This window comes from Amblyraja radiata, chromosome 2 (assembly GCF_010909765.2).
Source record: "Amblyraja radiata isolate CabotCenter1 chromosome 2, sAmbRad1.1.pri, whole genome shotgun sequence".
Taxonomy (NCBI): Eukaryota; Metazoa; Chordata; class Chondrichthyes; order Rajiformes; family Rajidae; genus Amblyraja; species Amblyraja radiata.
The window spans coordinates 23,985,334-24,273,691 of NC_045957.1; the positions used below are offsets into that span (position 1 = coordinate 23,985,334).

The window sequence follows — 288,358 nt, forward strand, 5'->3', positions numbered from 1 at the left end:
TGAGCAGGTTCCAGGCTCGGCAGCTTTCCTCTCCGGGAGGGATCCCAGTGCCGTGGTGGACATCAGGCCTGCTGCCGCGGTGTAGCCGTGGCCCGTCGCGAGCTTTTATGCTCGTGGCCTGTCTGCATTCTCCAACTCCCACTGACTTACTCCAGCACTTTGTGTCTTCCGCCTTGTTTTTCAAATGTTATTCAAACTCATTTATCATTCACATTCTTTATGGGCAACAGTTTCACTCTGTCACCCCAATGCACTGATGCAGGGACAGTAAACTCAGTCTAACTGCTTTCTTTTTACTTCCTACTTTGGGATGTGGAGACATGTACAGTACAGCAATCATTGCCCATCCCAAACTGCTCTTGATCCAAGCAGGTAACCAAACCATTTCTGACAGCATTGAAGAGTGGATTTGGAGTCACATGTAAGCCTGACTACATAGAAATGGCAAATTTGCCCTCATGAAAGACATTAGTCAATCACATGAATTTTGACAGCGATCCCTTACGTGGTTGATGTAGAAAATTGTGGAACTTATCAGTAAAATGGGCAAGTTTGTATTATGTTTAACCTAAGAGTTTACATACGAGTGGGAAAGTCAAGGGGTGGTCATTGTTCAGTTGCTTTGGCTACAATACAAAGCCTCATCCGCTATTCTCAGAAATATATATATTTTTAAAAGTCAAAGTAGAAAATAGTAAAATATTTTAATAATCTTTTTAAAAGCTCCCTTGCCTGAGCTCTTGTGCAACAATGATCAAGAAAGTTGCCTTTCAAAGCCTGCAGCATAGACAGTGATGTTGTTAGAATGTGTAGCATTTGGGTGACATATTCCCATCCAATCAAGGCAATGCACTAATTCACACCGACTAACTTCTGAACAATCTTAAGAAATCTTAATTCTGAAGAAGGGAAATGAGAAACGTCGCTTGTTCATTCCCTCCAGAGATGCTGCCTGATCCGCTGAGTTCCTCCAGAACTCTATTTCATGCTCCAAACGCCACAGTTAAATGTGAATCTATGAGCCTTTATTCTCTTGGGGCCGATGTGTTTTTCTGACGTTTATCTAGTTCAGGCTACACATTCTAGCAACATCAATGTCTATGCTGCAGGCTTTGAAAGGCAACTATCTCTCTGAGTTGATCCAAGCGTGTCCCATATACCAGTCGAGTAAACACAAACTCATCCCGTCACCCTGAATGTAAGCATTAGGAAACTACTCCTTCTCCATTATCATTGAAATGAGAAATAATGACAACATAGTGCTTCATTCTGTGGATGGAGGTTGAGACACATTCAGGACGCAGCAAGTAGGGCACCGGCCTCAGAGAGCCAGGTTCGATTCTGACCTCGGGTGCTGTCTTTGTGGAGTTTGCACTTTGTCCCTGTGACCGCGTGGGTTTTCTCCGGATAATCTGGTTACCTCCCACATCCCAAGGACTTGCAGGTTTGTGGGCTAATTTGGCCTCTGTAAATTGCCCCTCTTGTGTAGGGAGTGGACAAGAAAGTTGGATAACAGTGGTCGATGGTTGGCATGGACTCGATGGGCCGAAGGGCCTGTTTCCATCTTGTATCTCTAAACTAAACTAAACTAATCTCTTCAAAGCACAGACAATGGGCCTTTAAGGCCAAGACTATATATTTTAAAGAACTTTGAAACAGTACAGCACAGGAACAGGTCCTTAAGCCCACAATGTCTGTGCCGAACATGATGCCAGAACAAACTCTTATCTGCCTGCACATAAATCATATCCGTCTATTCCCTGCATATCCATCCTTAAGTCTCCTTTAAACTTAATCCTCTCACCCTAGAGCTATGCCGAATATCAAGTGAATCTTCATAAATGGAGCTGCCTAGAGTTTGTACGTTCTCCCTGTGACCGCGTGGGTTTTCTCCAGGTGCTCCAGTTTCCTCCCACATTCCAAAGACATGCAGGTGTGTAGGTTAATTGGCTTCTGTAAATGTTCCCCAGTGTGTTGGTTAGAAGTAGTATATGGGTGATTGCTGGTCGGCGCGGACTTAGTAGGCTGAAGGGCCTGTTTCCACGCTGTATCTCTAAACTAAACTAAATAAAATAAGTAGATATATGAAGATAGACACAAAAAGCTGGGGTAACTCAGCGGGACAGGCAGCATCTCTGGAGAGAAGGAATGGGTGACATTTCGGGTCAAAACCCTTCTTCATCTTGACCCGAAAGCTCACCCATTCCTTCTCTCCAGAGATGCTGCCTGTCCCGCTGTGTTACTCCAGCATTTTCTCTGTCTTCGGTTTAAATCAGCATCTGCAGTTCCTTCTTACACAAGTAGATACATGAAGCAACCACAAAAAACAGTTTGGTGTCAAAATGCATGTACCAACTGCTAAAGAGAGCATGGACTTCATACACATGAATGTACTTACAATTATATGTTAGCCAAGAGTTTACATTTCAAACAGAATAAATACAATGAATATAAAAACTTCTTCAAAATCAATAATAGTGCATGCATAATCCATGAATGAAAACAATCAAGTATTCTGTGCATTCAGGTTTGAATAAGCAAGATCAATGATCTGACTTCCATGTTACTCTAGACATTCTGTATAACCACAGCCTGGAACACCCATGCAAGAAGGGCAACTCGATGGTGCAACTTGGGAGAGTTACTGCCTCACAGCGCCAGAGACCCGGGTTCGATCCTGACCTCAGGTGTTGTCTGTGTGTGGACTTTACACGATCTCCCTATGACCACGTGGGGTTCCTCTGGGTGCTCCGGTTTCCTCCCACATCCCCAAGACATGCGGTATTGTAGGTTAATTGGCCTCTGTAAATTGTCTCTTGTGTGTAGGGAGTGGATGAGAAAGTGTGATAATGTAGAACTTGTGTGTGAACGGGTGATCGATGGTCGTGGTGGACTCTGTGGGAGGCTGTGTCTTTCAATCAAAAACAAAAATGAGCCAAAGCCCACAGTGTACAAACTGCACTTGTCCTGGAAGACAACTCATCACCATCTTCTCAAAACCAGCCAGAAATGTGCAATAAATGGCCATCTGGACAACGATGCCTGGATGAAAATAAATATTTTTGGGACGGAGGGCACGTTTTAGTATTTAGTTTTAGTTTTAGAGGTACAGCGTGGAAACTGGCTCTTCTGTCCACCGAGTTCACGCCAACCAGCGATCACCCTGTACACTTACACTATCCTGCACACTAAGGACAATTTACAATTTTTACCGAAGCCAAATGAACCTACAAACCTGTATGTCTATGGAGTGTGGGTGGAAACCTGAGCACCCGGAGTAAACCCACGTGGTTACAGGGAGAAAGTATATACTCTGTAAAGCCAGCAGCTACAGTCAGGATCGAACCTGGGCCTTTGGCGCTGTAAGGCAGCAGTTGCACTACTGTGCCAACCCTACTAAGATTTATTCTTCTATAGCTACAGCAACAAGTTGCATCCGATCAACATAGAACAGTACAGCACCCTTCGGCCCACAATGTTTGTGCTGAACACAATACCAAGTTAAACTAATCTATGCCTGCATGTGATCCATATCCCTACATTCCCTGCATATCCATTCACCTACTTAAAAGCCTCTTAAATGCTACTATCATTACGGCCTCCACCACCACCCCTGGCAGCATAATCCAGGTACCACCATCCTCTATGTAAACGGAAAAAAATTTGTTTCATCTGTGTATGTAAGTACAGTTAAAATGACATTAAAGTAAATACTGAATACTGAATACTGAATAAAATTTGCCTCGCTAATCCCTTTTAAACTTTGCTCTCCTGCCCTTAACATTAATCCCTCTACGTGCTGCATTTCACCCTACATCCATGATGAGCATTGTACCCATCAGTAAATCTCAACCACTGCCTGAACAATGCAGACCAACAATATCATTTTTACTGTCTGTATCTCAAAAGGTAGGAACCTAGCAAGTTCAGCAGAAGTGACAACCTTGGCTTTCAAATTGAATCTGCACAAAACTCCGCTCATCCCCCAGTTCTGTGAGACCCTCTCGCACGCTCCCCCTCTGCCCAAATTCTCCTCTCTCGGACGGGAGGTCTGTGAGACCCTTTCCCCCTGCTCCCTCTGTGGAGTGTGAAGAAGGGTCCTGACCTGAAGCATCACCCATCCTTTTTCTCCAGAGATGCTGCCTGACCTGCTGAGTTACTCCAGCACTTTGTGTTTCTCATCCAGTGCCTCAGGTTTCACTAGCTAGACCTGTAGACCACATTTGGGGTGGCTCAGTGTTGCAGTGGTAGAGTTGCTGCCTTACAAGTCTAGAGACCCGGGTTCTATCCTGACTATGGGCGCTGTGGCCACGTGGGTTTTCTCAGGTGCTCCGGTTTCTCCCACATTCCAAAGACGTGCAGGTTATTTGGCTTCTAGAAATTGCCCCTGGTATGTAGGGTAAAAGTAGTGTATGGGTGATCGCTGGTTGCCGTGGACTTGGTGGGCTGAAGGGCCTGTTTCCATGCTGTATCTCTACACTAATGAATATAAGCATTGGGAGTCATGGTATATCATCTGTAGTCGTTACAAGCATGAGATTCTCACCCTATTCACAAGCAGAATACGAAAGAACACCATTCAAATGTTGGCCTACTATAACTTCCAATTTACAGTCATACAGATTGGAAACAGGCACTTCAGCCCAGCTCGTCCATGCCAACCAGTAACCATTGAAACAAGTCCTATTTGCCCGCATTTGACCTTTATCAATGAACCTGACCAAATGTCTTTTAAATGTGGTTATTATACCTGCCTCAACCACTTTCTCAGGCAGCTCTGACGATGGGCGCTGACCCGAAACAACACCCATCCATGTTCTCCAGGGATGCTGCCTGACCCGCTGAGTAACTCCAGGACTTTGTGTATTTTTTCGTTCTCTTGCAGCTGGTTCCATATACCCACCACTCACTAAAACACATCCTTAATATATCACCCCTCCCCACCAGAATTAATGGAACTACCCTGTCCTAGATAAATGTCAGAAAAACACATCGGCCCCAAGAGAATAAAATTATTACAACATGATTAACTAACAACTGGATGTTTCCACTAATGGGAGAGTCTGTGATCAGAGTGCACAGCTTCAGAATGAAAGGATGTACCTTTAGAATGGAAATGAGGAGTAATTTCTTTAGCCAGAGGGTGGTGAATCTGTGGAGGTCATTGCCACAGATGGCGGTGGAGGCTGTCATTGGGTGTTTTAAAAAGGGAGATTAATGGGTTCTTAATTAGTAAGGGTGTCAAAGGTTACGGGGTGAAGGCAGGAGAATAGAGTTGAGAGGGAAATATAGATCAGCCATGATCGAACGGCAGAGAAGACTCGATGGACAGAATGGTCTAATTCTGTTCCTGTGTCTTGTGGGCTAAATTCTATAGACATTATCTCTTGAGCAGTCCTATTAATCGGTATTATTTTCTTTAAGAAAAGGATCGTTATCCTGAGTTACATACAGAAAAAACATGATCACAAACTATTCCCAAGTCCCTGGCCCAACACGTTTATCCGTAACGGAAGTGATGTGAAGATTGTAGACCTCAGCAGTGGGGCAGGAACATGACATTCTAACAGAGCAACAAGCTCCCTCCATCCAGCCTCGGGAGAAGGCAGAAGGCAGGGGAATGGGATTGAGAGGGAAAGGTAGATCAGGAATGATTGAAGGATGGAGTAGATTCAATGGGACGGATGGCCTAATTCTGCTCCGATGACATGAATTTATGAACATTGCTCTGTGCACAGCTGGAGGCAAAAACTGTCCCTATCATCTTACAGTTGTACCTCCTGCATAGTGGCACAACCCCAATTCAAGAGCACAACTGCAGTTCACCAAATGAACTGCCTCAACTTACGGAAATAATATAGTTACAGGAAGAATGTGTTACTTTAAACTGGGAATACGTAGCATTCCCCAGGTCCAATTATCTCCAGCCAAGTGAACACAAAGGCCTCAACTCACTCCATGGACACAATGAGGTATCATCCAGTGGCTCCTCCGAATTCATCATCGCACACTAAATTTTAGAGTGATCATCATCCTCTCGTATGGAAGAATACTCAAGGGTCCCGACCCAAAAGGTCACCTGTCCATGTTCCCCAGGGGTGCTGTCTGACCCGCTGAGATACTCCAGCACTTAGTGTCTTTCCTTTTGTAAAAGAGCAACTGCAGTTCCTTGTGTTTCCACTTCCTCTCTTGTCGGATCTTCCACTTTGAGAAGGGGCGGACATTTTACATTCCTTGCAAGCGTTTTGCTATTTTTCATCCAGGCAGTGGCCGCGGTGGTAGGCGATGGCGTTGACGTTATTGGACACAAGGAAGGCACATTTGAGAGGGAGCGCTGGAGGGCTGGACTTTTCCCGGAGGTCGTCAATGGGACAGGAGCTCTCAGGCATCAGACTCCGCAGTCAGCAAGTCTCTCTGTCATCCTCCTCGACAATATCTGCTGCGTGGACAGGCACGCCACTCCCAAGTGGAAGAAGATTTGCCAAATGTTCCTCAACCCAAATAAATAAAGGTTGCATATACAAAGGAGAACCAGCGCTACAGGTGCCTTGATTGTTCTCGCCGACACGTAGAAGATGTACAGGTAACACTGAAAAAGGAACATTCAATCATTAACACATATACTTGACTCTTACACAAATCCATGCAAGCTGGGAGAAGTGAGATTCAAACAGCGGCTACAGTAAACACAGAGCAAAACAGAGTCATACAGCGCATAAGCAGGCCCTTCAGCCCAACTTGCCCATGTCAACCAAGATGCACCATCTATGCTAGTCCCATTTGCCCGAATTTGGCCCATATCCCTCTAAACCTTTCCAAATTAGGATGCTATTGACTCGGAGAACCTGGGATTGGAATATGGACTAGCCAAGGAAACAAACGTAGTTGTTTCAATTACTTGCGAGTAATTGAAAGTGGCAAGTTGTTCGCGTTTAGTTTAGTTTAGTTTGGAGAAACAGCGTGGAAGCAGGCCCTTTCGCCCACCAAGTCCCCAGCAACCATCAATCACCCAGTAACTAGAATGATACAGCATGAAAACAGGTTCATCGGCTCAACTTGCCCACATCAGCCAACATGTCCCAGCTACACTAGTCCTACCTGCCCACATTTGGTCCATATCGTTCCAAATCTGTCCTATCCATGTACCTGTCTAACTGTTTCTGAAACTAGTTCTATGTTATCCTTCTTTCGCATCCTACACACTAGAGACAATCTGCAGAAGGCAAAAAACCAACAAACCTGCACGTTTTTGGAACGAGGGAGAAACCGGAGCACCTGGAAGAAACCAATGCGGTCACAGAGAGAAGATCCAAACTCCACACAGACAGCACCCGCAGTCAGGATCGAGCACATGTCTGTGGGGCAGTAGCTACACTGCTGTGTCACTGTACCGCCCACTAGTTATAGTCATGCAGCACAGAACAGGTACTTCGGTCCAACTCGTCCATGCCCCATCTCAGCTAGTCCCATATCCCTCTAAACCTTTCCTGTCCATGTACCTGTCCTTTTAATGTACCTGTATATTTAAAATGTTATTATTGTACCTGCCACAACTGCTTCCTCTGCTATAATTCAAAGTGTTGGGGGAACACAGCAATAAAAACAGAAGACACTGTAAACACTCAGCGAGTCAGGCAACATCTGTGGAAAGACAGACAGTTTATTTTTCCACAGATGCTGTGCAACCTACTAATCCATTCCTACATTTTCTGTTTTTATTTCAGGTTTCCAGCGTCTGCATTTTTTTAGAGGTTTTCAAATACAAATAGAAATTTGTTTAATGCATATTTTACAGTCATTCTTTGCACTTTTAAACTTAGTTAAGAACCAGGGCAATCAATACAGCTGTACCATTTGAGTGCCTGCGTATAAGAGGTATAGCATGGAAGCAGGCCCTTCGGCCCACCGAGTCCACGTTGACCACCGATCACCTGGTCACATTAGTTCTATGTTATCCCACTTTCCCATCCACTCCCAACACACTAGGGGCAATTTACAGAGGCCAATTAACCTACAACCCCGCACGTCTTTGGGATGTGGGCGGAAACCGGAGCACCCAGAGGAAACCAAAGCGGTCACAGGGAGAACGTGCAAACTGCGCATGGATAGCATCCGAGGTCAGGATCGCACCCAGGTCTCAGGCGTTGTGAGGCAGCAGCTCCTCTAGTGTACTGCCCTAATTCAATTAACCCCATTCGATCGAATCACATTTAACCAACTGCTTTTAATGCTTGTAAAACGTAATAGAAAGGAACTTCAGATGCTGGTTTATACCAAAGATAGACATAAAATGCTAAAGTAACTTAGCGGGTCAGGCAGCATCTCTGAGAACATGGATAGATGACATTTCAGATCCCAGACCTCAATCTCAGCCACAACGAGTTGAATGTTCACACAGGATGTGTAACAATGTTCGCAGTCAGCCTGCAAATTTCACACTGCCTGCTCCTTGGTGCTGCCACCTGCTGTCCAAGTGTGTTCTCTTCACCCAGGACGGCTGGGGAGAGATGGGGGAGTATGTTGGGAAGGCTTCTCCTGGGCTGCCTCCTGCAGCTGAAAAAGAGTGTGGCCGCCCACCTTATCCAAGCCTCTCATAATTTAATATCTCTTGTGACAACGCAGTCCTCCCTATGGGACGCTCTGATCCCCGTCACCGGCAGAGACCAGAAGTCAACCATCAGCACCACAAACAGCAGCTGGCTGGCGGAGGCCAGTTCCATGGACAGCGCTCTGGATTGAGCCGAGGCCACAGGCAAATGAGAAACAGCCCTGTGCACCGCCATGGTGGTGCAGCGGTCGAGTTGTTGCCTTACAGCAATCCTGACTACAGGTGCTGGCTCTACAGAGTTTGTACGTTCTCCCCATGATGCATGGGATTTCCCCGGGTGCTTCGACTTCCTTCCAAGACTCCAAAGACGTACAGTAGGTTTGTAGGTTAATTGGCTTCGGTAAAAATTGTAAATTGTACCTAGTGTGTAGGATAGTGCTAGTGTACGGGGATAGCTGGTTGGCAGGGACTAGTTGGCCCGAATGGACTGTTTCCATGTTAGATCTCTAAACTAAACTAAACTCAACTGCACCTTGTCAGCCCTACTACATGTAAACCAAGGGAGTTCCAGCCAGAGGGGAGAGAGAGGAAGCAAGAGAGGAAGGGCGGAACAGTGGCGCAGCGGTAGAACTTCTGCCTGACAGCGTCGGAGACCCTGGTTTGATCCTGTCTATGGGTGCTGTTTGTACGCAGTTTACACGTTCTCCCTGTGACCACGTGGGTTTACTCCGGGAGATCCCGTTACCTCACCCACTGTAAAGATGTACAGGATTGTAGGTTGATTGGCGCCGGTACAAATTGTAAAGTGTCCCTAGTGTATAGCATAGTGTTAACGTACGGGGATCGCTGATCGGCATGGACTCGGTGAGCCACAGGGCTTGTTTTCGCACTGTATCTCTGAACTAAACTAAAGGAAGAAAGCAGTACAGGAAGAATGGGTGAGAAAGTGAAAGATCTCCCACTAACTGTACCTCTTTCACAGGCTCAGTAGAAGCCTGAGACCGCCAGCGCCTCCTCTTGCGGCCAGAGTGAGCTGCTGGGACAAACCCAAGATAGCCAGCTCCTCCTCACTGACGACGAGAGACTGCACCCTCACGTGGATCCACCGGGTCTGTCTGTCCTTTCCTTCTTTGTGTTTTAAATGTATGTGTTAAATATATGTTTTTAGTGATCTTTAGCTTGTTTTGTGTGGGGCGTGGGGGAGGGGGGAGGGGCGAGGGGGGATGGGGGAAACTTTTTCTACTCTCTTACCTCGACGGCGATGTGATTTTTTCTGTATCGTATCTCCGTCCGCACTGCGGCCTAGTATTGAGCAGTTGCCGGCCTTTGCTGGAGACCGACTTTTGAGCGCTCCAACTGTGGGTGCTTGCGGACTTAACATCACGGAGCCCGCAGTCTCTGTCAGAGACCGACATCGGGAACTCGAAGCCGCAGGAGCATCGATCGCCCCGGCGCGGGAGCTTCAACCGCTGGCTGATGGGATGGTCCACATTCCACCCACATCCCCAACACATGCTGGTTTGTAGGTTAATTGGCTTCTATAAATTGCCCCGACTGTGTAGGTTACGAAACTGGTCTAACGTAGAAGTTGTGTAAGGGTGATCGTTGGTCGACGTGGACTCGGTAGGCCGACGGGCCTCCTTCTTTGCTGTAGCTCTAAACTAAACTAAATTGTAATATGACTTCCCATCTTCATAGTCAACACCCTGACTGATGAAGGCAGGCGTGCCCAATGCCTTCTTCGTCACCTATGTCACCGCCCTCAGGGAACTGTGTACCTCTACTCCTAGGTCTCTCGGCTCTCCTGGGAGGACCGTTTACTGTGCGAGTCATGGTCTGGTTTCACTTATCAAAATACAACACCTCATACTTGTCCCAGGTAAATTCCATCATCCATGTCTTGACCCACTTCCCCATTTGATGCAAATCCTTTTGTGAACTTAGATATCCTTCCCCATTGTACATGATACCACCAATTTTGGTGTCAGCTGCAAATATATTGATCGTCTGAAGAGTAATTCTGAGCTATCAGACAGAGGGAAGGTTGGAAATCCAGCCATTGGCCAAATACAGACCAGTTTAACTTACCTTAGTTATTCTGAATGGAAATAGGCCCCTTTGGCCCACTGGGACCACGCCGACCTTCCATCACCCGTACACTAATTCTATCCCAAGCACTAGGGACAATTTGCAGAAGCCAATTAATCTATAAATCTACACGTCTTTGGAGTGTGGGAGGAACCGGAGCCCCCGGAGGTAACCCATGCTGTCACAGGGAAAACGTACAAACTCCATACAGACAACACCTGTAGTCAGGAATTAACCCAGGGGTCTGATGCTGTAGGGCAGCAACTCTACCTCTGCGCCACTGTTGAGGAAAGCTTTCTCTTGCTCCTCACTCAACCCTTGTATGACTTCGTTATCAACTCTTCCACAGCCAACAAGGGACCATTGTGGGCTCCACATTTCCTTAGTCATCGGTGCCGGCTCTGATTTGTTCTGTACCTTTTCATACCTCTAGTTTCCCTCTCCCCTGACTCTGAGTCTGAAGAAGGGTCTCAACCCGAAGGGCCGCCTATTTGTTTTCTCCAGAGATGCTGCCTGACCCGCTGAGTTACTCCAGCACTTTGTGTCTATCTTCGGTGTAAACTAGCATCTGCAGTTCCTTCCTACAGAATACTCGCACTTCTGTTCTGGTTCCAGATTACCAGTGCACTTTGAATAAAAGAGCAGATTTCCATTAGTCATCTAAATTGTCTGGTTTTAATTTCAAGAAAACACTCCCTTGTGGTGAATCCTTCTTCATGGGGAATGATTAGTCTACTCTGTTCAGGCCTTTTATCCTGTTAATCACCTCAATTAGTTAAACCCTTAATCTTCCACACTCCAGGGAATACATTAAGTTTATTCAACTGTTTGCTAAATTAAACCCATCAATATTACGTGGTATTATAGTCAATCTGCTTTGAACCTCACGGTTACCCTGAAGTGTTCTGTCCAAAACTGCAGAGTAATTCAATTGGTGTTTGACTGTGGCTCCGTACAATGGAAGCCTCCCTTCCACCCCTTGAATCAATAACTTTTTGGATAATATAAGAGGCTTAAAGCTATCTGCAAACAGCAACATGAATGATACCCAAAACATAGAGCAGAATAGCACAGGAGCAAACCCTTTCCTGTATCAGGGTCGAACATAATGTCAAGATAATAAATTAATCAGAATAAGATCTAAATTCATCAGCCTATACGTAATCTGTATCCCTCCACTTAATGCAAACCCATGTGCCCATCTAAAAGTCGCGTAAACGCCACGATCATAACAGCCTCCACCACCAACCCTGGCAGCAGTTCCAGGCACCCACACTTTCTGTGTGATAAACTTGCTCTGTACTTTTCCTTTAAGGTACCAAGGTCTAAGCGGAAGCTCAGAGGGGATAGAGCCTTTTCTGTTGTTGCTCCGGCACTCTGGAACACCTTGCCGTTGCACATCAGACAGGCCCCCTCACTGTCCATCTTCAAATCCTCCCTAAAAACTAATTTTTATTCTCTGGCTTTCGACACTGGCTGAGACATTGCTCCTGTTCTTAGTGCTTTTAATGTCTTTTAATTTTTACTGTTTTTTAGTCCTTCGTTTTACGGTTTTTAATGGTTTGTAATAACTTTTTGTCCATGAGTTCTCATGTACAGCACTTTGTGGCAGCTGCGGCTGTTTAAAGTGCTTTATAAATAAAGTTATTATATTATTATTATTATTATAAACTTTACCTCTCTCACTTTAAAGATTGACATTTCCATCCTGAGAAAAAGATTCAGACTGTCTACCTAATCTATTTTGGGATTAAGTAGATTTAAGGTAAGAAGATGAATTCAATAAACATAAATTAAACATGACTCAACTAATGCAGCAAAGGGTTGTATAATATTCTTGATAAAGGAATTTTATCGACATTTTCTCAAGATTAACAGTGCCTGGAAAGTGTGAATCAATTTTTTTTTAGTTGAGAGATACTGCGTGGAAACAGGCCCTTCGGCCCACCAGGTCCACGCCAACCAACAATCACCCGTACACTAGTTCTATCCTTTATACTAGGATTTACAGAAGCCAATTAAAACCTACAAACCTGCACATCTCTGGAATGTGAGAAGAAACCAGAGCACCTGGAGGAAACGCATGAGGTCATAGGGAGAACGTACCAATTCCATACAGAATGCCCCCATAGTCAGGATCGAACCCAGGTCTCTGGTGCTGTAAGAGCAGCAACTGCACCGCTGCACCACTGGGCTGTCCTTTTAGTTTAATTTTTTGAGTTTAGTTTAGAGATACAGTACGGAAACAGGCCCTTCAGCCCACCGAGTCCGCACTGACCAGCAATCCCCGTATATTTAAACTATCCTACCCACACGAGGGACAATTTACAATTCACAATTTTTCCACGCCACACCTGTACGTCTTTGGAATGTGGGAGGAAACCCGAGATCCCGGAGAAAACCCACTCAGGTCACGGGGAGAATGTATAAATTCTATACAAACAGCACCATTAGTCAGGATCGAACTTGGATCTCTGGTGCTGTAAGGCAACAACTATACTGCTGCCCCACCATTTTGGTTTTAAGAGAAAATAATCTCAACCCTCACTACTCTAGGAAAATTGTTCAATTATGTTGTTGACGTAAGTAAGGGTGTGAAAGATTACGGGGGAGGCGGAAGAATGGGGTTGAGAGGGAAAATCGATCAGCCAGGATCAAATGGCAGAGCAGACTCGATGATCCAAATGGACTAATTCCGCTCCTATATCGCATGAGGTTATGTAAAGGGTTTTGCTGCACAGTTGTATGATGTAGATGTATGATGTTCAAAGCAGGAACTATTAATCAGGAAAATAGCATTACTCGTAGAGAATAAATCACGACTTTAATCTTTGATTCTGACGAAAATTCATCACGTCTACTGTTTCTCTCTCCACAGATGCTGCTTGACCTGCTGAATCCTTCACTATCTCCTGCCTTTTATTTCCAGTTTCCAACATCTACAGAATGTTTGCATTCCAGAGTCATTTTAATCTGAACAAAACTGGAGGACAAGGTGAAGCAAGAGGACAAAAATAAAATACGGCACAACAAGAAAGGACATGAACAACTCACCTCCTAGAACTCAAGTGCAAGTGGAGCTGAAAAATGTGAGGCAAAAAGGGAAGGGAGATCATTCCCAAAGTTGGATGAATACTAGTTGGGACATTGTTGGCCGGCGGGGTGAGTTGGGCTGAAGGGCCTGTGTCCACACTGTATTACTCGATGACTTTATGACTGTAGTGGGAGGGAGGTCAGGTCACAGTGAGCCTCTGTATAGACCAGGAGGACCGGACGGTTTGCTCTACATCGGTGAGACCAAGCATAGGCTTGGCGATCACTTCGCCCAACATCTCCGCTCAATTCACAATAACCAACCTGATCTCCCGGTGGCTCAGCACTTCAACTCCCCTTCCCATTCTGAATCCGACCTTTCTGTCCTGGGCCTCTTCCATGGCCAGAGTGAGTCCCACCGTAAATTGGAGGAGCAGCACCTCATATTTTGTTTGGGTAGTTTACACCCCAGCGGTATGAACATTGACTTCTCCAATTTCAGTCCTTGCTTTTTCCCTTTCCCCTTCCCTTCTCAGCTCTCCCACAGCCCACTGTCTCCGTTCTTCCTTTCTTCTCCCCCCCCCTCCACCCCGACATCAGTTTGAAGAAGATCCAAAACGTCACCTATTACTTCGCTCCATAAATGCTGCCTCACCCGCTGAGTTTCTCCAGCATTTTTGTCTACCTTCGATTTTTCCAGCATCTGCAGTTCTTTCTTAAACATAGTTCAGCTATGTTCTTTCCCAAGTAATTTTTGTAAGTCAACTTTCCTCTTGCACTAAAAACCCTCTAGTAATAAAAACCAAGGTAGCATTTGTCCTCCTAAAAGCAGACAGCATTTTGCACGTCAACTTCCAGTGATCTAATCGTTTAACAAGAATAAAAAGAAAGTTAACTTACCTGAAATGCACAGCTAATGAAAGCTACAAGAAATGCAACAACTGATCCCTTTTCTTCATTACTGTCCTGGTGAAAAACAGAGTGATCAGAAACAAAAGATTATTTTCCCCTGAAGTAGATGCCAATAAAGGCAGGATTCAACAAGTTCACGTGCAACACAGTTTCTACATTCATTCCCATCTTTGCCAGTTGATTCAAATACCCTGGTTTAGGAGACACAAGGAACTGCATGCAGATGCTGGAGAACACAAAGACACAATGTGCTGGAGTAACTCAGCGGGTCAGGCAGCATCTCTGGAGAACATGGATAGGTGGCATTTCAGGTTGGGACCCTTCTTCCTATCTATGTTCTCCAGAGAGTGGCACAGTGGGGCAGCGGTATGGTTGCTGCCTTACAGCGCCAGGGTCGATTCTGACTATGGGTGCTGTCGGTACGGAATTTGTACGTTATGATTATGATTATTCCTTTAATAATCCTTTTTCAGGAAATTACAGTGCCACGACAGCTTCACGTTCCCCCTGTGACTCCGGGTGCTCCAGTTTCCTCCCACATTCCAAAAGACGTGCAGGTTTGTATGTTAACTGGCCTCTGTAAATTGTCCCTAGTGTATAGGATACGATAGTGGAGTGACATAGGACTAGTGAACGGGTGATCATTGGTCGGCGCAGACTTGGTGGGCCAAATGGCCTGTTTCCATGCTGTATCTCTAAATCAAATTAAATTAAAGATGGTGCCTGGCCCACTGAGTTACTCCAGCACTTTGAGCCTTTTCCTGGTTACGGTTTAGGTTCATTATTGTTTCATCATGACAAGCTTTGCTTTACATACAATTCAATTAGATCAAATAATACTATACATAAATACAATCAAGTCAAACTTAAATATAATAGGTAGAGCAAAGGGGAGTGCAGAATAAAGTTCTCAGCCTTGTAGTACATCAATTCCAGAGACAAAGTCCAATGCCCCCAGTGTAGAGGTGAATCAGTCAGTAGTCTAGCCTATCAAAGGATCATACAGAAAATATTCCAGCTATATTGCACTGCACCAGTGAAAACTATGCAGCTATATTGCATTTACCTGAAAGTTGTGTTCGATGAGGTGAACTCCACGGATGAGATTGAGAGCTCCGCATACAATGTTAAGGATAATCGATAGGATCCCAAGTGCACTCACAATTTCCAGCCTGTAACTGGGTGCTGCGGGTTAATAAAACAAGGTTTGAAATAGTGATCAGAAGCAATCTGTTTAACCACTGCTCTTATTTATTAATGGAAGTTTAAGGATTATTATAGAAAGCACTTTTTCGTGTGAAAGAAAATCGAACCGTACGGAACAGGAACAGGTCCTTCGCCCCACAATGTCCGTGATGATATCAACATGATATCAAGATAAACTATCTGCCTGCACATGATCCATATCCCTCCATTCCCTGCTTATCCATGTACCTATCTAAAAGCCTCTTAAACGCCACTATGGTGTCTGCTTCCACCCCCACCAGCACGTTGCACACATCCGTAGATGTGTGGAGCACACCGTATAAAAATACTTGCTCCATTCACCTTATAGCTATGCCCTCTTTGACATTTCCATCCTGGGAAAAAGGTTCTGACTTTCTACCCTCTCATAATTTTATATAGTCTCCTCTCAACCTAGATGGAGCATGTTGGTCAGTGTGGTCATGGCAGGCCGAAGGGCCTGTTTCCACGCTGTATGACTCAATGGCTCTCTGTGCCTCTATAACTCCAGCATTCCAGAGATAACAATCCAAGTCCATCCAATATCTCCCTGTGGCTGAAACCCTCTAATCCAGGCAGCATTCTGATAAACATCTTCTGCACCCTCTCCAAAGTCTCCATACCATTCCTATAATGGGGCGATCAACTCCAGGCAAAAGAGTAGATTTATTCATTCTCACACCCTTCTAACATTCCCAACCATTTATTTTTCTCTTGTTCTGACAGCTCTATTGTATGTCAAGCAATGTATATGCCTAACCCTAAATCAGTGTGCCAGGAATCCATTTTACTGTGGTCTTGAAGGCTAAGATTAAATGGAACTAGGCCAACTGGATATATAATTGCCTTGGGGGTAGGAATCAGAGGGTGATGATGGCAGGTTGCTGTTCCAATTGGAGGCCTGTGACCAGTGGTGTGCCACAGTGATCAGTGCTGGATCTCCATCGGTTTGTCATACAGATTAACTATTTGGATGAGGATGTAGGAGGGGGAGAGCTCCCCCTCCTCTCCCCCCACTCACCATCAACAACACCACAGTCACATCTGTGGAGGCTTTTAAGTTTCTTAGAACCATCATCTCCAAGGACCTGAAATGGGGGGCCACCATCGACTCCACAGTCAAAAAGGCCCAACAGAGGATGTACTTCCTGCGACAGCTGAGGAAACACAATCTGCCACAAGTAATAATGGTCCAAATCTATACGCCCATCAAGAGTCTGTCCTCACCTTCTCCATCATGGTCTGGTTTGACTCAGCCACCAAGCACGACATCCGGAGGCTGCAGCGAATCGTCCGATCAGCTGAGAAGGTTGTTGGCTGCAACCTTCCCCCCCATTGACGAGCTGTACGCTGCAAGGGCCAGGAAGCGAGTGGGTAAGATCATCTCTGACCCCTCTCACCCTGGCCACAAACTCATTGAAGCACTTCCCTCTGGAAGGCGACTCCAGACTGTCAAAGCTGCCACAACCAGACATAAAATCAGCTTTTTTTCACGAGTAGTTGCTCTACTCAATAACCAAAAGTCTGCAGCCTCCTTTTGCTCTGGTATTTTATTTCATTCGCATGTTTAAACTGTAATGTTTTATTATTAATGTTTAATGTTTTATGTGTCATTCTGTCACTGTATGTCGTGTTGTTACTTGCGAGCAGAGCACCAAGGCAAATTCCTTGTATGTGTACATCCTTGGCCAATAAACTTATTCATTCATTCATCATTTGTACATTCAAGATTACAACAGGATCTAGATCAACTAAAGAAGGAAATTAGGCCCTGACATGATTTACACAGTAAATTACATGGTGTTGTCAATAGTTGTAGAGCAGAAAGACTAAGTGGTATAGCCTTGAGAGATACAGCGCGGAAACAGACCCTTCAGCCCGCCGAGCCCGCGCTAAGCAATGATCACCCTATACACTGATACTATCCTACACACGAGGGACAATTTACATTTTTATCAAAGCCCCTTCTTGGTAGAGACAGCACAGTGGGATTAATGAGGAGGAATTTCCTTAGTGGTAAATCTGTGGAATTCTTTGCCACAGAAGGCTGTGGAGGCCGTCAATGTATACTTTTAAGGCAGAGATAGAGATTATTGATTAGTACGGGTGTCATGGGTTCTGGGGAGAAGGCAGGAGAATGGGATTAGGGGGGAGAGAAAGATCCGCCATGATTGAATGGGGGAGCAGACTTGATGGGCTGAATGGCCTAATTCTGCTCCTATCACTTATGACCTTATGACAGTGGAGCAGCGGTAGAGTTGCTGCCTTACAGCGCCAGAGACCCGGGTTCAATCCGGTCTACAGGATGCTGTCTGTGTGTTCTCCCCAAGACCGTGTGGGTTTTCTCTGGGTGCTCCGGTTTCCTCCCACTCGCCACAGACGTACAGGTTGGGCTGAAGGTCTTATTTCCATGCTGCATAACTCTATGAATCTAAGCACCACAAACCTGAATCCTCACATCACAGTCTACTATGCTGAATGGAGACTTCAACATCCTAAACCACTGAATGCCTATCATAGTTAATGCTGAACAGATATGCCTATCATTTATAACAAATCAGATGAGTGGTGCAGCTGGTAGAGCTGCTGCCTCACAGCACCAGAGACCCGGGTTCGATCGGGTGCTGTCTGTGTGGAGTTTGCACGTGTGGGTTTGTAGGTTAATTGGCCTCTTTAAATTTTCCTGAGTGTGGCAGGGAGAGGATAAGAAAATGGGAAAACAGAGAACGGGTGATCGATGGTCGGCATGGACTAGATTCCTCCTGCACTTAGTGTTGTGCCCAAGATCCCAGCATTTGCAGTTCCTGGTGTCTCCACCAGCAAGTTCTTGCTGATCTCACGAAGCAATTTAAGTGAGTGGTTTATTGAAAATTATATTTGGGATATAAATCAATCGACTCATGAAGCATTGTCTGATCTGAGCTTACCAGAGCCAGAACATAAATGGAGATGTCCATTCAGTGTCCCATTGGAGATCACAATGTCATCCAAGTTCACCTGTCGAGGTGGCGTCACCTTTAGCTCCCTCTGGATATTTGTCACGCTGATCTTTAATGATGGACGGTTAGAATGGTTATAATGCCATTTTATCTTCTGTATCACATTGTCTGCAATCAAACAAAACATATTCAGTTTACCCACGATGCAGACGCCCAAACCAAGTGGTCTGACTGCTGGGTCCTACATCCCCCCCCCCCCCCTCCCCTCCTACAGGGAACCTCAGTAGTGACAGGTCTCCCCCTTCCCCCTCTTTTAACCAGGTTACCCTGACCCAACACATATAATATTCCTCACACCCCCCCCTCCTCTCTGAACACCCACCATTCTCCCACCAGATCTCACCTCGGCCTTAGTCCACTCCCCGGCCCTCCTCCGACCCCAACCCCCACCCTTGTCATGTCTTCACCATCCACCCTGACATCCGTCATTCCGATACGGAAAGGTCTGTCCTCAACAGAGGCCTGACCTTCGTTCCCCTCCGCCCCCACCTCAACGAGTCCCGGGTCCGCCATGACGTAGAGCTTTTCTTCCGTCGCCTCTGCCTCCGTGCATTTTTCTAAGGGAAGGAGTCCTCACCACCCAGTGATGGCCCCTTCTCCCGTCTCCACCGGTCCCCCTCCTCCTGGACTCCCCAGAACAGCCTTCTACCCTCTCTAGACCTCTTTTTTTTCTAACTGCCGATGTGACATCAACTGTCTCAACTTTTCCACTCCCCTTACCAACTCTAACCTCACCCCCTCTGAACGTACAGCCCTCCACTCACTCTGCAGCAACCCTGACATTATAATCAACCCTGCCGACACGGGAGGTGCTGTGGTAGTCTGGCATGCTGACCTCTACCGGGATGAGGCCAGGCGACAACTCTCAGACACCTCCTCCTACCTATCCATGGACGATGATCCCAGACGAGCACTAGGCCTTAATCTCACACACCATTTTTGATTTCATCAATTCTGGCTGTCTCCCTTTCACAGCCTCCAACCTATCGTTTCCCATCCCTGCACAGCCTGGATTTACCTTCTCCCCAAAATCCACAAACACAACAGCCCTGGCAGACCCATTGTTTGTTCCTGTTCCTGTCCCACGGAAATGATTTCCACGTACCTCGACTCCATCCTATCCCCTCTGGTCCAATCTCTCCCGACCTATGTCCAAGATACCTCACATGCCCTTCGTCTCTTTAATAACTTCCATTTTCCGAGCCCCCACTCCCTCATCTTTACTATGGACGTTCAACAACTCCATCCCCCGCCTTAAAGCCCTTTGTTTCTTCCTCCACCCCAGAACCATCCAATTTCCCTCTACTAACACTCCACTCCGCCTACAGCTGGTCCTCACCCTCAACAACTTCTCCTTTGACTCCTCCCACTTCCTCCAAGTCCAAGGCGTAGTTATGGGCACCCGCATGGGCCCCAGCTATGCCTGCCTCTTTGTAGGGTACGTTGAACAATCCCTGTTCCAGGCGTACACTGGCCCTATTCCCGAACTCTACCTCCGCTACATTGATGACTGCATCGGTGCTACCTCTTACACCCATGCAGAACTCGCTGACTTCAACAACTTCACCACCAATTTTCATCCGGCACTCAAATTTACTTGGACCATCTCCGACACCTCTCTCCCCTTTCTTGATCTCACAGTCTCCATCCAGGAAATAGACTAATGACTGATGTCTATTACAAACCACTGACTCCCACAACTATCTCGACTACACTTCTTCCCACCCTGCTTCCTGCAAAGACTCTATCCCCTACTCCCAATTCCTCCGTCCAGGCCGCAGCTGCACCCAAGATGAGGAGTTCCATACCAGGACATCCAAGATGTCCTCATTCTTTAGGGAACGGGGGTTTCCCTCTCCCATCATAGATGAGGCCCTCACTCATGTCTCCTTGGTACCCAGCAGCTCCGCCCCGCTCCCTCCCCCTAGTCGCAAGAGACAGAGACCCCCTAATCCTTACCCTCCACCCCATCAGCCGGCGCATACAACACATAATCCTCCAAAGTTTCTGCCACCTCCAACGGGATCCTTCCACTAGCCACATTTTCCCATCTCCACCCCTTTCCGCCTTCCGCAGAGACCGTTCTCTCCGCAACCTGGGTGGGAAGGGATGGTTAATTCATCTCTTCCCACCCAAACCACTCACTCCCCAGGTGCCTTCCCCTGCAATCGCAGGAGATGCAACACCTGTCGCTATACGTCCTCCCTCAACTCTGTCCAGGGACCCCGACAGTCCTTTCAGGTTAGGCAGAGGTTCACTTGCACCTCCTCCAACCTCATCTACTGTATCCGTTGCTCAAGATGTGGACTCTTATACATCGGCGAGATCAAACGCAGACTGGGCGATCGTTTAGCAGAGCACCTTCACTCAGCCCGCCTGAACCTACCTGATCACTGGACACTTTAATTCTCCTTCCCATTCCTACACAGATCTTTCTGTCCTAGGTCTCCTCCATTGTCAGAGTGAGTCTAAACGCAAATTGGAGGAACAGCATCTCATATTTCGCTTGGACAGCTTACAACCTAATGGTATGAATATTGATTTCTCACTTCAGGTAGCCCCGGCATTCCCTCTCTCTCTATCCCTCCCCCACCCACGTCACACTAGCTTCTCATTTTCACCCAACAAACAGCTAACAATGGCCTGTTTGCTTAATCATCGGTGCTTTTTTGCATATCTTTCATTCATTGTTCTTTTTCTCTCCACATCATTGTCTATATCTTTTGTTTCCCTTATCCCTTGTCAGACTGAAGAAGGGTCTCGACTCGAAATTTCACCCATTCCTTCTCTCCAGAGATGCTGGGTTACTCCCGCTGAGTTACTCCAGCCAATTAACCTACAAACCTGTATGTCTTTGGAGAGTGGAAGGAATCCAGAGCACCCGGGGAAAACCCACGTGGTCATAGGGAGAACAAACAAACTGCACACAGACAGCACTGTAGTCAGGATTGAACTTGGGTCTATGGTGCCTTAAGGCAGCAACTCTACCACTGCGTCTCCCTTGTGGGGTCTTTGATACAGACAAGTACTTTGCGAGGCCCCTTAGTACAGCAGTTATTAGTGCATCTTTGGGATGTGGGTGGAACAGCAGCAAAACTGGTCGATTGTAGCATTTGGATTTTTCAAATAATTGATTTTACAAAATAATTGGTGGATATGTGAAGCTTTTACATTCGGGACGAATTGGAGTTCTGTGAATCCCATGTTATATGTTTTTTTTTCCTCACTGGCTTTCCAAGCACAAGCTTTTAGCATGCTGCATAGTTAACATGTCAAACCAACGTGTGCTCTCTTTCACTATTTATATATGTTTTCATGCTCCGAAGTAAAAAGTGTTTGTACGATGATCGATGACAGCTTAATCCAATGTAGCTAGACTCTTTACATCGATCACAACTTCCAGCAACAAAAATGGAGAAACGGTGAAAATACCAGATTGCTGCTTGGATTAGAGGGTTTCAATTGTAGGGAGATGTTGGATAGATTTGGATTGTTTTCTCTGGAACAGCAGAGGTTGAGGAGAGTCTTGATAGAAGAAAGTAAAATTATGAAAGGCATAGACAGTGTAGAGTCAGAACCAAATGCAAACTCAATGCTAGCATTTATTTCAAGAGGGCTTGTATACAAAAACGGGGATGTAATGCTGAGGCTCTATAATGGAATGGAGGAAGGATGTGCTGGCTCTGGAGACGGTCCAGAGGAGGTTTACAAGAATGATCCCAGGAATGAGTAGGTTAACCTATGATGATCGTTTTTTGGCACTGGGCCTGTACTCGCCGGAGTTTAGAAGAATGAGGGGGGACCTCATTGAAACATACAGAATAGTGAAAGGCTTGGATAGAGTGGATGTGGAGAGGATGTTTCCACTTGTGGGAGAGTCTAGGACTAGAGGTCATAGCCTTAGATTTAAAGGATGGAGATGAGGGGATATTTCCTTAGTCAGAGGGTGGTGAATCTGTGGAATTCTTTGCCACCGAAGGCTGTGGAGGCCGTCAGTGGATATTTTTAAGGCAGAGATAGATAGATTTATGATTAGTAGAGGTGTCAGAGGTTATAGGGAGAAAGCAGGAGAATGTGACTAGGAGGGAGCGATAGATCAGCCATGATTGAATGGCAGACTTGATGGGCCAGATGGCCTAATTCTACTCTTATCACTTATGACATGACCTTATGACCTATTTCCCCAGGGTGGAAATGTCCAACACTAGAAGGCATAGCTATCAGGTGAGAGGAAGAAAGTTCAATGGAGATGCGCTGAGCAAGTTTTTTTTTAGAGAGTACTGGGGGCCTAGAATGCATTGCCAAGGATGGTGGTGGAGGCAAATACGATAGTGTATTTTAAGAAACTTTTAGATAGGCACATGTGAGTGCAGGAAATGGAGGGATCTGGATCATGAGACAGATTTTTTTAAAGTGATAATGGAAACTCAGTTGTATGCTGATAGAAGTAAAAGCACAGACCAAGGAAGTGTCAGTCAGGCTGTTAACAACTTACCAAATTCAAGAAAAGCGTAAGGTCTTGATACCAGCTGGATTTTAGCAACCTCAAAGGAAGAAGCAAACTCCATTCCAAGTTCCTCTAGGAAACAATACGCCATTGTTGTAGGATAATAGCTACAGCAGATGGTCATGTAGGCAACACCCTGTGAAGAAGTAAAACTGGAAGAGAAGAAATTACATACATGTCATTAAGCTGAAAAGGATGCAAATAAAGATTTACAAGGATGTTACTGCATCTGGAGGGTTGGAGTTATCAGGAAAGGCAGTACAGGCTATGTCTTTGTCCAAGGAAGCAGTGTTGCACAATGTTTAATTTAGTTTTAGGACATAAAGTGCTGGAGCAAATCAGCGGGTCAGGTAGCATCTCTGTGGAGCATGGATAGATGCCGTTTCGGGTGGGGACCCTTCTTCATACCCATTTTCTCCAGAAATGCAGCCTGCTGAATTACTCCAGCATGTTGTGTCCTCTTATGTAAACCAGCATCTGCAGTTCCTTATTTCTGCATTCTTAATTTAGTTTCAGTTCAGAGATACAGCATAAAACAGGCCCTTTGGCCTGCTGAGTCCATGCCGATCGTCGATCATCAATTCACACTAGCTCTATGTTATCCCATTTTACAGAGGCCAATTAACCTGCAAATACGTGTCTTTTTTAGTGTGTGGTAGGGGGGGTGAAAGGGAACTGGAGCATCCGGTGGAAACTCATGTAGTAAAGGGGCTGTCCCACTTGGACCTAATTGGCGAGTTTAGAAGAGTTTGAAAAAATGACATGTAGAAGGCCTCCTTCGACCTCCTTCGATTATGTTGAAGACCAGCTACGACTAGCGATGTCCATGGTGACCTTTTTTTACTCGCAGGCATTTTTGAATATATTGAAAAAACGCCGCGATCCAGCTGAGCCCTCGAGTACGCGGAGACCACTCTCGAGCATGAAGGAGAGTTACGAAGACCTCCTACGACCTCGTGTCGACCAAGTATATGTTGAGGGCAAACTCGCCAGAACTCACGGATTAGGCCGCCCAAGTGGGACAGGCCTTTTACAGGGAGAACGCGCAAACTCCAAAGACAACACCCGAGATCTCCAGCGCTGTGAGGCAAAACAAAAAGTGCAGGAAACACTCAGTAGGTCAGGCAGCATCTATGAAAAACGAAACAAGTGTTCTGTTTGTCTCTCCACCAATGCTGCTTGACCTTTGGCGTATTTCCAGCATTTTCTGATTTTTATTTTAGATTCCCAGCATGTGCACTTTTATGATTTGTACAAAATTAAGACTTTCATTCATGTCTCTTTTGACCCATGTTTATTTTCATTCATGTGAATTATGGTATAAAGCACAGACCAGCACTATAACATTAATGTCACACTATTCAACTCCCCATCAAACAACAAGCTCTCCATCCCAGGAACCAGTTTAGTGAAACTTCATTTGTAGGAAGGAACTACAGTTGCTGGTTTAATCCACCGGGTGGTGCCAGCAATGGCTGCCTCACCAACAGTCTGCCTGTCCCTTCTTTCTTTGTGTTTTAATAGTATGTGATAAATGTATGTTTTTAGTGATCTTTAGCTTGTTTTATGTGGGAGGTGGGGGTTGGGGGAAACTTTTTCTAATCTCTTACCTCAATGGAGATGCAATTTTTTTCCGTATCGTATCTCCTTCCGTACTGCGGCCTAACATCGAGGAGTTGGCGGCCTTTGCTGGAGGCCAATTTTTGAGAGTGCCACCGCGGGTTCCTGCGGGACTTTAACATTGTGGAGCCCGTGATCCGTTTGCCCGGGATCGATCTCGGAGCTCCACCGTGGGTGCTTGCGGATTTAACATCATGGAGCTCGCGGTCTCTGGTCAGAGACCGACTTCGGGAACTCCAAGCCGCAGGAGTTTTGACCGCCCTGACGTGGGAGCTTCAACCGCCCCGACGGATGGTTCGACTGCCCCGACACGAGAGAATAAAGAGGAAGAAGATTGGACTTTTTTGCCTTCCATCACTGTGAGGAATGTGGGGAATCCGCTGTGGTGGATGTTTATGTTAACTTTTATGTCGTTGTGTGTCTTGTTGCTTTTTTTTCGTATGGCTGTATGGTAATTCATATATCACTGTACCTTAATTGGTACATGTGACAATAAAAGACCTTTGAAAATTTTGAAACTTTTGAAACCAGAGATAGATACAAAAAGCTGGAGCAACTCAGCAGGTCAGACAGCATCTATGGAGAAAAGGAATAGGTGACGTTTATAGGTGCTGTCTGACCCGCTGAGTTACTCCAGCTTTTTGTATCTATCTTTAGTGAATCTTCACTCTACTTTTACTACGGACAGTATACTAATTAAAGAGACCAAAACAGAACACTATAGCCAAATGTGGTCTCACTGAGGTCATAAAGAATTGCATCTGCACTTGCCAGAGAGTGGATAACCAAATTTTGGACAAATTGCTGGAAACATTAAAAAAAATATCCACTAACATGCAGGCGAGAGTGAATTTTAGCTTTCTTTAATTTCAGAGCTGTGCAGCACTCCCTCTCACCTGATGGCTTGTGTTGGACATTTGTACTGGGGTAAAAAGGTTTTGAATGTCTACCCTATCTATTTATCTCATAACTTTATAAATCTCCCCTCAACCTCCGATGTTCCAGAGGAAGCAATCCAAGCTTATCCAAACTCTCTGTGTGGCTGAACCCTTCCAATCCAGACAGCATTCTGGTAAACCTCTTCGGCACCCTCTCCAAAGCTTCCACATCTTTCCTGTAATGGGGTAAGCAGAACTACACGCAATACTCTAAATAACCGTTAGCATTCACACTGAATGGGTCCCGTGGCATACTCACTGTATGTGAAGCTGATTGTTCTTCACCGTTCCACGGCCAGGAAATTGCCCCAGCATTTTGGACACAATCTTCAGATGCATTTTAGATTCTTGCAACTCTGTGCTGTATTCAAAGTCCGTGGAAGCAGAGAGCGGCAACCCATCCGTCACCCGAGCCACATAGGCAAACAGGATCATAGACATCGTGTTCCCTGGTATTCATTAAGGCCGCCGCTGAAAATTAAGGCAGAAATTAAATTGTAAAATAGTGCAAATACTGCTGAAAGCCAAGTTGATCAGATCACAGAAAAACAGAAATGCACATGCTGGTTTACAAAACAGGACACAAAGTGCTGGAGTAACTCAGCAGGTCAGGCAGTAGTGTGCAGAAGGGTGTCAACCTGAAATTTCACCTATTCATGTTCTCCAGAAATGCTGCCTGACCCGCTGAGTTACTCCATCATTTTGATCAGGTAACATCTGTGTAGAGATTTAATGATTTAGATCATTGACCTTTGATCAGAAATGGGAAGTAAAAGTGTTTTGAGATGGGAAGGAAAGAACGAACATGTCAAAGAGTGGTAGAATGGAGGTACAATTAAATGTCAAAAGCAGATAATGGGTGCATGGTAAAAATAAATAATAGATGCTTCACAAGGAGCTGCAAATGGCATTAGTAGACTAATTATTTAAAATTACTGAACTCAATGACTAGACCAGATGGATATAACGAGCACAAAAAATGAAATGGTTTTTCTCAAGGGATTATCGATCGGGTGAAATCGTTTCAAACTATTTCTTTTTAAAATGGAAACACATCGAATTGCAGATGCTGGTTTACAAAAAAAGTTTAGTTCAGTTTTGTTTATTGTCACGTGTATCGAGGTACAATGAAAATTGCTTGCTATCCAGTCAGCGGAAAGTCTATACATGATTACAATCGTGGTGTTGCACAGTGTACACATACAGGATAAAAGGTTTAAACGAGTGGAGCGATTGCAATGAATGATTGCAGATCTACTTCAGGGACCAGCACGCAGAGTCACCTGGAGTGGGTGCCATCTTGTATACTGACAAAAAGTCGGCATTGTCAGTAAAAATAATCAAATGTAATAAATGTAATTCGAGGAACACCTGCAGCTCCTCTCCACAGTAGGGGTGGAATCAAACTGCATTCTCCATTTTAGGGAGCCGTAATATTCATATTGAAATAGAACCCTTTTAACATAACACATTACTAGAGTATGATCGGACAAAACTTGACACAAAACCACTTAATAAGACACAAGTACTGGAGTAACTCATCGGGTCAGGAAGAATCCCTGAAGATCATGAATAGGCGACGTTTCAGGTCTGGGACCTTCTTCGGACATTTTTAAATTACATTTTTTTAATGCTTTACTGGGAGTGTGAGTTGTTAGAAAGAGTGCTAGATGCCCAGGGGTGGAGTTGGCAAACCTCTTGGTCGAATACTTCCGTTTGCATGTTAAAGGTGCTCTCACGGTGTTGAAACAAGGATGGGGGTTTACAAAGAGAGGATGCAAAGTGCTGGAGTAACTGCAGATCAGGCAGCATCTCTGATAAACAAGGAGAGGTGATGTTTTGGGTTAGGAAGGCAGGGCGGCCAACATTGGGTGAGTGTTGGGAGTGAGAAATTGCGAGTGACCAAGCCCGAGGGAGCGTAGAAGTGAGGGGGGAGGGTGTGGGATGAGGGTGCCTCCCCTCCTATGATACGGAGCTTTTGCATTTTTCAGCTTGAAATTGTGCAATCTGGTGCATATTGTAGGGAGTCTTTTAAGTTACACTTGAATGCAATATTTATGCTTTAAATTGGATTAGCTATAAGGTTGGACTAAATTACATTCCTAATTACATTCCACAGTAGAGCCAGGCTCTGAGCAACAGGTGCAGCACATGAATGATCTTAGTGTATTCATGTATGGAAATCAGATTATAATCAAGCACTTGGCCCATGTTGACCTTCCTGGGTCTCTCTGCACACTGGTACTACTCCTGACCCCAATTGCATACCTTCTCTCATTCCTGACCCTGAGTCCAGCCTTACACCTGGCCCCCTATTCTACCCTGATCATAGCTGCTTACCTGCTTAGGTTCCCAGTGCTGAACACTCCCATTGTCCCAGCTTTGACTGCACACCTAGTACTATTCCAGACCTTGACTCTGGTTGAACACTTGGCCTTGCTCCTAGCCCCTCTGCACTGACAATATATCTGACCCACATGTGAAGCCCCATATCTGACCCCCTAGACTTAACCTATTACGTTCAAGTCCACAAGTGCTTACCTAATGCGGTAATCTTTTATGGGGCACTTCCCGGACCAAATTTTGTATAACAACATTTGCTACATCCATTGGCTTCCTTGTTATCTAACATGCTAGTTACTTTGTCAAATAAGTCATCAATTGGTTGAACACAATTTCTCATCCATAAAATTATACCCACTCAGCTGTATAAGTATTCTGTTACCATTTCCTTCATTTTCACCCCCAATATTTTCAGTATTTGCTGTCTTCCCTCAGCTGGGACTTTTCCGAAATGCAAAGCCCAATAACAATATATATTTAAGCAATAATATTCTATTTAATGTGATCTTGAGAGTACATAATATATTCTGCAGTATTCATAAAACAACAATGATAAAAAGAAGGTACACAAAATTGCTGGGGAAACTCAGCGGGTGCAGCAGCATCTATGGAGCGAAGGAAATAGGCGACGTTTCGGGCCGAAACCCTTCTTCAGATAAAAAGATCTTTGTTTTGATTGCTCCTACCAACATGCATACATTATTATAGTACAGTTAATATGGACTGAGGGCAAATTTTTGTTCCAATGCTCCCCATTCCCAATTACTTTTACATTGAAGTGATTGAAATCCAAGTGAAGTTTAAATGGCATCAGAAAAATAAAACCTCCGGAATGGATGATATTCATTACGTGGTTGGTTGGAGTCAGTATCAGCACAATTACTATATTAAACTTTGAATCTTCAGATGTCCTGGTTCAAGCAAAACTAAAGACAAATAATCACCTCCCCACACATTCCCCTGCAAGTATCTCTGTCACTCCTTTAAAATATGCTCCTTCTTTGAACAAGCTCTTAAACATCGCATCTGAATCAGTTTCTATCTGATTACACTCCTTGAGGATGTTCATCTAGTGTTCAATTAATAAAACGAGACTGGGGACATTTCTATTCAACCTGTCAAAGGAATTTGGGTGGGGGTTTAGAAATAGTCAGTGAGGTAAACAAACATAATAGTTGAGTGGCAAATGACAATAGTGCTACCTTCCCAATATTTAACTGAAGGAAATAATGGGTTATCGGGGCTGTATGTTGTGACAGACAGCCTGACACCTTGCATGTCATTTAATTATTACACTTATCCCATCCCCCTGGATATTCCGGATTAATAAATTAAGATTTTGTTAACTAATTACAAATCGGGCTAATTACAAATCAATAACATTAGCCAACTCCGAAACACGAAGCACTGAGTATTGGGATCCAGACATCACGGACAACTGGCCTCAGTTCCCCGCTCACATCTGGCAGTGCTCTCCGTCTGAACCAAGGGCCGCGGAGCGCTTTTGAAAGTGGGGGGCTTGAGCGATCACTGATCACTGGCCTTGGGGCACCTGGCGAGGCAGTAGAGCGACTGAATTTTTGAAATTTGATTTTTTAAATCATGTTTTAGTGCATTGTAGAAGTATGATTTCAATGTTTTTTGTTTGAAGTATTTTTAAGAGGTAACTTTTTAAGGGGTAACTTTTTCCACACAAAGGGTGGTAGATGTATGGAACAAGCTGCCAGAGGAGGTAGTTGAGGCAGGGACTATCCCAACATTCAAGAAACAGTTAGACTGATACATGGATAGGGCAGGTTTGGAGGTATGGACTAAAAGCAGGTACTGTAGCTGGGACATGTTGGCGGGTGTGGGCAGGTTTTCACACTGTTTTCACACTGTATCACTCTATGACTACATTATACCTCCACCATGCATGAATGCTTCAAAATTAAGTGGTCGAGTTTTATTGCCATATACTCAAGCATAGAAACATAGAAAATAGGTGCAGGAATAGGCCATTCGGCCCTTCGAGCCAGCATTGCCATTCAATATGATTCATCAAAAACCAGTACCTCTTTCCTGTTTTTTACCCATATCCCTTGATTTCACTAGCCCCAAGAACTAAATGTAACTCTCTCTTGAAAACATCCAGTGAATTGGCCTCCACTGCCTTCTGTGGCAGAGAATTCCACAGATTCACAACTCTCTGGGTGAAGAAAGTTTGACCTCATCTCAGTCCTAACTGGCCTACCCTTTATTCTTAAACTGTGACCCCTGGTTCTGAACTCCCCCAACATCGGGAACATTTTTCCTGCAGTTACAGTAAGTGAGAATCTAGCAGGCAAGAAGGATGCTTTCTCCAACCACTCCCATTTGCAGGCCACTATCTTCCACCGTTTCTACCCAGTGCTTGGTACCTACTTCCAGCAGCCACTGATTGTCCTCCGGGATGCACCGAGCCGCAGCCTGATGCATGCCAGTCACCAGGGCGAATTCGGCACAGAGACTCTCATGGCCACAGCGCAACGCTTCCGACGCCTCCGACGGCCCGGGACTCTTGACTAAGGCTGCTCCATGGCCGGAGTTGCAGCAAGCGACTTGCCAGCCCAGCAAACACTCGCAAGCCCCCGCCGTTGCTTCAGCTTCTATCCCTCCCTCCGCCCTGGCTCTCCAACACCCACAAGCAGGTTGCTCAGAGCACAGCAGTGCCTCGTCCAAAGCCGGTGATATTTAAACAGGTCTAGCCCGGTCCGTGTCTTTCAATGTTAATTTGCATGGGGACATGGTTTGGAGCTGAGTCTTGTCAACAGACGCGCACACAAGTAGTTGATATTAGTTTTGAAATTCTCGTTGATCACAGAGTGTGAGAAATTCTGTGATCGGTGTGAGAGCATGAGAATTGGGTGAAATGCGAGAGTCTCACGCTCAATGCGTGAAAGTTGGCAGCTCTGGGAAGGGTCGGGAAGCTGAAGAAAGCTATCTATTAGATTAGATTTCCTTTATTGTCATTCAGACCTTTCGGTCTGAACGAAATGCTGTTCGACACAAAATGTTTCGCTTTTAGACACAGCTCCGGCTTCCTCACACATTCCAAAGACGAACAGGTTTGTGGATTAATTGGCTTTGGTAAAAATTGTCCATAGTGTGTTGGATAGAAGTAGTAATCGTTAATCGGTGCAGAATCAGTGGGCCTAAGGGTCAGTTTCTACGCTGTATCTCTAAACCAAACTAAATTAAAGTATAATAAATGTTGTACTTATCATTACTGCATGTACACTGTTTACTCTGTGAACTTCATGTGAACTGAACATTTTATTGCTCCCTGGTGCATGACACTAAACTAACCTGGATCTGAATCTAAACAAGATTGGTAAGATGCAGCAGCCATTAATTATGTAGAAATAATAGAGAAACAAGGAACTGCAGATGCTGGCTAACAAAAACATACACCAAGTGCTGGAGTAACTCTGCGTATCATGCAGCATTTCTGGAGAATATGGATAGGTGGCGTTTTGGGACGGGGTCCTTCTTCCGACTGAAATGACAGAAACTGGCTTTAAAAAAAGGGGCAGACGTGTTCTAACTATTCGTTAATACGTGACGTTTATGAAAGAAAGGGGAGGAGAGAAGGAACAATGGCAATTTATATTATGGAACAGCTGCAGTTTTGGAGATAGAGCCATGGATAAGGTAGATCTTTGGTAGACAGTCAGATACAGGATAAAGGGAATAACATTTAGTGCAAGATAAAGTCCGATTAAAGATAGTCCGAGGGTCTCCACTGAGGTAGTTGGTAGCTCAGGAACCCCGCTCAATAGTTGGTGATAAGATAGTTCAGTTGCCTGATAACAGCTGGGAAACTGTGCCTGAATCTGGAGGTGTGCGTTTTTCCGTACCTCTTGCCTGACGGGACAGGGGAGAAAGGTGGTAGCCAAAGAGCAGCAGGGTGTGAACTCAGCAGGTCAGGCAACATCTCTGGAGAACACAGATAGGTGATGTCTGCCTTACAATAGACAATATAGACAATAGTCTGCCTTACAATAGACAATATAGACAATAGGTACAAGAGTAGGCCATTTGGCACTTCAAACCAGCACCGTCATTCACTGTGATCATGGCTGATCATCCACATTCAATACCCCGTTCCAGCCTTCTCCCCATATCCCTTGGCTCCGCTATCTTTAAGAGCTCTAACTCTCGCTTGAAAGCATCCAGAGAATTGGCCCCCACGGCCTTCTGAGGCAGAGAATTACACAGATTAACAACTCTCTGGGTGCAAAAGACATTTCCACATCTCCGTTCTAGAAGGCTTATCTCTTATTCTTACGTGATTATGGAAATCCAAAAACCCGGGTTCGATCGTGACTACAGATGCTGTGCGTGTAGAGTTTGCATGTTTTCCCATGGATTTTTTTCCAGGTGCTCCAGTTTCCTCCCACATCCCAAAAACTCGCAGGTTTGTAGATTAGTTGACTTCAATAAATTGTCCCTATTGTGTGGGATAGAACTAGTGTGGACAGGTGATTGATGGTCGGTGTAGACTCAGTTGGTCAAAGGGCCTGTTTCCATGCAACATCTCTAAACAAAATTAAACTAAGGGTCCCGGCTTGAAATGTTGCCTATCATTTTTCTCCAAAGTTGCTGCCTGACCTGCTGAGTTACTCCAGCATTTTGTGTCTATCTTTAGTATAAACCAGCATCAGCAGTGTCTTGTTATTAAATGCTCAGCGAGTTTGGCCATGCAGTAATTATTACTTCAGATATTGCTTTTTTTTTACAAATGATGTCAGATACCAAGATCAATACAACTTATTAAACCATAATCACGTAACTGGCAAGTACATAAAGCAACTGTAAATGCTAAATAAGTCAAGCAAAATGTTCTTATCACCTGTGTCCACTTATTACCTACCAAGCTTTGTCCAGCCTCACTTCTGTCCCAGCTTTCTTTCCCCCCTCCTTCTACAATCAGTCTGCAAGAAGGGTCCCAACCTGAAATGTCACCTATCTATGTATTCCAGAGAAGCTGCCTGACCTGCTGAGTTAACCCAGCACTTTGCATTCTTATGGATGGTTGGCTTAAGGAGTGGCTTCAAAAGCATATATTATGCACTAATTTGCCTGATTTTATAAGCAAAATAATGCAAAAAGAGTAGCGATCTTTTGCATCTATTTTGCTTTGGGCTTCTATTTCTCAATATTTTTCCTCCGTAAACAATTAGAATTGACAACTTTGCAAGGAATGGGTCTGACTAATATCCATTGCACTCCCACTGACCCAGAGACAGCTTGACTTGACCTCCTCCCACTCTGCTTCCTACATGGACCCCATTCCATTCTCCCAGGTAAACTGGCACCTTCACAATTGTTCCACACCACTGTTTTCAAGAGATCTTTTTTATTACCATGGTTCCTCCTCCACAGTATATGACAGGGCTCTCAAATAACTTTATTCAGCCCCTCTACTCAAACAATTTCTTACCAATCTCTACAGATTTCTTACCAATTTTGGCTTTAGAGATACAGCACAGAAACCAGCCGTTCAGCCCACCGAGAACGTGGTGACCACTGATCACCCGTACACTAATTTACAGAAGCCAATTAACCTACAGCCCTACACCTCTCTGGACTCTGGGAGGAACCCGGTACACCCGGAGAAAACCCACGAGTACAAACTCTGTACAGATAGCAACCGTAGTCAGGTTCGAACCTGGGTCTCTGGCACTGTAACGCAGTGCCACTGTGCCGCCATAGGTGCACCATAGACACTTTCCTTGCAGCAAAGATAGGGGAAGAAACAGAACCTGACAAAATTATCATGCCATAGAGGTGCAGCTTATAGAGCTAGTGCCTACCAGTGCAGAGATCTGGGTTCGATTCTGACCCCGGGTGCTGGAGTTATAACGTTTTCTCTGTGACAACGTGGGATTCCTATGGGTGCTCCGGTTTCCTGCCACATCCCAAAGATGTGTAGGTTTGAAGGTTAATTGGCCCTCAATATATTACCCCTAGTGTCAAGTCAAGTCAAGTCACTTTTATTTCTATAGCACATTTAAAAAACAACATTGACCAAAGTACTTTACATTGGTGGAGGTACTAACGTTATACAACAGTGGTTCATAGATTAAGTACATACATAAATACATACATATAGCCCTCCCTCAGAGGACGTCAAGAAAGGCTTAAGAGTAAAGATGAGTTTTAAGTCTCGACATAAAGGAGTCGATGGAGGGGGCAGTTCTGATAGGAAGAGGGATGCTGTTCCACAATCTAGGAGCTGCAACCGCAAAGGCGCAGTCGCCCCTGAGCTTATGCCTAGACCGCGGGATGTTCAGTAACCCCAAGTCGGCCGATCTGAGGGACCTGGAGGTGGTGTGGTGGGTAAGCTGACTTTTGATGTAGGTGGGGGCAAGCCCGTTAAGGGCTTTGTAGACATAAAGAAGGATCTTGAAATTTATTCGGAACCATACAGGGAGCCAGTGGAGAGAGGCCAGAATCGGGGTGATGTGGTCACTTTTTTTGGTGCCCGTCAGGAGTCTCGCTGCGGCATTTTGGACCAGTCGCAGGTGGGACAGGGAAGATTGGCTGGTGCCAGTGTAAAGGGAGTTGCAGTAATCGAGGCGGGAGGAGATAAATGTGTGGATAATCTTTTCGAGGTCATCAAACTGGAGGAATTGTTTAATTTTAGCTATCGTCCAAAGCTGGAAGAAGCTAGCTTTTACCACGGTTGTTTGTCAAATTTCAAAGCTGAGTCAAATATCACGCCAAGGTTTTTGACGTGAGGTTTGAGTAATGGGGTAAGGCTTCCAAGGCCGCCTGCTATCATTTTGAATGAGTCCGAGGGGCCGAGAAAGATGACCTCAGACTTACTCTCGTTTAGTTGGAGGAAGTTCTGGGCCATCCAACACTTTATATCCTCGAGGCGGTGGATAAGGTTAAGTAGATTTGATCGTTTTTTGGGCTTCAGGAGGAGATAGAGTTGTGTATCGTCTGCATAGCAATGGAAGGAAATGCCGTGCCTTTGAATGACTTCGCCTAAGGGGAGCATATACAGGGAGAAGAGAATGTTTTCTCTTGTGTGTAGGGAGTGGATATGCAATAGAACTCGTGTAAGCAGGTGATCGATGGCCAGACTCCGTGGGCTGTTTCCCTGCCGTTTATCTAAACTCTAAAATGAAAAAAAGTATACAAAATTATGATAGGAGAGATAATAGAAAACCTTTATACATAACAGATTGACTACAACAAGAAGGAATAGGTTTAAGGTGAAGAATAAGAGACGATGATGAACCTTTTCACCCAGAGTCATTAGCGTCTGTTAGGCACAGCCAGAGTGGATGCTGTATCTGGACGGGCACTTTAATTAGGTTTAGGATTATTATTGCCATGTGTACCAAGGCAAAGCTTCACTCTACATGCTATCCAATCAAATCAGATCATACAGCATGTGAATACAATCAAGCCAAACTCGTACAATAGGCAGAGCAAACAGAAAGATACCGAGTGCAGAATATAGTTTGTAGCATTGTAGCATGTGTTAAAAAAAAGCTATAGAACTCTTTACTGCTCAATGTTATTAATGTAGATCCAGCAGTTTGTGTCATTTTTTTGTAAACCAGCATCTGCAGTTAATTGTTTCTATGTTTTAATGTAGATAGGTAATTGTTGGTCAGCATGGACATAATGGTCTGAAGGGCCTGATTGTATGCTGTATAATTCTGTACCTACGAGATTATATGGCAAGATTGTAAGAAGATATAGTCGCACATAAACACCAACAAGAACTGTTGGACTATGGCCTTTGTTCCACGAGTTGTACTTTCTATATAAGGACTCACCTCTCAGTTGCAATAAACTCAGGCTACATCCGCCTCCCTCAGTTTTGCATCCCTGCAGAAAACAGCAGTGGAGTTTCAACACTTTGCACCCCACCCGACCCTCCACCACTAGGTTATCTAATAGTTAGTTATCCCCAAATCATTCTCACATATCATATGTTGATTCCATGCATATAATGTTGTTGTTCAAGAATTGCTTGTCACATTGAGACCATGACTGCCAGACAGCCAAATCCTTTTGGATGCCCTCAGTTTCAGGAAGTGAACACCATCAGGTTCTTGAACCGACCTACACAACCCTAATCCTACTTCGTCAACGGAACACTAAAGACCACCTCTTACGTTATCTGAAGAAGGGTCCCAACTTGAAACGTCACCTGTCCATTCCCTCCGCAGATGCTGCCTGACCAGCTGAATTTCTCCAGCACTTTGAGTTTTACTCAAGATTCCAGCATCTGCAGTTCCCTGTGTCTCTCTAGCACTACCATGGACCTGTCTGTGTTCTGAACTAATGTTTTGCTTTTTGTAACAATACATCTTTTTTTCTTTTCACTGTAATGTATGCAACATTTATTCTTTTATGTGTTGTCTGAGTCTAGGTGCCTATGATGTTGCTGCAAGCAAAATGTTCATTGTACTTGTATTTCACAGTCTTTGTGCGTTTAACAATAGACTTGACTTGTGATATTAATAGTGTCACTTGAAATACAACAGCTGAGAAGCACAGAATGGAGTTATGTAAAATTACATTGACAATAAATTCGACTTGACCTGAGGTGGTTAAAAGCCCATGAGAACTCAACAATATTTTCTCCCCCACCAAACCTCAACCCTCTCCACAGAAGATTTACTTTCCCCCAGTTTAAAATCATTCAGCGGACTGACATTTGTCATTGTATTGGATAAATTGTATTGGATAAATCTCACCTATTGCCTCTTATTGACGCTTCATGGTGGCTGCACATGCGCCCTGGGGAGGCAGGCGGGGGCGTTCCGGAATCCTACGCATGCGCACTGTCCAACCTCAATACTGCGCATGCGCTCCCACCGCAGTGCCTGCTGGAGGTTGTAGTCCAATTCCGTTATAAACGTGGAGGGGTGTCGTCCCTGCACATGCGCCCTAGCGTGGGCGGGGAGACGGACGCTTCGGAACGCTGCGCGTGCGCTTTACCCGATCGCATCACTGCGCCGGTGCTGGCCGCCGCAATGCATGCTGGAGGTTGTAGTTCATGGACCCCGGCTGGCTGGCTGGCTGTCTGTCACAATACACAGCCCTGATAACCCATTGTCTCCTTTGGGCAGCATCCATGGAGCGAAGGGAAAGGTGACGTTTCGGGTCGAGCCGTCTTCAGGAAATGTAAAATGGTTCATTGTTGGCTTAGGGGAAGGAGACAACGAGGCATAGAAAAATAGAAAAATAGATGCAGGAGAAGGCCATTTGGCCCTTCATGGCTGATTATCTAAAATCAGAATGTTCAAGAAGGAACTGCAGATGCTGGAAAATCGAAGGTACACAAAAATGCTGGAGAAACTCAGCGGGTGCAGCAGCATCTATGGAGCGAAGGAAATAGGTAACGTTTTGGGCCGAAACGTTACCTATTTCCTTCGCTCCATAGATGCTGCTGCACCATCTAAAATCAGAATCCCGTTCCTGCTTTTTCCCCATATCCCCCGATTCCTTTAACCCTAAGAGCGAAATCTAACTTTCTCTTGATTACATCCAGTGAATTGCCCCCCACTGCCTTCTGTGGCAGAGAATTCCACAGATTCACAACTTTCTGGGCGAGGAAGTTTTTCCTCATCTCAGTTCTAAATAGCTGTGTTAAACTGTGACCCCTGGTTCTGGACTCCCCCAAAATCGGGAACATTTTTCCTACATCTAGCCTGTCCAAGGATATCCTCTCATCCTTCTAAATTCCAGCGAATACAAGCCCAGTCTACCCATTTGTTCATCATATGTCAGTCCCGCCACCCCGAGAATTATCCTCGTGAACCTACGCTGCACTCCCTCAAAAGCAATAATGTCCTTCCTCAATTTAGGAGACCAAAACCAGGGCTCTGTACAACTGCAGTAGGACCTCCTTGCTCCTAAACTCAAATCCTCTCGCAATGAAGGCCAACATGCCATTAGTTATCTTCACTGCCTGCTGTACCTGCATGCTTGCATGATTGATGTACAAGCACACACAGGTCTTGTTGCATCTCCCCTTCTCCTAATTTGACACCATTCAGATAATAATCTGCCTTCTTGTTTTCGTGCCACCAAAGTGGATAACCTCACATTTATCCACATTATACTGCATCTGCCATGCTTCTGCCCACTCACCCAACCTATCCAAGTCACCCTGCAGCCTCATAGCATCCTCATCGCAGCTCACACTGCCGCCCAGCTTTGTGTCATCCGCATACTAAGAGATGTCACATTTAATTCCCTCATCTAAATCGTTAATATATATTGTAAATAACTGGAGTCCCAGCACCAAGCCTTGCGGCACCCCACTAGTCACTGCCGGCCATTCTGAAAATTCCTACACTTTGCTTCCTGTCTGCCAACCCGTTCTCTATCCATGTCAATACCCTACCCCCAATACCATGTGCTCTCATTTTGCACATTAATCTCTTTAGTTTGTTTTATGTGGGTTGGGGGAAACTTTTTTTCATCTCTTACCTCGACGGAGATGCAATTTTTTTCCGTATTTTATCTTCGTCCGCATTACGGCCCAACATCGAGGAGCTGGCGGCCTCTGCTGGAGACCGACTCGGGAGCTCCACCCGCGGGAGCCTGTGGACTTTAACATCGTAGAGCTCATGGTCCCTGGTTAGAGACCGACTTCGGGAGCTCCAAGCCGCAGGGCTTCGATCATCCCGACGCGGGAGCTCCGACCGCCCCAACGCGGGGGCTTCGACCGCCGGCTATGGGAGCTTCAATCGCCCTGACTGCGGATGGTTCGACTGCCCTGACCGCGGGAGAATATGGAGGAAGAAGATTGGACTTTATTACCTTCCATCACAGTGAGGAATTTGGGGAATCCGCTGTGGTAGATATTTATGTTAACTTTTATGTAGTTGTGTGTCTTGTTGCTTTTTCTTGGTATGGCTGTATGGTAATTCGAGTTTCACTCTACTTTAATTGGTACATGTGACAATAAACTGACCTATGAACCTTTGAACATTAAAATGAATGAGAGGACAGTGAAACTAGTAGGAGAACCAGGGTGGGGGATGGATGGAGAGAGGGAACGGGTTATTTGGAGTTGGGGAAATCAAGATTCATACTGCTGGGATGTAAGCTGCCCAAGTGAAATATGAGTTGCTGTTTCTCTGATTTGTGTTGGGCCTCACTCTGACAGTGGAGGAGGCCCAGGAAAGAAAGGTCAGTGGGTATGGGAAGGACAGCTAAAGTGTTTGGCGACCGGGAGATCGCTATACTTGGTCTCACTGATGTATAAGAGTCCACACCTGGAACAGCGGATACAGTAGATAAGTTTGGAGGAGGTGCAAGTGCCTCACCTGAAAGGAATGGTCCCCCCCCCCCCCCCCCCCCCACCCGGCTATTCCTCCTTCTCGCTGGAGCGCGCAAACTACATCCCCCAGCATACACTGCGGTGGGTGGTGCTGGCGCAGCGGTGCGATCGGGCAATGCGCATGCGCAAGGTTTCACAGAAGGTACAGAAGTTTCAAAACACGCATGACCAGACACAGCAACAGCTTCTTCCCTTCTGTTAACAGGCTTCTGGACTGTCCTTCCATAAGCTAGGGTACTGTCCATTTCCCTCAACCCCAATTCAGACATTGGACTTTGTCGGTGGAACTGATGCGTTACAATGCAGAGAACTACATTCTGCACCCTGTATCTTCCCCTTTAGTCTACCTATTGTACTTGAGTTTGACGATTGTATTTATGTATAGTATTATCTGATCTGTTTGGATAGCATGCAAAACAAATCTTTTCACTGTACCTCGGTATGTGTTACAATAATAATAAACCTAAACCCTCTCCCACCCCTCCACATTCATCTGAAGTAAAGGCAGAGAATGCTAATCGCAGAGACAACGTTCCAGATTAGTAAACACAAATCACAAATGCATGATTTTTGAGTAAAAAACACAAAATGCTGGAGTAACTCGGCAGGTCTGACAGCATCTCTGGCGAACAAGGACACGTGACGGTATGGATCGGGACCCTTCTTCAGATTCAATTGAACATTATTGAAGAGCATTGGAGGTGGCTTGGATGTAGATTGGAAGGAACTGGAAAAGGGGCTAAGGGACAGAAGGTGTTTGGAGATGAGTTCTGTGGGAGCAGGAGCAGGCAGATACAATGGGTCTGCCAGGGCAGTCTTGTTTGTGGATTTTGGGAGAGCAATAGAAGCAGGATTGAGGAACAATAGATTGCGGGACTGAGGAACAACAAGCTTGGAGGCTGTGGAAGGGAGATTGCCAGAGGTGACAAGATTGGTAACAGTCTGGGAGATGATGGCCTGGTATTCATCTATGGGTTCATGGTCAAGGGGTAAGTATGAGGAGGTGTCCAAGAGCTGGCGCTTTGCCTCTGCACGATAGACGCCAGCCTGCCAGACTACAGCAGCATCTGCCTTGTCTGCGGGTTTGATAACAATATTTGCATTGTTACGAAATGAGCAGATGGCTGTACGTTCAGATGGGATTAGACTGGAATGGATAGGAGAATGAAAGAGTTAAAACAGTTGATGTTGCACTAGAAATATAAGTTAGAAATATAAATATCAAGAGAGAATAGAAGGCCAGTAGGGGGAGACCATGAGGTGGAGGAATGTTGAATGTTGCAGGTATGTCTGAAGGAAGCTCATGTCCTGAAACTTCAGCTATCCATATTCTCCACAGATGCTCCCCGACCCACTGAATTGGCACATTGTTTTGCTGCCAAATTAATGTTTGCAGATGAGACTAACATTGGCGGTATGTGGAGAGTGGAGAAAGTTGTGGAGAAAGATTGTTTAGTTGTCAATTATATCCTTATTTGAAGCAGCTTAACATTGCCTGGAAATGCAATACAAAGATAATATATAACACACAAAAAAAACAATAAATTAATAACCCCAATACTATTGCAAAAAAAACCGTGAAGTCTTTGGTGTGAAAGACTTCAGTGCAGTGTAGGTTCACAAGGTTAATTCCCGGGATGACGGGACTGTCATGTGTTGATAGATTGGAGTGGCTGGGCTTGTATACTCTTAAATTTAGAAGGATGAGAGGCAATCTTATTGAAACATATAAGATTATTAAAGGTTTGGACACACTAGAGGCAGGAAATATGTTCCCAAAGTTGGGGGAGTCCAGAACCAGGGGCCATAGTTTAAGAATAAGTGGTAAGCCATTTAGAACAGAGATGAGGAAAAACGTTATCACACAGAGAGTTGTGAATGTGTGGAGGGCAGTGGAGGCTGGTTCTCTGGATGCCTTCAAGAGAGAGTTAGATAGAGCTCTTAAGGATAGTGGAGTTAAGGGATATGGAGGGAAGGCAGGAACGGGGTACTGATTGTGGATGATCAGCCATGATCTCATTGAATGGCGGTGCTGACTCGAAGGGCCGAGTAGCCTACTCCTGCAACTGTTCTCTATTGTCTATTGTCTAAAGACATTGTCACAGATCAAGAGTGTTTCATTGCCATATTCACAGACAACGCTAGCCCTTGACATTTCCACCTTGGGAAAAAGACTCTGATTGTCTACACTATCCATATCTCTAATCATTTTATAAACTTTGTTCAGGTTTCCCCTCAGCCTCTGACACTCCAGCGAAAACCTTCAAGTGTCAAGAGAGTTTAATTGTCATATATACTGACAGCAGAACAATGACGATCTTGTATATTGCATCTTAACAGGCCCGTGAACACAATGCACACAGATAAAATACACAAAATAATTACTCAATTAATATTCTAAATACTAGTGCAAAAAAAAATGGTCGTTCATATCAAAGATCAAGAGTGTGTTTGATTGTCATATGTACCAGGGCAGGACCAATGAAATTCTTACTTGCTGCAACTTTACAGGCTTATAAATGCAATAATACACATAATATATAACAAACAAGAAGTACAATAAATTAATAACCTTCATGCAAAAACGCAAATCTGTAGTGCTACCACAGACTGTCCAGAAAAGTTCATGGTTGCTGAGGTTAGTGTTGTGTCATGTTCAAGAGCTGTTCTTGAAATAGGGGGGGGGGGGGGGGGGGGGGGGGGGGGGGGGGGGGGGGGGGTCATAGTTCTCAGGCTCCTGTATCTTGTTGCCAATGGTAGCAGTGAGATGAGTGTGGCCGGGGTGGTGTAAGTCTTTGATGATATTCAACAGTGTTTAATTGCCAGGCCTGAGCAATGGAATTCTAACTTGCTACGACTCTTGAACCTGGAGGTCAGGGTTCTCAGGCTCCTGCATCTTTTTACCAAAGATGAGAGCAGGGCAATGACGGTGTAGATCTTTGATAATATCAGCTGCCTTCTTGATGCAGCACCTCCTGAGGATCCCATGGATACTGACCATCTCTACCATCCATGAGATCCTCAGGAGGTGCTGCATCAAGAAGTGGGCATGGAAGGCATTGAGTAGAGATCACCCTTCCTTGTTGTCGGTGATGGTCTTCAGGCCCTACCACGGTTGCCTGACATCTGCTTGATTGAATAGAGCTTGTTTGAAGAACATTTGAGCACTGGCTGAATATAAAAACCTGACAAAATAAGTACTTGCAGTGCTGGAGTAACTCAGCGGGTGAGGCAGCATCTCTGGAGAGCTTGGGTAGGTAATGTTTCATATCCTGAAACGCGAGTCTGAAGAAGGGTCCCGATCCGAAATGTCACCTATCCATGCTCTCTAGGGACGTTGCCTGACCTGCTGAGTTCCTCCAGCACTTTGTGTCTTTTTTTGTATTTGCAGTTCCTTGTTTCTAAAGCAAGAACTCATTTAGTGCTTCATGTATCTGCATTATTTTCCTTTTTCAATTAGAACCCATACCTCCATCCAACCACCCTTTCTACTTCCTGTCTACCCTCACCTCCTTCCCCACCTCCTTCCCATCACCTACTACAATGCCCCCACTTCCTTCCCCACTGCCTTCCCCACCACCTCCTTCCCCTTCAACCCTGTCCATACCACCCCGACTCCATGCCCACCTCCGCCCCAATCTTCTTCCCATCACCTACTCCACTGCCCCCACTACCATCCCACCACTTTCACTCCCGCCACCTTCCCCACCATCCCCTCCTCCTTCCCCACCAACCCCGGCCATACAACCCCACTCCCATCCCCACCTCGCCCCCACCTCTTTCCTCAACGCCCCACCTGTTTCCTCACCACCCCCCCCCCCCCCCCCCCCCCTCCATACCTGCCACGTCCACATCTTCAATATGTTGTGACGATTGAGCAAGTGACAGAATTGATGAGTGGCTCAGTATCACTTTTAAAATAGATTGGTATTTGTGGCATCTGTTTCACAGCATGCATTTACCATAATAAGAACAGCAGAGCTTCAACAGTGCCAAGTTTATGAAAGGCTCAGGTCCAAGAAGATCTTCTGAGGCAGATAAATTACTGGATTAGAGTGTAGGTCTAAAGTTAGGGCTAAAAATTGTAGATGTGGATTTCAGCAGAGCAGTGCTCGATTCCTCCGCACGATGATCCATCTCCTTTTTAACAGTTTATTAACTCATTAGCATCTGCATTAAAGCATCACCCGGAACAATACATTGGAAACATGTTAAGTGATTGCCTAATAATATTGACAACAATATTTGCTATAGACTCTTGCAACCTTCTATAGATGCACCATGGAAAGTATAGTGTCGGGTTGCATCGTATTAATAAATACGGTGTTAAAATATACAATTGTGAACCAACTGGATGCATCGCACATTCAGACATGCTGCAACTAAACAATGCTGCACAGTCATCAGAAGCCGTGAAATATGGGAGAGGCAAAAGTACACAGCAGAGGACCAGGCCCTTCGCCCCACAATGTCTGTGCCAAATATGATGACATATATGATGCCTGTATATAATCCATAGCCATCCATTCCCTGCATATCCCTGTGCCTATCTAAAAGCCTCTTAAATTGCATTATGGTACCTGCCTCTACCATCACCCGTGGCAGCAAGTACAAAGGCACCCACTGCTCCCTGTGTTAAAAAAAACTTGCCCCATACATCTCCTTTAAACTTTGCTATTCTCACATTAGAGCTCTGCCCTCTTCTTTAGTTTAGAGATACAGTGTGGAATCAGGCCCTTTGGCCCACTAAGTCTGCGCCGACGGGCAATCACCCATTGACACAAGTTCTATCACACAAGTTCTGATACACGGGGGACGATATATAGAAGCCAATTAACGTACAAACTGGCACGGTTTTGGAATGTCGGAGGAAACCGGAGCACCCAGAGCGAACCCACACAGAGTGTACAAACTCCGTACAGACTGCACTCGAGGTCAGGGTTGAATCCGGGTCTCTGGTGCTGTAATGCAGCGACTCTACGGCCGCATCACTGTGCCACCTTGGACATTTCCACCTGGCAAAAAAGATTCTGACCGTCTACAGTATTTATGCCTCATAATTTTGTATACTTCTATCACGTCTCCCCTCACCCTCCGTTGTTCCAGAAAAAAGTAGTTTAAAAAAAGAAAATAAAAATTAGGAAAAATAACTCGGCTGAATGCCTAAAGATAATCTGACAAAGGTTTGAAGTTATGACTGCAATCACAGAATACAGCTTCCTATTTATCCTTTTCAAACATTAGCATTCCAGGTGCCAGCAACATATTCCAAAGGTTTACAGGCTTCTGAATTGTAACTTTGCATATGACCTCTTATTCTTCCTACTGTATCCATCAATGGTCTGTTCACAGTTAAATGTCATCATTACATTGAAATAGTTCAGACAAAACACCACAGTGCTACACTTGCTAAGGCTACGATCTTAGTTTAGGTTACAGCATGGAAACAGGTCCTTCGGCCCACCGAGTCCGCACCGACCATCAATCACCTGTTCACACTAGTTCTACATTGTCCCACTTTCTCTTCCACTTCCAACACACTATGGGCAACTTACAGAGGCCAATCAAGGTACAAACCCGCACGTCTTTGGAATGTGGGAGGATACTGGAGCACCCAGAGAAAAACAATGTGGGAAAGTGTACAAACTCTACACAGACAGCACCTAAGGTCAGGATGGAACCCGTGTCTCTGTCTCTGTGAGGCAGGCAGCAGCTCTGCCAGCCCCACGACTGTGAAGCGGCATATTATTTCCCAGGAAAAAAACTATTTTCGTCATGCAGTTAATTCAGCTAGTAATCTACATATCTTGTAAGATTTAATGTTAAAGTTAATAACTGGGATTTATATCTCTTCCTCCAGAACTCTCAAATTGTTAGCAGCAAAAGACATGCTTTTGAGAAGTAGTTGGCAAATGGCAGTCAATTTGTGCACACCAAGGGCACACAAAGAGTCAGTTTCCATGCAATACACTCTCTATGATTCCACCTCTGATCCTGTAGTTCGCACAATAAGGCATGAAGTCCAACCATTACAAGAACCACTTGTCAAGTTCAAAAACATGCTGAAGGCAGGAACTAGACCTGCTGTTTACTCAGCTGAGTACACATCTGAGAAGATTGGACACAAGAGACTGCAGATGCGGAAATGTTGAGCAAAATACAAAGTGCTTGAAGAAAGGGGTGGGACGGTGGACTGCAGCGGTAGAGAAGCTGCCTTACAGCACCAGAGACCGGGATATAATCCTAACTACTGGTGCTGCCAATGGAGTTTGTGCGTTCTCCCCTTGACCACGTGGGTTTTTAACACTGTTAAAAAGACACTAATCACAGGAGTGTTCTTTTTTCAGTTTGGAGTATTCATCACACTGAATTTGCCTTGGTCCATTCACTGATTTAATAGACTTAGTTTAATTAAAATTGATTTATTTCTGTGTTGAGAAAGTATTATGCATTGGCCCATGGATATCACTGGCAGTTATTCCTGCATCAGATGCAAATAGTATCTATTATTTGTAGATTGTAGAAAATCGGTCACTGATTTTCATTCCTTTGCCTAGTTTCTTTATGGACTACTATAAGAATGGCACGCATTCCTATAATCTTTCACATCCCAAATTGTTCCACATTCAAACACATTTGAAGGACACAGAGTGGAGGAGGAGCCATCTTGGGGAATGGCTGCTAACCAGCAGCCGTCCGTTTAATTCATTTTTTTTTTCTTTCAGTTTTTAGTTAGTTTTGTTCGTCGTTTTTTCGGAGAAAGGGACTTCTTATTGTGGGGGGAAGGAGGTAATCTTACTTCTAGGTCCCTACCTGGTCGGTGAGGCAGCTTTTTCTCCGAGCTGCCCGTCGACCCGTCCTCGTGGCCTACCAGCGGGCTAGGAGCGCCGTTTCCTGGTGGGGACCGCCCAGCACCTCGGCTTCGGTGGCGGCACAGCGCTGGAGCGCCATCGCGGAGCGGGCAATGCCTTGCCTGGGTCGCCGCGCTGGATCGACGAGCTGGAGCTCCGGTGAGCTGGACCGCCGAGAGCAACACCTCCGGGCTGCGGGTCTGCGGAGCGGAGCGGGCGGCGCCGACATTAACATCGGGAGCCTGGGAGCCCCAACTCGGTGCGTCCTTGTCGGCTTCGGAAGCCGACAATCCCCTGCTAGGAAGCGGCCGTTCCAGGTGGCCCAGCCGCTGTGAGGACTCTCCCGACGCCGGGGCAAGACCACCCGGCTAGAACGGCCAGGAACATCGGGCCTCCGTTGAGGCAACAGCGGTGGCCTTAATAGGCCTGACTTTTGGGAGAACTGGGGTTGGGGACTGGACTTTTGTGCCTTCCCCCACAGTGGTAACCACTGTGGGGGGATGATTTTTCTGTGTGTAAGGTACTTTGTTAGTCTGTGTCCAAGATGGCTGTCGGAAGAGAGAGTGGACGCTGGCGCGCTTTAGCTGCCGCTGCTCTCTCTTCACATTGTGTTTTTTTTTTTTTTTGGATTTTGTGTCTTTGGAGCGATTTCTATCTTTAATTTGTGTATTGATGATGTCCTTATTATTTATTTTTCTCCGACTATATGGTTTTTTTACTCTTCTGTTTAATCTTTGTAAGGTGACCTTGAGATTTGAAAGGCGCCCGAAAATAAAATGTATTATTATTATTATTAGAGTGCTGGAGTAACTCAGCAGGTCGGGCAGCATCTCTTGAGATCCAAAACATCACCTATCCATGTACTCCAGATATCTTCTTTGATGAGTGTCTTTTAACAGAATGTAAAAACCCAGTTACACATCGTGTCCCAGGCTTCATTTCTCCAGCACTTGTTCCTCTGAAAACTGTAATATTGTGGGTCCATCGATGAGCCCATCGATACCAGTGGCCTAGTGTTTTGGCCAAGAAGAATTTTTACAGATGGGAGCCAAGGTTGTGGTCAACTTTACACCCAGGTAGAATCCCCAAAGGGATCCCTGGATAACAGAACATTGATGGTATCCAAAGAAGGTTCCCTTCACAGATGCTGCCTGACCAGCTGAGTTCCTCCAGCACTTTTGTGTTTTGTTCAAGATTCCAGCATCTGTAGATCCAGGGGCCTCCGTTGAACCTAATCCTTCTTTATAAGAGGGGCATGCTCCTAGAAATGTTTAAAAGCCAAAGGCACTGAGGATAGTAGAAACAAGGACCTGCAGATATTGGTTTACACAAAAAGGACACAAGGTGCTGAAGTAACTCAGCAGGTCAGGCAGCATCTCTGGGGTAACATGGATAGGTGACGTTTTGGGTTGGGACTCTCCTTCAGACTATTCACTCCATAGTTCCTCTAACTTGGAACCAAACTGCTTTTTTTTTGTCTGAGAGAGTTGCAACACTCACATTGAAATAGAAGCCTTTCAGTATAACAGATTGCCAGAGTATGATCACGCAAAACTTGACACCAAAGCACATTATCTCTGGAGAAGACAGACACAAAGAGCTGGAGTAACTCAACGGAACAGGCAGCATCTCTGGAGAGAAGGAATGGGTGACGTTTCGGGTCGAGACCCTTCTTCAGACTGGTGAGGAATAAGGGAAACGAGAGATATAGTCGATGATGTAGAGAGATAAAGACAATGAATATGCAAAAAAGTAACGATGATAAAGCAAATGGGCCATTTTTAGCAGTTTGTTGGGTGAAAACGAGAAGCTAGTGTGACTTGGGTGGGGGAGGGATAGAGAGAGAGGGAAAGCCGGGGCTACCTGAAATTAGAGAAATCAATACTCATACCACTGGGCTGTAAGCTGCCCAAGCGAAATATGAGATGCTGTTCCTCCAATTTGCATTTAACCTCACTCTGACAATGGAGAAGACCAAGGACAGAAAGGTCTGTGTGGGAATGGGAAAGAGAATTAAAGTGTCCAGCAACCGGAAGATCAGGTTCAGGCGGGCTGAGCGAAGGTGTTCCGCGAAATGATCGCCAGTCTGCGTTTGGTCTCGCTGATGTGTAAGAGTCCACATCTTGAACAACGGATACAGTAGATGAGGTCGGATGAGGTTGCGAATGAACCTCTGCCTAATCTGAAAGGACTGTCGGGGTCCCTGGACAGAGTCCAGGGAGGAGGTATAGGGACAGGTGTTGCATCTTCTGCGTTTGCAGGGGAAGATACCTGGGGAGAGGGTGGTTTTGGTGGAAAGGAATGAGTTAACCAGGGAGTTGTGGAGGGATCGGACTCTGCTGAAGGTGGAAAGGGTAGGAGATGGGAAGATGTGACTAGTGTTGGGATCCTGGTGGAGGTGGCGAAAATTTCAGAAGATTATGTGTTGGAGATTATGTTGGAGTTTATATGTATCCCTGGAGAAGATGGACAGGTGACGTTTTGGGTCTTTGACCTGCTGTCCTTTTGTGTATTAACCAGCATCTATCGTTCCTTGTTTTATGCGTTTAAACACATTTGAACTTAGCCATGTATATCCAACAATTTGCACAGAACCAGCTCCCATGAACTGTGATGCTATGATGACCAGATAACGATGAAGGCAAGCATACCATCCATTTTCTTTACCTCTCTGTCTCCTTGTGGTGCCACTTTCAGAGATCGATGGACTTTTACCCCCAAAAACCGTCTGCACATATATGCTGTGAGGGTCCTGCCATTAACTGTATACTTTCCCCCTACATTTAACCTCTCAAAATGCAGCACCTCACACTAGCCCGTAATTCAAGAAAATGTATTCACGGTCAGTGAGTAATATATTAGTAGTAGTATGTGGAAGGCATGGTGGCATAGCGGTTGAGTTGCTGCCTTATAGCGCCAGAGGACCAGGTTCGATCCTGACCACGGGTGCTGTCTGTACGGAGTTTGTATGTTCTCCCTGCGACCACGTGGGTTTTCTCCGGGTGCTCCGGTTTCCACCCACATTGCAAAGACGTGCAGGTTTGTAGGTTGACTGACAAATTGTCCCTCGTGTGTAGGATAGAACTATTGTATGGGTGATCATTGGTCAGTGTGAACTCGGTGGGACAAAGGGCCTGTTTCATCACTGTGTCTAAAACTAAAAATTAAAACTAATGTGATCAACAGATATTTGAACGGAGAGAGACCAAGAATCAGTATTCCCTGACTGAATGACAGTGTTTCAACTTATCTTTCAGATACAGGACACTGAAAACCTTCCTGAACTCTATCTATACACACTCCTTGAAACATTAGTTATCTCAATTCTCCCCAGATTTGACCACCACAATCAATGCTTGTACAATGCAGGAAAATGGTGTTGAGAGGGAAAGATAGATCAGCCATGATTGGATGGCAGAGTTGACTTGATAAGCCCAACGGCCTATTTCTGCTCCTATGATGTACACATTTATGTACCCTCCTTCCTGACAACCTCCTCAGTCACTAGTAGGCTGTTAAAGATGGCTTTTTGCCAAACTCCTCGCAATAGGCACTTGCAGGTGTCCACAACCTGCTAATGGTTTTGATCATTGGGATATATCCCATGTTAAAGTCGTGTGCATGTTAAGGAAGGTTCCCGACCCGAAACTTCACTTATCCATGTTCTCCAGAGATGCCTGCTTGAGCCGCTGAGTTGCTGCGGCAGTTTGTGTTTTTTGTTAATGTTGCTCAGGTCTAATTCAACAATGTACACAAATAAGTTCATTAGGAACATATGATACAAATCATTCCCATCCGTCCCATTTTTGAACACCGGCAGCCCCATTTCTCAGCACGTGTGAACTATTTCCCTTTTAATGTTGTTTAACCATACACAAAACGTTGTCATGAAGATAGACATATAAATGAGAACTTACTACCATGAAGCAGGCTTTACACATACTAAAGTTGAGAAAAATCTAATCCAGCCATTAGTTGTTCCCTACCATACTAAACCCAAGGCCAGGTTACTTTATGTGTAGGAGGGAACTGCCGATGTTGGTTTACACCAAAGATTGACACAAAATGCTGGAGTAACTCTTATAGCTTCTGGCCTTGTACTCCACAGAAACATCAACATGGCTCAATTAAAGCACATTCATTTATAATCTATATTAATGCCTTGGATGAAGGCACTGGAGCCTCATTTGTAGACAGTATTTAGGCAGGTTCATGGATACGAAAAGTTTGAAGAGATATGGGCCAAATGTGGGCAAATAGGACTAGCCCAGATGGGATATCTTGGTCGGACAATTTGGGCCAACGGGCCTGTTTCGATGCTGCATTGCTCAATAATTATGACGAAGATTGGCGAATTAGCAACTTATAAGAACACAAAGAAACAGCATATTGATATAGATAGATTAAGCAAGTGGATGAGAAATTGATAAATGCCATATAATGCAGGAGAAAGTGTAAATAAAAATAAATTGACATTTGAATGAAGTGGGGCTAAAAGTCTTGTACTATTAAGTAAAATAAGCATTGCAGAGAGAGGCAATGGAATGCATGCATTTATAATAAAGAGATTTGAGTCTAATATGCTGGGTCTATACATGGTTGTTTAGGAGAATGAGTCATAGAGAACAGATACAGGCTCTCCGGCACACCTGTTTCTACCTACACTAATCCCATTTACCCACGTTAGGCCTGTAGCCTGCTGTGCCTTGGTGATTCAAGCACTTGTTAACCATTGTGAGAGTGTCTGTCTCCACCTACTCTTCACACACTGCATTTCTAACTCCAAACACTCTCTGTGTTAAAAAAATTCCCTTCAAAGCCTCCTACATTATAGCAGTTCCCCACCGGAGTGGCACAGTGTTGCAGCTGTCGAGCTTCTGCTTTACAGAGACCTAGGTTTGATCCTGACTGAATGTGTTGTTGATACATTCTCCCTCTGGCTGCGTGGGATTTCTCCAGGTGCTTCAGTTTCCTTCCACATTCCAAAGACGTGCAGGTTTGTAGGTTAATTGGCTTCTGCAAAGTTGTAAAATGTCCCTAGTGTGTAGGATAGAACTTGTGTATGGGTGATCGCTGGTCAGCGCAGACTTGGTTGGCCGAAGGGCCTGTTTCTGCGATATATCTCGAAACTAAACAAAATTAAACGCCACCATGAGAAGAGTATTTTTTACTATTTCCCCTATCTAACCCTCTCCTAGTTTATTATACTTCCACCAGGTCACCCCACAGCCTCCTCCAATGCAGGATTAGGAAACCCAGCCTATCCAATCTCTCCTTATGACCACAATGCTTCAATCCAGGCAATATGCAATGCATTCATATATTTCCTATGCAGCGGTACCAGAACTGCACACATACTCTACTTATAGCCTAAACAATGTTTTATAAAACTGTAACATTACATCCCATCATTTATGTTCCATGCCACAGCCAATGAAAGCAGCAACCGATATACCTTCGCCAGCACCTGGTCCATCTGTGCTGCCACATTCAAGGGTCTTTGTTCTTGTAACCTGGGGTCCCTCTGTTCATCCACACTCCCTTAGGTCTTACCATTTATATACAATTATTTATTGTCATTTGAACCTCAAATTAAGTTCAAACAAAATTTGGTTTCTGCAGTCATACAACAAGCACCAAGACACACAACCAACATAATCTACACAAACATCCATCACAGTGAATCTCCTCCACACTGTGATTGAAGGCAAAGTCTTGTCTCTTCCATGTGTTCCATTCTTCTCCCGATGTTAAAGATCCCCGCGGGCGATGGCAAGTCCCATGCCGGGCAAAGTAAGGCCCCTCTCTAGGTCTTAATATTGGAGCCCCCGGCGGGCGATGGCAAGTTCCGCGGCTGTTAAAGCCGCGCCGGGCGATGTAAGGCCCCACTCCGGGTCATTTTCAACCCCGCAACTCGGGGGGGGGGGGGGGGGGGCGAAGTTGCCGTTGCGGGAGCTCCGAAAAACGGTCTCCCACCAGGGACCCGCGAGCTCCTGATGTCACCATCCACCGGACCTGCGGCTAGAGCCTCCGAGCTCCGAAGTCGGGTCGCAGCCACGCGTCACGCGTCACCACAGCTCTCCACGCTCCGAAGCCGGCAAGCCCCACGACTGGAGCGCCCAGGTCATTCCAAGGCCACTTTGGAAAGGTGCAGTTGGAAGACTATGCCAAGTTTTATTGGTATGTCAGCGGTGGAGAGAGTTAGCAGCTTCAAACTCCAGGGTGATAACATGACCTGCCCTGGGCCCAGCACATAGATGATATCACGAAGAGTTCACGGTAGTGCCTCTACTTCCTTAGAGGTTTACAGAAATTCAACATGTCGCCAAATACTCCACCATACTTTCACAGATTATGGGTGGAAGTAACCCGACTGGTTGCATTATGGCCTGGTACGGCAATCCCAAAGCACGGTGGTGGGGAAGTTGCTGGAGTCAATTATTAAAGAAGTAATAATGGCACATTTTGGATAGCAGTAAAAGGATTGATCCAAGGCAGCATGGATTTATAAAGGGGAAATCCTGCTTGACTAATCTTCTGGAATTTTTTGAGGATGTGACAAGTAAAATGGATGAAGGAGAGCCAGTGGATATAGTGGATTTGGACTTTCAGAAAGCCTTTGATAAGGTCTCACACAGGAGATTAGTGGGAAAAATTAGAGCACATGGTAGGGTATTGACATGGATAGAGAATTGGTTGGCAGATAGGAATAAATGCGTCCCTGTCAGAAGGGCAGGCACTGGCGAGTGGATTGCCGTAAGGCTCGGTGCTGGGGCCGCAACTATTTAAAGCAGGGATCAGCAACCTTGTTCTGCATAGGGGCTGGGACGCATGTCTGTGAGCAGATGGCGGGCCACATCTATCACGTGTACACATGGATCCCCCCCCCAACCCGCCCCGGATGGCAGGCATCAAATCACATGTTCACAGAGGTAGACAAAAATGCTGGAGAAACTCAGCGGGTGAGACAGCCTCATGCAATCCTTGCATGTCTCACCCGCTGAGTTTCTCCAGCATTTTTTCCAGCATCTGAAGTTCTTTCTTAAACGTGTTTACAGAAGGTGCGGGGCCGTGTCGGCGGCTTTGCGCAGGATGCGGTACAGACAGAGCTCGGCTGCGCTCGGGGCGCTTGGTAGGCCGAATGATTACGGGAAAATTTGCAGATGACACAAAGCTGAGTGGCAGTGTGAACTGCAAAGAGGATGCTATGAGACTGCAGGGTGACTTGGACAGGTTGAGTGAGTGGGCAGATGCATGGCTGATGCAGTATAATGCAGATAAATGTGTGGTCATCCACTTCGGCAGCAAGAACAAGGAGGCAGATTATTATCTCAATGGTGTCAGATTAGGAAAAATGGAAGTGCAACAAGACCTTGGTGTCCTTGAACACCAGTCACTGAAAGTAAATATGCAGGTATAGCAGGCAGTGAAGAAAGCTAATGGCATGTTGGCCTTCATAACGAGAGGATTTGAGTATAGGAGTAAAGAGGTCCCAGTTGTACAGGGCCTTCGTCAAGAGTCAAGTCAAGAGAGTTTTATTGTCATGTGTCCCAGATGGGACAATTAAATTCTTGCTTGCTGCAGTACAACAGAATATGTAAACATAATACGGAACGGGAGATAAAAGTTCAATGTGTCTATTGAGCATAGACCATATCTATCTATTTATCTATATTACTAAAAGTCTGTTCTTGACCGGTTTTGGCGATCTGTGCTGAGATTTCCGAGAGAACGCCGCCACCTACTGCCGTCATTTTTGGCCACCTCGCTCAGAGCCCTCCTCCGCCACATGTGTGCCAAGGATTTTTCCCGTCGATTGAAAATTCCCCATTCTCTCTGCTGCCCCTGCTGGAGGGAGGGGGAGGGACTATAAAACCAGGAAGTGGTGTGCCTCAATCAGTCTCTGCAAGTGGTGTGCCTCAATCGGAGCTCTGAATGACACTGAACAAATGTCTACAGCACTGTGAGTACCCTTAATTTGGTTTGAAAATGAAAAAAAATGGTTAGAGGTAAAAAAGCACTGCCTGCAAATGGTTGTTTGGGTTTGGGTTGAAGTAAAAAGGCACTCTCTCTCTCTCTCTCTCCCATCCTCTCTCTCCCCACCTCTCTCTCTCTCTCCCTATCCCTCTCTCTTTCTCTCTCTCCCCCCCCCCCCCTCTCCTCTCCCCCTCCCTCTCCCCTCCTACCCTCTCCCCCTCCCTCTCCCCCTACCTCTCCCCCTCCCTCTCCTCTCCCCCCTCTCCTCTCCCCCCTCTCCTCTCCCCCCCCTCCTCCCCCCCCTCTCCTCCCCCCTCTCCTCTCCTCCCCTCTCCCCCTCCCCCTCTCTCTCCCCTCTTTTTCTCCCCTCCTCCACCCCCTCCCCCACTGTCCCTCCCCTAAACCCCCCTCCCCACACCCCTACCCCGTTCCTTCCACCCACCCTCCCCCTCCCTGCTCCCCACCATTCCCCCTCCCCTCACCTCACCCCCCCTCTCAGCACTCCCTCTCTCTCCCCCTCTTCCCCCCCTCTCTCCTCCCCCCCTCTCTCCTCCCCCCCTCCCCCACCTTTCCCCCCTCACCCACCCTCCCCCTTCTCCTCCTCTCCACCCCCCTCTCCCTCTTCCCCCTCTCTCTGTGTCTCTGTCTCTCTCTCTCTGTCTCTGCCCCTTCTCTCTCTGCCCTCACTCTCTACCCCCCCCCCCCCACCCCTCTCTAGATGTGACTGCAAGTTGGGGGCTATGCGTCAGTAGATAGGGTGGTTATGGGGTAACAGGAGCAAATTAATAACATTAATATAATATCAAGGGGGGTAATTAGCGTGAGTGCAGGGGGGGGGATAGTTAGTGTGTGGCGCTGCATGCCGCCTCCCCCCCCACAACCGCACGTTGGGGGAACAGACCCAACGGGTCTGCACTTGGTCTAGTATACACTATAAATAAACAAATAAAGTGCAATAGTAATAATAGACTGTTATTGTCCAGAGCTTTTTTGAGGTTGTGTTTAATAGCCTGATGGCTGTGGGGAAGCAGCTGTTCGGGGCCTTGATCGGGTGGATGCACCGAGGATGTTCCCAATGATCGGGGAAACTAGAACTAGGGGACATAGTTGCAGAATAAGGGGGGGCTCTTTTAAAACTGAGATGAGGAAGAACTTCTTCACCAAGAGGGTGGTTAATTTATGGAATTCACTGCCCCAGGGAGCAGTGGAAGCAGAAACGTTAAATATATTTAAGTCTAGAATAGATGGTTTTTTAGCTGCCGAGGGGATAAGGGGCTACGGGGAGAGGGCAGGGATATGGACCTAGGTATGGTTAGTATAGTGAGACCTGAGTGATCTCCTGGACAAGTGTCGATCGCCTGGATTGGGGTCGGAGAGGAATTTCCCGGATTTTTTTTCCCGAATTGGACCTGGGTTTTTATCCGTTTTTTTGCCTCCCCCAGGAGATCACGCGGTTCTTGGGGTGGAGAGGGGTGATAGCGGTATGAAGGGGAGGGTAGTGTCTTGTGTTCTGTGTCTTGTGTCTACTGTTTGTGGGTAAGTGTGTCTGTTTAGTGTTCAGCCATGAGCGAATGGCGGTGCGGGCTCGACGGACCTGGTGGTCTACTCTCGCACCTACTTTCTATGTTTCTATGTTTTTTTCTATGTTCCTGAACCTGGATGTTCCAGATTTCAAGCTCCCGTACCTTTTTCCCGATGGCAACGGAGAGGTGAGTGTGTGACCAAGATGGTGTGGGTCTTTGATGATGTTGGCAGCCTTTTTGAGGCAGCGACTGCGATAGATCACTTTGATGGTGGGGAGGCCAGAGCCGATGATGGACTGGCAGTGGTCACAACTTTCTGCAATCTTTGCCGCTACTGGACGTTCAAGTTGCCGAACCAAGCCACGATGCAACCAGTCAGTATGCTCCCTACTGTGCACCTGTAGAAGTTTGAGAGAGTCCTCCTTGACATACCGACTCTCTGTAATCTTCTCAGGAAGTAGAGGGAGCTGATGTGCCTTCTTTATAATTGCAACAGTGGGCTGGGACCAGGAAAGATCTTCGGAAATATGCACGCCCAGGAATTTGAAGTTTTTGACCCTTTCCACCATCTGGAGACCACATCTGGAGTATTGTGTGCAGTTTTGGTCTAATTTGAGGTTGGACATCCTTGCTATTGAGGTGGAGGTTCACGAGGTTAATCCCCGGGATGGCGGAACATCTTCTTGCATATGGCGTGCACAGCCTAAAGTTGCAGGTCAACTTGTTCTATTTGATCTTGTTTGTGCACGTCGAGTTGATTGCATCAGTCGAAACAGGGTGGACCACGTGAAGGTTGCAATCACCCACCCCATGGCAGGACCGTCATATGAGGAAAGATTGAAAAGACTAGGCTTGTATTCACTGGAATTTAGAAGGATGAGAGCGGATCTTATAGAAACATATAAAATTATAAAAGGACTGGACAAGCTAGATGCAGGAAAAATGTCTCCAATGTTGGGGGAGTCCAGAACCAGGGGCCACAGTCTAAGAATAAAGGGGAGGCCATTTAAAACTGAGATGAGAAAAAACATTTTCACCCAGAGAGTTGTGAAATTGTGGAATTCTCTGCCACAGAAGGCAGTAGAGGCCAATTCACTGGATGAATTTAAACTAGAGTTAGATAGAGCTCTTGGGGCTAGCGGAATTAAGGGATATGGGGAGAAGGCAGGCACGGTTACTAATTGTGGATGATGAGCCATGATCACAATGAATGGCGGTGCTGGCTTGAAGGACCAAATGGCCTCCTCCTGCACCTATTTTCTATGTTTCTATGAATGCGAGAGAGTAGTCCTCTCGGCCCGGTCCATCATGGGCACAGCCCTCCCCACCATCAAAAGCATCTACAAGAGGCGCTGCCTCAAGAAGGCGACATCTATCATCAAGGATCCCCACCATCCAGGCTATGCCATCCAGGCCATGCCTCTCCTTGATGCTACCACCAAGCCGGATGTACAGAAACCGGAAGTCCATGCCACTAGGCTCAGGAACAGCTACTTTCCATCATGAACCAACCTGTACAGGCGGCATGGTGGCGCAGCGGTAGTATAGTGCCCGGGACCCGGGTTCGAACCTGACTACAGGTGTTGTCTCTACAGAGTTTGCACATTCTCCCAGTGACCGGCCAGACTGAGTGGGTCGAATAGCCTATTTATGTGCTGTATCTCTAAACTACAAACCAAATCCAAGCAAGGAAACATCATGGACCACCTCTTGCACTTGTCATTGTGTTGTGCACCAACATCTTGTAGCATTCTCTTTTTATTTCACTCTCATATAATTTAAGTTTAATTGATGTTTCTGTGTGTTGCCGGAGTCTATCTGACTTGACTAAAAGCAGGATTTCCACTGTACCTCACCGGACTTGTGCAACTGACAATAAACTCAATTTGACTCAATTTGACTAATCGACATGGTAACATTAGTGATGTCACCAAAAATACAACAGCTGAGAAGCACTAAGTGTATTGTGTATAGAATGTACAGCATAGAATCAAGTCTAACTGGTCCGTGCAGTTATTTATGTACAACATGAGCCACCGCCCATTCCCATTCATCCAACTCCAATATTCAGTCCCATTATCTCTCGTTTCCGTGTTAAAACTTGACAAAAGACATCAATTATTAATCATTCTCTAATTGCCCTTGAGAAATTGCAGTGACCCTCTCCTGAATCAGTGCAGTCTTTCTGGCAAAGGTGAGTCATAGAGCTATGCAGTTCAGAAACAGGTCCTTCGGCCCCCTGAGTCTGTGCCAACCCACAAGAACCCATTTGCATCAGTTGTGTACCACTGTTTTTACCACTCACCTACACAATGGAGACAATTGTACAGAGGCCAATTGACTTACAAACCGTGTACATTCTTGAAATGAAGTAGGAAACGGGAGCACGCAGAGGGAATCCACGCGGTCTCAGGTAGGTCGTGCAGGGTCCAGGCAGACAGCACTCGGGCTCAGTATTCACATGGGTCATTGTTGCAGTGAAGAAGCAACTCTACCAACTGTTCCACTGTGCAGAATGTAGAAGCCGCCAGCCTGCTAGAGGGAGGCAGCCGAGCCAGCCCCTGCTCATTACCCAAACACCAGAGACTGGGAGGATGGAGCTGGCAACTGAGACAGACGCGACTGTCGAAGAGTGAGGCTAAAAGGAGAGTAGTGGGAACCGGGGTCTGACCTACCATGCCCTCGAGGTCAGGGAGGTGTCCTGGGAAACAAAGTTGGGCGGGAGAGGAACGCCGTGTCCAAGAAAGGCAATGGCTGGATGCCCGCAGCAGCCTGGGACTCGCCTGGGTCAGGCAATGCTCATAAGAACAAGAGCGCAGACTGGAATTTGAAAATAGCACCAAAACCTGGCAACCCTTCTTGCATGCGGGCTCAGTAAACATTTCTGTACTTTGCTAATCTGGGATGGTGCTTAGGTATGGCAATACTTTATTGAACTGTATGTAAGGAAAGAATTTCACTGTACCTATGCACTTGTTACAAATAAAAGCACCATTGACCATTCAAGACAGTTAATCTGTCCATTCCCTCCACAGGTGCTGCCAAACCCACTGAGTTCCTCCAGCACTTCCTGCATTTTGCCAATGAATAGATTGTTTGGCCTATTGCGTGTTGCAACTATGTTCTGCTCATTTAATCCTTCAACAATTCTGCTTTCTTGCTTTCCATCTCATACTTGCTGTGATTCCTTCCCTTGTTGAATATCCTCGTGCTTTTGCTGCCTCGTCACCCATGTGGCAGAAGGGTAACAGGGTTTCCAAAGAACAATGGAACAAATGTAAAATAAATAGTTGGGGCACATTCTCAGTCACTGTGTTATGCCACTCGACTGATCCTCAGTGATGCGTTGCATTGTGAAATAGTTTTGGTTTCAATTAGAACTATCCTTATCTCATATATTTTGTCCTTTCATCTCTGGCCTTTGTCCAATCATCTGCCTATCAACCTCCCCCCCTTACCTGTATCCACCTATCACTACTACAACTTGATCTACTATATCCACGGGTATTACCGGTGTGGGCTCAGTTATATCGGCAAGACCAAGCATAGACTTTGCAATCATTTCACTGAACACTTCCGCTCGGTCCTCCTTGACCTACTCGATCTCCCGGTTGTTAAACATTTTAACTCCTCTTCCCATTCCCATGCTGACTTTTTTATCCTGGGCCTCCTCCACTGTCAAGAGTGAGGCCACTCGCAAATTGGAGGAGCAGCACCTCATATTTTGCTTGGGCAGCTTACAACCCAGTGGTATGAATTTTGAATTCTCCAACTTCAACTAAATCCTGCATTCCTCTCCTCCCCTCTCCACCTATCACTCGTCATACTTTGTCCTGCCCCTCCTCTCTGCCAGCTTTCTCCACCCGCCTCTCCCCATAATCAGTCTAAAGTAGGGTCTCAACTCAAAATGTCACATATCCATTTTCTCCAGAGATACTGCCTGACCCGCTGAGTTACTTTGTGTGTTTTTTTAGAGCAAAATTGACTGCATCTTGTTGAGAGTGGTATAATCTTTAGCCAGTTCATTGTCTTCCAGCTTAAATCAAACCAGTTTGCAGATTCAGCAATTGTGGCCCGTCAGGAGCACTGAATGCTATTGCAAATGGGATCACAATGGTTTGTTTTACACATGCCCAGGTTCCAATAAACCAACCATTAGAAAAGGAAGGATCGATAGGTGGCCAGGGGCAGGGAGTGATTATGTGGTACTAATCAGATCAAAGGGTTCAGGCTTCAATAGTGAACTTTAAGAGTAAAGAATCAGCACTTTTAGAGCTCTCATTGGTTTAGTTTAGTTTTGGAATACAGTCCCTACGGCCCACCGAGTCCATGCCGACTAATTCTATATTATCCCACTTTCACATCCATTGCCTTCACACAAGGACAATTTTACAAAGGCCATCTTTGGGATGTGGGAGGAAACCGGAGTACCCAGAGGAAGATACTATTACAGATACTACACACTAGGGACAATTTACAACTTTTACCAAAGCCTAAAAAATCTGTACGTCTTTGGGATGTGGGAGGAAACTGGAGCACCCGGAGGAAACACGTGCGGCCACAGGGCAAACAGTAAACACATTGTATAGAGAGTCACAAACAGCACGGAAACAGGCCCTTTGGTCTAACTTGCCCACACCAGTGTATTGGGACCTGGGCAGTAAAACAGTAAACAGTGGCTGCCTCGCCAACAGCTCGTCAGTCCTTTCACCTTTTTTGTTATTTTTATGGGCCTGTCCCACTTAGGTGATTTTTCAGGCAACTGCCGGCTGCCGCCTGAAAAACTGGTAACTGGAACGGCGACTGTCAGAGTGGAACACAAACACATCACTTCCTTCACCAGCCCGTTATGCAGGCGGGGGACAGGGCAAGCAGGGGGAGCGCTGTCTGAGTGAAATTCAGAGGGGGGAGAAGGAGTGGAGACAAGTTTTAAGAAGCCAGAGATACACGGCTGTGAAGCTCGGCGGACATTAACATTATCGGTCGGTTATCCTTGGTTCTGAAAACTACTGCTTACGTTTTATTTCCCCAAAGAGCCAATGAAATTCACCGGTCAGCACCGGCTACAACCTCTGAGAACCTACGAGAACCTTCGACCTCCTGGCGACCCACCTATGGCACGAGAATTCCCGCTACTCTCCATGGCGGCTTCATTCTAGTCGGCGCTAATTTTTCAACATGTTGAAAAATTTGCGGTGGTCATAATGAGGCCGCGACTAGTCCCCAGAATGCGGGAACTCCTCAGGACCATGAAGGCGACTCCCGGCAACCACCCACAAACATGTGGCGACCATGTGGCGACTGCATAGTCTCCTGCAGTCGCCTAAAAAGTTGCCTAAGTGGGAAAGGCCCATTAGTTTGTCTAAATGTATGTTTTAATGTTTCTCAGTATGTCTTATGTGGGGGGTAGTGGGGGGGAATAGGGGGAAACCGTTTTATCAGTCACTTACCTGGACAGAGATGCGACTTTTCTACGTGTCGCATCTTCGCGCCCCCCTCACGGCCTACCAACTGGATTGGCGCGGCCTTTTCTACCGGAGACCAGCCGAGAGCTTCAGCAGCAGGCGCAACGCGGGATTACCATCGCGGAGCCTGGGATCCTGTCGAGGATCGCTAGTGTTGGAGCTCCAATCGCGGGGCCTGCTGACTTTAACATCGTGGAGCTGTGGTCTGCGGAGCTTCTAGCCACGGGCGCGGTGATGATTTAACACCGCAGAGACGTGGGATCTTTTACTGAGGATCGCCGGTGTTGGAGCTCCTTCCAGCGGAGCCTGTGGACTTCAGAAGCCACGGTCTCCGGTAAGAAGCGGCCGATTCGGAAACTCCAAGCCGCAGAGTGTGTTCCGATCCGTTCCGTCGTTGGAGTTTCGATCATTCCGGCGAGAGGGCTTGTACATCGGGCCGTCCGGAGCAGCAATTGCGGAGAGTTCTAGGCCCCGACCATGGGTGAACAAAGAGGAAGATGACTGAACTTTATTGCCTTCCATCACAGTGAGAAACGTTGATTCCGCTGTGGTGGATGTTTATGTTAAATTCACTTGTGTATTGTGTTCTTTTTATTCGTATGACTGTATGGTAACTCAAGTTTCACTGCACCATTTGGTGCATGTGACAATAAATGTGAACTTGAACGTAAGAATTTAGATTTTAGCATATCATTACTTGCTGATAGTCAGTAAGGTATGTTATTTGTGCTGTCAATACAGTGTGAAGAGTATAAGCAGTTATTGGAAGTAGATATTATAGTGGTATTTACAACGCTTTTAGACAAGCACATGGATATGTAGGGAATGGAGGGATATGGATCACATGCAGACAGAGGAGATTAACGTGGCATACTGTTTGGCACAGACATGTGGGCATGAGGGCCTGTTCCTGTGCTGTACTGTTCTATAAGAGAATGGTAGGAGTAGGCTCCTCCTATAGCAACACCTCACCCTGCACTATACTCTTTATTTGTAACACTTTGTTCTGCACTCTACTTTTTCTTTTGCAGTGCCTGATGTTCCCATGTAAGGTATGATCTGCCCAGATAATACGCAAAACAACTTTTCACTGTAAGTTTGTGCACTTGACAATAGTAAACCTATACGAATCAGACCACTCAAGCCTGCCCCGCCATTCAATATTATGGCAGCTTGTTCCATAAACCCCCCACCCACTGTGTGAAAAAGACAGCCCAAAGGCGTGCGGGTTTTGTAAGTTTTGGTCTCTGTAAATTGCCTCGAGTGTGCAGGGAGTGGATGAGAAAAGGGGATAACGTGGAACTAGCGTGAACGGGTGATCGATGGTCAGCATGGACTTGGTGGGCCATAGGGACTGTGTTCATGCTGACTTTCTAAGCTAAAAGTCAATTCTAATTCCTTAACTCGGATTTGAGATGAGGACGTACTTTATGGATATAAATCTGTGGGGTTCGCCAGTGCTCTAACAATGGCATCCCATTGGATTGCTATTTATATTAACATGCTGGTGAGGCCACATTTGGAGTATTGAATTCAGTGTTGGTCACCATAGGAAAGATGTTGTTAAGCTGGAAAGGGTGCAGAGATGATTTACGAGGATGTTGCCTGGACTCGAGGGTCTGAGCTATAGCGAGAGGTTGAGCAGGAGTTATTCTTTGGAGCGCAAGAGGATGAGGGGTGATTTCATAGAAATGTACTGTATAAGATCATGGGGGGCATAGATAAGGTTAATGCACAGTCTCACCCAGAGTAGGGGAATCAAGCACCAGGCGACATAGGCTTTCGGTAAGGGGGGAAAAGATTTAATAGGAACCTGATGAGCAACTTCTTTACATAGGGGATGGTGGGTGTATGAAATGCCTGAGGAAATAGTTGAGGCAGAAATTATCACAATGCTTAAAAGACATTTGGACAGGTGCATGGATAGAAAAGGTTTCGAAGGACGGGTGGGACTAGTGTAGAAGGGGCATCTTGGTCGGTGTGGGCAACTTAGACCAAAGGGCCTGTTTCTGTGCTGTATGTGACTCTCTATACGATGTGTTTACTGTTAGCTTGATAACTCCGTGTTCCAATATTAAGATGTGCACATTTGCCTGCTATAAATCATTTAATTTGCAAGTGTTGAACAAATGCAGGAAGCTCAACCATGTGTTTTAAATTAAATTTGCGATCACTTATTTGGTCACACATAAATAATGTAAATATATTTGCAACGTGAAAGAACAAATAAGCAACATGTATATTGATTAACTGCCAGCCTTATGTATTTTTTCTGAATAAATGAATCTCCAATTTGCTTGTGAAATAGAATAGCTGGAGATGCTTGATCACACAGTCAGGTTCAGTTTTATCATGTCACGGTGGGAAGTGCCAAACTGCAGTTAGAAATAGAGCCACCTGGGGCATCTTGGTCCCAAGTATCTGCATTTGGCCCATATCCCTCGAAACCTTTCCTGCCAAATGTAGACTTTCGACTTGAGATCCTGTCAGGATTGAACCCGGATCTCTGGTGCTGTAAGGCAGCAACTCTATCGCTGCCCCACTGTGCATATATTTTAAATGTTGTTATAGTACCTCCTCTGGTCGATTATTCCATGTACATACCACCCTCTTATTGAATGACAGAGCAGGCTTGACGGCTGAATGACCTATTCTTATGTCCATGGTCTTCATGCAAGTGACAAGATCACGTGCAGTATGAAAAGAGGCCCTTTGGCCCACTATGTGAATGCGAGTCCTTTATAGGAACAACCTAAACTTAATTTCATGACCCCATTTTCTTCCTCTACCTTTCTCAGCGCTAAAGAACGACTTAAAATGTCCCTTAAACTGGGCGGTCTCAGTTGCAATCATTCCCCTTAGTTGCACAGAGTTAATAACACAATGATGTTTAAACACACTGCTTGGGCCCATTTGGCAACTTCAAGGCAGTGGGGGAAAGCAGCCAAGAACAAAATGCCAATGCCAACAGGACATGGGATGTTGCATAAGGCCAGCCAAGAGTGGTACTACCTCCTGTTTCCCACAGGCTGTAGTGCCAGGTCACATCTGGTGAACACAGTAGCACCTCATTACCGCAACACTGAACGATCTGATTCTACATTACCATTGATCCAGCAAATCGGGGAACCTTTTCATCAGATCATTCACTGCGGGTCAGTAAGCAATTAGAATTAGGCTGAAGGAGGGTTGGGGGAGTGCTGATGCATCCACTAAAGGTCACCCTGACTGCAGGGACAGGTTTGGAAGAAGGGTAGGGGAGAAGTGGTGCTTGTTATGTTTGATTTCTGCTGGAAAGTGTCCTTGAGAGAAGGATTTGAAAAAAAAATAGGCACGTTCATTTGTAGAAATGAAAAACTGCAGATGCTGGTTAATACAGAAAAGGAAATAAAGTGCTGCAGTGACTCAGCGGGTCAGGCGTCATCTCTGGAGAACATGGATAGATGATATTTCGGGTCAGGACCCTCCTTCAGACACATTAGCCTCATACTTCATAGAGTCATCAAGTCACAGCATGGAAACAGGCCCAACAGCCCAAATTGCCCTAGCCGACCAAGATGCCCTATCTACACTGGTACCAGCCCACGTTTGGCCAAAACCCTCTAAACATTTCCTATCCATGTACCTGTCCAAATGTCTTTTAAATGTTGTTATAGTACCTGCCTCAACTACCTCCTCTGCCAGCTTGTTCTATGTGCCCACCACCATTTGTGTGAAAGTAGACACTGGCACGCCTCTTCGCGAGTCTGTGCCCTCGGTGTTTGTGCACTCCGCTCTCCCTCATGCCCCAAGCCACCAAGTCAACAAAGCAATTGTAATTGTAATTTGTAATTTATTTATTTAGGGGACAGTGCATATTAATAAACATTTACATGTAATACGCAAGATTGTAGCCAGTAGCTAATTTCCATCTTTAGTCCCTCTGGTAAACAAGGTAAACACATCACAACACAATCATTCAATAAGAAAAAAGACAAAACAAAAGACAAAAACAAAACAAAACAAAAGTAGCAATAAAAGAGTACCATAGGATAATATTAAGGTAGGTTATGATTGCAATTTTGATTTTGCAGTAACCATGTTTTTAGATGTTTGGTAAATGAGGTAAGGGTTGGCAGATCCTGTATGACGCATGGTATCGCGTTCCAGGTCTGCGACGCTCGATATGTAAATACTGACTGCCCAAAGACACTTTTCCTAAACAGGACTATACAATCACCCCTGGAGGCTGCTCTTGTCGACCTATTTGTGTTTTTCTTTATGAAGTCCTTTAACGGAGGTGGGGCTAGTCCACGGAAGATTTTGTAAACCAAAATCGAGTCCGAATATTTTATTACGTTTTCCCAGCTCAGCAGATCAAATGTCTTCAGGATGCTACAGTGATGGTACATTCTGGGCTTTTTGTCAAGAGTTTTTAGGGCTTGTTTATAATCAATTTCAACAGGCTTTAGTGTGGACTTACATGCCTGTGGTAACGACATACCATCACTTTCAACGCACCGCATACTGATTAGGAATCGTGTGTTCCTGGCATCCATATTGAGAGTTAAATACAGGGTCCAGAAAATAAATGCTTTCTCAGCTAAATTTCCCAGTGGATTACTTATAGCTCTCTCTCACTCCCTCCCTTTCCCTCTTCCTCTCCTCTCCCCCTCCCTGTCACCGTTTCTCTCTCACACACACACAAAGATTTTCGCTGTCGCTCTCTCTGACTCTCCCTCTCTCTGTTTCTGTCTGTCTATCTCTCTCTTTCGGTCTGTCTCTCTCTCTATATATGTCTTTGTCTCTCCCTGTCTCTCTCTTTCTCTCTCGCTGTAACCAATCATGTGTCTGTGATTAGCTTAATTTACCTTTTATTGGAACAAAATGTTTGCACCAAAAATCCCCAACGCTTGTTCTTTCCTTGTAGATATTTCACAGAGCGATCCCATGAGGATATGGCCACTGTCTGATCTTTGGATATCAAGGGACCTTCAGTTTAGTTTATTGTCACGTGTACTGAGGCACAGTGAAAATCTTTTGTCGCATGCTATCCAGTCAGCGGAAAGATAATACATGATTACAATTGAGCCATTTACAGTGTAAAGATACATGATATGGGAATAATGTTTAGTGCAAGGCAAAGCCAGTAAAGTCCAATCAAAGATTGTCCGAGAGTCACCAATGAGGTAGACCAGCCTGAAGAAGGTTCTCGACCCGAAACGTCACCCATTCCTTCTCTCCCGAGATGTTGCCTGTCCTGCTGAGTCACTCCAGCTTCTTGTGTCTATCTTCAGTTTAAACCAGCATCTGCAGTTTCTTCCTACACAGGTAGATATTAGTTCAGCACGGCTCTCTAGTTGTGGTAGGTGGATTCAGTTGCTTGATAATCCCGAATGTGGGATTCATACACATATTCAGGCACTATAGCAAAATAAAAGATATTTCCTCATCTCTGTTTTAAATGACTATGCTCTTATTTAATAACGTCAATAGTCACAGTCTTTCCCCCAAGATAGGGCAAGGGTTAAGGCCAGAGGGGAAATATTTAAAAGTGACCTGAGGGGCAACATTTTCCAGAGATTGTGATAGAGGCAGATATAATGTTAACACTTAGACAAGTACACCAATGGCAAGGGTTTGGAGGGATATGGACCAGATGTGGTGTGGCCCATATCCCTCCAAACTAGGATTAACAAGGATGAGCTCAGTTAGGCAAGTTGATCAGCATGGATGAGTTGGGTCATGGAGTCATACAGCACGCAAACAGGCCCTTCAGAACCAACTTGTCCATGACAACAAAGATGTCCCATCTAAGCTAGTCCCATTTGCCCAAGTTTGGCCCATATCTGTCCAAACCTTTCCTATTATGATTAAACACACATTTTTATGTTTCAAAGATCAGAATTTAAAAAAAAGTTTAATAACAAATTACCTTATACTTAACCGAGTCTCTCATAGCTAATCCTCTCCATTTGAAGGAATAGATTCAGTCCTGCCCCTAGTCTAACTCCACAAAGAGCCCACCATTGGATTGTACAGAGGAATCTCCGGTATATATTTGTGCAGAAGTATTGGACTTGTGCTTTTGATAAGGACAGCAAACTTCTACAAAAGTACCCAAAGTGCTAGAGTAAGTCAATGGGTCATGCTGCATCTGAGGAGAACATGGATAGGTGATATTTTGGGTCTGGACCCTTCTTCAGACTGAATGTGGGAGGGGGGGGGGGGGGGGGGGGGGGGGGGGGGGGGGGGGGGGGGGGGGGGGGGGGAGGGGGGGGGGGGGGAGAAAGAAAGCTGGAAAAGAAATGTCTACAAATAGAGGGGTGAAGGTAAATGCTGTTGTAGAGTGATAGGGTCAAGAACATGCCTGCCATTGATTTCTACCATCATTACCATACACTGTTTATTCCATGAGCTTTTTGCAAACAAGGAATTTCAATGTGCCCTGGTGGTTCTGATAATAAAACTAATCTGAATCTGAATCCACCAACTCCTCAGGCAACACACTCCACACTTCAATGACTGGATGATCTGATAAAAGATGAGAGACATAGAAAGGGTAGACAAAGTGGAACTGTCATAGACTAGAGGGCATGGCTTTAAGGTGAGAAGGCCAAGGTTGAAAGGAGATGTGCGGGGCAAGTTGTTAACACAGAGAGTAGTGGGTGCTTGTAACCTGCTGCCAGGGGTGGTGGTACTGGCAGATACAATATTGGTGTTTAACAGGCTTTTAGATAGGCACACAGATTTGTGGGGAATGGAGGGATATGAATAACATGCAGGCAGAGGAGATTGGTTTATCTTGGCATCATGTTCAGCATGGACATTGTGGGCCGAAGGGCCTGTTCCTGTGCTGAACTGCTCTATGTTCTATGTCCTCAAACCACAATGTGCACCGCAGGAACTTAACAAGGCAATGTTGACCACCACAACCACCTAGAACAAAGGCAGCTGGTACAGGGGCACATCACTGCCCAGATTGCCCTCAGAATTACCCACCATCCTGGCCAGGACGCCCCATGGAAGGATTCACCATCGCAGAGTGTGTAGGAAGAAACTTCAGATGCTGGTTTATACCAAAGGTGGACACAAAATGCTGGAGTAACTCAGTGGGTCAGGCAGCATCCCTGGAGAAAAGAAATAGGTTGATGTTTCTGGTCAGAACCCTTTTTCAGACCCTGAGTCAGAAGAAGGATTCCAACCCAAAGCATCACCTGTTCCTTTTCTTCAGAGATGCTGCCTGACCTGCAAAGTTACTGCAGCACTTTGTGTCTATCTTCACCATCATATAGTTTAGTTTAGTTTAATTTAGTTTAGTTTAGATTGATAGAATGGAAACAGGTCCTTTCGGCTCATCGAGTCTACACCGACCATCGATCACTCATTTACACTAGTTCCATGTTATCCCACATTCACATCCACTCCCTACACACAAGAAGCAATTTTAGAGGCTGATTTTCCTACAAACCTGCAGTCTTTGGGATGTGGGACGAAACTGGAGCACCCAGGGGAAACCCATGCAGTCACAGGGAGAACATGCAAACTCCACACAAACAGCACCCGAGGTCAGGATCGAGCTCGGGTCTCTGGCACGGTGAGACAGCAGCTGGACCAGCTGCGCCACTATGCCGCCAATAGATCATCATCGTATTGTACGCTGTCTAAAATCTCGGGCGTCAATATAATGTTTGGGTTTTGCATTACAGTTCTATGTCTTACTGTGCCTCCAGACAGACACATATTTTATTGATTCTTCCCAGCAGCGGTGTGCAGAGTAAACAGAGTCATACATTATGAGGGAATATGCGTCATTTCTATTGGCATTGCCAGTGCAATGAATATCACAGTCCATCAGCCTGTCGAGACTCAGTGCTTCCATGTAACTTATGCTTGCAGCCTGGCAAAGTTATAGCACCTGCCTGCTCAGCAACCACTGATGAATGGGTTGTAGGTGCAGAATTCCCGTGGAGTCATACAGTATACAAACGGCCCCCTCAGCCCAAATTGTCCATGCTGGGTGCCTAAACACACTGGCAGTGATGGTGGTGGAGGCAGTTACAATAATGGTGTCTAAGAGGTTTTTAGATAGGCACAGATGTGTAGGGAATGGAGGGATATGGATCACATGCACGCAGTTAAGAGTTGCTCTTGTCATCGTGTTCAGCACAGACATTGTGGGTCGAAGGGCCTGTTCCTGTGCTGTTCTATATTCTATGCTTGAAGATGTGGCAAAGACTGAAAGGCTCATTTCAGTCTGAAATTATGCTCCATGCCTCAAACCCTATGAGTTGGGATGTGTAAATCACCTGGACAGCTCTCCTTCACTTGGCATTGGCATAATCGAGCTGCCTGTATCTTTGGTGAGGTTTCATTAATGTTCAGTGACAGTGCACTAAATCCCATCTCAAACATTGATTGAACATATAAACTGAGGGTTTTGATTCTGCTGTCGGAGTAAGTCCATTGCTTATTGCCTACTTGCATCCGGCCAAATACTAGGGGCGCCGTACGATGGCAGCTCCGCCGGCAGTCTGTTTGTTTTTTCATCTTTTTTAATTTTTTTTAGTGTTTGTTAAAAGTTTGTTTTATGTTCTCCAGTTTGTCTTATGTGGGGGGAGGGGGAGGGGATCGGGGGAAACTTTTTCTCAGGTTCTTAACTTGCCGGAGATGTGATTAATTTTCGGATCGCATTCTCCGAGCGCTCTGCGGCCTTCCATCGATGGAACTGGAAGCCTCCTCGGACTGTTGTGAGCCCCACCACGGTGCGTGGACATAACATCGGAGCTGATCCCTTGCCTGGGATCACTCCCACCGCGGCCTGCGGCTTACCATCAAGAGCTCGCAGTCTCGGGAGAGGCTGAGTCGGGAGCTCCAACGTCGCGGAAGGTTCGACCAGCCCAGGCGCGAGGTTTGATCGCTGGCACGGGGGAGCTGACATCCCCCCGATGCAAGAGCTGATCACCTTGATGCGGAGGGCCAGAACACCGCCGGCTACAGGAGTAAAGATCATCCCGTCAGCGGAGGGCGCGAGGCCCCCGACTGCGGGAGAACAAAGGAAAGGGACTTTCACCTTCCATCACAGTGAGGGATGTGTAGGAGTCACTGTGGAGGATGTTCATGTTAAAATGTGTTTTTGAGTCTGTTGCTTTTTATTTGTATGACTGACTTGGCAAATGAAATTCCTCGTATGTTGAACAACATACTTGGCAAATAAAGTACTATTCTATTCTAATGTTCTTAGTCATGTGATGGGGAAAATTTCAAAGCAGATGTGCTTTAATTTACTTTACTTTAGAGATACAGCGTGCAAACAGACCATTCGGCCCACTGAGTCCGCGCCAAACAGCAATCTTTCGACCCACCGAGTCTGCACCGACCAGTGATCACCCCGTACACTAGCGCTATCCAAAATGCTAGTGACAATTTACAATTATACCAAACCCACACGTCTTTGGAGTTTGGGAGGAAACTAGAGCACGCAGTCACGGGGAGAATGTGCAAACTCCGTACAGACAGCAGCCAAGGTCAGGATCGAACCCGGGTCTCTGGCGTTGTAAGGCAGCACTCTACTGCTGTGCCCTTGAGGAACTGAGTTACGGGGGGAGATTGAGCGGGTTTTAACTTTATTCCTTGGAGTGCTGGGGACAGAGGGATGTTCTTATAGAGGTCAAACACTGTGCCTTTGCGGGGCAAGTTTTTTTACACAGAGTGTTGGGTGCATGGAACGCTGCCAGAGGTGGTGGTGGAGACAGATACAATAGTGGTGTTAAACACACACATAGATAGGCACATGGATCTGCAGGGAATGGAGGGATATGGATCACATGCAGGTAGAGGTCAGTTTAACTTGGTATCATGTCTAGCACAGACGACACTAGTTAGACACAGTGGCGCAGTTGGTAAAGCCGCTGCCTCATTGTGCCAGAGACCCGGGTGCGATCCTGACCTCGGATGCTGCCTGAGTGTGGAGTTTACATGTTCTCCCTATGATCTTGTGGGTTTCCTCCAGGTGCTCCGGATTCCTCCCACATCCCAAGGACGTGCGGGCCTGTGGATTATATGCCCCCTGTAAATTGCCCCTAATTTGTAGGAATGGGATAAAATAGAACTAGCGTGAACGTGTGATCGATGGTCAGCCTGGGCTCGGTGGGCCGAAGGGCCTGGTTCTTCTTCTTCTTGCGTATGGTGTGCACAGCCTAAAGTTGTCGGACAACTTGTTCTATTTGATCTTATTTGATTGTGCACGCCAGGTTGATTGCATTTGTCGAAATAGGGCGGACCACGTGAAGGTTGCAATCTCCCACCCCGGCCTGTTTCCATATTGTATCTCTAAACCAAAAACAGATATTGTGGGTCGAAGGGCTTGTTTGTGTGCTGTAGTGTTCTGCAATGTGTGCATATGTGACCTTTTACGGACTATGGAGCAGGGAACAGGAGGAACAGCTGGCAGCTTCGGTACATCGCTCCAGTGTGTGACTAACCGGTCACTCTCTGGATCATTGCTGCCAAACTGGCTTCAGGGATACAGGTGTCAGCTGTGGCTCAATGGCCTCTTGAGAATTCTTGCATCATACAACATGGAAACTGGCCCTTCAGCCCACTGAGTCCATGCCCACCATCAACTGCCCATCTGACATTATCCCACTTTCTTATCTGCATGCGCATAATCCACGTGTAGAAATGAACTGCAGATACTGGATGGTACACAAAATTGCTGGAGGAACTCAGCGGGTGCAGCAGCATCTATGGAGCGAAGGTCCATCGAATCTTCAACTTCTCCACTCCCCTGTCTCACTCCAATCTTTCCCCCTCTGAACGCACTGCCATCGAATCTCCACTTTGACTGCAGATACTGGATGATAGACATAAAGTACTAGAGGCATACCCTGAGGGCACTTTGAGTCTGAAGAAGTCGAGTTGAGTTTATTTTCATCTGTGCAAGTAGGGTGAGGTACAGGTACAATGGAAATCCTGTTTGCAGCAACAAGGCAGACACACAAAGACCGAGACAACACACAGAAACATAAATTATACATAACTATATGAGAGTGAAATAAAAAAATAATGCGACAAGACATTGGTGCACAACACAACTAGAAGAGCTGGAGGGGGTCCATGGTGTTCCCTTGCTGAGGGTGGAATCGGGTTGCCTGAGCCCAGTGGTGTGGACCTGGTTTCTGTACCTCCTGCTTGGTGGTAGCAACAAGGAGAGGCATGGCCTAGGTGGCATAGCCTGGATGGTGGGAATCCTTGATGATAGATGCCGCCTTCTTGAGGCAGCACCTCTTGTAGATGCTTTTGATGGACCAGGCTGAGAGGACTACTCTCTCACATTCCCGTGCTTTGGGATTGCCGTACCAGACCTTGATGCAACCAGTCGGGATACTTTCAACCATAATCTGTAAAAGTATGGTGGAGTATTTAACGACATGTTGAATTTCTGTAAACCTCTAAGGAAGTAGAGGCACTGCCGTGAACTCTTTGTGATATCATCTATGTGCTGGGCCCAGGGCAGGTCATCTACGATGTTATCACCCTGGAGTTTGAAGCTGCTGACTCTCTCCACCGCTGACATACCAATAAAACTTGGCATAGTCTTCCAACTTCACCTTTCCAAAGTCAATGATTAGTTCCTTGGTGATGCAGGTGCTGGTTTACAAAATAGAAAACAAAGTGCTGGAGTAACTCGGCGGGTCAGGCAGCATCTCTGGAGAATGTGGATGAGTTTCAGGTCGGGACCCTTCAGACTGATTGTGGTTGGGAGGGGGGGATAGAAAGCTGGAAGAGAGGTGGAGGTAGTTGGCAAGCAATAGGTAAATACTGATGAGGGAGCTTTTTTGATAGGTGGACAGTTGGATAAGGTCAGATATGAAGAAACAAAAGTGTGATATAACCAGTTTGTGTCTGGCCTTACCCTCTCAATGGAGGAGGCCCAGGCCAGAAAGGTCAGTGTGGGAATGGAAAGGGGAGTTTAAATGATTAGTTTAGAGATACAGCATGGAAACAGGTTCTTTGGCCCACCGGGTCCTTGACGACCAGCGATCACCCCTCACACTAACACTTTCCTAAGCACTAGGGACACTTTTTTTACAACTTACAAGCCAATTAACCTACAAACCTGTAAGTCTTTAAAAATGGGTGAAAACCGGAGCACCCGGAGAGAACCAACCGGGAGAACGTACAAACTCCGAACAGACAGCACCCGTAGTCAGGATCGAACCCGGGTCTCTGGTGCTGTAAGGCAGCAACTCTACCACTGCGCCACTGAAACCAAGAGATCCAGCAGGCCTGGCAGACCTTACCTCATCACACCATGTCCTGAGTTTGCGGTAATGCTCGGGATAGATTTGTATCTGATCGATTATACTGAACTTGGACTGGGATCCAGAGAAGCAATTGAAAGTGTGGGGAGGTTTCTGGCAGTGCTGAAAGGTGTCATGCTGTGTAGTCAAGGGACCTGGGGTCAATCATCGTGACTCAAGTGGACAGGGGGGGGAAGGAGAGGATGAGGACAACTTTCATTCAAGACAGTAAGAAGGGCTGATGTGTGGCTGGGGTTTTTAATTGCAAAACAGTAAAGCTTAATGCCAGCTCAGCAATTGCAAGAAGCTGACAGAAGCCAAGTGTAAGGAGAAAATACTCCAGCTGTCGCCCTGTGATTTAATAATTATCGAGTATCTGCCAGGATGCTGTGATCCAAAACCTCCCAGGCCGTCACAGATAATGAAACCGTTTACCACAATTTGGAAATACGCAGTGGGTGAGAAGTCTATACCGACTGATTTTTTCCCCCCTCATGGCTGCTGAATGGTTTGCTGACACAAGGAACTGTAGACGCTGACAAAAGAGACACAAAGCGCTGGAGTAACTCAGTGGGTCAGACAGCAGCTCTGGAAAACATGGATAAGTGACATTTTGGGTTGGGACCCTTCTTCAGACTGATGTGACTTGCAGTGTCTACCTAGTATCTATTTTTTTTTAAACTTCAGGCTTCCAGTGCCTCTACTACCTGAAATGTGGATTCCTTTGGTTATCATGGATGGGTTAACGCATCAAGGAACATGTTGGGGTTTGGACTGAATCTCTCCTATCTGTTCACGCAGTCTGCCCTTCGGTTTATCTGAAAATCAAAAAAAATGCAGATACTGAAATACAAAATTAAAACAAACGGAAAATGACGGAAACGCTCAGGAAGTCAGGCAGCATCTGTGGGGAAAATAAATCTCTAATAAAGCGGCACTCCTTCTATACTTCACTGTAAGCTAAATTTATAATGTAGAAACAAGGAACTGCAAATGTCGGTTTACCAAGGAAAGACACAAAATGGTGGAGTAACTCAGCAGGTTAGGCAGCATCCATGAAGAACATAGATAGGTGGCGTTTCGGGTCTGGAATCTTCCTCGTCACCTGAAACGTCACCTATTCATGTTCTCCGGGCAAGCTGCCTGACCTGCTGAGTTACTCTACCATTTTGTGTCGTTCCAAGCCCAAGTTATATTTGAGTCACTAGATTGGTGCTCGGAGTCATAGAGTTATAAAGTACGGAAAGAGACCCTTCAGCCCAACGTTCATGCTGACCATGGTGCCTAACAGGAGGGCAGGGGTCAATGTTGACCTGTAGACCATGGGCTGATCATCCGTAAATGGAGGCGGTTGATAGAGTAGAGAGATGAGGAGTTTGGGAGGTGATACACCCTATTCCTCCAATGTTTCTTCAAACAGGATCTTATTAAATAGTGCAATATGGTCAAGGACCACATAACCTACTCTTGCTTCTATTTGCTTATGTTATTATATGTGTAATTGTGGGTTTAGAAATACAGCATAGAAACAGACCATTAGGCCCATTGATCCATGGTCATCTGTACACCAGTTCTATTTTATCCTACACACTAGGGGCAATTTACAGAAGCCAATTAACCTGCAAACCCACACTTCTTTGGAGTGTTGGAGGAAACCAGAGCACCCAGAGAAAACCCATGCGGTCAAAGGGAAAACGTACAAACTCCGTTAGTCAGGATCGAACCCAGAACTCTGGAGCAGTATGGCCGCAACTTTATCGTTGTGCTATTGCGTCGGCCTTATGGTGTTGAGTCTGACATGGGTGTCCTTGTTATCCAAATGTTCCAGGATGCCAGGGAGAAAGCATCTGCCTGGGCCTGTTGCAGTGGTATGCTAATTGCAGTGAATTGAGGCTGTCTGGGAGGCTGAAGTTGATGTGTGCCATCACCAGCCTATGGAAACACTTCCTGATGGTGGATTAGATGCAAGCAAATAATAGTTGGTCATACTTGGCACAGCCACTGTGTGCTGAAGGGCTTGTTCTTGAGCTGCACTGTTCTATGTTCTAACTGTGCAGCCATTTGTTTCATCACAGATTTGTGGCTTATGTCCGTGGGAGGGATCACACCAGAAACAGAGTATTCCAGCTCGAGCACAATGTTTAAACCTCTGTATCATTAACTAACATTTCTGACGCCATCTCAGTATCACTCCCTACAATAATGGAATATAGTTTATTTTATTTTATTGTCATTGAGGCACAGTGAAAAGCCTTTTGTTGCGTGCTAACCAGTCAGCAGAAAGACAATGCATGATTATAATTGAGTCATCCACAGTGTACAGATACATGATGAAGGGAATACTGTTTAATGCAAGATAAAATCCAGTAAAGTCCGAATCTGAGGGTATTCAATGAGGTAGTAGCTCAGGACTGCTCTCTTGTTGGTGATGGGATGGTTCAGTTGCCTGATAACAGCTGGGAAGCAACTAGGGTTGCCAATTTTCTCACTCCCAAATAATGGACAAAAGGTCAAAATAAGGGACAAATTCCCGATGGCAATTCATTGACTGACTGGCCGCGGCTGGGTGAATGATGAGTTGACCCGGTTGCTGGACTGCACACGCGCGCAAAATCCGGCACCCCATCCAATTCATGAACCGATGATCAGCCTTGAGAAGGAGGGGCGGTGGTGTCGGCGGTAAGCAAAGGTTGCAGTAATTCAGCGGGTCAGGCAACATCTCTGGAGAAGGGTCTCGACCCGAAACCTCACCTATTCCTTTTCTCCAAAGACGCTGCCTGGCCCTCTGAGTTCCTGAGAAACCAGCATCTGCAGTTCCTTCCTCCAGAGCGACGTGGCGGGGAGAGAGATGGGGAGAGAGATGGGGAGAGAGATGGGGAGAGAGACGGGGAGACGGATGGAGAGAGGGATGGGGAATGAGATGGGGAGAGGGATGGGAAGAGAGGAACTCACTATCGTGGCTTCACTGCAGGTCCCGGACACCCCGTCTCCGCAAAAACTCCCCGACGCTGTACAGAATGTGTCTAGCGTGACTGGGAGATTGGGAGACATTGCTGGCCTCTGCAACCAACGTGCAAACCCCGGCACTCCCCGTGTCTGTGAGTAAAACACAAACACGCATGTCTTTCACCCCCCTTCTCTCCCCTATCTCTCACTGTCTCTCCGCCAGTCCAGTCTCTCCCCCTGTTTCCCACTCGCATCTGCCCCCTCTCTCTCGCTGTTACACCCGCTCTCCCACTACCTGGCACCCCGTTCACTTTTTTTCCCTCAAATGAACTTTGACAAATCCCATGATTCGGAATACCGAACTCTCTTATTGTCTGATGGGAGAAGAGGGAATGACTGCGTTGAGACTGGTCCTTGACGAGGCAACGCGAAGTGTAGATGGAATCAATGGAAGGGAGGTTGGACAGCATACTTGCCACAGCTTACTTCCAGAAAGGCAAACCAGTCCTACACTGAGACATTTTTGGCTATGGGAGCAATTAGTTCTGCGTTAAATACCCAACATTACATATGCCATATATGTTCCAACAAACATATAAATTTGACATCTGGTCCATCAAACCTGCATTATCTGAATAAGGATCCCGACCCAAAACGTCATCTTTTAGTTTAGTTTTAAAGGTACAGCATGGAAATAGGCTCTTTGGCCCACCGAGTCCACACCAACCAGTGATCACCTGTACACTAGTTCTATCCTGCACACCAGGGACATTTTACAAAAGCCAATTAAATTACAAACCTGCAGGTCTTTGGAGTGTGGGAGGAAAGCGGATCACCGAAGAAAACCCACGTGGTCACAGGAAGAACATACAAATTCCATACACATAGCATCCGTAATCAGGATTGAACCCGGGTCGCTGGCGCTGTTAGGCGGCATCTCTACCTCTGTGCCATGGTGCTGCTAAAATACATGTTCATCAAAGATGCTGCCTGACCCACTGACTTACCCCAGCACTTTGTGTCCGTCTGTTTAGTTTGCTTCAGTTTACAGATACAGCATGCAAACAGGCCCTTCGGCCCATTGATCACCCGTTCATCAGTTCCATGTTATCCCACTCTCTCAACAACTCCCTACACACTAGGGACAATTTACAGTCAAGCATGCGGTGGTCCAGCCCCTCCTGAAAAAACCTAACCTCGACCCCACCTTGCCAAGCAACTACAAACCTATTTCAAAATTGCCTTTCCTTTCAAAAGCCCTTGAAAAGGTAATTTTAAGTCAACTTATGCCTTACCTTCACCAAAATACTATCTTGGAAACTTTCCAATCAGGTTTCAGGGCCCACCACAGCACAGAGTCTGCCTTGTTGAAGGTACATAATGACCTACTGCTCACCGTTGACTCCGGCGACTGTGCAATCCTGCTCCTTCTCGATACTGTCGACCACACCATCCTAACTGATGGCACTAATGGTATTGATGGCACTGCCCTGAGCCGGTTCATCTCCTACCTCAAAGGTAGAAGTTTCTCTACTAACATAGGCAACTCTTTCTCCTCCCCAGCTAGCCTCTGCTGCGGGGTTCCACAAGGTTCCATCCTTGGCCCCATTCTCTTCTCCCTGTATATGCTCCCCTTAGGCCAAGTCATTCAAAGGCACGGCATTTCCTTCCATTGCAATGCAGACGATACACAACTCTATCTCCTCCTGAAACCCAAAAGCCGATCAAATCTACTTAACCTTATCCACTGCCTCGAGGATATAAAGTGTTGGATGGCCCAGAACTTCCTCCAACTAAACGAGAGGCCATCCTTCTCGGCCCCTCGGACTCAATCAAAATGATAGCAGGCAGCCTTGGAAGCCTTACCCCATTACTCAAACCTCACATCAAAAGCCTTGGCGTGATATTTGACTCAGCATTGAAATTTGACAAACAAGTCAATGCCGTGGTAAAAGCTAGCTTCTTCCAGCTTCGGACAATAGCTAAAATAAAAAAAATTCCTCCAGTTTGATGACCTCGAAAAGATCTTCCACACATTTATCTCCTCCCGCCTCGATTACTGCAACTCCCTTTACACTGGCATCAGCCATTCTTCCCTGTCCCACCTGCGACTGGTCCAAAACACCACAGCGAGACTCCTGACGGGCACCCGAAAAAGGGACCACATCACCCCGATTCTGGCCTCTCTCCACTGGCTCCCTGTGCGGTTACGAATAAATTTCAAGATCCTTCTTTATGTCTACAAAGCCCTTAACGGGCTTGCCCCCACCTACATCAAAAGTCTGCTTACCCACCACACCACCTCCAGGTCCTTCAGATCGGCTGACTTGGGGTTACTGAACATCTAGGCATAAGCTCAGGGGCGACCGCGCCTTTGCGGTTGCAGCTCCTAGACTGTGGAACAGCATCCCTCTTCCCATCAGAACTGCCCCCTCCATTGACTCCTTTAAGTCGAGACTTAAAACTCATCTTTACTCTCAAGCCTTTTTGATGTCCTCTGAGGGAGGGCTATATGTATGTATTTATGTATGTACTTAATCTATGAACCAATGTTGTATAACGTTAGTACCTCCGCCAATGAAAAGCAATTTGGCCAACGAGAGTTGTTTTTTAAATGTGCTATAGAAATAAAAGTGACGAATTGACTTGACAAAGGCCAATTAACCTACACACACAATTTCATCGCCATAATCCCCTCACCCCTCTATCCCCATTCCCCCTCATCCCCATATCTCAACCCTCATCCCCATTCCCCCTCACCCCTGATCCCCATATCTCAACTCTGATCCCCATATCTCATCCCCATTCCCCCTCACCCCTCATTCCCATATCCCCTCATCCCCAAATCTCAACCCTCACCCCTCTATCCCCATTCCCCCTCATTCCCATATCCCCATATCTCATCCCTGATCCCCAAATCTCATCCCCATTCCCCCTCACCCCTCATTCCCACATCCCCAAATCTCAACCCTCACCCCTCTATCCCCATTCCCCCTCATTCCCATATCCCCTCATCCCCATATCTCATCCCTTATCCCCATATCCCTTCACTTCCCTTCCCTCATCCCCATCCTAATATCTCCTCATCCCACTATCCCTCCACCCCTCCCCCATATCTCCAGGTTCACTTCACGTCACTTTCCCCTACATTCGTATTCCACCCTCTCTGCTTCTCTCCCCCTCCCCTTTAAGGGGCAATGCTGCCCGCCGACGGATAAGGACGTTGCCTTTCAGAGCCGCGGGCGGGCGGACGGATGAGCGGACGGCGCTCGGGCCCAGGTTTAGGCTGCGCGGCGGCGACGGAGCAGGAGGAGGAGCAGCGCCATTTGTGGGGCTCCGAGGTGAGCGGCGTCTTTACCGTCCCCTTCGCCCCGGCCCCTCGACGAAGCCCGGCCGCAGACACCCGAGAGCTGGAGCTGGAGCCGGGCTCCGGTGCTGGGTGTCCCGGGACGTCGAGGCGCCGCTCCCCCCCCCCCCCCCCCCGCCACCTTGCCCTTCCTCCCCCTCCGCCCCCTCCCCCCCATCATCGCCAATCTCACCCTCCCCACCACAACAACCTCCCCCCACCCTCCATCCACCTCTACTCTCCTCCCAACACCTCTACCCTGTCACTCCTTCTTCGCCTCCACACCTCCCCCCCCTCCTCTTCCCCCTTTGCTTCTTCCCCTCCCTTCCCTCTTCCCCCCTCCTCCTCTTCCCCTTTACTTCTTCCCCTCCCTCTTCACCCCTTCCCCCCCTCCCTCTTCACCCCTTCCCCCCTCCCTCTCCCCCCCCCCTTCCACTGCCCCACTACCTCCCTCTACCCCTGTCACCGTCGCACCCCCTCTCCCTCCCTCCCTCTAAACGTCTGCTTCTAATTTTGATTTGATACTTTTGCTTTCTTACTGCACTTTAATTGTATGTCTTTAAAAAAAATCGATTTGTTGATTTTTCAGCATTATCCAACCTGGTTTAAGTTTCCTTTTCTCTCTATTCCTGCTAACTCTTTTAAATGTGTACAATTTAATGTGCATAGAAACAGTATATCCTGTTTTTGCTCCATCCAGTGGTTCTGAAACATTAATGTAAATGTTTTTGTTTGCAATAACGTTGCATCTGGTGTTTGCACAGTAACATTTTCCTTGAGGTTTTTTCTCGAGACCATTAATGGGTCACTGTGGTTATTGTTGAGGCTTCAACTGCAGAATTCCTGTAATGCTGGAAAAGCAAGCCAGACTTTTTGTAAGGAATATTTTGAGGCGGTTCTGCTCCAGGGTTGGGTGTCAATCTGCTTTTGGAAAGAATAAATAAATAAATGTATAGTGATGGCAGTGTTGTTGTCTGTTACAAGTTTGTGGCCACACTTACGGTAAGAGATTTGGGTATTTGTAGGGAACTGCTCTAGGGGAATGAAGGTGTTGGTCCATTAGGATGTGCTTTTACTCACGATCCCAATTGGAATGGTCCAGTGAATGAAATATTTTATTGAATGGGTGATGGTTCTAATGAGATTGTTCAGAGAAAGTATCAGGAGATTAGTGCAGACTGGTGAAGCGGACAGATAATGATAGCCCATATTTATCAGGAAAGGGCAAAGGTACATCAAATTAGCTGGTGTAAGGGGGAAGATGGTAAAAAGGTGAAATTAAAGGCAGCGCTCCTCATCTGGGACATATGACAATAAATCATTCTTGACTCTTGAAGTATCATTGGGACAACGGATGTACAGAATGACCTGCCGACCTCCCTGAAAATAGAGATACAATGGATAGGGTGGTAGAGAAAGTGTAACCTATGCTCGCCTTCATTAGTTGAGGGGTTGAGTGTAAAAGACAAGAAGTCATGTTGCAGCTGTATAACAGTTTGTTAGGCCACATTTAGAATATTGTGCACAGTTCTGGTTGCAAACTATGAGAGATGTGGAAGCTTTGAAGAGATGGTGCAGAATAGGTTCACCTGGATGGTGCCTGAATAACTGTTTTAGCAGTTATGATAGCATATGCTATCATATATTAGACATATGCATGAAAAGGCAGTGGGCAATGGCAGACAGATCATGTGCAGGAATATGGAATTATACAACAGTAGAACATGTTCTTATGACCTTTCGCCCATAATATATTTGCTGGACATGATGCCAAATTAAAATAATCCCAGTGTAGGAAGGACTGCAGATGCTGATTTATGCTGAAAATAGACACAAATTGCTGGAGTAACTCAGCTGGTTATGCAGCATCTCTGGAGAAAAGAAATAGGTGACATTTTGGTTTGGAATAATTTTTAAAATAATCCTTTGTCTTAATTTCAGGATTAAAATTATTCTTATCCCTCCATTCTCTGCATAATTATGTGCCTATCTAAAAGCGTCTTAATCACCATTATCATATCTGCTTCCACCACCACCCGACAACATGTTTGGGCATCCATCACTTTGCCCAGAATAAAAACCTGCCCTGCACCCTTCCTTATACTTTCTCCCTCTCACCTTGAAGTCATGGCCTCCAGTATTTGACATTTCCACACCTCTCAGTTTTATGAACCACTATTGAGTCTCCTCTCAGCCTCTGACAATCCAAAGAAAACAATCCAAGTTTATTCAATCTCTCCTTACAGCTAATACCCTCCAATCCAGGCAACATCCCGATAAATTATTTCTGCGCGCTCTCCAAGATTCCACATTCTTTCTGTAATGGAATTATTTAGATTGGTCAACGCAGACATGGTGTTTTAAAAGCTGTTCCTGTGCTCTACTGCTGCATTCTTTGTATATTTGTGTTTAGCAAAGTAGATTGAACAGCCCACATGGATACAGGCTGTACATGAGGGGCCTTCAGGGAAAAGAGTCTATGATGGAATTTTCGAGGATGTTTAATCGTCATATGTGCTGGGAGCAGAACAATGAAATTCTCGTTGCAGCTTTACAGGCTCATTAACACAACAATCCAACAAGATAAATATATAATAAGCAATAATACATTAAATTATCAGTCATACTCAGTACCAGACCATAATAGTGCAAACCACATTACATATTGCAACCTACAAGCTCAAAGTTCTGAGTAGTTCGAGTAGAAGGGTCCCAACCCAAAATCTCTTCATTTTCTCCAGAGATGCTGCCTGACCTGCTGAGTTACTCTAGCACTTTTTTTTGTGTGAAGCAGCATCTGCAGTTCCTTGTATCTTTTGTCTACTTAGCTCTGTACATCCGGTATAGCTGCTTGTTTATTAAAGTGACTTGCTTTCATTATCCCTTTGAACTTGTATTGTGTGGATATGCAAGGCATAAGCTACTGAATGATCCAACTGAAGTTATTGTTCATAAATTCCAACAAGGTGTTTGGGGCCATTTACCATAATTTACAAAATAAAAGCATTTCACTCTATTTTACTAAAGCATAATAAAAACATTTCACTCTAATAAGCTATGCGATATACAGGAAATAACTGTGTAAAGCATACACACAATTTAGTGACGTTTAGTTTTGTTTAGAGAAAACACCATGGAAACAGGCCGTGGAAACTGGGCCACTAAGTCCGTACCGACCATCGATCTCCTTTACACTAGTTCTATCCTGCACACTAGGGACAATTTACAGAAGTCAATTAACCTACAAACCTGTATGTCTTTGAAATGTGGGAGAAAACCGAAGCATCCGGAGGAAACCTACGCGGTCACAGGAAGAACGTGCAGACTCCATACAGACAGCACCTGTAGTCAGGAATGAACCTGGGTCTCTGGCACTGCAAGGCAGTAACTCTACTGCTGCACCACAGTGCCGCCCCATTGGGTGGAACAGGAGTCTAAGTATGCCAGGCTACTTAGGGGGTGTGTTTTCTTTCCCAGAAGGCATCCTTTGATCTTTTAATGGAACAGTTTCATGGTTATTATTACCAAAAACTCTTTTCTCCTTGGTTTTTAAAATCAAATTCTAATTATCAGCCGATCATGGCACTAGCTGAGCCTGAGTTCCTGGGCTTCTGTTAATCCAGGCTTCTCGATTACTCGACCAATGATGGCATTTATACAATCTCCAGTAGCCAATATAGAATAAACTTGGCAGTACCTCAAAGTTGTTGATATTTTTTTTTTATTCAGCTGACGTGCATCGTTATAGCTGTTAATGGTGACGAATCCTGCTAATGTTGTCTGTCGGACCGCTTCATCATATGCACCATGAACAGTTGTAAGAGTTGGAAGATCTTAAATGGCTCGGGCTGCCAATAGACAATAGGTGCAGGAGTAGGCCATTCGACCCCTCGAGCCAGCACCGCCATTCAATGTGATCATAGCTGACCACTCCGGACTCCACTGCCCTCTGAGGCAGAGAATTCCACAGACTCGCAACTCTCTGTGTGAAAATGTTTTACCTCATCTCCATTCTAAATGGCTTACCCCTTATTCTTAAACTATGGCTGCTGGTTCTGGACTCCCCCAACATTGAGAATATGTTTCCTGCCTCTAGCATGTCCAAACCCTTAATAATCTTACATGTTTCAATAAGATCTCCTCTCATCCCTCTTAATTCCAGAGTATACAAGCCTAGCCACCATTCTATCAACATATGACAGTCCCGCCATCCTGGGAATTAACCTGGTGAACCTACGCTGCACTCCCTCAATAGCAAGAATGTCCTTCCTCAAATTGGGAGATGAAAACTGTAAATTATTAAAAGAACACAGGTGTGGAGTTTGTCATCTTTAATTATAACATATAGCAGAGCGGTACATCAGGTTGTTAGTTCATCACTACCGCTTCCAAGACTACCTAATGTAGGAAGTGGGTGTTAATATAAAGTGTACAGTAAGGTGGGGTTAATGATGCTTACACTACTCTGATTGGTTCACATGCAATAACCAATCTACATCCTTCCCCGTAAAGAGTAAAGATAGTTAGGCAAAGGATTTAAACGTACTCGCCGTATGTCAGGCAGTCTACTAATACGACCCGAACACGTACAGACAAACCCCTCTCTCCCATAACAGAAAAGTTTGTGGGGGAGGGAGGCAGTGAACCCGAAAAGGAGAACGCAGCTGGGGACACTTGAGGCGACCGGTGGGGTGAGCATGCGGTAGAGGTAATGTTGTTAGATGGGGTTGCCGACCGAGGCGGAGAGCGCACGCTGGGACTAGTGGTAGCAGGAGCAGCAGCGGGTTTAAACAGCAGGGGTGGAGCAAATGGATCGGCTGTAGGTGGTTGAGGTTCGTTTACAAGCAGCAAATGTTGGCAGCTCCGTCTGTACAGGACACCATCGGCATTGACAAGGTAGGAGCGGGGTTCCTTAGACGGGCCGACAACGAAACCCAGACGGGTATGTCCCACAGCAGTCTGCATACGGACAACTTGACCCTGCAGTAGTGGCTTCAGTGGTTTGCTGGACTTGTCATAAGAGTGCTTCTGAATATTGTGTTTCTCCTGAATGCGCTTCTGGACCGCGGCTGGTTTAAACACCTGTGGCTTCAGCTGTCACTGGGCAATTGGTATCGGAGGTTGTGTTGTCCGAGACATCAGGCGTTGAGCTGGTGAACCCAGGACTCCGTCTCTGGAAATGTTTCTAAGGTTTAAAAGGTCCAGATAAACATTTGACTTGGCCAGGTGGGATCGTTCCATTAGTTGTTTTGTGCTCCTGACGGCACGTTCAGCGAGCCCGTTGCTTTGGGGGTATTCAGGGCTGCTTGTGACATGGTGGAAGTTCCATCGTTTGGCAAAGTGTTTAAATGCATGGCTGGTGACACAATACTCCAGGTGTGGTCTCACTAGGGCCCTGTACAACTGCAGAAGGACCTCTTTGCTCCTATACTCAACTCCTCTTGTTATGAAGGCCAACATGCCATTTGCTTTCTTCGCTGCCCACTGTACCTGCATGCGTACTTTCATTGACTGATGAACAAGGACCCCTAGATCCCATTGTACTTCCCCTTTTCCCAACTTCATAGTAATCAGCCTTCCTGTTTTTGCTACCAAAGTGGATAACCTCACATTTATCCACATTAAACTGCATCTGCCATACATCTGCCCACTCACTCAACCTGTCCAAGTCACTCTGCATCCTCATAGCATCCTCTTCATAGTTCACACTGCCACCCAGCTTTGTGTCATCAGCATTTGCTAATGTTACTTTTAATCCCTTCATCTAATTCACTGATGTATATTGTAAATGGCTGTGGTTCCAGCACCGAGCTATGCGGTACCCCACTAGTCACTGACTGCAATTCTGTAAAGGACCCGTTAATTCCTACCCTTTGTTTCCTGTCTGCCAACCAAATTTCTATCCATGTCAGTCCCCTACCCCCAATACCATGTGCACAAATTTTGCCCACTAATCTCCTGTGTGGGACCTTATCAAATGCTTATCAAATAGTTCTCCCTTGTCCATTTTCCTAGTTACATCCTCAAAAAATTCCAGAAGATTAGTCAAGCATGATTTCCCCTTCGTAAATCCATGCTGACTCGGACCGATCCTGTTACTGCTATCCAAATGTGCTGCTATTTCATCTTTTATGATTAACTCCAGCAACTTCCCCACCACCGATGTCCAACTAACTGGTCTATAATTCCCTGTTTTCTCTCCTCCGCCTTTCTTAAAAAGTGCGATCACATTAGCTACCCTCCAATCCACAGGAACACATCCTGAATCTGTAGAACATTGGAAAATGCTCACCAATGCGTCCACGATTTCTAGAGCCACTTCCTTAAGTACACTGGTCCATCAGGCCCTGGGGGTTTATCAGCCTTCAGTCCCATCAGTCTACCCAACACCATTTCCTGCCTAATGTGAATTTCCTTCAGTTCCTCCGTCACCCTAAATCCTTTGGCCACTAGTACATCAGGGAGATTGTTTGTGTCCTCCTTAGTGAAGATGGATCCAAAGTACCTGTTCAACTCATCTGCCATTTCCTTGTTCCTCATAACAAATTCACCTTTTAGTCTTCAAGGGTCCAACTTTGGTCTTAACTATTTTTTCCTCTTCACATACCTAAAGACGCTTTTAGTATCCTCCTTTATATTCTTGGCTAGCTTACCTTTGTACCTCCACTGTCATCCCTGCTAGGGTATCTTTCCAGTCAACTTTGGCCAGCTCCTGCCTCATGGCTCCATAGTCCCCTTTGTTCAACTGTAATATTCACACCTCCGATTTACCCTTCTGTAGATCTGCTCTACCTAATACTAACACACATATGTTACACACCACTCGGATTTATAATCCAATCTGGGTTTTGCCATACAGTCGCCATATATTACTAACGCTTCCAGACACTAGTGGTTGGTCGGGATGTAGTCACAGTGGTGACAACATGCAGTGTACCTTTATTGTATGCTAATAAACTTGTTGGATCGTTACTTGGAATATTTGTTAATAGCTCTACACCTTCTCCCTCTCAAATTGCAGATTAAAACTTATCATATTATGGTCACTACCTCCTAATTGCTCTTTTACCTTGAGTTCCCATATTGCCAAAGGCAATGCTGCAAACTTCCCTTGATAACTAACTAGACAGAATGGCACAGTGGCGCAGCAGTAGTGTTGCTGCCTCTCAGCGCCAGAGACCCGGCTTCATTCCTGACTATGGGTGCTATCTGTGCAGAGGTTGCACGTTCCCCCTGTAACCACGTGTGTTTCCACCGGGTGCTCCGATTTCCTCCCATATCCCAAAGGTGTGTAGGTTAACTGGCCTTCTGTAAGTTGTCCCTAGTGTGTAAGATAGAACTAGTGTGAACTGGGTGATGATGGGCGGCGCGGTCTAGGTGGTCCGGAGCTGCATCTCTAAAGTAAACCAAACTGGAGGTTGCATAATCATGGTCATTTGATTGTATATTTTTTACCAATTTCTGGTGAATGGATGGAAAGTGTAGCCAGTTAATTAATAGGTCAAGCCAAAGGAACTAGAACTATAGAGGATAACAGGGGGTAAGAGCCAAGAAAGGAAATATTTAGGAAACTGCTTGGTGCAGCAAGTTTGTGTAAGCTTGGAAATAAATCTGCTCAATCTTTCCAGTACAACGTGGGCCCGTGAGGTGTATAATAGGACCACATTTTATATTTGCCTGGATTTAGAATCAAAATTGTCATAATTATGTACAGCTAAGAAATGGGTTTACTTTTTCCCCCCCATTTATTATGGAGGTAAATTTTAAATTATCTATTCAAAGACATTTAAAAAACTGGTATTGGGTAATTTTAACAACAAAGAACCCAACAAGGATGCTGGTTTACCAAAGAAAGACCTAAAGTGCTGAAATAATTCTGCGGGTCAGGCAGCATATCTGGAGATGATGGTGAGGTAACGTTTTGGATTGGGTAGTCTCTTGCCCAGAGTAGGGGAATCGAGAACCAGAGGACATAGGTTTAAGGTGAAGGGAGAAAGATTTAATAAGAGTCTAAGGAATAACTTTTTCACTCAAAGGATGGTGGATGTATGGAACGAGCAGCCAGAGGAGGTAGTTGAGGCAGGGACTATTGCAACATTTAAGAAACAATTAGATAGGCACATGGATAGGACGGGTTTGGAGTGCAGATGGGACATGTTGGTCGGTGTGGGCAAATTGGGCCGAATGGCCTGTTTCCATACTGTTTGACTCTATAACATACACACACATAAAAACAAACAAACAATACTAGTAATTCTGAAGAAGAGTTTCGACCCGAAACGTTGCCTATTTCCTTCGCTCCATAGATGCTGCCTAACCTGCTGAGTTTCTCCAGCATTTTTGTCTACCTAGTAATTCTATATAACTTTTCATTTTATTTATTTTGAACTTTTTTCTTTGTTTATTATATTGTTTACAGAGTACTATGTTTACATATTTTGCCGTGCTGCTGCATGTAAGAATTTCATTATTCTCTCTGGGACATATGACAATAAAAATACTCTTGAACTGGTCCGCTGAATAACATTGGGCTAATTTCTAGAATTGGAGAAAATGTGCTGTCCTCCAACCCATGTAATGACATACTGCTGATCTGCTCTGCCCTTAGATTTGATGTTAAACCCAGATCTCACCAGCTGGTTGAATCGGCATCATCTGAAGAGGAGGAAGTTCTAATGTCCTGTCCATCAGGCAAATCAAGGTTAACTACTCGTGTCTTTCATTTGCTATTTGCATGCCTTTGCTGTATATAAAATACCCAGTATATGCAACCATGTTGGAAAATATTGAGATTTACAAATCATTTACTGTGTGTTAATGCAAGATTTTACTTATGTAAACTCTTTGGTGTTAGTGGTTCATGATGTTATTGAAAGTGCATTTATAAATATATAATGGTTTCCTCATCTCTGCCTTGGGGCAAATGACATTCTCGTCGTGTTGTTTTTCAGTTGTGTTGTATAGAATGAAATTAACACTTCCCACTATTTATAGCCCATGACTAATAGAAATGATTAATTGTCTACCTCCAGAATTCACTGCTTCGGCTTCCTAAACTGTATTTGGGAACCTGATCCTAATGCTTCGGCTCGTATAAGCTAACAGTATTTTAAATGAATGCTGATTTAGAAAATTATTTAGATGCAAAGGAATTTAATGTGGTTTAAAGGAATAAAATTGTACCCTTTTGGCTAGGCAGCCTGTGACTAGTAAGGAACAAGAAGGACAAGAAGGTGGTTGAGACCTCTTATGCCAATTATATCAATGATTAGTTGTAAATGGTATGTGGAGGCACGGTGGCGCAGCGTGAGAGTTACTGATTCACAGCACCAGTGACCCAGGTTAGATCTTGACTACGAGTGCTGTCTGTACGGGGTTAGCACCTTTTTCCTGTGACTGCGTGGGTATTCTCCAGGTGCTCCAGTTTAATGATAACTACAAACATGACACAGAGACAATATGGTACAGGTCCACCACTGATTTTCCAGCACCCTTGGTTCCAGAGCCTTTCTGGATTATCCATTTTGTCAGACCAGCGGAGGTCGTGGCCTTGGGGGTGCCGAGATACCGGCCCGCAAAATCGGCTATGGGAACGGATCTCCCGGCTCTGGCTAGGCTGGGGTCATATTCGACTCGCCATTCAGTCGAGATCAGTCGCCTCATCCGGCCTAGGTACCACATTTACATTAATATTTCCATTTATCACTACAGGGAAGGTTAAAATACTGTTTTACCATCATACAGTTGTGTAAAAAGAGAGTGCTGGAGTAATTAGTAGGTCAGGCAGCATCTCTACTGAACGGATAGGTGAGGTTTCGGGTCAGAACCCTTCTTCAGACCTGACCCAAAACGTTGCCAGAGATACTTTGTCCTTTTGTGGAAACCCACATCTGTAGTCACCCTCTGCTCATCCTCTTTCTACCCCCCCCCCCCCCCCCCCAAATGTGGCTGAGGATATCATTCTAAAGCAAGGTGAAATGGCAGGCTGAAGTACAGTGTTATATTTCAGAGCTGTAAGTTTATATTACTTGCTCATTTATGCGCTGACACTGATCTACCATTCCTCTCAAGGGTTCATCAGAGATCATCGATCATCTTCTCTATCTACGTGATAAAGACTTATCCATACAGGCTCTCCAATGGTTTTCTGGGAACTGGTGGTCCGGCACCTCCTTTACTCCGGACAAAATCACGATAGAGCACTTGAAATCCCCAAAAATGTGGCATTTAAGCCATGTGAGACGGCCTATCTCAACTTCATCGGGACTTCCACGGCCGATCACCAGGTCGAATTTGTTCCCTGCGGCCGGGTCCCTGGAACTCTGCCTTTCCGGAGCCGGCAGATCCTTTCCCATAGCCAACTTCCGAAGCCAACTTTGTGGGCCGGTAGCTCATGTGGACCATGCAATACCCAGTCTATTCCCCTCACGACTTTCATCATTTCTTCCAAAAATGTTGTGTCATTAACCATTGACCGAATTAAATTCAGTTTTGATTTTGATTTTCTCATTTTACACAGTGATTTAATTTTCTTTTTGAATACAAGCTTCCTCTAATTTTAACAGCTAAGGTTTGCTTTCCATTAGTCCAGGAGGCTTTTGATTCTAGCTCTCATTTCACTGTTGGCAGCTTGGTGAGTGGATGTTATTGGAAATGCCCAAGATAAGCCACGTCTTTTTTTGCTTTGCTTCTACTAACTTTTCATCAGGTCAAAAACAATCTCAGCATATACACAGGGTACCAGAAAATGTGTGGTGGTCTTACATTGCCACTAACTATCTATTATTGTTTATTTCATGTGTTCAGTTTCGTGATACAGCTTGAAAATAGGCCTTCGGTTCACCGAGTCCATGCAGCAAGCAATCAGGAAGGCCAATGGAGTTTTGGCCTTTATTGCTAGGGGGATTGAGTATAAAAACACAGAGGTCTTGCTGCAGCTGTACACAGTATTAGTGAGACCACATTTGGAATACTGTGTACAGTTCTGGGGTCCATACTTAAGAAAGGATGTACTAGCCCTGGAGGCAGTGCAGCGAAGGTTTACAAGATTAATTCCTGCAATGAGGGGATTGACATATGAGGAAAGGTTAAGTAGGCTGGAACTCTACTCTTTGGAGTTTAGAAGAATGAGAGGCGATCTCATTGAAACATATAAGATCGTGAGGGGCCTTGATCGGGTGGATGCACCGAGGATGTTCCCAATGATCGGGGAAACTAGAACTAGGGGACATAGTTGCAGAATAAGGGGGGGCTCTTTTAAAACTAAGATGAGGAAGAACTTCTTCACCCAGAGGGTGGTTAATTTATGGAATTCACTGCCCCAGGGAGCAGTGGAAGCAGAAACGTTAAATATATTTAAGACTAAAATAGATGGTTTTTTAGCTGCCAAGGGGATAAGGGGCTACGGGGAGAGGGCAGGGATATGGACCTAGGTATGGTTAGTATAGTAAGACCTGAGTGATCTCCTGGACAAGTGTCGATCGCCTGGATTGGGGTCGGAGAGGAATTTCCCGGATTTTTTTCCCGAATTGGACCTGGGTTTTTATCCGTTTTTTTGCCTCCCCCAGGAGATCACGAGGTTCTTGGGGTGGAGAGGGGTGATAGCGGTATAAAGGGGAGGGTAGTGTCTTGTGTTCTGTGTCTTGTGTCTACTGTTTGTGGGTAAGTGTGTCTGTTTAGTGTTCAGCCATGAGCGAATGGCGGTGCGGGCTCGACGGACCTGATGGTCTACTCTCGCACCTACTTTCTATGTTTCTATGACCATCGATCAACTATTTCTAGGCAGGCTTTATCCTGCCCCTCCTCTCTTTCAGCTTTCTTCCCCACCCCCCCACTCCTCAAGTCCAAAAACTCCCAACCAACCTCCCCCACAATCAGTCTGAAGGGTCCCGACCCAAAACATCACCTATCCGTTCTCCAGAGATGATGCCTGACCCGCTGAGTTATTCCAGCACTTTGTTTTTCTCCCCTCTATTTTGCTGTATCCTGTGTTCGCACACCAATTTACAGTAAACTATTAACTTAACCTGCTCCGCCTCTTTGATGAGGTAGGAAATGGGAGCAGCCGAGACTGGCACATATGGTCAAGGAGGGGAGAAAGACGTGCCAACTAACTGCAGGTACCAGAAGTGGGGAATCAAACCCAGGAGTGCCGCGCTATAATACCTGCAGTGCCATTGTGCTATATAATTTGAAGCCATTTAACTCCATGCTGGTGTACGGGTCTAGCCATAATTCTTCTGTTATTGGGTTGATTTAATTGACAACGGTGCTTGAATATTGAGAATATGATTTGGTATTCATTTCATACGTAGTAGTATCTTGGGAAAAGGCCTGTAATGGGGGAGTGCGTTGTTTACTCAAACACCTTTTCTATGCTGTACTTCGTTCCAAGGCAGTACATTTATCAAAGGCGGACACAAAGTGCTGGGGTAACTCGGCGGATCAGGCAGCATCTCTGGAGAGCATGGATAGGTGATGTTTCAGGCTAATTGTGGGTGGGGAGGGGGGGAGAGGTGGAGGCTGTAAGCAAGACCAGATCAGGACTGGCAACGGATGACCTTAAACAGGGAAGTTCCCTGATAGGCCTATGGTTGGCTCGGGACAGTATGATCCCAAGAGGTGGTACAGTTGGTGCAGCGGTAAAGTTGCTATCTCACAGCGCCATAGATCCGGGTTCAATCCTGACTATGGGTGATGTTTGTACCAAGTTTGTATGTTCTCCCTGGGACCACATGGGTTTTCTCCAGCCTGCCCTCTAGTCGGTTCCTCTACATATTGGTTTAAAAACCCATCCCGTATATATTCCAGGATATCCTCCTCCTCAGCACTGTTACCAATTTGGTTGGCCAAATCTATATGTAGATTAAATCTACCCATGATAACCTCTGTACATTTGCTACACGCATCCCTAATTTCCTGCTTGATGCTATCCCCAACCTCCCTACTGCTGTTTGGTGGTCTGTGTGCCACTCCAACAAGCATTTTCTGCCCTTGGCTATTTGACAGTTCCACCCATACCAATTCTACAGCATCCAATATAATGTCTCTCCTTGCTATTGCATTAATTTCCTCCTTAACCAGCAATGCCACCCACCTCCTCTTCCTTTCTGTCTATCCTTCCTGAATATCGAATACCCCTGCATGTTTAGCTACCAGCCTTGGTCACCCTGGAGCCGTCTCTGTAATTCCAATTATATCATATCCCTTAACTACTAACTGCGCATTCAGTTCATCCACCTTATTACGAATGCTCCTCGCATTAAGGCACAAAGCTTTCAGGTTAGTTTTTCTTATCTCCCTTCTACCTTTTGCTCCTGTCCTCCTTTTATGGCCCTCTGTCTACTTGCATTGGGTCCCATCCCCCTGCCCTGTTAGTTTAAACATGACCTTTCCTACACTGTCTTTCCCATTATCTGCACGGATATGCATCCACGTTGTTGACTTCACCCCCACACCCCAAAACATCACATATCAATTTTCTCCAGAGATGCTGTCTGAGTTATTCCAGTATTTTGTGTCTTTATTTGGTATAAACCATCTTCTGCAGTTTTTTATCACATTTAGTACATCTATCACCTGCTTTGACTAAATGTATTTGTCAACGATGTCACTTTACATTCTGAAGGATATAATGAGGCCATTTGGATGTTAGCTGTGAATGCACAACATAGGGGACATTGAGGACACTCTGTTCTTGCACAAATAATTTTAATTGATTTTGCAATAGAGGAGAATAAGAAAGGAAAGAAGGGTAAGGGATTTTGAGCCTTTTCCTTTGTTAGACAAATGTGAAGCATACTAAGTGATTGGATGGACAGATTTGTTTCAATTGCTGCTTATCACATTTGAAGATTTTATTTTTCTTCTCTCCTTGCTGTCTATCCTGCATTGTAGCTGAATCCTCATTTATTGCTTTGTGATATTGGGACAATCTTGCTTTGACATTTTACTTTCAAGTACTCTTGTATCGCTCAGAGTTTACAACATGGGACTTGATACTTGAATAGGTCATTGCCATAGAAACAAGTCCTGATGCAGAGCACAAGAAGATGTAGTAGGTAGCCTCTGGGAGCTCAAAGTGCACATGAAGATGATGAATTATTGAGCTAATGTATTAGTTTGTCAGCTTGGAATTGGCTCTTGTATCAGCCAAAACCCTCCAAACAACAAGATCCTGTGGCTGAAATTGTATTATGGCCTTCCGCTGCAGAGTTAAGACTTTCCTTTGGTATTTGCTCTAAAGACTGCAGATAAATTATTGTCCATGCTTTAGGATTATGGATGCTACATGATATTTAAATGGTTTAAATAAAGGAATTCAATTTGAAGATCAGGGGTGCTTGGTCTCGTATTTCATTACCTCCCAGTGATGTATTGAATAGAGATAACAAATTTTAGAATTATTTTATTTTGCATAAAGTATTTAACATTTTGCATTTTGTAGCAGTTTTTGAAACTTGGGCAAAATATGCTTTAAATAGCAAATGACAAATAAGGAATTGCAAATGTTTTATTTTTTACAAGTTCACAGGTGCAACATTGGACTATGTTACCAATATCAAGTGACACCTCTTGCATCTTCCTGCTCAGTTTTCTTTTGGGTCCATATAGAGTGGCATATAATGCACCCTTTGATGCAGGAGTTCTTTGCTAGAACTGTGTCCAGTTCTCCTCCTGCGAACTTAAATATTACTCGGGTTTGATACTCTCCTCTGGTGCTGTCTGTACGGAGTTCGTACAATGTCCCTATGATTGCCTGGGTTTTCTCCGGGTGCACCGGTTTCCTCCCACATTCCAAAGACGTACAGGTTTGTAGGTTAATTGGCTTCTGTAAATTGTCCCTAGTATGTAGGATGAGAAAATGGGATAACATAGAACTAGTGTACAGCCTGGTTTTGGAGGGTCGAAGGATATGTTTCCTCGCTGTATCTCTGAACTAAACTGCACATGCTGGAATATTGTGTAGAGAACACAGTGCTGGAGTAACTGCATCCCAATATCCTTCCACATATCCCTCCCTCTGGCTCTACATTTTACTCCTTTTGTCTAATGTCCTTTTGTCTCCTTCTTGTTCCCTTTTGTCACCCATTTGTTTATTTTCATTTCTAACCATTTCTAGCTTTTGTCCACCCATTTGTCAATCAATTCCCCTCACCTGTATCCATCTCATGCCAAGCTTTGTCATGCCCCCCACATCTCCTTTCCAGTTTTCTCTTCGCGCACCCCCCTAACGCCCATACAATCAGCCTGAAGAAGGGTCTCAACCCAAAATGGCACCTGTCCATGTTCTCCAGAGATGCTGCCTGACCCGCTGAGTTCCAGCATTTTATGTTCACATCAAAACCTAAATGTGTTCCTGGGATTCTATCACTGATCTGGACTTGGAGACAATCATTTTGGTTTATGCATTTAACATTGTCTTGTTTAGACTGCAGTTTCTTCCGACACATGATGGAGTACTGCGTATCTAATCTCGGAAAATGGTGTAGAAAAGCATAGTTGGAATGCCTCATTTTTAGATATTCTGCCATTAATGTGAAATATTCAATTTTGCATCTCAAGGGAGTTATTAAGAATTTTTGATATAGTTCTTTAATAATGTTTTTGTGATGTGATCACATTCATACCTTGACTGTCAGACCCAACTACTGAAAAAAAATTGTAAGCTTACCAAGATAACTTAAATTTCCATCAAAACCTTGTGGTGTTGCACATACATGTTGCTTTTGGCATTCCCCCCCCCCCCCCCCCCCCCCCCCAGCCCTGGTATATTTCAATATTTATATGTGACTGCTCTTTAAACTTGTATAATTAAAGGGCTGGCCAAACTGCTTCTAAACTCTGCCAAGGCTTCTGTTAAGCCATGAGCTCCAAGTTTTTATATTTTCTTGATGTTGCTTGCCTACTTTCAATCCAAATTGATTGAAAAAGAGGGAATTCTAGTGAAATTTTTTTCCAGATTGCATAGTATCGTCTTTGTGTGATAACCAGCATCTCTTAAAATGATGGGAATCAAAAACAACTATGGGTGCTAGAAATGTGAAGTGAAAACAAAATGCTGGAAACACTCAGCAAATCAGACAGCATCTCTGGAAAGGGAAATGGTTAATATTTGAGATTTAACTTGTTTGTTGTTCTTGTTGCGATACAGGGTCTTTGACGTGAATCTTTACCTCTGCTGTTTAACTTGCATGTTTCTAGCATTGTCTGGTTTTTTTTACATTAGAATGGTGAGTGGTCCCATAAACGTTGTCAAACGTGGGAATCACAGATTCACTTGCCACAGGTGAAGACATTAAATTTTATAGATTTAGACTTTAGAGATACAGCGCGGAAACAGGCCCTTAGGCCCATCGAGTCCGCACCGCCCAGTGAAACCCCCGTACACTAACACTATCCTGCACACTAGGGACTATTTTTACAACTTACCGAAGTCAATCAACCTACAAACCTGTTCATCTTTGGAGAGTGGGAGGAAACTGAAGCACCAGGAGGAAACCCACGCACTCACAGGGAGAACTTTCCAATTCTTTGTACATGTTTTTGTAAACCAGCATCTGCTGTTCCTTGTGTCTACTCCAAACTGGGCAAAGATTGGTTTCCGTGGGCTATCAACACTTATCAGGATTAAATTAACATGAAATCTGTAATTTCACATGCTGTTCAGTTGATCTGGCTGTCTCTATCTTCAACCTTGACCGACACCATGTCAACTTCATGCTGTTGGTTTCCTGCTCTCCCTTTTACTGTCTATATTACTTTGGTCTGAAAAGTCAACTGTTTCTTCACATGCTGAATGTTTTAGAACTTTGTTTCAGATTTCCTAGATTTGTACAAGTGTTGACCCGTCGTGGGTTGAAAGGGTTATAGGACACTGGAAAAATTGCTCGTAGGTTCATTTGGGCATAGGAGCAGAAGTATGCCATTCGGCCCATTGAGTCTACTCTGTCGTTTAGTCATGGCTGATCTATCTTTCCCTCTCAACCCCATTCTCCTGCCTTCTCCCCATAACTCTTGACACCCGAAGAATCTCTTACGCCTTAAAAATACCCATTGACGGCCTCCGCATCTGTCCATGGTAATGAATTTCACAGATTCACCACCCTCCGACGAAAGAAATTCCTCCTCATCCACTGTCTAAAGGTACTTCCTATTATTTTGAGGCTGTGCCCTCTGGTCCTAGACTCCCCCACTATCGGAAATATCCTCTCCGCATCCACTCTATCCAGACATTCCACTATTCAGTAAGTTTCAATTAAGTCCCCCCTATACTCTAGCGAGTACAGGCCAGTACCGTCAAATCCTTATACGTTAACCCAATCAATCTTGGAATAAAAAATATCACTGTGCACAAGTTCTTCCCTTTACAAAGCAGAGAGGAAGGAAAAAATATAATACTCATTCTTTCCTATTACTTTTTTTTATTTGGGGAGAATAAAATCCATTATTTGCAGAAACTGCTTCCTTTCACACACATGCTGCCGCACTACTGCAAATGTGTTTTATTACAAATTGCATCATTGTGAACTTGAATGCCCATGGCATTGCCTCGTTCTGATTTAAAGCAACTGTGCAGCTACTCTTGGGTGGAAATGAGCAGCTGCTTGTGTCCTGGATTCGGAATGGTTCTTCCCTGTTCTGTTCTTTTAAAGTTTAATTGGCAGAGTGCATGCTGCCAGTTCTGCTCCTGTGCTATTTATGGAAAAGAGCTGCTGGTAGGGCAGATTTTCAGCTTCAAAATCCTAAGGAAGCTTTGCTTGAATGATGGAAATCAAATATTTAAAGCATGCCTTTAAGGTGAGAGGGGCAAAGTTTAAAGGAGATGTGCGGGCGATCTTTTTTTACAATAATTACCTATTGATTCCAAATTGACCCTGCTCTATTCCTTTCTACTTGCTCTTTGTGTACTAGATTAGATTAAAACATCATTAGATGTTTTTGGTAAAACATTTGGCAATAATGTTTATCTTTATGAACAGTTGGAATTTACATGATTAGCATCTGATCTAGGTGGTCAGAATCTTTTTTGGTGAAAATGTCAAATAGATGGCATAGCTTAAGGTCAGACAAAGATGAAAGGAGATGTGCAGGGAAAGTCTTCACATTGGCGGGTGCCTGGAACATGCTGCCAGGAGTGGTGGCTGAGGCAGATACAATAGTAGCATTTAAGAGACTTTAGGATAGACACAGAAGATAGTTGATGCCAGTTCATTGGCTATATTTAAGAGGGAGTTAGATGTGGCCCTTGTGGCTAAAGGGATCAGGGGGTATGGAGAGAAGGCAGGTACGGGATACTGAGTTGGATGATCAGCCATGATCATATTGAATGGCTACTAGGGCTACTAGGGCCGAATGTCCTACTCCTGCACCTATTTTCTATGTTTCTATCTATGTTTCTATGATATGCAGTAAATGGGGGATATGGATCATGTGCAGGGAGATAAATGATGGTCTTTACATTTATTTCAGATTTACAACATCTACAGTGTTTTGCTTCATGTGTGACGCACTGATTTTCCAAGGACTTGTAAAGCAGAATACCCCTCTTAGGAACGTTAGTGGCAATTAAGACTTTAGGATAGGCACATGGACATGGAGGGATGTGGGTTATGTGTAGGTAGATAAGTGATGGCTTTGGCATCGTGTTATTGGCTGAAGTGCATGTTCTTGCATAGGCATTATTGGCTGAAGGGCATGTTCTTGCGTAGACATCATTGGCTGAAGGGCATGTTCTTGCGTAGACATCATTGGCTGAAGGGCATGTTCTTGCGTAGTACTGTTCTATGTTCTATTTAAAGATATCTGCTGTCATTGTGCAGAATTTTTACAATACTGCAAGACCTTTAAATTGGAACTTTTAAAAGACATTTTGGAAGCATTTGTTAAAAAGATTTCTGACCTAACAGAAAAACATTCGCTTTGAATGTTCCAAAGATATTGACGTAATATAGTGATCATGTTTTATTCATGGATCACTTGATAGATTTTTCTTTTGCACTTGAATTCTACACAGGGCACTTTAAAAGTGCTGATTAAAGGACTAAATTGCTGATGTCCTGCAGAATAGCTTTATATTATTTCTTTGGGACAGATGGCACAGTGGCGCAAGGGTAGAGTTGCCGCCTTACAGCTCCAGAGAGCCGGGTTCAATTCTGATTACGGGTGCTGTCTGTACGGAATTTGTATGTTCTTCCTGTGTCTGCTTGGGTTTTCTCCGGGTGCTCCAGTTTCCTCCCACATTCCAAAGACGTGTAGGTTTGTAGATTAATTGGCTTCTGTTAATTGGACCAAGTGTGTAGGATAGAACTCGTTTGTAGGTGATCATTGGTCGGTGCGGAATTGGGCCAAAGGGCCTGTTCCCACGCTATATATCTAAACTAAGGGAGGTTATTAGAAGAATTGATTACTGGATATTGGTTTCGTTTTTGATCCATTCTCACGTGATCCAGGATGATCCTGGCTGGTGTCTGGATAGTTGTCTAATACCAGTTGCCATTTTCATGATTTGAGTCTTAATTACGACGGACCACATTTATATGTAGCATAGTGATGCAGTTGGTAGAACCACTGCCATACAGTTCAGAGATAGACACAAAATGCTGGAGTAACTCAACGGGTGAGGCAGCATCTATGGAGAGAAGGAATGGGCGACGTTTCGGGTCGAGACCCTTCTTCGGGTCTCGACCCGAAACGTCGCCCACTCCTCTCCGGAGATGCTGCCTCACCCGTTGAGTTACTCCAGCATTTTGTGTCTACCTTCGATTTAAATCAGCATCTGCACTTCTTTCTTACATATACAGTTTGGAGATCTGGGTGCGGTCCTGACCTCGGGTGCTGTTTATATGAAATTTGCACAATCGCCCGGTGACCACGTGGTTTCCTCCATCTCAAAGATATGCAGGTTTGTGGATCATTTGGCCTCTGTAAATTGCCCCTCGTGTGCTGGGAGTGTGTGAGAAAGTGGCATAACGTAAAACTAGTGTGATTGAGTAACCTCAAGGAGGGTTCCAACCCAAAACGCCAGCTATCCATTTTCTCCAGGGATGCTGCCTGAACCGCTGTCACTCCAGCACTTTGTGTCCTTTGTGATTGAGCGATCAATGGTCGGCCTGAACTTGGTGGGCCAACGGGCCTGTTCTCAAGCTTTATCTTTCAATCAATCATATGGAAGAAACCAGCAGTGATATGTTTTACCACAGGTTGGTGCAGCTGGAGTGGAAATGCAGCTTGTTGCGTCAGACCTATCCTCTCACCCACATCCTTAGATGCTGAAGAAAGTTGTGGTTCACTTTCTGCACATTCAAATGATACCAGTGTAATTTGATGTTTTATAGGGTGATTTCACCAAAGGTCAAATGAGCGTAGATCCCCACTCACCTTCAACTCCCTCTTGAATTTACCTTACTTTCTATCTTTTTTTTGGACTGAAAATTTAGGTCGCTATGCTTCACGGTCACCCCGACTAGCACAGAAAATGTCAGCTCAATAATCGCCCGTTTTCCATGTTTTTAACGGGCGTGAAAGTGCGTGTTTTCCCATTCACTAACATGTACCGGAAGTGACATATGTCCTCCAGTTAAATTTTGCGGTCACGTGAGTGGGGATCTACGCTCATTTGACCTTTGGTGAAATCACCCTATTAGCAAATATAGAATGAGGAATGATTCCCTGCACCATTTGCCATCGACACAGTAAGAGATTTTCAACGTCTCCTTGTTCAGAAGGAATGGATATTAGTTTTTAAGACTGGACTGCTCAATCAATATTGATTTCTTGTCACTTAAAATTTGTAAAATATCTGTTGTGATTTAGCTTGATAAATCTTTCGACTCCTTTCTTTGGGAAAAGCTGCTCACACTGTCCTCATTATAACAAACCAAATGTTGTATTATATGAAATCAGATTTAATTTTGAATGAATGACTCATTGACAGAAAATGCAGTAGAACTAAAAATCGGCAGAACTCGAGCTCTATTGCAATCAAAAGCGGTTTAATTGTCATGTGTACCGACAACAGAACAATGAAATTCTCAGAAACAAAGAACTGCAGATGCTGGCTTACCAAAAAAAGACTCTGGAATAATCTAGCGGGTCAGGTAGCATCTCTGGAGAACATTTATAGGTGGCATTTCGGGTTGAGACTCTTCTTCAATGAAATTCTTGCTTGCAGCAGCATAACAGGCATGCTATTAGATAGATAGCCTGTAATATACAAAATATCCAATACATTTATAACCAGTGCATAAGTCCTTTGTGAAACCAAAGGTGATTCATGGATTAGTTAGTGTTTTGTAGTGTTGAAGAACCTGATGGTTGTTGGGAAGAAGCTTGTCTTGACCTGGTAGTAATAGTTTTTAGACTCCAATATCCTCTTCCTGGTGTAAGAGTGAAATGAGAGTATGGCCAGGGTGACGTGGGTCTGATGCCAGCAGGCTTTTTGAGGCAGTGCATCCTATAGGTCCCATGGATGCTGGGGAGATCTGTACCCATAATGGACTGGTTAGTGTACATCACCTTTTGTAATCTTCATTACTGGGCGTTCGAGTTGCTGAACCAGATCGTGATGCGACTGATCAATATGCCCTCTACCGTAAAAATGTGGAAGTTCAAGAGAGTATTCGTCGACATGGGGCTAATTCCCCAAAGATGGCAGCCCAGGACTGTTTAGTGGAGTAAGAACATTTGGGAGGTCACAGTGATCACCACCGACTTGCTCAGTGATCAGTGCTTGAAGTTTAACAAATTGTATTCTCTGAAAAATAGTAATCAGGTTAGACTCTTTAATTTAATCTGAAGAAGGGTTTCGGCCCGAAACGTCGCCTATTTCCTTCGCTCCATAGATGCTGCTGCATCCGCTGAGTTTCTCCAGCATTTTTGTGTACCTTAGACTCTTTAATTATTTGAATGTGGGAGCTATTGACTATATGACATGTATTTTAAAGCAGAGGGAAAAATGGACTTGCTTTGCTTAATGCTACCATGTTTTCAATTTTAACCAGCTTGTGAAAGTACTTCAATATCTTGACAGTCTATAGATATAATTTGTCTCTGTTGAAATGGGCTCTTGGGCCCACCCTGTTCTTACTGCCAATCAAATACACATCTATACAAAGCCCATTTTCCAGCACTTGGCTTGTTGCCATTTTTTTGCCATGACTTGTTATGAGTGGCTGTCTCCGTCACCCACTCGAGCCGTGCGTTCCAGATTACAACCTTCCTGAAAACTCCTACCCTTATCTTAAAATCTATGTCCTCTGGTTACCGACACCTCTGCTTAAGGGAAGAGTTTCTCACTACCCTATGCTATTTTTTTAAAAGACATCAGTCGGTTCTCCTGCACACCAACATAACAAACACAGTGCTGGAGTAACTGAGCAGGTCAGGCAGCACATTTGGAGAACATGTCTTTTCGAGGTCAGGACCCTTCTTCAGTCTGAAAAAGCGTCCAGACATAAAACGACACTTATCCTTTTTCTTCAGAGATGCTGCCTGACCCGCTGAGTTACTCCAGCACTTTGTGTCTGGAGTTATTGGAGCTGTGAGGCAGCCCCTCTTTTGGCTACACCACTGTGTGCCTGAGCTTCCTGCATACTTTGCATCCAGGATTATTCAATGCCCAGTCCTGTTTCTTTCCAAAACCAAGTTCCTGTTATTGCCACTGCAACATATTCCCACCTAAATTTCTGTGGGTGTTTTCACTAACTTCATTCACCACTCTTCTTGGATTTGCATGAGAACCCAAATGTAGTTATTTCCATTTTCACTGATCTCTATAAAATTCTTATTCTGACCATTTCTTTGTCTCTGTTGATGTAAATGTATTCTGCCACTTCTTGTTGGTATACTCTGCTCCTTCCTAATGTATTCCTGTTATCCTTGCACTGTGATATTGCCCTTTTCTCCTCTGCTTTTCTAAATACTCCCCTCACCTGAATCCCTATAAAATATTTCCAAGTTGGGTTTAGACTTTGGAGATACAGCGCAGAAACAAGCCCTTCGGCCTACCGAGTCCGCGCCGACCAGTGAACACCATACACTAACACTATCCTACACATAAGGGACAATTTACAATTTTACCGGCCAATTAACCTACATGCCTGTACGTTTTTGGAATGTGTTAGGAAACCTGTGCACTCCTAAGAAAACCCACGCGGTCACGGGGAGAATGTACAAACTCTATACAGACAGCAGCCATAAATAGGATCAAACCCGAGTCTCTGGCGCTGTGAGACAGCCACTCTACCGCTGTGCCACTGTACGGCCCGGGTTGTTCGTTCCGATTCTATCTTTTGAGTGCGTGCAGACCTGCCTAACTAGTTTGAACCACTTCCAATGACTCCAACAAACTCAGCTGTGCAGATATTTTCTTGTGCAGTATTTCTTCCTGCAACCAGAACTGTAACTAAGTCAGAATAATGTAAAATACATTAACCTGAACTATTTAAATTTAGTTATGGTGGTCTTCCACTGATGCTTCAGCCAATTCCCTAGCCTGGTTTCTCCAGATAAGGTCGAGGTTTGCCCCTTCTCTAGTTGGGCAGTCAATATATTAATCATTATCCTAAACACCTAACAAATGCCACCCTAACCAATGTCTTTGCCACCTTAAATGATCTGGGAACAGCTCCCTCCAACACTGCAAGAAATTGCAGAGAATGAAGCCATCTTTGAAAGTTGTGGATGCAGCCCAGACCATCAGGCAAACCAATCTCCCTACCATTGATTCCATCTACACTTCTCGTTGTCTCGGCAAGGCCACCAGCATAATCAAGGAGTCTCACTCTCTTCCCCCACTCCCATTAAGCAAGAGGTACAGAAATGTGAAAATGGACACCTTTAAATGTAAGGGACAGTTTCTTCCCAGCTGTTATCAAGCAACTGAACCATCCTCTCACCAACTAACGAGTGGTCCTAACCTACCATTACCCCATTGGTGATCCTTGGGCTATCTTTAATGGGACTTTACTTGACTTTATCTTGCACTAAACATTATTCCCTTTATCCTGTATCTGTGCACTATGGACAACTTGATTGTAATCCCGTCGTGTGTTTTTGCTGATTCACCATACGGTACACATAACAATAATAAACTAAACTGATTTGACCTGCTGCCCTTTTCAGAATATATTTGAAGATCTGTGAACATGTATTACAAGGCCCCACTATTTTTCCACACCATTCAAAATCCTCCCATTTATTAGATATTTATTTGTCATGTTCACCTGTTCCCTTCCATGGATTAAAACTGTTTTGTCATTTTCGTGAAACTGAGCAGATTTTTTCTATCATTTTAAAGGTTTCCATCTCCCTGTCGACCACGTGACATTTTTGTATAATTTGAAAATTGCCTTGGGTGTAAATCATCAATATATACCACACGTAGGGATTAGGTACTGGGCACCATGGAGCACTGGTAGTGGGCATTTGTCCCAATAAAATCCATCAGCAGTTATATTTTGCTCCCTGCTACTGAGCCGATTTTGGATCCAATTTGTAACTATCCCCTTGGGTTCCATGGGCTTCTACATTTGACTGTGAAACCTAATCAAAAGAGTGGATAAATTCATGTGCATGGCATTAAACATGCTACTTTGTTGAAACTTTGTTTTAAACCTTAAAGAATTCAATCGAATTACCCATGCACAACGTCCCTTTAAATTCACAATGATTGCCCTGGTTAATCTATGCCTTTCGAATTGAAGGTTTATACTGTATTTACTTGGTTTATTCTCTCACTTCCTTTTTAACCAAAGGTACAATGTTAGCAGTCCCCTTCTCTGGCACGACTTGTGTAACTGGATACTAGTGAAGAATTGTAGCTGGAACCTCTAGTTTCCTTCCGTGCTGCTTTTAATGGCCTGACATGTGCATGCCGAGTATTTGTGTTCCAAAGATGCTAAATTGCATCATAATGTAGTTTAGTTTAGAGTTACAACTTGTCACGGGCTGTTCGGTCCACCGAGTCCACACTGACCAACGATCCCCATACACTAGTTCCACCGTACACATGAGGGACAATTTGCAGAAGCCAATTAACCTACAAACGTGCTCGTCTTTGGAAAGTAGGAGGAAACCGGAGCACCCGGATAAAACTCACGTGGTCACGAAGAATATACAAACTCCGTACACACAGCACCCGTTGTCAGGATCGAACCCGGGTCTCTGGCACTGTAGGACAGCAACTTTACCACTGTGCCACCCAACAATATCGCTGTCATCTGCTATCTATAGCCAAAAACCAACTGAAAATCCCTGTGGTTGTATGATTTAATAATTGGTTCACAAAAAATGGTGGCGACTGAACAGATCACAGCTTATGTTTTGTTTAAGTACTTGGTCATGGGAATCACTGACATCACAAACCAAACATGGTTCCATTTTGAATATGAATAAAAAGTAGATTGTTTTCATAAATGTTATTCTTGGATTGCCAGTGTACTTTACCATGACATCATATTTGGTTACTTAAGTGACATGAACAATTTACAAAATGGCTCTTTTAAAAAAAAAAAACAGATAAATCTTGTGTACTATTAAAGTTTCCATTTGGAAGTTTTCTAATTAAACCAGTGATCCTATGAGCCATGAAGGGTCGCATTAGGAGTCTGAATGGCTTCAAATTTGGCAAGTTAAGTATTGATGAGGTGCTAAAGTTAGGCACTGAGTGCTGGAGTAACTCAGCAGGTCAGGCAGCATCTCTGGAGAAAATGGATATGTGACGTTTCAGTTCAGGACCCATCTTCAGATTTGCTGCCTGACCCGGTGAGTTGTTCTAGTATTTTGTGTCTATCTTTGGAATAAACCAGCATTTGCAGTTAATTTATATTACATATTGATGATCTGCTTCTCTTCCCAGTCTGTGCTGCGGCCCCTGTTGGAAGTGTCTGTGCAAAGGTGCTTTAATATCCCAGCCATCTAGTCCTCATAGCTCCATTCATCCTACCCACAGGTTCAAACATATGTAAAGAAAAATGAAAGCAGAGTTAACATTTTTTTTTATTGCCCCTGGTGTACAAGTTGAATGTCGGAAGAATGGGGAAAAAATGAATTAATGTTAGACCAAGACTTGTAAGAATGGGTAATAATGGTCAGCGCTGCACTATATGCTGTGTCTCTCTACTACTGGGTTCGATCCTGACCTTGGGTGCTGTCTGTGTGAAGTTTGTTCATTCTTCCTATGACCACAGTTTAAGAATAAGGAGTTAGCCATTTAGAACGGAGACGTGGAAACACATTTTCTTACAGAGAGTGGTGAGTCTGTGGAATTCTCTGCCTCAGAGGGTGGTGGAGGCAGGTTCTCTGGATGCTTTCAAGAGAGAGCTAGATAGGGCTCTTAAAAATAGCGGAGTCAGGGGATATGGGGAGAAGGCAGGAACGGGGTACTGATTGGGGATGATCAGCCACGATCACATTGAATGGCGGTGCTGGCTCAAAGGGCCAAAAGGCCTACTCCTGCACCTATTGTCTATTATCTTGTGGGTTTTCTCCGGGTGCTCTGGTTTCATCTCACTTTCCAAACATGTTCAAGTTTCGTAGGTTATTGGTTTCTGTAAGATTGATGGCTGCAGATTTGATTTAAACCTTTATCGGTAAGCAATTTATAAAAATTATGGGGCTGTGGTCAATATTTTAATTGGCTTCTGTAAATTTAGGTTGCAAAATTGAGACAACATAGAAGTAATGTGAGCGGGTGATCATTGGTTGGTGCGTACTCGGTTGCCCGAAGGACCGGTTTCCACGCTGTATCCCTAAACTAAATTAAAGGGGGGATAATTGGATAGCTCTGCTGAAGAACTGATAAAACAGAATGGACTAAATGGAAATCATCTATGCTCAGCATTCTGGAAGTGGTGTACCAACCATTAACTCTTTCTTTCCCTCCTCCCTCGCCTCCCCTTCCCTGCGCCCCAACCCCCTCCTGACTGTGTCACTGAAGATCTTGTATAGTAAACTAGTAGGTATTGACTGAATGTGGAAACAAAGGACTGCAGATGCAGGTTTATACCAAATATCGACACAAAGTGCTGGAGTAACTCAGCGGGTCATGCAGCTTCTCTGGAAAAAATGGACGAGTGATATTTTGGGTCCGGGACCCTTTGCTAGGTTATTGGAAAATATCAAACACATCTGCAATATTCCACATTTGTACATGCTGCTTATTTCAACTAATTCTACAACTGATTATACAATCTGTTTTTTTCCACTTTGTCCACTTTGCAACTGATTGAAATAGCCTTTCACACAATTGAGTGATGGTGATGGGGATGAATCAAAGACTAGTTTAATTGTTACTTTTACCCCCCTCTATGAATTAGCAATTTGTTCTGATTAACAAGCATTGTGCTGACCCTCACTGAATCGAAAATAGTTCTGGTCTGTGTGGCTCAGCTATTTATAAACTTCTGTGCTGAGCCACATAAATTACTGAACCATATGGCAAACGTGAAACCTGTAAGGTTTTCACAAATTTATGGAAAATCTCTACTTTCCCTGCTGTGGGAGCTGCACTTGGCTCAATGTGAACACTCTCGTCTGTTGTGAACAGATCCAGGTTTGCCCATCTTCATTAGTATCCTTGATCTTGTTATTAATGAAGATTAATAACATAAGTTCTGCAATAGGTTGTATTCTTTAGAATGCACACAACCTATTTGTGGTTATGTTTGTCTCGGGTTTATATGCAACATCACATTCACGTGCACTTTTGATGCCATATTTCCTTCTCTTTAGTTGAGGGATACACCTTTCTGTCCACCGAGTCCTTGCCGACCATTGATTTCCCTCCTGGGATAAATAAAGTTCTATCATATCGTATCGTACACTAGTTCTGTTGCCCCACTTTCGCATCCACTCCCTACACACTAGGGAACATTTATAGAGGGCAATTAACCTACAAACACGCATGTCTTTGGGATGTGAGAGAAAACTCTTGCCTCACAGGGAGAGCGTGCAATCTCCACACAGACAGCACCCAAAGTCATGATCAAACCTGGGTCACTGCCTGGGTTGCTGTGAGGCAGCAACTCTACCGTGTATATGTAGTGTGTATGTATATGTAGTGTATGTATATGTAGTGTGTGTGTACATGTAGTGTGTGTGTGTACATGTACATGCAACCACCTATTGTAAAAAAGGGAGATTTACGAGGGGCCACCTCACAAATTAAAATATTGCTGTAGAATTTATCTTTGAAATGTAAATACTCAATAACAGATAAATTATAATTGAATTGATATAAAAGCACTGATTTTTGTGGGGGGAAAGGGCTTTGTTTTCAACCAGATACACGTAGCCTCACAAAATAGCCTCCTCTATTCTCCAGTCCAGCCTTCCATTCTCTGCACTTCATTCACTTCACCTGTTCCAATACTTTATCTGCGCCATGCACGGGTTGTAAACCACTCTTGCCATAACTCCACATTTATTCTTCATCCCCAACTTCTCAAATTTTATTATGCTTATGTTTCAATCTACCACGGTAGTTTCTTGTTGCCTGCTTCAGTACTCTGATTTCTCGCAAACACTCCCGTCCTCTGACTTTAACTTTGGCCTCGGGCATCCTGTTGCAATTGTACTGTTGACGTGGCTCGAGTTTCCCAGGTCTCATGCCAGACTTTACATTTCCCTCTCTGCCTTCAGAGAATTTTCTTGTAGCCCATTTCATTCACTGAGAGTTTGGACATTCCCTGTTAATCTGCTCTTGGTTCAATGGTACTATTGTTACATGGTACCCAGGTACAATTACATTTATTTTTGCATACAATGCAGTAAAATCTTACTCTACTATCATGCCCAAGTATAAGATTAGTAGATTACACTGAGGTAGTACAAAAGAGTCACCATGTTTGGGTGGCGCAGTGGTGGAGTTGCTGCCTTACAGCGCCAGAGACCGGGTTCAATCCTGAGTATGGGTGCTGTCTGTAGGGAGTTTGTACATTCTCCCAGTGACCGCGTGAGGTTGCACTGGTTTTCTCCCACACTCCAAAGAAGTACAGGTTCGTAAGTTAATTGGCTTTGGTAAAAATTGTAAATTGTCCCTAGTGTGTAGGATAGTGCTAGTGTGCGGGGTGATCACTGGTCGGTGTAGACTCAGTGGGCCAAAGGGCCTGTATCGCTAAAGCTAAAACTTCCGGCGTCTTCTTGTATCCATTGATCCACTGGGCTTTAAACTGTGCTAATGGCGGTATTCATGTGGGTGGTGTAGATACCAGACCATACTGGTCTTCAAGATGTCCTACATTAAAGATACTGAATAATATTGTTGCCAAATCATCCTGCTGCTGGTTGTTTCCATGCATTGAACCTGATGAAGCCTTTAATTATATTTGCCAGTGACAGGCACATTTGAAATTGGTGTCTATGGTGAAAAATATCTGACTGTTGCTTTTGCATAGCTTTCGAATTTTATTTTGTATTCTATTTATGTATTGTACCTTCCTCCTCTAAGAAAATGAACCACTGGCCTCCCTTCCACTCTTGGCAGTTCCACCATCAATTTTCACCGCCAGGGCTATTTTTCTTTGGAAATCCATTTCAAGTTGAAAACTGATTTCCCTGTGCACGGTCCACTGTTGTTCATTATTTATATTTATATTGCTGATTTTGATATGAATATAAAGGGCAGCACAGTGGTGCAGCGATAGCCCTGCTGCTATGCAGTGCCAAAGACCCGGGTTCGATTCTGACCTTGGGTGCTGCTTGTGTGAAGTTTGTACGTTTTCTCTGTGACCGTATGAGTTTTCTCCGGGTGTTCTAATTTCATCCCATAATCCAAAGACGTGCAGGTTTATAGGTTAATTAGCTAAATTGTCCCTAGTGTGTGGGATAGAACTAGTGTACGGACGATCGCTGATCAGCACAATCAGTTGGCCGAAGGGCCTGTTTCCACATTGTATCTCTAAACTAAACTAAGCATGGTTGGTAAGCTTGTGGACGGCAGTAAGATTAGTGGTGTACCATACAGTGAAGAAACTTATGTATAATAATGAATAAGTCTTGATTAACTGGGTCATTGGCCCAGGGATGCAGATGGAGTTTAGTTCAGATGATGCATTTTGGTAAGACAAACCAGGCCAGGACTAGCGCAGTAACTGGTAGGGCCCTGGGGAGTGCAGAGACGGGTACAGGGGCGCAGATACACGACTCTGCGAAGGTAGCAATACAAGCGGACAAGATGGTGGAGAAGATGTTTAACTCGCTTGCCTTCATCAGTTGGAGTATTGAGTTCAGGAGTCATGATGTCATGTTACAGTTGTAGAAGGCAGTGGTAAGTTGGAGTAATATGTATAGTTCTGGTCACCCTACTCTTAGAAGGATGTCATTAAACTATAAAGGGTGTAAAAAAAGATTTATGGATGTTACCAGAATCTGGGAGGCTTGAGTTACAAGTGAGGGGCTGGATAGGCAGTCTTTTTACAAAGGAAGCAGAGGGGTACCTTATAGTGATTTATAAAGTCATCGATAAGGTGAACAGCCACAGCCTTTTTCACGGGGTATAGAAGTCAATAACTAGAAGGCTGAAATTTATGGTGAGAGGGGCAAGATTTAAAACGGGAGCTGAGGGACAACTTTTTCATACAGAGACTGGTGCGTTTATGGAAAGAGCTTTCTGAGGATGTGGTGGAGGCGGGTACAGTTATGGCATTTAAAAAACACCTGGACTGGAACATGGATAGGAAAGGTTTAGAGGATGGCAAGTGGGAGTAGCTCAGTAAGCATCTTGGTGGGCACGGATGAATTGGACCAAAGGGCATGTTTCTGTGCTGTAACTTCCGGCTTCTGTTGAGCAGCGGGTCCATGGGAGAGATGGGGGCAGCGGACAGAGGAAAAGACCGATGTCGGTGAGCAGGCTGGGGGCTCGACTCCCATGCCCTCGGGGACCAGAGACGGTCAGGGTTGGTTGCGGGAGGCATCCCGGGGCATGGAGGCTGAGCAATGGCCGTCGGAGGTGAGGGGCAACGCGTTGAGGAGGCGTTGGAGTGGATGGATTGGGACGCTGGAGGCCATGCTGTACCTTGGAGCTTCGAGTGGCTGATGGCACGGATTGGAGCCGCGCAGCAGCAGTGGAGGACATTGACAACATCGCCAGGCCAGACCGACCTCTGCAACAACAGCCCAGTGCCACCGCTAGGACAACGGGCCTTTAGGGCAAAGTTTAAAAACCTTGGATGAAGGGTATAAAATAGCGCCTAAAATGCAGCGACTCTTGTATACTGACACGGTGCGGTCTACTATCTTATACGCAAAACTGCATTTCGTTGTACCCATACTCAGTATTTGTGCAATGACATTAAAGTTGAATTGAATTGAATTGAATTGAATTGTACTTAATAAGATTGTACCTTATGTATAGTAAGATTGTAACTAAACTGTCTACAACAAAATTATTTCACTGTACTTGGGTATACCTGACAATAATGCACCATTGACTATATTAGGAGCTGACGATCACAATTGCTCTGCTTGTTTCCCGAAGCCTGAGGTGCGTTCATTCTTTTGGCTCCTTCAGTATAAATAAAAGCAATGGACATTGCAAGTTCTGACACACGCCCCAAAAGAATTGTCTGCGTGCCGAAGTCTGGTTTAACGAATTGGTGGGGTGGGGTGGAATAACACTAAAATTTTCCATAATTCTTTTGCCTTCTCCACATTGCAAAGAGAAACTCGCTGGGAGAGGCAAATTGCTCTTTTAAATGTATTCCACTATTTGACCTTTTACAGCATTCACTTCCCACACTTGGCAATATGTTGCCTGTTTAATTTCCACTTTTAAAAATATGTGCTTACATTTGTTAGTTTCTGGGAACTTTTGATACTGTTGCTGAAAGTAAGCTGCATTTTGAATGGATGTCAATTCCTATCTTTAAAATGAGCATGTCCCAGGAAGTTATTTTGTTTTTGACATCAATCTTAATCTCGTCTCCAGCTGATAAGGTGACAGTTTAAAACTTTGTACCTCTTCATCAGCAGAACAACCGCCAGATGTTACAATATATTCACCCAGCGGACATCCAGGATATCACATCCGTTAGGATTTCGCAGAAAAGTATGTTGCTTATCAAGCTTAAATTAAAATTCGGGTATAACCTTGAGGTAAAAATTCCACTCCAAAAAGAGAATGTAGTAGATGGGAGAGGAGAAAATTGCAATGCCTTTTAGGGGCGGCAGGGTGACGCAGAGGTAGAATTGCTGCCTTACAGCGCCAGAGACCCAGGTTCGATCCTGACTACGGGTGCTGTCAGTTTGGTGTTTGTACAATCTCCCTGTGACCGCGTGGGTTTCCTCCCACATTCCAAAGATGTACAGTTCCAAAGATATACAGGTTTGTAGATTACTTGGCTTCAGAAAAGATTGGAAAATGTCCTTGGTTTGTAGGATAGTGCTGATGTATGGGGATTGCTGGTCGGTGTAGACTCCGTGGGCTGAATGGGCTTTTTCCACGCTGAATCTATTAATAATAAATTATGGTGTGGTGTGTGAAGCCCTTCTCGTTTATTCCCCCCCCCCGCCCCCCCCCCTACACTTTAACTCCTCTCTTGGAATTGCACCCATTTCCTCCTTCCCCCACCACCTTGCCCTTCCACCTGTATCCTTTCCTGTGGGTGCACAATTCGCAGCTCTTCTATCCTTATCTCACTTTTTTGTCTTTTTATCTCTGGCCTTTGTCCATCCATCTGCCAATCAATCTCTCCCCCCCCCCCCCCCCCCCCCCCCCCATTCCGCCCCTCATCTATATCCACCTATCACTTGCCACACTTAGTTCTCCCCCCACCTTTTTTCCAGTTTACCCCCGCCTCCCCAACAATCTATCTGAAGAAGGTTCCCAACCTGAAACATCACCTATCCATTTTATCCAGAGATGCTGCCTGACCTGCTGAGTTATTCCAGCGCTTTGTCTTTTTTTTGTTTACATGTCCCGTTTTGTATGCCAGATAGAAAATACATGCTCTTTTTCTGAGACTTCTTTCCCGAGAAGGTTGATAATTTCCCCTCCTAAGTCAGGGACCAAACTTTTGTCACGGTTTCAGGGGGAAAAGGATTTCCAATCTGTCAGATTTGTTAGTAAAAACCTGAGAAATTTAGTCAATCAAAACATAGCTAAATGTAGGAATGTTTTTTTCTCAAGCTCCTATTAAATCTTTCCGCACTCACCTTAAACCTATGTCCTCTAGTTTTTGATTTACCCATCTATGGGTAAAAGACTCTTCATTCACCCTACCTATCCCCCTCATGGTCTTATTCACCTCTATAAGCTAACCACTCATCCTCTTGCACTCCAAGGAATAAAGTCCTAGTCTTCCCCAATCTCTCCATATAGCTCAGGCCCAACAGTCCTGGCAACATCCTCGTAAATCTTCTTGTACTCTTTCCAGCTTAACAACACCTTTCCTATAACGGGGTGACCAAAAGTGAACATAAAACTGCAAACGAGGCATTGGACTATTTTTAAACATGGAGCATTTATGTGCACTTCAGTCATGTCCAAAGTCGAATGCTAAAATGAATGTTTCAGAGTATATTTCCATTGCTGCATGCAAAATTCTAAAGCCCGAGGGAGATGTGACACAATTGATGTTCGAGGAATGCAGCAAGAAAACAGAGCCTTCAGCCTAACAGAATCACACTGACCATTTACACTAATTCTATACTGATCCAATTTCATTTTCCTCACACTCCCATCATCCCTTTGGATTCTAGCAGTCACGCACAGACTTGAGTCAATTTGCAGTAGCCAATTAACCTACCAACATGCACGTCTTTGTGGTGAGCGTGGAAACCGGAGCATCCAGGGTGAATGCATTCCGTCATAGGAAGAATGTGCAGGCTCCACCGAGGGAATATCAGGATTAAACCTGGGTCCCATAGCTGTGCGGCAACAACTTCCATTAGCTGTATCACTCTGTTTAAATTTGGTCCATGTGCCGAAAATAGTATATTATGCCCACGGCTCCACTTCGTCATTAACAGGGCTCGTTAACTGGCAAACTGCTGATGTGGAGACACAAGGAACTGCAGATGCTGGTTTACAAAAAAGTAGTTGATGAGAAAGTGGGATAATATAGAAATAGTGAATGGATGATTGATGGTCAGTAGGTGGACTTGGTGTGCAGAAGGGCCTGTTTCATGCTGTGTCTAGAGTAGTGTAATCTAAACAGAACCAAGTGCTGGAGCAGGTCAGGCAGTATCTCTAGAGAACATGAACAGGTGATGTTTCGGGTCAGGTCCCTTCTTCAGACTGATTGTGGTTGGGTGGAGAGAAAGCTAGAAGAGAAGTGGAATGGCAGGACAAAGCATGGTGAGTGATAGTGGATAGAGATGAGAGGGTCTTCAGATAAGCAGATGGTTGGACAAAGGCCAGAGATGAAAAGACAAAAAATTGTGAGATAAGGATAGAAGTGATGAGAATTGTGAACCCAGAGGAAAGATTACAAGTGGAAGGTGGGAGATTCAATTAAGTGATTCAATGATACTTTGCTGTCGCATGTACCTAGATACAGTGCATACAATCCAGTCAAATCATGCAGCAGTCATCACCTAGTCAGTAAACAGTGTTGCCACCTTTTCGGCGTCACCAAAGTTTCAAAAGGGGAAGAAATGAGAACAAATCCAGGTGGGATGCATGGAAGAAAAGGGGGAATAAGGGGGGAAGGAAGAAGAGAGGAGGGAGTGTTTACAGGTTAGTTACCTAAAATTGGAGGATTGGTGGGTTCTTAGTGGAATATAGCATTTACATATAGAACATGCTTTTCACAGCTTCTCTGTACGCTTAACCATAGGAAACTAAACTGAAAAGAAATGCCGAAAAGTATGGGTGGAAACCTCTTATATTCACTATTTTTCTACCTAATTGATGTGTAATATGATCTGTGTACATCATTGGGCCTGAATTGGGTAGAAAAAGATACGTAAACAAGGGCTTTCCACTGTTACTTTTCAGGATTCTCTTTAACCATTTTTGTTTTAGTTTAGTTTCTTATTGTCACATGTACAGAGATGCAATGAAAAGCTTGTTCTGCATGTTATCCAGTCTCTCAAAACAAGTTTTGTGTGCTAACAAGTCTCTAACCATGAGTATACATAATACAGTGCATTCAGAAAGTATTCTGACGCCTTCACTTTTTCCACATTTTGTTACGTTACAGCCTTATTCTAAAATGGATTAAATTCTTTTTTTTTTTATCATCAATCTACACACAATACCCCATAATAAAAAAGCGAAATCAGGTATTTAGAAATTTTTGCAAAGTAATTAAAAATAAATAACTGAAATATCACATTTACATAAGTATTCAGACCCTTTACTCAGTACTTTGTTGAGGCACCTTTAGGGCCTGTCTCACTTGGCTGTTTTTTGCGCGCCATTTACGCGACCTGCTAGCGTGTGGGTAGCGTGGGGACGGGCACATGGAGTGGTGTGGAGTGGTGTCGAGTGGCGTGGAGGAGTGTGGACTTCGTCCTGCACAAAATCTTCGCGCGCCCCCGGCCTGTCGCGTAACTGATGGCCAAAGTGGGACAGGCCCAAGACCCTGGTGCGACGCAACGTCTCACCTCCAACAGCAGCAGAAGCAGGCAAACTATCGCCAAGCTCGGCCTGGGGCTCACGGCCGTGGCGGATCTGGATCCGCCCCCCACTTCTACTCCCAGAGCGGGGCCAAGACGATTATAGATAGACACAAAATGCAGGAGTAACTCAGCGGGACCGGCAGCATCTCTGGAGAGAAGGAGTGGGTGACGTTTCGGGTCAAGACCCTTCTTTCAGACTGAAGAAGAGTCTCGACCTGAAACAGCATCCATTCCTTCTCTCCAGAGATGCTGCCGGTCCCGCTGAGTTACTCCTGCATTTTGTGTCTGTTTTCTTGGGTATGACGCTACAAGCTTGGCACACCTGTATTTGGGTAATTTCTCCCATTCTTCTCTGCAGATCCTCTCAAGCTCTGTCAGGTTGGATGGGTAGCATTGATGCACAGCTATTTTCAGGTCCCTCCAGAAATGTTCGATCGGGTTCCAGTCTTGGCTCTGGCTGGGTCACAGACTTGTCATGAAGCCATTCCTGCGTTGTTTTGGCTGTGTGCTTAGGGTCGTTGTCCTGTGGAAGCTGAACCTCTGCTCCAGTCTGAAGTCCTGAATGCTCTGGAGCAGGTTTTCATTAAGGATTTCCCTGTACTTTGCTCCGTTCATCTTTCCCTCGATCCTGACTAGTCTCCCAGTTCCTGCCGCTGAAAAACATCCCCACAGCATGATGCTGCCACCACCATGCTTCACCATAGTTATGGTATTGGCCAGGTGATGAGCGGTGCCTGGTTTCCTCCAGACATGACACTTGGCATTCAGGCCAAAGAGTTCAATCTTGGTTTCATCAGACCAGAGAATCTTGTTTGGCAAACTCCAAGTGGGCTGTCATGTGCCTTTTACTGAGGAGTGGCTTCCGTCTGGCCACTCTACCATAAAGGCCTGATTGGTGGAGTGGTACAGATATAGTTGTCCTTCTGGAAGTTTCTCCTATCTCCACAGAGGAACTCTGGAGCTCTGTCAGAGTGACCATCAGGTTCTTGGTCACCTCCCTGACCAAGGCCCTTCACCCCCGATTGCTCAGTTTGGCCGGGCGGCCAGCTCTATGAAGAGAACTGGTGGTTACAAAGTTCTTCCATTTAAGAATGACGGAGGCCACTGTGCTCTTCGGGACCTGCAATGCTGCAGAAATTGTTTTATACCCTTCCCCAGATCTGTGTCTCGACACAATCCTGTCTCAGAGGTCTACGGGCAATTCCTTCATCTTCATGGCTTGGTGTTTGCTCTGACATGCACTGTCAACTGCAGGACCTTATATAGACAAGTGTGTGCCTTTCCAAATCATGTACAATCAATTTAATTTACCACTTGTGGACTCCAATCAAGTTGTAAAAACATCTCGAGGATAATCAATGGAAACAGGATGCACCGAAGCTCAATTTTGAGTGTCATAGCAAAGGGACTGAATATTTACGTAAATGTGATATTTCAGTTATTTCTTTTCAATTACTTTGCAAAAAATTCTAAACACCTGTTTTCACTTTATTATGAGGTATGGTAGAGGGTTAGGTAGATGATAAAAAAACATGAATACAATCCATTTTAGAATAAGGCTGTAATGTAACAAAATGGAAAAAGTGAAGGTCTGAATATCTTCTGAATGCACTGTACACATGAGTACAGTAGATCCTCTTCTGGAACAGCATGCAGAGAGTCGCCACGATCCAGCGCCATCTTGCAGCTGCCCCAGGTATCCAGGAAATCCGATCTTGGCAGAAGGAGAGAGGCTGTGTCTTATTTTCTCAATTTTAGGGCTGGTGTACTGTCGGCACAATGTCAATGAAGTAGGGGATGAAGGATATCTATTTTTCCATTTGTCAAACAAGCCAAGTTCCTTTGGGGTCGAGATGCGTAGCAGTGGAAGATCGAAACTGCGTCAATCCTCAGTAACCTGAGCCAAGCAGGGCCAGTGCTGACGTTTGGCGGTCAGCCTGGCAGACTAATATAATCACGAGGGACTGAGATTCTTGTGCAGTTGGCTTCAAATAAACTGACAACCCTATCCTGGTGGTGCATCCTCTGCAGGAGGGAGGAGTACTTTGAGCTGAATAGTTCTGTGGAATTTCTTTGGATAAACCCCAGAAGTATCAATGTGCATATTATCTGGGTTTAGACTTCCAGTTTTAATAACTGCTTGCAGCAGTTTGATACAAGCCAGATCGGCGGGCAGTCAGTTTTGGTTAAGTTTAGTTTAGGTTTAAAGATTTAGAGATACAGTGTGGAAACAGGCCCTTTGGCCCACCAAGTCTGCACCAACTAACCATACATGAGTTCTATGTTATCCCAGTTTTGCATCCTGCACATTAGGGGCAATTTACAGAAGCCAATTAACCTACAAACTTGTACGTCTTTGGAGTGTAGGAGGAAACCGAAGCACACGGAGAAAACCCACGTGGTCACAGACAGACAGCATCTGTAGTTAGGATCAAACCCTGGTCGCTGGCGCTGTAAGGCAGCAACTCTACCGCTGCACCACTGCGCCGTCCTTTCTCATATTATAGTAACTCTCTTAATATTACTGTAGTGCCACTTTGGTGTTTTCTGTACTGTTCAAATCTCCCATTTGCCAAATCGTTCATCATCACTGCTGTTGATTGTGGTTTTGTGAAATGCCTGTTTGCTGATGAAAGATCTGTTCCAACAGTTCGACAATGAGTTATGCATTTATGGGAAAATGACCACACATCCTGTTCTTAACAGGATCTTAATGTCAATACTGTTTGTGCATGCACAGGGGACATATTTTTCATTAAAATATAGATTTTTTTTGTTACCTTTTTTCTGATGGTTGAAAAATACAGCATGAAAACAGGCACTTCGTCCCGCCAAGTCCACATCGACCATCGATCACCCGTTCACACTTGGTCTATGTTATTCCATTTTCTCATCCACTCATAGTCATCCTAAAAACCAGCACATCTTTGGGATGTTGGAGAAAACTGTAGCACCCAGAAGAAACCCACACGGTCACATGGAGTGCGTGCAAACTCCACACAGATGGCATCTGAGGTCAGGATCAAACCAAGGTCTCTGGTGCTGTGAGGCAGCTGCTCTACTGGCTATGTCATTGTGTTGCCTTGGATAATTACTTAGTTCTGAAACGTGGTGCTGTGATGGTAATTAATTTGATTTCTTCAAGAAATAGCAGTTTGTGGTGCACTTCCATTTAATCTCTCCTTCAGTAACTGATGAGCCAGCTAACCTGTATAAACATTACCCTTTAAAGTAGCTGTGACGTGTAAGTTGTTCCTTCATGACGGAGAGTGGCAGATTGTTTCTTCATATCCTAAAGCACCTTACATTAATGGAGTGGTTTGGATGTGCAGATTTGAGATGCAGGGACAAAGGAAAGAATCAAATGATGCGCAAATCTCCGTGTAATGTTAGATTAGAGAGAAAGATGGGTACTCCTCTTCCCTTTGAACCCATTATTGTGCCCATGCAATAGGTCAGATGTATCCCAATTTTCCTGAGGTCAAAATTTTCTTGCTGCATTGCTTGTGCGTGATTATGTATATCTGTGCTTTAGTGGAGGACAGTTGTGGTGGCATCAAGTGCTGCTAGAAGGTCATCAACTCGTTGAAAGACACTCTTTGGTCTGACCAGAACTTGTTGGGCTCTCAGCAAAGCGAGATGTCCGTCAGGGAGTGTTGCCGACTGGCCCATTCCAGACTGCAGGAGTACGTGATGAGGGACTCGCTGAAGCTTGATGCAAACAACGCCCAGGTTCTGTGGGGGAGGACCATGGTCTAGGGTCCTCCCGCTGCGGGACATTGAGGGGCAGAGTCTGGTGAGGATAGACCTCAAGGATGGGAGGGGCTATCACCTCGGGTCTACATGAGTGGCAAGGGTACTTGGTTTAAGGATAATTTGCAACTACCAAATATGACACGAATGAATGAATAGACGCTGAAAACGTGGGAAGAGTCTTTGCACTGTTCTTGTTGTGTGTGTGTATGTTACACTAGTACTATCCTATATACTAGGGACAATTTACAATTTTTACTGAAGCCAATCAACCTACAAACCTGAACGTCTTTGGAGTGTGGGAGGAAACCAGAGCACCCGGAGAAAACCCAAGCAGTCACGGGGCGAACGAACAAACTCCGTACAGAGAGCACCCGTAGTCAGGATCGAACACGAGTCTTTGGCGTTGTAAGGCAGCAACTCTACCGCTGCCTTTACATGGAAGCTGTGTGATCTGAATAAAGTTTATTTTTATGGAAAAAGTATTGTGGTGACGAGGCTTGGTGGCAATGGGTGCAGTCAGCAACCAGATCTGGGGAGAGGTCAGTTCATGAGACTGTGAAATTGATTTTTATTTAAGTACACGGTTTTGATTTTCCACATGCCTTGGTCATCCTCAATGTTTTGTATGGGTAACTGCTAAATGGTGTAGACCTTCCGTTGAAAATGAGTTTTAGACTTTAGAGATACAGCACGGAAACATGCCCTTTGGCCCACTAAGTCCGTGCTGACCAGCAGTCACCCCGTACACTAGCACTATCCTACACATTAGGGACGATTTACAATTTTTACCGAAGCCAATTAACCTACAAACCTGTACATCTTTGAAGTGTGGGAGCACCCGGCAAAAACCCATGCGGTCACAGGGAGAACGTACAAACTTCGTACAGACAGCACCCGCAGTCAGGACTGAACCCAGGTCACTGGCGCTGAGAGGCAGCAACTCTACCGCTGTGCCATTGTACCACCCCATATATGGGACAAGTTAATGGGACTTGTGTTCATTTTGTTCTGCATAGCTGATGAGTGTGAGCCGGTACAGTGCATTGTACATTACTGTTGGTCACTCTGACCTTGATCAACACGACTGTATGCCAATCTGCCACTAAGAGTAACATTTTCATCACGTGCTAGTTACTGGTTAGCATATTTTTCTGGCCAGATTCCTTTGTGAAAAACTCATTCAGGTTATGGAAGTTCACTAATTGTGGAATGTCACAAAGGACTGAAAAACAAGTGTAAATGCTGATGAAGGGTCCCAATCTGAAATGACACCTATTGATGTTCTCCAGAGATGCTGCCTGACCCGCTGAGTTACTCCAGCACTTTGTGTCTATCTTTAGCACCTCATCAATACTTAACTTACCAAATTTGAAGTAATTCATTGACGCCTAATGCCACCCTTCATAGCTCAGGTATTCACTGAGTAGGATCACTGGTTTAATTTGAAAACTTCTAGTAACTCACAAGAGCTATTTGCTCTCTCCTTTAAAAAAAAATATAAACCTGTATCTGTAGTTCCTTGTTTCTATATGTAAATGCCTGCTTACTTTTAAAATAATTGCAAAGATCATGGCACTAAACCAACCCTCCTCAATTCAAAGTCCCCAAATAAAATATATTGGAATCATAGAATTGCTATTGCATGATTTTAGGTTTGGGTTTTTTATTGTGTACTGAGGTACTTTGAAAAGCTCTATTCGCATGCCGTCCAAACAGATCAGATCATACTTTACATGAATGCAATCAAGGCAAGCTCAAGTACAATAGGTAGACCAAAGGGGAAGATACAGAATGCAGATCAGTTCCATAGACAAGTCCAATGTCTGCAATGGGGTGAAGGAGAAACAGACAGTGCACTAGCTTATGGAAGGACTGTTCAGAAGTGGTGGCACGGTGCTGCAGCGGTAGAGTTGCTGCCTTACAGTGCCAGTGACCCCGGTTCGATCCTGACCACTGGTGCTGACTGTACAGAGTTTGTACGTTCTCCCTGTGACCGCATGGGTTTTCCCCGGGTGCTCTGGTTTCCTCCCACATTCCAAAGACGTACAGGTTTGTAGGTTAATTGAGCTGCAGTAAAAATAATAAATTGTGCCTAGTGTATAGGACAGTGCAAGTGTACAGGGATCGCTGTTCAGCGTGGACTCGGTGGGCTGAAGAGCCTGTTTCCATGCTGTATCTGAGTCAGGTGATGCACGCTTTCTAGCTTTTGTAACTTCTGCTGGACGGGTACTTGGAGAAGAAGGAATGACCAGCATGGAACGAGTTTGATTACATTGGCTGCTTTTCCAAGGCAGCGTGAAGTGTAGAAAACCAAGTCTTTACAAGCTCAAAGACTCGCCAATCACTCATTCCCCAATTCTTTTCCCATAGGCCTGTAACCTATTGTCCCTTTGTGCTGATTTGCTTAACTTTTGATTTTGATGCCATGTTTGTAGGTAGTAAATTCCAGGTCAAGGTTAATCCTGTTGTTGTAATAAAAAAAAGCTTTTTGGATTTCCCTTGCTTCTTTTGGCTGAACGTCTAAACTGAATCTATTGTTATATGAACCCATCCATTAATTGCAATCTCATACATCTCCATCAAATCACTCCATCTTTGCTGTATGGAGAACGGTGGTGGCTTCAACTAATCACTGGAGAAATCCCTAATTTGGAACTGTTTTAGTAAATCTCTAATGACATACATACACTTCCTGAAGTGCAGTGACCAGAGTGGTTGTAAGACACAAGGAAATGCAGAGGCTGGAATCTTCAGCTAAATACAAAGTGCTGGAGGAACTCAGCGGGTCAGGCAATGTCTATAGAGGGAATGGACAGGCGACATTTCAGATCGGGACCCTCTGAAGAATGGAGCTGACCCGAAATGTCACCCATTTATTTTCCCCCAGAGATGCTGCCTGACCGGCTGAGTTACTCCAGCACTTTAAATCTTCAGTTTAATTTTTAAAATACCAGCACCTGTTTGTTCTCTAGATGCTCTTTCGACCATCTCTGCACTGCAATGCTATGGTTGTTAGAAGTAAACAGTTATTTAAAACTAACCACACTCAGCATTTGCAAGGATGGGAGAGAAAGGTTTATTTAGATGTTTCATCATGATAGGCATGATGGATCAAACAGCCTGTACATGTACTTTATAATTCTGTGCTGACTATTGGAAAGTAAAGGCCCTGTCCCACTTACGTGTCCTTGGCACGCAATTTATGTGACCTCGTGGTTGCGTTGAGGCGCACGGGCATCATATGGCCGCGCGGGGCCGGTCCCACTGAGAAGTGCGGAGGGGTATGTAGTTGTGCATGATATCGTACGGCGCTCCAAAATTTTGTTGCGAACGAAATCTTCGCACGCCAACGGCCTGCCGCGTAACTGACGGCCAAAGTGGGACAGGCGCGACGCAACGTCTCACCTGCAACATCAGCAGAAGCAGGCAAACGATCACCGAGCTCGGCCTGGGGCTCACGGCCGTGCGGATCCGGTCCGCCCCTACTTCTACTCCCAGAGCGGGGCCAAGAAAATTGAAGATGGACACAAAATGCAGGAGTAACTCAGCAGGACCGGCAGCATCTCTGGAGAGAAGGAATGGATGATGTTTCGGGACGAGACCCGTCTTTCAGACTGAAGAAGAGTCTCTGCACGAAACGTCACCCGTTCCTTCTTTCCAGAGATGCTGCCGGTCTCGCTGAGTTACTCCTGCATTTTGTGTCCATCTTCAAATGACGTCGCGTGCTCCAGACGGGACCGTCGCACCTCAACACGACCACGAGGTCGCATAATTAGTCTCCAAGGACACGTAACTGGGACAGGGGCTTAAGGAAATGCTCTGAGGTACTCGGGTAGTAACAAGTTTAGTTTAGTTTTAGTATAGTTCAGTTTATTGTTATGTGTACCGAGGTATAATGAAAAGCTTTTGCATGCTAACCACAGCGTACAATACAATACAATACAATACAATACAATACAATACAATACAATACCATTTATTGTCATTTGAACCTCAATGAGGCTCAAACGAAATTCCGTTTCCACAGCCTACAGATACAGGATGAAGGGAACAATATCGTTCAGTGCAATTCCAATAAAGTCCGATTCCGTTTGATAGTAGTTAAAATAGGATGGTTCAATTACTTGATAACAGCTGGGAGGAAACTGTCCCTGAATCTGGTGATGTGCACTTTCACACTTCTACACCATCAGTCTTAAGAAGGGTTTCGGCCCGAAACGTCGCCTATTTCCTTTGCTCCATAGATGTTGCTGCACCCGCTGAGTTTCTCCAGCATTTTTGTGTACCTTCGGTCTTCTAGCATCTGCAGTTCCTTCTGATCAGTCTGAAGAAGGGTTTCGGCCCGAGACGTCGCCTATTTCCTTTGCTCCATAGATGCTGCTGCACCCGCTGAGTTTCTCCAGCATTTTTGTGTACCTTCGATCTTCCAGCATCTGCAGTTCCTTCACATCAGTCTGAAGAAGGGTTTTGGCCCGAAACGTCGCCTATTTCCTTTGCTCCATAGATGCTGCTGCACCTGCTGAGTTTCTCCAGCATTTTTGTGTACCTTCGATCTTCCAGCATCTGCAGTTCCTTCTTGTACACCTATTGTCTGATGGGAGAGGGGAGAAGAGAATGCGGAATAAAGAATCAAACAGGCAAGTAGACTTCCAGAGAGATCCTTTCACAAGGATCTGCAGATGTTGGAATCTCGAGCAAAACACAAAGTGCTGGAGTTACTCAGGAAGCTGCATCAGTGGAGGGAATGGACAGGGGACTTTTGCTTTGATTTTGCCATTTACTTTTGCCATTGCTTTGATTCTTGACAATGCAAGATATTCCTGTGCTTCTTAAAAATCCTTGTGGAGGTCCGTACACCATGTGATAGATAAAGCTGTGATCAGTGCAGGTGTTTCAGTGAGATTACATTTTGTTTTTATGATACCTGCCCAAGATGATTGCCGCTGTGTAAAAGTACTGTTGAGTGGTGACGCAGTGGGAGCGACAAGGTGGCGTAGCAATAGAACTGCTGCCTCACAGCGCCAGAGACCCGGGATCGATTCTGATTACGGGTGCTGCCTGTACGGAGTTTGCATGTACAGGCAGCATGGGTTTTCTCCGGGTGCTCTAGTTTCCTCCCACACTCCAAAGACGTGCAGGTTTGTAGGTTAATTAGCTTTGATAAAGATTGTAAATTACCCTAGTGTGTAGGATAGTGTTAGTGTACAGGGGTCGTTGGTCGGTGCAGACTCAGTGGACTGAAGGGGTTGTTTCTCTAACCTAAATTAAACAAAGCTAAACTCCAGCCATATGTTAGGAGAAAGCTTGACTGTATTCAAGGTTGCAGTGTTCTCTGTGACTTTCGTTTGAATAAAGGATGTGCCAAGTGTCTCAATTAACTGCACACTGCAGCACTTTGAATGAAGTTTTTTTTCATAATGTAAAAGAAATGCTTAATGGCATTGCATGGTTTCTTAAGTTTAACGTCAAGTTCAAAATTGACTATTTTTACTTTTGTCAGTCTACAGTTTCCTGACTGTTGTTTGACCGGCTTTAACTGGGAAAACAGCATGCTCACCTTGGATTCAAATGTAAGCTTTAGTTTAGTGTCGAGATACAGCAAGGGAACAGACCCTTCGGCTCATCAAATCTAAAGATAGTCACAAATTGCTGGATTTACTCAGCGGGTCAGGCAGCACCGCTGGAGAAATGGATAGGTGATGTTTCGGGTCGGAACCCTTCTTTAAGCCCACCAGTATTCCACACTGACCATTGATCAACCGTTCAAATTTATTTTATATTATCCCAATAATCTTGGAACTGGGTTTGGTGAGGGCTAGAGGTGTTGGTGGGGGCGCTGTGAGACGGCTGTCCTGCCAGCAGCGTGTTCGTCAGTTTGGGTGTCTCTCGGTATGTCTTATGTGGTGGATGGGGGGGGGGAGGGGAAAGGGGGAAACCGCTTTCAGCCACCTCCTCCATGGAGGAGCGACTTTTTCCATGTCGCCTCCATCACGGCCTAACATCATGGATTGGAGCGGCCTTTCCCGGAGTCAGGCCCGGAGCAGGCACAGCGTGGACTTTCCATCGCGGAGCAGGCGAACCCTTGCCGGGAGTCGCCAGAGAGGAGTGCTCCGAATGCCGGTCTTGTGTCGTTGACATCGTAGGACTGTGGGCTGCGGAGCTTCTAGCCGCGGGCTGGGCGTGGACTTACCATCCGGGGCCTGGGACCCCTCGCTTGGGATCGTAGGAGAAGAGCTCCGACCGTCGGCCTGCGGCCTATAACATCTTGAAGCTGCGGACTCCGGTAGGAAAGTGCCGATTCGGGACCTACAAGCGTATGTTCCAGACTTGGAAATGACGATAAGAGTGTGTTTCACCGTCCCGACGTTGGAGTTTAGATCACTCCGACGAGAGGGCCTGTACATCGAGGGCCGTCTGTAGCGGGGAGTCTATGGCCCCGACCACGGGTGAACAAGGGAGGAGGACTGGCTGAACCTTGTTGCCTTCCACCACAGTGAAGAATGCTGTGGTGGATGTTTGTGTTAAATTTGATTGTGTATTGTTCTTTTAAGTGTATGGCTGCTGGCAAATTCATTTCACTGCATGTAATGCGCATGTGACGAATAAAATTGACTGACTTTGTACTCTTTTTCCCTCAGTGAAGTAGAACATAAATTTCAAATAACTGACAAGAAAAATGGTATTTAGCAATGTGAACAATTTGTTTCAATGTTTACTTCTGCAAGCATAGAACTGTATCCAGAGGATGTAGTGTAAAGAGGTTTAGTTTAGATACAATATAGAAACAGGCCCTTCAGCCCGCCGTGTCCATGTAGTTCAATGTTATCCCATTCTCTCATCCACCTCCTATACATATGAGGCAATTCTTTTTTCACTGAGGCCAGTTAACCCACAAACCCGCACGTCTTTGGTATGTGGCAGGCAACCGGAGCACCCGGAGGAAACCCACGCAGACACAGGATGAATGTGCGAACTCCGCAAAGATCAAACCTGTGTCTGGCGCTATGAGGCAGCAGCTCTATCAGCTACACCACTATGCCACCCTTGGGAGATGCAGTTATAATTGAATGGGGAGAGACCACAACCGGAGTGAGAGGATGTTGATGTTGGAAGGGAAAATGCAGTCCATTTACCAGACTCTATACCAATCGTCATTTCCAAGTCTGGAAGTTGGTTTGAAACTTTTTCCAGTTCTTGGGTCAATATAAGAAGGCAAAGGTCCACAGGAATAGTCATTATCTCACAATCAATATTTTTAATATTCATTCCAACAAGGATATACACTCTAAATTCTGGCTTTGTCAACATAAGTTAAATTTATATAATACATTACAGGGCAGTTCACAGAAATGTCAAGTGCATATTTAAGATGGAGGTCAATAGATTTTTAGATATAGGGGAGGCAAAGGATATGTGGATAATGCAGAAAATGGGATAGAAGTATCAGCAATGATCTTAGCAGCAGAGTAGATATAAAGGGTTGACTGGCCACCTTCTGTTGCTATTTGTGTTATTTTAGTTCACCTCTCTATCACAAGGTTAATTCCCGGGATGGCGGGACTGTCATATGCTGAGAGAATGGAGTGGCTGGGCTTGTATACTCTGAAATTTAGAAGGATGAGACGGAATCTTATTGAAACATATAAGATTATTCAGGGTTTGGATACGCTAGAGGCAGGAAACATGTTATAGAATCATAGAATCATAGAAAGTAGGTGCGAGAGTAGACCACCAGGTCCGTCGAGCCCGCACCGCCATTCACTCATGGCTGAACACCAAACAGACACACTTACCCACAAACAGTAGACACAAGACACAGAACACAAGACACTACCCTCCCCTTTATACCGCTATCACCCCTCTCCACCCCAAGAACCGCGTGATCTCCTGGGGGAGGCAAAAAAACGGATAAAAACCCAGGTCCAATTCGGGAAAAAAATCCGGGAAATTCCTCTCCGACCCCAATCCAGGCGATCGACACTTGTCCAGGAGATCACTCAGGTCTACTATACTAACCATACCTAGGTCCATATCCCTGCCCTCTCCCCGTAGCCCCTTATCCCCTTGGCAGCTAAAAAACCATCTATTTTTGACTTAAATATATTTAACGTTTCTGCTTCCACTGCTCCCTGGGGCAGTGAATTCCACAAACTAACCACCCTCTGGGTGAAGAAGTTCTTCCTCATCTCAGTTTTAAAAGAGCCCCCCCTCACTCTGCAACTATGTCCCCTAGTTCTAGCCTCCCCGATCATTGGGAACATCCTCGGTGCATCCACCCGATCAAGGCCCCTCACGATCTTATACGTTTCAATGAGATCGCCTCTCATTCTTCTAAACTCCAAAGAGTAGAGTCCCAGCTTACTTAACCTTTCCTCATATGTCAATCCCCTCATTGCAGGAATTAATCCTGTAAACCTTCGCTGCACTGCCTCCAGGGCTAGTACATCCTTTCTCAAGTATGGACCCCAGAACTGTACACAGTATTCCAAATGTGGTCTCACTAATACCGTGTACAGCTGCAGCAAGACCTCCGTGTTTTTATACTCAATCCCCCTAGCAATAAAGGCCAAAACTCCATTGGCCTTCCTGATTGCTTGCTGCACCTGCATACTGACTTTTAGTGATTCATGTACTAATACCCCTAGATCCCTTTGCGTTGCATTACAACGCAGCTCCTCCTCATTTAGAAAATAACTTGCCCTATCATTTTTTTCCCCAAAGTGAATGACTTCACATTTATTAGTATTAAATTTCATCTGCCAAGTTGTTGCCCACTCACCTAGCTTATCTATATCCTTTTGCAGACTCTTCCTATCCTCCTCATCCCCTACTTTCCCTCCCATTTTCGTATCGTCCGCAAATTTCGATATATTACACTTGGTTCCCTCCTCCAAATCATTTATATAAATTGTGAACAACATGTTCCCGATGTTGGGAGAGTCCAGAACCAAGGGCCACAGTTTAAAAATAAGGGGTAAGCCGTTTAGAACGGAGATGAGGAAACATTTTTTCACACAGAGAATTGTGAGTCTGTGGAATTCTCTGCCTCAGAAGGCGGTGAAGGCCGATACTCTGGAAACTTTCAAGAGAGAGCTCGATAAGGCTCTTGAAGATAGCGGAGTCGGGGGATATGGGGAGAAGGCAGGAACGGGGTACTGATTGTGGATGATCAGCCATGATCACATTGAATGACGGTGCTGGCTTGAAGGGCCGTATGGCCTACTCCTGCACCTATTGTCTATTCCTACTTTTTTGTTATTTTTTCACACTGGTGGAGAATGAGGGTCTTTAACAGCTTGTATTAGGAAAAATGAACAACATAAGTGCTAACGTTGCTTTTCAGAGTAGTCAATAGTAGACTATGGTGTTCTCCCAAGGGTCACTGTTCCTCGATATGTGAATATAGAATGATTACTGTTTATCTACATTTATATTGAATACCTCTGAACTGCATCTGAAATAACTGAAAATGCTGGAAATATTCATCAGCTTGGGCAGCATCTCTGAAAAAAGAAGAGAATTAATTTTTCTGGTCTGAAATCCTTAAGAAGTATTTTTGTATAAAAGTTTGGTGTCTAACTTTTGCGCTTGCTCTGCTTTGTATCTAATAATGTGCTAGCAGCACATGGTGTATATTTTGACATTAATAATACAAAAAAACAAAATTAAAATTTTAATTACCTGCATATATTATTTTGTATTTCTAAACACAAAAGGAGGCCATTTGTTTAGCTTAGAGATCCAGTGTGGAAACAGGCCCTTGGGCCAACCGAGTCCAACGATCACCCCACCCCGTACACTAGCACTATCCTACACACTAGGGACAATTTACAGAAGCTAATTAACCTACAAACCTGCAACTCTTTGGAATGTGGGAACCTGAAGAAAACCCACGTGGTCACAGGGAGAACGTGCAAACTCCACACAGACAGGATCAAACCCGTGTCTCTGATACTGTGAGGCAGCAACGCTACCGCTGCGTCACTGTGCCACACTCTCATTGACTCAGCAGAGAAAACCGAGGATAAACGTAAATTGTTGGAGTAACTCAGCGGGTCAGGCAACATCTCTGGAGAAAAACAATAGGTAATGTTTCGGGTTGGAACCTCTTCTTTCCAATCCGAAACATCACCTATTCTTTTTCTCCAGATATGCTGCCTGACCCGCTAAGTTACTCCAGCATTTTGTATCATTCTCTCTCTAAACCTTTCCAATCCATGTATCTCTCTGTGCCTTTTAAAGTCCGTTATGGTACCTGACTTGACTACTTCCTCTGGCAGCTCATTCCATATATCCACAACCCTCTGTGTAAAAACGTTGCCCCTCCAGTTGCTATTAAATCTTTCCCCTCTCACCTTAAACCTACGTCCTCTGGTTCTTTTACACATGCTATATGAGTTATGGGAGAAGGTAGGGTAGCGAGGTTGAGCGGGACAAATTGATAAGCTGTGATTGAACGGCGGAGTAGACTCGATGGGCTGAATGGCCTCATTCTGCTCTTATGTCTTTTGATGAAATCAATCGTGAAGGTTATAGGGTTGGCAAAGTGCTGACAGTAAAGTTGAAACTAACTTTCTGTGCAGCTAATAATGTAACATTTTGTTTGGAAAAAAACTATCACTTTTTTAATCTGTTCCTTCGTATATCTGCTGGCCACTGGTTCCGGTAAATCCCACGAATCATACCAATTTCTCACTCGTTCTTGCTCGAGTGCCCAATTTATTGCGACTTTGGGTAATAAGTACCGGGGTGGGAGGATCTTCCACTTGCTCAATGACTGGTCACCTGCCAGCAACCATTTTTATAAATACTCTTAATTTGCACTGAAACCATTCAGTCTGCCGTCGCTCCGGGAGTGAGCGCACAGTGGATAAGCCCTGGTTCCAGAGCTGGCACTGAAGGCCACGAAGAGGATGAAGATTGAAGTTGGAGCACCACCGATAACTGGGGCAGATGAAGATCGCCAACACGAGCCCACTGTGATGTCCTGAGTCAAACATATATGGGTTTTTTAAGGCACCTTGCTGATGTCTGATTAAACGATACCATCTCAGTACTGGACGTTCACTTATAAACGGTTCACTGCATTTTATTTTAAGCCAAGTAAGTTTTTTTTGTGGAGGGCGTGGAACGGGAGGCATGGGATAAAACGTGCATATTATCTTTAACAATGGTACTCACTTAGAGATTGAATGCAGGATGTACTGAAATGCAAAGGATTTGGCTTTTCAATTGGTTTTGCCTTTGTTAATACCTCGGAACTACATCCACTGAATCATAATGTCCCTTTTCAGGAAAACTAGATTTTCAAGCAGTCATATATTCTGGTGGAATTCTATCCAGATCCAAGTTGCAGTAGTTCCTGTCCTCTGCTGAAAAGATGGATGTTTTACCAACAGAGAAAAGAAACATTCAGGTCACTCATTGTAAATCATCGTTCAAAGTTCCCAAATTCATACTTTTTGAGAAACTTCCGTATATGTCTTAACTGCTGAAAAGCTTTCCTGTTGTTTTGTTAAATAAACAAACAGGTGTTCGTCAAAGTGCATCACGTATTTTACATAATAAAGTACAGGCTGCAGCATGGAGAAGCTGTAAGTTGGATGACTGCACACAAATTGCTGGAGTAACTCAGCGGGTCAGGCAGCATCTCTGGAGACAAATGATGGGTGAGTTTTGGGTCAGGACCCTTCTTCAGCCTTTGTGTCTATCTTCAGTACAAACCACCATCTGCAATTACTTCCTACATAGTTGGGTAACTGCATTGGAGCCAGCTTAACTCCAATGATCTGTGTGTTTACAGTCAGAATTGGAAGCAAATTGTCATGTGCGATTTAGAGAATAAGTCTGAAGAGGGTTCCCAACCTGAAACGTCGCCCATCTATTCCCTCCTCAGATGCTGCCTGAGCTTCTGACTTATTCCAGACTTTGTATTTTGCTGTATGATTTATCCCTGATTGGGAACTAAGCATAGTGTTGAAGGAAAGTAGAGAGTTTGGGAATGATTTATATGTTTACTGATATCATGTAGTATAAACTGTTATAGATTTCCTGAATGCTGGAATGAATGGGAGCAAGGAGGGTCAATAGATTTCTGGTTGTGAAGTGAATTGATGAACGTGGTTCTGTGTGAGAAAACACCGTTAATATAGACGAGTCATGAGGAATGGTGGAGCAGACCACGTGGCATACTTGGCTACTAATTGTTTTCTTGCCTTGTTGTAAATGAGTGATTGGTGACAGGGCATATTGAGAGAACAACATTTTGTAGAAGAAGCATAACAATCTTGAGCTAGGAAATGGAAAAGCAAGGACATTGAGGAACCTTTTAGTAAATGCAACATAAATTTATCAGGATGTTGCTTGGATAGAAGGGCTGTAATTTTAGTGAGAGATTGGATAGGCTAAATGTATTCTCACTTGGGCATAGGAGGCTGAGGTGACCTTATTGGGATTTATATAATGATATGGTTCATAGATAGGATAGATAGGATCTTTCTTTTTCCCCATGGCAGGAAAGCCTGGAACTAGAGGGCACAGGCTTCGAAGGAAGAAATTTTAGGATTTAGAGATCCGAGGGTTAAAACTTTCACACACAGGCCGGTGAATATCCAGAATGCATTTTCAAGGGAGATGGTGGAGGCAGCTACATTTGCAATGTTTAAAAGGCATTTGAACAAGTACATAGATAGGCATGCCTCCAATGACTCTTGTAAACTTCTGCAGGTGCACCATAGATAGCATTTTGTCGGGTTGCATCACAACTTGGTTTGGGAACAGTTCAGCCGGAGACCACAAGAAATTGCAGAATTGCAGATGTGGAACAGTCCAGCACACAGACCAGACTTTCCACCATTGACTATCTACATTTCATGCTGACTTGGAAAAGCAGCCAACATAATCAAAGACTTGTATCACTTCAGTCATTCCTTCATCTTCCTGCTCCCATCCAGCAGAATATACAGAAGCTTGAAAGCGGCACTACCAGACTCATGAACAGCTTATTGCACTTCTGAACAGTCTTTCCATAAGCTAGGGTACTGTCTAATTTGCATCTATTCCGTTGCGGACATTGGACTTTGTCTGTGCAACTGATGCGCTACAAATGCTGAGAACTATATTCTGCACTCTGTATCTTCCCCTTTGCCCTACTTGTTGTACTAGAGTTTGGCTTGACTTTATTAATGTATAGTATTATCTGATTTGATAGCATGCAAAACAAAGCTCGACGCGTGAGAATAACAATAAACGTAGACCTAACAGGACTAATGTAGAAAAAAGGGATTAGTGTAGATGCATCGCGGTTGGTAGGGATGAGGTGGGCTGTGTGTGTGGCACAGTGGCGCTGTGGTGAAATTGCTGCCTTATAGCGCCAGAGAGCCAGGTTCGATCCTGACTATGGGAGCTGTCTGTACGAGTTTGCATGTTCTCCCTGTGACCGCGATGGGTTTTCTCCATGTGCTCCGGTTTCCTCTTCACATATCCCAAAGACATGCAGGATCGTAGATGAATTGGATTCTGGAAATTGTAGGATAGAACAAGTGTACATGGTGATCGCTGGTCGGCACGGACTCTGTTTCCATTCTCACATGCTTCACACAGGTGCTGATCTGCAGCCCTCTGTTACTGTTATGTGATGCATATGCCCAATTGCTGTTAAATGCAAAAACAGGAGATTGGCTCCCCCTGTATGCTCCACGGTGCACATCAATATTCACCGTGTACAGTGCAGGAATGAGCATCTTGGTTCATTTGGCCTGCGGTGTTCATGCTTCTCGGTGCTCTCTAGATATCTGAGCCCAGAAATTAGGCTGACATTCAAGCATTGAGCCGGCTGTCTGCTTAACGGGCTGATAGATGAGTTTGCATATATAAATTTAAATCCCCTCGTTGAGTTAGTGCTGTGCTATCAGTTACCATTTTTGGAAAACACTTTAAGCTGAGGCCTGCCTGATTTCTCAGGGGGAATATATAATACTGTAAGACATTGGAGCAGAATTAGGCCATTCGGCCCATTGCGCCTGCTCCAGCATTCGATCATGGCTTATTCATTTTTCCCCACAATCCCATTCTATTGCCTTATCCCTGTAACCTTTGACACCCTAACTAATCAAGAACCTGTCAATCTCTGCTTTAATAATACCAATGACTTGGCTTCCACCGCCATCTTTGGCAATGAATTCCACAGATTCACCACTCTGGCTAGAGAAATTCTTCGTCATTTTCTCTCTAAAGATACACCTTTTTTTTCATGGCTGTGCCCTCTGGTGATCTCCAACCCCTGGAAACATCCTCTCCACGTGCAATCCATCAAGGCAATTATTCAGTAGATTTCAATGAGAATCCCTCTCATCCTTCTAAACTCCAGCGAATACAGACCCAGAGTTGTCAAACGCTCATCAGACATTAACCTAATCATCCCCAGGATCATTCTCATAAAATCCTTCTGGACCTTCTTCAATGCCAGCACATCCTTCCTCAAATACGGTGCCTATAATTGCTCACAATATTCCAAATGTGGCCTGACCATTACCTGATGCAGAGAATCCTTTGAAGTTATTTTGAAGTGCAGGTGGACTCTCTCCCGTGATTGGGTCAATATTGGCATTTCAAAAAGAGGTTATTTAGCCATTATCACATTGCTGGAGCTCATGCACTAACTAATTCGCTATCAGATCTGTAGGTTACAAAAAGTCACTACATTTCAAAGTGCTTCAATTTTTGCTAAATATGTTAGGATGTTACAAGGGTTGAGCAAGGCATTATATAAAGACCTAATAGTACACATTAGCTATTTTGATCTCGACAATCTAATTTCACTTATATTTGTAAGTTTTCTAGATAGGGTGGTACAGGAGGCACATGGTATGCCTGCCATCAATGCTAAGGCTATTGAATATAAAGAGTCAGGAAGTCATGATGCAACTCTATAACACTTTGTTTAAGCCACACCTGGAGTATGGTGTGCAGTTCTGATCGCCCCATTATAGGACAGATGGGAGGGTGCAGAGGAGGTTTACCAGAATGCAAAATTAATTACAGGATTTCAGCTTCAGAGAGAGGTTGAATAGACTTAGATTGTTTTCTCTGGAACGTCAGAGGTTAAGGGCAGATAATAGAAGATTATAAAATGATGAGAGGCATAGATTGAGTAGACAGTCAAAACATTTTTCCCAGGGTGGAAATGTCCAATACAAGAGGGCATACCTTTAAGGTGAGAGGGGGAAAGTTTAACAGAGATGTGTGTGGCAATTTATTTTACACAGAGAGTAGTGGGAGCCTGGAACATGTTGCCAGGGATGGTGTTGGAGGCAGATCGGCTGGTGGTGTTTAAGAGGCTTTTAGAAAGTCACATGAAAGTGCAGTAAATAGAGGGATATGGACCATGTACAGGCAGATGAGATCTGTTTAATTTGGCATCATGTTCGGCACAAACATTATGGGCCGAAGGGCCTGTCCCTGTGGTGTACTGTTATATATTCTATGTTCTAGATGCATTTAAGGGCACGACATTTTTATTTACTTAGAAAATTATTTTTTATTTATTGCGTTGCATCTTATTTAATAATGTTAGTGATATTATTGTGCTTCCTACTCGATTTTGTTTCTTCATTTTAGTTCCTTCGGTCTCTTTTCCTGCAGAACAGTGGTTATCCTGAAGCATCTGTTTAATGGGCTCGTAGGGGCCTTCTTCGAAACAGATGACCTTGCATATATAAATTTAAATTCCCTCGCACTCTCGCAGAGTTGTTCCTTCACCCTCCTTCCTTTGAGTAGTTTGTTCACGTGCTGCTGAGGCATGAGCATAAGGATGTGCTGTCACTGCGTGCATCAGAATCGGTGCAGCAGAAGGCTGGGGGTGAGAAAGATTGAGTGGGGTGGGGGCGGGGGTGAGGGGTGGGAGGGAGATTATATGATTGCAGGATTTCAAGAAGAAACATCTTTCCATAGCAAAGCAGCTTTGAGTTTCAACAGGGATCAATACAGCAATCTTGCCAACAACATGCTCTTTGTTCTGATCTAGGTGTACACAGAGTACATACCGTGATGGGGGTGAAGAACCGCCCGCAATGCTACTTCGACGTGGAAATAAACAGGGCTCCAGGTAAGATCTTTTTGTTTCCCACTTTATTCCCAGCAAATATTGTTATCTTGATTAAATGTAGTCGATTTTGCATGTTGCTCATTAAACTATCTACAAATAGATCTTGTAATGTTTCCTGTTGTAATTCAGCCTTGTGCTAAACTGCTTCATGTATATAAAATGTTGTTAACTCGTGCTGAGTACATAAACTGCAGTTATACTGCCTGAGGGCATTTGCAAACACCTTAACTCCATGGACCAGTAAATAATGTAGATCGAACTGTGTTTGGCTTTTGTTAAATTATTCGCATTGACTTTAACACTCTAGTGCCCAGTGATTTAACTAGTTGTATTATTTCTTGTATCAGGGAACCAGTTACTGTGCAATGAATGGCTTGTTGTCTCTAACATTACTAAGTTGCAGTATGGGAAATAAATCCTAGTTTTAATCAAATGACACCACGTCCTAAGTTCTGGAGCTTTGACACCTCCCACAAAGTTGCAACTTCAGGTGAAAACCTGTGAAGAAAAGGTCAATTTAGATTTACATTCCTTACTTTTGCAGCCATTTTAGTTTTGGTTGTGTGATAATGTGCAAGACTCCTTATTTTGCCCTGATGCTTTCATACATTGACTTTGTTACTCAGTTACTTATTGCACTTTAAGAGAAGATTAGAAGTAGAGCTCTGGCAAGTAAGAGTTCAGAGCTGCCACTTCACTGCGCTAGAGACCTGGGTGCGACCTTAACCTTGGGTTCTATCTGTGTGGAGATTACACTGTGACCGTGCGGGTTTGCTCCGAGTGCTCCGGTCTCCACCCACATCCCAAAGATTTGCCGGTTTGTGGGTTAATTGTCCCTCATGTGGGAGGAGTGGATGAGAAAGTGGGATCATAGAATCATAGAATCATAGAAAGTAGGTGCGAGAGTAGACCATCAGGTCCGTCGAGCCCGCACCGCCATTCACTCATGGCTGAACACTAAACAGACACACTTACCCACAAACAGTAGACACAAGACACAGAACACAAGACACTACCCTCCCCTCTATACCGCTATCACCCCTCTCCACCCCAAGAACCGCGTGATCTCCTGGGGGAGGCAAAAAAACGGATAAAAACCCAGGTCCAATTCGGGAAAAAAATCCGGGAAATTCCTCTCCGACCCCAATCCAGGCGATCGACACTTGTCCAGGAGATCACTCAGGTCTACTATACTAACCATACCTAGGTCCATATCCCTGCCCTCTCCCCGTAGCCCCTTATCCCCTTGGCAGCTAAAAAACCATCTATCTTTGACTTAAATAAATTTAACGTTTCTGCTTCCACTGCTCCCTGGGGCAGTGAACTCCACAAACTAACCACCCTCTGGGTGAAGAAGTTCTTCCCCATCTCAGTTTTAAAAGAGCCCCCCCTCACTCTGCAACTATGTCCCCTAGTTCTAGCCTCCCCGATCATTGGGAACATCCTCGGTGCATCCACCCGATCAAGGCCCCTCACGATCTTATACGTTTCAATGAGATCGCCTCTCATTCTTCTAAACTCCAAAGAGTAGAGTCCCAGCTTACTTAACCTTTCCTCATATGTCAATCCCCTCATTGCAGGAATTAATCTTGTAAACCTTCGCTGCACTGCCTCCAGGGCTAGTACATCCTTTCTTAAGTATGGACCCCAGAACTGTACACAGTATTCCAAATGTGGTCTCACTAATACCGTGTACAGCGCATTTAGATAAAGCACTTTCAGATGATTTTTACTACCCTTCCTTCCGTTTTTGCCCCTTTTACATCTAGAGCTTTATCTTCACACATTCTGGATCCTCCTGTCACATTTTGATTTTCCGCTTCCCTAGCCTCCCTTAGCTCACTGTACCCTTACTAAATCACTGTACCTTTAACCAAAAAGCAGAAATACTAACCTGAGGTTGCACCCAATCAGCTGCTTCCCCTAGTCTGCTCCCACCAATCAGCGGCTTCCCCAGAAACCCTCCCTATGGAGTGTGGAACGTCACGGGATTTGGTAAGCTCTGACCCTCCACCGCTGTCTCCAACGGTCCTGGGTCTCCGCGAGAACAAGCCCCGTGCCCGATTCAAGCCCTCACCGCTCTGACCCTCCACCGCTGTCTCCAACGGTCCTGGGTCTCCGCGAGAACAAGCCCCGTGCCCGATTCAAGCCCTCACCGCTCTGACCCTCCACCGCTGTCTCCAACGGTCCTGGGTCTCCGCGAGAACAAGCCCCGTGCCCGATTCAAGCCCTCACCGCTCCGACCCTCCACCGCTGTCTCCAACGGTCCTGGGTCTCCGCGAGAACAAGCCCCGTGCCCGACTCAAGCCCTCACCGCTCCGACCCTCCACCGCTGTCTCCAACGGTCCTGGGTCTCCGCGAGAACAAGCCCCGTGCCCGACTCAAGCCCTCACCGCTCCGACCCTCCACCGCTGTCTCCAACGGTCCTGGGTCTCCGCGAGAACAAGCCCCGTGCCCGACTCAAGCCCTCACCGCTCCGACCCTCCACCGCTGTCTCCAACGGTCCTGGGTCTCCGCGAGAACAAGCCCCGTGCCCGACTCAAGCCCTCACCGCTCCGACCCTCCACCGCTGTCTCCAACGGTCCTGGGTCTCCGCGAGAACAAGCCCCGTGCCCGACTCAAGCCCTCACCGCTCCGACCCTCCACCGCTGTCTCCAACGGTCCTGGGTCTCCGCGAGAACAAGCCCCGTGCCCGACTCAAGCCCTCACCGCTCCGACCCTCCACCGCTGTCTCCAACGGTCCTGGGTCTCCGCGAGAACAAGCCCCGTGCCCGACTCAAGCCCTCACCGCTCCGACCCTCCACCGCTGTCTCCAACGGTCCTGGGTCTCCGCGAGAACAAGCCCCGTGCCCGACTCAAGCCCTCACCGCTCCGACCCTCCACCGCTGTCTCCAACGGTCCTGGGTCTCCGCGAGAACAAGCCCCGTGCCCGACTCAAGCCCTCACCGCTCCGACCCTCCACCGCTGTCTCCAACGGTCCTGGGTCTCCGCGAGAACAAGCCCCGTGCCCGACTCAAGCCCTCACCGCTCCGACCCTCCACCGCTGTCTCCAACGGTCCTGGGATAACATGGAACAAGAGGGAACAGGTGATCGATGGTCCACGTGGACGTGGTGGGCCGAAGAACCCGTTTCCATGCTGTATCTTTCATCAATCGTTAATCTTTCCCGTGTCCTTTTTGCCTTTTGTCATGAGCCATCTCTCCCCCCCCCCCCCCCCCCACTTCAACAAAGATAGAAATGCATTCATTCTTCGAGTTTAGTTTAGAGATACACCGTGGAAACAGGCCCTTCGGCCAACCGATTCCACACCGACCAATCTGTGTACTAGCTCTATCCTACACACTAGGGACAATTTACAAAAGCCAATTAACCTACAAACCTGCACATCTAGGAATGTGGGAGGAAACCGGAGCACCCAGGGAAAACCCACACGGTCACAGGGAGAACGTACAAACAGCACCCTGTTAGGATGGAACCTGGGTCTATGGCGCTGTGAGGCAGCATCTCTACCGCTGTGCCACTGTGCTGCACTGATAGTTATTCTTTCTGAGTGAGCTTAAACAGCCATGGGGAGAGGCAACCCTATCTCACCAGCAGATGTACATTTCCCATTTGTAGCCACTGTGCAATCAGCAAAAATGTACTCTCACTGAAAGAAAACAACTGGGGTAACTCAGCAGGGCAGACACCATCTGTTAAGAGTATAGATAGGTGACGTTTCGGGTCGGGTCCCTTCTTTGGACTGATTATAGTTGGGGAGAGAAGGCTGGCAAGAGGTGGGGAAGGGGGACCAAGCTTGGCAAGTGATAGGTGGATCCAGGTGAGGAAGCATTTGATTGGCAGAATGGTGGACAAAGGCCAGAGATGAAAAGAAGACAAAAGCTGAGATATGGAGAGAAGCGGCACAAAATATAAAGCCAGAGGAAGGGATATGGGTGGAAGGGGACAGGGGTAGGGGAAAGGGGGAGGGAGGACGGGATAGTGGGAAAATAGCGCAAGGGAGACTATACTGGCCACAAACGCCTTGGATCAATTTTTAGTCTCATTTAGCTGGTCTGAGCCAAGATGCTGAACACTGAATATGTGATCTGAAAGGAACTGTGTAAAAGGGAGAGGTATAGGGAGAGGTTGTGCAGACTCGGACTCAACTCCTTAGAACGCAGGAGGATGAGGGGTGATCATATCATGAGAGGAATAGATCGGGTAGGCACAGAGCCTTTTGCCCAGAGTAGGAGATTCGAGAATCAGAGGACATGGTTTAAGGTGAGGGGAGGGGGGAATTCAATGGGAGCCTGAGTGGTAACTTTTTCACACAAAGAGTGGGGCACATATGGAAGGAGCAGCTGGAGGAAATAGCTGAGTCGGGTATTACGGCCACGTTTAAGAAATATTTAGACAGCTACATGGATTGGACAGGTACAGAGGGATGTTGGTTGGCGCGGGCAAGTCGGGCCGTAGGGTTGTTTTAACGCTGTATGACTCTGACTCTAAATGTGTGCGCATCCAGGTGGGGCATAGGGAAGAGAGGAGGAAAAGGGGCGGGGAGAGGGTTGTTGTTGGTAAGTTACCTCAAAGTGAAGAATTCAATGTTCATACCGTTGGGTTGTAAGCTACCACTAGTCTACACTCACTTGTTGTTTAGATCTACATCCCTGACTACATCAGTGAAGTTAGCTCATGGAATTGTGACAATCGTGCCTATTAACCAGTCATCCTGTCTTTCCCATTGCCGAGATGTTTTTTTTTTCTCAACACAAATTTGAGATCAATCTTTTGAAAGCTTCTATAATCTCTTGCTTTGATCGGCCTTTTACACAGTTCCTTTCAGTTCATATATTCAGTGTTCAGCATCTTGGCTCAGACCAGCTAAATGAGACTAAAAATTGATCCAAGGCATTTGTGGCATGTATGGATTAGTATAGTTTAGAGATGCAGCTTGGAAACAGGCCCTTCAGCCCACTGCATCCATGCTGACCAATGGTCACCTGTACTCTAGTTCTATCCTACACAATTTACAGAGGCCAGTAAATCTACAAACCTGCACCTCTTTGAAATGTGGGGGGAAACCGAAGCACCCGGAGGAAACCCACGGAGTCACAGGGAGATTGTACAAACTCCGTTAAGGCAGCTCCGTAGTCACTGCACCACTGTGCCGCCCAATATACGGGTTCTAACTTTTTACCTTCTCGGTAATTTGAAGTTTTCTTTTAAACTTGGAGTTTGGCACCAGAGGACTTATAGAGGTAAATAGAGGGGGGGGCAGGTTGGAATGATTGGCAGATGGTTGGACAAAGGCCAGAGACGAAAGGACAAAAAGTGTGAGATAAGGAGATAACGATAGAAGTGGTGGGAAATGTGAAGCCAGAGAAGATAAGTGAGAAGGGTCGGGGTGGGAAAGGGAGAAATGGGTGTGAATCCAGGTGGGGCATAGGGAAGGGAGAAAAAAGTGGGGGGGAGGGGAGGAGAGCAAGGGGCAGATTGTTTACCTTAATTTGGAGAATGCAGCATTCATACTATTAGGTTCTAAGCTACCCAAGCAGAATATGAGGTGCAGTTACTCCAGTTTGCATATGGCCTCACTCTAGGTATGGAACAGAACAAAGGCCAGAGATGAAAAGATCAAAAGTGTGAGATGAGGATAGAAGAGGTGGGAAATGTGAAGTCACAGAAGGAATATAGGTGGGAAGCGTCGGGTGGGAAAGGGAGAAATGGAAAAAAAAAAGACGCAAGCTGCTGGTCAGACAGCATCTCTGGAGAACATGGATAGGCAAAATCTTTATAGGAATGGGAATTTAAATGGTCAGCTGTTTCTCAGTATACAGGAAACACCAAAAGCTTGCTGGGACGACAGATGGCACAATGGGCTAAGTGTTCGGCTGGCAACCGGAAGGTAGCTGGTTCGAATCCCGCTTGGAGTGCATACTGTCGTTGTGTCCTTGGGCAAGACACTTCACCCACCTTTGCCTGTGTGTGTCCTTGGGCAAGACACTTCACCCACCTTTGCCTGTGTGTGTGGATGTAATTATGTGAAGCACTTTGGGGTCAATGCAAGTTGACTAAAAATGTGCTATATAAATAAAGAAATTTAATTTAATTTTAATTTGCTGCTCTTCAGAATCTTTGGAAAAATGTGAATTTACTTAACTTAGGTGACCTCATGAAATTATTCATAGCAAGGCTTATGAGAGCAACATCACAAAACTGATGCAGAAGAAGCAGTGGAACTTGACTGGGGGTAACTCTAGGCATATGGGATTGACTCGTATCTTCGGTTTAAATCAGCATCTGCAGTTCCTTCTTATACATATGGGTTTGACCGTTGGGGTGCTACCGAGCTATAGCTTTAAAATTACAAACCATAGCCGAGATTCTGCTTTCAAATAAATGCAGCTCGTATGCCCCTCTGGTGTATCTTCCTATTTAATCTATAACTGGATTGAATGGTTCTGATTCATTCCTTTTAGGGTAATAAAATTGATGGATTTTGTAAAAGCACTTTAACATTTTGTACAGATAGAATTTATAAATATCACTTTGCATAAAAAGAGGCTTCACCACATTGTCATAGCTCTGAAATCACCCGCCTTATCTTGCTTGGTTTTCTTCTTCTGCATTTCCATGCTATAAATCAACGTTCCAAAGAATTAAGTCAACCTTAAACCCCCTCCATGCTCCTTTTAAAAAGATCTTGTGACTGCTGAATAATGGCATGAATGAGGGAGTTAATTTGAGCCTGAAAGACCCAGTTCAATATCATTAGTAACATTCTGGGCATTAAATCCTGGAGTTTTGCAATTGTTTGTAGGTTCAGCTCCCTCCTGCTGCCGGGTTCAGTAATTGTCACCCTTTGTTAGTATTAGCAACACTCACCGCTCGGACAAGAAATGGAAAGATGTTTCTGTAGTTATCTATAAGGTAGCTGGGAGAAATTTGTAGTAGTTTCAAAAATATCTTTTGTCTTTTGGCATTGACTGATTTTTCTAAATCAAAAACAAATCTGCGCAGTCAAATTGATTTGCCAGCTGGAGAAGACAGAATGAGACACTAAAAATCAGTCGACGTTGCATGGAATTCAAATAGACTGTTTCAGCCTCTCCTTGTAACAACTTTCTGAAAAATCAAACTAGGGAATATTTTGAAATGTGGTGACTCTTAACACGGATCCCATATCTGTAACTTCCCCTTTGCTCTACCCATTTAATTTGATTTAATTTTATTTATAAGTAGTATTATCTGATCTGATGGCATGCAAAGCATAGCTTTTCCCTGTACCTTGGTACATGACAATAATAAACCTAAACCTAAAGAAGAGTCTACTGTCATCTAATACAATCGCGCCACTCTTTTAAATCTTCACTTCTGGACAGCTTGATTGTATTCATGTGTAGTATTATCTAATTTAATGGGATAACATGCAAACAAGAGTTCTTTACTGTATCTCATTACAGGTGACATTAATATACCAATACCAATAAAAAAAAGCTTTACTTGGGAAGAAGAATTGATCGACATTAAATCAAAATAGTTGCATTAACTGGAATTATAAATGATTTGTAAATTAGGAAAAAATGACGTATTGATATCCAAATCATTTCACTGCCCTCTCAAATGTTTTATATCCTTTCTGATCTTTATCAGAATATTCTGTAGGGTCATCAGCCTGAAATGTTAGTTCTGTCTTTCTCTTCAGATAACTGCTGAGCCTGCTGGGTATTTCCAGCAAATATCACCAAGAACTTAGCGGGTCAGGCAGCATCTGCGGTAAGAAATGGTCAGACATATGGAACAAGCTGGCAGAGGAGGTAATTGAGGCAGATACTATAACAACATAAAAATACAGGTACATGTTTAAAAAAGAACTGCAGATGCTGGATAAATCGAAGGTAGACAAACATGCTGGAGAAACTTAGCGAGTGAGGCAGCATCTATGGAGCAAAGGAATAGGTGACGTTTCGGGTCGAGACTTCTTCAGACATGGACATGGATAGGAAAGGGTTAGTGGGATATGAGCCAAACGCAGGCAAATGGGACTAGCTTAGATGAGGCATTTTGGTCGGCATGGACATGTTTTGCCTAAAGGCCTGTTTCCGCATTCTATGACGATGTCCATTCTTCAGACTGGGTCTTACCAACATTGTTTTATTTCAGACAACCAGCACCTGCAGTATTTTGCTCTAAGGTAAAGTTGCTGATTTTTTATTTTTATGGCAGTTTGGTTTGAATAATGGAAAACTGAGCTCAGATGAGCTGCAATTTAACAAAGGTATAGTTCCTCCATTCAAATGAAAACAATTTCATTTGTCATTTGCTGCTTATTTGAGAACTTCTTAAGCTGAAGAAGTATTCTGGCACAGCTCTGCAAGAAGAAGCAGACAGAGATTTAAAATATAAGTTCATCTTAAGATACTTTGTAATGTGTGGCAAAAATATGCCTTGCATTCATTGAGTTTGATTCAGATTCAGATTCAGATTGATGGGAAATCAGTTAAGAAATAAAATTCTGTGGGCTGGTGCATTATCACTGAGCTGAGTTTTCACTCATTACAATCTGCCCATCCCACCCTGGTCATTCCTTCTCCCTGTTCCCATAGGGTTGAGGGTACAGAAGCTTGAAAATGTGCTCTACCAGACTTGGGAACAGCTTCTTTCCTCTCTGGTATCAGGATTCCATTAGGTAGGGTAGGGTCTGATTCATCTCCACCCCATTGAAAACATTGGACCTTGTCTCTGGAACTGATGTACTAAAATGCTGAGAAATATATTCTGCACTCTGTAACTTACTCTTTGTACCTGATTTTGAATTGATTTTATCTATGTGTGGTATATCTGATCTGATTGGATAGCATGCAACACAAAGCTTTTCACTGCACCTACATGACAATAATGAACCTAAACCTGAGCCGGTCACTGGTAGAGTCAGTGAAATACACATCGGGGCAACACAGTGGTGCAGCGGTAGAGTTGCTGCCATATATTTCCAGAGACCCGGGAACGGAGTTTGTACGTTCCTCCTGTGTAGTTTGTAGGTTAATTGGCTGCTGTAAATTGTTCCTCATGTGTAGGATAGTGCTAGTGTACGGGGTGATCAATGATCGGCAAGGACAAGGTGGGCTGAAGGGCCTGTTTCCATGCTCTTTAAAAGTCTAAATTTAAGTCCGTATGGCACAATTATCCATACAGATCATAATACCTATCTACAGTGCTGTCCATGATGTTTGGGACAAAGACCCATCATTTATTTATTTGTTTAAGAAAGAACTGCAGATGCTGGAAAAATCAAAGGTAGACACAAAGCTAGAGAAACTCAGCGGGTGAGGCAGCATCTATGGAGCGAAGGAATGGGTGACGTTTCGGGTCAAGACCCTTCTTCAGACTCATTTATTTGCCTCTGTACTCCACAATTTGAGATTTGTAATAGAAAAAATCACATGTGGTTAAAGTGCACATTGTCAGATTTTCATAAAGGCCATTTTTATGCATTTTGGTTTCACCATGTAGAAATTACAGCTGTGTTTATACATAGTCCCCCCATTTCAGGGCACCATCATGTTTGGGACACAGCAATGTCATGTAAATGAAAGTGGTCATGTTTAGTATTTTGTTGCATATCCTTTGCATGCAATGACTGCTTGAAGTCTGCGATTCATGGACATCACCAGTTGCTGGGTGTCTTCTCTGGTGATTCTCTGCCAGGCCTGTATTGCAGCCATCTTTAGCTTATGCTTGATTTGGGGGCTAGTCCCCTTCAGTTTTCTCTTCAACATATAAAAGGCATGCTCAATTGGGTTCAGATCGGGAGATTGACTTGGCTACTCAAGAATTGATCACTTTTTAGCTTTGAAAAACTCTTTTGTTGCTTTAGTAGTATGTTTGGGATCATTGTCTTGCTGTAGAATGAACTGCCGGCCAATGCGTTTTGAGGCATTTGTTTGAACTTGAGCAGATAGGATGTGTCTATACATTTCAGAATTCATTATGTTACTACCATCAGCAGTTGTATCATCAATGAAGATAAGTGAGCCAGTACATTCAGCAGCCATACATGCCCAGGCCATAACACCCCCACCGCCGTGTTTCACAGATGATGTGGTATGCTTTGGATCTTTGGCAGTTCCTTCTCTCCTCCATACTTTGCTCTTGCCATCACTCTGATATAAGTTAATCTTCATCTCATCTGTCCACAAGCCCTTTTTCCAGAACTGTGGTTGTTCTTTTAAGTACTTCTTGGCAAACTGTAACCTGGCCATCCTATTATTGCAGCTAACCAGTGGTTTGCATCTTGCAGTGTAGCCTCTGTATTTCTGTTCATGAAGTCTTCGGTGGACAGTGGTCATTGACAAATCCACACCTGACTCCTGAAGAGTGTTTCTGATCTGTCAGACTGGTGTTTGGGGATTTTTTTCTTTATTATAGAGAGAATTCTTATGTCATCAGCTGTGGAGGTCTTCCTTGGCCTGTCAGTCCCATTGCGATTAGTAAGTTCACCAGTGCTCTCTTTCTTCTTAATGATGTTCCAAACAGTTGATTCTGGTAAGCCTAAGGTTTGGCTGATGTCTCTAACAATTTTATTCTTGTTTCTCAGCCTCATAATGGCTTCTTTGACTTTCATTGACACAACTATGATCCTCATGTTGATAAACAGCAATAAAAGTTTCCAAAGGTGATGAAAAAACTGGAGGAAAGTCAAGGTGCTGAGAGCTCTCCTATACCTGCATTAAGGAGGCAATTAAACACACCTGAGCAATAACAAAGACCTGTGAAGCCATGTGTCCCAAACATTATGGTGCCCTGAAATGGGGGGACTATGTATAAACACAGCTGTAATTTCTACATGGTGAAACCAAAATGAAAAAAATACCCTTTAATAAAATCTGACAATGTGCACTTTTTTTTCTATTACAAATCTCAAATTGTGGAGTACAGAGGCAAATAAATAAATGATGGGTCTTTGTCCCAAACATTATGGAGGGCACTGTATGCTAATCCCATTGGCCTTTAGCTGTGTAGTCACTCTAATGGACTTGTAGCCCTTTGTTCTTTCTGGTCCACAACATCCCCAGGGCCCTGTTGTTCACTGTGTATGTTCTCTATTGCTACCACATCCTTCCTGTGAAGCAGCAACCAGTAGTGTGCAAGTGCAGCCAGGCCAATGTTTGAACAGCTGCCACATTACATCCCAACTGTTACACTTAATGCTCCAACCTATGAAGGCAAGCATATCTTTTTTCATCTTTTTATTTTAAAATTTATATTTGTCATGTAGGTAGAAGTATCTGTCTGCTTGCCATTTCTATGACTTGCAATCAGACAGAACATAGAACAGTACAGCACAGTACGGCCCACAATATCTGTGCCAAACATGAACCCATGTCCAAATTTTATCTACCTGCACGTAATCCATATTCTTCCATTCCCTGCATATCCATGTGCCTATCCAAAAGTCTCTTAAATACCACAATTGTATCTGCATCAACCACCACCCCCGGCAGTACATTCCAGGCACCCACCACCTTGTGTGTAAAAATAAAAAATTGTCCCGCACATCTCCTTTAAACTATGTCTGTGGTGAATAACAAGATCCATGTTGATCATGATGTCAAAGCCATTTCTGCTCCTATGTCTTATGATCTTACATTCTTATTAAGTATTGTTTTCTCTGAACCGGTTCATAATTAATGATAAGGCAGTAGACATGAAGAGCTGCTGCTGATTCTTTGGCGCTGTAAAAACAATAAACGAGTTTTCAAGATGCGCCTTCAGTCACTTTCCTAATTGGGTGTCTCCTTGTGTTAGGCATCTGTTTCTGTTTCTACTCAGTGAAGTGCCAAATATATGTAGGTGGAAAGTAAATGAATATCTGCTCTGAGTTATTCTCCAGGCATGTGGTGAAATGTTTGCCAATTTCTCCTCCAGCCTGATGATTTTACTGCCAGTGAGCTGTCCACCGATTACTCATCCTTCTATCCTGTTTCTCCTGGTTCACTGAACTAAACTGAATTTTGGCTTCCTCTATTGTCTTCACTGTCCTAACAAGAGCAATTCCAGTTACCCTTAGCACCCATATAACTGAATTATTTGGTTTTAATAGACTGCAAATATCTCTGATTATAAAAATGAGAAACTCTTGCTGTTGCCTTCATGCTGTTGCGTATGGATGTGCTTATCGATGTCATTGGTGCTTTATTATCACGTACAAATGCACAGGGAATTTGTTTTTGCATATAGTTCAGTAAAGTATTGCCATACCTAAGCATAATCCCCGATTAGCAAATTGTACAAAAATAGTCTTCTGAGCCCACATACAAAATAGCCAAGTTTTCAAGGGCTAGCCCGTACTCTAGGTCTTGTGAGATGTCTCTGGCAAGACACCTACAGCTGCCTTCAAAAAGTTGTGCTCAGCAATTTGAACCAGTGAAACCACAGGGAATGGAGGGATAGGGATCAGGTGCAAGCGGTACTGTCTGCATGCTCTATCTTTCCAAAAGGTCAGGTGAGCTTCAAAACCAAATACTAGTAAAGGACATGTAGGAAGGAACTGAAGATGCTACTTTACACCGAAGTTAGACACAAAATGCTGGAGTAACTCAGCGGAACAGGCAGCATCTCTGGAGAGAACGAATGGGTGACCTTTCAAGTCGGAAGAAGGGTCTCGATCTTAAATGTCATCCATTCCTTCTCTTCAGAGATGCTGCGTGTCTTGCTGAGTTACTCATGCATTTTGTATCTGTCTACTAGTAAAGTACATCGGAAGATGAAGCTATTCCACAAGAGCACAATTGACTGCATTAGAGGTGGGTGGGAGGGTGGTAGAAGGTGGAGGAGAGAAAGTAATTTTTTTAATGAGTTTTCTAGCACTTTTTTAATAAATCCCTCAATATCTTACGATTATTTTCCGCTGCATTGTTCTTAAAATTGTACTAAACAGAACTTATTGCCAATGTTTTTACAGATGTTTGGAATGGAACATGTGTCATAGTCATAAATCATGGAATCAGGCCCTTCGGCCCATCTTGCCCATGCCAACCAACATGCTCCATCTACACGTCCCACCTGCCTCATTTGGCCCGTATCCCTCTAAACCTATACTATCCATGTACCTGTCTGAATGTTTTTTAAATGTTGTGATAGTACCTGCCCCATCTGGCAGCTTGTTACATATATATACCACCCTTTATATTGGAAAAAAAAGTAGCCCCTCAGGTTCCTATTAAAACTTACCCCCCCTCGTCTTAAACCAATGTTGTCTCGTTCATGATTCCCCTACTCTGGGATTGTGTGCATTTACCCTATCTATTCCTATTATGGTCTTGTACACCTCTATAAGATCACCCTTCAATTTCCTGCGCTCCAAGCAATAAAGTCCTTACTCTGGGTGGGAAGATTTCAAAGCACGAGATGCCACACAGATAGAATGTGACTTACTGCTTACGGTATGATCGATCGATTGATCGATTGATTGATTGATTTGATTTGATTGATAGAACAGCATGGAAACGGGGCCTGCAGCCCACTGAGTCCAGACCAACCATCTGCTCGCACTCGTTCTATATTATTCCACTTTCTCACCCACTATTTACACACTCGGGCAATTTATAACGGCCAATTAACCTGCAAACACGCACGTCTTTGGGCTGTGACGAAATTGATACATTTCCAGTCCTCTCTCAAATGTTAGGCACAAGAGTTTAGCAAATAACCATTAAATATGATCAAGTAATATTGGAATTATTTCACATTTATTGTTCTTATTTTATTTAGTGGACAGGAAGCATCTATGGAGGAGAATAGTATACATTTCAGTTTTAAGTTATCGGAATGTTCAGATAGTCATTTGACCCGAGACATTAACTTTCTCTCTTTGCATCCACTGCCTAATTTGCCGAGAATTTTCAGCATTCTATTTTCATCCCAGATTTCTTGTATTTGCAATTATATGATAGGGGAATTATTTTACAATTGAAAACTCTCAGGCATTTATACTGCTACTGTTGGGTTTGGGGTTTCTGATTTTTGTAATCTGCATGCTTCGAACGAAATCTTGGGTCGCACAGTGGCGCAGCTAGTAGAGAGAGCTGTTTCCTCACAGCACCAGCGACCCAGGTTCCTGTCCTCTGATACTCTCTGTGTGGAGCTTGCATGTTCTCCCTATGTCCACGTGGGTTTCTTCTGCCTGCTCTGGTTTCCTCCCACATCTAAAGACGTGCGGTTTTGTAGGTTAATTAGATTACCCCTAGTGTGTAGAGAAAGTGGGATAATATAGAACTAAGGGGCAGCACATGGACAGCACAGTGGTGCAGAGTTGCTGCCTTACAGGGCCAGAGAACTGGGTTCCATCCTGACTACGGTGCTGTCTGCATGGAGTTTGTACGTTCTCCCTGTGACCTTTGGGTTTTCTCCAGGCACTCTGATTTCCTCCCACACTCCAAAGACACATAGGTTTGTAGGCCAATTGGTTTGGTAGAATTGTTAAATTGCCCCTAGCGTGTGTAGGATAGTGGTAGTGTACGAGGTCGGCGCCGAAGGGCCTGTTTCCGTGCTGTGTCTCTAAAATAAGCTAAAGCAGATTAATGTGAACAGTGTGAGAGCAATGTGATCAGGCAGCTAACAACCGAGCATGCATGCTCATAAATCACCATTAACAGATTCTCTAGTGAATTCTGTGCATGTCCAATTTTATGGGTTGGAAGTGGGAAGAGGTATGGAGTTGCTGGTAAAATTATTAAAAATAGATTGCAGTGATTTAAAGGACTTTGGTTTGGCTGCATTTGGAATCCTGTGCGCAGTTCTGGTCGTCCCGTTACAGGAAAGATGTGGAGGCTTTTGAGAGGGTGCAATGAAGTTTACTAGAATAATGCCTTGATTTGAGGGTGTTAGCTACAGGGAGAGGTTGGACAGGTTGGTGAGTACCTGGATTGTGCTGCCGGGGCTGGCGGTGGAGGTAGATTCAATAGCGGCATTTAAGAGACTTTTGGATAGGCACATGGTTATACGGGGAATGGAGGGATGTGGATGGCGAGCAGGCAGGTAAGTGATGGTTTTGACATCAGGTTTGGTACAGACATTGTGTGCCAAAGGGCTGTTCTTGTGCTGTACCGTTCAATGTTATATTCTTGATCTTAAGATCTTCTCTCAGAAGCACCCACCTTATTAATAGAGATGGGTCATCAGCATGGAAGGAATTGCACAGATGGGGATGTTTATTTTTGTCCTGTTCTCTTGCCCTTTTTTTGCAATGAACCTTGATAATGAAAACAGTGCAACGACGTAGGAATCTAACAGATGAGTAAATGTGATACGCAGCACAGACAGTTAAAATAAACTAATATTTACTACTTTCATTTGGAAAGAATATCTCACAACAGTGTTTGAAAAAGAACATACAAAAATGTATCCATCAACCAACAGTGGGTGGCACAGCGGCGCACTGCTGGTGTTAATGCGCAAGAGACCCGGGTTTGATCGTGTCTATGGGTGCGGCTTGTACCATCTCCCTATGGGTTTTCTCCGGGTGCTCCGCTTTCCTCCCACATTCCAAGTACGTGCTGGTTTGTAGGTTAATTACTTTCTGTAAACAGTTCCTGGTGTGAGGGATAGAACTAGTGTACGGGTGATTGCTGGTCGGCTTGGACTCGGTAGGCTAAAGGGCCTATTTCCACCGTTGTATATCTAAAACTAAAATAATTTGCCTAGCTGATTACATCTATTACATTTTATGTACAATGGCCATGAAATGTTTTTATGATGTTTCTACGCTATCTATTTCATAATAAGTAAAAATTAAGTAAATCCTTTGACCAATTCTAGGGGCTCTTCCCTGCTCTGGTTTTGAACCAGCATCTTATCCATGGTAGCAATCAGTTCCATCGATCCTATTCCCAGTGTATTGCTGACCACTTTCATTCCTGGCCCCTGTGCTGTGGACCTGGCACATAGTAAGCAGATTATTTTCCTTGGTTTGGTTGTGATCATCCATCTCCTCAATGACATGTTTTCATTATATCTTGCCTTACAAGTACCCATCACTCACCTCCACTGTTTTCAAACTCTGTGGTATATTGATTTCACTTAAATCAATGTCCATCTTTTCTGCAACTCCATCTTTCAGTCTCCAATTGACTTAACATTCCTGTCAGTCCTGAAGCAGGTTTCGGGTTCCTATTAAATCTTTCCTCACTCACCTTAAACCTATGTCCTCTGGTTCTTGATTCCACTACTCTGGGTAAAAGACTCTGTGCATTCACTCTATCTATTCCTCTCATGATCTTATACAGCTCTATAAGATCACCCCTCATCCTCCTGTGCTCCAAGGAATAAAGTCCCATCCCCGTGAAATCTGTAACCATGATAGTTGCGATGTTTTTGTTTGAAAGTTTCATCGATATTGAGAAAGATCCAGCACAACATCAACTCTTCATTTTAGGTGGACCTACTTCACTGTGATGAAACGTTTAATACTTTAGTTTTAGTTTTCATGATACAGCACAGAAACAGGCGTTGCAGCCCACCGAGTCCTTGCTGACCAGCAACACCAGTACATTAGCACTAACCTTAACCCTACGCACTCGGGGCAATTTACAATCTTTACCAAAGCCAATAAACCTACAAACCTGCATGTTTTTGGAGTGTGAGAGGAAATCGGAGCACCAAGGGAAAACCCATGCGATCACGGGGAGAACGTACTAACTACATACGGACAGCACCTATAGTCGATCGAACCCGGGTCTCTGGCGCTGTAAGGCAGTAACTCTACCGCTGCACCACTATGCTGCGCAACTTGTCAGGGGTTATGGGGAGAAGGCAGGAGAATGAGGTTGAGAGGGAAAGATAGATCAGCCATGATTGAATGGTGTAGTCGACTTGATGGGCCGAATGGCCTAATTCTGCTCCTAGAACATGAATTTGTCAAAGTATATTTGTAGAAAATCACACTCTAAATCCCATTCCTTTGCAGCCTGGTCCTTTTATTAACACGAGCTCTTCAATCTCTGAAGACCCAAAAACATCTCAAAAAGAATGCGTGGTTTCACTCAACTAATTGTAGAGTGATGAGCTGCATCAGTCATGAATTTATGGTGTTCACTTCATGGCCAATTCATTGTATTGTGAATGATTATGCCAAATATTTTTTACTCTTTCCATCACCCCACTCCTGTCTAATGGAAACTTTCCACTGTACCTCGGTACACGTGCCAATAAACTAAACTTAACTGAAACATTGATTAACATTTGTTGACAAATGTTGATCAAGAATCAGAGGACATGGATTTAAAGTGAGGGGGGAAACATTTAATAGGAACCTGACGGGCCACTTTTTTACACAAAGGGTGGTGGGTGTATAGAATAAGATGCCGGAGGAGGTAGTTGAGGCAGGTACTATCACAACGTTTAAAAGACATTTGGGCAGGTACATGGATAGGATAGGTTTAGAAGGATATGAACGCAGGCAAGTGGGACAATGTAGATGGGACATGTTGGTCAGAATGGGCGTTGGGCTGAAGGGCCTGTATCTACGCTGTATTATTCTATGGTTACCTAAGACTCTGTTAAGTTACAAGGTCACAGCAGACAATTACAGGTGGGGTGGGTGGTTGTAGTGCAGAAGGCGGAAACAGAGCAGATACTAATGCAGCACAGTGGCCCAGCGGTAAAATTGCTGCCTTACAGCACCAGAGACCTGGGTTTGATCCTGACTATGTGTGCTGTCTGTACGGTGTTTGTAGGTCTCCTCTGTGACCTTGTGGGTTTTCTCCAAGTGCTCCAGTTTCTTCCCACACTCCAAAGACATACAGGTTTGTAGATTAATTGGCTTCTGTAAATTGTCTCTAGTGTGTATGATAGTGCTGGTGTAGGCAGTAATTGCTGGCTGGCGTGGACTCGTTGAGCCGAAGGGCCTGTTTCCATGCTGTATCTAAAGTAAATAATACTAATATTCCTGTTGACAGCAGTTCAAATGTTACATATACCTGGTGAGTTGTTAAATTCTAGTAGAAGATAAGACAGACTTGGATTGTTTTTTCTGGAGCATCAGAGCCTGAGGGGGTGACCTGGTATAAATGTATAAAATTATGAGGCATAGATAGGATAGATAATCAAAGTCTTTATCCCAAAGTGGAAAGGTGTTTGTTGCAGCAGGGTACAATTATTGAAAGTTGCTTGAGGGAACAACCCTGAAGAAGGGTCTCGACCCGAAACGTTGCCTATTTCCTTCGCTCCATAGATGCTACCTCACCCTCTGAGTTTCCCCAGCATTTTTGTCCACCTGAGGGAACAACAGTCAGGTATATAGCTATGGAAGTGCAAAACATTTAACAACGCATTGAAGCATTTCCCTTGGCTTGTAACCTCTGGAGATGGAGTATTTATTTATTTATTTATTTATTGTTTCTACTTTCTTTTGTCACGTATCTTCCTCCAGGCAAGAAAGAGATTAGAAATCTGCCCACAGACCTCTTCTCTATCAACAGCTTGTGTAGCTTGAATGGATGTCTTTCTTACTCCAACTCGCTGCTGAGTAGGAATTAATTTAGTTTAGAGATGCAGCATGGAAACAGGACCTTCGGCCCACTGAGTCCGTGTCAACCATCATCATAGAGTCACACAGCGTGGAAGCAGGCCCACCTGCCCATACTGACCAACATGACCCACCTAAACTGGTCCCACCTGCCAGCGCTCAGCCCATAGTCCTCTTGTTCTATGTTATGAGACTTTCACATCCATTCCATTAGGAGTAATTTACAGAGGCCAATTAACCTACAATCACCCACGTCTTTGGGATGTGAGAAGAAACTGGAGGACCCGGAGGAAACGTACGCGATCACGTGCAAACTCCATACACTGACAGCACCCGAGGTCAGAATTGAACCTGGCGCTGTGAGGTAGCAGCTCTACCAGCTGTGAGGTAAAGCATTATTTGTGTGAGCTGCTGATTTTTGCCCGCTGGAGTCTTGCCATCATGTGTGAACCTAAACCAGAATGTCACCCATCTATTTAAGTTCAAATTTAAAGATGGTATTTAGTGATTAAATGGAAACGCTCCAAAACAATAGGTTTCTGCAACCTCAATATGTCAAGCTTCATATTTTGTCTGCCCGTAAGTTATAGCAATTGCAATATAACCATGGCTCATTCACACTGTTAGTCCTTGTGGTAGAGGATCTGGGAATGGTTCCAATTAGAGGAATGCAATCAGGAGTTTGAACATCACAGGTCCATTTTTCCGGTTTCATTAGACATGCTGCTTATGGAGTGGTAAAGTATACAGGGTGTGAAAATCAGGAGGTTCTGTTTTTTTGTCATATCAATGCTTTTGGATTAATTTTTAACCATTAATAGTGCTTGAATTTTTCACTTTTGTTTCAATTAATTGCAGCTAAAGTGAGTGCTTAATGTGAAGGAAAATTGTGCATTAGTTTTTAAGAACATTAATTGTACTCATTTACATCAAAATACATACAGCCCATTTTGTTAAAATAAAAGAAGTTCTCAATTCAAAATGGTGCAGCTGGTAGAGCCGCTACCTCACAGCGCCAGAGACTCTGGTTCAATCCTGACCTCGGGTGCTGTCCGTATCGAGTTTACACGTTCTCCCCGCGACCCCGTGGATTTACTCCACATGCTCCAGTTCCAGACAACATGCGTGTTCGTTCATCAATTTTGTTCTTAAAGGACATAAACTGACATAAACTCAGTGGTCAGGAAGCATCTCTGGAGAAGATGGATAGGTGACACTTTGGGTTGGGAACCTTCTTCAATCAGGGTTTCCTGGCACGAAACGTCACCTTTCCACGTTTTCCAGCAACACTGCCTGAGCCGCTGAATTACTCCAACATTTTGTGTCCTTTTGTGTAAACCAGCATCTGCATTTCTTATTTCTACATTTATTTCCTTTCCTTCGTTCCTGTTTGAATTTATTAGAAAATTATGATTTGAATATCTGTGAAGAATTGAATTAAATCCTTGAGATTGACTGATAAGTAATGATTGTAAATTTGGAAGACTTCTAACCGTCCTGTGAGTTCCACTGATGTTGCTGCTCTAAGTACAGTCTCTTGTACGCACAGGCACTCCTCGATTTACGTAAAAGGTGATTTATGTAAACGCGCACTTGTATAAGCTACGTAATTATTAAACCCCACTGCTCAGTGTCTGAGTTGCATGCCTGGGGAGACTATTGCGGCCGTCTCTACAAGCCAGTCAGCTGGTCTTGTGGGAGTTCCCTCATGGTTTCTGCATCGGAGCTTCCCCCCTATGGTCTCCCCTTCTCCCTCTCCCTGCTCCCCTCGCCAGAGCTCCTCCCATGGTCCCTGCGTCGGAGCTCACATGTGGTCCCCACTGGTACTACAGAGTAAGAATTGTAAATTTACACGAGCACAGTAACAGTACCATTTCCGACATATACAAACATCTGACATACGCAACGGTCCGCGTGACATTACCCTTACGTAAACCGAGGAGCGTCTATAGTTCAAAGTTTGATCCCCACTTGTTCTCCAAACCCATGGGCTCGTTGTTTATCCAAGAGTTATCCTGAAAAAAATTGTGATGATCTTCGCAAGTTCACTAGAATTAATAGACCAAAACAATTACCAAAAAATAGATGGAGAGAAATGTTTATCAGTAACTATACACGGCACATTATTAATGGAGTGTTTTGTGTAATATGAATGTGCTGTCATGTGAAAACATAAAACATGCACCTGTAGCAAGATTGAGATTTAAAGATTGCTAGTTACTCCAGCTTTAATTTCCTGTAATGAATTTCTGTGCAACAGTGCTGACTAATCAAGTAGAATATGCAATTAAAAATTGTAATGAGTAAAATAGCGAAGGATCAATTTATCTTGTCTTGAAAATGGCTGACTGGACACGTTACAGTCTCAATCCCCTGATGATTTAGGTATTCTTATATTATTCTGCTGGACCTGTGATTATTGCAGTATAAAAGCACTACAAGGTTTAGTTCAGAGAGACAGCATGGAAACCGGCTCTTTGGTCCACTAAGTCCACGTCGACCGTCGATCACACGTTCTCACTAGTTCTATAGTTCCCCCACATTCTCATAGACTCCTTTACGGAGGTCAATTAACCTACAAACCCTCACGCCTTTGGGATGTGGGAGGAAACCGGAGCACCCGGAGGAAAACCACGCTGTCACCGGGAGAATGTGCGTACTCCACACAGACGGCACCCAAGGTCAGATTCAAACCCAGGTCTCTGGTGGTATGAGACACAGCTCTACACTATGCCTGTTTGGGTCCCTGATAGTAATGCTTCTGGTTGTTGTTCCATTACAGGAAGGATGTGGAGGCTTTAGACAGGGTGCAGAGGAGGTTTACCAGAATGATAGCTGGATTAAGGAGTATTAGCTCCAGGGAGAGGTGGGACAGACTTGAATTGTTTTCCCTAGAATGCCGGAGGTTGAAGGGAGACCTGATAAAAGTATATAAAATGATGCGAGGCATTGATAGTGTAGACTGATAGAACCTTTATCCTAGGATGGATTGACAAATATTAGAGGGTATTGCTCTGAGGTGAAAGGGCCAAATTTTAAAAGAGTTGTGCAGGATGGGGGTTTTTTATACAGATGGTGGGGAGTGCCTGGAATGCGCTGCCAGGGGTGGTGGTGGAGGCAGATACAATAGTGGCATTTAAGAGACTTTTGGATAGGGACATGGATATACAAGGAATGGAGGGATGTGGATGATGAGCAGGCAAGTAAGAGTTAGTCTTGGCATCATGATCGCACAGGCACTGTGGGCTGAGGGGTCTGTTCCTGTGCTATACTATTATGCTCTATAAAAGATTTTAACTATCCTGTGCTGCAGCCTCCTGCTTCTCTGCATCTATTCAGCATCGGCACTTTGATGTTGAATTGACTGAAACAACAGTCTGAATTATTCACGACTAAATTTCGACTGTGGTGCAGACAACTTGAACAGTCGTTGCATTAATCCAGCCAAATTTCTATTTTAATTTAATAACAAAATAACCTGCATTTATTCATTTATGTATTTGATCGCAAAGGGTTCGGGTTAGGGCAAGGGAAATGGCAGAGTTTGATTGAGATAAAGCTTGGAGGAAATGCTACTGTTACTGTGCTAACTGAACAAAACAAGTTACCTGTTGGGTCATTCCCATTTATTAACATGTTAACTATGTTGCTGTTAACCACAGATCAGCTCGTGCCCTTTGTGTGTTTCTTTCCCCAAAGCCTGTGAGTTGACTTTTTTCTCTCTCTCTCTCTCTCTCTCCTTCTCATTTCAGTGGGCCGCATTGTCTTTGAATTATTTTCAGATGTCTGCCCCAAGACCTGTAAGAATTTCCACTTTCTCTGCACAGGTATGTTATGAAGTTACCTTTGGATAACAATTAGTGTTTAAAAACCATCAGCCGTGAAAATGGGTTGTTCAGAAAACACAGGAACAACACAGCAACTTTCAAGGAATTAAAGAAGAAAATAATTGGTGTATATACTCAGTTATGATAAAATGATCTTTTAATCTTGTTCCTTTAAATGAATGTTAACTAATATGTGTTCAGCATTTTTGTCTTTAATTATGACTTTTTCCCCTGCTCTCGTAGAGGGATTGTGGATGGGGGGGGGGGGGGGGGGGGGGGGAAGATAAATCTTCACCCTTTTTCCAAACCAAGGGTGGTGGGTATGCGGGATGAACTGCCGGAGGATATGGTAGAGGTGGGTAAAATTACAGTGTTTAGACAGGTACATGGATAGGAAAGGTTTAGAGGGGTAAGGGCCAAACGCAGGCAGGTGGGACTGGCGTAGATGGGTAATCTTAGTCAGTATATGTAACTTGGGCTGAAGGACCCTCTTTCTGTGCTGGTAGAGGTGGGTACAATTACAGTTTAAAAATCATTTGGACAGGTACATGGATAGGAAAGGTTTAGCGGGATACGGGCCAAACGCTGGCAGCTGCGACAAGTGTAGATGGCGCATCTTGGTTGGCATGGGTAGGTTGGGCTGAAGGGCCTGTTTCTGTGGGGCTGACTGACTATGTAGTAGAGGTGGGTCCAATTACAGTCTTATTAAATAAAAAACCATTTTGCATAGAAAAGGTTTAGAGGGATATGAGCCAAAGAGAGACAAATGCGCCGAGCTCAGGTAGGTAACTTGGTCGGCCTTGGTGGATACCTGGGCCAAAGAGCTTGTTTCTATGGTGTATCGCTCTCTGACTCGCTCATTTGTCTATGGGGAGCACAAAAGCTTTAACTAACCTGCGGGCTTCCCTGCCAACATTATTGATAGTCACTGCTGCTCGATGAAAAGCTCACTGAGCTTGGTGGGATTTGCTGTCTCTGTTATCACTTTTCTTGCTTTTCCTCCACTCAGTAATTGCTGTCCTAGTATAGATTAGCACTTAGGGAACACTTCCCCGAGGGTAGCTCAAGAAACCTAATGATGGTTCAGCCTTCATCCTTGGCAAAGCTGTTGGCTTTCAGCTATAAGAGGTGTTTGATTGCCGTTTAATACATCACTAGGGTACATTGAAGCAACATTTAAAAAAAAAATGTTAAGGCATTTGTATTAGACAGGAAGCCCCAAAACCGATAAAGAATCCGTTTAGACAATAGGTGCAGGAGTAGGCCATTCGGCCCTTCGAGCCAGCACCGCCATTCAATGTGATCGTGGCTGATCATCCACAATCAGTACCCCGTTCCTGCCTTCTCCCCATATCCCCTGACTCTGCTATCTTTAAGAGCCCTGCCTAGCTCCCTCTTGAAAGTATCCAGAGAATCGGCCTCCACTGCCCTCTGAGGCAGAGAATTCCACAGACTCACAACTCTCTGTGTGAACAAGTATTTCCTCATTTACGTTCTAAATGGCTTACTCCTTATTCTTAAACTGTGGCCCCCCAACATCGGGATCATGTTTCCTGTCTCTCGTGTGTCCAAACCCTGAATAATCATATGTTTCAATAAGATATCCTCTCATCCTTCTAAATTCCAGAGTATACAAGAGTATATTTCTGTATATTTTTGGTATATTTATCAACTTGCTCTCCTATATTATTATTTTTTTAAGCCTGACATTAATTGTTCCATTAAAAGACACAGTGGCGCAGCGGTAGAGTTGCTTGATGCCTTACAGCGCCAGAGACCCAGGTTTGATCCAGACTACGGGTGCTGTACGGAGTTTGTACGTTCTCCCTGTGACCGCGTGGGATTTTCCGGTTTCCTCCCACATGTGCAGGTGTGTAGGCTAAATGGCTTCTGTAAGTTGTAAATTGTCCCGAGTCGGCTATGGGAGTGGATCTACGGCTCAGGCTGGGCTGGTGTTCCAAACCCTATGGCCGCAAAAGGGCAAATTCGACCCGCCAATCAGCTGCAGAAGTTCCGATGATGTTGAGATTGGCGGCCTCATCCATGCACTCTATCTAGGCCTTTCTAACTGAGTGAGTGAGTGAGATGACCATTGTCATTGAGAAATGTTATAACCAATTCTATCTGACTGAGGCAAGTCCAGAAGCCAGTTACAGATGGAGGCCCCAAGGCCAAGATCCAGAAGTTTAGGTTTTGCAAGATCCAGACGTTTAGGGATGAGTTTATTCAGGAGATCATTGGAAGTATTTAAAAGAGGAAGTAGATACATTTTTGTAGGACAGGGGAATTTTTGGGTAATGGACAACAGCCACAGAAGAGGAGATGTTGGCGGAGGCAGGTCAGCCATGATTGCAATGATGTACAGGGCAGGCTCGGAGTCGTGATATTCTCTTATTTTCTTATGTTGTGTTCTTATGGATCTCACCGCACTTCACAAATCATTATTGAGGACTGAATGAAGAGACAAGGAACTGCAGATGCTGGCGAGGACTGAATCCTGAGCCATGGGAGGGAACAGAGACTGAAGGGAAAGAACAGTGTGACTGAAACCCTGTCGTTCATCGTGATTGAAGCCCTGTCACAGATGGGAGAAGAAACGGTCCCTGGCAGGAGGCCGGAGTTGAAGGGGAGAGTGGTTGGGGGAGGTTACAGTGATACAGCGTTGAAGAAACTCAACATGCAACACCCAGCATTCCAAAGAAGTGGTGTCTTGACCCGAAACGTCACCTATACCTTTTCTCCAGAGATGCTGCCTGAGCCGCTGAGTTACACCAGCATTTTGTGTCTATCCTCGACGTAAACCAGCATCTGCAGTTCCTTCCTACTCCAAAGACGATAGGTTTGTAGGTAGACGAAAATGCTGGAGAAACTCAGCGGGTGAGGCAGCATCTATGGAGCGAAATAAATAAGCAACGTTTTGGGTTGAGACCCTTCTTCAGAAGGGTCTCGACCTGAAACGTTGCCCATTTCCTTCGCTTCATAGATGCTGCCTCACCTGCTGAGTTTCTCCAGCATTTTTGTCTACCTTCAATTTTCCAGCATCTGCAGTTCCTTCCTAAACATAGGTTTGCAGGTGTATTAGCTTCACTAAAATTGTAAATTGTTGCTAGTAAGATAGTGCTAGTGTACAGAGGTGATCGATGGTCGACGTGGGCTGAAGGGCCTGTATCTCTTTAAAAAAAAATCAAGTTCAATATAGATCAGCAAGAATGAGCTATTAGCAATGTGATGTAGTTTTAACTATTTCCCTTTTGTTTGTTTTATTATAATTAATTGTTAAATGATTACATTGAAGCGCAGCTGTTTTCTTCTTTTCCTTTCTCAGCCACTGTAAGTCACGGGTTTTCAAACTAGGATACCCGCATTCTACAGTGTCTGTTGGATGAGGCCAAGAGGTCATCTGGACCCAAGGATACCATTTAGTAGCATCGTATTTCTGCCATTGTAAACCATGCTGTGAAGTAATTTTTATAATTAATTCCTGCTGTCACATCGCACATTCTTCCATTGTGTAGCCAACAGTATCTTCTGGAAGCTGAGACAAGGGATCCTCTGAGTATGCCAGTACTTGCAGGTAAGTGTCCCATGAGCTCCGAGAGCACTCTGGCAATATGATCGCACTTGCAAGGTCGTCTCAGCAGAGCGGCAATATTCGCAGGGAGTCCTGGGGCATTAACATTTCCACCAACCCAAATAAAGTCTGAAAACTAGTGTGAAATGGTGTCCTTCGCTTTACCATTTGTTAGTCTGTATCCCATTTAGTGCGCACTAAGATTGCTCTATCTCTTGCAGGTGAAAAAGGATTAGGAAAAAAAACTCGAAAGCAGCTTTGTTATAAGGGCTCCACTTTCCATCGTATTGTAAAAGAATTTATGATCCAAGGTGGTGACTTCAGTGAAGGTGGGAAATATGTAATTTTTAATATATTTTCCTCCAGCTGCTGTATTGTCAAGACAATTCACTGATGTGGACCGTTGTGATTAATAAGAGAAGATAGTTATCACAATTGCAATGATGCAACTTTGACCAAGTAGTTTTGCAATTTATTTTAGCTATGCATGACTGAAGTGCTTAATAATATCTAAAAATTGAGGATGCTTGTTCTGCAGTTCCTTATTTCTCCGTGCTGTACTTGCAAATTTGTTTTTTAATTGTCACTAGACCTCGAGCTCAATTTGTCTAAGTTGTGACTGAACTACTCTGTTCACAAGCAGAAGATTCCCAGTGGGAGTGAGGTGTCTAGGGATGCGCAAGAAGTATGTACGATGTACATACCTGTAAACATCAATCAATGTCAGCCCATATTCACCTCACAGTAAGCACTATGGATTAGCAATTAGTGGTATAGATTGCAGTATATTATCATTTCCTTTTCCTTCACCCTCAACACAGGCCTATTCGGCATACCAGCTACCACCCTGTCCAGTCAAGAGTGTTTTATTGTTGTATGTCCCGAAACAGAATAATTAAATTATTTCTTGCAGCAGCACAACAGATATGTAAACATAGTGTTCTGTAAAATCCATAATAAAGAACAAAAAAAAGTTCAGTTTATATACATATGTATATTGTATGTACAATATGTTATACATACACACATTTTAATGATGGAAGTCGACTGAAACAGAGGAACACAGAATATGTGGCTTTCTAAAAAAACTCCCTCAATTATTCTTCTGCCTTTTCTGCCAATTAACTTAATCTGTGTCCACTTTTGCCACTCCTCGTAGCTCCTCATAATTTGGAACATTAATATAATCCACTCCTATTAACCTCCCTTTTTTGTCTCGTTTGAATGTAGTTTTTATTTTTTTATTAAACTGGGTATGTGTGTGGGGGGCGGGGGGTGGGGAAACTTTTAAAATCTTTCCCCTGCACGGAGAACCTGACCTTTTCTCTGTCGGGTCTCCGTTGTCGTTGGGGCCTAGCACCGTGGAGCGGCCTCCAACCGGAACGACCTGGGGCTCCAGTCGCGGAGCTGCGGACTTACCCACCATCGTGGAGCTGGCCGAGTTCAGAGCGGGAGGAGCTGTGGTGGCGCGCGGCTGCGACCCGACCCAGGAGATTCTGAGGCTCCAGCCGCCGGCCCGGTGGACGGTGACACCGGGAGCCCGCGGGTCTCTGCTGGGAGACCGCTTTTCGGGGCTTCCGCAACGGCGACTTCTCTCCGCCCGAGTTGCGGGGTTGAGGATGACCTGGAGTGGGGCCTTACATCGCCCGGCGCGACTTTAAATGGCTGCGGGACTTGTTAGTGCACGCCGGGGGCTCCAACACCAAGACCCGGAGCAGGGCCTTGCATCACCCGGCGCGGCTTTATAATTGCCGCGGGACTTACCTACCATCGCCCGCCGGGGGCTTTGACTCTGACATCGGGAGGAGAACGAGGAGTGCAGGGGAGAGATAAGACTTTGCCTTCCATCACAGTGAGGAGGAGATTCACTGTGATGGATGTTTGTGTAAATTGTGTTGTGTCTTGGTTCTTCTTCTTGTTTGTATGACTGCAGAAACCAAATTTCGTTTGAACCTCTGGGTTCAAATGACAACAAATAAATTGTATTGTATTGTATTGTACTCGGCAGCACAATCCCAGTGTCTTTGGCCTCTTCACATGGCTGAGGTCACTTGATATGATGCCACTCAAGTCTTCTTTCCACTATCTCCAAACTTTACATCCCTTCTCCAGTGAGGTACCAAAATACCTGTCCAAAGATTAATATGATTTCTAAGGGTTTAGGGTAGAAGCAATACAGCACGGAAACAGGCTCTTTGGCCTATTTTGTCCACACCAACCATGTTAAACCTATACCATCTAGTTTTAGCCTACTGAACCCTCGCTAAAGGACCGTGAATGTTCACTTCATCCATGCTCATAATCTTGTATACTTCAGCAAGGTCATCCCTCAACCAGAAGAAAAAAAGTCTCAGCCTATTGCCCTCAAGTCAAGGCAACATCCTGGTGATGCTCTTCTTCTGCCTTTCCAACTTAAAAATGTCATTCATATAACTGGGCACCCCAACTGCACACAGTACTCCAAGTGTGCTTTCACCTACAACTTGCACAGCTGTAACATAATGCCCCAACTTTTATACTCAATACCCTTCCCAATGAAGCCAAACATGTCAACTGCATTCTTCGCCACTCTGTCCATCTAAATTGTCACTTTCAGGGAACGATGTACTGGATATCTCCATTTTACAACACTGTCCAGGGCTCTACCATGTTGTATACCATGTACTGTTTAAGTCCTGCCTTGATTTGTCCTACCAAAGTGCAACACCTTGTCAAAGTTAAATTCCATTTTTCACCTTCCCAACTGATCTAGATCCTACTATAAACTTGGATATCCTTCCTCACTGTCCAGTATGCCACTAATCTTGGTGTCAGCTGTATATTTACTAAGAATGTTAACTGCGTTGTCAATGTTGACTGCTAACATGTCTATCTGCATTCTAACATTAGCAATACATTGAACCCAACACTGTCCCCTGCTGGTCACAGGCCTGTAATCAGAAAGACAACTCTCCAATCACAAATATAATATTCCCCAACTACCCTTTGACACCTTTGCCAAGCGAATTTTGTATCCAGTTGGATAGCTCACCTTGAATCCCATGCGATCTAACCCTCCAGACTAGCCAATCTTGAAGGACCTTGTCAATGGCCTTGCTAAAGTCCATATAAGATGTCCACTGCCCTGCCTCATTAATCCTCTAGGTAACCTCCTCAAAACATACTCTTATCAGATTTGCAAGGCATGATTACCCCCAATAACGTGTTTGCTATTTGTTCGACTCTCTAATCTTTGAAAGGGCTGAGGATCTCATGCTTTGTAAAAGCCTTTTGCTTTATCCTTCCATCTTTTTTAATGTATATGAGCCCCGGTCTTACTATCTTTTTTAGTTAGCATATGATTCTATTTCATCGTGTATTATAGTTACGTTTTGTTCTTAAGTAGCAAGGATTTAAATCTTATCATTGTCAATGGTGATATTGTTGATCAAGGTATATTTTTCCGTGAACCGAGTACATTGACAATGGGATGGAACTTTGAAGATGTAGATCTTGTTGTTTTAGTTTCTTCAAAGGCATCCTTAAATTTGAATGCATTCTCTATGCTCTGCAAACGAAGTAGAAAATGTATGAGAATTGTGATGAGAATTATATATTCTTTTAGACGGGAGTGGGATCTAATAGTTCTTAAGTGAAGTATGCCTATTGTTCATTATTAAAACATGCCAGGTCCATTGTTACCAATGCAAATTCTGAAATAAAATTAAAATGCTGGAAACACTCAGTGGGCCATGCAGCATCTATGGAGAGAAACAGTTATCCTTCAGGCTGAGAAGCAGAGGTCATTGGCCTGAAATGCTAAAAACTAGAAACAAAGATGCTGGTTTATATGAAAGATAAACACAAAGTTCTGGAGTAACTCAAGGGTCAGCAGCATCTCTGAAGGAAAAGGATAGGTGATGTTTCAGGTCGGGGTCCTTTTTCAGAAGAAGCGTCACCTATCCTTTTCCACCAGAGATGCTGCCCGGCCTGCTGAGTTACCCCGGCACTTTGTGCCTATCTTTGACCTGAAATGCTAACTCTTTTTCTCTCCACAGATGCTGTCCAGCCTGCAGAGTATCTCTGGCACTGTATATTTTTATTTGCACATGCATCGCTGTGCATTTTTGATTAATTGGGGTTTGGTTGTGAATTTAAACATACTAATGCCAATAGTTTTGTTCATTTTATGTTCACAACTTTCTTTTCAGTCTTGTTAGTATTAGGGAAAAGCACTGTGAATGTTTTGTGTATCTAAATGTTTGGAGTGAATATAGAATATTGAAGACATTTCAACTAACGCCAGTCAAGTGGTGAACATTAAAGCTGTTATCAAAGGCCTCATGAATTCACCTTCTTCCTGGACATGTATGTTTTCTTAATAGTATGGAAGCTTTTGATGTAGCGCCTAGTGTACTTATGCACCTGTGGTTCTTAGGTAATGGACGAGGAGGAGAGTCTATTTATGGCGGATACTTTGAAGGTAGAGACATCTTTTTTAATTTCCATTTCAAAGCCCAAATTAATCTCTCAATTTACTAAATAGATGAGTCCCTCTAACAATACGTGAATAGCATTGCTTTTAATTCCCTCACCTGTTGCATGTAGCTGGTGCTTGAAATGTTGCATGCACAAATAGATGCATGAATTTGGGCTAATTGTTTCTTAGTGTTTTCACTGTTATCTACAAAAAAAAAGTGAATTAAAAGGTAAATTATTATGCAGTAAGCTCGCAACTTGCAGCATGGAGGTTAGGCAATTTATTCATGAGAAAACCTATCATCCTGCCTAAAACTTTCAACATATTCTTTTATTTATAGAGAATGTGATCTTTTGCAAAATGAAAAGGTAAGAAAAAAAAGCTAAGTAACATAATTAAAACACACTTCCTTGCACCCTCCCCAGCAAGTAGCATTATTGGCAGTGAGTTGATGGAATATATGGTCTAATTTTCTTTATTGCTTGCAGACCTTAAAAGGGATACAGACACACACCCACCCAGACACACACAAAGACACACAGAGCATTTAGTGCTTTAGCTTCAGTACTGGTAATGTAAAACAAATTGAACTTTGCGTTCTTCCTTGACACGTTACTTTAGTGTAAAGCTGTGGTGAGGCCTAAAGCAAGGCTGTTACTCTTGTTGTTGGTGCAGTTGGCAAATAGGCAACATTTGCCTCCATGAGGTCTTGAAACTAACCAGCAATTCCTTTCTTGAACAGATGAGAATTTTGTGCTCAAACATGACAGGGAGTTCCTGTTGTCAATGGCCAACAGAGGAAGGGATACCAATGGCTCCCAGTTCTTCATGTGAGTACGACTCTTGGTCATCTTACCTGTTTCACATAGTGAAGTGCCATTCATCAGAAAGATGATAATCCACAGACATCGATGCCTGCAGATGTTGAGCGGTTTGCATTTTGTTTCACATCTAAACCTTTTATTTGGACATTGTAAAGCTTTCCGGTTTTGCATTCCATCCATTTGCCATTAAGAACTTCTCTAAGCTGGGGATTTCCGCAGTTCTTCAAAACACAAATGATACCAAACAGTTGTATCAATTCCTTAGAGCCCAGATCTCTAGGAATTATCCAGTTCCCCTGATCAGCAGTAACCATTTTCGAGTGATGCGATTGGATCCCCCATTTGGCTACAGCTACCCATGACTTTTTTTTTGCCTCTTGAGACGTGGGAGCGCAAGAGTAGGTTTGTGACACAAAATCCAGCAGGTTCTATGAACAAAAAATAACATTGAGGTTGGTCTTTAACTGCATTGCAAAACATTTTGAACACTTGTCAAGATTGTAAAGCAAGCCTTGTAGCGCAGGCAATCAAGTCCTTTCAGTCAAATCTGTAGATTTACAATAGGCTATTCGCAAAGATTTCAAAATTACATAGTCCAGTTTCATTATTCTCTGCTACCTTAACATTTCATTTTTCCTTATTTATTGTATCATTTGGTGAGGTGCTTGTGCCGTACCATACCCTGGATAAAATGGTCCCTCCTTGACCGACCCTTCAGTCACTGCGCTCCAAGGATTCTTTAAAGAGATGTACTTCTTATTCCTCCCGTTGATCACGAGTATAAGTTCTTGTGAGGCGAAGCGTCCTGCCTATCTAATCATCCTTAAATAACCTGTAGATTCACTCCCAATCCAATTCTTTAACATTGAACAATACGGCACAGGATTAGGCCCAACGGCCCATTGTGTTGTGCCGAACATTTCCACCCTGCGGAAAAAGATTCTGACTGTCTATCCTATCTAAGCATCTCATAATTTTATATACCTATTGTGTTTACCCCCAATCTCCAATGTTCTAGAGAAAACTATTTATCCACCCCTCCCTGTTGCTGAAACCGTCTAATCCAGGTAGCATTGTGGTAAACTTGATGGTTTTCTGGTAAATGATACATGAATTTTGTCTAATTGCTTCTTGGCATATTTAGAATTTTTTTGTCAATACTACTTGATTAAGATTAACAATGAGCAGTTATTAAGCACCTTAAAAGTCATCAAAATATCCCAAGGTACTTTACATGAGGCCTATCAGTGACAGTTTGACACTAGAGCAACAATATGATGACAGTGCAGAGCGTAATGGGGCTTCTTAAACAAGGAGAAAGAGGATGGGGAGGGAATTCTGGTAATTAAGGTGGTGAGATGGTAAAGCAATGGAAGAGGGGGATACACGAGGCCCAAGGAACATGGAGAATTGTACAACCGAAGGAGATTGCAGAGGGAGGTCAATGGATCTTAATTTTAAATGTTGCAGTGTTAGACTGGAACCAAAGGGATGTGTGTGCCGCTGTACACACAATTGAGAATAATGCTAGGACTCGAAGGCCTGAGGGAAAGGGAGAGGTTGAGCAGGACAGAACTTTATTCCTTGGAGCAGAGGAGGATGAGGGATGATTTTACAGAGGTGTATAAGATCATGAGAAGAAAGGGTAGGGTAAATGAACAGAATCTTTTACCCAGAGAAGGGAAGTCAAGAACCAGAGGACGTAGGTTTACGGTAAGGGGAGTTGGAAAGATTTAATAGGAACCTGAGGGGCAACTTTTTAACACAAAGGGGCTGGTGGGTGTATGAGATGAGCTGCCAGCGGAGGTAGTTGAGGCAGGTACTATCACAACATTTAAAAAACATTTGGATTGGGACACGGATTAGATAGGTTTAGAGGGATATGGGCCAAACGCAGGCAGGTGGGACTAGAGTACATAGTGCACTTGATCGTCGGGGACAAATTGGGCCAAAGGGCCTGTTTCCATGCTGCATAACTCTATGACACGAGGATATAGATGAGGCTGGTACTATCACAGTGTTTAGAAAAACATTCTGATAGGTACATGGCTAGAATAGATTTAGAGGGATATGGGCAGGTGGGATTAGTGTAGATGGGGCATCTTGGTCAGTGTGGACAAGTTGGGCCGAGGTACCCGTTTCCATGCTGTATGACTCTAGTTGATGCAAAGTAGAAGTTTGTTTTCAGTTTCAAAGAGATTGCATGGTATGATCCAGTGCTGGGTTTTGTTCATAGTGTTTGTTATCATTGTGCAAATGGACCCGTGGCTTATCAGTCAGGTTACTTTTTCACTGTTTGAATTCTTGTATGTATCTTGGGACTGACTTTACCTTAACTTTCCCATGGAAGCTAAGTTACATTTCTTAATTTTAGCTCAGTTTTACAACATATATCAGCCATATCTAGTTAGAATTAAATTAGTCAAATAATGTTTTAGGATTTAGTTTAGTTTAGAGATACAGTGTGGAAACAGACCCTTTGGCCAACCAGGTCCGTGCTGACTAACGATCACCTTGTCTTGCTAAAGGAACTTGAGGTTAAGGAACCATTAGGAGGTAGTGACAATAATATGGTCGCTTAATCTACAATTGGAGAGGGAGAAGGGTAAATCGGAGGTGTCAGTGTTACAGTTGAATAAAGGGGACTATGGAGCTATGAGGGAGGAGCTGGCCAAAGTTGACTGGAAAGATACCCTAGCAGAGATGACAGTGGAACAACAATGGCAGGTATTTCTGGGAATAATACAGAAGGTGCAGGACCAGTTCATTCCAAAGAGGAAGAAAGATTCCAAGGGGAGTAAGGGGTGACCGTGGCTGATAAGGGATGTCAGGGACAGTATAAAAATAAAAGAGAAGAAGTACAACGTAGCAAAGATGAGCGGGAAGCAAGAGGATTGGGTAATGTTTAAAGAGCAACAGAAGATAACTAAAAAGGCAATACGGGGAGAAAAGATGAGGTATGAAGATAAGCTAGCCAAGAATATAAAGGAGGACAATAAAAGCTTCTTTAGGTATGTGAAGATGAAAAAAATAGTTAAGACCAAAGTTGGACCCTTGAAGACTGAAAAGGGTGAATTTATTATGGGGAACAAGGAAATGACAGATGAGTTGAACAGGTACTTTGAATCAGTCTTCACTAAGGAGGACACAAACAATCTTCCTGATATAGTAGTGGAATGAGAATCTGGGGCGACGGAGGAACTGAAGGAAATCCACATTAGGCAGGAAATGGTGTTGGGTAGACTGATGGGACTGAAGGCTGATAAATCCCCAGGGCCTGATGGTCTGCATCCCAAGGTACTTAAGGAAGTGGCTCTAGAAAATCGTGGACGCATTGGTGATAATTTTCTAATGTTCTATAGATTCAGGATCAGTTCCTGTGGATTGGAGGGTAGTTAATGTTATCTTGCTATCCTAGGTACTGTATTCTTCAAAGGCTGCAAAAATGCAATTATAGTTCCAGAAGTACTAAGTTAATTACAACCAGCAAGCCCATGAAGTTGTATATTACCCGCAAATGAACAGGGCAACAGTTTTTATACACATTTGCAAGTTATAAATTCTACTTAAAAGATTCATAATGTAGATAACTAAAATAGATATCCTCTTACTATACCTCACAATTTAATATAGCCTTCCATTGCCTTTTTCTTCTCTCGTTCTCTTAAATGCACCAAACCATATACTATCCACCTCAATTATCCCATGTTATAAGAACTCCCAAATCATAGTAATTCTCTGAGTATTAAAACTTCTGAATCCCCCCCCAACCATACCCATCGCTCACCACTCAACCCACAAAACCCCCAAGCCTTTCAACACATTTTAAAGAACCACCGATAACTCTTCTCTCGGAAGGAAAAGGTACCAGCCTGTTAATTGTTTGTCAGGGGTGAATTGGTTTCCCTTCAAGCATTATCCTTACAAACAGGCTAAGATGCGAAGATTTTCACATTTTTTAAAATGTTGGTGACTTGTGCTCCGAGCCTATCAGCTGTTGTGCTGATCCTGGCCTCACCGAAGGAATTGTATTTTCTCAGTAGACCTTTCCAGTTGGAGTAGAATACTAGTTGGAGTGCTGGAGTAACTCAGCGAGTCAAGCAGCATCTCTGGGCGACAATGGTAGGTGATGTTTCTGGTTGGGACCCTTCTTCAGTGAAATCTCATCAAGGTATGCCTACTTTGAGGAAGTTCTAAAGTCTGAAGAAGAGTCCTGACCTGAAATGTCACCTCTCCGTGTCCTCCGCAGATGCTGCCTGACCCACTGAGTTACTCCAGCACTTTGTGTCCTGCGCAAGATTCCATCGTTTACAGTTCCTTGTGTCCACATTTTCCATTTGGAGTATTCCACACTGCCTGATCAATGAAATATCCAATCACTGTGGCTTTCAAATCATTACGATCCCTGGTTTGGTCGACAGATGCATCATATTAATTGATTTCATCTCTACCTAGGGATAGCATATTGTTGTTTGGCTGATTAGTGGTTTTGTCTGGATATCTGCTGGAACACGTACCTGAAGTTTGTTTTGGGTTCAGGTGTGCTACTCCCCTTGAAGAAATAGCTTGTCAGTGTCTGGTTTGTGTTAACTCTTAAAGAACAATATTGAAGATTATACTGTTCCTTGGCAAACCAGGCCACCTAAACTCAGAAATGTCTGAAATTGGCAGAAGAAAAGCAGTTGGTCCATTAAGTTTATTTTTTTTAGTTTATAGATACAGCGTGAAAACAGGCCCTTCGGCCCACTGATTCTGTGCCGACCAGCAATCACCCATATACTAGTTCTATCTTAACACTAGGGACCATTTTGCAGAAACCAATTAACCTGCAAACCTGCACGAATGTAGGAGGAAAACGGGGCACCCGAAGAAAACCCTTGAAGTTACAGGGAGAACGTGAAAACTCCGTACAGACAACACTCATAGTCAGGATCGAACCCGAGCCTCTGCTGCTGTAAGGCAGCAACTCTACCGCTGCGCCACTGTGCCGCGCCCCTGTTCAATCATAGTGCAACACTTAGTACTCCTTCCTCCATGGCCATCTAACCTGCATGGCGTGACAGAAGAAGATAAATGCATCAGTTATTAAGGGTAAAAATACTTCTGGAAGTTCTTGGGTGATCAGACATTGGCAAAATGTTATTGATCAAGGAAAATCACAGGATAAACCCATCAGTTGCCAGAACTTTGACCTGCACAAAGAAAGATGGTTATGGCTATTGAAACACCTTAGCTCTGGATGAGACTGCAGGATTTGCTCAAGGAAGAGAACTTGATCCACCATCTTCAACTGGTACCTCAATGCCTTCCTTCCAACATAAGGTCAGAATCAGGGATGTCTGTTGTTGAATGCACAACGTTCACTTCCATTCTCAACTCTTTGGAAAACGAGGCAGCCCGTGCCTGCTAGCATGACCCTGGCATGGGCTGGTATGTGGCAAATTCACCCATAAAAACACCAGGTGATGAGAAAGTCAAGCCACCAATGCTTAATATTTAATACAAAAATGGCTAAAAAACAGGTGTGTCAAATTGTGCCGTTGTGCTCCACGCCATCTTCTACATTGTTTCCCAAACCCATGACCTCTATACCCAAGGATTAAAGCAACAAGTGCAGTGTCAAAATGGCTTCCATTGATTTATGGCTAATACTTGTTCATCGTGTTACCCTATTTTAGTTCATTTTAGCATTTAGAGTCATGGAGTCAAACAGCACATAAATGGGCACCTGTCCTTTCCATGTCTATGTTGAGTTATCAAGTTCCTTTCCATTCTGATCCCACCTACCAGCACCCGGTGCAGATCCTTTAACACCTGGGCATTCAAGTGCATATTTAGATGCTTCTGAAATGTGAGAGTTTCTGTCTCCAGCACCCACACCCACTCAGGGTTCTGTGAGGAGGCTAATGGGTGCATGAAATAATTTTCAGCCCCTACCTTGTCAGAAGAAGGGCATTCCAGATAAACCCAACTATTCACCTCATGGGGGAGGTCTGAAGCTATGGCGCCCACTAGCTGCCCGATCCTACCCACCCATGGCTTACTTGTATCCACCTGCCACATGTAGAAACAAGGAACTGCAGATGCTTGTTTACCAAGGAAAGACACAAAGTCCTGGAGTAACTCAATGGGTCAGGCAGCATCTTGAGAACATTGATAGGTGACATTTCGGGTCATCTGACCTAAAATGTCACACCTCCATGTTGGAAGAAGGGTCCCAACCCGAAACATCATCTATCCATATCCTCCAGTGATGCTGCCTGACCTGCTGAGTTACTCCAGCACTTTGTGTCTTCCACCCGCAACACACTCCTCGTGCAGGCGCTTGCAAAATTTGTTGTTTAGCTATATTAGTTCAGTCCCTGCAAGAACATTATCCCTTGGGCTCTAAACTTCTAACATATATCTTTTTTGAACTGGGTCTTTACCACAGAAAATAAAAAAAAATTAAAAGAGTACATTGTGACCTGAAGAACTGTGGAAATGTAAAATGTGGCCTGTTTCCTCTAAAGAGCAGATTAAGAAGAGGAGTCAGTGAGGGATTAAGTAGAATTTACAACTTTCAAACTAGTGGCAACTGGTCACATTCTGTAAGCTTCCTCCCTCCCTTTCAGCATAATCTTTTGCATCTTTCTCTGTTATGTACGTCTGCAGAGTCATGTGGTCATATTGTCATATGTACCAACAACAAACAATGAGGGGTGCAGCGGTAGAGTTGCTGCCTTATAGGGCCAGAGTCCCGGGTTTGATCCTGACAACAGGTGCTGCCTGTGCGGAGTTTGTACGTTCTCCCCGTGACCTGCGTGGGTTTTTTCTGGGGCTACGGTTTCCTCCCACACTCCAAAAATGTACAAGTGTGTAGGTTAATTGGCTTCGGAAAAATTGTAAATTGTTCCTAGTGTGTGGAGTATAGTGTTAGTGTTCTGGGCTAGCGGGTCGGCGCAGACTTGGTGGGCCGAAGGTCCTGTTTCCATGCTGTATCTCTAAATTAAACTAAAACTAAAAGTGAGATTCAAACCTGCAGCAGCATAACAAGTTTGCAAACAATGTGTGTAGGAAGGAACTGCAGATGCTGATTTAAATCGAAGATAGACGCAAAAAGCTGGACTAACTCAGCAGGTCAAACAGCATCTCTGGAGAAAAAGAATAGGTGACGTTTTGAGTCGAGACCCTTCTTCAGACGGGTAGTTTCGGGTCGAGACCCTTCTCCAGACAGACAGTCTGAAGAAGGATTGAGACCCGAAACGTCACCTATTCTTTTTCTCCAGAGATGCTGTCTGACCCGCTGAGTTACTCCAACCTTTTGTGTCTATCTTAGGTCTGCAAACAAACCTTTTATAGCTTAATCTGAGAGACACACCACACAAATAGGTTTTCCTTGATGTGCCCCACTTAACCAAGTGCAGTTTCCCAGTAAAAATTTATTTCTGAAAATGGGGAGCTTTTTTTTTCAACAAATGAAATAAGGAATTTGATGAATGTCCACCATCTCCATTATTCAGTGTTTGGTTATCTACATTCTCTGTTGGGTTTGGGCAATATCGCTTTTACCATCTTTCTTGTTGAAATGAGATGAATGGCACCCCACTATACTTTATTTCACATCTGTCCTACTAAGGTAGGTTATTTTATCATGTGCATCTGAACCCATTTACATTTTTCTAATTTTATTTGTTATAGAAATTAAGTACGCCCAGGTATTAATAAATTGATACATTTTCATTTAAGGTGAACAAATTTCATTTTTCAGATTTGAAAAAAAAACAGAAGCTAATTTCTAAGGGCTCTAAAATTTCCATATCCTGTTGCCTTTAATTGATGAGGGACTGCTTTGAGTAATTAATGTAGTGCTGTATATCATTGTAGTGCCTAACGACATGTTTTACAAAATAAAAGAAAGCCAGGAGAAAAAATATTGAATTATTGGGATACATTATTTAAGTATATCTTTCATTGGGAAAAAATAAAGCACAGATTTTAGGTATTCCAAATAGTATGTAGGTATTTCAAGTAATTTGGTCACAAGTGAGCGCATTCAGTTGCTTTTGTGTAACTCGTTTAGCACAACTTTTGTCTCTTGTATTAACTTGTATGGATTTCTACTGTGGAAGTTGCACTCACAGTGCCCTCCATAATGTTTGGGACAGACCCATCATTTATTTATCTGCCTCTGTACTCCACAATTTGAGATTTGTAATAGAAAAAATCACATGTGGTTAAAGTGCACACTGTCAGCTTTTATTAAAGGGTATTATTATACATTTTGGTTTCACCATGTAGAAATTACAGCTGTGTTTATACATAGTCCCCCCCCCCCCCCCCCCCCCCCATATCAGGGCACCATAATGTTTGGAGCACATGGCTTCACAGGTGTTTGTAATTGCTCAGGTGTGTTTAATTGCCTCCTTAATGCAGGTATAAGAGAACTCTCAGCACCTCGTCTTTCCTCCAGTCTTTCCATCACCTTGGGAAACTTTTATTGCATATTATACAACATATTATACAACATGAGGACCACAAGTTGTGCCAATGAAAGTCAAGAAGCCATTATCAGAGCTGCCAAGTAGTACAGACTTTCCGTATTTCGTACGGAAATGCGATAAGAATACTGATGTACGATTTTTTGTTGTCAAATACGGATTTTAAATACGGAGTTCAGTTCAGTCTGAAGAAGGGTCTTGACCAGAAACGTCACCCATTCCTTCTCCAAAGTCGCGGCCTGTCCCGCTCCAGGCTAAAACAGAGCGCTGTCAGTTTAACGCGTGGGAATTTAAACAAAGAGTTGTTGGCTGGAGCGCTGTGCGCTTTACACCTAACGCTGTGGGCTTTACACCTAGCGCTGTGGCCACAGCCCTATGGGTCACAGACTGTTCAGGAAAATTCTTGTATAACAATGAGTCTTTGGAATTCTCTTTAAGCCTTAATTCTTTTTCAGGCAGTGGTAGATTTCTGGATAAGCCTAGTGGTGAAAGGTTACCAGTGGGATTGCAGTTACATTGGGATTGGCTTTGATTTTACAGAACGGTGAGTGGGCTCGGGGGAGAGAGAGAGGTGGGGAGAGAGGGAGGGGTGGAGAGAGGGAGAGGATGGAGAGAGGAGGGAGAGAGAGGGATGGAGGGAGAGAGGGAGGGAGGGAATAAGAGAGGGAGGGAGGGAATAAGAGAGGGAGAAAAAAAGGAAGGTGGAGAAAGTGGGGAAGAGAGGGAGGGTGGGAGGGAGAGATAGATGGAGGGGGGGAGGGCTGGAGGGAGGGAGATGGGGGGGGAGGGAGGGAGAGGGGGGGGAGGGAGGGAGAGAGCGAGAGGAGCGGGGGAGGCTTCCAAAATGGCTTCCACATCATCATCTGGTGCTAAAAGCAGGAAGCAGCCGTTCAAACAGCGGTATACAAAGAGATGCGTAGGTAAGGTATGTAGTGCAAAGAAGACATGTCAATTGGTAGCAAAGTTATGCATTCCTGTGCTCTTACATGGGTATGACTGCACATCAAAAAGAACATTTTTTTCAGTAAAATGGTACCGCGTAAAAATACTGATTTCCTCAGCAAAATACTGATTTTCAGGTACTAGAATACTGAAATGCTCTGACAAAACTTGGCAGCTATGCATTTTGAGACTGAGAAACAAGAATAAACTGTTAGAGACATCAGCCAAACCTTAGGCTTGCCAAAATCAACTGTTTGGAACATCATTAAGAAGAGAGAGAGCACTGGTGAGCTTACTAATCACAAAGGGACTGGCAGGCCAAGGAAGACCTCCACAGCTGATAGCAGAATAATCCGCAAACACCTGCCCGACAGATCAGAAACACTCTTCAGGAGTCAGGTGTGGATTTATCAATGACCACTGTCTACAGAAGACTTCATGAACAGAAATACCGAGGCTACACTGCAAGATGCAAACCACTGGTTAGCCACAAAAATAGATGGCCAGGTTACAGTTTGCCAAAAAGTACTTAAAAGAGCAACCACAGTTCTGGAAAAAAGGTCTTGTGGATAGCTGAGACGGTGGAGGTGTTATGGCCTGGGCATGTATGGCTGCTGAAGGTACTGATTGATGATACAATTGCTGATGGTAGTAGCATAATTAATTCTGAAATGTATAGACACATCCTATCTGCTCAAGTTCAACCAAATGCCTCAAAACTCATTGGCCGGCAGTTCATTCTACAGCAAGACAATGATCCCAAACATACTGCGAAAGCAACAAAGCAGTTTTTCAAAGCTAAAAAATTGTCAATTCTTGAGTGGCCAAATCAATCGCCCAATCTGAACCCAATTGAGCATGCCTTTTATATGCTGAAGAGAAAACTGAAGGGGTCTAGCCCCCAAAACAAGCATAAGCTAAAGATGGCTGCAATACAGGCCTGGCAGAGCATCACCAGAGAAGACACCCAGCAACTGGTGATGTGCATTAATTGCATACTTCATTGCATGCAAAGGATATGCAACAAAATACTGAATAAGACTACTTTCATTTACATTACATTGCTGTGTTCCAAACATTATGGTGCCCTGAAATGGGGGATTATAGATAAATACTGCTGTAATTTCTACATGGTGAAACCAAAATGTATAAAAATGGCCTTTATTTAATATCTGACAATGTGCACTTTAATCACATGTGAATTTTTCTATTACAAATCTCAAATTGTTGAGTACAGAGGCAAATAAATAAATGATGGGTCTTTGTCCTAAAATATATTGAGGGCACTGTAATTGCCATGATAATATTCACAGAAATGATTGCAAGTTGATTTATACTTTATTCATTTAAAAGATTGAAAGGTTAAAAAAAAAACTCCATGAATTGATTTGCTGCAGACCAAAGTATTGTGAACTAGATTTACCTGTAACATTTATTGATAGAACTAAACATTTACAATTAGCAGGGAAGTTAGTTCTTTGAAAAGATATTGATGGGAATAAAGGAAATGTGTATAAGTGCGTGCTTGACCAGCTTATGTATAAGATTAATTTCTGAGGTACATTGACAGCTAAATTTAAACACTTAAACGTCCTTTTGATGAGGAATCTCTTTTTTATTTTTAAGACTCAATTTCTGTGACATCATTAAAAAGTGTTTAGTGTATTGAATTTCATCCTGGAATATTGAGTTAATAACTGCTCATGGTGGTGGATAATTAGGTCAGGACTGTCTACTGATTAGCACTTTTTCCAAACCGTTTTTAAGGTTTGGATGGGTAGGCAAAGGGAGTGCAGAGGAATTTGAAACATTTTATGGGACTCTGGTTGATAACAGTTCTTGAAATTAATATAAGGTAGGCAAAAATGCTGGAGAAACTCAGCGGGTTAGGCAGCATTTATGGAGCAAAGGAATGGGTGACGTTTCGGGTCGAGACCCTTCTTCAAACTGATGTGGAGGTGGGGGGGGGCGGGAAGAAGAAAGGAAGAGGCGGAGACAGTAGGCTGTGGGAGAGCTGGGAAGGGGAGGGGAAGGAGGGAGAAAGCAAGGACTTCCAGAAATTGGAGAAGTCCATGTTCATACCGCTGGGGTGCAAACTGCCCAAGCGAAATATGAAGTGCTGCTCCTCCAATTTGTGGTGGGACTCACTCTGGCCACGGAGGAGGCCCAGGACAGAAAGGTTGGATTCGGAATAGGAGGGGGAATTGAAGTGCTGGGCCACCAGGAGATCAGGTTGGTTAGTGCGAATCGTGCAGAGGTTTTGGGCGAAGTGATCGCCAAGCCTACGCTTGGTCTCACCGAGAGCAGCTGAATGCAATAGATGAGGTTGGAGGAGGTGCAGGTGAACCTCTGCCTCACCTGGAAAGACTGCTTGGGTCCTAGGATGGAGTCAAAGGGGAGGTTAAGCGACAAGTGTAGCATTTCCTGCGGTTGCAAGGGAAAGTACCAGGGGAGAGGGTGGTTTGGGTGGGAAGGGACGAATTGACCAGGGAGTTACAGAGGGAGTGGTCTCTGCGGAAAGCCGAAAGGGGAGGAGATGGGAAGATGTGGCCTGTGGCGGGATCCCGTTGCAGGTGGCGAAAATGTCAGAGGATTATATGTGACGGCTGGTAGAGTGGAAGGCGAGGACAAGGGGAACTGTCCTTATTACGAGTGGGGGGAGATGGGGAGTGAGAACGGAGCTACGGGATATAGAGGAGACCCTGGTGAGAGCCTCATCTATAGTCGAAGAGGGGAACCCCCGTTCCCTAAAGAATGAGGACATCTCCGATGCCCTGGTTTGGAACACCTCATCCTGGGTGCAGATGCAGCGTAGACGGAGGAAATGGGAGTAGGGGATAGAGTCCTTACAGGAAGCAGGGTGGGAAGAAGTGTAGTCCAAATTAATGTAAGTAAGGCAATGGGTGTTAATATGGCTTCTAAAAACAATGTCTTTATTTATAAAATAGAAAGATAAAATATTAAAATGTAGGGCTCACTTTCATTGATCCTGGTCATTCTGAGAATTATTTGGATGCTTAAATTAACCCTTGGATGGATGGTGTCCAGGACAGATGTTGAAAGGATGGGGAAAGTCCAGTCGAAAGCTAACCCAAACACTGGAAAGGATCAAAAGGGTGATATAGCAAATGGCATAGAAATTATAATGAATCTTCAAATAAGTTTATGTTAAAATTGGGTTACGATCAAATCCAATGGAAATATAGATTTTTGAAAATTGAGGAAGAACATCACAAAAATGGTTCTAATCTGGTTAGCAATGGAAACGTTTTAAGCATCACGGGACCTTGACTAAACATTAAGAGAGAGTGAGAGGAAGAAACTGGGCAAGCTATAATGACTAACTGACATTGCCCAGTAGACTCGATGGGCCAAATGTCCTACTCTGCTCCTATAACTCATGAACTATATAATTTTTTGAGCTGGTTGAATGTTGTTCTAACAGTTCCGAAGTTTAAATTATTTAAGAGGCTAGTCACAATAACACAGGATAGCTAAAATCCATGAGGATTAATTACAAATAAGTAAACAAAATATGCTGTAAAATGTAATTTAATTCACTTTCAACCCTATCCCATATGAACACCAATGCACTCATACTCACACTGGGATAACAGGTAGACTTCATGAAGGGTGCTGTAAATGCTAATCACAAAAATGTGGAGGTTCTGTATCCAAAAACTTGCAGCTGGGAACAATGGTTTAAATGTATTACCGAGTATGACCAACTGAGTAAATTTCCTATAAATGTATCTGTTTTCTCAATGTTTCCTACATCCCTGGGATGAGTCTATTTTATCCCAACCAGTTAATTGTCTTTGGTAATTATTTGAAAGTGGACGACAATAGTAAAAACAATTCTTATTTCTTTTGAGACATTTTGCAATGCTCCCTTTAGTTTGGTTTAGTAATCCAATATGGAAACGGGCCCTTTGGCCCACCAAGTCCATGCCTATCATCAATTACCCGTTCACATTAGGTCTATGTAATCCCACTTTCTCCTCCACTCCCGACACACTAGCGGCAACTTTACAGAGGCTAATTAATCCACAAACCCACACTTTTTGGGGGATGTGGGAGGAATCTGGAGCGCCCAGAGGAAACCCATGCAGTCACAGGGAGAACGTACAAAATCTACATAAATAGCACCCGAGGTCAGGATTGAATCTGAGTCTCTGGCGCTGTGAGCCAGCAGCACTACCAACTGCTGCGTTACAGCTTTAAAGTATAAAGTTATAGTGATACACTCTCTAGACCTTTAGATGGAAGGATAGCCTGCTTTCTTTCTTGGTTGAACTTAACTGAAATCCCCCCATGCTTAATGAATTTGAAATAGCACAAGGTTTTTTTAATCTAATATTTCAGAGAATAGTACCCCGAAACTGTTTACAGTGCTGTGGAATATTAATGGACCATAGCTTACTTGTATTGCACATTTTATCATTCCTTCTCACAAGGTTTGCCATTGACTTTATTTCCTTTACCCGAGCTTTCTGCCATGTGATGCTTTGTGTATGAATGAGATTCCAAGCACATGGTTCCTTACTCAAGCTTGGTGCAAGTCTGAATGGCAGGTATTTGCTGTCTGGCTCAGAATGGAAATTATTGCAGAGTTTTCCTGAGAGTAAGGGTTGCCGCATTATTCTCTGAATTAAATTCACTTGTTAGCTTCAGCAGTGCCGAATATAGAAGTCAGTGACGCTTTAGCTACATGACGTAGAGTTTGAAGCCAATTCAATCTAGTGCAGAATAATCAAACCCAGGACTTGTGTGTTGTGCAGTTCATTTCATGATCTCCCTGACAATTATTTCAGCCTCCATAGCCACACTATCCCCTGAAAACTGTTTCTAGTAATACTCTTGTCAAAGTTAATTTGCCCATCAATCAAGATAAGAATCTTCCCAATTTGGTGTAAAACATACATCCAACTGAGATACCTAACGTCGGTGAGGTGTTAACTTTCGAAACCGGAAATCCAGGATGAATTGGAAAACTATGAACTAGCAAATCAAATTCATTGTGGTTATTGAAGGAGAATTATATGGGACTAACTCTGTTCAATTTTTTGATAAAATAATGCAGGACGCAGATAGGGAATGGAGCACAAGTTTTATTTATGGGCTTCAGAGGAATAGCACACAAGTAGATGTAAATGATATTTAAAGCTCACGCGATCAAGAAATTATGGCTGGGGCTTTGGAGGGGTTGAAAAAAAGGCTCACCAGGGTTTTGCCTGGATTAGAGAATATCAGCTATAAGGAGAAGTTGGACAAATTTTTTTTAAATTTTCTTTGGCATGTCAGAGTCTATGGGGAGAACTGATAGAAGTATATAAAATTATATGAGGTGTCATAGGGTAGCTGGTTAGAACATTTTTTCCACGGTGGAAATATCACGGACCAGAGGGCATAGCTTTAAGGTGAAAGGGGTGAATTTTAAAGGAGACTAGACCAAGTGCAGACCCGTTGGGTCTGTTCCCCCAACACGTGTTTGCGGGGGAGGGGTCGGGGGGGCGGGGGGGCATGCGGCGTTACACACACTAACCACCCCCACACACACACTAACTACCCCCCTTGATATTATATGAATATTATAATTAGCTCCTTTTACCTCATATCCAGCCTATACTGTGATGCATAGCCCCCAACTCGCAGGCGCGTCTAGAGAGGGAGGGGGGGTGTAGAGAGTGAGGGCAGAGAGAGAATGAGGAGAGACAGAGAGAGAGGCAGAGACAGGGGGAGGGAGGGGTGGAAGGGAGGAGGGAGGGTGGGGGAGAAGGGGAGCGAGAGATGGGAGGAGAGAGGGGAGGAGAGAGAGGGGGAAAGGGGGGCTGAGAGGGGGGGAAGGGAAGGGGGGAAGAGGGGGTGGGAAGGGAGGGGATGAGTGGGGTGTTTTTTTTTATATGGATGATGTTGAGTGCCTGGAATGCACTGTGATGATGAAGGCCGATACAACAGTGGTGTTTAAGAAACATTTGGATAAATACATGGGTATGGAGCGATATGGATTATGGTGGAAATATCTAAGACCAGAGGGCATAGCTTTAAAGCGAAAAGGATAATGTTTAAAGGAGACGTGTGGAGTAAGTGAATTGAAATTCATTGGGATATGAACCTGCTGATAGCCACAAAATGTTTCTTTGACATATGTTAATTGAAAATCCATAAACAATCGGAACCTCACCTTTGCGAAGCACCCGTTAAGCCTCAGTTGCTGTGTGTTAAATTATGAGCACCACAACTTGGTGAGAGTCTTGAATTGGTGTGGAGGGAACTTGCATGAATGGATTTAATACGAAGTGTGGAGAGATGCCAAAACCTGTGTTTGGTATCTTCATTGCAAGGAAAGTTAAGTAATAAACGGTGTTGACAGAAGTAATAGGGAGAATTTTTTGGAAGGTTGATCAGTGACTATCAGATACAGATTAGAGATTAATCTAAGGATTTTTTTAGTGAACAGTTGAGTTATTTACTGGAGTAAACTGTTAAAAAGTGTGGTATAGATACAAAATTCTATATTAATTCAGTATCTCTGGAGAAAATGGATGGGTGACGTTTTGGGTCGTGACCATTCTTCAGACTCAAGTGTGAATAAAGGTCCCGACCCAAAATGTCGCCTATCCATTTTATTCAGAGATACTGCCTGACTTGCTGAGTTACTCCAGCCGTTTGTGTCTATCTTTGGTATATGCATCTGCAATTCCTTATTATTACATGTGGTATAAGCAGATACAATTGGAAAATTCAAAAGAGAGTTGGATATTTACTGTATAGGAAGGAACTGCAGATGCTTGTTTATACTTAATACTGAAGATAGACACAAAATGCTGGAGTAATCCTACTCCGGCATTTTGCATCTATCTTGGATATTTACTGTAAAGGAGCAACCATTTTAAGACTGTATTGCCAGAGCAGTAAAGTGATTAATTGGACAGGAATACGAAAAAGCCAGCACAGGCACAATTGACTGAATGGATTCCTTCTGCACTGCACCATCCTGCCTCCGTTAAGCCCTCAGGTTTTGCCTGCCAGAATCCAGATATACGAGATCCCGTGGTAGTAACATCGCAACGACTGACATCTTAGCATCCAATCAGACAGATAATTTAAATGTTTTATCGCACCGAACAAATCATAAGTGACATGTGTTCCTGTGGCGTTCCCCATTAAATTCCCAGATATCACAGGCACAAATTGAAGCATTCAATTGTTTAGCTTTTTTATCTTAGATACAAGTATAATTCTAAACTGTCATGAAGCAAGTTAACAGTTATGAATTCATAACTAGAATCCTGACAGGTTGGCTGGGATATCACTTGCTTTTATGATTAATGCTTTTTCATCCCTTCACAGTCGTAAGAATTCTTATTACTGCAAAAATTTTTCTGTTATTTTATTTATCAAATTTCAAGAATCAAAGATATTTCAGTGGACGATTAGAATCATTCATTTCATTGTGCCTGTGTTTATGGTGAAGGTACATTATTTTATGATTGTGTGCAAGTGCACTTTGTGCTAGGAATTTTAATTTGTCTTCAGGCCAACAAAATAATAAAATTTCATACCTTGAGAGAGTGTCATAAGACAAAGGTACCGAACTTTGTAAAAAAAAACTGACACTGATCAAAGACAAAGGTACCGAACTGCAAAAAAAAACTGACACTGATCATGGAAGTAACAATGATCTCTGACATGTAAGAGCATTAATAACACATTTACATTAATGTCCACTACTCCTTCCCATCAATAGTGACTTGCATTTTGTAGGGCCTCTTGCGGCAATTGAAGTTAATAGAACATAAAACAGTACAGCACGGGAACAGGACCTTCCACCCACAATGTCCGTGCCAAACACAATGCCGAAAGTTAAACTATTCTCCTCAGCCTACACGTGATACATATCCCTCCATTCCTTGCAAATCCATGTGCCTATCCAAAAGCCTCTTAAATACCCTTAAATCTGTCTTTACCATCACCTCTGGCAGCGCATTTTAGCACCCATCACTCACTGTGTAAAAAGAATCTTGCTCCAATCATCCCCGTTTGTTGTCCTTCACCTTAACGCAGCACTTGGAGCACAGCTATTGTGACGTGCACTGAACGAGGCTTTACTTAATATTTTAGGGCCGTGGTTTTCAATCTGTTCAGAATACAATCTATCCAAGTGGATGTGGAGAGTGCGAGAGTGTAGGACCAAAGGCCATAGGCTCAGAATAAAAGCACATACCTTTAGAAAGGAGGTGAGGAGGAATTTCTTTAATCAGAGGGTGTTGAATCTGCAATTCATTGCCACAGACGGCTGGGGAGCCCAAGGCAATGGATATTTTTAAGACACATATTGACAGATTCCTGATTAGTAAAGGTGTCAGGTACTCTGGGGAAAAGGCATGAGAATGGGGCTGAGAGGGAAAGAAAGATCAGCCATGATTGAATGACAGAGTAGTCATGATGGGCCAAATGGCCTAATTCTGCTCCTATGACTTATGAACTTACACCTTAGTTTTTTTCTTTATCCAAAACTTTTCACCCTTTTATCCTGTTCTTCAAAATGCACACTTGCCCATTATCCCTGGCCTATTGCTGGCCTATTTTTAATTTGCTTTCAAAGTTTCAAATTTAACATCTTAGTTGTATTTAGATTATTTTCTGGGCTTATACATACCTCTGGCGTTCTTAGGCCCTGCATTATTTTGGGGGAAATACCCTCTATTTCAGGCAGCATTCTGGTAAAACTCTGCACCCTCTGCAATGCATCCACACCTTTCCTGTAATGGGGCGACTAGAACTGCACTCAATGCTCCAAATGTGGCCTAACAAAGTACCTTAGAGGTAAAGGCAGTGTTAGAAGGTGGGGAAAAAGTATCCGAGTAGGGAGGAGGATGGCAGCATCTCGGGCAAGGTGACTGGAGATCTTCATCTTAGTAATGTGTGAATGACCAGTAAGGGGAATAGTGGTGGATTCAAGTAGTGATCCAGAACCCATCCAGAGGTGGGTTAGAGCATGACTTTCAATTTACTCAAAGAAATGTAAAAATGTTGATATGTGCTTAAAAACAGCAAACTAGAGGAGTTGTGAAGTTATGATAGCATTTTTCTAGACCATCGTAGTCTGGAATAATTTGCCAACAGGACTGTTTGTAACATTATTCAAGGCATTCTAAGTTGCTGGATTCAGGAAGGGATGAACTTTGCAAGACCAGATAAACTTTTTCCTAGTTTGTAAAGTATCCAATACAGTGTGGAGGAATTGGATTCTGAGCATGTTTAGGCATGTAAGGCAGCAGCATTAGAATTTATCTTGGTCAAATACAACATGTTACTTCTATCCATTTGTCCCAACCATCCCCTAGTTCAGATGGGAACTACAAATGTCAGAACGAGAAAGTTTTGCAGCATGCTTGTTTTTAGGTTAATTGGCCTTTGTAAAATTGCCTCCAGTTTGTAGCTTCAGCGTGGACTCGGTGGGCCAAAGGGCTGTTTCCATGCTATATCTTTCAATCAAGCAGTCAATTTAGAATCAAGTTTGGAGAGAAGGATCTTGGTGCAACGGATTATATTATTATTGAAGATAACAATTCAGGAACAAAATAAGACCTTTGCAAAGGATTGCCCCTTGTGTGAAGGGAATGGATGAGAAAGTGGGATAACATAGAACTAGTGTGAATCTATGGTCGGCATTGGACCCGATGGGTTGAAGAGCCTGTTTCCATGCTGTATCTTTCTTATCCCATCTCCCATCAGGCAGAAGATACAAAAGTGTGAAAGCAGGTACCATTCAGAATCAAAAACAGAATCTTCCTCTCTCTTATACTCTTGAATGGACCTTTTGTATGCTACAAATATATTCATGATCTTCCAATCTACCTCATTGTGTTCCTTGCACTCTTCTTTATCTTCACGTTCTCTGGAATGATTACACTTTGTGCTGCACTCTGCTTCTCTCTATTTTTGCACTGTTTTACTCCTTGCCTGGATAGCCCACTATATAATGTTTTTCACTGTGTCTCGATGCACGTGACAATAATAAACCAATACCAACCAATGTTCTAGGCTCAAGCCACAATTAGAAAACATAATCTATCAAGATGTTGACTTCTCATTCACTGACCTGAATCCGCTTGCTATGATAATGCAAAAGCCAACTATCAAATGGATCACTGAGAGGAGCCATAACCATCTGCAGGAAACAAAATCTTTTCCACTATCGAATAATCAGCACCTGCTCCTCTTCGAACATAAATCAGGCTGAAAGCCAGATCAGCTTATTACTTCTGTTTTACTGCAAATGTCCCACACAAGCCTAGACCAGGAAGAACTGTTGAGGAAAGCAAATGTAGAACAAAGGAAGACCGTTCTTCATCTTGTTGAGCACATGCTCGATACGCTGTGTACCTCCAGCAGGTTGTTCCTTGCCCCAGATTCCAACATCTGCAGTCTCTTGTATCGACTAGCACATGGGATTAGTTTAGATGATGACGTGGTCAGCACAGACATAGTGGGCCTTCTGAATGTCCATTGATCTGCATTATGGCCTTTGTTTAATTTCCTTTGAAATGTTTTAGAGATATCACTCCTTGGCTTCAAAAGATAAATTGAGGAAACGTCGGTCTAGACCATTATATTGAACTTTCCATCATCATTAATCTTTGACCTACATTTCCATTTCGTAGTTCCACAACCATCATTCTTCAATATCAGTTTATTTATTTATTATCCATGTAATATTTAATCTCATTCCTTAACCCACGTGATCACTCAATCCTTTTTTGTTCATGGAGTAACGTTATCTGAGAGTTTCTTCTTTAGATCTGTTACAAAGTGATTTTGAGGGAAGTAGTGTTCATGTCCCACTAGGGCTTCTGAATTTTGGAATTGTGTGCTCTAACCTTTCCATCAAATTAAATCTTCTACCTGCATCATCCATTCTTGGCTGCTGGTGAAGGTGGGGGGGAGGAAAGGGGGAAGTGGGTGTGCATCACAGGGCAAACAGGAAGGAACAAAAGGGAAAGAGTAGAAGTGTAGCAAAACAACTCTGGCGATCACTTCAACTCTTTGACTGAAGCGTGGCAACCCTTTGCTTGCTGGTCCCAGAAGAGGATCTGCTAACATTCATGACGATTACTCCACTCTTTTAACTCTTTATTTCAACAGCAGCATTTCTTACACTAACGCACCAAATTCACCCGTTACATTTTATCATTGCACAGTGGACTACTTGATTGTATTCATCTATAGCCTTTTTCTTGACTAGATAGCATGCAAACAAAAGGGTGTCTGTGGTTATGGGGAGAAGGCAGAAGAATGGGGTTGAGAATGAAAGATAGATCAACTATGATTGAATGGCAGTGTAGACTTGATGGGCCGAGTGGCCTAATTCTGCTTCTTAACTAATGAACTTGTGAAAAGCTTTTCATTGTATCTCGGTACGTGACAATAATAAACTAAACTAAAGGACTGGCCCACTGTTCCTCCATGGTTGTCAGCTATTTTCGTTCGAACTGAAGGATACAAGGATTTTATTATTCTTTCCACTTCAATCTGAGACGTTTCCTTCACCTGAATCTTATTCCAGCGCCTTTCCCTGTTTACTTCATCAACCGCTGAGCCTCCCAATCTTTTCATTTAAATCAAAGCCAAGCATGGCCACTGCTGATTTCTTGTGCTGATGATGGGGGTGTTGGGTTTTGCGTTCCTGCTTGTGTGTTCACACCACAAAGCTGAGAAAAACACCATGTATACCACTTGGCTGTTGAAGTTCCTGTGAGAATGAACATATATTATGGTTATAGTTTGTTTTGGGGCTGCGTTCAACATGATAATGATTGCAGTAACTACTGCTCATACATTGCTACCTTTGCTAGGTACCTTAACTACCATACACTTGTTTTGTTCTGGCATTTTCTCGCCTCCAGTTCCCCTGCCCACCTCCATCTTTCATCTGAAGAAGGGTTCCCACCTGAAATGTCACCTATTCCTTTTCTCCAGTGATGCTGCCTGACCCGCTGAGTTTTGTGTCTATCTTTGCTACCTTTGTTCATTGGCTGCACAAATACCTCACCCCCAAGCAAGCGTAGTTAATAAGCATGTACTAACCGGCAAACACCCTCCCCCCTTTCCCTTCTTGTATTCCCTGTGTCCCACCCGGATGCGCTCCCATTTTCCCCCCGTACTTCTCCCCCTCCCCCCCCTCCCCTTTTTCAACCTATTTACCTTCCTCTGGCTTCACGTTTCACCTCTTCTTAAATCACATGTTTTGGCTTTTTGTCTCTGGCCCATGTCCAACCTCCCCCCCACCTCTCCTCCCGTTTTCTCCCCCCTAATACAATCAGGCTGACTAGAGTCCCTACTTGAAAAACAGCCTGTCCATGTTCTCCAGAGTTGCTGCCTGACTCGCTGAGTTACTCTGGCACCCTGCGCCTTTCTTATTGTAAACCAGCATCTGCAGTTCCTTGTGTTTAACATAGAAACATATAAAATTGGTGCAGGAGTAGGCCATTCAGCCCTTCGAGCCAGCACCTGCATTCAATTTGATCATGGCTGATCATCCAAAATCAGTACCCTGTTCCTGCTTTTTCCCCATATCCCTTGATTCATTTAGCCCTCAGAGCTAAATCTAACAGTCTTGAAAACTTGACCTAATTTTACAAAGTATAAAATCAGGTGTGAAGGGTTCAGTGGGCAGTTCAAATAAAGTCTGCTTGTAATATCAAATTATAAGATGGTGAATTGAGAGGTCTGTTATTTTCGTCATTCTGATGAGTTTTAAAAACAAAGGTGCTGTGCATCTAGCAAGCCATCTTAGCCATCAACCTTTCCTCATATGTGATTTAGTTCTAATCAGATGTCTGTTGTATGGAATGGACATTTTTTAACAAACTCCCGAGTGTCCCCTCTTTCTCTTCCTGACTGGTCAGTCATAGTCACACAGCACGGAAACAGGCCCCTTTGGCTCCACTCGTTCATGCGGACCAACATGCCCCATCTTGGTCCATTTGCCCGCGTTTGTCCCATATTCAGCTAAACCTTTCCGATCCATGTACCTGTCCAAATGTCTCTTAAACGTTGTTATAGTACCTGCCTCAGTTATCACCTCTGACAGCTTGTTCCATTTATCTGCCACCCTCAGACTGAAAGATTTTCCCCTCAGGTTCCTATTAAAGTTTTCTCCTTTCACCTTAAACGCATGTCTCTGCAGAGATGTTGCCTGTCCTGCTGAGTTACTCCAGCTTTTTGTGTATTGCCTCTGGTTCCTGATTCCCTTACTCTGGGTAAAATTCCCTTACTCTGTATTCACCCTTTTAATTCCCCTCATGATTTTATGGACCTCTATAAAATCGCTTTCCCCGCTCCAAGGAAAAACGTCCTAACCTGCCTAATCTCTCCCTATAGCTCAGGCCCTCGAGTCCTAGCAACATCCTCGTAAATCCTCTCTGCACTCTTTCCAGCTTAACAACATCCTTCCTACCGCAGGGTGACCAAAAATTGAACACAATACTCCAAATGCAGCCTCACCAGCGTCTTGTCCAGCTATAACATGACGTCCCGACTTCTATACTTAATAGCTTGACTGATGAAGGCCAATGTACCAAAAGCTGCCTTTACCACAGTGAATGGAGTTAGGTGGGGCCTTAACTGTAGTTATGGGGGTTTCACTGATATCAAATACCCTTATGTGACCATGTGGTGCTCCTGGAAGTTCTCTAGCTCTTCTTGCCAGCACAAACTCTGAGAAGCATAGGCAAAGGAAGGCCCAAGTCTGTTTGCCAAGCTCAAAGCACATGATGGCAGTTCTGTTGTATGTGGGTGTGGGTGGTGGGATGGTAGAGAAACAATAGACACAAAAAAAAACCTTGGTAACAGAAAAGGAAGAGAATAAATAGATTTTTTTTTTAAATTGTGAGATTTGTTAAAGTTGGATAAAGTAAGAAAAATTTTAGAGCCCTCTGCCTACAAGCTTCAAATACATTTAGTGCAATCACATCTGTTTTTTGATTGATTAAAAAAACTATCCTGTAGTGTTGTGTTGACTTTTGATGTGGTTTTTAATATATGTTAAAAAAACTGGATTTTTTTGTCTGGAATGTATTACAATTTTTCTCTTGCCATTTTTGTGTAAAATTTACAGAGTCAGTGTTGCATCCTTCGCTGCTAAGGTAATGTGCCATTACTATAAGGCTGTCCTTACTTACTTAATATGTTGATTTCTTTTGAACAAAAAAAATGTCATAAAATCATTGAGGAGGGGAGCAATAGTGTGACTCATTTTAAAGAGAGAAGTCTTCCTGTCACAATTTGGAATTGGGTGTGATGTTCTTTTTTTGCTTCTGGCCAATTATCCACTGAACTAACTGCAGCAAATTTGATCGATAACAAATAAAATGGTCAAAACAGTTGCAGAGTCAGTCCACGTGTCTGGAGAGAGAGGTAGGTTGGTTTAAGGTTCCAGGTTGATAAGCCTTTATCAGAAATAATGACCTGAAATATTAACCCAATCTTCCTTTATCCAAAGACACTGCTGAAATAAATTTCTGCTATTAAAAGAGCATTTGCTAACACTACTTTATAGAGTATAGGTATTATAATCATTAAATAACCATTGTGGAAGAAGAGGGGCTCCTTCACTAACATAAATAAACATTGCCACAGTTACCAATGCAATCAGCTGAGAAACCTGTTAAAAATGGCTTTCTGTGTCTTTGACATCAGCAAAGTCCAAAGAGTTAAAAAAAATAATATTTGCTGCACGATTGGCACGGTATAAAACCACTCATTCACTTTGAAAGGCTCTATCAAGCCTGTAGTGGCTTTACCTAGGACCTGATCACTGGTGTCTTGCAAAGTCATTGTAAAACTGGTAATGGTATAATCTTTGTACTTATCTCTGAATCTGTTTGTTTCACTATGAGTGTGCCAGTAATCCATCTTCAGTGCTTAATAATAAAGTTGAAATTATTTATTGATTATTAAAATAAAAATATTCAGAAAATTCTCAATTCTAATTGAGGTGCTCTGGTTGGTTAGAAGTTTGATAGGGTAAATTAAAGGAAATAGTATCCTCCGATGAAGGCACCAGGCACAAGAGAGCGCAGCCTTCAAGTTATAGTCAACCTTCCACTTGTGATACCTGCCTAAAAGATAGTAGATATGTGGAACATTTCCCCTCAAAAACTCAACCCCCATGGATTAGTTGAAAATTTCAGAGCTGTAAATGATGGAAATGTTCTTAAATAACGTTCTTAAATGTTTGGAATTGTGACTTTTCAATGACTTTAACCTGCAGATTAGCCAATGGATGAACAGGCCAGTGGGGCTGAATAGCCTCCTCCTGTTCCTTTATTTCAAAAATGATTCTATGATTGTCTTCCTCAACCTTTCAACTTTTCAGATATTTGCGTGGTACAGACACTTCAATCCAAAAGCACATCCATAATAACTGATCTGGAATTGTTTTTTTTAATTCATAGAATACAAATCCAGTAAAACGCAATAACTATTTCATGAGACTTCTTGATCCATCTGCAATTGAAACGTATGCATTCATTAGCTAAAAACAATCTGCATATTTAAACGTGTACAATGGCCCAGGGAAGTTTTTTCCCAAAGAAGAGATGTGTACATTGAAATCTGTTCCTGCAGCCCTATTGTTGAACTCGTGAAATTTAATTTATAGTTATAATCTTCATCATTTATAAAAGTGGCACAGTCGAAGATTTTAGTTGCTTTATACTAGACCAGCAGATCCAAATTTTACTTCTTCATAGCTTAATTTCTATAAAAATTAAAACAAGTTGAGGAGGTGGCATCTTTAAAGCCTGTCATTTATACATTACGGAAAAAAAATTATTATGGAGATTATATTGTGGGATAGGATAATGTCTTCATGTAGGTTTATGTGGAATGTTCCTGCCAGCTTTGGATTAGAGTGTCTGTAGCCTGCATTCTAAAATGATAAACATACTTCACTGGTATATGTCAAGTTACTTAATCTACAACACGTCCTTGCTCTTTTCGGCATAGAGTCTAGAAATAAAATAAATTCCTGACCGTTTTAAATCGGTGAGCATTTTTGAGAAAGGTTCAAAGCAGAAGTTCTGACTTTTGAGGCGAGAAAGGAGGCATAGATGAAGGTGTTTTTCCAAATGCCCCCCTATGCCTTTACTAAACACTGCTTTCATGTATAATATATTGATGTGCATAACTAAAATCTTCTGAGTCATTGTCGCGGATGGTGTCTATATTTTTAGTATGTTCCTGCATCATGCAGCTGCAACCTCCTGATGTTTTAATTTCAGATTTCTTTCAAACACTTAGTGTCTGAACAGTTCAATTAATGTCTCTTCTCTGTAGCATTAAGATTGGAGAAGCTTAAATACTCTGGTCCCTTTCAAACCACGTATCCTTTCATTGTAAACAATTTCAATCACCAATTGGTACTTAAAGTAGGTTGAATTAATAATGGAATATACAAATACAGCTAGTGATTTTTAATGATAAATAATAGTAATAATTAATATAAAACACCCTCTCTATTTCAGCATTGTTTTCTTTTGCAGCAATTTATATTCAGCTTCAAGGGGTGTCGGGTTATGGGGAGAAGGCAGGAGAAGGAGTTTGAGGGAAAGATAGATCAGCCATGATTGAATGGCGGAGTAGACTGAATGGGCCAAATGGCCTAATTTTGCTGCTATAATTGATGAACATGAGCTTGCGTTCAATCCGGGTACGCCACTTCCATTTCACAAGAGCACATTGGCACTTTGTAAAATGAAGTGGCATACCTTGCTAATCCAGCAGGTGGCGTATTCTGCGGATTGCACTCGAGGTAGTGCAGTGAAGCTTGTGATGCGATAGATATAACATCAAGGGGAGAGCAGTCCTTAAGTATAGAATGTAAAGCAGCACACTAAATTACTGTAAGATACCTACTTACTATCCAGTTTTGTATACATAATAGTAGCTAACTCATAAAAACAAACGTAACAATTTTCCCTCCAGCACTGAAAAGGAAAGGTAGAGCAAGAACTAAATCTCACACCAGAGAGTGGAAGCAAATCTAGCATTATTAGAAATTATTACAATTTCCAATTTGAAACTTACTACTTCATAAATAAAAGTTGTCACGTGTACCAAGGTACAGTGAAAAGCTTTTGTTGCGTGGTAACCACTCCAAAACCAGCCAAGGTTTTTTTTAATATGCATTGTCAGTACAGTTAAGTCTCTGCATATTATCTAACATCTAAACCATCCCAAAGAACATTTATTTATATCAAACCAAAGAACATTTATAACAAGCTGCTGTTAAGCAAAATTGGCAGTTGAACTCCAGTATTAATATTGGCACATCTTTACTTATGTGGTTATGTACATTCTGCTGTTAAAAATAACACAGTAGCTTGGAGATATTTAAAATTGCCCATCTTTTATGAAATATCCTCACAAAGAAATTATTCAGAGGCATTTCAGGAGAAATAATTTGAGTGTCCCCATGCAAATGAAAATTCTGCAGATATCTATCATTAGAGCATTGAATAAATTCTCCCAATTAATATTTTACCATGAAGAGAGTGGAGCGTCATGATTCACAACTTTTTTTCTTTGGTCACTGGAGTTGCTTGAGAACCATGCGATGTTAACTGCTTCAAAACTCCCTATGCATGGTGCCTGGGATGGAGGTAATGTTTGAATTCATGGATTAGATGCCATCAAAACTGAGAGCAGCCCATTTGACATGGAGCAAAAGGCATCAACGTGCCATTGCCAAAGCATGAGACCTAGACCCCTGACAAATGCAATGTACAATGTGGGCCAAAACTCATTGAAATCAACCCAGCGCATGAAAAGTGATTTGTTTGTTTGCTAACTGAATGGCCTTTTGAAGGGCAATTGTTTGAAGTAACTATTTTCTCTTTTCCTTTCATATATTTAAATATTCTTCAAAACTCTGACATAAAAATGATCTCTACCTCTGTGCCTGAATTCGTGACATCCTTCCTATTCTTTTTCAAATCATCCTTCCAAACTAAACATCTTTCAATGGAACAGAACTACAAAACCAGCGCCTCATCTGGATGGGTATGTCTAGCTATCTTTTATTTGTTGGAAGGTTTTTGAATTGTCCACATCTATTAGTACGAAGCAGAGAACTGACTTGCTCAACTTTTAACACAAGGTTCATGCTTGCCTGCTGAAATGATTCCAAAATATTTTTTAATCCAACTAAGGAGGTGATTTGTAATTTCATGCTACCTTCCAAGGCACCTTCTTAAAATTATCTTATTGTGGTAGAATGTCATCCATTGCCTAATAATTGAAAGTTCTTATTAGACAGGAGGTCTGCTGGCTGCAAACAGTTAAAAGATATTTGAGCTAGACAAAAATGCTGGAGAAACTCAGCGGGTGAGGCAGCATCTATGGAGCAAAGGAAATAGGCAATGTTTCGGGCCGAAACCCTTCTTCAGACTAATGTGAGGGTGAGGGGGGGGGGGGGGGGGGGCGGGAAGAAGAAAGGAAGTAGAGCCAACGGGCTGAGGGAGAGCTGAGAAGGGGAGGAGAAAGTAAGGACTACCTAAAATTAGAGAAGTCAATGTTCATACCGCTGGGGTGCAAACTGCCCAAGCGAATATTTGAGCGTTTTAATATGTAAGAAGGAACTGCAGATGCTGGTTTAAACCGAAGATAAACACAAAAAGGTGGAGTAACACAGCGGGGCAGGCAGCATCTGTCGAGAGAAGGAACGGGTCTCTGAAGAAGGGTCTCAACCTGAAACGTCACCCATTCCTTCTCTCCAGAGATGCTGCCCCCCTGAGTTACTCCAGCTTTTTGTGTCTATCTTGAGCATTTTAATGTTGGATTGTTTAGTTTATTATCATCACATGTACCAAGGTACAGTGAAAAGCTTTGGTTTGCATGCTATCTAATTAAAGAAAAAATTATGCAAAGATAAACGATAAAAGGTACAACATTTAATACAAATATATAACATTGAAGTCCGATTAAAGAAAGTTCAAACATCTCACTGGGCAGCACAGTGGTGCAGCGGTGAAGACCCGGCTTTGATTTGGACTACTGGCGCTGTCTGTACAAAGTTTGTACATTCGCCCAGTGACCGTGTGGGTTTTCTCCAGGTGCTCTGGTTTCCACAAGCACCAAAGACGTACAGGTTTGTCGATTAATGTTTTTTGTAAAATTGGCCCTCATGTGTAGGATAGTGTTGGCGTATTGGGTGATCAGTATTAACACCAACCACTTTGGCGCCATTGATGCTATTGATGCATGTACTGTACCACGCCTCCTGGAGTCGATAACTAGCTCCTTCGTCTTGCTGATATAGAGGGAAAGGTTATTGTCTGGACACCATGTTACTAAGTTCTCTATCTCTTTTGTGTCTTGATTTGAGGAGGAAGATGAAACCAGATTCAGGGGAGAAATAAATCCTCGATGGGCCAAAGAGTCTGTTTCCATGCTGTATCTCCAAATTAATCTAAACTGAAAACTAAATTAGCGAATTCACAGATGTTATATAAAATAAGACAGCTTTTCACTGTACTTTGGTCATGTGACAATAATAAACCTAAACCGAGATGAGATGTGTGCAGTGGTGATCTTTAAAAGATGCTGCATCCCATTCTCCAGGGAGCTGATGAATAAATATCAGTGAAGCATCTTGACTTTTACACAAGTGGGTAAATGGATTGAGATGCCAGTGGAAGTAGTTGAGGCAGAAACTATAACAACATTTAAAAGACGTTTGGACAGGTAGGTAGGTAGGCAAGGTTTAGAGGGATATGGGCCAAACACAGGCAGGTGGGACTAGTTTAGATGGGGCACCTTGGTCGGCATGGGCAAGCTGGGCTGAAGGGCCTGTTTCCATGCTGTATGGCTCTATGACTTTATTCAACAGTTTCTGATGTCAATTGTTGGGGAAATGCTTTATTGCCATGTGGAAATCACGACACAAATTCGGCTGCTTTGATTTTCAGTGTCCATGTTGTATTTGGCCAAGTGATAACTGGTTTTGATGCGATTAAAGAAATCGAAAACCTGAAGACAGATGCTGCCAGCCGTCCGTACGCTGATGTCCGAATTATTGATTGCGGGGAGTTTGTACCAAAATCTGCAAGTCATGGTGATTATCTTTTGGTGACTCCTCAGAAATGTTAATTTAAAGAGGAAGAGTCCGTGTTTAATGGCACTTGCAGGATTAGCATATCCCTGATCAAAGTATGTGTCAGTCTTATTCAGTGCATTTATATCTGCTTGTTTGAACCAATAATCTTCAACATCAAATATTGATTGATTGTTACTTTATTATCACATGTGACATGTCACAGTGAAACTCTTTGTTTTGCAGACCATACAATAAAGTGTACAAAGAGTCGCCACGTATAGGGCGCTGACGAAAATTACAAGTGTTCAGTGTAGACCCCAATGGACCCGCTTTGTTCTCAGCCCCCACCATCACACCTAGGGCATTCTAGGCGGCCCGTCCTCGACCGACCTCCGACACCCACCACTAGCATACAGAACATAGACATAAGTACAGCACAAGAACAGGCCCTTCAGTCCACAATGCCTGTGCCGAATATGATGCCTAAACCATCAGACATCTACCTGCACATAGCCCATGCCCTGCATATCCATATGCTTATCCAAACGCGGATTACAGGTTCAGGACCCAGTACGGATTACAGGTTCACTCCTATATATCGGCGAGACCACGCCAGGCTCAGCGATCGTTCTGCTGAAAACCTCCGCTCAGTCCGCCTAAACCTACCCGATCTCCCAGTTGCCAAACACTTTAACTACCCCTCCATTCCCACACTGAACTTTCTGTCCTGGGCCTCCTCCATTGTCAGAGTGAGGCCCAGCGCAAATTCAAGGAACAGCACCTCATATTTCGCTTGGGTAGCTTACACCCCAGTGCTACGAACATTGACTTCTCTAACTTCAAGTAACCCTTGCTTTCCCTCTCTCTCTCCATCCCTCCCTCCTTCCAAATCTGAACAGTCGTACTGTCTCCGAATACATTTTATCTCCGTTTGTTTTGTCGTTACCTTCTTCCAACAATGATCTATTCTACGAGTTCTTTGACCTCCATTCCCTTTGACTTGTTTTCACACCTTACACTTCCTTATCTATGTACCTCCCTCTCCCCTGACATCAGTCTGAAGTAGGGTCGCGACCCGAAATGTCACCGATTCCTTCTCTCCAGGGATGCTGCCTGTCCCGCTGAGTTATTCCAGCATTTTGTGTCTTTTCTGCTTGTCCAAAAATCTTTTAAATGCCACTAATGTATCTACTTCAACCACCATCGCCAGCAGTGCATTCCTCTGTGTAAAAAATACTTGCCCACACATCTCCTTTAAACTTTGCTCCTCACACCTCAACACTATGCTCTCTAATCCATCCTGGGAAAAAGATTCTGACTAGGGCAGCACAGTGGCACAAACGTAGAGTTATTGCCTTACAGCTCCAGGGACCCAGGTTCGATCTTGACCATGGGTGCTGTTTGTGTGTGGAGTTTGCACGTTCTCCCTGCGACGCTGTGAGGTTTCTCCAGGTACTTCGGTTTCCTCCGTCATCCCAATGATATGCGGGTTTGTAGGTTAATTGGCCTCTGTAAATTGCTTCTGGTGTGAGGGTGTGGATGAGAAAGTGGGATAACATTGAACTAGTGTGAACGGGTGATCGATGGTCAGTGTGGACTCGGTGGCCCGAAGGACCTATTTCCATGCCATATCTCTGAAACCACCTTTCTTTTTAATATCACCTGGGTACGTGTAGAAGGTGATATGTATATATGACAAAATGGAGAAACAAAGAACTGTAGATTGGTTTATACCAGTGATAGACACAGAGTGGTGGAGTAACTCAGCAGGTCAGGCAACATCTCTAGAGAAAAAGGAAGGGTGACGTTTTGGGTCAGGACCTTCTTCAGACTCAAGAAGTCTGAAGACTCAAGTCTGAAGAAGGTTCCCGATCCGAAATGTCACCCGTCCTTTTTTTTCCAGAGATGCTGTCTGACCCGCTGAGATACTCCGGCACTTTGTGTTCATCTTTGTGCATATGGGACCTTTAACTTTGTCTTGTGCGTCTTTCAGTGACAGAACGCAAGAGAAAAGTCGCCATCTCCTACTCCTCGCACGAGTCCGCGACCAGCTCAGGTTCTTCAACGTCTTCCGACTCTGAGTCGGAAACCGAAGAAGAGAGAGAGAAGAGAAGGAAACGGAAAAGGAAGATGAAAACCAAGCATTCGAAAAGACGAAGAGAAACCAAGAGCAAAAAGAGAAAACTCTCAACCAGCCAGAAGAGGTGCAGTATCTTGTTTTTCATGTTTGTGGGTACAATGGACAGGTGTCTTCGAACCTCTCTAACCCGGGAAGCAATTGCCACAATGGCGCAGAGGTAGAGCTGCTGCCTCACAGCACCAGAGACCAGGGTTCGATCCTGACCTTGGCTACTGTCTGTGTGTGGAGTTTGCACCTTCACCCTGTGACCACGTGGGTTTTCCCTCCCACATTCCAAGGACGTGCAGGTTTGTAGGTTAATTGGCTTCTGTAAATTGCCCCTCGTGTGTAGGATGTGAAAGTGGGATAACATGGGTGGTCGATGATCAGCATGGACTCGATGAACCAAAGGGCCTGATTCCACGCTGGATCTCTAAACTAAATTGATGGAGCCCAACCTGATATTTCTAATGAGTTTAGACATTTAATGCAGTCTTGGAATCTTGTGTGTACTTTTTCTTGGAGTGGAAATATCTATTACACTATTACAAGTCCTCACCAGCTTATAGATGCCCCACTTGCATGCATTCCATACATATGAGCAAGCTTTTGGATGATCAGTGGTATGGATTTGCCAGCTGCTGGAAGGATTCAGGCGTCTTCAATCATGTGGGGACTCAGTTCATGGCTGGATTTCCAACTTGGATTATGAACAGTTCACAGGAACAGACCTCACTAATCCTGGGACAACTTGTACTTGAACAGCAAATGATGTTCAACCCCTTCAGGGTTTATGGAGAGAAGGCAGGAGAATGAAGCTAGGAGGGAGAGATAGATCAGCCGTGATTGAATGACGGAGTAGACTTGATGGGCCGAATGGCCTAATTCTGCTCCTGTCACTTATGACCATGCTTCACTTCCATAGCTTGTTTTCACTGTGAATTGCAGTTCATATCTTGTTGCCACAGCATAAAGTTGGCTTTTATTTAGTTGCAAGCAAGTTCTAGTATGGAAGCAAGTCCAGTAAAGCTTTGTAGAATAATTCTGCTCAGGATATAACGGAAGTGATTAGATGTATTCTGCCAAGGAGATAACAGCTGAGCATGAAGTATAGGCTAAAAATAGATATTTCAAAAAGTAGAGCAATTATGTAAAACTTCCATGGGAATGTAGCAAGGCCAAATGAAGTCGAGTTTGTTCTTGTATGTTGTGGGCAGTGAGTTACTGCAGCAATGAAAATCTTGCTTGCAGCAGCATCAGAGGCACACAGATTCAGACAACACAAAAATATAAATTATACATAAAAGGTCAGAACATTAGTAGACAAGTGCTCTGCATGTTGCCTTGAGGACTATTGAGCTGAATAGCTTGTCTGTGTCGTAAATACTGTACTACTCAAAACTTGCTTTGCTCAGATGGAGCAAAGATGGCCTTAAGCTACAGTATAAAACATTGTGAATGTAAACGTTTTATAAGGGGCACTTGAGGCCAATCTGCTCATGTTTTTAAGCACCTTCTTCAAACATTGTCACAGCCCTTTATCATGACTTGGTTGTAAAGCGCAATGACTGTTGTTCTAAACGGAGGCAAATAAAATAAGAGATCGTTAGTCTTGCCTGATGGGTGCGGGGAGAAGATGGATTGATCGGGCTGAGACTCTTCCGTGATTATGCTGGTGGCCTTGCCAAGGCAGCGTGAAGTGTAAATGGAGTCACTAGCAGGCTGGTAGGCTGGTTTGTGCAATGAGGAATCATAACAATGGTTCAATGGTATTTTATTGTAACATAAAGGTACAGTGAAATTCATTATCTGCATGAAGTTCAGTAAACATTTTACTATACAGGAGCACAATCATACTTAAGTAGCAGAGTATAAGAATAGTAGATTACACTGAGGCAGTACACAAGAACCTTCACCTTTCCAATGCCGTCTTGTATCCTTCACAATTCAAAGTTGTTCAAGATGTGGAGTCTTGACTTGGCCTTAAAGGCCCGTTGTCTTGGCGACGGCAATGGGTTGTAGTTGCAAGTGTCCGCCTGGCCTGGTACAACAGCTCACCTGGTAGAGCCACTCTCTCACAGTGGCAGTGACCTGTGTTCAATCCCACCCTCCGGTGTTGTCTGTGTGGAGTTTGTTCGTTCCGCATTGTGATGGCGTGGGTTTCTTACGGGTGCTCCGTCTTCCTCCCACATCCTAAAGACATGCGGGTTTGCAGTTTAATTAGCCCCGTAATGTGAAAGGAGTGGATGCAAAAGCGGGGTAAGAATCAGTGTGAATGTACGATCGATGTTCGGCGTGGACTCGGTGAGCTGAAGGACCTTTTTCCATGCTGTATCTTTCAAACAATCAATCTTTCAATAAATTTTGCACTGTTGCCGATATCCTCCACCGTATCAAATAATGCGTTATTTTGATAACCTCTGTCAGTGGTTTTGCGATGCATTTAGATGTGCTTGTACGCACATGTTGGTAAATCCAGTGACCTTTTGTTCCCCAGCAGCCACAATGGCGTGGGCGAGGAAGATGAAAAAGATAAAGATCTAAACCCAAAGCGACATAAACTATCAGTAAGACTCGAGGAGATTCCTCCGGTACCAGAGAACAGATTCTTGCTCAGGCGAGATGTGCCAAAACCAGAAACACAACAGTGAGTAACTTGCAATAACACTCTTTTGCATTGCTCCTGTTTCTTAAGTTTAATTATTACCGAGTGAAAAGATCAAAAGTGATTTTAAATGTATGAAATTACCAACGCTTTTGGTGCTGTTATGAAGTGAATAAACAGCCGGTAGAGCCACTGGCTCACAGCGCCAGAGACCCGGGTAATCGATCCTGACCTCGGGTGCCGTCTGTATGTGGAGTCTGCACGTTCCCCTTGTGACTGCTTGGGTTTCCTCCGGGTGCACTGGTTTCCTCCCTCATCCCAAAGACGTGAGGGTTTGTAGGTTAAATGGCCGCTGTAAACAGCTCCTAGTGTGCAGGGAGTGGATGAGAAAGTGTAATGACATAGACCTACTGTGAACAGGTGATCGATGGTCAGCGTGGACTCGATGGGCCAAAGGGCCTGTTTCTATGCTGTATCTTTCAATCAATTTCAGTCTAGAATTTTATACTTGCTGTCTATTGGCTGACACATAAGCATTTTAATGTTTTGACTGCAACCCAGTTTGCAGAGTGACGTAACAATCAATAATTACATGAAGATTTTTTTCTAATCTTTACCAATAAATTCTCCCATCATTTAATTTTAACTTTATTGTATTTTAGTTTGATTTGTCAATTATTTTTCCTTCCCCATTCCATAAGCCGAACTATGTTCTTTTCCTTGATTGGGCTGATAATTTATTTGCAAATGCTTTTACTTATCACATCGTGGGAATGAGGTACTTTCTTCCCCAAGGTCTCAACATTGGCTCCAGTGTGGAAGAGTTGTGGAAGAACAATCCTTGTTCCAGGCGTACACTGGCCCTATCCCTCGGCTACATTGACGACTGCATTGGTGCTACCTCCTGAACTCATGCAGAACTCACTGACTTCATCCACTTCACCACTAATTTCCATCCAACACACAAATTCACCTGGACCATTTCCGAAATCTCCCTACCCTTTCTAGATCTCACCACCTCCATCGCAGGCAACAGACTACTGACCGACTTCAACTACAAATCCACTGAATCCCATAGCTATCTTAACTCACTTCTTCCCACCCTGCTTCCTGTAAGGACTCTGTCCCCTACTCCCAATTCCTCCGTCTATGCCGCATCTGCGCCCAGGATGAGGTGTTCCATACTAGGGGATTGGAGATGTCCTCATTCTTTAGGGAACGGGGGTCCCCCTCTTCCATTATAGATGAGGCTCTCACCAGGGTCTCCTCGATATCCCGCAGTTCCGCTCTTACTCCCCCTCCCCCTATTCGTAACAAGGACAGAGTCCCCCTTGTCATCACCTTCCACCCCATCAGCCGGCGCATACAACATATAATCCTCCGGCATTTTCGCCACCTCCAACGGGATCCCACCAGTGGCCACATCTTCCTATCTCCACCCCTTTCTACTTTCCGCAGAGACTGTTTCCCCCCCGTAACTCCCTGGTCAATTAGTCCCTTCCTACCCAAACCACCCCCTCCCCGGGTACTTCCCCCTGCAACCGCAGGAAATGCAACACCTTTCCCTATACCTCCCCCCTCGACTCCATCCAAGGACCCAATCAGTCTTTCCAGGTGAGGCAGAGGTTCACCTGCACCTCCTCCAACCTCATCTACTGCATCCGCTGTTCCAGGTGTCCACTTCTCTACATCGCCGAGACCAAGTGCAGGCTCGGCGATCGCTTCGCTGAACATCTCTGCTCAGTCCGTGTTAACCAACCTGATCGCCCGGTTGCTCAGCACTTCAACTCCCCCTTCCCCTCCCATTCCCAATCTGACCTTTCTGTCCTAGACCTCCTCCATTGCCAGAGTGAAGCCCAGTGCAAATTGAAAGAACAGCACCTCATATTTCGCTTGGGTAGTTTGCACCCCAGCGGTATGAACATTGACTTCTCTAATTTTAGATAGCCCTTGCTTTCTCCCTCCTTCCCCTCCCCCTTCCCAGTTCTCCCACGTCCTACTGTCTCCGCCTACTTCCTTTCTCTCCCCCCCCCCCCCCCCCCCCCCCCCCCCACTGATATCAGTCTGAAGAAGTGCCTCGACCCGAAACATCGCCTATTCCTTCTCTCCATAGATGCTGCCTCAACCGCTGAGTTTCCCCAGCATTTTTTTGTCTACTTTGGAAGAGTTAGAAGCTTGTTTCACTCAACCCTGCTAGTAGTTTTATTCCGGGTCCACCACGGATTTTCTGGCACCGTTGGTTCCAGAACCCTTCTAGATTGTTGTTTTTGCTGGACCAACAGCCCCCCTGCGGCCGGGGCTCTGGAACTGCAACCTGGCCGAAGCCGGCAGACCTGTTCCCATAGCTGACTTGCACGGCCAATTGAATTTGCCCCCTGCCGTTGGGGCTCTGGATCTCCGGCCCGGCTGGAGCCGGTGGATCAATTCCCATAGGCAACTCCCGAGGCCGGTATCTCGGCTCCCCGCTGCCTAGGTCTGCTGTATTGTTCTATGTTGAAATTGCTCATTCCAGATCAAAGATCAGAATAACTACGCATTCTTAACATGGGTACCATGTATCTAAGACTGAAAAAAGACACGGTCCACACATTGGACATTAAACATTTATATTTTTGAAGAACATGCAATTGTGTAGTGTTGAGTTCTTCTTTTAGTTTTGATTATTTCATATTCTATTTTCATTCTCAAACAGAAAGCTGCAGGAACCACCTGCAACAGTCAGTGATCAGAAACCAGTGGTGTCAAAATCTGGCCGTAAGATTAAAGGCAGAGGCACAATGGTACGTATTTACTCTGACCTCCCTGTAATTCTCTTAAACCAATTGTTGTGACTGACATTTCTGAACTTCATCTTAGTCCTTTTCCAAACTCCGACAGTAATGTTGCCACCTCCCCACAGCCTTGCAGTATGAAAGCATAAAACCATAACCCATTCCCAGTTTAACTCATTCTTTCTCATCAGCTCAACACTAAAATCTACCTTTTCTCTAACAAGCCTTGAACCCACTTCATCCCTTAGCTTTTGGAATGTTGCTCGTTCTTTGTTGACGGAGCATTGCATTTTCCAGGTATATTTCTCCATTTTGTCTTCAGCGCAACTCATTTTGTGCTTTTATGGATGAAAGTCCATAAGTTCATCATCAACGTTGGAAGGACCTTGAATTGCACAAAGGATACTCCCTAATTTATCTATTCCAAAACGATTTGATATCTATAATTGTGTTACCATATCGACAGACTTGAATAGAAACTGTACTTTTAAAATCTGTTGATAGAACTGATGACTGTGAGTTGTGTGGTACCTGTCCATCAATGACTTGTAATAGACTGTACTTGTTCCTTAAAATGAACTATCCTAAGTAGGCAAGCAAGATCTTTACGTTGAGTTCTAGCGCAATGATAGGATACAGTTCAGCTTTTTAAGTAATAGATGCAGTTCCAGAGGTGCTTTAGAACACTGGTCATGATGGACTATCTGTCTGAGGCAACTCCGAGAGGTTGACCAATTCTTCAGATTATTCCCCCTTGGGACCAGATAACTACAATAGCAAGTGCAATGTAGCTTAGTAGCATTTTGTTTTACGTTCAGTTAAACCAGTGGTTCTTAACCTGGGGGTATATATATAATAATATACACGCACGCACAGTATTGGTTATTATAACACATTTGAATACATGCAGTTATTATAACACATAATAACACACAGTCATTATAATAACACATATATGTACAAACCACAACGTTTTAAAAGTTACTGACCTCAGAATGAAATAGTTAGCTCAATTTAAATTCAGATGTGGACCAAATGTGGGCAAATGGGACTGGCTTAGATGGGGCATCTTGGTTGATGTGCATAAGTTGGTGTGTTGACTATGTGAAAAATGTGCGTGTGGTTGCAAACAGCCATGAGCTGCCAAGTCATGCACCATTAGCTATCACTGTGAGCCCTGGAGATTATGTCAATGTTGGGTTGATCTTCAGGTTATGCTGGGTAGAGCAGACTTTGGCTTTCTTGATAGAGACATGCTGCAGGTGAGGGAATCTTAGATGCGGGATGAATCAGCCCAGCCTCTTACCTTCCACCATCTTTGATTGTAAATTATTCTTGTGCGCACATTGGACAAGGGCTAAAACAACAATTTCTGAAGAAGGGTCTCGACCCGAAATGTCACCTATTTCTCATCTAATTATGAAAGAGCTTCCAGCGCATAAACACATTTTGGCACGTGTTGAGTTCTCCATAGAAATTATAAGAAGTTTGGACAATGTGCAATGCTAGGGCTTCTGGCCTTGCACAATGCAGTCTCAGTTTGTGCGACAGCATCACAGGAAGAAGAGCCCAAAAGGGGGAGAGGTTTTAACGGGTGGCGCAGCAGTAGAGTTGTTGCCTTACAGTGCCCGAGATCCGGGTTTCATCCTGACAGGTGCTGTTTGTACGGAGTTAGTATGTTCTCCCTGTGACCGCGTGTGTTTTCTCCAAGTGCTCTGGTTTCCTCCCACATTGCAAAGATCTACAGGTTTGTAGGTTAATTGGCTTCTGTAAAATCGAAAATTGTCCCTCGTGTGTAGGATAGTGCTAGTGTGCGGGATGATTGTTGATCGGTGAAGACTTAGTAGGCTGGCTGTATCTCTAAAATCTAAAGCTTCAAGTTCTAATGTGCACAATTGTCCTTCCAAGTTACAAAAGGTCCTGTAAATTGAATTTCACTCTTTGTTTTTGTACCTCTTTTTTTCCCTGGGTCAGCGTTATCGTACTCCTTCAAAATCTAGATCACATTCGGAATCGGAACAGGACAAGGAAACCAGTGAAACACCACCTCACTGGAAAGAAGAAATGCAGAGAGTCAGAACATACCGGGCGGCCAGCTTGGAGAAGTGGACCAAAGGAGACAAGTAGGAACTGGGGCTTGAAGCATAAGGATTTTTAGTTTGGAACCATAATCCAATGTTTCAAATGTACTAAAAACAGTAGTGGTGAAGTACTCGGGTCAGCCAGCATCTGTGGTGACAGAAACATCACTTATTTCTCTGTCCACAGATATCGACTGATCTCAAGTGTATTTTGTATCGAATTCCATTTTTATTTCAGATTTACAACATCTGCAGTGTTTTGCTTTATATGTGATGTGCACTGATTTTCCAAGGACTGGTAATTAAGAATAATGTTCTCAAGAACGTCAGTGGCATTTAAAAGACTTTTGGATCGGCACATGGATTTACAGGGAATGGAGGGACATGGGTTCTGTGCAGGTAGATAAGTGATGGTCTTGGCATCAAGTTAGGCACAGACATTGTGGGCTGAAGGGCCTGTTCTTGTGCTGTACTGTTCTATGTTACGACAGTGATAAGATTTCAGAGGTCTATTTCAGATTTAAGATTTATCACCCGATGATTGCCTCTTTTGTGGATGTGAGCTATGCTGTATGTTTCTGATATGCATTCACTTTAACTTCATTACATCTATTGATTGAAGGCTTGCCAAGGAACAGAGAACGGGGTAACATAATTGGATGAGAACAAGAAGTAGAATATACCATAAATGTATTGAAAGACAGACCCAAGCTCATGGGACCCATCTGGTCTCCTGTCGCAAATATTACTTGTATTCGTAAAAATAGGTTGTTATTGGTTTATTATTGTCATAGACGTGAAAATCTTTGTTGTGTAGACATCATACTGTAGATGAGTACATCAGGTATTGCAAGTGAAAATAAACAGTGCATAATACAATGTAACAGCTACAGAGAAAGTGCAGATTTTAACATAATGCAAGAACCATAATGAGGTAGATTGGGAGATCAGGAATTCACCCAAAGCAGATGAGAGGTTTGTTCAAGTGTCTGATAACAGCAGAGGGTGGGGAAAGATGTTCCCAAATCTGGTAGTACGTGTCTTCAAGCTTTTGTATATTCTGCCTGACGAGAGGGAGAGGGAAGAAGAGGGAATGACTGGGGTGTGATTATCCTTGATTATGTTGGCTGCTTTCCTAAGGTAGTGTCAATAGTAGGTGGTGGAGTCAATTAGTTGGGGGTGAAGGGAGGTGGGGATGAATTGGGCTCTGCATTGCTCTGCAATTTCTTGCAGTCTTGGGCAGAGCAGTTGTCATTATCAGATTGTGATGCATCTGGATAAGATGCTTTCTTTGGTTCTTTGGTTAGAAAGAGACAACCTCTTTTGGGAATTTCTGATGAATGCCACTTGGGCAAGCAAATATTATTTACTTTGAATTTGCTGAAGTAGGATGGAATGTCATCTTTCCTTAATTAAATGTTGAATTAGGTAGGGAAGACAGTCAAGGTGGAAACGTCAAAGACCAGGGGACATAGTTTTAAGGTGAAACGGGCAAAGTTTAAAGAAGATTAGTGAGCAAGATTTTTACACAGTGAGAGATAGGTGCCTGGAAAGCGCTGCCGAGGATGATGGTGGAAGTAGATACGATTGTGACGTTTAAGAGGCTTTTAGATACGATAGTGAAGTTTGAGAGGCACATGGATATGCAGGGAGTAGACGGATATGGATCACGTGCAGGCTGAGGAGATTAGTTTATCTTGGCAGTTTATTTGGCAAATATATTGTGGGCCGAAGGACCTCTTCCTGAGCTTCCTAAGTGCTAATGTTAACTTTAAATTGCCTTTTCAAACAAAAAATTGAGTATCTCTTCTGATCTATAGATTGAAGCCCGAGTCACGGCGGTGGAGTGACAGGTCTGCCTCACCGTGGTCCCGATCCTGGTCACATGATGGGTACTATTCAGACGACCGAAGGAGGAGAAAGTCCAGCCACTATAAGAGACATAAAAAGGAGAGGCGGAAAATCAAAGCCAAGAAAAAATCCAAGAAACAGAAGCATTCCAAAAGGCAGAGAGGCCACAAACACAAAGCGAAGGAGATCTCTGTACCGTCAGAATCTGTTCGCTCATCAAGCTTCAAGACAAAGTCTTCACTTGAGCATGAAAAGAAATCGCCGTTGACAGCTTCTTCAAGACACTCTTCAGAAAAAGTATGGTCTGGATCTTATAGCCATCTATCTTCTTCAACCAGTACAGTATCACGGTCCTATTCCAGATCAAAGTCGAGGTCCAGGTCGAGATCACGGTCTAATTCTAGGACTAGGACCAGATCTAGGTCTAGATCTAGGACCAGGTCTAGGTCCAGTTCCAGATCAAGGTCTCGATCCAGGTCCAGATCCAGTTCGACCTCTGTATCATCTAGAAGTAGATCCACATCTCGATCAAGTTCCAAATCCAAGCACAAACGGAGGAGACGTTCCAGATCACATTATGAACATCCGAACCAGAAGAAACTTGAAACGTCGAGGGTAGGTTTAAAAGAAAATGAGAAAGTTGTTGCCCATACAGCTACAGTTGAAGCTGCCCCTGCCGTCCCATTAAGTGAGAGTCCTCCACCTTCAAGGTGGCGACCAGGACAGAAGCCTTGGAAACCTTCTTATGTTCGAATACAGGAAGCCCAGGCAAAGCTCAGTGAAACAACACCTACACTGAGCAGTAGAGATTCCAAATGCTCCAGAGAAGATGACCTGTCTCCATCTTTACGTAAACAGCATCGCAATTCAGAAACGAGAAGGCATTACAATTCGGACCGCGAAAGCAATCATAGTTCAACTTCAGGCTACCAGAAGAGTTCAAGGAGTAAAAGCTTTAGTTCCAGGTCAAGGACTCGGTCCTCTTCTGGGTCAAGGAGCCGGTCTAGTTCAAGGTCGCGGTCTGTGACTAAATCCCCATATCGTGAGTCCTCTTACTCCAAATCATCCACTCATTCATACGAGTCTGAAGAAGCTGCTTTGGCCACCAGTGAAGAGAAGCGTGGAAAAACTAAAAAGAAAAACTCCTCGTCGAACAAGCAACAGAAAGAGCAGACAGCGAGCTTGGCAGCCAACACCGCAAACAAAGAGCCTAGCACGGCAAAGAAACATGAAAGCATTGGGCGCAATGTGTCATCCTCACATTGTTCAAGCGAGAGTGATTCGGACGCGTATAAGAGAGAAAAGGGAAAATCAGAATCAAAGAAGATCGGTGTGAAAGAGAACTCTAAGACAGAATTGCCCAAAAAAAATGGCAGCAGCAAAAAATCGGAAGGAAAGTGTGACCGTTCCAGCAAAAGTTCTACCAAGGATCATTTGAATGCGAAGACGAGCTCATCCCTTGATCAGGTACAGAAGCCGAGGAAAAAATCTGCAAGGAACAAATCCTCAGAGAGAAAACCAACCTTGGCGTCTCACAGTAAAGGTGAGAAAAGTGCAAAGAAAGTGCCCAAGAAAGCAAAGTTGAGATCTGAAACTGAACTGAGTCGGGGCAGTAAAGTGCAGTCTGGCTCCACTTCGGAAGAGGGAGAAGTGATTCAGAAATCTGATGCGGGGGAAAGCGAAGGGAAGGCAGCCGGAAGAGGAACAAATTCGAGGGGACCCGAGGTTTGCAATGCCAAGTCTTCTGCGTCATCAGGCTCCGAAGGGGCCAGCAAGCGTCCGTCGGGCAGAAAGGCCACTGCTTCCAGCAGCTCCTCAGGAACGGCGAGCGAGAACGAAAAAAAGCGAAAGAAGAAGGTGAAGCACAAGCTGAAAAGCAAGAAAAAGTCAAAATCCAAGAGCTCAAAGTTCAAGAAGAAAAGCGAGAAGAGAAAGATCAAAAAAGTGCAAAAAGCAAAAGAAAAATTCCACTGGCAGCCTCCATTGGAGTTCGGGGAAGAGGAAGAAGAGGATTCAAAAACTGATGGGCCTGCCACATTCGACGGTAAATCTAAAGTCAGGAGTACACAGCCCAAAGTGGGAAGCCATGACACAGAAGCCAGTGCAGTAAATTGCGCTGCCTCAGTAAAGGTCTGCCAGCTAGTTAAGGAGAACGCAGAACCAGGTGAGTCGCCCCCCGTTACCGCAAGTCACAGAAAAGAAGTGGAATCGAAACAGAAGGGCGACTCGGTGAAGGCTGAAGGGGCAGGAGCAAAAGCTCTCGGAACTGCAACGAAAGTCAGGACCCCGCACCAGAATATCAGGAGCTCCACGCCGGAGGAATGCCCTTCCATCTCTGCAGCACAGAAAGACAGCGAGGATACCACGCACGCTGGAGCTGGCGATTGCAAAGGGGCGAAGGGCACAGGAGCCAAATCGGAAAGTAGCACATCAGCAGAGAAAGCTGAACAGAGGAAGAACGGAAAGGACATTGCCGAATCTGCCCAGCCTCCTGAAATCAATGGGAATGCGACAGAAAGTACCACAAAGACGGAGAATGAAGTGGCAGACAGTAATAAATGGAAACCTCTGAAAGTATTACCAAATGTTGCAACTGCCAGCCCTGGAGTTAACACGGAAGTTAAAGTGGAAGCTGCGGAATCCGATAGCAAACCCCAGGGACTGAAAATAGAAATCAAAAGTAAAAATAAAGTCAAACCTGGCTCTCTCTTCGATGAAGTGCGGCGCACGGCGCGGTTAAACCAAAGGCAGAGGAACACAGAAACGTCAAGCGAGGAGGACTCGCTGTCGAGGGAGAGCAACAGCAGGTCCCGGAGTCGAAGTACTTCACGTGGTCACTACAGGTCCAGCTCCCGGGACAGAACACATTCCCGAACAAGGTCTCGGTCAAGCAGTAGGTCAAGGAGTGGCTCGAGAAGTTACAGTTCTTCTTACAGGTAGGTGTGCTCCATATTGACTGTGGATTGGATTGTGCTGTCAGATTGTAATCTTTCTCAATGGTTCTTATCTTACAGTAAACAAATGATGAGGGGTGACTTTATAGAGGTATATAAATTGCTGAGGGGCATACGAAGGGTGAATGCACAGTCGCTTTCCCAGAGGGCATAGGTTTAAGGTGAGAGGTGAAAGATTTAATGGGAACCTGAAGGGGAACATTTTCACAGAGGGTGATGGGTATATGGAATGAGCTGCCAGAGGAGTTAGTTGAGCTCGGTATAATAAGAAAATCCAAAGGAGATTTGGACAGGTACATGGATAGGAAAGGCTTAGGGTGACAAGGGGCAAACACGGGCAAATAGGTTATCTTAATCGGCATGGATGAGTTGAGCCAAAGGGCCCGTTTCTGTGCTGTTTGACTCTGATTCTATTTAGTTCATTTTCAATAACAATTTTTTCTACCACTAGAACATATACTCATGTCATAAGATTCCATAAGGAATGACACAGTAGTGCAACTGGTAGAGATACTGCCTCACGGGGCCAGAGACCTGGGTTCGATCCTGATCTCGGGTGCTGTCTATGTGTGCAGTTTGCACGTTCTCCCTGTGACCGTGTGGGTTTCCTTCCGCATCCCAATGACGTGCGGGTTTGTAAGTTAATTGATCTCCGAATTGCCCTAGTGTGTAGGGAGTGGATGGGAAAATGTGATAACATAGAACTAATGTGAATGGGTGATCAGTAGTTGGCGTGGACTCGATGGGATGAAGCACCTGTTTCCGTGCTGTATCTCTAAAAAATGTGGAATGTTTCAGATGCACTTTATAAATAACAGTCGAGTATGTTTGATTGTCACATTGTACTAGAACTAGAACAATGAAATGCTTACTAACAGCAGCATAATGTGCCCGTAAACAGAATCCACACATATAATATGTAACAAAAAATTCAATAAATTAATAACCACAATATTGCGGAAAATGAGAGCTTAGCCAGGGTGGTGTGGGTCCTTGATATTGGCTGCCTTTTTGAGGCAGTGCCTCCTATAGGTCCCTTCAGTGGTTGGGAGATTAGTAACTGTGATGGACCGGGCAGGGGTCAGCCCATTACTGGAAGGATGTGGAGGCTTTGGAGAGGATGCAGAAGAGGTTTACCAAGACGCTGCCTGGATTAGAGGTATTAACATGTAGGAGAGGTTGGACAAACTTGATTTTTTTTCTCTAGTGCGTCAGCAGTTAAGGGGAGACCTGGTAGAAGCACATAGAATTGTGTGAGGTATTGACTGGGTTGACTTTAGAGATACAGCGCGGAAACAGGCCCTTCGGCTCAGCGAGTTCATGCCGACCAGTGATCACTGTACACTAACACTATCCTACACACTAGCGACAATTTACAATTTTACAGAAGCCGATTAACCTACAAACCTTTACGTCATTGGAATGACTAGACAGTCAGAATTTGTTTCCCCGGTGTGGAAATGTCAAAGACGAGAGGGCATGGCTTTCAGATGAGACAGGCAAAGCTGAAATAAATGTGCAGGGCAAGATTTTGTGGTGGTGGTGGAAGGAGATACGATAGTTGCTTATAAAGGGCATTTAGGTAGGTACATGGATATGCAGGGAAAGGAGGGATATGGCTTGCACGCATGCAGAAGAGATTCATTTGACATCATGTTCGGCATAGACATTGTGAGCAGAAAGGTACGTTCCTGTGCTGTATTGTTCTATGTTCTATAAAGAAACTCTGTCATGCAAATTGTACTTTTTCTGCTATTTTCTTTCCTACCTTTTTAAGTATCTCTTCTTTCTCGCTTTTGTATTTTAGAATTAAGGGAACCCTTTATGATTTTCTGGAACATAATCTTTCCATTGTTATAGTCGTAGAATCATATTGAGCAGATAAAGGCCCTTCAGCCCAACTCATTCATGTCCATCAAGATGACCATGCAAGCTATTCCCATTTGCCTGCATTTAACCCATATCCCCCGAAACCTCCTGCCCATGTATCTGTCCAAATAGCTTTTAGCTCTTTCTCTGGCAGCTTAGTCCATGGACGTACCATGTAGTTTTATTTTGCCTCACCGCAGGACCCAGCAATCTTACTGTCAAGTACATCGGTATTGCTGGCAAGTTAAATATCTACAGTGGATAAAATGGTATCCTGTGGTAATTTGAAACTGCGCTCAATATTATGATTAATTCTAGGTCACGGAGTTACAGCAGAACTAGAAGCAGACGAAGACACAGCAGAGATCACTCAAGTCACAGCAGTTCCTACAGAAGCTATAGAAGCCATAGGTAACCTAATTTAAAATGGCATTTCTAAATGGCATCAGCCTTTAATACCCACAGCCATATTGCAGAGATATGCTTGATCAGTTCCAAAATGAATATCATTTAAAATGCTTTTATTTTGAAGAGTTGTCACCGATAATAATGGTGATTTGATTGCACAGGGTCTTTTACCCAAGGTAGAGGAATGAAAAACCATAGGTTTAAGGTGCGAGAGGAAAGATTCAATAGGAAGCAGAAGGGTAACTTTGCCACCCAGAGTGGTGGTTGTATAGAACGAGCTGTCAGAGGAGGTAGTTGAGGCAGGTACTATAACAGTATTGAGAAGACACAAAATGCTGGAGTAATTCAAGAGATAGGAGACAGCATCTCTGCAGAACACGGATTGCTGATGTCAATCATTGCCAGAACTGTACCTTACCTGAAATCTTCAGTTTCGCTGAAGAAGGGTCCCAACCCGAAATGCCACTTAACCTTGTTCTCCAGTGATACAGACTGACCCAATGAGTTACTCCAACATTTTTTGTCTCTCCTTGGTAAACCAGCATCTGTAGTTCCATGTTTCAGCATTTAAAAGACATTTGGACAGGTACACGGATAGGAAAGGATAGAGGGACATGGCAGAGACGTGGGCAAACGGGACCAGTGTAGATGGGGCATCTTGGTTGGTTTAGACGAGTTGGGCCAAAGGGCCTGTTTCAATGCTGTATGATTCTATGACTCTAAAATACAATGTTTCAGAATATCTTGATTTTCAGGGTAACTTCTTCATTTCATTCTGAAACTTGGTGGTATCCGAGTCAGACTGGAATTGGAGGAGTGTGCCCTGTGTCTGATTACAGTGATTATCCAGAATCACAAAGTTTTGCTTCATTTGTGCAAAGCCTTGATAGAGCTTCTCACTGGTGAACTGCATGCAGGGTTTCCTACTACACTTTTATTAATCTATGGATCTGAAATGCGTCAAGAGTCACAAGTATTTTATAGTCCTACGTCCCGAAACGAAACAATGAAATTCTTACTTGTAGCAGCACAACAGAATATGTAAACATAGTACTCTGTAAACACCATAATAAACACAAAAAAGTCATGTGTGTGTATATGTGTGTGTGTATATATGTATGTAATATATATATATATGTGTGTGTGTGTGTGTGTATATATATGTATGTATATACAGTGCTCTCCATAATGTTTGGGACAAAGACCCATCATTTATGTATTTGCCTCTGTACTTCACAATTTGAGATTTGTACTAGAAAAAAAATCACATGTGGTTAAAGTGCACATTGTCAGATTTTATTAAAGGGTATTTTTATACATTTTGGTTTCACCATGTGGAAATTACACCTGTGTTTATACATAGTCCCCCCATTTCAGGGCACCATCATGTTTGGGACACATGGCTTCACAGGTGTTTGTAATTGCTCAGGTGTGTTTAATTGCCTCCTTAATGCAGGTATAAGAGAGCTCTCAGCACCTAGTCTTTCCTCCAGTCTTTCCATCACCTTTGGAAACTTTTATTGCTTTATCAACATGAGGACCAAAGTTGTGCCAATCAAAGTCAAATAAGCCATTATGAGAATGAGAAACAAGAATAAAACTGTTAGAGTCATCAGCCAAACCTTAGGCTTAACAAAATCAATTGTTTGGAACATCATTAAGAAGAAAGAGAGCACTGGTGAGCTTACTAATCACAAAGGGACTGGCAGGCCAAGGAACACCTCCACAGCTGATGACAGAATAATTCTCTCTATAATAAAGAAAAATGGCCTTTATTAAAATATGACAATGTGCACTTTAACCACATGTGATTTATTTCTATTACAAATCTCAAATTGTGGAGTACAGAGGCAAATAAATAAATGATGGGTCTTTGTCCCAAACATTATGGAGGGCACTGTAGGTTTAAGGTGAGAGATGAAGAAGATGTAATAGGAATCTGAGGGACAGTCTTTTCATACAAAGGGTGGTGGATATATTGAACGTGCTGCCAGGGGAGGTAGTTGAGGCAGGTAATATAACATTTAAAAGATATTTTAACAGATACGTGGATTGGAAAAGTTTAGAGGGATATGGACTAAATGCGGGCAGGTGAGACTAGCATAGATGGGGCATCTTGGTTGACATGGGCAAGTTGGGCCGAAGGGCCTGTTTTCGTGCTGTATGACTCTGTCTACGATCCATGGCTAAAACTCACACCTACAAACCGTTAAAATGTAATAGATTTTTTAGAACATTGAACGGTAAAGCACAGGAATAGACAATTACAATGGTCAGCATGGTGGGCCGTAGGGAATCATTCTGTGATGTACAACGTTATGAACGTTTCATTCAAAATAAAGTATCATTCATTCGAAATATAACTGCATTCTCAAGTTAATCTATTGACATTTTTTCTGCACTGAAGTGCAATCCATTGTTGGGCCAGTTTTACAAAATGTAGTGCAAATTTGAAACAGGCTTAGCGAACTGGTTGCTATGACAAAATTACCCTCCACCAATGCCAATTGTTGGACAGGCTGATGAGGGATCTCATCATTCCTGTACAGCAATTTACAGCTTCTTAATTGAGTCCAGCGCGTTGGCTTAAAAATGAATTCCTGGAAAACATATTCCAGTCGCTGAATGCTCTGTGTAAAGAAATGTATACCTGTATTTGTTATAAGCTTGATTTGTAAGTCATGGATGGGTGTGCAACCACTCTGTGTTTGGAGGTGGAGGCAGATATGATAGTGGGATTGAAGAGAATTTTGGATAGACACAAGGATATGCAGGGAATGGAGGGTTGTGGATTATGTGAAGGTAGATAAATGATCGTCTTGGCAACATGTTTGGCACAGATATCGGTGGCTGAAGTGCTTGTTCTTGTGCTGTACTGTTCTATGGTCTATATGAAAGTATTGCCCACATTCACCTACCTACTTCATTCCATTACATCGTAGTCATACTGTGTGGAAACAGGTTCTTTGGCCCAAGTTGCCCACACCAACCCATGTGTCCCAGCTCCACTAGTCCCACCTGCCTGCGTTTGGCCCATATTCCTCTAAACCCACCTGCCTAAATGTTTCTTAAATGTTGCAATAGGTACCTGCTGCAACTACCTCCTAAGTCAGCTCGTTCCATAAACCCACCACGCTTTGTGTGAACATTTTACCCCTTAGGCTCCTGTTAAATCTTTCCCCCCTCACCATAAATCCATGTCCTGTGGTTCTCGATTCCCCTACTCTGGGCAAGACACTCTGTGCATCTAACCTAATCTATTCCAATCATGATTCCTTTCAGATCAACCAAGGGAAATTCCTGTGTTGGATACTGATATTTCCTCTTTTGAACACTGAAATTTCTTGCTATATTTATTTACGCTTTTCAATTTTCTCCAGCACCAGGGGCAAGTTAATTGCTCTCACTAGCAATGAACCATGATATCGAACACAGAAATAAGAATGTCATTCAGCCCTTAAGTCTGTTTGTATAGCCATTTACGTCATAGCTGAGAACACAAAGTGCTGGAGAAACTCAGTGGGTCCGGCAGCAACTTTGGAGGACATGGATGGGTAATGTTTCGGGTCGGGAACCTTCTTCAGACCCTTCGTCAGACATGCTGCCTGACCTGCTGAGTTACTCCAGCACTTCATATTCTACTCATGATTCCAACATCTGCAGTTCCTTGTGTCTTTAAGTCATGATTGATGCACACTTGAACTGCCAAGGGTCCACACCCCTTGAAAGCCACAATTCCTCAAGCTACTGCAATCTTTAGGCGAGCGATTCCAAATTTGTACTCTCTGTATGTAAACAAACATCCTGGCTCTCCTCCAAATTGCTCCGACACTAATTTTAAGAATATGCCATCCTATTCTTAATTGATAGGGTGGTGGAAATACAGTTAAAGGTAATTTGCACTGATTTAATAAACATTGGAAGTAAAAATAATTTGTAGGGCCTGCAGAAAATAGATTGCAATAGCAGATCAGCAGAATGATGCCATTCAGCCCATCAAGTCCACTCCTCCATTCAATCATGGCTGATCTACTTTCCCCTCTCAAACCCATTCTCCTGTATCATAGAAACATAGAAACATAGAAAATAGGTGCAGGAGTAGGCCATTCGGCCCTTCGAGCCTGCACCGCCATTCAATATGATCATGGCTGATCATCCAACTCAGTATCCTGTACCTGCCTTCTCTCCATTACCCCTGATCCCTTTAGCCACAAGGGCCACATCTAACTCCCTCTTAAATATAGCCAATGAACTGGCCTCAACTACCTTCTGTGGCAGAGAATTCCAGAGATTCACCACTCTCTGTGTGAAAAATGTTCTCCTCATCTCGGTCCTAAAAGATTTCCCCCTTATCCTTAAACTGTGACCCCTTGTTCTGGACTTCCCCAACATCGGGAACAATCTTCCTGCATCTAGCCTGTCCAACCCCTTAAGAATTTTGTAAGTTTCTATAAGATCCCCCCTCAATCTTCTAAATTCTAGCGAGTACAAACCGAGTCTATCCAGTCTTTCTTCATATGAAAGTCCTGACATCCCATTAATCGCGTTAATCTTTGACACCCTTACGAATAAAGAACATATAAACCTCCACTTTAAAAATGACTGGGCCTCCACCCCAACAGTGTCAATTAAAAGCACATGTGGTTAAAGTGCACATTACACTTCAGCATATAAAAGGCATGCTCAATTGGGTTCAGATCAGGTTATTGACTTGGCCACTCAATAATTGACCATTTTTTTAGCTTTGAAAAACTCCTTTGTTTCTTTAGCAGTAGGTTTGAGATCATTGTCTTGCTGTGGAATGAACCGCCGGCAAATGAGTTTTGAGAATGCCTTGTTACAGATCCCATGCATGCAATGAATGCCCGAGAAAATGAAATTCTCAGTTTATCTGGAGAAGCACTAAATAGGAAGCAAATAAGTAATGGCCATCAAGTAGATTGCCTTTGATTCAGGGGTCTGCAGTTATGAGTAAAAGATTTGAGACCCAAGGATACTAAAACGTTATGTCGAGGATGTAACTTGATTGAGGTCTGAGGTTGTGGAAGGGTTATATTAGGGAAATAAAGAAGGTTGATCCACTTAAGATAGACACAAAAAGCTGGAGTAACTCAGCGGGTCAGGCAGCATCTCTGGAGAGCATGGATAGGTGACGTTTCAGGTTGGGACCCATCTTCAGGCTGCAAACACCATATCCTAGTAATCCTAGTATCCTAGCATCCAAGTACATATTCTTTGCACCCCTCCTACGCCACCACATCCATCTTGCAGTGGAGCAACCAGAACTGCACTTAACATTCCAAATCTTTTATAAAGCTGCAACATGACTTCCTGACTCTTATACTCAATCGATGAAGGCAAGCATATCATATGCCGTACAAGTTTATAAAACCAAGTGTGGCTCTAGCACTTTGTATACTTTTTGATAAACCAGCATCTGCAGTTCTTGGTTTCTACATATAAAATCTTGTGCTTTGAATTCACGTCAATATAGAGTCATTGTGTCGTACAGTGTGGAAACAGGCCCTCCACCCAACTTGCACACACCGACCAACATGTCCCATCTACACTGGTCCCACCTGCCTGCGTTTAGCCCATATCCCTCTAAATCTATCCTATCCAAGTACCTGTCGAAATGTTTCTTAAACGTTACGATAGTGCCTGCCTCAACTACCTCCTCCGGCAGCTCGTTCCATACATTTACAAACCTTTGTGTAAAATCGTTACCCGTCAGGTTCCTATTAAATCTTTTCCTCCTTACCTTAAACCGGTTCTCGATTCCTCTACTCTGGGCATGAGACTGTGTGTTTACCCAAATTATTCCTCTCATAATGTACACCTCTATAAGATCAACCTCATCCTCCTGCGCTCCTAGGAATAAAGTCCTAGTCTGCTCAACCTCTCCCAATAGCTCAGGCCCTCGAGTCCTGGCAACATCCCCATAAATCTTCTCTGCACCCTTTCCTGCTTGGCAACATCCTTCCTATATCATGGTGACAAAAACTGAATACAATAATCTAAATGTGGCTGTGGCCTCACCAACGTGTTGTATAACTGCAACATGACCACTCAATTTCTATACTCAATACTCTGACTGATGAAGGCCAATATGCCAAAGTTTTTGCACATTGGGTACAGGATCAATCAAGCAGAGTCCCAGCTTAATCATGAAACAAGAATCAATACAAATCCTGTAGTCTGTGTTGGAGAATTTGATCTCAATTTAAAGCATCTTTAAATAAAAGGTTCTATAATCGTTGGGTTATTGGATTCTGTCATTTTAGGACAGTAAACTGGTGATAATCCACTATCTGATTATTCGTAATTCTCGACGTTCTGTATCTGAGTAAACATCCTTAACATAAGTTTATATCCCCTTAAAAAATGTATTATACTGTAATGGTGTCAAAGGCTACGGGGAGAAGGCACGAGAATGTGGTTGAGAGGAAAAGATAGATTAGCCTAATTCTGCTCCAAAGGCTTATGAAACTTATCATACTGAGTAATATCTAACAAAAAGAGAATTTAAAGCACGTCGAGGTATTAATATAAATCACATTCGATAGTCTAGAAAAATCTGTCAATCCAGCATCAACAAATATCTAAAATTTACTTTTTTTACAAGTGGAAGGAACTCACAAAGGATATTAGAGGGATTTCCTTTGGTGAAATCAAAGGAAATCACCCTAATAAGCATACGTAACATATTATAAGCCGAAAATGGTGCCTATCAGAGTGAATCCCTTTCAGCCTAATGGCACAATGGTGCAGCTGGTACAACCACTGCCTTACAGCGCCAGAGACCCAAGTTCAATCCTGACCTTGGGTGCTGTCCATATAGAGTTTGCTCCTTCTCCCTGTGATTACGTGGGAATCCTAGGTCCGAGTAGAAAATAAATGATGAAATACAGTGTCAACATTCATGGCTTAATTACAACATTGCACAAAACCTACCAGATTTGCAGAAAATTATATTTTTGTCACTCGCATAGCATTTGTGTCACTCGCATAGCATTAGCCTACAGGTAGTGCCTGGCTGGTGATGAGCTAGGAAATGGGTAGTGTTGGCCTGAGCGGACCTGATCTGTCTCGGCAGTCGGTAGATGTTTGTATCTTGCCTAGCAGGATCATGCGCTCTCACACCTCCCCTGTAGGATACAGTCTGCAGTTGTCAGGTAAGGCAGTATCACTGAACACAAGGTCAAAATGTGTCCTCCAAGAATTGTCATTTATTCCTGGCAACCTTTTAGATATGGCGCAGTAACATTTTTGTATTTAGTGTATGACCTTGTTCAACATTCTCCACAACTTTTCCCAATACTTTTACTGAGACAAATCTGGTTTATTATTGTCATGGTGCAGGTGCAGTGCAAAGCTTTGTTTTGCATGCTATCCAAACTGATCAGATGTACCACACATAAAATACAAACAAGTCAAACTCGAGTACAGGTCCACAACCGATTTTCCAGCACCCTTGCTTCCAGAGCCTTTCTGGATTATCCATTTTGCCGGAACAACAGATGTCACTGCCTCCGAGAAGAGTCCAACAGCACCGGAATGATCTGTCCAGATTGCTGAGGGGCTTAGATACTGGCCCACAAAGTCAGCTTCAGAAATCGGCTATGGGAACGGATCCGCCGGCTCCGGCCAGGCCAGAGTTCCAGAGCCCTGGCAACGGGGGCCAAATTCAACTCACCAATTGGCCACAGAAGTGGGAAGAGCTTTAGATCGGCCACCTCACCCGGACAAGGTGCCACATTTCCAGCGCGCTCTCGTAATTTTGTCCGGATTAAAGGAGGTGCCGGATCACCAGTTGCCAGAAAATAGGTGGTGGACCTGCACAATAGGTAGAGTAAAGGGGAAGATACAGAGTGCAGGATATAGTTCTCAGCATTGTAGCACATCAGTTCCAAAGATAAACTACAATGTACGCAATGGGGTAGAGGTGATCGGACAACACCTTAACTTATAGAAGGACCGCAAGGATTATCGGAAGAATGTTACATCGTCAAACTCTGTCCAGCAAGACGCAACACTGCCCGAATCTAACTTCCCAACATAGATTACTCAAGAGCAAAAGAATGGTTGATTTTGACCCAAGGTGAGATTATTGTTGTTGCTAGGATTCAAATCAACAAACCTGAGACAGCCAGGGGCTTGCATTTCTGCGAAAGAGTGTTAAAACTAATAATGCATTATCAGCCTGCATTATTATATTTTCACACAAAGCTCACCACACATTAACCCCTCCCCCTTTGTTTGCTGACCAGGTTTTAATTCATCCAGTTAAAAAAAATGTTGGAACCAAACGTGTAGAAATGGTTCAACAACAATTCCCATTGAACCCGCCAAGCAATTAAAGCACTGTTTGTTCAGGTGGCAGGCTTTTGTAGGCAATTATTTCCACTTACACTGGACACTTGTCACATGCAGTCACTTGAGACAAAGAAAAATTGCTCCAGTTCTGCTGATGGCTGTTGAAAATTAAGAGAGATTTTTAATACATTTTTCCCTCTAGGGAAAACAAAAGCACTTGACTCCTCTATGTTGCTGAGCTTTAGTTATTGCTACCTTATGTGTAAATAAGCATGTCTCCCTTCTGTGTTTCTGTATGAGATACTTCTTTGCATGCAGGGAAAATAACTGATAAAAGTTGTCGATGACTTGACTGTTGCTGAATTCTTCTATTTGTATGTGGCTGTGCCACAAACTCCAGGCTTCTGTTTTCTCTGTGTTAAAGCCCTGCTTTTATGAAGAGCACTCAGTGCTGGAGTAACTCTGCGGGTCAGACAGCATCTCGGGAGACCTTGGAGAGGTAACGTTTTGGGTCGGGAGCCATCTTCAGACTGAAGAAGTGTCCCCACCCGAAAGGCCAGCCTAAAGAAGGGTCCCAACCATATCCTGCCTGACCCGCTGAGTTACTCCAGTGATCTGTGGTCTACACAAGATTCCGGCACTCCTGCTGTTCCTTGAATTATATTTTATTATAGTATGTTGCTAAACATACTTGGCTAATTATGATTATGATGTGACATGTCACAGTGAAATTTGTTATTATGCATGCCATACACAATGTATGGAAAGAGTCGCTACGTGCCGAAAAAGTTACAAAGTATTCATTATAGTCCCAATGGTCCCTCTTAATTCTTGGCCGCACCCCACGTCCAACTTTGTATTCTCCTTGTGTCTCGTGCTTTCATGAAGATGTTTTTGCTTATCTGATGAAGCATTTGCCCCCATCCAAACCTTTTCCTGGAGACTCAACTTCAATATACCTTGTCTCATGAGTGAACAAATCCCCTACTCATTCAGAAATTCCTGGCTTATGCAGAATGTTTGGTTGGACAGAGAAATAAAGTTTGCTTTGATATTGGACCCTTCACGGCATTAAATTGCTGCTAAATGCTTGACTGTCAAGGATCCCACAGATGGTCACGTGGGAATCTCACTTAGAGGAGGACAGGGTTTCCTCACCCTCCCATGTTGCTCACAATCTCTGAATGCAGGAATCAGCAGCAGAGGCTGCGCTGGACAAGATGGTGCCGGGCGGCTTTCTTGGGCCATGAGGAGAGGGAGATCCCACTGGGCTCTCAGTGAAGGTGCTCCAGTATTCTGGCCCGGCGCCCAGGCTATGACGTCAATGGGGGACAACCCCTCACTAATAGAGCAGCCAATTAGCAATAACGGACACCATTCCCCCCCTATGGTCCATTATAACGAGGATTTACTGTGTTTAAACTAGACATTTGGTGGTGCATTGACAGCTGACATGTGGGTCTGTTCCTCCAACAGTAGAACGTACAGTCGCAGCCGCACAAGAAGCCCGTCGTCCAGCCGACACCGGAGATCTCGGTACGTACCCAGTGTAAGCTGCGTCCATAGACACACACACACCGAGTGCTGCACCCTATTCCCACCTGGGAGCATTGCAGGGTGTTACAAACAAGGAACTGCAGGTGCTGGTTTACCAAGGAAAGGCACAAAGTGCCGGAGTAACTCAGCCGGTCAGGCAACATCCCGGGAGAACATGGATAGGTGAGTGTAGGAAGGAACTGCAGATGCTGGTTTACACTGAAGATAGACACAAAATGCCGGAGTAACTCAGCGGAACAGGCAGCATCTCTGGATAGAAGGAATGGGTGATGTTTCTTGTCGAGACCCTTCTTTAAACTGAGCGTCAGAGGAGAGGGAGACACAGAGATATTGATGGGTAAGGTGTGAAAATGAGACATCAGTGGGGACGAAAATCAAGGAAAATGTAGAATAGATCATAGATCGGAGATCTAGGATGGGGGAGGGATGGAGAGCGAGAAAGCAAGGGTTACTTGAAGTTTGAGAAGTCGATATTCATACCGCTGGGTTGTGAGCTACCCAAGCAAAATATGTGGTGCTGTTCCTCCAACTTGCGTGTGGCCTCACTCTTGAGAGTGGAGGAGGCCCAGGATAGAAAGATAAGTATGGGAATGGGAGGGAGAGTTAAAAGTGACGTTTTGGGTGGGGACCCACTTGTGAGTTCCAGAACACCCCCACTCCTAGACTACGTACCACACAGCCGACGCCATAGATTTTGGGGCTGTGTGGTACATAGCGGTGCAGGAATAGCTCTTTAGCTGTTTCTTTCATCGGCACGGTAGCGCAACCGTAGAGTTGCTGCCTTACAGCGCCAGAGACCCAGGGTTGATCCCCGCTATGGGTACTGTCTGTACGGAGTTTGAACGTTTTCCCCATGACCTGCGTGGGTTTATTCCGGAATCTCTGGCTTCCTCCCACACTCCAAAGACGAACAGGTTTGTAGGTTAATTGGCTTAATGTAATTGTAACTTGTACCTGGTGTGTGTAGGGTGGTGTAAGTGCGGAGATCGCAGGTCGGCGCAAACTCAATGGGCCAAAAGGCCTGTTTCTGCTCTGAATCTCCAAACTAAACTAAGCTAAATAGTTTTGGTATCCACCAGTCGCATAAGAATAGCTGACATAGCTGGATAATGGTCAAATAAAAAAGAGCTGTTGGAGGAACTCTCAACACCCAGGACATGGGTTCAATCCTGTAGCAATGTTACAAAATTTTGAGATTTAAAAAATCAAGTCTGCAATTTATCCCATCAGATAAGGCATAAAAATAAGTTTAAATTGACACCTAATTCACTCATATCTTAAGTATTAAAAAAGTTATGGCCATTTTCATACTGAAATTAGCATCTTGTTCCCTATTGCTTTTCCATTGACTTAACTCAAGAGCTGTGATCGAGGACAGTCAAAAGCCAATAACTTTCTTAAAAATTAAGAGAACTGAAAGACATTTTCAATTATTATAGATTGAAGCATTCTGAAACAAATATGAAACAATCTTACTTGGATGACCTGAAATTGAAGCATATAATTAATTAGTTAGTTACCTAATTGTAGCTAATTACAAAATTCAATTACTAGATCTAAACATCTATCCATTTCTTAAGAAAAGGTTAACATTTTTAAATAGCCTAAGTGTCCAAATAACATTCACACAAGAATTCACAATATCACATGATTTTTAAATCTCAGTCATGAATTTATAGGCCAAATGGAAGGAATTTAGTGTTTAATTCCCGTAAATTAATGGCCATTTTAATCATCTTGCGAGTGGGTTTTTGTGGAACGCGATCAATTGGAACGTTGCGGTTTGCGGTGAATTTGAACCCCATATCGGCAGGAAAAACACTGCTGGTTCGTATGGGGCCAAAATCACATTTTCGCAATGTGAAATTTTGATTAGTCATCCTAAGAAGCAAGTTTATATGTAAAATAGACGACTTACCTTGCTTTGTCCCGTACGTGAGATCCGTTCCGTTGCCTGCGTTGACGGCGTTAGAAGTCGATTTTTAATTTTACTCCAGCGCTGAAATTGTCCTGCAGTTTTTGTTTTTTTTTAATTCCGAGAACGGCAGTCGGTGCGAATTTTCAGCATAAGGTAGAAGCCCAAGAAAATATATCTCGGACAGGCAGGAGAAAACGGCATTGTAATCCCCCCCCCCCCCCCCCCCCCCCCCTCAAAGGCGCCAAAGTCGCGCACACGGCCAGTGACAGAACTGCAGCGCCGCTGAAGTTTTGTAACATACCTAAATCCTGACCTTGGGTGCTGTTTGTGGGGAGTTTGCATATTCTTCCTGCGATCACGTGGGTTTCCTCCAGGTGCTCCAGTTTCCTCCCACACTCCCACTTGCAGGTTTGTAGGTTAATTACCCTTGGCCTACGGAGTGGATGAGAACATGGGATAACATCAAACCTGTGTGAATATGTGATTGATGGTTAGGTGAATTCTGTGGGGCATAAGTTGCCTGTTTCCTTGCTGTACATTTCAGTCAATAACCGTGTGGGTTTCCTCCGGGTACTCCAGTTTCCTCGCACATCCCAAAGATTTGCGAGTTTGTAGGTTAATTAGCCTCTATAAATTAGTGTGTGGGGGTCATGGAACTAGTATGGAACTCATGGAGTGGGATAACATGGAACTAGTGTGGAATCAATGGGCCGAAGGGCCTGTTTCTGTACTGTATCTCTAAACTAAACTAAAATAACCAAAGAATGGACTTAACAGGTCAGGCAGCATTTATGGAAAGAGAACTAAAGTTTAGAGATAAAATGATCAAGATGAGCTTTCGTCAGAACTGAAAGATGAGAAAACAAGTTGACATGAGAGAAATAGATTGGGTAGATGCACAGAGTCTCTTGGCCAGAGTAGGGGAATCAAGAACCAGAGGACATAGGTTTAAGGTGAATGGGGTAAGGTTTACTAGGAACCTGAGAGGTAAGAAGAAACGTTGCCCATTCCTTCTCTCCAGAGATGTTGCCTGTCCCCCTGAGTTACTCCAGTGTCTACCTAAGAGGCAACCTTTCCACACAGACGGTGGTGGGTGTATGGAAAGAGCTGCCAGAAGCGATAGTTGAGGCAGGTACTATCATAACGTTTACAAAACATTTGGACAGGTATATGGATAGGATAGGTTTAGAGGGATATGGGCCAAACATAGCTACATGGGACTAGTGTAGATGGGACATGTTAGTCGGTGTGGGCAAGATGGGCCGAGTATGTGGGCAAGTGTATGTGAGCAGCATCTGTGTTCCCTGCAATGAAACTGTCACTGCAGCTCACACTGTATAAATCGATTCACCGTGGCATTAGTGTGGTGGTGAGTGCTTTATTAGGTTGTCCTGTAAAATACGGCTAATGGTGAGTGTATTAATGGGTGTCGGAGCTCCATCTCTCAAGTCTAAAGTGCTGTCACGGTACTTATACTAAAGGGTAAATGCTTTGTGGTAATGGCTATGACCTCTTTTGATTCCAGGTCTGATTCATACGATAGTTACGACAGTAGGAGCAGGAGTAGGACTCGAAGTCGCAGTTACCACAAGTCCCGACGGTCCAGGTAAGGGTGTATTCCTGCTGCCTGCATTAACCCTCCACCTTTGCCACAGCCGCTGCCTGTTTGCTAAGAGGTTCCATTCTTTACGCCAATCTCTCTGGCCCACCCACCTCTGCAGATGAGTGTCAGCAATGTCCGGTACAGGCACATTCCACTTGTCACACAGCCTTAGGCCACACGCCAACTGGACGAGCAGCACAACGTATTTTGCTTGGGTAGCTTACAGCCCTACGGTACGAAGTTTGAATTGTCCAATTTTAGCTAACTACTACTACAAACAGCTCCCTCTCCACTTCCCTTAAATTAATTAATTGAATTAAATTAAGTGAAAGACACAGCATGAAAACAGGCACTGGCTCACCAAGTCCACGCTGACCATCCATCACCCATTTAGATTAGTTTAGTTTATTGTCATGTGTACCGAGGTACAGTGAAAAGCTTTTGGTGTATGCTAACCAGTTAGCAGAAATACATTACAATTGAGCCGTCCACAGTGTACTGGTACAGGATAAAGGGAATAACGTTCAGTGCAAGAACAAAGTTGGAGCCGGCATGGGTGGGCCGGTGGGGGGAGGGGGGAGGATAGGGCGGGGGGGGGGGGGAACAAAGGAGGACCTGGCTCGGGATATTTAGTAACTTTGTAAGCATCCTTTACGTGGCAACTATTGCATACCTTGGCTTCATTTCACTGTGACTTGTCACATGTGATAATAATGTATTCATTCATTCATTCTCATTCAGAGTCCAGTAAAGTCCATTTAAAGATAGTCTGTGGGTCTCCAATGAGGTAGATGGTAGCTCAGGACCACTCGCTATTTGATGGTAGGATGGTTCAGTTGCTTGATGACAGCTGGGAGGAAACAGTCCCTGAATCTGGAGGTGTGTTTTTGCACTGCTTTACCCCTTGGCTAATAGGAGAGGGGAGAAGAGGGAGTGACCGGGGGTGAGACTCATCCTTGATTATGCCGAGGTGGCGTGAACACAAGTTCTGCGTTATCCCAATTTTGGATCCACTCCCTACACACTAGGGGCAATTTTACAGATGCCAATTAACCTGCAAACCAGCACAGTCTTTGGCATGTGATAGAAAACTCACGCGGGTCATGGGGAGAATGGGCAAACGCCTGAGGTCAGGATCCGTCTCCGGTCTCCGGCGCTACGAGGCTGCGGCTAAAATGTTGCTGGGTCCGAGGCCAACTGTTGTCCTTTCTCTCTCCCCCACCCCCACCCCACCCCCGTCGTTGCGGGTAGGAGCCGGGACAGGAGCTACAGGTCGTACCGCTCGTACAGCAGAAGCGACCGGAGCTATTCTCGCCACCGCAGCCACAGTGAGAGCAGCAGGTACAGCTGATGGACGAGCCTCCGATCCCATCCCAGTGGAAAACTTGCCTCCGTTGCCTGCCTGCCCACATCCGGAACTATTTATTGCCCACCAATTCATTCAAGCTTCGTCGGGGATAAACTACGACAAGGCTGAAACTGGTGGATAACTCTGCAGTGAGTGGGTGGGTGGGAGGAGGAAGGGGCTCCTTCTGATTTTCTGTAGGGGGTTTTCTTTTACAAAAGTAATGAATTAAACTCTTTGCATCTCCTGCTGAGAGGAAACATAATTTGTACCTGCAGTTTTGTATGTAAGCAATAACATTTACATTTATGTATTGTACTTAGCTGCATTATTCCATCACAGTTTAAAGGGGGGGAAAAAGTAAATTTTCATAATTCTACCTGGTCTCTCTTCATTTTTGTCTTCAACCCTGTTTATTAAAAGGGTAGATCTCAAAAAATAAACATTAAAAGGTATATTTTGAAATGATTTAAACATATTTGTTTGGAATTGTTATTGTGGGACTGATGAATTGCAGAATCATTTCCAGCATTTGATGAAAAATCACAAGGAAACAAGACAATGGGTGCAGGAGTAGGCCACTCGGTCCCTCAAGACTATCCCACTACACTGGCCTCAACTCCTCTTCTCAATGGTACAATGATTCTTTATGGTCACATGTGCAGTGCCAAAGCAGTGCAATGTTTTTGCATATCTCACACATGCACGAGTTGCTATATTTTGGCACCATTTACAAGAAGTCCGGTCCATGTACTCGATGTTCAGGAGCGGCTTACGATCTAGGTATGCCCCCAGACCACTGCAGGGCCTCCTCCCTCGCCCTCGACTGGCTCAACCCTCGAACCGACGTCCCTCGCCTCGTCCCACCGCCTCCCGCTGCCGACCGTGGAGGCAATGCCCCGGTCACTCACCTACCAGCCCATTCCTCGCGTTTGTCATTGCCAGCAGCTCCCTCCTCTGACTCTCTGGTCTTCGGGGGCGTGTTCGGCAGTTTCCGAGCTCCCCCTTGCAGGCAGCGGCCCACCCGGCACCCTTCGTGGGTCCTTCTTCGTTCGCCGTCCCAGCGCATCCAGGGAGCCTTTTGCTGTCACCGTGGTGCATCGCGACTGTACTCTTACCACATTAATGTTCCAGGGGCGGCACAGTGGTGCAGCGGTAAAGTTGCTGCCTTACAGCGCCAAAGAAGCTGCTTTGATCCTGACTGCAGGAGGTTTGTAAGTTTCACCCGTGACTGCGTGAGTTTCCCCAGATCTGGTTTCCTCCCACACTCCATAGACATGCACGTTTGTAGGTTATATGGCTTCAGTAAAAATTGTAAATTGCCCCTAGTGTGCTAGTGTACAGGGATCGCTGGTCGGTGCAGACTCGGTGGGCCGAAGGGCTTGTGTCCATACTGTATCTATAAACCAAAGCTGTAATGAACCAAGTCTTATAATCATTGCCCAGTCTGATGAAGGCCAGCATGCCAAAATCTTTCTTCACTACCCCGTGTATCTGTGAAGACACTTTCTGACAACTATGTACTTGCACTCTTAGCTCCTCAGAATCCTCTCTAGCAACTTACCCACCACTGACATCAGCCTGTACTTCCCTGACTTGCTCTTCCTGCCCTTGTTAAATAACGGTACAATATTTGCCACCCTCCAGCCTTCCAGAATTTTGCCTGTAGCTGAAGATGATGCAAATATCTCTGCAATTTCTTCCTTAGGTTCTCACAAGGTTCATGGATGCATTTGTTTAGAGATACAGCGTGGAAACAGGCCCTTCGACCCACCGAGTCCACGCCGACCAGTGATCACCCCTACACTAGTTCTATCATACACACTTGGAACAATTTACAGAAGCCAATTAGCCTACAAACCCACACGTCTTTGGATTGTAGGAGGAATCCGGAACACCCAGAGGAAACCCACGTGGTCGCGCGGAGACCGTACAAACTCCGTACAGACAGCACCCGTTGTCAGGATTGAACCCAGGTCTCTAGCCTGTCAGGCAACAACTCTACCGCTGCGCCACCGTGCCATCAATTTATTCATAATTTCATGTTATAGGAGCAGAATTAGGCCATTCGTCCCATCAAATCGCCATTCAATCATGGCTCATCTCTCTATCCCTACCAACCCCATTCTGTTGCCTTCTCCCCAGAATCATTGACACCCGTACTAATCAAGAATCTGTCAATCTCCACCTTAAAAATATTTGTTGACAGCCTCCACAGCCGTCTGTGGCAATGAATTTCACAGATTCACCACCCCCCGACTAAAGAAATTCCTCCTCATCTTTCTAAAGGTACGTCCTGTAGTGGCCTGGTCAAGGTCAGGAAAAGACCAGACGCCAGGCGCATTCAAAAGATTTATTCTGAGGCTATGGCCTCTGGTTCTAGACTCTCTCACGAGCGGAAACATCATCTCCACATCCAATTTATTCATCTTAATGAGCTTTAAAATCACTGCTACCTCTTCCTGGATAATTCCTATGTGGCCCAAGATATCACAGCTCATTTGTCTCTTCCCAATGTGTATGACCTAACATGTTGAAATCTATCGATCCTGTTCTCAGCAAAAATGGTGACGTTCCTGTGGCAGAATCGCAATGTCCTTGTCATCAGATGCTCTTTTTGCCCATTTTCATATCATCAGCAAACTAGGAAACATCGCATTTCATTTCCTCTTCCAGGTCATTATTGCAAAAACGTAGAAACAAGGAACTGCAGATGCTGGTTAATACGCAAAAGGACACAAAGTGCTGGAGCAACTCAGCAGGTCAGGCAGTATCCTTGGAGAACATGGATAGTTGACTTTTCAGGTTAAGACCCTTCTTCAGTCTGATGTTCTACAGAAATGCTGCCTGACCTGCTGAGTTACTCCAGAACTTTGTGTCATTAATGTAAATGGTAAATGATTGAGGAGCATGATCTGACCGCATAGGTTTTCTCCGGGTGCTCCAATTTACTCCCACACTCCAAAGACGTACAGGTTTGTAGGTTAATTGGCTTCTGTAAATTATCCCTGCAGTTCCTTGTGTCTATTACCTGAAGCCATTGGATAAGTTGACTAATTGTGGCTTGGATTTTACAAGACAAACAGGCCATTCAGCCCACCTGCTTTCTCCAGAGATGCTGCCTGACCCGCTGAGTTACTCCAGCACTTTGTATCTATCTTTGGTATAGACCAGCATCTGCAGTTCTTTGTTTCTGTTCTATTTGCTAATTCTGACAACGCTCCTCCCACCCAACCCTATCTCACCCCAGCGGCATAAATTCCTGTTTTTTCCTTCCTCTGGTAGTATAAGATTGGGGGTTCCCAAATACTTTCCTGTAGTGACCAGCAGAGGGCACCCTCGGGCTGAATTTAATCCTGGTGAGGACGGGATAGCCAGACTCCGAGCCAACAAGATCATAGCGGATAGGACAAGAGCAAACCTCGCCGAGCCCGTGCCGTTCCAGGAATCACCTTTCATGCTAGTTCTATCCTACACTCTAGGAGCAATTAACAGAAGCCAATTAATCTACAAACTGCACGTCTTTGGGGGAAACCGGAGCTCCCAAAGAAAACCCAAGCAGTCACAGGGAGAACATACAAACTCTACAGACAACACCCGTAGTCAGGATCATACCCGGGTCTCTGGCACTCCAATGCTATGCCACTATGCTGCCCTTGAAGTTGCCAATACAGTGAAGCTACATGCATTGGGCATAATAAAAGCAGGAGGGCACAGGCTTGAGGGGAGAGGGAGGAGTTTTAAAGGGGATCTGAGAGATATAGTTGTTTTTTTTAACACATTAAGTGCTTGACATCATCCTGGACAACACAGCTATTTTGATTGGCACCCCATCCACCATCGCAGCAATCTTCACCATTTGTGAAGGTCTCATGTTTAAGATGAGGGAGGAAACTTTTAATTGGAACCTGAGGGGGCAACTTTTTTATACAAAGAGCGGTGGGTTTATGAAACAAGCTCCCAGAGGAGATAGTTGTGACAGGTACTATTGCAATGTTATCGTTCCTATAACGTGTATCCGCACGATATAGGAACGATCTTGCTCTCACCGATAAAATTGAATAGTATAATATATAAGAAGAACCCAATTATTCACAATACAATAAGAATTTGGAAACAAATAAAAGTATCCTTGAAATTAAATAATCTATCAGTACTAACCCCACTAGTGAACAATCCCGCATTCAAACCATCTCTCATCGACAAAACATATCAACAATGGGATAGACTGGGGATTAGGAAAGTAGGGGATATGTATGAATTGGGCAAACTGTTATCATTTCAACATTTTAAATTTAAATTTAAACTGAAGGATAATCAATATTTTAAATATATACAGATATGTGACTTTATGAAGAAATATATACATGGATTTCAAACTATATTTTTAGACCCTTTAGAAGAAGCAATGAATATTAAGGCTGATTCACAAAAACTAATATCATACTTTTATAATAATACTAGACCAAGTGCAGACCCATTGGGTCTGCTCCCCCAATGGTGTGATCCCCCAACCCAATATTCCACCATGCACTCGTCTCCTCCAATGGAACTGAAGCCGTTCCCAAATGTAAGATTCCAGCACTCCCCTGCCTCCCTCAGCAGTGGATTAAAAAAAAATCCAATTGCACCTCCCCTGCCTGCTGCAGCAGTGAAAGGTTCAGAGTGTTCCTGTCTTGCAAGTTTGTTTCGAAGTGTGTTGGAAGCTGTTTCGTAGTGTGTTGGAAGCTGATAGGAAGGAGCAGCCGTCAACAAATCAAAAGGCAGAAAGTCAACGAATCAAAAGGCAGAAAGGCAGCCGGACGGACGGATGTCGGACGGATGGGGCGAGAGTTTTATAGATAGATAGATATTAAATAGAGAATTACCCTCAACAGAAGCACTAAGAGAAGATTGGGAACATGAGCTAATGATAAAGATCTCGAAGGATAGATGGGAAAAGTATGATGAACATACATAATTGTTCTATTAATGCAAGACATAATTTAATTCAATTCAAATTATTACATAGACTATATTATTCAAAAACGAGGTTGAATAAATGTTATCCAAACGTCTCTCCAAGATGCGATAAATGTTTGTTTCAAAACGCTAATATAACACATTCATTTGTAGGATGTACAAAGTTGAATACATTTTGGAGCGATATTTTTGATATATTTACAAAGCTTTTTAAGTCCACAATAGAACCTAAAACGGAATGGATTATATTTGGAATAATAGTAGAAGATATCAATTTAAATAAAGACCAAAACGTTTTTTTTAATTATAGGTTAATAATTGGAAAGAAATTGATACTTAAATTTTGGAAAAATACAACCATACCAACTGTTAAAATGTGGATTAGGAATATGATGGACATAGCACACCTTGAAGAAATGAGACTCCGACTAATAGATAAATATGACCAGTTCTTAAGGAGTTGGTCTCCTTTCATCGACTTTTTGGAATCATGTGATGCAGCGGTACCGTAAAGATTACTGATTTCAGTTCATGCCGCGGATAGATCTACATAGATAGATCTACATCTCCGAATAAAGATTTGAAAATTTCTCTTAAGGGGCCTTCTCTCCTATTTCTACTCTCTACTTTTTCTTTTTTTTTTATATACACACTTCACGTTTTTCTATTCTCTACCATCTATTTTTCCTCTTTTTCCCCTTTCTATTGTTTTCTTTCTCTTGTCTTACTTCCCTTCTCAAAACATAAAAGTAGAGGTTGTACATAGAATGGATTACGGTATGACATAGTTGGCACCTAAAATTAGGTTCCACTGTACTGTTTTGTACTGTATTAACTTCTAATAAATAAACAAAACATTAAAAAAAAAAAAAAAAAAATGTTTGGACAGGTACATGGATAGGATAGGTTTAGATGGATATCAGCCAAATGCAAGCAGTTGGAACTAGTGTAGATGGGGCATGTTGGTCGGCATAGACGTTGGGCCAAAGGGCCTGTTTCCAGGCTGTATCACCCAATGACTATGACTCTTTGTACACAGTGGCTGCAGGGTATGTTATCTCCAAAACGCACTGCTGTTACCCACTCAGGCTACACTGGCAAACACAAGGTGCTGGAGTAACTCAACGGGTCAGGCAGTATGTTCAAAAGGGAACTGCAGATGCTGGAATATCGAAGGTACACACAATTGCTGGGGAAACTCAGCGGGTGCAGCAGCATCTATGGAGCGAAGGAAATAGGCGACGTTTCGGGCCGAAACCCTTCTTCAGACTGATGGGGGGTCAGGCAGTATCCCTGGAGGACATGGAGAGATGGCGTTTGGATTGGAACCCTCCTTCAGACACTGTCAACAGGTCCCAAATCTGTGACATGGGAGGGGAGAAGATTGTGAGTGGGGAAAGAGTTAATAGGAACCTGAGGGGCAACTTTTTCACACGGAGGGTGGTGGATGTATGGGATGAGCTGCCTGAGGAGGTAGTTGATGCACATAGTGCGACAGCATTTAAAAGATATTTGGACGGGTACACAGGAAAGGTTCAGAGGGATGTGGGCAAATGGGACTAGCATAGATTGGGTAGGAAGGAACTGCAGATGCTATCCAAAGATAGACACAAAAAGCTGGAATAACTCAGCGGGACAGGCAGCATCTCTGGAGAGAAGGAATGTCAAGTCCAGTCACTTTTATTTCTATAGCACATTTAAAAAACAACTTTTGTTGGCCAAAGTGCTTTACATTGGTGGGGGTACTAACATTATACAATATTGGTTCATAGATTAAGTACATACATAAATAGCCCTCGCTCAGAGGACGTCAAGAAAGGGTGGCGTTTCGGGTTGAGACCCTTCCTCAGACTGGTTAGGGATAAGGGAAGCGAGAGATATAGGCGATGCACAGCAGGGGGGTAGCGAAAGAGGTTGTAGAACTCTCGGTGGAGAACGTCTTCAAAGGAGACATACCTTGGTTGGCATAGGCAAGTTGGGCCGAAGGGCTTGTTTCCGTGCTGGGTGACTAGATATCTGGCAAGGACAAAGGGACCAACAATTAAAAAATCAAAATAAATTTAATTCAGAATAAAAAATATGTACAAAACAAGGAATGTGCAAAAATTCTTCTGACATCCTAGGAGGCTATAAGTACATTCATCTGTGTTGTATTGTAGTGTTCACAGAAATATCATTATACCGGCATCCTTGTGGTCCCCTGGGACCACATTTCTCCAAATCACACGCCATCCTGACTGTAAGTTATATTGCAGGTCGATCGATCGCCATGTCTGGGTCTAAGTCTTGGAACTCCCCACTTTCTCAAGGGCAAGGATCAATGATAACTGAACTGCCAAGATCCTGTGCATGAAATTAATAAAATATCTCACACTGAATTTTCTTCCTAGTGCTCTCTGTCCTAATATTTCCTTCGTTGCTCAACGGTAAATGTTGGCCATCTGTGGCTTTGGTGTGATGTGGATGAACCGTGAAAACCATGGGCCCACAGCGGTGGACAAATTGCACCTCACTGGATAAATGAGGCACTTTGTCCGGCTCAATCCATCAGCTGAAAGCACACAGAGGTTGCAGAGAGTGGTGGACCCAACCTGGTCCATCACAGGCACAGCCCTCCCACCATCTAAAGCATCTGCACCAGGCACTGCCTCAAGAAGGCCGCATCTATCATCAACGATCCCCACCCCTCTTCTCACTGCTACCGTTGGGCAAGAGGTACAGAAGACTGAAGTCCCACAACTCCAGGTTCAGGAACAGTTACTTTCCTACAACCATCAGGTTCTTGAACTGACCTGCACAACCCTAATCCTTCCTCAGCAACACAACATAACGGACCCCCTCCCCGCTTGCACTACTGTGGATTTGATTTTTTTTCTCTAATTACCTTTTTGTATTGATGTCTCTTTTTTTTGGCACAGTCTTTTTCTTCTAATTATGTTTTTACATTGATTGTCATTGTATTTGCAGTCTTTTTTTAGAATAATAAATGTACATGTATTGACTTAGTGTGTTGTCTGAGTCTATATGCCTGTGACGCTGTTGCAAACAAGATTAACGTTATACCTGTACTTGTACCTTGTGCATATGACTGTAAACTTGAATGATGAATGGTGTCCCAGGCCCCATGTAATCAGGAACAAAGTTCGTTCTTACCTTTTACTTTTGATGGGCAAATTCCATTCCATGGGGTTTTAGTTTTTGACCTGCCCACTCCGTGTTTTTGCTCAGACCTTTCCCTCTTACAACCTCAAGAGGGACTGCTGATTATAGCAGAAGCCTGATACATGGACAGGGGCGGCACAGTGGTGGAGTTGCTGCCTTACAACGCCAGAGACCTGGGTTTGATCCTGACTACGGGTGATGACTGTACGGAGTTTGTATGTTCTCCCTGTGACCGCGTGGGTTTTCCCCGGGTGCTCCAGTTTTTTCCACACTCCAAAGACGCACGTTGATTTCGGTTAAAAATTCTGTAAATTGTCCCTAGTGTGTAGACTAGTGGTAATGTACGGGGTGAATGCTGGTCGGTGCGGACTCGGTGGGCCGAAGGGCCTGTTTCCGCGCTGTTTCTCTGGTCGAACGGAACTGCATATACTGGCATCTGGAGCAAAGCACAAAGACTATTTAAGACACAACGTGTTGGAGTAAGTCAGTAGGTCAGGAGAACACGGTTAGGTGACGTTTCAGGTCGGGACAGTTCCCCAGTCTGAAGAAATGTCACCTATCCATAGACACCCGAAACGTCACCTATCCATGCAGACACAAAATGCTGGAGTAACTCAGCGGGACAGGCAGCATCTCTGGAGTGGCTGACGTTTCGGGTCGAGACCCTTCTTCAGACCCGCCGAGTTACTCCAGCACTTTGTGTCTTTCCTTAGTAAACCTGCATCTGCAGTTCCTTGTGTAACTGACCCGCTGAGTTCCTCCAGCACTTTGTGTGACTTTCCTCGGGTCTACAATGAATTAATCCTCATGTTTGATAATGTCCTAGCTGTGATCAGCTGACCATTTATGGCCCATAAGCAAAGATACTAGAGGTGGCCCATAAGTTCACAAGTTCATGAGCAGAATTAGGCCATTCGGCCCATCAAGTCTACTCAGCCATTCAATCATGGCTGAGCTGTCTCCCTCTCAACCCCATTCTCCTGCCTTCTCCCCATAACCGCATTAATACATCGCGGTGATAACTTTCTTTGCAAAATGCCTTTGTTTATTGTTATGGTGCGTTTCATAAAAACAGCGCCGCCGATCGACAGTCAATAAAACGATTGAAACGTGAGGCAAGTTGGTGTGGGGCTGGGACGCTGCATAAAGAGCGAGCCCCGCCTGCCCCTGGCCCCGAGTGTCTGCAACTAACAATGCGGAAGTGCTGCGGATTTTCGCAAGTTCCAAGCAGCAGCAAAGGTCTTGCCGCTTCAGGGGGAAGAAATAGGGGCAGAGTTTTATCTTTTTGTTTTGTTCGCCGTGTTTTGATTTGACCCATTGACGACGATGGCACTTCGCCCGTTCACTCCGCAGGGGACAGCGAGCGCCTGGGACCTTTGATTACTTGGTTTTAATTCCACACCTACATCCATCCATATTTGGTAAGTGTTTTTACTGTGATCCTCCCCAAACCTCTTTCTCTCGGCAAAAGTTGAAGCAGAACGATCGGTTACCACTTTAAATGCAAAACAAAAATAAACTTAAAATGCAGCGTTTATTTCCTCTTCTTCCAAATAATGGTGTCCTATAACTGCAGTTATCCCCACAGGAGTAGTTCAGGGTTTTGGTTGTTCATAACAAGAGACATTTCTTCGGAGATTTTGTTCTAAATGCGAGCGGTTCCCTCCAGCGCCATCTGGTTCAACGTGACATTGAAATTACTGTACTGCATGGGACGGTTCCTTGCTTCCACCTCAGTCCAAGCCAGCAGTATGAACAAGTTTAAGATGCGATGGTTTCCATTTTGAAGTATTAAGTTTAGTTTAGATAAAAGACAGACACAAAGTGCTGGAGTAACTCAGCGGATCAGGCAGCATCTCTGCGGGAAATAGGATAGGTGACGTTTTGGGTCGGAACCCTTCTACAGACCCGTTTAGTTTAGTTTAGTTTATTGTCATTTGTACCAAGGTACTGTGAAAAACTTTGTTGTTGCTTGTTATCCATTCAGCAGAAAGACTATACATGATTACAATGTACAGAAACAGGATAAAGGGAATAATGTCTAGTCTGTGGAATTCTCTGCCTCAGTGGAGGCAGGTTCTCTGGATATTTTCAAGAGAGAACGAGATAGGGCTCTTAAAGATAGCGGAGTCAAGTCAAGTCAAGTCAAGTTTATTTGTCAGGGGATATGGGGAGAAGGCAGGAACGGAGTACTGATTGGGGATGATCAGCCATGATCACATTGAATGGCGGTGCTGGCTCGAAGGGCCGAATGGCCTACTCCTGCACCTATTGTCTATTGCAAGATAAAGTCCAGTAAAGTCCAATTAAAAATAGTCCTAGGGTCTCCAGTGAGGTAGATAGCACCACAGGGCTGCTCTCTAGTTGGTGTTAGGATGGTTCAGTTGCCTGATAACAGCTGTGAAGAAACTGTCCCTGAATCTGGAGGTGTGCATTTTCACACTTCTGTACCTCTTGCCTGATGGGAGAGGGGAGAAGAAGGAGTGTTTCTTAAAGTAGGACCAACAGTATTGGAAATGTGAGCCAGGATTGGCGACTAGCCGCTGGCATCAACAGGTCACCTCCTCAGCCACTGGGAAGCAATTAATAGGACAATCTAACCTGATTTGCCAGTTTATAATTTGACAAGAGTTGAGTATAACGTTGGAGTTATGCCAGGTCTGGAGTTGCACGGTTAGATTTCCAGTCTGAAAGTCAGGTTGTAATCTCTGCCAACTAACCTTTCGCTGGCACAGCAGTGGAGTTGCTGCCTTACAGGTCAGAGACCCGGGTTTAATCCTGGCCACGGGTGCTGTCTGTACAGAGTTTGTACATTCTCTCTGTGACCACGTGGATTTCCTCCGGGTGCTCCAATTTCCTCCCGCACTCCAAAGTTGTACGGATTTGTAGGTTAATTGGCTTTAGTAAAATTTGAAATTGTTCTTAGTGTGTAGGATAGTGCTAGTATACGGAGATTGGTGGTCGGCCTGGTGTCTGGGCCGAAGGGCCTGATTCTGCACTGTATCTCTAAACGAAACTAAAAAAGATGCTGGTTTATACCAAGGATAGACACAAAGTGCTGGAGTAACTCAGCGGGTCAGGCAGTATCTCTGGAGAAAAAGGATAACTGACATTTCGGGTCAGGACCCTTCTTTCGATTAATATAAATTGGAAGTTTCATCAGCACGGAAACAAGAGTCAATGGAAATGAACAGAAGCAGGAAATATTGATAAAAGCAGAGAATGCTGAAAATACTCAGCAGGTCAGGCAGCATCTGTGGGGAGAAACTGCGTCCACAGACATTGTGGGCCGCAGGGCCTGTTCCTGTGCTGTGTTCCTGTACATTAACATGATGGGTTGAACACCCTTTGTCACAGGTAGGAAAGGAAGATGCCAGAGATACGAGGAACTGCAGATGCTGGAATTTTGAACTAAACAAAGTGTTAAATTGGAAGCACAAGGATGTTCGCAAATTCGTCAAGTGTTCCATATTTTGTTCACACAAAGGGCGGTGGGTGTGTGGAACAAGCTGCCAGAGGCGGTAGTTGAGGCTGGGATTATCCCAACATTTAAGAAACAGTTAGACAGGTTCATGGATAGGACAGGTTTGGAGGGATATTAAACCAAGCGCAGGCAGGTGGGACAAGTGTAGCTGGGACATGTTGACCAGTGTGGGCCTGATTCCACACTGTATCACTCTGTGACTCTATGCTGGAGTAACTCAGCCGGTTAGGCAGCATCTGTGGAGGGAATGAACAGGCGACATTTCAGATTAGGACTTTACTTTTGATTAGGGGAGAAGGTTGGTTGGGGGGGGGGGGAGGGACCGTCTGTGATGAAACGAGTCGATTTGGTTCCTCAAAGCCAAACTCCAAACGCATCTTGTGTACGTTCCATTAGTCAATCTCCCACTTTAAAATGCAGCAAACTTAATTTTTTTATTCTCTTGGGCAGTTGGTTCCAGATTCCAACCGCAGTTTGTGTGAAAGAGATACTTAAACAGATCTGTTTTAACTCTTTTATTCCTTCCCCAAAACATATGCCGTCTGGTTATAGAGGTCTCAAGAAAAGAGTGTTTTATTGCAATATGTCCCAAAATGGAACAATTAAATTCTTACTTGTAGCAGCACAACACATATGTAAACAAAGAATCTGTCAATCTGCACCTTAAAAATAACCAATGACTTGGCTTCCGCATCTGTCTGTGGCAATGAATTCCACAAATTCACCACCCTCTGACTAAAGAAATTCATTCCATCCTCTTTAAATGTACATCCTTTTATTCTGAGACTGTGGCCTCTGGTCCTAGACTCACCCACTGGTGGAAACATCCTCTCCACATCTACTCTATCCAGGCATTACATTATTCGGCAAGTTTCAATGAGGGTGCCCTTCATCCTTCTAAGCTCCAGCGTGTACAGGCCCAGTGTCGTCAAATGCTCATGATATGTTAACCCAATCATTCCTGGGATCATGCTCATAAACCTCCTCTGGCCCCTCTCCAATGCCAGCACATCCTTCCTCAGATATTGGGCCCAAAACTCCAAATGTGGTTTGATCCGGTGCCTTACAAAGCCTTAGCATTACATCCCTGTTTTTATATACTACTAGTCCTCTTAAATTAAATACTAACATTGGGTTTGCCTTCTACCGATTTGACTTGACTTTAACTTTTTGGGAATCCTGCACCAGCACAACAAAGTCTCTTTGCAGCTCCAATTTCTGAATTCACTCCCCATTTAGAAAATAGTCTACGCCCTTATTTCTACTATCAAAATGCATGACTCCACACTTTGCTATGTGGTATTCCATCTGCCACTTCTTTGCCCACTAATGTAGCTGTAGTATTTAATAGCCGCAATGCAGCAGAGTCCTAATGACCTCCCCTATCTATGCCCCTCATTTGGTACACCTCTGTCATGTCCCCTCCAGCTCCTCTGCTCTGAGGCAAAACACGTCCAGTCTACTGGTATCTCCAATATTCCAATCCAGGCAAGGTCCCTCTGCCCATCTCCAGCCCCTTCGTCCAATGAGTTCCTCCAGCACTTTGTGTCCGACGTAAGATTCCATCACCTGCGGTTCTCTGCATCTCCAGTATGTTCATGGCAGTGTGGTGACCGGAACGATTCCAGCTACAGCCTTTAACCAACGTTTTTTTAAATGTTGTTATCTTCGATTGTGGTGTCTGCCCATGTACACACTGGGCAGCGTACACAGTGCTGGGGGAACTCAGCAGGTCGGGCAGCATCTGTGTAGGATGGTTTGGTTGACCGTTGTTCTTTGTGTGGGCTCCAATATATCGGCGAGACCAAGCTCAGACTGGGGGAGTGGTCCTTCATTATGCTGGTGGCCTTGCCGAGGCAGCGTGAAGTGTAGATGGAGTCAATGGGAGGGAGGGAGGTTTGTTCGATGGTCTGGGCTGCATTTACAACTCTGCAATTTATTGCGGTCTTGGATGGCGCTGTTCCCAATCCATGCTGTGACGAATCCCGATAAAATGCTTTCCACGGCGCATCTGCAGAAATTGGTGAGAGTTGTTGGGGACATGCTGAACTTCCTAAGCCTTCTAAAGAAGTAGTGGCATGGGTGTGCTTTCAACCATCCCTACTTCAGCATCATCAATGTATACTGGGGTGTGTCATCTATCTATATCCTCCACAGATGCTGCCTGACCCACTGAGAATCTAGCACTCTGTGTTCCATGCAAGATTCCAGCATATGCAGTTTCTTGTATCAACATTTAAAAGACATTTAGACAGATACATGTAGAGGAAAGGTTTAGAGGGATATGGACATTTGGACAGAGTCATACTGCATGGAAACAGGCCCTTTGGCCCAACCTGCCCACACTGACCAACATGTCCCATCTATACTAGCCCCACCTGCCTGCATTTGGCCCATATCCCTCTAAACCTGTCGTATCCATGTACCTGTCTAAATGTTTCTTAAACGTTGCGATAGTATCTGTCTCAACTTCCTCCTCTGGCAGCTCGTTTCATTAACCCACCTCCCTTTTGTGTTACTATTAAATTTCCCCTCACCCTAAACCTATGTCCTCTGGTTCACGATTCCCCTACTCTGGTCAAGAGTGTGCATTTACAGCATCTATTCATCTCACGATTTTGTGCACATATAAGATCCCCTCTCCTGTACTTCAAGGCATAAAGCCCTCGCCTGCTCAATCTCTCCCTATAGCTCAGGCATTTGAGTCCTGGCAACATCCTTGTAAATCTTCTCTGCACCCTTTACAGCTTGACAATATAATTCCTATAACATGTACATGGATAGTGAAGGTTTAGAGAGGGAAGGGTAGATGGGAAGCCATGGTCAGCATGGACGAGCTGGGACGAAGGGCCTGTTTCTGTGCCGTGTGACTGGGACCCTAGTATTGACCTTCCTCCACCACTCTGCCAGCCGTGTGTCCCACAGCCTGGACATTCGCTCTACACGGGACAGTTTCTTTCCCCTGTCACCACTGGACAAGCACTAGCTTGCCGGCTTTAACGAGGCAGAGGAGCAGAGCTATGAGAGGCATGCAAAGGGAAATGAAAGGATTGTGGTGCACGGTATGCCTTTACACACCAGAGGAGGATCGCTGAGAGACACACAGCCTAGACTCTCCTCTGCATAACACCAGGCAGACCTCACAATGTACTGCAGAGGGCCAGTGTTTAGAGGGATATGGACATTTGTATAGGTGCATGGCCAAGAAGGTTTAGAATAATATGGACATTTGGACAGGGACATGGTTTAGTTCAGGTTCATGGATAGGAAAGGTTCAGAGGGATTTGCACATTGGACAGGGACATGGATAGGAAAGGTTGAGAGGGATTTGGACAGGTACAAATATTTAGACATTAGACTTTAGAATACGTTCACGCTGTATCTTTAAACTAAACTAAACACTGATGAAGGTTGTAACTCTTGTTGTCTGGCATGTTTAGAATCTGTGGTGCACTTCAATCCTAATGAACTAGTTTTTAACTAAGATCTAAAATTAACTGAAATTGTTACTAATTAACTACCAGTACAATTAGGCTAATTAACCTACCAGTACAATTTGTTGTAATCTTGGCTGTCAATGTTTCCGATTTTATGCAAAGTTTGGGTTGCGGACACTTCTTGAAATTCTTCCATAACTTGGGAGTGGCTGTACGTAAAAGAATCGTTCTCCTCTGAGGACGATGATTACGTGAAATTCCTGTGCTTCGGATTTTCCGGCGCTCCGGCACCAATCGGATACCAAGGATGCCAGAATGGAGAGAATAGACATTCTAGATAAACCTTACGCACCTCTTATAGAGGCGTATAAGATCATGAGAGGAATAAATCAGGTAAGAGGGCGGAAAGATTTAATAGGCACCCAAGGGGCAACGTTTTTTACACAAAGGGTGGAAGGTCAATGGGAGGGTTTGAACAAGGAGATGATCAGTTGATGTAGTGATGTAGTGTTAGACTAGAACCAAAGGGATGCGTGTACAACAGTACACATGTACGAGGATGTTGCCAAGACCCGAGGGCCTGAGCTATAGGGAGGGGTTGAGCAGGCTGGGACTATATTCCTTGGAGCATAGGAGGATGAAGGGTGATCATATTGAGGTGTATACGATCATGAGAGGAATAGATATGGTAAATGCACAGTCTATTACACAGTGTAGGGGAAGCAGGAACCAGAGCGCATAGGTTTAAGTTTCTTCCCAGCTGTTAACAGGTAACTGAACCATCCTACTAACAACTGGAGAGTGGTCCTGACCTCCCATCTACCTCTTTGGAAACCCTCTGGCTATCTGTAATTGGACATTACTGGACTTTATCTTGCACTAAACGTTATTCCCTTTATCCTCTTTCGGTGACCTATGGATAGCTCAGTTATAATTACGGGATGTATTGTTGTTCCGCTTGCTGGATAGCACACACCAACAAAAGCTTTTCACAGTACATCGGTGCACGTGACAATAAACTAAACTACAGGTGAGGGGATAAAAATTTAATAGCAACCTGAAGGGCAACTTTTTAATGCAAACGTTGGTGGGTATATGGAACGAGCTGTCACAGGAGGTGGTTGAGGCAGGTACTATCACAACATACACAAACCATTTGGACCAGTCCATAAATAGGATGAATGGGTGATAACATGAATAGGTGATGTTTTGGGTCTTTACAAAGGTTATTCAGTTGGACGAAGGGTCCTAACCCGAAATGTCACCTATTCTTGTTCTCCACAAGTGCTGCCTGACCTGCTGAGTTACACCAGCACTTTTATTTTTGACCAAAGCAGCATCTGCAGATGCTTGTTTCTCCTGCATTATTCCACATTCTGTTTGCAGATTAGCCTGAGGGTGAGGGGTTACGTTGAGGAAGGCCTGGACTTCTAAAAGACCTCTGGGTGTTTGTGTGTGTGCATTTATACAAGCAATAATTTCCTAGAAGATATAAACATCTAATTTACTCAGTAAAAGTTATGCATAACCTCGTGTGTTCACGTGTTTCTCAAACACCAGGTACACCCACACAAAGGCCCAATCTTCTTTAAATGTTAACCACAGATTTACAAGTAAACCAGAACTCTTATGATGCACAGATTTTCCAGGTCTTTGGCAAAGATCATGACCCATTTATTTTTGTTCTGCTTTATTTGCATAAATTATTTTGCAGCTTTATCAGAGTGGCCTATATCTTGGTTAATTTGGTTTAATTTATTATTGTCACGTGTACCATGGTACAGTGATAAGCTTTTTTGTTGCATGCTATCGCATCCGTCAGCTGAAATACCATATATGCATGCTTATAATCAAAGGGACACAAAATGCTGGAGCTAGAACGATCTCGAGTTAGAACGTTTTAGGTTCAAGTCCACTCGAATACTAACTGTAGATTGGCATTCTCATAAAGCTCTTCTTTCCATTACATCAGAGCAGGCAGAGAATCCACGTCAAGTTAATGAAACAGTGTGAAGATAGACACAAAATGCTGGAGTAACTAAGCGGGTCAGACAGCATTTCTGGAGAAAAAAGGATGGGTTATGTTTTGGGTTGGGTTCTTCGGATTTAGACGTGTACATGTGTGTGCCTGTCTTTAATTCTCTGCTTTTAATGTGGTTAAATATTGACCAGCACATCAAGACTACTGATGAAGGGTCTTGACCCAAAACGTCACCCATTCCTTCTCTCCAGAGATGTTGCCTGTCCCGCTGAGTTACTCCAGCTTTTCTAACTCCAGATGGTTTGAAAAGGAAAGGAAGTTCCCATTTCTATTGTCCCTTTTGCACAGCTCTCAGGACATGCCAAGATGCTTGCAGCCATGGAAGTTCTTTTTGAAGAGCAGTTATGCCTTAGAAAACGTATTAACCAATACGTACACAGCCAGCTCCCACAAAGTGCAAATTGACGATAGGCAGATTTTATTTGAGGAGTAAGTGTTGAGCAGAGCATGTTTTTCACTAAACAAGTATATAGAGTTCATTATACATCTACTACCCTGAACTTCACTTTATATGAAATTAAACATTTGTCCAATTCTGACCCTACCTGTTCTTTGCATTATTTCTCTGGTTGCTCAGTTTATATATATCTCTGTGAAAGTATGTCTGTCCCTTTCACTGTTTTTATTTTCTCTCTCTGAGTGTATGTGCTTTTATCTGTGTTGCTGTCTGTCTCCCTGTCTGTGTGCCTTCCTGTGTGTGGCTCGCTCTCTCACTGTATGTGTGTCCCTCCCTATCCACCCCTCTCTCGCTGTGTGCGCAGTGCTCTATCACCCTGTGCGTGTGTCTCCCCTCTCACTCTCTCCTGCTCTGTCTCCCTCTTTCTCACACTATATCTTTCTCTCACATTGTCTGCGAATGTCTCTGTCTGCCTCTGTGTCTCCCTCTGTCTGTGTCTCCCTCTATTTCTCTGACTGTGTGTGTGTGTGTCTCTCGCTGTCCCTGTGTGTGTGTCTCTCTCGCTGTCCCTGTGTGTGTGTGTGTCTCTCTCTCGCTGTCCCTGTGTGTGTGTGTCTCTCTCTCGCTGTCCCTGTGTGTGTGTGTCTCTCTCTCGCTGTCCCTGTGTGTGTGTGTCTCTCTCTCGCTGTCCCTGTGTGTGTGTGTGTGTCTCTCTCGCTGTGTCTCTCGCTGTCCCTGTGTGTGTGTGCGCCGCTCCCGCGCTGTGCAACTTGCCGAGTTGGGGAGAGAGGGAATTGGCGGTGCTGAAGCCCCGACATCCCTCATCTGATCGCCCAGGTCCAATCAGCGCGGCCAGCGGCGGCACCCGGCCAGTGCGCCTGTGTGTGAGGCGGTGAGAGTGGGAGCCGCAGCGGCCCGGGACCCCGGCCCACAGTCCCCACCACAGCCCCGGGACCCCGGCCCACAGTCCCCACCACAGCCCCGGGACCCCGGCCCACAGTCCCCACCACAGCCCCGGGACCCCGGCCCACAGTCCCCACCACAGCCCCGGGACCCCGGCCCACAGTCCCCACCACAGCCCCGGGACCCCGGCCCACAGTCCCCACCACAGCCCCGGGACCCCGGCCCACATCCCCCCGGCCCACAGACCCCGGCCCCTCGCCCCCAGTCTACAGCACCGGCTCCCGGACCCCTCAGCGAGCGCCGGCCGGGGAGCGGGGACACAGGCTGCCGACTACCCCGGCACATGGACAGCTCCGGGACGCTGCCTCAAGATGGTATTTAGCCTGTGTCTGTCTGTCTGTGTGTGTGTGTATTTGTCTATGTGTGTGTGTATGTCTGTGTGTGTATTTGTCTATGTGTGTATGTCTATGTGTGTGTGTATTTGTCTATGTGTGTGTGTATTTGTCTATGTGTGTGTGTATGTATATATGTGTGTGCGTGTCTGCCTGTATATGTGTGAGTGTGTCTCTGCACCGGGCCGGGGCATGGAGGGAGAGCGGGTGGATATAGGCGCTAGGGTGGTGGTGGGGGTAGGGGGAGTGTTTGAGGGAGGGGCGACAGCCTGGGACGGGCCGAAGGGGCGGATGTAGGTGGAGATCTGTCTGTGGGTGGGGAGAGATGTCACCGGGGAGAAGAGGTTGTGGAGAGAGGTTTGTTTGGGGTGGAGATTTATCTGGGATCTCTCTCTAGGGTGGGGGGAAGAGTCTGTCCCTGGGGTAGGGGAAGAGAGGCTGGCGGGAGTAGGGGGGAGATCAGTGTCTGGTGTGGAGAGAAGGTGGGGGAGGTGAGGGGGGGGAGAGTCTGAGGAGGTGTGTGGTGGGGGAGATCTCTCTGGGAGGAGGGGATCTATCTGTGGGGTGGGGGAGTGAATGGGTAGATCAGTCTCGAGGTCGGGGAGAGGTCGGTCTGGTGGGATAGGGAGAGGGTAGAGAGATAGGCTGGGGGTGAATGGGGGAGAGTAGGGGATGGTGTGAGGGCAGTGGGTGAGGGCAGGGGAATGGGGAGAGGGCAGGGGGATGGGGAGAGGGCAGGGGGTGAGGGCAGGGGGATGGGGAGAGGGCAGGGGGATGGGGAGAGGGCAGGGGTGAGGGCAGGGGATGGGGTGATGGCAGGGGGGAGAGGGCAGGGGGATGGGGAGAGGGCAGGGGGGAGAGGGCAGGGGGATGGGGGAAATCTGCAACAATGCTGTTTCCGGGTGGTGGTGGGGGCAGCCGGGTCATGTTCAGTGTCTCACCCTCTGCCTCCTCACCGTCCAGGCAGGGAGGGGGTGAGACTGACCCTCCCATCATCCCTCCACTTAATATAAAACAATAGAACCCAGTTGGTAACAAAGAGTTAAATTCCTCAGGCCGGGAATGCCGCGGGGCGAGGGAGGCAGCGCCGCGTCCCCGGCATCGCACGGCCCGGCCCGGGATCACGACCGAGGGCCGGAGAGGCCCGGCTGGGAACCGGGAGCAAGAGCAGTAATCGCTCCCTCTCTCTGCCCCGCGGCCGCAGCCGCTTCAACAAGGATTACGGGGGTTTCCATTTCTCGCTTCTCAACTGCACCTCTCACCCCCCACTCACTCTCCCTCTCCCCCCTCTCCCTCACTCCTTCCTTCCCCTCTGACTCGGTGTGAGCCCAGCCTGTCACTCACATCCCTCCCCTCGCTCAACATGAAAATCTAACAAGGGCCCTGACTCCCCTTTTGTGGCGTTCCATGTTCATCTAATTCCCTCCCCTCCCCTTCCCATGCTGTTACTTGTGTTGTTCAAGGTGTCTATTTTGCCATATTGGAATTGTCAATGAGTTTAGTTAATGTTGACTGGGTTACAATTGGTTGCTCATTCTTAATATGCCCATGTTGAGGATTTTGGTCCCTCAATTTCATGATGTATAACATCTTTCTAAACATAAAAAGAAAATCACTTATGGTGCTTCTGTAAGACCAGTTTTGCTGGCTGGTGTCTGATGTACTTCTGAGGTATTATCGGTCAGTGATCAAGAAATTGTGTTTTAATAGCCTTGCAACCTTCTTTCCCCCCCCCCCCCCCCCACTTTCCTTCCCCCCCCCCCCACCACCATCCCCCCCCCCACTTCCCCCCCCCCCCCCCCCCCCCCCCCCCCCCCCACTTCTGATTCTTCGGCAAGAGTACTACCTGCAGAGCCACTGTAGTTATCCATCCACCAAGAGCCTGCCTCCCATGCAAGCAATTTCACCGAGGGTGGTGCTGTTCACACTGCTGGGTGGAACAGTCTCACCCCAGTCACTCCCTCTTCTCCCCTCTTCCATCAGGCAAGAGGTACAGAAGTGTAAAAACACACACCTCCAGATTCAGGGACAGTTTCTTCCCAGCTGTTATCAGGCAACTGAAACATCGTATCACCAACTAGAGAGCAGTCCTGACCTACCATCTCCCACATTGGAGACCCTTGGACTATCTTTAATCGGACTTTATCTTGCTCCAAACATTATTCCCTTTATCCTTTATCTATACACTGTGGACAACTTGATTGTAATCATGTATAGTCTTTTCGCTGACTGTATAGCACGCAACAAAAAAGCTGTGACTGTACCTTGGTACACGTGACAATACTAAACTAAACTAAATGATCTGGTCTGCTTGGATAAGAAGCAAAACGAAGCTCTTCACTGTACCTGTACACATGATAAATAACAAAACTAAATCTACTGGTATCACCACGTCATCTATGTTTTTTTTTCTTTCTTTTTTTCTTTTTATTTATATAGCACATTTTTAGTCAACTTGCATTGACCCCAAAGTGCTTCACATAATTACATCCACACACACAGGCAAAGGTGGGTGAAGTGTCTTGCCCAAGGACACACACAGGCAAAGGTGGGTGAAGTGTCTTGCCCAAGGACACAACGACAGTATGCACTCCAAGCGGGATTCGAACCAGCTACCTTCCGGTTGCCAGCCGAACACTTAGCCCATTGTGCCATCATGTTGCCAATCATGACTAATGTTTAATGGGAAAGGAAACTTGCCAAAAATCCTCCAATCTACCTGCAGTGTGTGTTCGATATTGTTCCAAAGAGGTGTTGTATCACTGGGTCACGTTGACTTTGACATTATTGCATGCATGTCATTTGACCTGATCGTGGCCTCTCTCTGCCACTGAGGGATTTATTTATCTCCCTGTAATCATTCCATCCTTTTGTGCGTCCACTTTGCGTTGAGGCTGTGAGACGGAGGAGGTGAGCAATGCATCGATGTGGATTGAGAATGAGTTATTCCCTCTGGGGTTGGGTTGGCAGGTGGTGTCGAGTTGGGCAGAGTGTAGGCAAGTGGAATTTAATGGATTGATTCGATACTTTATTGTTATGTATACTTGGTGTAATTCTATGTTTGCATAAAGTGCACAAGTATGTAAAGAGTCGGCATGTAAAGGGTGCCGACAATGTTACAAAAGTGTTCAATACATCCTGGTGGTCCCTCTTCCTTCACGCTCACGCTGCCCCTGCCCCCCACGCTGGGTCACACTCTGCTCTCGCCAGCTCCCCCACGCTAGGTCACTCTTCTCGGCTCCTCCTCGACCGACTACTGGCACTCACTCACGCACTCAACGGCTCCCCAATGGCTTGAGGTGACACATTTCAGGAAGTAAATTACTATGTGGAAGAACGTCCACAGTTAAGGGTAGGGGATTGAGGAAGGTTGATGAACAGTGAGACCGAGAGGTCCAAGTCCATAGCTCCCCCAAAGTGGTAATAGTGGTAGACAGGGCAGTGCAGAAGCCAGATGGTTTGCTTGCCTTCATAAGGCAGGACGTACAGTATAAATATTACGGGATGTTCTGTTGCAACTTGGCAAAGCACTGGTTAGCTCAAACTTTTAGTATTGTGTGTGTTTCTAGTCTCCGCATTCCATGAAGGATGTGGTTGTGCGAGAGAGAGTGCAGAGAAGATTCACTGGGATGAAGAAACAAGGAACTGCAGATGCTGTTTTACAAAAGAAGGCACAAAGCGCTGGAGTAACTCAGCGGGTCAGGCAGCATCTCGGGAGAACATGGATAAGTGACATTTTGGGTTGGGACCCATCTTTAGAACCCGACCTGAAACGTCAACTATCCATGTTCTCCGGGGATGGTGCCTGACCCGCTGAGTTACTCCAGCACTTTGTGCCTTCTTTTGTAAAACAGCATCTGCAGTTCCTTGTTTCTTCATCCCAGTGAAACTTCTCTGCACTCACTCTCCAGCACTCTCTATCTTTTTTCACCAGGATGTTTCTTGGATTGCAAGACTCATTCTGGGAGGGATTGGATAGGCTGGGCTTGTTTTTCCAAGAGTAAAATATGCTGCGGGATGACGAGAAAGGGATATGTAAGAAACGTTAAGAGATATAGTTTGAATAGAAATTCCAAAGCTTTTTCCTATGGTACGATATCAAGAACAAGGAGATGGAACTTAGGTTTAAGGTGAGAGGAAGGAATTTGGGTGGATATGAGATGTTGGTTTTATACAGAGAGGAATAGATAGGGTCGATGCGTAGTCTTTTGCCCAGAGTAGGAGAATCAAGAACTATGTCTGGTATGTGTTACCAAGAGAGGTGATGAAAAACAGCCACCACATTTATGAAATATTTAGACAGGCATTAAATAAAGTTGTGGATGTAGCACAGTCCATCACACAGATCAGAACCAGCCTTTGGAATGCTAGTCATACAGAATAGAAACAGGCCGTTTGCCCAACTTGCCCACGCCGACCCACTTGCCCCATCTACACTAGTTCCACCTGCCCGTGCTTGGTCCATATCCCTCTAAACCTGTCCAATCCATGTACCTGTCTAAATGTTTCTTAAACGTGTGATCGTACCAGCCTCAACTACTTCCTCCGCAGTCAGTTCCATAAACCCACCACCTTTTATGTTTAAAAAAAAAACCGCTGCCGCTCAGGTTCCTATTAAATCTTTCCTCCTTCACTTTAAACCTATGTCCGTTAGTTGCCCTTGTCAATTCTTCCCTTCCCTCCCGTACCACCCCCTCCCCGGGCACTTTCCGTTGCAACCGCAAGAAATACAACACCTGTCCCTTTACCTCCCCCCTCGACTCCATTCAAGGACCCAAGCAGTCGTTCCAGGTGCGACAGTGGTTCACCTGTATCTCCTCCAACCTCATCTACTGCATCCGCTGCTCTAGATGTCAGCTGATCTACATCGGTGAGACTAAGCGGAGGTTGGGCGATCGTTTCGCCGAACACCTCCGCTCGGTCCGCAAGAACCTACCTGACCTCCTGGTGGCTCAGCACTTCAACTCCCCCTCCCACTCCCAATCCGACCTCTCTGTCCTGGGTCTCCTCCATTGCCAGAGTGATCAACACCGGAAATTGGAGGAACAGCACCTCATATTCCGCTTGGGGAGTCTGCATCCTGCGGGCATGAACATTGAATTCTCCCAATTTTGTTAGCCCTTCCTGTCTCCTCCCCTTCCTCAGCCCTGGGGCTCCTGCTCCTCCTTTTTCCTTCCTTCTCCCCGCCACCCCCTATCAGTCTGAAGAAGGGTTTCGGCCCGAAACGTTACCTATTTCCTTCGCTCCATAGTTGCTGCTGCACCCGCTGAGTTTCTCCAGCATTTTTGTGTACCTCCGTTAGTTCTTGATTCCCTTCTCTGTAGTAAAAGATTCCGTGCATTAACCTTGTGTGTTCCTCTCATGATCTTGTACACTTTATGAGCCGAGTGCATGGAATGAGTCTGGTGGATACTGCAATGAAGGTGCAGTAAAGTTGTAGAGGAATTCTGCCTTGGGGCAAAGCTCTGTGTAATACAAAACACAAAGTGCCTGCCGGAGTAACTCAGCGAGCCCGGCAACATCGGTGGAGAGAATGGATAAGCGTTGTTTTGGATTGGGACACTTCTTCAGACTGACAAAGGGTCCTGACCTGAAACGTTGCCAGTTCATTCCCTCCACAGATGCTGCTTGACCTGTTGAGTTGCTCCAGCACCTTTTGTAATGCAGCATCTACAGTTCCGACTCTAGGATTGGGGAAGAATAACTTGACAGTGGGGAACACTGAGCCTGGAACATTACAAATGCAGTGAAGATTCCCTCCAGCTGCATGAAAAGGAAAATATTGTACTTGCACAGCACATTATCACATGGCACAAAATATACGAGGACTGGTCATTTCCTTTCAACAGAGAGTGCAGAAACATGCTCTCTCTCTCACTGAATCCTACCTGACCTAGCACTTGTCAAGACTGAAGAATGGTCCTGACCCAAACCCAATCCTTGTTCTCCATAGTCAGGAACCTGGGTCTCTCGCGCTGTAAGGCAGCAACTCTACCGCTACGCCGCCCTGCTGTCCTGCCTCCTTTCCGCATGACCTATAACTCCACTTTCCTTCTAAGCCCCTCTGCCCACCAAACCCCCAACTCGTCGTGTATCCTGCCTCTTCCTTGTGAAAGTCCTGGAGTTCTGAAGAGAGATTTGGAAAGACTTGTATGATTCCATGTGCGGTGTCGTGAAAGACTGAAGCTGGTCTTTGTTTTGCTTCCTTCGTGTTTGAGCTGAACAGATGTTTGGGGGCTTTTTCTTTAATAGCCATGCCCAGCAAGTTTGCAGCCTTAAATACATTTCAAAAGGTTTCACTCGAAATCGACAGCAGTCTTGTGCCTGTGGTGTGTAATTGTTTAGCTTGTGGTTGTTTTTGAAAACTCCAGCTCTATAATTTGATACTCATCCCATAAGCAACATTCACTTGCATTTTCTTTCAAAGTCTTTATCAGTATGTGTCAGAAGACGAGCCTAACACTGCTTGTTGGTGTATGAATCTTATTGGTTGCAAATATTCTGAGAAGGTCAGAGATAGTGAGAGGGGAAAGATTTAAAAGGAACCCGAGAGGCTACTTTATCACAGAGGATGGTGGATCTATGGAATATGGGACGAGCTACCAGAGGAGGTAGTTGAGGCAGGTACTCTAACTACAGTTAAACGGTATTTGGACAGGTACATGGATAGAAACATAGAAAATAAGTGCAGGAGTAGGCCATTCGGCCCTTCGAGCCTGCACCGCCATTCAATATGATCATGGCTGATCATCCAACTCAGTATCCTGTACCTGCTTTCGCTCCATACCCCCTGATCCCTTTAGCCACAAGGGTCACATCTAACTCCCTCTTAAATATAGCCAATGAGATGCTGCCTGGCCCGCTGAGTTACTCCAGCACGTTGTGTATATCTTCCTCTAAATCTATGCCCTATCTGCAACTATGGGTAACAATTTCCTGCAGTCTACCTAGTTTAGTTCAGTTTTATTGTTACATGTATTGAGGTACAGTGACAATAAAAGTATTTTAGTTCAGCTTTATTGCCATGTGTACCAAGGTACAGTGAAAAGCCGTTGTGTGCTATCCAGTCAGCGGAAAGACCATACATGGTTGTAATCAAGCCGTCCACAAGGTACAGATACATGATAAAGGGAATAAAGTTTGGTGCAAGATCAAGTCCAGTAAAGTCTGATTAAATATAGTCCAAGGGTCTTCAATGAGGTAGATTGTAGCTCAGGATTGCTCCCTAGTGCTGATGGGATTGTTCAGTAGCCTGACTTTTGAAATTAAATGTTAAAGATGCAGCATGGACTAGGCCCTTCAGCCCACCGTGTCCGCACCAACCAGTGATCACCCCATACACTAGCACCATCCTACACACCAGGGACAATTTACAATTTACTGTAGCAATTTAACCTACAAACCTGCACATCATTGGCGTGTGGGAAGAAACCAGAGCACCCAGAGAAAGCCCACGCGGTCACAGGGAGAACGTCTGTACAGACAGCACCCGTAGTCAGAATCGAACCTGGGTCTGTGGTGCTGTAAAGCAGCAACTCTACCGCTGCGCCATCGTGCTATTCCAAATCCCGACACTTCACGCCTCTCTCTTGTTAAGATGCTTCTTGAATCCAACTTCTGACCAAGCAGTTATTCGGAAGCCTGATCACACAGGGGAAGAAACCCCTGAGAAGGTGGCTTTCAACCTTCTGTACCTTCTGCTGGACGGGAGCAGGGAGAAGCAGGTATGATCGGGGTAGGACATGGCTTAGATTAATGTTGGCTGCTATTCTGAGGCAGCGTGAAGTGTAGATGGAGTCAATGGTGGGGAGCCTGGTCTGTGTGGCGGACTGGGCTACTTCAACAACTCTGCATTTGTTTGTGTCCTTGGGTAGAGCTGTTCCCAAACCAAGCTGTGATGTAACCTGAGAGTACACAGCGAGAGTTTGAAATCAGACGTGGACTCTGCACAACATTCTCTGTTTTCTTAATGAGAGTATTTGTGTGTCCGCGCTGTGGATTAACTGCAGTAGAATGTTTGCCTCAGTAGAGTGGCAAAGTCCAAGTGCCAAAGTTGTCCTTGTGATTCTGACCTGTTCTATTTCCTACCTCGGTCAATCGGACACAAGCTGCAAAATCCAAGGGGCTGCAAACTTGCCAAGTGAGGATTGAGGGCAATTTTACAAGTCACAGCTCACATACACCCCACTTCTCTTGCTTGTACCCACCCCAACCCCCATCCTCCTATAAGCAGGGCTCCCGTCTTCTCCAAGCATTAATGCAGGGGTTGGCACTGTAACTCCAGCGTCGCAGGTTTGATCCTGACCTCGGGTGCTATCTGTGTGGACATTCTTCCTGTGACCGTGTGGGTTTCCTCCGGGTGCTCCAGTTTTCTCCCAGATTCCAATAACACTGGGTTTGTAGGTTAATTAGTGTCTGAATTGTCATTGGTGTGTAGGTGAGTGGTAGATTCTGTGGGTTAACCAATACGGAAACAGGGCCTTTGGCCCAACTTGCTTAAGTGACCAACATGCCCCACCTGCCTGCGTTTTGCTCATATCCTAAACCTATTCTATCCATCCCTGCCCTCATGTCATTAAACATTGTGATGGTACCTGCCTCAACTACCTCTTTTGGCAGCTGATTCCATATGCCCACCACCCTCTGTGTTGAAGGAATGTGAGGAGAAAAGGCTATTGGATAAATGTGGGTGAATGTGAGAAAGCTTAGACTGGATAAATGAAAATGGCCACATGTTTTAAGGAAAGATGGATATTGGGAGACATAATGGATTGCAGATGCTGGAATCTTAGACAACGTCGTCTGTCCATTTCCCTTCACGAATGCTGTCTCACCTGCTTAGTTCTTGCAGCACTTTGTTTTATGAAAATAACATGACTAGCCATTATCATGTTTCTGTTCAAGGTGGGGGGGGGGGGGGAATAGATTTAAAAGGAATTGGAGGGGCAAGCTGAATCTCAAGTCTAAAGGTGGGCACAATTACAATGTTTAAAAGACATTGGATAGGTCAAGTCAAGTCAAGAGAGTTCAAGCCAAGAGTGTTTATTGTCATGTGTCCCAAATAAGACAATGAAATTCTTGCTTGCTGCAGCACAACAGAATATAGTAAGCATAAAAACAGAACAGTTCATTATGTCTATATAGCATAAACCATATATATACACATAAATAAACAGATAAAGTGCAATAGGCTGTTATTGTTCAGAGTTTGGTTGATGGCGAGTTTAATAGCCTGATGGCTGTGGGGAAGAAGCTGTTCCTGAACCTGCATGTTCCAGATTTCAGGCTTCTGTACCTTCTTCCTGATGGTGTGGGTCTTTGATGATGTTGGCTGTCTTTTTGAGGTAGCGACTGCGATAGATCCCTTCGATGGTGGGCAGGTCAGAGCTGATGATGGACTGGGCAGTGGTCACAACTTTCTGCATCCTTTTCCGCTCCTGGACGTTCAAGTTACCGAACCAAGCCACGATGCAACCAGTCAGCATGCTCTCTACTGTGCACCTGTAGAAGTTCGAGAGAGTCCTCTTTGACATCCAAACTCTCCGTAATCTTCTCAGGAATAGAGGCGCTGATGGTACATGGATAGGAAAGGTTTAGAGGGATATGGCCAAATGCATGCAAATTGGATTAATTTAGATAGGAATCTTGGTTGCCATGAACGAGTTGGACTGAAGAGTCTTTGTCCATGCTGTATTACTCTATGAATCTATTTAAATGCTTGTGAGTACAATGTAGAAACAAGGAACTACAGGTTTACCAAGGAAAGTCACAAAGTGCTGGAGTAACTCAGCAGGTCAGGCAGAATCACTGGAGAATATGAATAGGTGATGTTTTGGGCTGGGTCAGGTCTGAAGCATGGTCCCGACCTGAAACGTCGTCTATCCATGTTCTCATGAGATGCTGCCTGACCCACTGAGTTATGCCCCTGTCCCACTTAGGAAACCTCTGTAGACTTTGCGCCCCACCCAAGGTTTCCGTGTGGTTCCCGGAGGTTTTTGTCAGTCTCCCTAATGGTCGAAAGTGGTTTCCGCTTCTTCTATGTTCCGGCGATTATTTCAAAAAATTCAAAACCGGCCGCGACTAAAAATAGATTGCCGTTTTTAAAATCGGTACTTTTTTAGTCAAAGTTGGTTGCGATGCTAGTTGAAGGTGGTTGCAGGTAGTGGAAGGTAAGACCTGCAACCTCCGGCAACCACCTGCAACCAACTTCAACTAGCAACGCAACCGACTTCGACTAAAAAATTACATAGAAGAACATAGAAGAAGCGGAAACCACTTTTGACCATTAGGGAGACTGGCAAAAACCTCCGGGAACTGCACGGAAACCTTGGGTGGGGCGCAAAGTCTCCAGAGGTTCCCGTTCAGGTTTCCTAAGTGGGACAGGGGCATTTACTCTAGCACTCTGTGTCTTTGCCTGCTGTCTTGATGTCTGGAATTAATGATGCAGCAGGTTTAGCACTGAATTACTGGTTACACACAGTACAGCATCTCCTCTTCCTCTTGGGCAGCTTACAGACCACCGGTAAAAACATTGAATTCTCAAATTGTAGTTAACTGATCCACTAATGGCAACCTTCCCCCTGCACTTTCTCCCTCAAGACCATCCCTTTATGTCTCCCACTCCCCTTCACTGAACCCTGGCTGACTGGTTTCTCTCCCTCCCCTTCCATCGCCTACACAATTTGCAACTTTTCTATCTCTGAGCTTAATAATTCGCAACTCTTTATCCTGTTGGGCTCACACCCGTCTTTTTATCTCTGGCCTTTGTCCAACAATAACGTCTTTTCCTCTGTTTACCTATTGCCGGGCATGCTCTGCCCTGCCCCTCCTCTCTTCCAGCTTTCTTTCCCGTCAATCAGGGCCTGAAGAAGGGTCCCGACTCGAAACGTCGCCCATCCATGTTGTCCAGAGATGCTGCCTGACCCGCTGAGTTACTCCAGCAACTTGTGTCTTTCTTTGATAAACAGGCATCAGCAGTTCCTTGTTATTGGACTGCATTACTGCTAGTGTCAGCATCGAGAGTAATTTGAGGTGCAGAGGTTGGAGCGTCAAACCGGAAAGATATTAGCACCGCTGCACTGGTGTGTGAGATGAGACTCTCTTCCCTGCACGGTGTGATTTTTCCATTCTATATTGTGCAATGCTAGCCATAGACATTGATTGGGTTCATCAATGATTTCAACGTTACCACAGTAACAGCTCCTTTGAAGAATGTATATGGCTGTGAAGGTTTGGGATGTCTCGAGGTCACGAGAGGATGTTTTACAACTCTTTTCGTTACTTTAATAGAATTTTGAATGATCTTCGCAGGCATTGGGTGGTGCAGCTGGTAGAGTTGCTGCCTCTCAGCGCCAGAGACCCGTGTTCGATCCTGACTACGGAGTGCTGTCTGTGCAGAGTTTGTATGTTCTCCCTGTGACTGCGTGGGTTTTCTCCGGGTGCTCCGATTTCATGCCACACTACAAAGATGTGTGGGTTCGTAGGTTAATTGGCTTCTGTAAATTGCCCCTCATGTGTAGGATGGTGCTAATCTTCGGGGTGATCGCTGGTCGGCACGGACTCAGTGGGCCAAAGGGCCTGTTTCCGCGCTGTATCTCTGATATCTAAAACATAAAGGGCAACTTGCCCATTTTAACACCAAGCCCTAATCAGATGTTCATCAGTAAAAGCTTGGCCCAACAGGACAGGTGACGAGCCAACTGTAGGAAGGGACTGCAGATGCTGGTTTACACTGAAGATAGACACAAAATACTGGAGTAACTCAGCAGGTCAGGTAGCATCTCTGGAGAGAAAGAATGGGCAATGTTTCGGGTCGAGGTCTGAGGAAGGGTCTCGACCCAGAACGTCACCAATTCCTTCTGACGAGACAATTGTTGTGAGGTGCAGGGCAAAGTTGGTAGCTTGGTGGGTTGAAATTACAACTGTCAAAGTTGAAGCAGCTGTACAACAGGGCAGTGTCGGAGAGACAACCTTCAGATATAGAACAAGGAAGATTAAGCTTCATGGAGCATAGAACAGGCCCTGTGGCCCACATTGTTCATGCCGAACATGATGCCAAGTGTCTGAAGAAGAGTCTCGACCCGAAACGACACCTATCCATGTTCTCCAGAGGCAGGCACAAAAAAATGATGGAATAACAGTGGGTCAGCCAGCATTTCTGGAGACGTCACCTATTTATTTTCTTATTCCTTTTCTCCAAAGATGCTGCCTGCCCCGCTGAGTTACTCCAGCACTTTGTGTCTTTTTGATGCCAAGTTAAACTAATCTTCCAGTTTGCCCTCCCTAGCTCCTGCCTAATAATTTTGTAATCTGCCTTACCCCACTGCATTTCGTTGTCTCTGTACTGGACACTGCACAATGACAATAAAGTTGAATCTGATCTGAATCTGATCCAAGGCCCATATTCATCCTTATTCATAACTATCTTAAAACCTTTGGCGAAACATGGAACTGCAGTTGCTGGTTAATAGAAGGTCAAAAAGTGCTGGAGTAACTTAGTGGGGTGGCCAGCATCTCTGGAGAACAAGGATAGGTCTGAAGATGGGTCTCGGCCTGAAACCTCACCTATCCATGTTCTCCAGAGATGCTGCCTGACCCAATGAGTTACTCCAGCACTTTCTGTCCTTTAAAGCTTATGGAGTTGAGTCATAAAACTTGCGGAGTTGTCTATAAATCCAACATGTTGCCGTGGATGAAGTCTGGAGAACATGGATAGGTGACTTCCTTTGGTCTGGGCCATTCTTCAAAGATCGATCATACTGGCTACTTTGATGAGGCAGCATGAAGTGTAGGTGGAGTCAATGGTGGGGAGTGTGGTCTGTGTGGTGGACTGGGCTACATCCACAGCTCTCTGCAATCTCTTGTGGTCTTGGGCAAAGCTGTTGGTCTGTAGCTGCATTGCATTGAGCCAAGGTCCTGAAGTGGTGCCATTCCACTCCGCTGTTGCTTAGGCAATTCAACATTTACAAATGCTGAGTGTCTTGAATTTAACTGGGAGATATTATGAACATACAGCAAGCAGGCTGGCTCTGAACAAATAGAAGGGAAGGTTCCTTTTTGAGTAGATGCCGCCAACTACTAATCTTCCAAAGGAAGTGAGCACACCTCTCATTTTAGGATGACTGGTCCGCAGTGCGTTTCCTGCATTTCCGTTTTATGCCTCGTTGTTTTTCCCGTAGTGTGGGGTGTTGAGCATGGCAATGCGTTATGGCATCTTCTCCTGAATCAAGCAGCTCTCTATGTGCTCAGTTCCACAGCTCGCTTTGGCTTCTTCGACAAAGCAATGTCAACATGTGACTGACTTTAAGGTTTGGCCTGAAAGCCCTCTCTAGCAATTCAGTAACTTCGAGAGCAAATCGAATCATGTTCATAGGTTATAGGAGCAGAATTAGGTCATTCGACCCATCAAGTCTACTCCGCCATTCAATAACGGCCGATCTATCTTTCCCTCTCAACCCCATTCTTCTGCCTTCTCCCCATAATCCCTGAAACCCGTACTAATCACGAATTTGTCAATCTCCGCATTAGAAATCCTGGTATTTGAGTGGTTCTTTCTGGATCGCAAGCTTTCTGCAGTGCCCATGTTAGTCAGTTGGTGTATTCTGGTGCCTTGCTACACTCTTCCCGTGGTAGACAACATTTTATGTTAGCTTGAGTTTTTAGTGGAATTCTTCCAGCGGTTTCGCTAACAGAAACATGATAACAGCGAGATAAGTTATTTTGGCAAGACACAAAAGTGTTCAGGAACTCGGCAGGTCAGGCAGCATCTGTGGAGGGAAATGGACAGACTATAATCAGTCTGAAGAAGGGTCCCGACCCGAAATGCCCTCGTGTCTATTACCTCCATGGATGCTACTTGACCAGTTGAGTTCCTCCAGAACTTCATGGTCAGCTCATAAGTCCAGCAGCTGCAGTCTCTTGTTATTTATGCAAGTTGGGGTGTGGGGTGGGAAAGGCGAGAGAGAGAGAGTTTAGGCAAGATGCTGAGTGGAGTTTGATGGAGTTGGGAGATATTGAGATGAGACCAGAAATGTAGCCAGAGGCACTAGTTTTAAATAATATTTGTAAGATGCAGAGAGAGGAATGTTGGGGTTTGGCAACCTGGGTGACCTATTTACCAACTTTTAAAAGAAAGTGAGAGCACTATTGAATGGAGTGATTAAATTGGGAAATACACAAGTCTGGACTGCAGTGACTGCAGAGGGTGGTAGTACTGGAGGACATAACGGAGATAGGAAGTGGAGAAGACCATGGTTGGACTGGAAAACAATGGTTACAATGGTCGCATAAACTGAGGTCAAGTGAAATTTATTTTTGCATACAGTTCAGTACAAGTATCAATATACATCAGCATTCAGATACACGTATGTTTAGTTTAGAGATACAGCACGGAAACAGGCCTTTTGGCCCACCGAGTCCGTGAAGACCAACGATCATCTCGTACACGAGCATTATCCTACACTAGGGATAATTTACACTTTACAATTTTTTACCGAAGTCAATTAACCTACAAACCTGTACATCTTTGGAGTGTGGAAGGAAACGACAGCACCCGGGGAAAACCCATGAGGCACAGAGTGAACGTATAAACTCAGTACAGACAGCACCCATAGTCAGGATCGAACCTGGGTCTCTGGCGCTGTAAGGCAGCGACTCTATTGCTGTGCCGCCCAATGCATCTTAAATAAGCATCTCAGATACAGTAAAAGTGTACAGCAGTACTACACTGAGACAGTATACAGAAAGTCGCCAGTTTTGGTGTCATTTGCAAGTCCCGGTTGTTGTAAGTGCAGGGTTCTTGACCTGACCATGAAGGCCCGTTGTCCTGGCGATGTTGCAGGGTTGGCCTGGCCAAATGTAGCCATGGTGTCCTCCGCTGTTGCTCCACCGTTGTAAGCCAGGTCAAGTCGACAAACTCGGTCTCTTGGAGTGGCGCCGGTCCAGCCGAGCCCCTGACTGTTGCAGGACCTCCAGCGGCCCACTCCGCCCTCCAGGCATTGCACTGCTTCACACTGCCAGTCTGTTTACCGGCCCCCCCTGTCCGACTCCTACTCTGGGCAGGCGAGCCGGGCCTTCAGTGTGGATTCCCGATCCGTGGCATGGGTCCTCGGTCCTTGGTAAGCGGGCCGGGCATTCTGGGTGGGTCCTCAAGGGAACCTTAAAATAAAGGCATAGGTTAATTGCATGCCCATTTAGGTTTTGCTGTGAGATGGGAAGTCTCTTAAAGTCTGTCCAAATATGTACTTGGAGTCACAGTCTTCGAGTTACACAGCACAGAAACAAGGCCCTTCGGCTCATCCGTGTTGATAATATCCCTTTTGTACAACCCAGAGTCAAAGCAAAGGCCTATCTCATTAACATTCACTGATTCAAGGGCACATGAAGTTTGAGATGGATAGGGAAGTTGGTGACCTCAGGAGCTGCACAACCAAAATCCTCAACCCCAGACATTGAAATAGGGTTCCAGGTTAAACTAATGCATGTGGGTCCCAAACGCTGTCTGTCCATTCCCTCCACAGATGCTGCCTCACCCACTGAGTTCCACCAGGACTTTGTGCTTTGCACATTGTGTTGCAAGTATCAGGATGTTACTAGTATCTGGGGTGGCGCAATGGTGTAGCGGTAGAGTTGCTGCCTTATAGCTCCACGTTCTCCCTGTGGCCCCGAGGGTTGATGATGATGATGATGATGATGAATGCTGATCGGCACAGACTCAGTTTGCCGAAAGGCCTGTTCCCATATGGTATCTCTAAAGTCTAAAATGTTTCAGGTTGGTAGAATCTTTTGATCCAACCAGACCATGTTGGTGTGTCTCCTACAAACATCAATCTTGTTTGCTTTTACTCTCCTTGATTCCAGATGGGCTAGGGGGAGATTGGAAGTGTTGCTTGCCGTCACATGGGACCCCACCATTGGGATGCGGGGGTTGGTTGTCCCAATCCCACATTATTGGGTGAGGGTGTCCATCCTCCTGTTGTGATTGGGTGGGGGGATCCCCCCCCCCTCTGCTGTGATTGGTGGGACCATTGGCCCCTTGGGTTGGGTTTGCGTGTAACTGGCTGTGGGGCAATCTCCATCCTGCTGTGATTGGGTGGGAAAAGGGGTGCCCCCCCTACTGTGATTGGGTGGGGATGTTGCCCCTTGTGCAGTGATTGGGTGGGGAATTGCTCCTACTGTGATTGGGCGGACGGGTGGAGATGTGCTGTGAATGGGTGGGAGGGTGTGTTACCCCCTTCTGCTCTGATTGGGAGGGAAGGGGCTGCTCCTCCCGTGATTGGCTGTGAGATTCGCCACCCCTGCTGTGATTGGATGGTGGGTAATACCCCCAAAGCTGTGATTGGGTGGAGTGTGTCCCCCTGCCAACTTGGCCAATCACAGCAGGGGGGAACACCCCCCCGTGATTGGCTGAGGGCGGGAGTTGCCCCCCCCCGTGATTGGCTGAGGAGTTGCCTCCGCCCTGTGATTGGGTGAGGAGTTGCCCCCATCTGTGATTGGCTGAGGAGTTGCCCCCATCTGTGATTGGCTGAGGAGTTGCCCCCCATCTGTGATTGGGTGAGGAGTTGCCCCCATCTGTGATTGGGTGAGGAGTTACCCCCATCTGTGATTGGCTGAGGAGTTGCCCCCCCCCCCCATCTGTGATTGGCTGAGGAGGAGGCTGTTCCCCCCAACTGTGATTGGCTGAGGAGTTGCCCCCATCTGTGATTGGGTGAGTAGTTGCCCCCCATCTGTGATTGGGTGAGGAGTTGCCCCCATCTGTGATTGGCTGAGGAGTTGCCCCCCCCCCCCCCCATCTGTGATTGGGTGAGGAGGAGGCTGTTCCCCCCAACTGTGATTGGCTCAGGGGGGTATGTCCCCCCCCGCGGCCCTGCTCTAGCCCCGCCCCCTCCCTCCCTCCCCGGGCGCAGATTGACGGCTCCGGGCACCGTTGATGGTGAGGCGGGGATCAGCCGGTCGTTGCGGGCCGGGACAGCCGAGGCGAAGGCCGCTGCCGCTACCGCTACCGGGCGCCGACCCCGCCGCTCCGCTCCGCTCTCCAGAGCCGAGTTATGTGGGTAAGGAGGTGGGTTGGTGGGTGTCGGCGGTCGCGTTATATCGACCCGGGCTGCTAGGCCGCTGACGCCGGGCTGGGAGTCTCCGGACCCCAGTGGCGAGCCGGAGTGGTGGACGTGCACAGGCCGTGCGGTTGCTGTGGCGACCGGGGGGTGGGAGAGGCCCGGGCCGGCCAGGCCTCAGTCCCCGGGACAAGGTGCGTGTGTCCGGGGCTGTCAGGACAGAACCCCTCCCCTTCTCTCCCCTCCACTGCAGACTTGTTGCTAAGCTTTGCCGTGGGGAATGTCTCCGCTCCCCTCCTCAGAACTTCATGCGAAGCACATCATCCAAAAAAATGCTGATCATTCCATCAATATTTTTTCATATGGAAAAAAAAATCACTTGTAATGCCGCCCCATTCCTATGCAAAACATTATCAGTACAATCCAACTGAGCCTAATTCAATACGCATCATGTTTTGTTAACAGCCAGATGATATGCACATGCAATGAATTATTGCTTATTTGTATTATCAAGGGATATTGTTATGTAATGTGTTCGATGCTCTGTTATTATGTAACCCATTCCCTGGAGAGGGTCATGATATTCTTATGTAATAGGGAGTTGCTATTCCTATACAATTGTACAATATATTCGTTTCACTTTTTTAGGAGGAAATAAAGTGTTAATATTTTTCACCATTTTGTGGTCTTTAGAGCAATTTTGGTTTAATTAAGTTTAGCAAATTTGTCACAAAAGGACATAGTGTTGGAGTAACCAGCCAGCATCTCTGGAGAGCATGGATAGGTGATATTTTGGGTCCAGACTCTTCGTTAGACTACGTTTTGGGTTAAGCTGCTTCTCAAGTCTGAAGAAGGGTTTCGGCCCGAAACGTCGCCTATTTCCTTCGCTCCATAGATGCTGCTGCACCCGCTGAGTTTCTCCAGCATTTTTGTGTACCTACTATCAAGACCGTTTGACAGTTTTATACAATACTTATCCTGGAAATCCCTTAGTTCCTCCCAACCCAAGACTGCAAGCAATTTTTGTAGAAATTGGCCATGCAGTGAGCTTTAAAATTGTTTTTGGCAGATTTTAATTTGACACAAATTCTAATGATGTTTAAAGAGGAATTTAACAGTAATATAGATAGTTATTTTAGACTTTGTTTAGCTGCTTCTCATGCATTGCAGAATTTGTGACTGTATATGCAAACTAGAAACACAAAGTGCTGGAGTAACACAGCGGGTCAGGCAGCATCTGTGGAGGACATGGATGCTGACTTTTCATGTCAGGACCTTTCAGGTTAGGGTCCTGACCCAAAACATCATCTATCCATATTCTCCAGTGATGCTTCCTGGCCAGCTGAGTTACTCCAGCACTTTGTGTCATTTGTAAACCTGCATCTGGAGTTGCTTATTTCTAAATCAACTCTGAAGTATTGTATAATGTGTAGAAAGGAACTGCAGATGCTGTTTTTTTTACTGAAGATAAACGCAAAGTGCTGGAGGAACTCAGCGGGTTAGGCAGCTTATCTGAAGAAAAATGATGGGTGACATTTCGGATCTGGACATATTGTTTTATTTAATGTGGAAAGAGATGGATTAGTATTGGTTGATTAAAATCTACATGAGAATTAGTTATGTCTTCTTGCGTATGGCGTGCACAGCTTGAAGTTGTAAGACAACTTGTTCTGTTTGATCTTCTGTTTGTGCACGCCAGGTAGATTGCATTCTTTGAAACAGGGTGGACCACGTGAAGGTTGCAATCTCCCACCCCAATTGGTTATGTAATTCTAAGAAAGTGATGTAACTCCTTATGTGTAATTTATGCTTTTAAAAGCATGAGTCTTAAAACAGTGGAGGTGCGACATGGACAGAGATGCTTGAGGCAAGAGTTGCTGTAATTTGATTTGGAAAAGATTTCAAGCTTTCCCCTGCCTTTTTATTTTTTGCATCTAAAGTTAATTAATGGTCACCGTTCTGGGAAGTTATTGGTTTATTATTGCCGCATGTACCGAGATACAGTTAAAAACATTTTTTGTATGCTATCCGCAGATATTGTACATGTCTAGTTTAGTTTATTATTGTCACGTGTACAAAGGTACAGTGAAAAGCTTTTTGTTGCGTGTTATCCTGTCAGTGAAAAGACTATACATGATTACAATCAAGCCATCCACAGTGTACAGAAACAGCATAAACGCTATAATGTTTAGTACAAAATAAAATCTGATTAAAGATATTTTGAAGGTCTCCAATGGTGTAAATGGGAGTCAGGACCGCACTCTAGCTGGTGATAGAAAGGTTCAGTTGCTTGATAACAACTGGGAACATGCTGTCCCTGAATCTGGAGTTATTTCTATAGAAATTTACCCTGCAATTTCTTGCAGTCTTGGATGGAGCTGTTCCCAAACCATGCTGTGATGCATCCCAACAAAATGTTTTTTATGGCGCATCTGTAGAGGTTCGTAAGAGTTGTTGGCGACCTGCTGAACTTCTGAAGCCTTCTAAGGAAGTAGAGGAGTTGGTGTGCTTTCTTGCCCATTGTTTTGATGTGGCAGGTCAAGGACAACATTTCTGGGGATATTTGTTCCCAAGAACTTGAAGCTTTTCACAATTTCTACTTTGGCGCTGGCAATGTATACCAGGGGTATGTGTGTACTGCTTTGCTTCCCGAATTCAATCACAATCTCCTTTTGTCTTGCTGACATTGAGGGAGAGTTTGTTGCCTTGGCACCAGGTTGTGAGATTCTCAATCTCATATCTGTACTCCGTCTCGTCTTTATTTGATATCCGGCTCTCTATGGTGGTGTCATCTGTGAATTTGTAAATTGAGTTGGATTGGTATTTGGCTACACAATCATGGGTATGTAAGGAGTTCCGAAGGGGTCTGAGAATGAAGATAGTATAGGAGGGGGCTGAGAACATGAGTACCATCAAACCATTTATGAGTGTGACAGGTAGTGACAGGTATATTATGAGTGCAAAATATAGTGTTACAGCTGCAGAGAAAGTGGGATTTGAATGCAAAAATTAATTGTTCAACACTGAAATTTTATTATATTTACTGAGAATAGTGATTTCTACATAGCAGTAAGCATGGACCCACAAGAGACTGCAGATTCTGGAATCTGGAGCAAAACACAAAAGGATCCTTCATGGTGGCGGGTATCAGTCGACCCGCCACACAGGACCTGCCCAGCTTCTACCATGATGTCTTAAGAGTTAGGAATCTGCTTGTCTTCAGCCAGCGTGCTGCTCCTCAGGAGGAGGGGAGGTGTTGAGGAGAGGCATGTGCTCGGAACGATTCTGACCGAGCTTACCCCCGCTGCGTCGGAATTGCTCATTGGGCCCAGGCCCTGGAATCTTTCCCGGGAGTCGGCCCGAAACAAGATGAGAGACTTTTACTGTACAGGTTGCTCTTGCACACTCTACACTTTCTCACCCTCGTCTTTCACCCTGGCGGTCCGTGTTACCACCTGACGGCGGGAGCCGTCCCCAGTGGAGGTCTCTCTATAAGGGAGGCCTCCCCCTTTACATCAGGGACCTGGGGTGGAGAGTGTTACACAGAGCTGTGTTGTGTAACAAGATATTTAAGTCTGTTCCCGGACTCGTCAGCCGCCTGTAACTTCTGCGGCGAGGAAGAGATTGTTCCACGTGTATATGGAGTGCGAGAGGTTGCAACCCCTGTACGAATATCTGAAGGGGTTGCTCCTCAAGTTTTGGTTGCATTTTAGTCCCACGATTCTGGTACATGGACACGAGGCAGGGAATGGGGAGGGCCGATCGGGAGGGTGGGATGGTCACACCAGAGTCGGCTGCCTGCCCCCCTTCCAGGCCTCTGTCCGTGCTCGCGTGCCCCTGGAGAGGGAACACGCGGTGTCCACGGGGACTCTAGAGGCCTTCCGTCAACGCTGGTCGCCGCGGGGGGTTGTGTGCATTGTTGATAAAGATGCCATTATTGTATTATAATGATTGCATGATGCAATGTGACTATTTGACGCTTTTGTATCTTCTGGTGCACTGTAATATGCAATTATTGAATAAAGTCCTTGGGGGAAGGGGGAAGAAAAGCATCCTGCAAGGTGGGGTATATCATCGACTGTGGGGGAGAAGCAAGTGGAGGTGGTGGTGGAGGGGTGAGGAGGCCGAGTGGACAGAGCGACGGGAGAAGGTGGTGGTGGAGGAGCAGGGAGTGGACCAAGTGCAGGCCAACAAAAAGAAGTGGCCAGTGATGAGGGGAGGGAGCCCCACGGTGTCCGAGCGTGTCTAGTCGTTGGCGGTGGCCCAAAGAAGGTGCTGTCCTCAGGGACTAAAACATTAGTCGCAACAACAGCCATGTCAAGCGGAAGGTGCGGTGGGTGACAAAGGGCTCACTGGTGCACCTTGCTCATGGGGGGGGGGGGGGAGAGGGAGGGTGACAGGAGACAAGCTGTAGGTGGCTGGGGAGGCAGCACAAGCTGGTGGTGGCATCGGCAGGTCTGCCCACTATAACTGAAATCTGTTATAAAGAGGTCCTTTAAAACACGGGCTTATTGTATATGGTAATGATAGGTATACATGGAATGCTGAGCTGTGAAATGGTGCAAAGATTGTAGCTCAATCTGAGGTAATGCAAAATAAGATTAAAGTGCAATACTGAGGTAGAATTCATATGACATGGGAGCAGAATTAGGCCATTTGGCCCATTCAATCTGTTTCGCCATTCGATCATGGGTGATCTACTTTTCTCTCTCAACCCCATTCTCCTGCCTTCTCCTTATAATTTCTGACTCCCTTACTAATTAAGAACCAATTAATTGCTTTAAAAACACCCAATGACTTGGCCACCTCTGTCTATTGCAATGAATTCCACAGATTCATCAGATCACACTCTGGCTAAAGAAATTCTTCCTCATCTCCATTCTAAAGGTATGTCCTTTTATTCTGTGTCTCTGCCCTATGGTCCTAGACTCTCCCACTAGTGGAAACATCGTCTCCACGTCTACTCTGTCTAGGTCTTTCATTGTTCAGTAGGTTTCAATGAGTTAAGAGTAAGAGTCCACTGCAGCACCTCTAGGAAGGAGGTGCGAAAGATGTGATTGGTTCAGCTTGTAGAAACAAGAAACTGCAGATAGACACTAAGTGCTGGAGTAACTCAGTGGGTCAGGCAGCAGCCTTGGAGAAAAAGGATGGGTGATGTTTTGAATCCGAAGAAGAGACCCGACCCAAAATGGCACCCATCCTTTTTCTCCAGAGATGCTGCCTGACCCGCTGAGTTACTCCAGCACTTTGTCTATTGTTGGTTCAGAAGTCTGATAGCAGTGGGGAGCAGCCGTTGTTAAGCCAGAACATCCGAGCTTTCAAGCTACTGTATCTTCTCCCAGAAGGTAGAAGAGAGAAAAGACAAAGGGTATCAAGCATCCTTGATGATACTTCCAGCCTTCCAGAGGTTGTGGCCACTACCACTTCGTCAGGTCAACAACCAGCCATTTTTGTCATGATGACACATTAAGGGCAAGGTTGTTATTCTGACACTTGAGATAAGATTCCCAATCTCTTTACTGTACTCCGTCCCCATATTGTCATTGATCTAGCTGACAACAGACTGGCGTCCAAGGCCTGTAACGTAACAAAGACTGAGACGGGCTGAATGGTCATCGGTCAATGCCATGAATGATTCCCCGTTCATTCGAGCACTTTGGCTGGCTGTGATTCCAAAGAAACGGGTGACCCGCAGGTTTAAGTTCATTATCAAATGCATAAGTGTGGCGATGCACAGTTGTAATGAAAAATCTTGCTTGCAGCAGCATCACAGAAACATAGACTCTGACAAGAGTCAAAAGTATTTCATTGTCATATGCTTGTAAACACCATAATAAACAACAATATATATATCCATTACACACACACACACACACACACACACACACACACACACACACACACACACACACACACACACACACTCACACTCACACTCACACTCACACTCACATGCATACATACATATTATTGTTTATTATGGTTATATATACCAAGTACGGACCCGTTGGGCCCACTGCCTGCTGAAATTAAGTTAAAGTTAATAAAGTGAATAGAGGACCTGTGGAGGCACTTGTAAAGTAGGATGAAACTTACCAGTGGAGCCGTTGGGTCTCCGTTGTGTGGCCAGGCAAGTACACCTGAAAAGAAACCATTGCGATGTGGAAGTTGATTGCAAGATGTCGGCGGGACAACTGCGCAGGGGGCAGACCCATTGGGATCCCGTTGTGACGTCGAATGCGGTTGATGGGCAGGGCAAGCAGAAAGTTTTTTGTAAAATTTAAAATGTCAATAACTTGTTAAATACACCATCAATCTGAACGAAACATTTCATTTAAATCACAGGACAATGGTGAGTAAGGTGGCTATTTTAGCGTTATCATGTACCGTTTTGACGGTATTTCGGGGGGACACCCGCACACAAACAAACATGTTTTAGTGTGTATATATGTCGTTGGTGAATTTGAAGAATGGGGTTGGAACTGTGTCCTACAAATTACAAAAATAAATTATACAGAGAAATTGTACAAAATTCTAAAAGACTGCAAAAACATAATTAGAAGAGAAAAAAAAATCCTTACTTGTGCAAGATGTGTTCCACGGTGTTCCTTTGCTGAGGAAGGATTGGGGTTGTGGAGGTCGGTTCAGGAACCTGATGGTTGTAGGAATGTAGCTGTTCCTGAACTGAATGTTGCAGGACTTCAAGCGTCTGTACCTGCTACCCGATGGGGATCCTTGATGATGGATGCCGCTTTCTTGAGGCAGTGCCTCGTGTATGCGTTCGAGGGTGGGGAGGGCTGTGCCCATGATGCGGGCTGAGTCCACCACTCTCTGCAGCCTCTTGAGATCCTGTGCATTGGAATTGCTATACCAATGCACGCAGTCAGGATACTTCCTATAGTGTATCTCTAGAAGTTTGAATATTTGGAGACAAATCGAATATCTCTAAACTTCTAAGAAAGTAGAGGGGCTAGCTTGTTCATGATTGCATCTATGTGCTGGGTCCAGGCCAACTCATCAAGATGTTAATTTTGAGGTTGCTAACTCTCTCCACCACCAACCCATCAATTTAAAAACCGGAACTTGTGGTCACATTCAGTTTGTAGCTGTTGTTTTCTGTAATGCCGCTGTTCGTTTTGACATGCTGAGAGCTGTTTCATGGTCTTGTGCAGAGCAAAGACCCATCTGAGCTGTGACAGAAAGCTGCAGAGCAAGAAGAACACATTTTTTCCTGTTTACATTCTTGGTTATTACTTCCTTCTTGAGTGTCTGTCTGCCTGAAAATTCTCATCTCGCCACATGCTTTCATTATTTGCAAATAACCCGGGCCACTCCTTATGGCGTAGCTCCAGATTTTTCTTCATACAGTGTTTGCCTGCTGCACGTTTATTTAAAGGAAAATTAGATGGTCTCCAACTGTTACATATACTTCTGCCTTAAGAGAGAAATGAGTTTTCAAAGTTACTCATAAGCCTTTTCTTATTTATTTTGTTGTAAATGCTATTGCTATTCTGTGATAGCAATAAACACTTTTTTCATTTGTCTCTTTCTCCTGAAAGGAACTAAGATTATTTTTGCTGACTAAGCTAATACAGAGACAGCTATTGAGTGCTGTCCAGTTCGCCACAGCAACTTGGTAAACTATCGCTGAAAGACGAGCTCTAAATGTCAACAAGTAAACTGAAGTTGCATAATGGCAAACAAAATGCTGGACATAAGAGCAGCTTTGAAACTGTGTGTGTGTGTGTGTTTGTCACATTGGATATTACTGAGGTTAGTTGACATCTCAAAATAGTGAGAGAGACTGCAGGAAAGTTTCAATAGACTGCTGGGATTGGCACAAAAATGACAAGTGGAACTCAGTGAGGTTATGCTTTTTGTGACAGAGGGGTGGGGGTTGGGGAAACAAATAGAGGAGTAGAAAATAATTTATAGGATATTAAGAAGCAAAGAATATTAAGACTGCAGGTCCAAAGATCTGTGAAGGGAGGTGAACAGTAGATAAGCGGATAAGATAGCGCCTGGGATACTTGCATCTCTCAGCTGTGAGGATGTAAGTAAAATCAAGGAGTTCTTGAAGCCAATGCCTCTGCGCTGCGCAAAGTTTTGGTTGCTGCTTAACAATAGATATAGTAGCATTAGACAGGTGCTAGGTCTGGTGAATTGTGTATGAGAACATGACTCGGTTTGGGTCGTTCAGGAAGGATGCATTACTGTTGAGAAGAGAGAGAGAGATTTGAATTAATTTTTAAGATATGGACGTTGGGCCAGCAGTTGACGACTGAGCTTGAAGCACTGCAGTTATGGTCAATGTTCTCCAGGATCTAGAACTTGCATCGAGGAACTATGAATGGAATTGAATAATGTGCCATCAACAGTGAACATTGCCATTTGGTTTAGTTCAGAGGTACAGCTCGGAAGCAGATCGTTCCGCCCACCGAGTCTGCGTCGACCTGCGACCACCCCATACACCAGCACCATCCTACACACTAGTGACAATTTTACAATTGTCAAAGCCAATTAACCTACAAACTCCATACTGACAGCACCTGTAGTCAGGATCGAACCCAGATCTCTGGTGCTGCAAGGCATAAATCTACTACTGCGCCACTGTAGAAAAAGGGCCGGAGATGAAGAGATAAAGAGAGTAAGATACAGAGAGGAGGCATAATATGTGCAGTCAGGAGGGGGAGGGGGGGGGGGGAGAAGGAAGAGGGGAAGAAAGGGAGAAATGGGTGACACTAATTGAAAGGGAGGCAATGTTTTGGGTTGGGACCATTCTGCAGCCTACTTAATTCTGTTAATTGACCAGGAGAACTTGCTGCTCTTGTTACGCTGGAGTGTCAGTAGAGAAAATGTTTTTGCATCTATGTAGCTGGACTCTAAATCACAACCCGTGATTCACAGGCGACAGTTTTATGGCAGGGCTGCATCTGAGACTATTTTCTTTCTCCTGCAGTTTATTTTGGAGATTATTTTATTTTCCTCATGTTGACCACTGAAACGTCCCCTCAGCAATTGCAACCCATGGAACAAGAAAGTGCAGTGGACAGATCACAAGTGGGTTAATTCATAGCTAATAATGGTGCTGTGAAACAGCTTGCTCATAAATTGATTTTGTTCTATAACGTTCACGCAATTCACTTCTGAAAATATGATTGGTCTTTGCTAAGAAAATGTTTATAGCGAAGTAGGAATTAACCTTTAAGGATCTTTCATACACATGGACTTCTGGTGAAATGTTTCACATCATTTTGTACAGTGGGATTGGCAGAATGTCTGAGAACACAAACATTTGTGGCAAATTAAGTGCAGATTAAGTGAGCGAACTCTCTTAAACTGCGTAATATCCTTTCCTATTCTACTCTGCCTACCGCTATTGTGAAAGTCTGTGGTGATCTAACTCACCAAGGTGCTGTGTTGCAGTGAAGATGACTCCAATCTTGCCTTGTAGATGTGGGTGAGCTGTAATTAAATTAGTCAGTGGTCTTCCCTTTTCTCCCAGTTCTATCCCTATCCCCACTACCCTCGTCTCTTCTCCCACCATGCCCTTCTCTCCTCTCCCTCATCCTTCCCCTCTCCATCCCTCCCGCACCTCCTCCTCTACTCTCCTTGCCCCACCCTCCTCTCTCCTCACCCCACCCTCCTCCTCTCTCCTCGCCCCACTCTCTTCCCCTCTCCTCTCCCCACCCTCCTCCTCTCTCCTCGCCCCACCCTCTTCCCCTCTCCTCTCCCCACCCTCCTCCCCTCTCCCCACCCTCCTCCCCTCTCCTCGCCCCACCCTCCTCTCCTCGCCCCACCCTCCTCCCCATGCCCCATCCTCCTCCCCGTCCCATCCTCCCCTCGCCCCACCCTCCTCTCTCTTTCCCCCACTTTCCAAGTCAAAGCCTAGAATCCCTCCAAGCAAGCTGCAGGCTGCCACCGTTGCTGCCATTTGAGCAGCTGCCTCAGAAGAGATTAGTCGACTGATTGCTGAAGGCTTTAATAGTGTCTACCTGGGGAACTGTGGCTGTGGAGCCTGTGGAAAGCTCCTGGTATTGAAATGTGCTTTGACCTCCTCCTTCAGCATCGCAGTGAATTGGTTGAGCTGTGGTGGCAACGGACTGGAAGCCAGCAGTAATGCTGTTGAAATCCGGTCTTCCTGTTCAAAGAGCTGATTAATGACACCTGTTAAACAATACAACCTCTGAACGGACTGCCCTAATGCTATTTGTCAACCTCCTGCTTCATTCTTGTATAACAAGGTGCCAACAAACACACCCAGAAAAGAACATTGAAAAAGCTGAAGACATTTCTCTTTATCATCTTAAGCTTATTTATGAAGTTGGAAGTAGTAGTAACGATCCCAAACTTAGTTTAGAAGCAAGAAACTGCAGATACTGGGATATACTAAATGAAAGAGTGCTGGAGTAACTCAGCAGGTCAGGCAGCATCTCTGGAGAACATTGGTAGATGACCCGCTGAGTTAATCCAGTACTTTGTCTTTTTTTAAGTTTAGTTCAGAGATACAGCAAGGAAACTGTCTCAATGGCCCACGGAGTCCATGCCGACCATCCATCACCTGTTCACACTAATTCTATGTTATTCCAAAGATAGACACAAAAAGCTGGAGTAACTCAGCGGGACAGGCAGCATCTGGAGAGAAGGTGACGTTTCTGGTTGAGGCCCTTCTTCAAACTGGGTAGGGATAAGGGAATCGAGAGATATAGACGATAATGTGAAGAGATAAAGAACAATGAATAAAAAAATATGCAAAAAAAAAGGAAACAGGTCAGCTGTTTGTAGGGTCGGAGAGAGGGAGAGAGGGAGAAAAAAAAAAGCCGGGGCTACCTGGCTGGAGTCAAAGGAGAAGTTGTTGAGGGTGAGGACCAGCTCCACTAGGCCGAGTAGAGTGTCAGTGGAGGGAAATTGGATGGCTCTGCGGCCGAGGAAGAAACAGAGGGTTTTAAGGCCTTCCTGGTGGGGGATGGAGGTGTATAGTGACTGAACGTCCATAGTAAAGATGAAGGAGTGGGGGCTCATAAAGCTGAAGGCATTAAAGAGACGAAGGGCATGTAAGGTATTTTTGACATAGATCAGGAGAAATTGGTCAAGGGGAGATAGGATGGAGTTGAGATAAGTGGAAATTAATTCAGTGGGTCAGAAGCAGGCAGAAAAAATAGGTCTGCCAGGGCAGTTGTGTTTGTGGATTTGGGGAAAGGGAGAAGGTACAGTGCCCTCCATAATGTTTGGGACAAAGACCCATCATTTATTTATGTTGTCCCACTTTCTCATCCAATCCCAACACATTAGGGCCAATTTACAGAGGCCGATTAACCTACAAACCCGCAGGTGTTTGGGGCCTGGGAGGAAACTGTGCAAACTCCACACAGATAGCACCCAAGGTCAGGACAGAACACACTGTGAGGCAGCAGCTCTACCAGCTGTGCCACTTTTTAAAATCCCCTTCAGTGAGATCAGTGGTTCTCTTTGAAGAGCCCATAGTTTAAAAAAAATAAGTTAGCAAGAAAAATACAAATAAAATTTGCGAGGTTTTATGCTGGTCGGTTACTAATGAACTTAGGGTGCATTTTGCTAATGGAAATATGACAACCTTGTCCTTTGGCATCTGTGCTGGTGTAGTGAATGGGAGTAACATTTCAGCAGAGAAAGTGAAATGGTTGTTGAATTAATTCTCTCTCTTTTTATGTGAAAGGCCTGTTTCTGTGCATTTTGTACGTATGATTTGATTTGATGGTATGGAAATATAAATTCAGAGTATTGAGACATGGATTTAAGTACAGGTAGTTAGTTGTGCCACAATACAATAGTTGTGTTCCTGAGAAACATCCCGATGTAGAAAACTTAAAAACAATTGTATCAATGAGGATTAGAGGGCTAGGGGCTAGAACGTTTCGAGTAAGCAATAACAAAGTATCTTTTCTCCCAACAGGAAAACCTAAGGTCTTTTTAATTGTTACAATGTTATTTTTGTTTAAAGGCTGTATGCTACTTTGTTTAAAAGAGTATCAAGACATAAGTGTCAATAGAAGTGATTGTTTGTGAATTCCAAAAAGCCAACTGCAATGACAGGCCGTGTTCTTCGGAGACAATGATTACTGCCGGGAGGTTACATGGAAACAATTTTTTTCCCCCCCCCGAGACTTCTTCCCACCCCCCCAGGAAAGTTATTTTTTTTGCTTGTCAATTTCCACAGTAACGTATTCTTGTTCTCAATCAAAATTGCGTTATAAAGGGCCTGTCCCACTTTCACGACCTAATTCACGACTATTCGTGGACATTTTTCATCAGGCTTGAAAAAACGCCCTGACCTACTTGATGCCACGAGTACCTACGACTAACAACATGGCCTGCTACGACCGACCTACGACCTCGTGACGACCATGCTGCAAATATGAGTCAAGGGCATACTCGGCAGAGGTCGTGAATTAGATTGTGAAAGTGGGACAAGCTCTTAACTGAGTCGGCCTGCATAATTACAAATAGTGTTCCTAATTAACCAATTGCGTTCTATCCAGTTGGATTTATGGAAACATATTATGTAGCACAATTGACAAATGAACAGAATATGCAGGTTTCCTGGGAAGTGGCAATATGGTTAATTGGACATCGCAGGAATTGTTCCACACCTCTAACTTGCCTGAACTCTAAAGGCATTTCAGAGTTAACCACATTGATGGATCTGCAGTTAAATAAGGGCCAGACTGGTAAAGGTCATATTTCTTTCTCTGCAGCAGTTAGTGGCCCATGTAGGCCCTTACAGTAGTTTTGTGGTCCGCTTTAATAAGACTAGCTTTTTTGTTCAAATTCCAGATTTATGTCATTCCATGAATTGAATTTGACACTGCAACAGTCGGATTTGGGTTTAGTTTATTGTCACGCGTTCCGAGTTGTAGTGAAAAGCTTTTGTGGCATGCTTACTAATCAGCAGAAAGACAATACATGAATACAATTGAACTGTCCACAACGTACAGGATAAAGGGAATAATGTTTAGTGCAAGGTAACGTCAGACCAAAGATAGTCTGAGGGTCTCCAATGAGGTAGATAATAGCTGAGAACTTCTCTCTGGTTGATGGTAGTATGTATGGTTCAGTTGCCTGATAACAGCTGGTAAGAAACGGTCCCTAAATCTGGATGTGTGTCACACTTCTATACCTCTTGCCTGATTGGAGAGGAGGGAAGAGGGAGTGACTGGGGTACAGCTCGTCCTTGATTATGCTGGTGGCCTTGCCGAGGCAACGTGAGGTGTAGATGGATTCAATGGAAGGGAAGTTGATTTGTGTGATGGTTTGGGCTGCTTCCACAATTCTCTGCAATTTCTCGCAGTCTTGGATGAAGCTGTTCCAAAACCATGCTGTAATGCATTCCAATAAAATGCTTTCCTTGGCACATCTGTAGAAATTGGTGAGAGTTGTTAGGGACATGCTGAACTTTCTAAGCCTTCTCAGAAAGTAGCAGCACATTAGGATGATCTTGGGACTTTAACTTGTGTGCAGAGCCAATAGTCTAGTTCTCTGGCTGATAATTTAATACAAACATTGCACTAATGGAAAAATGAAGCATTTAAACTAGATTAATCTTAAAAATGCACCAGATGAAGTTTGAAATGTATAAAAAATAAAACATAGAACAGTAAATCACAGGAACAGGTTCTTCGGCCCACAATGTCTGTGCTGATCATGATGCCAAGATAAACTAATCTCATCTGCCTGCACATGATCCATATCCCTCTCTTCTCTGCACTTCCAAGTGCATATCCAAAAGCATCTTAAAAATCACTATCATATCCTCCATCACCTCCAACCTTGGCAACACATTCCAGGCACCCACTGCTCTCCGTGTTTAAAAAAAACAATTTGCCGCCCCTCTCCCTCTGCCCTCTCGCCTCTCCCTCTCCCCTCCTCTCCCTCTCCCTCTCCCTCTCCCTCTCCCTCTCCCTCTCCCTCTCCTCTCCCTCTCCCTCTCCCCTCTCCTCTCCCTCTCCCTCTCCCTCTCCCTCGCCCTCATCCCTCTCCCTCATCTTCCCCCACCACCTCCTCTCCCCCCCCCCCTCCTCTCCTCCCTCCCCTTCCCCTCCTCCCCCCGCCCTCTCTCCCTCCCGCCTTCTGCGACAATGGCGGTCCCATCTACCCGTCCCCCCGGATCCGTCTTCTCCGTCGCCATCTTTGCGGTAACTCGGCTTCAAGGCCTTTCCGGAGGAGGTCTTTTGCACCAGCCCACCGTGACGAACCCCCCCTCGTGGCCTGCCGGCGGCGGCGGCGGCAGCAGCAGCAGGCACGCAGGCGGGTTGGGACGGGCTAAGCAAAACACTGGTCCAATCGTCAAGTCAACGGGATCTAAACCACAGCTAACAATGAATGACATGGGGAGGAAGGAACTGCAAATGCTGCTTTTTATGGATGGAGGGAGGGAGTGACTGAGGGTAGGGGAAATGAGAGGGAGGGATTGGGGAGGGGAGCAGGAGGGGGGAAAAGAGGGGGAGGGAGTGCTGGGGATGAGGGGAAATGAGCCGTGTCTGCGCAGTTGGGGGCTATGCGTGAGTGGTGCAATATTGCATTGGGGGGACGGGTGAGTGGTGGAATATTGCATTGGGGAATGGGTTGCGTTGGGGGACAGGGACCCAACGGGTCCCACTCAGTCTAGTCTCCTTTAACCTTTGCCTCTTGCCTTAAATGCCCTCTAGTTTTTGACATTTCCACACCAGGGGTAGAAGGTTTTCTGACTGTCAAATTAAATATATTGTAATTGATGGGTAACCTAAGGTAGAAAGGATGAAAGGGAAAGTCATGATGTATATTATACTTGGGCACTTTTCCAAGACAATATGATCCATAATTTAGGATTTCATTTTCAGATAAAGTAACAGTCAAACGCCATTAGTCCAAGATTGTACAGTCATATAGCGTGAAAACAGGCCCTTTGGCCCAACTTGCCCATGCCCACCAACGTGCCCCATCTACGCTAACCCCTCCTCCTTGCGGTTCGCCCATATCACTCTGAACCTATCCAATGCATGTACCAGTCCAAATGTTGTTTTAAACATTGTGACAGTATCTGCCTCAACTACCTCCTCTGTAGCCCACCACCCTTTGTGTAATACAAAAATGTTGCCCTTCAGGTTCCTATTTAATCTTTACCCCTCACCTTAAACCTATTTCTTCTGGCTCTTGATTTCCCTACTCTGGCTAAAAGACAGTGCATTTAATTTATCTATTCCTCTCATGATCTTATACACCTCTCTCTATATTCCTCATCTTCTTGTACTCCAAAGAATAAAGTCCTAGCCTGCTCAACCTCTCCCTATAGCCCAGGCCCTGAAGTCCTGGCAACATCCTCATAAATCTGTCTGCATCCTTTCCAGCTTAACAACATCTTTCCTATAACAGGGAGACCAAAGTTGAGCACAATGGTCTTTGACAGAAATGTTTACCTCAGTTAGAGATAGTGGGTTCAGGTTTCATTCAGAAAGATATGTTCCTATAATTTGGGTCAGCTCTGCAGTGTTATATCGGGCAACCATACTACTGTGTTCAGGTGAGGTGAAAGACTGAGGCCATGCCTCTCCTTGGGTGGTTGTGTGAGGTATCATTCCACTGCTTTTTGGGCTGAGAATTTCTCCAGGTGTCCCGGCCAAGATGCATTCCTCGGCTGATCTGAGTTACTCCAGCATTTTGTGTTTATCTTTGGTGTAAACCAGCAGCTGCAGTTCCTTCCTACACATGCATATAAGGTTGTTATTTTTCTGTTCGCGGGAGATTGTTGAGTGTACTTTGATTAGTGCTTCCTAGAAACAAAATAATGACAGCGCCTCAAATATTTAATTGAACCTCGGGGTGTCATAAGTGAAGAAGATGCCCGATACACTGGGGGAAAAAAAGACACAAAGTTCCATGTACCCACCGCCACATTGTGTGGAAAAGTAACCCCTCTGGTTCCGATTAAACCTCCCACCTTAATATTGGCCCCAGATTAATTGGCAGTTAGCTGAATCATGTGGTACAGAGTAATTGAGGTTTAATATCAGATTGTTTGCAGGGCTTTTAATTTGTGGACGGTGCTTCTTTATTCGATTTGCACGGTTAATTAGCGTAGCAGCTGTCAGAGGAGAATTTGCAACACCACTCTCACCAATTCATTGCCAAATAATCCGCAGTCGATTCGAGAGGAATTTAAATATCTTGGTTATAATGGTTTGAGTTCAAGGAGCATTCTATTAGATGCTGCCTACTTCATCCTGCTTGTAATTTAGCATGGAACCACGGTGGAATGAAAATGATATTAGGAAAGCGCAATTAATTGCAGGGTAATGGTACTTGATTTCAAGGTGATGTATTTTGACCTATGAAATTTAATATGAAGGATTTGGCTTGTGTTATTGACTGTTGTCACTGTCCATTCAGGTATTTATGTAATTTGCATATGGTCCTGTACCGACACTATGCAGAATGTGCTATTCATTAGCAGGTTATTGATGTTTGAAATTTCTCATGTGAATGTCTTGCAATTTTATACATGCACATATTCAACAAAGAACGCTTTGTGCCAACTTGGTCCAAATTTAGAATCGTAAGTAGCGCTGAATTATTTTAGTTACATCCGGGTCAAATAATCACAGCGCTATTTTTGCATCCTCTCTAATCTGCTCCTCATGATGCGAGTGAGTTTGTGCTGGCTTCGGAGTGAAACTTTGTCCGAAATTGCGAGCTAACCAAGTCTGTAGAGGTATTGTGTTTTTGGCTGTAATTACCAGCATAGTAAAGGACAAAGGTTGTCAGTAGCTTGCATCAGCTCTGAATTAAAATTATTTTTAAGCATGCTATCGGCCTTTAATTTCACTGAACTATAGCTTGTAACGGTTTAGATTCAGTTTCATTCAGTTCTATACACCTGGGTGACATTTAAGAAGCTTTTACAAAGGCAAATTGATATGCCTGGAATGGAGGGATACACATCATGTGCAGGAAAAGGAGTTTCGTTTAACTCGGCATTGTGTCCGGCACGGACATTTTGGGCCGAAGGGCCTGTTCCTGTATTGTTCTTTTGTATGCTCATAAACTTTCCCAAAACTGGAAAACCCCACAAATTTTAAGTTCTGTTTTGAATCTGGAGGGAGATGGGGACATAATGTAAGAAATATTTGAGCAAAGAATGTGCACAATGAAATTCATTTTGCAAATTGAATTAGATTGCTTCACTGGTGATTTGTTGTGTGGGAATGAAACTTGGTTTACAATCTTGCAAAATAGTTTTGGGACCAGTGTCATGAGTTGAACATTGAGCTTAGGCGTAAACCCAGCTGAACCCACACCCATATTAATATGCACTATTGTAGATTGAAAATATACTGGTTTTAACAGAATGCAGTCTGTGGTTGGAGATGACCTTTGCTTTGCAAACCACAACAGTCGCCTTAGGTTTAAAAAAAAAGAGTTGTTACTGTTTTTGTCTTCATTTGCTGACTGACCTAGAAAAGGTGTCGTTTGAGTGCTCTCTCCTTCCGCCCACGCACTTTTCAACCTGTATCACGAGCACAGGTTATTTTTATACTACAGAATGCACTGCAATTAAGGTGGCGCAGTGGTAGAGTTTGCTGCCTTACCGCGCCAGAGACACTGGTTCGATCCTGACTACAGCTGCTGTCTGTGCTGCGTTTGTACATTCTCCCTGGGGCTGTGTGGATTTTCTCTGGGTGCTCCACTTTCCTCCCACACTCCAAAGAATTGCTGGTGTGCAGGTTAATTGCCTTCTGTAAATTGTCTCTTGTGTGTGGGATAGCGCTAGTGTACAGGGTGATTGCTGGTTGGCATGGACTCGGTGGGCCAAAGGGCCTGTTTCCAGGCTGCATCTCTAAAGTCTAAATCTTTGCACCATTCTGCACTTTTGTATTCGTAATAGTATTTACTGTTGTATCTATTATGAGATACAAGGAACTGCAGATGCTGATTTCCAAAAAAAGACACAAAGTGCTGGAGTAACTCAGCGGGTCAGGCAGCATCTTTGCTGAACATGGATGTGTGACACTTTGGATCTGGACCCTTTTTCAGACTGAAGAACCCTTCTGAAGAAGGATCCCAACACGAAACGCAACCTATCCATGTTCTCCAGAGATACTTACTAGGTGATGCTTGCGTAGACTGAAGAAGTGTCCCAACCCGAAACATCATCTATCCATGTTCTCCATAGATGCCGCCAGACCCGCTGAGTAACTCTCGCACTTTGTGTCTCCTTTGCATCTATTATTACCCCGAACACTGTTTATTCTGACCTTCACCTGAACAAGGCATTTCATTGCACCTTGGCATATGGGACAATAAACTAACCCGAGAATTCTGAGGAGGGGAACATTGTGCATGTTTTCTTTTGAATGCTCTGTGCCTCTTGGATTGAAGCCTAGTTTGCGAGGGTATGTGAATGCAAATCTTTAAAGATAACATTGAATTTTGAAATAGAGCACTTGATTTGAACCTAGTTGTCTATCCGTGTGATCCTTTCCTTCCAGTAATCATTCTAAAAACCATCAGTGCATGTACTACTTCACCCTGCAAAGTAGTGAGCACCCTCTTTGCCATCTTTTTGAAACCTCAGAGATTTTGTATGCTGTAAGTACAACAGTATTTTTGCACGTGTATTGGAGTTATTAATTTCTTGATTTTTTTTGTTTATTACGTTATCTTTCTGTAAGAGTTTCATTGTTCTGTTTCTGTATATTTGACAATGAAACACTCTTGATCGATGAGTATTGTATTCACAGGCTTGTTATGCTGCTGTAAGAAAGAATTTCATTGTTCTTTTGTTGTACATATGATAATTAAACCCTCTCGACTTTTGGAAATGACCTGACTGGAAAAGTATTTTGTCTTTCTGATGCCATTGAAGATTGGCATCTTCAAATCTGTGGCATAAGCTGAAAGTGTAACGATGGGTACTGGGTTGTTTTCTATAATCAGTGCATCTGATGCTGTGTGAGACTTGTATCTGCAGAGGACATTAGTGTGAGACAGCAGTGATCACAGATCTGTCAGTAATAGCAAGAAATTTTAAGGTGATAAGGAGGATAGCCAAATATTAGTGCAACCTCTTGATGTTGCTGTTATTTGATAATATGTCATTTAAGTCATTTGACCATGTTTGGACTACCCATAAATGATGTTGTCTGTCTTCTGCTACTAATCTTATGCATTTTTAACCCATATTAACTCAGGAAGACACCCAAATGCTGGAGTCACTCAGCCGGTCAGGCAGCATTACTGACGAACTTGAATAGGTGTTGTTTTGGGTCAGGACCTTTCTTCACTCTGCCAGCTGAGAGTTGTGAGTCTGTGGAATTCTCTGCCTCAGGCCGGTTCTCTGGATACTTTCAAGAGAGAGCTAGATAGGGCTCTTAAAGATAGCGGAGTCATGGGATATGGGGGGGAAGGCAGGAACGGGATACTGATTGGGGTTGATCAGCCATGATTACATTGAATGGTGGTGCTGGCTCGAAGGGCCAAATGGCCTACTCCTGCATCTATTGTCTATTGAGGCACTGTGCCATCCTGTTGCTGAATACATTTGAGGGAGAAGGCTTCAAAGGATATGGGGAAAGAATGGAAATATGGTATTGAAGCATTAAGATAAAAGATCAGGCAACATCATACTGAACAACGGAGCGACATGGCCCATGGTCTATTATTTTTCTATATTTCAGAAAGTACTTGAGAGTTGACCATATTATAGATTCGGTGAACTTTTGTAACTTTGTCGACGCTAGAAACATGACCACTCATGTGTACTGCCTAGGTGAGGTCTGCTGTATGATTTTACTGGGTTGTATGCAAACAGAACATTTCACTGTACCTAGATACACGTGACAATAAAGTAACATTGAACCTTTGGGGTGTGAAGCCACACACAAATCACAGTCCCTTCCCTCAAGGACATAATTGAAATTGGTGCTTTTCAAGGTTTCATGGTCACCATTGCTGAGAGCCTTTTTATAATTCTAAATTTAATGAATGAATGAACGAGCAAACTAATGAGCTGACAAACAATTTAAATTCTCCAGCTGCCACTTGACCTTGTCTCTTCAGAGCAATAGTTCAGGCTTCTGGATTACTGGCTCAGTAACATCACTCTGCTGCAAGATCCTAATTCGTGGTTATGAATTGGAAAGCAACTGGTTCCAGCTTCTCCGACATTAACACGAGACATTGAGTATGGTTGATCTTTGAACTGAGATTTAAACTAAGAACCAAGCGGACTGTCTGTCTGTTCATGTCGGTATTAAGTATCTTGTGGTCTCTATTTGAAAGTACTTGAGTTTTTTCATCACCCCTTTCCAACATCCTTGCCTCAACTAATAGCACCGAGGGAAAAGTCTATCCAATCATTTATCGACTCTTATCTATTGCTATTTAATTAACTCAACTAGTTGTGCCTTGTTACAGTGATTGGCAAAAGGCACAGACAGTAGTGATATGGGGAGACAAGCAACTGCAGAAGCTGGTTTACAAAAAGAGACGCAGAGTGCCGGAGTAACCCAGCGGGTCAGGCAGCATCCCTGGAGAACGTGGATGGGTGACGTTTCAGGTCGGGACTGAAGAAGAGTCAATCCTGGGTCAATCCTGGCGTTGGGTGCTGTCTGTGTGGAATTTATACGTTCGCCCAGTGGGTTCTTCCACATGCTCCAATTTCCTCCCATGTGCCAAAGGCTTATGGGTTGGAAGGTTAATTGGTCATCGTAAATTGTCCAGTGTGTGGTGGCGAGGAATCGAATCTTGGAGTTTATAGGATTGTGGGAAGAATAAAATAAGATTTCTGTAAATTGATGGTTGATTGGGATACAGAGGGAGGCAGGGCATGTTTCTGCACTCTCTGATGAAAGGAAATGATCAGTTCTCGTATATTTTGCGCCATGTGATAATGTGCTGTGCAAGTACAAATTTGTTTCCTTTTCATGCAGCTGGAGGGAATCTTCACTGCATTTGTAATGCTCCACTTTCAGTGTTCCCCACTGTCAAGTTATTCTTCCCCAATCTTAGAGTCGGAACTGCAGATGCTGCAATACAAAAAATAAGACACAAGGTGTTGGAGTAACTCAGCGGATGAGGCAGCATCCCTGGAGAACATGGATAGGTGACGTTTTGGGTGGGGACCCTTCAGTTACGACCCAAAACTTCATCAATCCATGTTCTGAGGAGATTCTGCCTGACCTGCTGAGCTACTCCAGCACTCTGTGTCTTTTCTTCTTCAGTCTTTACAATTTACATTTTGAATATTTGTCTCTTGCATTCCCTTTGGGCATTTTAAATGACAAAGTGAGAAATCTGATCTTGCGTTGCCCACATCATCAACTTAAAGGCCAATATGGACACGGAGCACCTTGTATATTTATTCCACAAGAATTCTCTCCAATAGCTTTCCTACCACTGATGTTAAACTCACTGACCTATAATTTCCTTATTCCAATTATCCCAATTTTCTTTAGGGTATAAAAGAGGAAGCACAGGAGCAGGCCCATTGGCCTGTACCGAGCAAGATGCCAAATTAAGCTACTCCTTTTTGCATGCACATGATCCTTGCACTCCATATTCATGTGTCTATCTAAAAGTCGCTTAAACGGCACTGTTGCATCTGCTTCCACCATTCTTAAATGAAGAAGCAGCATTGGCTACTCTTCAGTAGAAAGATCTTTGTGAAGACCCCAGCAATCTCCTCTATTGGGTCTCTTAATAACCTGGGCTCAATCACATCAAACCCTGTGAACTTATGGAAACCCAAAACATCACCTGTTCCTTTTCTCCAGAGTTGCTGCCTGACACTAAGTTGCTCCAGCAGCTTGTGTCCGTCTATCTTCGGTATAGACCAGCATCTGCAGTTCCTTCCTATGCATATAGAAACATAGACATAGAAATTAGGTGCAGGAGTAGGCCATTCGGCCCTTCGAGCCTGCACCGCTATTCAATATGATCATGGCTGATCATCCAACTCAGTATCCCGTACCTGCCTTCTCTCCATACCCTCTGATCCCCTTAGCCACAAGGGCCACATCTAACTCCCTCTTAAATATAGCCAATGAACTGGCCTCGACTACCCTCTGTGGCAGGGAGTTCCAGAGATTCACCACTCTCTGTGTGAAAAAAGTTCTTCTCATCTCATATAGGATAGTGGTCAGGTTACCTTCGGCACTGTTTGCACTATTGGCAGCCTGCTTTGATTGGCCAGCACTTGACCCGAGGTGTCATTCACAAACTAGTTAATTGAGTTGTGCAGCAATGATGGCCACCAGCTCCACTTACTGTTCACTGAGTCTCTGGTTACATGTGGCTGTATTGCAAAATAAAATCCTCTAAATCTGTCAGAGTAGTTTTAGTTTTTCAGTTTAGTTTATTGGCATGAGTACCGAGGTACAATAAAAAGCTTTTGTTGCATGCTTGCCAGTTAGCAGAAAGACAATACATGATTACAATCGAGCCATCCACAGTGTACAGATACATGATAAAGGGAATAATGTTTCATGCAAGGTAAAGTTCGATTAAAGATAGTCCATTGGTCTCCAATGAGGTAAATAGTAGCTCAGGACTGCTCTCTTGTTGTTGGTAGGATGGTTCAGTTGCCTGATAACAGCTGGGAAGAAACTGACCTGAATTTGGAGGTATTTGTTTTCACACTTCTGTAGCTCTTGCCTGATGGGAGAGGAGATTAAGCTCACAGAAACAAGTGGGAGAATGAGGGGTGATCATATAGAGGTATATAAGATCATGAGGGGAATAGACAGGGTAGATGCACAGTCTTTTACCCAGAGTAGGGAAATCATGGGGCCAAAGGACATAGGTTTAATTAGAGGGGAAAGATTTAATGGGAATCTGAGGGGCAACTGAGTGGTGGGTATATTGGAATGAGCTGCCAGAAGATAAATGGGGATACTGTGGATAGGGTGAGCTGCTTTAAATACCTGGGAGTCCCACATCTCAGGGGATCTGAGTGTCTCTGAGGATCCTCCAGTGCTTCTACTCAGCGGCTGTGGAAAGCATCTTGTCAGGAAAAATCACGATTTGGTTTGGGAACTGCTCTGCCCAGGACAAGAAGGCTCTGCAGAGAGTAGTGCGTTTGGCCGAACGCACTATGGGAACTACACTCGCCCCCCTGCAGGAACTATACATCAGAAGGTGCAACTCCAGAGCCAACAAGATCATGGGAGACCCCTTCCACCCCAGCAACGGATTGTTCCAGCTGCTACGGTCAGGCAAACGCCTCCGTTGCCATGCGGTGAAAACGGAGAGGATGAGAAGGAGTTTCTTCCCAGAGGCCATTAGGACTGTAAACTCCTATCTCACCAGGGACTAACTTTACTGTACCATTCTACTGTTGTGGGTCTTTTTTAAATTGCTGGGGGGTTTTTCCTCCCACAAATATGTAATATGTGAATATGTGTTTCTGTTCCATTCTGTTTGTAGTTTTTTTTGCACAAAGTCCGCGAGCATTGCCATTTTTCATTTCACTGCACATCTCATATGTGTATGTGACGAATAAACTTGACTTGACTTGACAGAGGAGATATTTGAAGCCGGTACTATAACATTTAAAATACATTTGGACAGGTACATGGAAATGAAAGGTTTAGAGGGATATGGGCCCAATGCAGGCAGGTGGAACTAGTATAGTTGGGGTGCCAGGGGCAAGCTGGGCAGAAGGGCCTATTTCCATGCTGTGTGACACTATGACTCTTTTCAGGAGTGCAAGGAAACCTTTGGGCAGATGTAAATCAGGTCACGATTTTTCTTTTGATCCAGTTTTCTTAAGTGATCAATTCAGTTGTTGTAGAATGACTCGGCAAAGTAGATGAAGTAATCATAATGAATATCAGAAGTAAATTGTATGCCATGTAAACATCATCTCTGCCTATGTAAAACCCTGCAGAACCTGAAGGAGGATAAAGATAATTTGACAGGCAAGCTTTAGTAGCATGAAATTCGATATTGTTGCTAATACATTTATGCATCTGTTTTTATTTTGTCCCAACTTTGTTGTATGACACAATTGTTCAAAGTATGTTTGCTGTGACTGATCCTAATTTGAATTGAATCTGAACAGTCATCTGCTCGGTCTGCAGAGATTGACTGAGTTTATTGGGAACTGGTGCAGACAGAAAAGTTATCTGAATTGTTGCCATCTGTTGAAATCTTCAAACGTTGAGTAAACCACATTGGCACTTCATTGTCCATGCCACTATTTAATGGCAATCCAGAACTTGGCTGCTGGTGGAGCTGCTGCCTTACAGCACCAAAATTTGGTGACTTTTGTATATGGTCTCAGCGGATTAATTCGATACACTTTGTACTTAATCTGAGATTGTGTTTATGTATAGTAATGTACTATATTGAACTGTATGCAAAATAAATTATCTGTACCTCGGATACTAAAGAGCCATTGAACCAGAGACCCGGGTTCGATCTTGACCTCGGGTGCTGTCTGTGTGAAGTTTCTACATTCTCCGTGTGATCATGTGCGTTTCTTTCCATGTCCCAAAGATGTGGGTTTGTAGGTAAATTGGCCATCTGTAAATCGCTCCTATTGTGCCAAATTTCCTCAGTCTCCTGAGGAAGTAGAGTTGTTGGTGTGTTCTTTTGGCCGTAATTTCAATATGATTGCTGAAATAATAAGAATTTGTTAATATTTAATTTATATCAAATTGCCTCTCAGTTTAAAAGGGCAAATTAATTGGATTAGATAAGATCAAGTGAAGGAACATAAAGATCAGTATGGATCCGTCGAGCCGAATCCATGTATGTATTTGATCCCTGAGCTTGGCAAGTTACTGAAGCTATTAACTCCTCATTCTTTAAAATTCCAGGCCTGTTGGCCTACTACATACTGATTTGGTTTAACCTAGTTGAGGATTTGTTCACTGTCATCATAGTACAGATGATACAGACATCGCCAGGTGAATGTTTGGTGTTCTTCAGAATCTGCACATTCAGAATAAAAAGATTACCTTTAGAAAGGAGATGAGGGGGAATTTCTTTAGAAGGCGGTAAATCTGTGGAATTCATTGCC

At 44.5% G+C, this 288,358-nt stretch overlaps 3 protein-coding genes across 13 annotated transcripts in view; 2 read left to right on the forward strand and 1 right to left on the reverse strand.

The window, feature by feature from the left end:
• Positions 1-5,219: 5,219 nt before the first annotated feature.
• On the reverse strand, positions 5,220-37,038 carry sec22c (SEC22 homolog C, vesicle trafficking protein). 4 transcript variants are annotated; one of them, XM_033043261.1, is made up of 8 exons: positions 36,960-37,008; positions 36,033-36,084; positions 26,129-26,340; positions 23,300-23,463; positions 18,733-18,912; positions 15,648-15,766; positions 14,570-14,635; positions 5,220-6,589 (listed from the first exon to the last, which is right to left on the reverse strand). In XM_033043261.1, the coding sequence occupies exons 3-8, from the start codon at positions 26,308-26,310 to the stop codon at positions 6,389-6,391; spliced, it is 912 nt and encodes a 303-aa protein (XP_032899152.1). In that variant the 5' UTR covers positions 26,311-26,340; positions 36,033-36,084; positions 36,960-37,008; the 3' UTR covers positions 5,220-6,388. The 4 variants fall into 4 exon arrangements, 3 of the variants coding, with proteins under 3 accessions (XP_032899152.1, XP_032899164.1, XP_032899145.1); XR_004415696.1 differs by lacking the exon at positions 36,033-36,084 and having other exon boundaries at positions 5,221-6,180; positions 6,230-6,589; positions 36,960-37,038; XM_033043273.1 differs by lacking the exons at positions 36,033-36,084; positions 36,960-37,008 and adding an exon at positions 28,571-28,610.
• Positions 37,039-79,823: 42,785 nt separating this feature from the next.
• On the forward strand, positions 79,824-227,967 carry nktr (natural killer cell triggering receptor). 8 transcript variants are annotated; one of them, XM_033043287.1, is made up of 18 exons: positions 79,844-79,943; positions 88,557-88,649; positions 135,294-135,374; positions 157,639-157,713; positions 161,506-161,613; positions 165,702-165,746; positions 166,486-166,573; positions 194,032-194,061; positions 195,969-196,114; positions 198,090-198,300; positions 200,713-200,862; positions 203,513-203,600; positions 205,566-205,714; positions 207,493-210,459; positions 212,665-212,757; positions 222,547-222,606; positions 226,071-226,151; positions 227,400-227,967. In XM_033043287.1, the coding sequence occupies exons 3-18, from the start codon at positions 135,317-135,319 to the stop codon at positions 227,497-227,499; spliced, it is 4,449 nt and encodes a 1,482-aa protein (XP_032899178.1). In that variant the 5' UTR covers positions 79,844-79,943; positions 88,557-88,649; positions 135,294-135,316; the 3' UTR covers positions 227,500-227,967. The 8 variants fall into 8 exon arrangements, with proteins under 8 accessions (XP_032899207.1, XP_032899178.1, XP_032899187.1 ...); XM_033043296.1 differs by having other exon boundaries at positions 222,550-222,606; XM_033043306.1 differs by having other exon boundaries at positions 200,716-200,862.
• Positions 227,968-246,063: 18,096 nt separating this feature from the next.
• zbtb47 (zinc finger and BTB domain containing 47) overlaps positions 246,064-288,358 on the forward strand; it is a 179,529-nt gene continuing 137,234 nt past the window's right edge. Inside the window, 1 exon segment of the mRNA XM_033043360.1 lies at positions 246,064-246,253. Coding sequence (XP_032899251.1) covers positions 246,251-246,253 — 3 coding nt within the window. The 5' untranslated portion in view covers positions 246,064-246,250.

Coding starts and splice junctions, on each gene's coding strand:
- sec22c (XM_033043261.1), bottom strand. CDS start 26,310: ATGTCTATGATCCTGTTTGCCTATGTGGCTCGGGTGACGGATGGGTTG. Junction 23,464..26,128: donor AACAATCAGCTTCACATACA/GTGAGTATGCCA, acceptor CTTCTCTTCCAG/TTTTACTTCTTCACAGGGTG. Junction 18,913..23,299: donor TTACGCTTTTCTTGAATTTG/GTAAGTTGTTAA, acceptor GTTTGATTGCAG/ACAATGTGATACAGAAGATA.
- nktr (XM_033043287.1), top strand. CDS start 135,317: ATGGGGGTGAAGAACCGCCCGCAATGCTACTTCGACGTGGAAATAAAC. Junction 198,301..200,712: donor CTCTCAACCAGCCAGAAGAG/GTGCAGTATCTT, acceptor TTTGTTCCCCAG/CAGCCACAATGGCGTGGGCG. Junction 222,607..226,070: donor AGCCGACACCGGAGATCTCG/GTACGTACCCAG, acceptor TTTTGATTCCAG/GTCTGATTCATACGATAGTT.